The sequence below is a fragment of the Martes martes genome (genome assembly GCF_963455335.1).
Source record: "Martes martes genome assembly, chromosome: 16".
Lineage (NCBI taxonomy): Eukaryota > Metazoa > Chordata > Mammalia > Carnivora > Mustelidae > Martes > Martes martes.
In genome coordinates, this window is record NC_137904.1 from 42099585 (window position 1) to 42357774 (window position 258190).

General features: G+C 55.4%; 5 protein-coding genes and 1 pseudogene across 8 annotated transcripts; 3 read left to right on the forward strand and 3 right to left on the reverse strand.

The window, feature by feature from the left end:
- Positions 1 to 2558: 2558 nt before the first annotated feature.
- On the forward strand, positions 2559 to 70965 carry ARHGAP23 (Rho GTPase activating protein 23; the record flags this gene model as incomplete). Its single annotated transcript, XM_080827487.1, has 24 exons — positions 2559 to 2621; positions 27802 to 27963; positions 30491 to 30530; positions 31757 to 31855; positions 31989 to 32067; positions 32236 to 32290; positions 35344 to 36508; positions 38174 to 38329; positions 38559 to 38670; positions 38846 to 38903; positions 40118 to 40261; positions 45404 to 45721; positions 47063 to 47124; positions 47378 to 47508; positions 48132 to 48253; positions 48671 to 48826; positions 52470 to 52548; positions 54931 to 55004; positions 55279 to 55368; positions 56161 to 56286; positions 63348 to 63389; positions 63981 to 64077; positions 66180 to 66211; positions 69898 to 70965. 24 exons carry the CDS (start codon positions 2559 to 2561, stop codon positions 70963 to 70965), a joined length of 4530 nt encoding a protein of 1509 aa, XP_080683613.1.
- A 13852-nt stretch (positions 70966 to 84817) lies between these two features.
- Positions 84818 to 147747, reverse strand: SRCIN1 (SRC kinase signaling inhibitor 1; the record flags this gene model as incomplete). Of its 2 annotated transcripts, XM_080826760.1 has the most annotated exons (21): positions 84818 to 84952; positions 90867 to 91013; positions 95499 to 95651; positions 95900 to 96054; positions 97928 to 98162; positions 98615 to 98861; positions 99192 to 99339; positions 99500 to 99630; positions 104450 to 104625; positions 105773 to 105960; positions 106278 to 106321; positions 106576 to 106668; positions 107761 to 108671; positions 109183 to 109276; positions 109688 to 109886; positions 110467 to 110662; positions 114278 to 114301; positions 121311 to 121409; positions 124481 to 124782; positions 139114 to 139176; positions 147624 to 147747. In XM_080826760.1, the coding sequence occupies 21 exons, from the start codon at positions 147745 to 147747 to the stop codon at positions 84818 to 84820; spliced, it is 3864 nt and encodes a 1287-aa protein (XP_080682886.1). The 2 variants fall into 2 exon arrangements, with proteins under 2 accessions (XP_080682886.1, XP_080682887.1); XM_080826761.1 differs by lacking the exon at positions 139114 to 139176.
- A 12198-nt stretch (positions 147748 to 159945) lies between these two features.
- Positions 159946 to 160381, forward strand: LOC308357327 (small ribosomal subunit protein eS19-like; annotated as a pseudogene). The gene has a single exon. The product of its transcript is annotated as a small ribosomal subunit protein eS19-like (transcript).
- Positions 160382 to 192871: 32490 nt separating this feature from the next.
- Positions 192872 to 194026, reverse strand: EPOP (elongin BC and polycomb repressive complex 2 associated protein; the record flags this gene model as incomplete). Its single annotated transcript, XM_080827245.1, has 1 exon — positions 192872 to 194026. Exon 1 carries the CDS (start codon positions 194009 to 194011, stop codon positions 192872 to 192874), a length of 1140 nt encoding a protein of 379 aa, XP_080683371.1. The 5' UTR covers positions 194012 to 194026.
- Positions 194027 to 216415: 22389 nt separating this feature from the next.
- LOC308357349 (protein AF-17) lies at positions 216416 to 242291 on the forward strand. Of its 2 annotated transcripts, XM_080826857.1 has the most exons (22): positions 216462 to 216604; positions 217804 to 217883; positions 218353 to 218407; positions 218639 to 218748; positions 219714 to 219817; positions 220038 to 220131; positions 222354 to 222515; positions 223483 to 223581; positions 225940 to 226159; positions 226684 to 227298; positions 227738 to 227925; positions 228159 to 228267; positions 229465 to 229531; positions 229730 to 229875; positions 230388 to 230585; positions 230692 to 230780; positions 231891 to 232240; positions 232680 to 232770; positions 233933 to 234280; positions 239718 to 239774; positions 240318 to 240437; positions 241911 to 242291. In XM_080826857.1, exons 1-22 carry the CDS (start codon positions 216496 to 216498, stop codon positions 242088 to 242090), a joined length of 3591 nt encoding a protein of 1196 aa, XP_080682983.1. In that variant the 5' UTR covers positions 216462 to 216495; the 3' UTR covers positions 242091 to 242291. The 2 variants fall into 2 exon arrangements, with proteins under 2 accessions (XP_080682982.1, XP_080682983.1); XM_080826856.1 differs by lacking the exons at positions 239718 to 239774; positions 240318 to 240437; positions 241911 to 242291 and adding an exon at positions 234835 to 236563 and having other exon boundaries at positions 216416 to 216604.
- Positions 242292 to 242492: 201 nt separating this feature from the next.
- On the reverse strand, positions 242493 to 254309 carry PCGF2 (polycomb group ring finger 2). The gene is made up of 10 exons (XM_080826496.1): positions 254053 to 254309; positions 247550 to 247700; positions 246942 to 247038; positions 246599 to 246654; positions 246459 to 246509; positions 246132 to 246240; positions 245950 to 246004; positions 245762 to 245857; positions 244678 to 244758; positions 242493 to 244159 (listed from the first exon to the last, which is right to left on the reverse strand). Exons 2-10 carry the CDS (start codon positions 247659 to 247661, stop codon positions 243782 to 243784), a joined length of 1035 nt encoding a protein of 344 aa, XP_080682622.1. The 5' UTR covers positions 247662 to 247700; positions 254053 to 254309; the 3' UTR covers positions 242493 to 243781.
- Between the last annotated feature and the right edge of the window lie 3881 nt (positions 254310 to 258190).

Consider the following 258190-nt stretch of genomic DNA (forward strand, 5'->3'; position numbering starts at 1 on the left):
CCTAGGATAGTCCTTTTCCGTGGAGTGCTTTTAACACCCATTCCTCACCCTCCCCCACCTCACCATGAAGCCCCAAAAAGCGCAAGGCCCCCTCATCCTGGAAGCTTTCCTTTGCTCCTTTTCGGAGATCTCACTACAGAGTCAGGATTGGTAAGACTAGGACCCCCACAAGGGAAGGAGCTAGGTCTTATCTCCGTATCCCCATGGGCAACCTCCAGTCCTCCACCCCCTCATATATTAGGTTTCCCAATAAGCATTTGTGAACCAAGAGGAAGGTGACTGGGCTGGGGGAGGAGCTTAGAAAGAGGAGCAGTATAAGGAGGGTCCTCAGTGAGGGACACCCCCCCCTCCACCCATGCTGGGCTCTACTTCCAGGAACCCCAGAGAAAGCCTGTGCCGGGCATGGAGTGGATTTGGGGGTGGGTGGTGGGACCTGAGAGTGAGACCCAGTGAGCCTGAGGGAAAGGATAGGAGGAAGAGGGGCTGGAGAAGATTGATGGGAGAGGGCCAGGACAGAATGGGGGTGCAGGTCAAGGTGCAGGAAGAGGTGGGAAGGGCAACTGGGTGGGGGAAGAGCGCCCTTTCTGGGAAGTGGGAGAGGGTGGGGGAGGTGAGCGCGGTGCATTGTGGAGGGAGGAATTCATCTGCTGGCGGGTGTGAGCTCATTTCCTCTCACTGCCTCCCGCTGTGTCTGAGGGCATCAGGCTCTGGAAAAAGTGAGCCAGGGGCACCCCAGCGGTCACCACCCTCCTCCGCTCCCCCCACAGCCACAGTTCAGTCTGGACCCCAGGTGCCACTGCTTCCCCCTTACAGAGGCAGTCCGTTTGTTCTAAGAGGAGAGGACCCCTGAGCCAGCGTGGCAGCATCGGACCCCTGGAGCTACAGGACAGAGGGAGGGAGAAACAGGAACCTTCTTGAAAACCAAGCAAGACAATACAGGCAGTATGATGCGTTAGAGTTAGATAGCAGGAAGGACTTCTCAGAAGGGCGGGGGGCAGGGTGTGGGGTGGGGTGGACAATTCCAATTGCACATGACCTTGATGAGGAGAGTTGGGGAAGGAAGAGGAGTCATGAAGGACCCTTCCATCATTATGAGAGCATCCCCTTTCCAAGGACTGCCAGGGAACTGAAAAGAAATTAAATAAAACATAAGATTTAAAAACAAGTCAGTATGTTCTTCCTCCGGCTCACGGGATTAGGGACGGCCTAGTGGGTGTCTGGACCCCTCTTAGCCGCTCCAAGACCTGAGTCCTGACCCTGGGGAGACTTGGAGCTGGTAGTCAGGCTTTGTGAGGTCTCCTTGCCCAGAGGATGTGGGTGATTCCCGTGGGCAGAGTCAGCCTTCCACTTTCGTTGCCTGCTTTATCCCAGTCCCATTTGTATCTACCTGTGGCCTCTGCCTTCTTTTCTTCATAATCTGAGTGAAGGAATATGGGAGACCTTTAAACCTGCAAGAAGGCATGGGAAAGAGGTAAGCCGAGGCTGTAGGAAATACAGGAAGTAAGAAGGATGTCAGTTAGACAGCAGAAGGGACTTTTCAGCAGAAATGAGGGACCGAGGGACCAACTCTTCCAGGATCATCGGGAAATGGCCTGGAGGGGTCCTGCTTAGGGGCAAGGAAATAAAGAACTGGCTCAGAACCCCAGGGACTCTTGGGGCCACCTTGGAATGAAGCCCCAAAGGAAGGTTGTGGGGAGCTTGTGACTGGGAGGCCTGGGGCCTCACTGTTGTCCACGGCAGAGCAGATCTATGAGCTGGTCCAGAGGCCTGAACCCCAGGCTGGCTGGCTGGGTGTCTGAAGGGCTGGGGGACCCACCAGCCTCTTTCTTCCAGTCTCCATTTCTCTGCTCCTTGGGGTCCTGGACTGAGACTCTTGCCTGGGAAGAAGGCCCTAGATAGAGGGGTTAGAGCCCCTGAAGCTCCCACCTGCCCCCACCCTTGTCTGTCCTTGTCTCCACGAGTCTCTGGACAGAAGGCTCCCTAAACCTTTTTTCCGTCTATCCCTCTCTTCAATCCTGGGTCTCTATCTTTGTCTCTGACTTTCTTCTCCTGCACTCTGCACTGTCCCTATCTTGTCTCTGCCTCTGTGATGCTTTCTGTGTCTCTCAGCCTTTGTTTCTGACCACTTCTGTATGATTGTGTTTCTCTCTGCTTCCCTCTCCCTTCCTTCCTCCATCCCTCTCTCTCTCTGTACTAACTCTGGGTTGGGTGCCCTTGTCCCCTTTCCTCCCCCAGCCAGGATCACCATCCATTTGGGCCGGTTCCCGGGAGGCCAGCCCAAATTGTCTCCCTGAGACCACCTCTCTTCCCCAGGCTGCACTGTCTTCTAGCTCCGCTGCCGGCGCAAAGCCCTGCCTGAGCCCCCTTTATCTGTCAGCTGCTCTGGGGAGAGGCGGCGGGTGCGCCCCGTCGGGAGCGCAGGGGGCGGAGCGAAGGGGCTGACCCCCGGGGGTGGGGGACACTCCGCGCTCGGCCCCGCCCCCTCCGGCCCCGCCCCTCCCGGGTCCCGGTCTGCGCCCCCAGCAGTGCCCCGGCCGCAGAGCCGCCGCTGCCGCCCGATGAATGGAGTCGCCTTCTGCCTGGTCGGGATCCCGCCCCGCCCGGAGCCCCGGCCCCCTCAGGTGAGGTCTCTGGGCCAGGGGAGCGGGGCGGATCCAGGCGCTGCCGGGGAGCTGGCGCCGCAGGGCCGGGGTCGCGGCGCCCCCGCTCGGCGGGCACGGCCTGGGGCGCACGACGCGGGCACCACGGGCACGGCTGCAGGGAACCTGGGCTGGTGGCGGGCCGTGGGAGGGAGCCGGAGCGAGAAGTGCCCTGGGCAGGGGGGCGGGAAGGGGGGAGGCAGGCAGAGGACCGGGACGCGTACGGGGCTGCCAGGGGGCACCGACCAGGGCGGCGGTGCCAGGCCCCCCGGGGCCGGGCAGCGGGGGCGGGAGGCCCGCGCCTTTTGTCCGGGTTTTTCAGGCGGGGCGTCTGCCGCCGTTTCCTCTGCCCGAGTTTTCGTTTTCCGTTGGCGAGGCCCCGGCACAGCTGGAGGGAGAGGGGGTGGGGGAGGGGGTTCCCGGAGCGGGATGTCCTTGGCCACTGCAGCCGGACACCCCCCTCCCGGCGCCACACTCACCCCCTGCCGGGCCTGACCGCACGACGAGCTTCAGGGAGCGGGTCTGCCGCTCCACTGGCTCCTGGGAGAAGACAAACGGGCCCCGGGACCCCATGGTCCCGAAGGCTCAGCTGCGCTCCCCTCCGCCCCCTCGGGCTGGCTGTGGGTGGGTCTGGGCGCGGGGTGCCAGGGGCATTACTCAGCGCTGGGCTGCTTTGCTTGGGTTCTTTCATCTGCCAGCTGTTGAAGCTGGGGAGGGGCCAGTAAGGACCTCGGGGCCCCTTTGGAGCCAGCCCCCTATCTCCAAGCCTGGTTGACTGGTGCTGGAGTACCCCAACACTGCACCACCCTCCTTCCAAGTTCAAGGGTTGGTTGCTGTCTGGCCAGTCCTTTCCCAGGTTGGAAAAGAAGTTGCCTCAGGGTCCAGGTTGCGGTCAAGGTCTGGGCTGAGGCCTCTTCCTCTTCTGACAAGGCTGGAGGACTTAGTGATGCTCTTCCTCAGCTGCCTCCCCCTCTTCCCCCATCCCATGCTGGAGCTGGGGTCTGGTGCTCTGCAAACTCTTTGAAACTGGTGTGTTTCTCAGAAGCTGGACGTATGCTCAGTTCTCCCTCAGCCTGGAGCATTCTCTCTTCCCAGACTCTCCCTGCGCCTTTCAGCCAAAGTGTTTCCTAATTACAAACTTGAAATTCAGGATGGACAGGGGGTGGGGGTGGAGGTCATTAAGCCTGAGTCCTATGGATTCACAACCCCCCCTCAACCACACATACTTCATCTCCACCCCCCCACCTTGTCCACCCCCACCCCAGGCCCAGCTGGGGGTGGATGGGGTTTGATTCCATGGGGTTCAACCCCCTCTGCCAGGTCAACAGCCTTATTCCCAAAAGTGGCTGCTCTCATTAAGATGTGCTCATTGGCCTGCGATTTGAATCTCCATTACATAACCAGTCATTTCGCCTCCAAACACAACCCAAAGGCCCCCAGCCCCAGCCTCATCCACTTGCTCCCAAGGTGGTTGGGTTCACTCCTACGTGGCTGGGAACTCCTGTTCCAGGATCTGAGGCCTCGCCTTCCCCTTGGGAATGATAAGAGCAATAAATCTCTTTTACCTTCAGTGCTGGATTTCAGGACCTCAAAAGCCCTGTGGGTGGGCAGGGTGGGTATTTGGGTCTGAGACCACACAGCAATAGTGCCAGGGATGGAACCTGGGTACCCTGATGAGATCTGGGCATAAGGCGAAGCTTTGGAGAAGGGGGTGCTGTTAGGAAGGTGGCTTTGGGACACCATGGACAGTGGGGCAGGCTTTCAAGGATCCCAGCCCAAGCAGAGAAGGACTGGACCCAGGGAGCAGGCCTTGTGCTGGGCTGCCTGCATGGGGACCTCTCTGCCCCCTCATCAGACTTGCCCTGAGCCCGTGGGGAAGGGATGCAGGAGGCCCCTCTGGTCGCCCAGCAGTGCAGCGGTTTGCTGGGGATGGGAGTGGGATGAGGGATGGTGCTGGTTGCAGAACAGGGCAGGAGTGGGCAGGCGCATGCGTCCTTCATCCTTCATTGCAGGGATACTTAGAGGGGCTGCCGGTATATAAGGTTAAAAGAGACTATAAAGCAGGAGAATGGACGAAGTGATAGTAGGAGGTACTGTAATCATTAGGGAGAGGCTTTCGAGCTGCAGCATCCCAGCCTGGCCGGGAACATTCCACAAGGAAGTTTCCTCTAGGATAGTAGGGTAGGTAGATCCCTGTGACACTGGCTTCCAAGGAGAGGAATCTGGAGAGTTTCATAAGGGATGCAAATATATTCAAATAGACATATACATTAGTGCCTGGAAAAAAATGTGTTTTTAAGGAGGTGGGAATTGCATTACTAATACACCTGATAGTTAAGATGTAGGTAGCAATGACTCTGGGCCAGGATTTATAAAAAATTACTTCCTTTAATCCTCACACCACCACTGTGATGTGGTACTGTTACTGTCCCCATGTAACAGTTGAGACCACCAAGGTATGGAGAGCTAATAGCTTGGTTGGGGTCATGTCAGTAACAAGTGGCAGAATCTAGGAAGGAATGTGGCAGTCTGGTTGGAGACTCCATCCTCTTATCCTGTTATCTTGTTTTTTGAGTTTTTCTGGCCTCACTGTCACTCCTGCCTTGATCAGAGTCCATCCAGAAGCTACAGCTCAAGAGCAAGGTGAATATCTTGCTGGTTTGGAGTCTGGTTGCTTGTCTGGAGCCTGGCTGCTTGTAGCCAGGCTGAGGCAGGGCAGAGGACTAGAGACCTCAGGCAGCCATCCAGTGTTGGTGGAACCAGCTCATTGACTCCCCCAGCATGCCCACCCTACCCCACCCCACCCCAGGCCAACCCATAGCCCTTGGACTGTGGCTCAGTTCATTGGTGTTTCCCTCCCAAAGGGGCATCAGCCCTGCTCTGTTGGCTGCAGGGGTTCAAAGGTGAGATATTGGCTTGGTCAGGGATTTGGACAAAGCCTGGTTTTAATGATCCTGCTCTCCCTCCCTCCCTCCCCAGAGACAGCCATGAATAGGGCCTGTGGGAGCTGGCTCTGCCTTTCCCCAGCACCCCCACCCCCTTCAAACAACCCGCCTTTAGATCCAGGCCCCCCTATTTCATGCGATGTGCCAGCTCTTCAGCTGGGCTGTGCCAGTCAGTACCAGGAGAGCATCTCTTCCCCCCTGCCTCGGTGGGACAGCAGGCTGATATGCCCTAAGGACCTCACTTGGGGTGAGTTGGAAGCTTGGTGAGAGTGGGATTATTACCTGTTGGAATGGGTCAGGACTGGAGGGGTCATCATGTTGAACTCCTTCATGCTATAATGGGGAAACTGAGGCCAGGCAGTACTTAAGGTCAGGTGGCCCATGAATGGAGGACATGAACCCAGGTGTCCTGATTTCCAGGCTCCCAGGTCTTGCTTTTCTCCACACAGTTCTGTCCATGGTGCACGCCACCACCCTGCCCCCTGCCTGGTGCTGGGTCCTGGGACTGGGCCTTGGGACAGAGGGGAGGAGCAGGGGTGAGAGGACAATGTGCCCCGTTCTTCTCTGTGTCCCCAGTGGCCAGCACAGCGCCTGGCACAGGGCGGTTCTCCATAAATGTTTGTGGAGGCCAGGGAACAGCCCTGCCCCTGGTCTCCCAGGGTGCCCTGTGCCCGGCTCTCCCCCTGGCATTGTGACAGTTGGTCTGCACATTAGTCCCCTCCATCATCTTGGAGTTATTTGAGGATAAGGAAAGTAATAAAAGGAGCTACTTCTGTAGTGCTTCCCACTAGGTAGGAAGCTACTGTATCATGGTCCCATTTCAGTGATGAAGAAACTGACACAAAGAGATTCTGTGGCTTCCTAAGGTCACACAGCTAGTTGTAAGTGGCAGAGCTGAGGGGTGGACTGGGCCCTTCACCTCATTCCCAGCAGCCCCAAAGGTGTGGTGTTTGTCTTGGTGTCCACAAGGCCAGCCATGCAGCCGGTACTCAGAGAACATTTGTTGACTGACTGGTTGACAGAATATGGAGAAACCACAGATTCCTGTAATCTAACCCTTTGGAAGTAGCTGGAGTTGGAGTCTTGGGAAGGCAGCCTAGAGGCACGGCATTTTGTTATCTGTTGTGGGAGTGCCTGATCTAAACCCAGACAGGAAAGGAAAGCTCACACCCTCCTTGTTCCCCTAGAATTTTAAGGACATGGTGCTGAGCAGTGGGCACATGGGAAAAGACTACAGGCAGGATTAATGAGTCTTGTTACTTTTTCATCTCTCCGGCCCTGAGATCTTCAGCCCAATGCATCACCTTGGTGGAAGAATCTGCCACCTTCAGTTGGAGGGTAGACAGTGTCTGGTTCAAGGCAGAGCTTGTCATGGCCACCCAGGCACCTTTCCTCCATGGGATGTTGTTGAATTTCCGGCCACCTCCAGTCCTAAACCTTAGGCCCACGGTCATCTCCTCTACCCTTCTCCAACCCATGTGCCCCTGGGCAGGGGACCTCTTTCCCTCTGACTACCCCTCTGCTCCCCACTTGCTGGTCTGAAATCACATCAGTTACCCACCATGGCTAGGCCACATGTCATCTGCAGACAAAGGCTGGTGGGGAGCTCTCTAAGGAGAAAGAAGACTCAGTGTGGAGGGTCCTTCTAATACACAGGCAGCCGTGACGGGTGAGAGGCATGGGCCTGGCGTGGCCCGTTGGCACGTTGGGGGGCAGGTTGGTTGGGCCCTTGCCTTTAGCCAGCTGCAGTCCACATTTCAGCTCCACGCCTTTCTCACTGTGTGATGTGGCCCTCCCGACCAAGTTCTTTGTTTTTAGCCTCCGTTTTCTTACCCCTGAAATAATCTCGTTGGGAGGATGAAACAAGGTGATAGAGGAAAAGTGGCTGACATCTGGTAATCTCCACTGTTAGTAGCAACAATTGTTAAACAGATGAGAGTCAATGGGTGGAAATGAGAATGACCTTCTTAGGGCACAATAAGGAGAAGTCAGAGCAAATGAGCTGCTCCTGAAGATAATGAGGCTCCCATCAGTGGAGGTGAGCAGGCACAAGCTGGGCTAGAAAGAATTCAGGCATTGGGTGAAGGGTTGAAACAGAAACTTTAAGCGCCCTGCTTTGGGATCAGTACCCTGTGGTAGGAAGTTAGGGGAGCAGGTGAGAGCTGGTTCTTGTTGCAGGATACTGGGGAGTGGGGGGGGCAGAGCCCCAGCCTCCTGGGAACATGAGAGGTAGACTGCTGGGAGTGGGGGGTGCTGGGAGGCTCCTCTAAGGAGAGGGAGTCCAGGGAGGCTTCCTGGAGGAGGTATGGAAGGGTAGCTGTGGTTCTGAATGATGGGAGAAGAAGAAGGCCATTGCACGCCCAGGCAGGCTTGGTGTTTGAGGGGCAGGGAGGCCCCTGGGCTGCCAGTCCTGAAGTCAGCTCCAAAGCTCCTGGCTACCTAACGGGGTATGGTGGTGGTGGAGGGGGACCTGCTGGCTCCCTGTCCTCCCACGCCTCAGCCTCTTCTTGAGGGGCCAGGCGTGCTCCCAGTGGCAAAGAGCTGTGGCTTGTAAAGAGCGGAACTGGGGAAAGAAAGACTTCTTATGTCCAGTGCCTTTGGGGGCGTCTGGGGGTCGAGGGAACAGTGGGGCCTTTGTGCCCAGCCTCCGGGAATCTGGCCGAGGAGGAGCCGTCCCTGGGTCTGGCTGGGCCCTCGGCAGGCAGGTCCTCTTTGAAGTGACCCTTTCAAAGCTCAGCCTGAATCCCTGGGAGGGAAGACCGCACAGGGCGGAGCTTAGGGATGACCAAGACCGGCAAGCCAAGCGTGGAAAGAACCCAGTGCCAGCCTCTTTGCGAAGGCAGGCTGGCAGGAGGGGTGTGGGCTGGAAGAATGTGGCCAGGCTGCAGCAGGGCGGGGGGCATGTGGGAGCCATTTAGGAGGACAGCACTCCAGGGGTCTTGGCCCCCAAGTGTGGGTTAATATAGGGAAGGACAGAGTTCACCTTGGCCTTGTGCCTGGTTTCTATCAGTCCCCAGATTGATTACTGTCTGATTCTGGGCTCCTAAGTCCACAGCTGTGTCTTCCTTTTTAACTTCCTCAGGGAGCATGAGAACACCCCTTGGAAAGAATCTGGTGCCAGCATGGGAACTTAGAGCCCCTGGGAGGAGGGACAGGGGCAGTCTGGCCTATTGGAGATTTTCCTCCTCCTGAGAACCCCGCAAAAGGCTGGAGTGGAGACCCCCACCTTCTATCACAGTTTCCTTCATTCTCAATGTGGAGGAAACTCTGTATTGTTCTCTAAGAGAAAGGGAGGGAGGGAGGGAGAGCGAAGCCAACCAGAGAGGGGACATCTTGGAAAATTTCAACTGGAGGGATCTTAAAGCTCCCCCACCCCCCAATCTGGCCACCTGGCCCCTGCCTCCACATTTGACTCATGGCAGAGCTGAGGCCTAGAGAAAGGCCAAGGCCAAAGTGCGGAGGGAGAGGGGGAGGGACAGTCTGAAGTGGGAGGAAGGTGGAGGATGGAAGCCAGGTGGGAACAGGGTTCAGGCGGCTGAGTTGTATGTAATCCCAGGGTAGTGGAGAAGTTCCCAGAGTCTCTTCAGCTCGGCTCTGCTGTGATTCCATGAAAGGAGGCTGTGGGTGAAATTTTTTGGGCCAAGCAGTGGACAGTGGCACCTTGACAGCCCAAGGTGAGAGCCCTACCCCACCCTGAGGCTCTTTTCTAGTTCATGGCCCCACGCCCTGATCTCTGGGCATCATGGCACTCTCTGTACTCGAGAAGATTCTTCTAAATCTCCCTTTCCTCTTCTGAGGGTGTGGCCCCTGGTTCCTCCCCAAGAGAGGGGGAGGAGGGAGCTGAGCACCCCAGGCCCTGATGGGGGGCTGTGGGCGGTTCTAGTACTCTCCTGTATCTTGCACTGGCATCTGCAGAGCTGAGCCTTCATTAACTCTAATGAATCCTTGGCACCATGCCCTCCCTCTGGCCTGAAGCTTCTGGTAGGGGTGAGGGGACAGCTGGATTGAACCTAGAGCCCAGGAGGTGGAGGGGTGTCTGCAAGAGGGGAGTGGGAGGCAGGAAATGGGGGCCAAGCAGCAAGGCTGAGACTGCTGTGGGGAAGAAAAAAGAGCCCCCCTTCCTTCCCCACTGGGACCTTTTCCTCCCAGATGCTTAGGTCCCCACCATGCTGGCTGAAGGGTTAGCTGCGAGACTGGGTGTGGCCTGGGACAGTGAGGATAGTCCCAGGCCTGGCCTATACATAGAGTGTCTCTCTGCTCCCTAATGTCATGGGGGTGGGGGCAGGAGAAGGACCTGACTCCAGGAATTAGAAAATCAGGCAGCGGCCAGATCTTAATGCAAACCGACCTTCGTTCATCTGGTGACCATTTCCTGTGTAGGGTCTGCATTCGCAGCTCTCTCTGTGGGTCTTGGGATCCGGATGAGTATATGACACAGCCCTGCCCTCAAGGGGTTCATTGTCTGCTTTTCCTGCCACCCAAAAGTTTCACAAAGATTTCATAACCACGGGTTCTGAGATTTGTCTCTATACTCTCTGCTAGTCCAGAACATTCTTTGCTGCCCCTCACCCCAATTATTAACATAAACATGGCCTGGCTTAACTGGGGAGTCAGAGAGAAGCAGGCACAGGGGAATGTGTTCACTGCGACATCATCTGAGTGTGAATGTGGTCACAAAGGTAGGAAGAAGGGTTTCATGATGAAAAGAGTGTTGGAGGGTAGAATTCCCACAGGGGTTTGTAAAAAACCAGTTGGTGATAAGATTAATCGCCTTTTTCTCATCTCCTGTTTCCAAACCTATCATTAAGTTGAAGATTCTTTTAGGAAATTCCTTTTGATCGTTTGCAAGGGCCATCGTGTGGAGGTTGTATATTTACAGATCCTAGAGCTGAGACTCCGAGAGGGGTAGACAACTTCGCCGAAGGTCAGCTAGCATCTGCATTTAAATCTGCACCTTTCTGAATCCTAAGCCCGGCTTGCGGCTTGAGATCACTGCTATATTCCTCCACAAGAGAAAGACTGGAGGACACCCATCCCACTCTGGGAAGGTGGACATTTCCCCTTGCCTCGTCCTGAGCCTTGAAATCCAAGGAGGGGTTGATAGATATGGGCAAATTCCGCTGCCTCTTCTAAAGATGCTCCAGCTCTGAGGGAAGAAGGCTCCACTGAGGCTTGCCAAGGCTCGAAAGATGTCTGGGCGGTGCGGGTTGTGGAGGAGAAAGAGTGGCATTCCAGACAGAAGGATCCAGCATGAGTAAAGGCAAGAAGGTGTGAAAAGGCCTGGCCTCTTTTGGCATTAATGAGTGCAAGACCGAGAGAGAGATGAGATTATCAAGGCCAAGGAAGGGCAAATCCTACCCCTCCCTGCCACCATCATGGAAGACCCCTCATGCCATACGAAGGAGCTTGACTTGCTCCCATAAATACTCTGGGGTCATGGAAGGGTGTCAGGCAGTGGAGGCAGCAGACCAAGTGAGAGATGATGAGGACTGAAATTGAAGGTAGGGGGAGAGGACAGGGTAGGAGTGGGACTTATCACCCTCTTCCCCTTTCTAGAAACTTGACATACCATCTCTTCCCCTTGTCTGATAAACCCTTCCCAGCCTTCTCTGTTTTTTAAACTCCTATTCATCCTTCAGTGCCCAGTTCAGATATTCTTCTCTGTAAGCCCCCAACCCTAGCCCCATTTCCTCAAATATATGGGAACTTCCTCCTCTGGGCAGTGGATCTTAAGCCTCACGAGGGTGGGGACTTAGTGTTGTTCACTGCTTTATCTGCAGCTTCTAGACCAGGACTTGCTGATTGGATGTGCTGACTGATGAACAAACATTCCCATAGCACTTGGTATGCATTGTGAGAACAACATAATAATAATAATAGGAATATTGGTGACAACTAACATTTATTTTTTTAAAGATTTTGTTTATTTGAAAGAGAAAGAGCACGAGCAGGGGGGAGGGAGAGGGAGAAGCAGACTCCCCACTGAGCAGGGAACCCAACTCAGGGCTCCATCCCACGATGCCAGGATCATGACCTGAGCTGTAGACAAACACTTAACCTACTGAGCCACCTAGGGGTCCCACAACTAACATTTATTGAGCATTTTGGTGCCAGACACTGCTGTGCCAAGCATTTTGCATACACTCTCTCTTTAATTTGGCACAACCCCATAGGAATAGATTATTTCTGTTTTATAATTGTAGAAACCTCAGGTTAGTAACTAGTCCAAGGACACATAGCTAAGAGGTGGACAAGTTGGGGGTTCAAACCCAGATTCCTGGGGCTCCTGGGTGGCTCAGTGGGTTGAGCCACTGCCTTCGGCTCAGGTCATGATCTCAGGGTCCTGGGATCAAGCCCCGCATTGGGTTCTCTGCTCAGCGGAGAGCCTGCTTCCCCCTCTCTCTCTCTGCCTGCCTCTCTGCCTACTTGTGATCTCTGTCAAATAAATAAATTTTTAAAAATATTAAAAAAAATAAAAATCCAACCCAGATTCCTCTGAATCCTATTTGGGAATGTTTATTTATTTATTTTTAAAGATTTTATTTATTTATTTGAGAGAGAGCACAGAGGGGGAGTGAGAGGGAGAAGCCGATTCCCTGCTGAGCAGAGAGCCCATGGAGGGCTGGATCCCAGGACCCTGAGACCACAACCCCAGCAGAAGGCAGACACCCAACCGCCCCTGAGCCACCCAGGCACCCCTGTTTAGGAAGGCTTAGACACTGTGCTTTACAGCCTCTTTGTTGCATGCCTGTCAGGGACTGTTTCATTAATTTAAAACAATCCTTTGTGGACTACTGAGCCCAGATTTGTTCAGCAATTCAGATGTGTCAAGCACCCAACAAGTCCTCTCAGGGGCCCCATTGACAACTGCGAAGGCAGAGGCTTGGAGAGGGAAGCCACTTGACTGGGGTCATAGAGCTGGGAGTTGATCTGAGTTCTCTTTGACTCCTCACCCTCGGTGACACCTACTCAGTAGTCCCAGAATGGGACTGGGGGCTGGGCTCTGAGGTTGACTGACTCGTTCGGGGACACACAAGGGGCAGGACTAGGCCAGGGACCTAGTCTCCTGCCCCGAGGCCAGTGTGCTCCCTCACTGAAGAGCAGAGGGAGTCCCGAGGCAGGCCTGAGGGCCCTTGTAATTTCCCAAGTGCCAGCCATCTGTCAGACAGGTGAGCTCCAACGGGGCGGAGCTGGCCTGGCGCTGGGGTGGGAGGGTCGGTGTCTTAAGGCGGCAGAGCCTTATAGGGCCTTGACGGAAGAGGGTGAGAGGCCTCCACTGGGGGCACGGCATCAGTGGGATGTCAGCCATGGGGTGACCCTAAAGACCTCCAGCCGCCGGGTGGGAGCGGGTGTGAGCCGGGCCCGGGCTTCGGCCCTGGTTCCCAGAGTTGCCGAGACCAGCCAATCGGATAAGAGCGCTGCTCTATGTTTGCATTGCTATTTGCATGGCCACGCCCCTTCGCCCCCGCCGCTCGCCTTCCGCTCCGGTGCGAGCCTCCCAGGCCCCCGCGGTGTTTCTGGCCCCTGATGCAGGGCTGGCGTGGGCGGGCTGGGATTGGGGCTGGGGGTTGCGGGGCGGGCTGGGCCGACCTGGGCTGCCAGCCTGGCCGCACTATTCATAGCTCCGGCTGGCGTAGTTCGCATACTTGGCGTTTCTCAACGTCTGGCTGGCCTGAGGCTGCCGCCTCTCCGCGCTCCTCTCTCCCTGCTCTCCTCTCCTTACCTCCTCACTCCCTCCTTTCCCGGCCTCTTCCCCCGCCCCTGCCCCTTCGACCTCTCTGCCAGTCTTCAAAAATCTAGAGGTGGCCCAGCCCACAGGAGGAAACTGAGGCCCAGAGAGTGGGCGTGTCTTTCCACCTGGCCTCCAGGGAGAAACTGGTAGTAACGAGGCGTGTAATGAGGTGGAAAAGAGCCTGGGCTCTGCCCGCAGACGGACCTGGGCTTGAGTCAGAGCTGCCACTAGCTGCAGGACCCTGGCAAGTTCTTGAGCTTGTAGTCGGGGAAAGTTTTTCAGAAACAGTCAAGCTGAGATCTGGAGAAGGGATCTTGGGTTAAGAGAGGATAGGGGTGGGGGTGAGGGATCTGTGGATGTGGAGGGCCAGCCCTGCCTGGGTGGACAAGGGCCTGGCCAGCTGGGCTTGGGGGACAGAGGACACTGAAAGAGGATTGGAGCAGCTTCCCTCTTCTCCCCTCTTAGTCCCTTATCCCAGTACCCCCACTTTCGGGATCCCGTTCCCACTGAGGAAGGTGTGGGGTACAAAAAGATGCCCAAAGATCTGAAGCAGCCCCTGCCCCAGATAGTCTCCTCCTGGAGACAGGGTTCTGGCCAATGTGGACTGTCTCTGAAGAGAGTCCCATTCAGAAACATTGCCACGCACAGTCATAAATATATACACACTAACTCAAGAGTGATAAAGGAATCTGACCCAGTCTGGGGTCCATGGGAGGTGTCTCTGGGGAAGTGACTTTTTTGCTGAGAACTACAGGGTGGATAGGAATTAATTAGGGTGTGGTTTGGTGAGGCAGGGAGGGAGCTGGGCAAGAGAGAACAGCATTCCAGAAAGAGCATGTGCAAAGGGCCTGAGGCTGGAACCTAAAGGCACTGGAAGTAGACCAGGGTAGCAGAATATAGAGGGAGGGGTGTAGTGTGCATGGAACCTGGAGGCCTGTCCCACAGGGCCTGGTGGTCACAACTTCAAAACAATGAGTCTGGACCAGAGGAATGGTGGCAGCTTGGAAGAGAGTGGTGAACATGGTTAACTGGTGAAGGAGACATTTGGGAAGCAGGGTCCTCTGATGGGTGGGATGTGGGGCTTTCTAGGCCATAAAACCTCCCATTTGTTGATTCCCAGAATGCTTTCCCAGTAACTTTGTCAGGCCGGTATCCCTCCCTTCATTTTGTAGCTGAAGAAGTAAGAAAGCCTGAGGGACCTAGAGGCAGAAAAGGGCTAGGACCAGTACCAATGGCAAGTGTGATGTTCTCTCCATAGCAGTCTTCATGCTAGGACAGTGATCTCTCTCTCACTAGCCCCATGTCTCCCATTGCTCAGTGTGCCCTGGCTCCAATCATTCCCTACCTAGTACCAGATAGGACAGGGGCTCTGAGGGGCTGGGGTGGCAAGTGGGTGTGTGTCACACTTGTCCCAAGAGGCTGCTCTGCTGTTCAATGAGGGAAGGCATGCGTAGAGTGCCTGGCATATAGTAAGGGTTCGATCTTAATTACTGCTGTGACATTTACCATGTCCCAGATTCAGGGCCAGGCAAGCAGGGGAGGGGTAGTATCTGGGGTTGGGGGACCAAAGCGATGCCATCTGTCTTCTGACCGCAGAGTCCAGCACCAAAACCATCACGGCTGCCTCACGGACAGGAGCCAAACGAGGTGGTTTGTCCCTGCAGAGCCACCATCCCCTGCACCCTTCCAGCTGCCTCTGAGGCATCCTGGGCTGGATTAGGGAGAGGTTCAGCTCAAGGCTGGGTGAAGGGATGACCTGGACGGGTTAGGCAGGGCCTGGGGTGAGGGGGTGGGTGGTTTCAGGGGTGGGGCTGAGAGCCTCTCCCTGCCAGGGAGCCCAAGTACCCTGGGGGAGACTTTCGGAATCTGCCGAGACCTGCCCTGGGAGGGGATGTGGTCTCAGCTTGACTAGGACGAGCTCTCCCCTGAAAGAAACCAGTGGGTGCACCTGTTGTCTCTGCCCAGGTGCTCGGACAACGGGAAGAACTTCCGGAGAGGATTGTGTGGGGCCACAGGGAGAGTCAGTCCCAGAGCTCTCCTCCAGTGTGGTCCAGTGTGGAGGAGCAGAATGGATAGCATTTTGGAGCAGAGTCTTTGCAAGTATTCTTCTGCCTTCAGGAATGATTGCCCTGAATATGACCTAGTCTGCAAAGGGGCTCTGGCGTCTCTCCAGTACCCCTTGACCAAAGGAAAGCCTCCCTAAGGTCTCACGGTCACTCTGTCCTTCTGCAAGGAACCCTGCTCTTCTGTAGGAGGTGGGGAGGGGTGATCCCGGGGCATGGTAGGGGACTGAGGGGCTTGGAGAAGGCAGTGGGGAGAGGTGGGTGGAGGGATAAGGGCACCCCGCCCACTCCGGGCTGTGAAGGAAGATAAGCGTGCCGGACCTAGGCCAGCAGGGGGCTCTGCTGCACACAGACCCGCCTGCATCTCTGACAAGAACGTGCACCCTTCAGTGGGTAGGGATGTTTTTCTTGGAGTGTTTGCATGAGAAAGCATTTGAGAATAGGGACTTGCCTCAGCCTTACGCCCTTGCGCGCACGTATTTGTGTGTGTGTGTGTGTGTGTGTGTGTGTGTGTGTGTGTTACAGGTGGTGTGTAAGCATGTGTAAGCTGGGAACAGACGTGTGTGCTGAGGCAGGGAGGCCTCAGGGGGCGGGAACCCCACAGTCCGCACAGCTTTTGCTAGGGAAACTCTTCCAAGGTTGTGACGCCTTAGGATGATATGACATCCCGAGAGTTAGGGTATCCATGGGTCCATCCATGCCAAGGACTTACTGGGTGCAGGGGTCAGACTCCCCTGGCACCCCGAGAGCTCCTATTCGGGAACTACTAGGGCCCCAAAGGTGACAATAGGGACTCTGAGAAGGCATAACAGAGAGGGCTGGGAGGGCAAGGTCATTCAGACAGGAGGTTGCCCAGCTATCCTGGGCAAACTCTGCTGGCAGTGCCTGCTCTTAGGCCCCCCGGGGAGACCTGCTCATTTGTCCCACCTTCTTTCAATAACGTCCTTCAGATGTGAGTTTTGATAGGACTTCATCCTTTCTTTCTATTGTGGTAAAACACACGTACTATGCAATTGACCATTTCCAGTGGACAGTTCAGGGGCATTAAGCACATTCCCATTGTTGCGCAACCCTCACCCTCACCGCCGTCCATCTCTCGAACTTTGCCATCTTCTGAAACCGAAACTCTGTGCCCATTAAACAGTCCCTGACTTCCCCCTTTCCCTTGGCAGCCACCATTCTGTCTTCTGCCTCCTGGAATCCAGGTAGCTCGTCTAAGCAGAATCATGTAACGTCTGTCCTTCTGTTCCCACCTTATTTCGCTAAGCGTAACGTCTTCCAGGTTCATCCATGTTGTGATTTCCTTCCTTTTTAGGACCAAATAAATTGTCTCGTATGGATTTACCGCGTCCTGTTTACCCGTTCACGCACCAGTGGGTGTTTGGATTGTTTCCACCTTTTGGCTGTTGCAAATATTGCCGTCATGGATGTGGGTGTACGCATACGGCTTTGAGCCCCTGTTCCCACTTCTTTTGGAGACATAGCCAGAATTGCTACATCTATGGTAATTCTGTGTAATTTTAGGAGGACCAAGCCATACTGTTTTTCCACAGCAATGGCACCATTTTGCATTCCACCAGCAAAGCATATGCACGTTCCAATTTCTCCACATCCTCCCCAGGAACAACTCATTTTTGAGAGCCTGCGGTGTACGAAGCATTCTAGTAGTACGAATCCACTTTGAAAAGTTGTCCTTAGGAAGCTCTCGGGCTAATGAGGGAGACCCGGGACATACCCTTGAGCAGCCTCCAACCTGAGGGGAAAGACACAGGCTGTGACCTCTGGGAGCCCCTGGACAGATATGGGATGAAAACACAAAACACAACAATGAAACCCTGACTGTTCTCAGGGAGCTCTCAGTCTGATGGAGGAGGCGTAGCTTCTTCCCTCTGGGGAGTCCCACGTGGGCCCAGACACCAGAATGGATACATGGAGAGTGAGCACTGAGACAGTCAAGGGCTGCTGAGTGGAGTAAATCAGGGGGTGGAGAGGGCTTGCGGTGGGCCCTGTCCCACGCCAGCCTGTGGTTGCCTGGGCAATGGCCCTCCTGTTTACTTTGTGGCTGGTTCCAGACTCACCCTTTTCTGCAAGTGCTCATTTCCCACCAGAAAGAAAGATGCTTTTTAGTCTCCCCTCTCTCTGCTGTCCCTGAGGAGGGGACTGGCTCTCCTGCTGGGTGGAGGCCCTGCCAGCCTGGCACCTTGGCCATGTCCCTTGCGTGCTGGGGTCTCACGTTGCCTCCTTCCCCACTCCCAAAGGGCTGAAGTTCTGCTATGGCAGTGGGGCCTTCTGCTGACGCCTCCTTGCCCGGGGGGACGCTGGGACATGTGGGAGCCTGTAAGGGGCTGGCAGTGGGAGGGGGAGATGAAGCCCAGGTGAAGGGGTTCACCTGGGTCTGTGCAGACCTCCCTGAGTGTCTGCACATGTCACTGGGCCCTTGTGTACAGGTGGCTGGGTTGTCTGCCTGTCTGACTGTGAGTGTGGCTGGGTGCGAGAGAGAGTGAGTATCCAAAAGACAATCAAAACAGTTTGCGTTGCCTTGGAGGGCATTATGCTAAGTGAAGCAAGTTAAACAGAGAGAGACACATACTGTCTGGTCTCACTTATATGTGGAGTCTAAAAACAAAGACAACAACAAAAACCAAGCTCAAAGATACAGAGAACAGATTGTTGGTTACTAGAGGCAGGGACTTGGGGAGGGCAAAATGGGTGAAGGGTGTCCAAAGGTACAAACTTGGGGCGCCAGGGTGGCTCAGTCAGTTAAGCGTCTGCCTTCGGCTCAGGTCATGATCCCAGGGTCCTAGGATCGGGTTCCACGATGGGAATCCCTGCTCAGCGGGGAGTCTGCTTCTCCCTCTGCCCCTCTGCCTCCCGCCTTGCTCGTGCTGTCTCTCTCTCGAAGAAAACCAAATAAGTAAAAATCTTTTTAAAAAAGTACAAACTTCCAGTTATAAAATAAATAAGTTGTGGGGATATAATATAGGGCATGATGATTCTAGTTAATAATGCGGAATTGCATATTTGAAAGTTGCTAAGAGAGTAAGATCTTAAAAGTTCTTTTTTTTTTTTAAAGATTTTATTTATTTATTTGACAGAGAGAGAGAGATCACAGGTAGGCAGAGAGGCAGGCAGAGAGAGTGAGAGAGGGAAGCAGGCTCCCTGCCAAGCAGAGAGCCCGATGTGGGACTCGATCCCAGGACCCTGAGATCATGACCCGAGCCGAAGGCAGCGGCTTAAACCACTGAGCCACCCAGGCGCCCCGATCTTAAAAGTTCTTAACCAATTGATCCACCCAGGCGCCCCAAGATCTTAAAAGTTCTTATCACAAGAAAGAAACTTCTGTTACTACGTGTGGTGATGGGTGTTAAGTAGACTTATTGTGGTGATCATTTCACAATATATACAAATAGTGAATCATTAGTTCGCACACCTGAAACTAATATGTGTCTCAATTATACCTCAATAAAGAAAATGTTTAAAAGGAAAAAAAGAACAGCCCAAACCAGCTTGCATTTCTTGAACCCCTACTATGTGCTCAGGACCCGTGCTAAGGACTTTCTTTAAATTACTTTGTTTTCCCAACAACCTGTGAGGTTGGCAAGGAGTGTCATTCCCATTTTATTGGTGAGGATCAGAGGCTCAAAGAAGTGAAATAACTTGCCCAAGGTCTCACAGCCAGGGAGTGGTAGAGATCGGACTCAGACCCAGAGGTCGAGGACTCCAGAAGACTCCAGAGCCCGTATGCTGGCCCCTGAGCCTCTGGAATAACTGGGGATTCTGGCTGCTGGGGTTGTGTCCATCCCTCCTTGAGATGGCAGTGGGACTCCTGGGAGGGCAAGTGCTTCCTCCTCCCTTTCCTCCTCCAGCCTTCCTTGGCTCTGGCCCAGTTTGAGGGTAGAAGAGGAGCGTGTAGCAAACACCCCAACTCAGGGCAAGCCTGGCTCTGGATGGGGAGAGCATGGGGTCTGGAGAGACCCTTTGGACCACCCTCTCCTCCATAGGCTGGACCGAGTGAGGTCCCCAGGCTCCCAGTGACGCAGGGTTATGGCACACCGAGCTTGCTGAAGACGCAGGCTTGCTGGGCCGGCTCATCAGCTTGGCCTGTTAGGGCATGCCAGGACTGCTCACAAGCAGTGCTGGGAACCAGGCCTCTGAATGGGGCAAAGGGTGAAGGAGGACCGGGGGAGGCCGCCCTTGAGCAGGGAGACTCGGGCAGGGGTCAGAGGCCCAGGCGTGGGCTGGGCTGGCATGCCTTGGGTATCACATTGCCGGCATGCCTGGGATGGACGGGGACTGGTGGTGGATTTGCTCTGTGTGTGAGATTGTGGGGTGGTTATAGAGGTGAATATATGGGACCTGTCAGAGAGTCATAAATGGGAGAGATTCTCTCCAGGTAGGGGCACTGTTTGTCATGCGTTTTGGGGATCTAGAAAAAGAGCAAGAAAAGCAGGCACAGTGACCCTGAGCCCCTCTCTCTCACTTCCTGAACCACAGGCCTTTAGTGCTATGCTTCTCTCTCTTTTCTTTTTTTTTTTTAAACACCCCATGTGAAGCCTAACAAACCTACAACCTAGGACCCTGAGATCAAGACCCAAGCTGAGAGCAAGAGTCAGACATCTAACAAATTGAGCCACGCAGGCGCCCCTGTTTCTCCTTTTCTTACATGCCTTGACCCTTGGGCCCCAGAATGCTCTCCTCTTTCCTAGTTCCTGCTTGTCAGGCTAGCCCTACAGTCTTCTTCTGTAGCCCAGGCCACCCTCTTCTTGGTGGTCTAACCCGGAAGGCCCCTGACCCTGCCCTCAAGCAAACCACCCCCTCATAGAGAGAAGCAGCTCTGACACAGGGACTCCCTTGGTATGTGGGGGTCTCCCTTGGTGGGGATGATGACAGCTGGCTTAGGCCCGGATCTGGAACTGGGGGGCTCCTAAAGGTTTCGGGGGCTGGGATGCTAGTAGAACTATGAGCACCCTGCGGTCAAGGCGTGTACTTAATTCTCCAAGGTGTCCCAGCCCTTGGCCTGGCTCCTGGCCCACAGCAGGCACTCAAGACACGGTTGTCGAACGGATAAACAAGAGGGGGAATAGAAAGAGATCTGAGTTAGTCTGGGATCGGGGTTCAGCTTAGTAAAAGTGACATCTTGAGCCACGCACTTGCCCTCTTTGAGCCTCAGTTTCTGCATCTGAAGACTGGTGGAACACAATCCCTGAATAGCCAATTTAGGGTAAACGCTGCATGAAATCCAGTGAAAGTGCCTTCAAACAGTAAAGAATGATGATCTCATTTGGAGAGAAGACTGGACACCCTCCCCTTGGAGGCGAAGCCCCCGAGCCCTATCCCAGGGACCCTCAGCAAGATAAAGTTGAATGGATTTTGCAAGCTGGTCAAACCAGAGGATGATGGGAGGGACTGCTCAGCGGGGTAATTCCTGATTTGGGGGGAGGAAGCTGGGGAGGGTGCAGGGGAGGAGGACTCACACCAGGCAGGAAGGCTTGGAATAGAATCTCAGCACCGCCTGGTATTTCCCAGCCCTGGGCCCCATCCCCCCCCTCTCTGGGACCCACCCCACATTCCTTTCCCAGAGGAAATGGGGGAGGGGGCTGAGAGGCTCCCCAGACCTGTAGAATCATCTATTCAAACTCTGTACAACCTTCCAGGCTCTACTGTGTGCACCCCCTTCCTGACACCCCTGCGGAGGCAGCTGGGCTGAGGGGGCAGGGTGGGGAAAGGGCACGTTTGGGTTGGAAGAGACGGGGACCCCCTTGCTGTCCAGCCAGATTAGAGGGCAGGAAGTGGACATCATATATGGTTTATCATTTCCTAGGTCTCTGAACACAGGAACCCCGTGCTGCTTCTCTGCCTTGCCCCTCCCTGTAGCCCTCAGAAACCTCAGCAGTTTCGAGGGAAGTGGATTCCTGATAGACCCACAGCAGCACCTGTTGGCCATGAGAGGCTCCGTGGGGCACGAGGAGGGAGAGTAACCCCATTTCCTCAGAATCAGGGACTGGGCTTGCAGCAAGAAGAGAGGAAGTCAGGCAGCTGGAAGGTACTGGGAGAGCAGGTCGGACTCTGAAGGAGGACATCCCTGAGGCTCTTGCCCTCCATTGGGGCCACAGAGTGTGACAGGGCTAAGGACAGCGTGTGGTGGGGCTCCAAACTGGTCTCTGAAGGCCTGACCTCAGTGGGGGAGCAGACAGGGAGGCACAGGACTGGCAAGGGCAGGAGTGGTCCTGACCCAGAATCCTTGGTTTTCCAGCGATGGGGGGCAGGGAGGCTGCTAATGGAGATGCCAGGTCAATGCTCCCCCTGACTGCGGTTCTTTCCCACTCTGCCCCTAAGCCCTCCTGACTCAGCGCCCGTGGCAGCCTTGCTCTTCCCGTCCGGCTTCCGCCAGGGTGGGGGTGGGGGGTCCAGCTCCTGCACAGGGGGCCCAGCAAGCGGCAAACAGGAAACAGGAGAACAAAACCCGCTCCCTGGCCCCCACTCGCCTGCCTCACCCTCACCCTTCCTCCTCCCTTCCTCCTCCCTCCCTCCCTCGCTCCTGCCCAGCCCAGTAGTCCTCTAGTTTGCCTCCCTGGGTCTGGCGCCCCGTTCCTCTCCTCCCCCTCCATCTCCCTCCCCTACCGCCTCCCACCCCATCCACCGTGATCCACCACCGTGACTGTCCTGCAGAGGACACAGGTGTTGGGATGGGGACAGGCAGCGGGAGGTACCCCTTCTGCAGGGCCCTCCCTTTGGTGGTTGCCGCTCAAGGGCCCAGCCCTATGGCTCTTCCTCCCAGAACTCCTAGATAAGGGAGCAGGGTTGGGCTGGAGGTGCTCCCCTACCGCCACTGCCCTTCCCTGGCTGCCGGCTAGAATTTGGGTGTAAGATCCAAAGTTGGAGTGAGGGGCCCTGGGCTTGGAGTTCCTGGCTTGCCATAACAAGCTAAGCGCTCTTGGGCCTCCATCGCTTTCCTGGAATACGGGGTCATAGCCCGGGGCCTGGGGCACAGTGAGTGGCTATGGCGAAAAGCGCCCTGGGAACCGTCCAATGAGACAGACATGGTGGCGAATATGCACCTACTAGCCAAGGCCCCTGTTGGCCCCACCCGGGAAGGGGCCTGGGGAGAGAGAGCCAGGAAGGGGAGGCAAGCAGGGTCTGCCATCAACATGAGCTTCCTGTCTGACTCACAAGCTGGGGTGGGGGGTTGGCAAGCTAGGCACCCATTGTCAGCCTGGCCGTGGCCCCTCTGGGTGGAACTAATGCGCAGGGGGTCCTGGGGAAGAGGATTGCTCACAATCCCCTATCAGCAGTGGTGGGGACCCCACCCGCAGCTTTAGGGTCTATCCTAAGTCTGGTGCGGGGTGTTAGGAGAGTCCATCTGCTCTCAGTGCTGGGCAGTGTGTGTGTGTGTGAGAACAGAGGGGTGTGTGAGAACAGAGGGGTGCAGCATCTATGCATGGAATGTGTGTCTCTGGGCCATGTATGCATGTCATCTAGCTGCCTTCGTGGGGGTCTCGTGGGGTGTGTGGCGAGTGTATGGGTGGGTACGGGGGGGCGGGGAGGCGTCTGGTGTGCTTTTAGGAACACAGTGGGTATGCTTGCAAATGTGTCTGTGTGGGATGTGTGGGGCATATTTGCCTGGGAGGGTGTCCAAAGCATGTATGGAAATGTGTCCCCCCACAACACATATATGAGGGGAACAGTGCGTTTATGTGGGGTCTGTGGACGGGCGGAGAGTGAGTGTGAGTGTGTGTGTGGATGGGAGAGTAGTGGCTGTATAGGGGTGTGTGTGTGTGTGTTGTGTGGGTCTGTATGGGGTGGGTAGATGTGCATGTACATGTGTGCCTGAGTGAAGGTGTTTCTCGGGCACGTGAAGTTGGATGCGCCCTGTCCTGTCAAGTACAACTCTGCGGGCGTGTGGGCCGGGGCACCGTTTCAGCTTCCGTCGTGAGCGGGAGGGTGAGGGTGTGTGTGTACACGTGTGTGCCCATGGCCGGGGTGTGCGGCTGCGCGGGGGCGCTGTGTAGTGCCTCCCGCGTGTGTGTGGGTGTGTGTGAGTGTGTGGCATCGGGGCGGCCGCGCACAGGGGCCGCCCCGGAGGGGGAGGTGTCTGCCCGGCGCGACTCGCCGGCGTGTCCGGGCTCAGGCGCCTTCTCCGGCTGGGGAGGCGCGGGAGGCGCGGAGCTGCTGCAGCCGTCCTGCCGCCGTCCGCGCGGGCCGTCCATCCCCTCGGGGCCCCTGGGTCCCGGACCCGCGGCTCCGGGGGGCGGGCGGGGACCCCCGGGGCCCGCCTGCCACCCGTGGGGCCGAGGACGCAGCCGGCCGGGCGCCGTGGAGCCCCCAGGGTCCCCCGCGCGGTGTGCCCCGCTCCGGAAGCCCGGCCCGCGGCGCCGTGGGGCCGGGGCGGCGGCCGGGCCCTGGGGCCCCCGCCGGCTGCCGCGCTCGTGGGCAGCGCCGTGTGGCGCGTGGAGCGGGCGGGGGCCCGGGGCTGGCGCTGGGAGCGAGCCGTCGGCGTGGACTGCAGCGCCCCAGAGCCGCGCTGTCTCTGGCTGCCCTGCCTCGCCCACAGCGATCTCCGCGCGCAGGGGCCGCGCAATGCCAGGGTGAGCGCCACAGGGCTGCGGGACGAGGCGGGCGGAGAGCGGGACTGGGGCCTCGTCGGGGTGGGTGGGGGGTGCAATTGGGCCACCAGCTCCTTGGGCTCTTTGAGCTGCGTGCGACCTGCATTCTGGGACGGAGGCCCCGGAGTGGGGAGGGAGCGGGGAGCTGGAGAGATGTGGGCGAGGGTGGCAGGTTGTGGCTGGGAGCTTCTCTGGGGGTGCTGGATGTGGACCTCCCAGTCTGGGTGGCGGCCTCCAGTGGCTCAAGCCTCTGGGTTTAGACGCAGTGGAAGGATGGAAGGGGCCGGGGTTGTTGGAAGAGATGCTGGGGCACAGAGACCCCCCGAGGAGTTTGCTGGGCAGGAACCCTGAGTCAGAGGCAGACAAGGGTGTTAGTAAGTGGAGTGGAGGGCATCGTTCGGCCATCTCCCTGTTAGGGGCGGTGGGCACAGGGGCACAGGAGGGCTTCCTAGTGGGCAGAGGAGTAATGAGTGATCTCAGGGAGAGGACTGACAGGCATGGAGATAGGGGGTGGGGACAGTGGGTCTGATGTCCGGGATCGACCAGGCTGGTAGGGTGTGAGTCACAGTGGGCACCGTGCCCAGCATGAAGGCTGTGCTCCCGCAATGACCTCTTTATGCTACTAGCGGGGAGGAGCAGGACTCCTGGGTTCTGGTTCCTGCTGTTGCTAACCTACCATGTGTCCTCTGTCTCACTTGTGGCCCTGGGGCCATCTGCCCTTTTCCCACCATCAGCTGGCATTTCTGGATGTCTCTATCTGGACCAGGAGAGTGGTAACCAGTGATGTCCCCGTGTCCCCCCAAGTCTCTCTCTCTCTATCCCCTTGTCTCTGTGCCTCCCCCAGAAAGGCAGAAGTAGGGATGTGTGTGAGCTGAACCCCTTCCCCATCTAGTCGCCTTTCTATTCCCAATGCTGACTCCTTCTCTGTTTCTGTGTCTACCCCCTCGCTCCCAGTCAAGACGAGAGCCAGACCCGGTGTTGTCCCAGGTCAGAGGGGAGGAGAGGAAATGTGTGCATCATAGCGTGAGAGATTGAGGTTAAATCCAAGGAAGAACTTCCCACAGGGGCACCGCCAGATCTAGCTGTTGATGGGGGTTGTGTGCTCTTTAGGCAGGGGTGTAGTGGCTGTGATGGGGGGATTCCCACAGGGACATTCTCAGGAGCTGGGTGGAAGGGATGGGGGAAGGGAGACTGGGAGGAAGGAAAAGAGGAAAGGGAGAGGCAGAGACAAGGGAGGGGGTGCCAGTGGGGCTTGGGCCAAGAAGGGGCCTGAGAGGAGAAGGCCTGCCCCCCTGCCCTGGGTTACAGCCAGGCCCCCAGAGAGGGGCACCCACAGGCCGCTGGCAGCTCAGGGCAGGATGTGTGCTGGAGGAGGGGTGGGGGGCGTGCGGGGACCTGTCCCAGCCACTTCTCCACTGGGGCAGCTGGTGGCTTAAACCTTAATCCGGGACACCGGCAAAACAATGGGCCCTGCAAACAGCCTCAGCTCTGAGCCTGGGGGGAGAGGTGTGCAGGGGAAGCAGCTAACACTGGGGAGGAGCAGGGGCTTCTGGTAGGAGCAGGCAGGGAGGGTCCCCCAGGCCCTCTTCTCTCCCCCATCAGTTCCTTGCCAGGTCAGCAGAGATAGGAAATCCTGGGGATTTCAGACCTCAGCAGAATTCCCAGAGAATTTTCTCTTTGGGACTCTTCAGAACCCCCTCCCCATGGGGGGGTGTGGGGCTCGGTGGAGCTGGTGGGGAGGGGCTGTAGCTACAAGTGGAAGGAGCCAAGGGTCCATCTCCAGGCCTCCTGCCCCATGCCGGAATCCATGGAATGCCACGGCTGCCCGGACTGGGGAGTTCTTTTGCTTGGACCTCTCAGGGGAATGAGTGCTCACAACCTCATCTGACAAGCTTTCTAAATGGATCTGATTGGAATGATTGCCCTGGCCTGGAGCCTCGCTCAGGCACCCGTACCTTCCACCTGGCCGTGTTCGCTGGGACTACGTGAAGCAAGCCTCCCGCCTCTGTCATGTTTTTCTTTCATCTTCTGAGACCTGACGACCCACCTGCTCTCCCAAGCCTGTGTAACTGCGGTCCCACTTTCCACCCAGCACAGAAGTCCCTAGTGAGGGCGCCTGAGTGGCTCAGTCGGTTAAGCGTCTGCTTTCTGCCCTGGTTGTGATCCCAGAGACTTGGGATCGAGTCCCACATTGGGGGAGCCTGGTTCTCTGTCTCCCATTCCCCATTCTCATACTCTCTCTCTCTCAAACAAACAAAATCTGAAAGAAAAAAAGAAAGAAAGAAGGAAAGGAAGGAAGGAAAAAAGAAATCCCTAGCAAAAGGTCTGGGCCCAGGTCTGCCTTCCACCATAAGTGTGAACAGGCTGGGGCAGGGATACATGGAGTGTCTTAGTATCCGGTCATTGGAGTGGCATATTTGAATTTTCTTTAGCTGTTAGACTGGGGTGGGGAGTGGAGAAAGGGACTTACTGGGGGGTGGGGGAGGGAAGTTCTCACCCCCGGAGCCCATGGGCTTTTTCCCTCTCCACCCAGTTGCCTTTGTTCCCCCTGAGGACTCTTGCCTGGTGCTGGTGCTGGGAGGAGTAGGGGGTTGAGGACTGCTGAGGGTGGGGGTAAAAGGGTTTCTTGCCCTCTGAGGTTTGGTTGAGGGCCCTCAGATAGGTTAGGATGCCTGCAGTTGGGGGTTAAAAGCCCCAAGGGAGGCATCCTGGCTTTTCACCGTCTTCTCCAACTTGCCGTCCACCAACCCTGGTCACACGTCTGTCTGACAACCTTGTGACACCCACCTTCCCTCTCTGCGTCTGAGCAAGGAACCTGAAGAGAGAGCCCTCTCTCAGGGGGTGTCTGTGCTCTTGTCCCTCCTGCCCCAGAAGCAGACCTGTGTGTCCCCAAACCCTGGTCTTCAGACACCCTCTGCCAGGTCATCTTGGGGAATCCCAAGGATTGCATCTGGTCAACTAGAGGGCAGTGGAGGTCCTCCCCAACCCCCCACCCGGTTCCCCTCTTCCATCCCACGAATAGCCAGGCCTCTGGCTGGGCTCCAGAGCCTCAGGAAGTCCCTTTGGTTGTCTGGGGTCTGGGCTGCTCCCTCGTGGCTCTAGTCCCCCACCTGCTGTCGCTGCTGCTCCTGAAGGATGTGTGTTTTGCGCTCCCGTCTATCCACGCAAGTGCGTGTCTGTGTGTCTGCAGCATATGCCGGGGGCCTGTGTCTGTGTGTATGTGCTGTGCAAGACCCTGATTGTGTGCGACTGGGTGTGCACATGTTTGTCTAATGTAAGTGTGTGTGTGTCTGCTCCTCTGTGTGTCCGTCCTTGTGCACCTTTGCACAAAAGTGTGCTTCTCTGGGTATGTGCTGTTCTCACTGCAGGAGTATGTGCTGACGTGTGTGTGTGTGTGTGTGTGTGTGTGTGTGTGTGTGTGATGGTGCAGCAGGCAGCAGTGAGCATGGACGGCAGCAGGCACTTCCCCAACAAGCAGTCTGTGTGTGCAGTTACTGGAGCATAGTAGGTGCTCAGTGAACATTTGCCAATGTTTGTGGTTGGCTGGGGAGACTTGTTTCCCTGGAGGCAAAGGCGACCTGTGGGGATGGAGGGGAGAGAAAGAAAGAAGCAGCTTTGGGCTGGGGAGGGTGGGAGAGGAAAGAAGAGGGTAAGGAGGAGGGGGTGGTGGGGAGCAGGGGAGGGGGCCTGGAACCCCCCCAGGGCCCACACCCCCCCCCAGCTGTCCCCCATCCCTCCTCCTGGCTGCGGGAGGCAGTGTGCAGACTCAGGGGTGTGGGCCACATGGCCACTCAACCCTGTCTCCCTGTGCTCCCACAGCTGCCACTGGGCCCGAGAGATGGGTGCTCCCCGGGGCGCCCTCTCCCCTGGCAGGGGCCGCGGACACTGCTGCTGCACAAAAGTCTCCAGGATGGCTTTGGCTTCACCCTCCGCCACTTCATCGTGTACCCACCCGAGTCAGCGGTGCACTGCAGCCTGAAGGTACCCCTACCTCCTCCCGCCGCCCTGGCCCCACCTGAGGAAGCCTTAATGGGGGGAGGGGAGATCCCTCTGCCCCACCCCCTCCATAGCCCTTCTGTGGCCTGGAGGGAAGGAGGGTCCCAGAGAGGCAGGGACAGCCCTGGCTGGGTCATTTGCATTGTGTGAGTGTGGATTAGCTCCCTAACTGCTCTGGGTTTGGTCTTCCCAGGAGAAGGGGCGGGTGAATGGTTCTGGGCGAGCCAGGATGCTCATGCCCACCGCCAGACTCTTGGCCCTTGGAAGGTGAACAACCTTCTATCTTCTCTGAAAGATGGAGTTCCAGGGACTCTGTGTTCTCTTTGGCTGCTTCTGAGCTGGGTTCATTGTCCCCCTCCCTGGCCCAAGCTCTTGGGGAGTCTGTCTCCACACACCTCTGGCACTCCTGGAGTGTCCCCGTCCGCTCTGGCCTGGGCTCTGTGCTCTGGAGAGCAGCGGGCTGCGCGGAGGGTGCCCTGGGTTCTAATCCCGCTGCAGCTCCTACCTCACTGTGGACCTTGAGAGGGTCTCCCTGTCTTCTGGGCTCCATTTCTCCTCCTACTTGACCCCCAAGAGCCCTTCTGGCCCTCATCTAAACGTCAGGTTCTCTGAGTCCAGGCACTGGGGTTGCAGCGTGGGCTGAGCGGGGGAGGGCCTCCCTGCCTGGGAAGCAGGCACTCAGGGAGAGGCAGGCCAGGGGGCCCCAGGCAGGAACCAGGAACCAGGAGGGCCCTGCTCCCTCCCCCACCTGTCTCCCAGCAGGGAAGGAAACAGATTTATTTTGGAGTCAGTGAACCCTATTCTCCCCTTCCCTCTGGGCTGGGACCAGCTGTTGGGGGCTGTCCCTTGGGGAGCTCAGTCCCACCTGACAGAGAGCCAAGGCCTTGCCTATGTCTGTGAACTGGCATGACTTGGTGTGTGCAGCCGGGTGCGCATCTATTGGTCGTGCGCATGTGTGTTTGTCCGTCTGTATCCACGGATATCTGTAAATATGCATCTCGTGTACACGGCCCGGTGCGCCCTCATCCGTGTGTGAATCTGGGAACCCCTGCATAAAGGATTCCCACTGGCTGCAGCTGTGCTTAAGAGTGTAAGCTGAGGGTGATGGTATGTAAGAGGGAGGGGCACAGGCCCTCCTTGATGCCCAAGGGCCCCAGCCTTCTAGGTCCCTGGGACCTCCAGTCTTTCCTTTCCTTCTTCCCTAGAATGTCCCCCTGCCACCTTCTCTTGGGGGACCCTGCTGAGGGGTGAGTGGGACAGATGCAGCCTGAGTGATCCAGGCTGGGTGGTAGGCCTGTCTCAGAGAGACCTCACGCATGTGGGGTGCTGGAAGACCACAGGCGGGGCCAGCCAGGGACAGGCTCCATCCAGTTTCCAGATCTGCCCAAGGCTGGGAGCCCTCAGGGAGCTCAGCGGTCTAAATGCATCTATCTGCCCCTGCCACCACCTCACTGTGCTGTCAGCTCACATCAGCAGGCAGGCAGGGCCCAGTCACCTTCGTGTCCCAGTTGGGGTGCCGGAGAGTCCTGGATTTCAGCCCTGCTTCTGCTACTGCCTCTGAGTGACCCTGGACAACTCATGCCCTGTCATCTGCGTGGATGGATGGATGGTCTGTGGAGAGTGGTAGATCCGATGACGCCCAGCATCTCATCCGGCTCTAGTGTGCCGTCTGGTGGCCCTGTCCTGTCTCCCTGACCTTCTCTCCTCCCTCATTGCTGTTTCCTCCCCAGATCCATTTTCTCCCTCTCACTACTAGGCTGATCCCAGGGGCCTCCCTCGTGGGTCACCTGGACTCCATTTCTGAGCTCTGCTAGATGCTAGAATCCTCTTCCCTAACTGGCATCTCACATCCACTCTCTCCCACTCAGGAACCTTCACTGGCTCCCTCTTTCTCTCCTTTCAACCCCAAACACTTTCGTCTGACTTCTGGCACTTGCTGGTGTCGCTTTCTTCCTCCCTCGGCTCAGCTGATCCAGTCCCACAAATGCTTTCTTCTTTCTGCGGCCCAGCGCCTGCCTGCCTGGGCCCCTCTGCTCCCCACAGTGCTCTCTCCCCTCCCTCCTCAGACTTGCCTTAAAATCCCTTCCCCCAGAGGGGTGCTAATCAGGCCTTCCCTTCCATTCTCTAAGAGCTGATAGCCACCGTTTGCACTTGTCCTCCCTGCTTATCTGTGTGGGCCTGGATCCTCTCTGTGGGTTAGCCTGTTTGGAACTGCCTCCATTGGGCTTTGAGCTCCCCAGGGGTAGGGGTCATGGGTCCCCCATTGGATTGAGGGCTTTCAGATGGCTGAGATACAAGGCTGTGGGATCATCAGTCACGAGAGAGGGTTCTTGTTACTGGGGAACATTCCCTGGGACTTGATGTCCCCACTGACACCCCCCTCCCAGGGGTGCTGGGCTAGTTGTGGGAAGATAAGAGTGAGGCTGTGGGTGGGGGAGCTTGAGGGTCCCGCCCAGGCAGAGCTGCTGAGGGCTGGATGGAGGGCCCACACCCACCTCTCTGTCCCCTGCAGGAGGAAGAGAATGGAGGACGAGGAGGAGGAGGAGGAGGAGGTAAGGAGTGGTGGGGGCAGGTCCTAGGGCTGGGGCTGGGGCTGGGGCCTGTCCTCCAGCTTCTGTTTCTCCCCTCTCTACCCAAAGTCAGCCAGAATTTTGCTGTCCACTGCCCCCCCCACTGTTGTTCCAGTCTTTGCTCTTCCCTATGTCCACTCTGGATATCTTCTCTCTCTCTCTCTCTCTCTCTCTCTCTCTCGATCCTTCTTTTCTTTTCTCAATTTCTCTCCCTCTGGGCCTGCATTCCACGCTGGGAGTTGGGGGTGCTCTGGGGAGCCAGTGGCTTTCTAAGACCTGGCCCCTGGCCCCTGGCCCCTGGCCCCTGGGAGTTACTCCCAGGCTAGAATGAGGCACAGACAAGGGCTGCAGAGCCCGGTGGCTGGCGGTAGGATGCAGCTGACCAGTGGCTGTCCTCAGGGGTAAAGATACTGGGCTTCTGTTGAGTGTAAGGGGACCCCTAAGGTCTTTATCTTTTCCGATGTGGGCCTGACTCCCCTGGCTGTCACCCTTGCTAGCCCCAAGGGCCCCGTTCCACCACCCAAGGTATTCAAGACGGGCATCCTTCTTTATCTGCCACTGGGGCTTCTGCGGGGCAGCCGTGGTGAAAAAGTCTCCCCGAGTCCCCATCCCAGAGGCCTGTAGGGATGAGGGCAAGAGCCAGAAGAGACCCATTCCTCTGATGGAGACAGCAGCAGAGGATAATTGCTGGGGTGTAATGTGATGTCCAGAGGGGGTGAGCGTCCATCTCGGGAGCTGGAGGGCTCTGCTTAGAGCGCCACCCTGGGGAAGGGGTACAAGGGAGGTGTGGGCATTGCACGTCTGAGCTGCAGGGCTGTTCTGCGGCTGTCCACGGGTCTGTGGGTGTGGACGTTCTGCCCCGCTGGCCAGGGAGCTCCAGGAGGGCAAGGCCCACGTCCATCTGTCCATCTGTCCGTCCTTATTAGTCTGCTTTCTGGCACAGTGCTGGGGCGCAAGAGGCATTTAAGGAGTGACCCTGTGTGTCCGTGTAGGTTTTCCTCCATGTGGGTTTTTGTTCTCCCAGGGGTGTGTCCTCTGGTCTCCCCCCACCACCCACCCGTGCATCCCCGTCTCTGTGAACGTACAGGTCCACATCTGTGTCTGTGCGGGTGTGATCCTTCTGAGTGTATGTCCCCTGTGTGTGTAGTTGTGCATGGGTGTGACCTTCAGCAGCTCCCCCCCCAGCTAACCTGGCTGATGCCCACCAGGGCCCTCCCCCCGGCACCACCGCCTGGAGCCCATGGATACCATCTTTGTCAAGAATGTGAAGGATGACGGCCCTGCCCACAGAGCGGGCCTGCGCACAGGTGAGCTGTCTGGATTTCCCAGTTTCTTATACTTCCCTGGGTCTCTTCTCCCTACCCTCCAGTCAGGATGGGATTCTCAGATCCAGGCCACCCCTTGGCCTGCTCACACTTCGACCCTGCCCCTTTTCTCCAGGAGACCGGCTGGTGAAGGTGAACGGGGAGAGCGTCATTGGGAAGACCTACTCCCAGGTCATAGCTCTGATCCAGAATAGGTGAGCGCCCCCTGCCTCCCTTCTACTGTAATAGCTCCCAGCCCACTCCCTGTATCCCACCGCCTTGACCCCTGAGGGGGTGAGGGGGGGTGTCCTGGCGACCAGGATCCCTGTTCTCCCAGACCCTGTTGCCTCCGCCTGGCCTGACCCCCTGCCCTATCTCTGTAGCGATGATACTCTGGAGCTCTCCATCATGCCCAAGGACGAGGACATCCTCCAGCTGGTGAGTCCAGTCCTGCTGTCAGAGGTGGAGGGCCCCTGGGGCCTGGGGGCACAATACGTCCCTTCTCCTTGGGCCTCCCTTGTGCATTGGACCTTTTGGGAGGCAGATTAGAGTTTCGGGGGCAGCCCCAGCCTGGCATTGCCCAATCGGGGCTGCCAGGCCCATCCCGGGGCTGGGGCTGGTTGTTGCTTCATTCAGGGCTGCTGTCTGTGCTGGGGGAGGGGGAGGCGCTGGCCTTGGCAGGCCAGATTCCTGCCAGGGTATCTGAAAGGAGGGTGGCCCAGCAGGCCCTGCCAGACTGGCACGTTCTCATCGGCTCCCAGGAGCCTGTTCTCCACACCCCTTCCCTGCCTGGCCCCGTGGGAACTTGGTTCCTATAGCTGTGTCCCCCCACACACGCACACACACATACACACCACCCGACCTTCGATTGCTGCTGTTCGCACAACACGCCATGCACCACTCACTGCACACACACAACACGCTAGATACGCAGCCACACAACACAAACGCCACGGTGCCCACCCCTCATCCCGCTCCCCGTGTGCAGTCACACACCGCCCCAGGCCCGTGCGGCACCACACACAGGGCCACAACCCCACACCTCCTCAAGTCTCCCGGGACACAAACGTCACACCAGCACAACATACTTCGGGGTGTCACAGCATGTGTACCCCAACTTACCACCACATGCACACTCCCTGACATCACAGAGGCTCACCATGGTCACAGCATGTGTGCCCACAGACACCACAGCGTGCTCCGGCCGGGTTTGCCAGCCCCGTCACCCAAACTGACACTCTTGGGGTACACAGGCCAAGTGCCCCTCCCCCTGAGGCACTTCAGCAACACCCAGAACCCAGCCTTGGTCTGCCACACACAGAGCAGGCGCCCAGACTGCACGCAGGGTACCCTGCACTAACGTGTGTCCCTGTCTACATACACACACACACACACACACACACACACACACACACACACACAGGCCGTCTCTCTGGGCACCCTGACCCCAGTCCTGGCCCAGAGCCCAGGCCAGTCCTCTCTGCCCAGTGTCCAGTTTCCTGATCTCATGGGCCTAAGCCAGATGCCAGCTTGCTTGCCCCCAAGGTCACTGCCCCCTGGGGGAAGGCCGAGGGCCAAACCCAGAAGGCCCTGGGAGCTGCTGGGCTGGCCTCGGCCCTGGATGTGCTCGCATAATCCCTGTAATCACAGTGCCATGCTTGGCACCGTGCCCCTCTGGGAACCTCCACCCTCTGACCTGGATTGTCCCCTGTCCTTCCTGGGGAGGGGGAGGTAAGTCTGGAGACCCAGAGAGGTGGATGGCTCCCCACAAGTCTCAAAGGCCCTGCGGGTACACTTGCCCCAGGCTGAGTCCTGCGGGAGTGACAGGGAAGGATCTAGGGCTCCCCAGGATCTCTCCCTGCCAGGGCAGAGGAGGGCTGGGGTGGGGAGAGGGGCTGCCTTGAGCTGTGTTATCGAGAGAGGTTCGAGTTCAGGCGGGCAGGCAGCCCCAGATGTCAGCATCTGGGGCCCTCTGCCGGCCCCCCACCCCATCCTAGGCCAGCCAGAGGGTGGGGCCCAGGCATTCCTGTGGTTGGGAGCCAAGGCTGGAGGCCAATGGGGCCGCGGCAGCTGCTGACGCCACCGCCGACGCAGCGAGGCCCCCTCCACACCCATCTTCCCCTCCCTCCTCCTCCCGCCGGCCGGAGAGGGAGAGAGAGAGAGAGAGAGCCGGTGGGGGCTGAGGGTGGCCACAGGGAGGGCAGACTGGGGGTGGGGGGTAACAGAGGCTGGGCTGACGCTGAGCTTGGTGGGGGTTAGCCCCGAGCAGGGGGGAGGGCGGAGGCTGGCCGAGATGCTGCCGCCACCGCCCTGATGCCGGGAGCCCGGGGAGCCGGCAGGATGGCAGGAGGGAGAGGTACGTGAGTGTCCCTGGCTGGGTGTGTGGGTCCAAAGGGGGCTGAGTGTGTGTGGGGGGGTGTGGTCTAACTTGTCCTCATCACATGATGTGTGTGCCTGGGACGGAAGATAGAGTTATTTGTTGTGTCTGTGTCTCATTGTGTTTCGCTCTGTGTGTGTGTCTTTGGGTGTGTATTTTCCAGTATCTCCTTGTGGTGTGGCACACGCACGCGGGCGCCCGTGTGTGTGTCTGTGTGTTTCACCCTCCCAGCCTTTGATACTTCGCCCCGCGATAGCCCCCTCTGCACCCCCCCCGCCCCCGCCCCCGGCACCCATCAAGGGCCAGGCTAGGCCAGGGCCACAAGGCCACTGTCCCTGGGGGCTGCCTCCTTTTTTGGCTGGGCCTGGGCGTAGGCCCTGTCCCTCCTCAGCAATGCAGCGTCAGCCTCAGCTCCCAGTGCCAGATTCCAGGCCTGGGGTGGCAGAAGGTGGCCCAAGGCCCCTTTGGCAGTCTGGCCCCTCCCCCAAGCCTGGCCCAGAGTGAGCAAGAGGTGGGCAAGTTTCTCCTCACTGGGCTGGCCAAGGAGCCAGGCCCCAGCTCCCTGTCCAGGGGATGGAGGGACAGCCGGGCTTTCCCAGCCCCTGCCCATCCCCAGCCCACCCCACTGTGGACACACCCCTTAGTCTTTTCCCTCTTGTCTCTGGCCACCTTGGCTGGTCTCTGATGGGGTTTTCCAGCTCTGCCACAGAGGGACCGTGGGCACTGTTGGATGTAAGGAAGGAGGGAGGCGGCTGAGGCCAGCATGGGGGGGAGGACCCCAGAAAACAGATGTTGGAATGTTTGTGGCTAAAGGCAGTCCTTGTCATAAGTCTTAGAGAAATCCTGGCTATTTCTCCAGTGAGAGAGAGAGAGAGAGAGAGAGACTGTGTATGTGTGTATGTGTGTGTGAGACTCTCAAAGGCCTCTAATTTCTTTGTTCTCTCCCTCCCTTCCCCCGACTCTCTTTGGAGCATGCCCTCCCTCTCCCACCCACTCAGGGCTTGGTCCTTTCCCTCAGTCCCCTTCTCTGGGGTCCTGACCTCCCAGGGCTACTATAGTTCTGCCCTGTGGGACTCGTCTCACCCTGTTCACCTGCCTCTGTGTCCCCTGCCAGGCCTACTCCCAGGATGCCTACCTGAAGGGAAACGAGCCGTATTCCGGAGAGGCCCGGAGCATCCCAGAGCCACCCCCAATCTGCTACCATCGCAAGACTTACGCCCCGCCAGCCCGGGTCTCCGCCTGGGCCACTATGGTGCCTGAGCCCCTCTCAGCGCCACCCAGTGACCCCCGGAGTCCTGCTGCCTGGAGTGACCCGGGGCCCCGTGTCCCTTCTGCCACCCGCACCCATCCAGACAACCCTTCCTTGGGGATGAGCCAGCCCCGCCCCAGCCCTGGTGCCTTCCCCCGCCTCCCCTCGGAGCCCCGGACGCCCCGTGCCTTCCCCGAGCCTGGCGGCCGGGTGCCCCCCAGCAGACTGGAATGCCAGCAGGCCTTGTCACACTGGCTGTCAAACCAGGTACCCCGCAGGGCGGGGGAGAGACGGTGCCCTGCCATGCCCCCCCGGGCCCGCAGTGCCTCCCAGGACCGGTTGGAGGACGTGACTGCCCACCGCCCATGGCCCTGCTCCACCTCCCAGGGTGCCTTGAGCCAGCTGGGTCAGGAAGGCTGGCACCGGGCTCGCTCTGATGACTACCTGAGCCGGGCCACCCGCTCCGCCGAGGCACTGGGGCCGGGAGCACTGGTGTCACCCCGTTTTGAGCGCTGTGGCTGGGCGTCCCAGCGTCCATCGGCCCGCACCTCTGCCTGCTCCTCCAGGGACCTTCCCGCGCCCCAGGCCCAGCCCCCGCCTGGCCTCCAAGGCCTGGATGACATCGGGTACATTGGATACCGGAGCTACAGTCCATCATTCCAGCGCCGGACTGGCCTCCTGCACGCACTGTCTTTCCGGGACTCACCCTTTGGGGGGCTGCCCACCTTCAGCTTGGCTCAGTCCCCGGCATCGTTCCCACCGGAGACCTCGGAACCGCCCAGGGTTGTCCGCCCAGAACCCAGCACCCGGGCCCTGGAGCCTCCCACCGAAGATCGTCGCGACGAGGTGATCCTGAGGCAGAAGCCTCCCACAGGCCGCAAGGTCCAGCTGCCCCCTGCAAGACAGATGAACCTTGGGTTTGGTGAAGAGTCCCCAGAGCCAGAGACCAGTGGGCGAGTAGAACGCCTGGGCAGGAAGGTGGCCCCTTTGGCCACCACTGAAGATTCTTTGGCTTCCATTCCCTTCATTGGTGAGTGATGGTGCAGGTGGCTGTCTTGGGAGACTTGGTCGTCTGTGCCCGGCTCTACCCCACCCACCTGTCACCATGGGTGGAACTCTGGGTTGAGTGCTGATGGGACCAGTCTGTTTCTCTGTCTGTCCATCCATCCATCCATCCATCCTTCCGTGCTCTCTTGCATCCTTCTGTCATCCTTTCTTCTGTTCATTTGTCCTCCAGCCATCTTTCCTCCCTCCCTCCCATTCTTCCTTCTCCCCCCTTCTCTTTAGCTGTTTTTACTTCCTTCTGTCTTTCCTTCCTTCTCTCTCTCCCTCCCTTTTGTCTGCCCATCCACCCACCCACCCACCACCTCGCCCACCCATTCATCAGTTTGCTTCTTTCCTGCTCCCTTTCTCCTCCCTCTCTTTGTTCATTCACTTCTCCCTTCCGTCCCTCCATCCTTTCTTTATTCTACCCTTCCTTTGTTCCCGTCACTCTTCGTTCCTTCCATCCACCCTCCCTCCAACAAATACTTCTGTCAGGCACCGTGCGAGGCTCCGTGCTCTCCTGGAGTGTGTGGTCCCACAGCTGGGACAGGTGATCAGATGATGGGACAAGAACAACCCCATGGGGTGTGTGTGTGTGTGTGTGTGTGTGTGTGTGTGATGGGAGTATAGCGAGCTCTAGGAGACAGAGAAGAGCGACATGGCCTGGATTGGGGCGTGGTCGCCAAGGAGAGAATCTTGGAGAAAGGAGATTAGGGCTGAGACTTGAAGGATGAAAAGGAGTTAGTCAGGGGGGAACGTTCTGGGCGAGAATAGACTGTGCCAAGACCTTGAAGTGAGAGAGGCTGGGTGCCCTTCCAGGTCATCAGAACAGGGCCAGAAGGGCCATGTCAGTCCCTGGGGAATGTAGACTTTATCCTTAGAGCACAGGGGACGCTGAAGGTTTGCTGCCTGGGGAACAGATGTTGGATAAGAGAGAGGCAAGAGTGGAGAGGCCAGCTGATTCCCAGGTTTCTGGCCTCGCTAGAGGGCTGTGCCTCACCTCCATATCAGGAATGAAAGTGGGGCTGGAACCACTCTATTGTCCATGAGGGTGCAGGATGGGCTGGATCTAGGGGCTTGAGAGAAAGACCAGATGCAAGATCATGAGACTGGGAGCCAGGAGCCGAGAGATGGTCCCTGGAGCTGAGCGTGCCGAGCTCACCCTGTGTGAGCTCACGGGAGTGAGGGAGAAGAGGCAGAGGAGACCCAGCCCCGGCTGGCCTTTGGTCTGAGCAGGTAGACACAGCCTTAGTAAAGTTCCTGGTCTGGGGCAAGAGGTAAATCCTTTATTTTCAAACTACTCCCAGTCTGAGGGAGAAACATAGCACCTGTCTTCAAGGAGCCTCCAACTGATGAGGGGAGACCATCTTTATCCTTAAGAGACTCCTAGTCTAGGAGCCCAGTCTAGGGAGGGTGGCTCAGTCTCCGGCCTGGGTCACACCTCAGTGTAAAGAACCACCCCACCTGGGAGGCAGGGGCTGAGCTCACAATCTGGGGGTGTGGGGGAGCCCTTGGCCACGGGCATATCGCTAGCAGGGCCTTGGAGGACTTGAGCATTGGGGATGTGGGCTGGGCCTGGAGGTGAGGCTGGGGATGGGGTGGGCATGTTCAGCTTTGAGCCACCTTTACCCACCATTCCCTCTGCTTGCAGATGAACCCACCAGCCCCAGCATTGACCTCCAAGCCAAGCATGTCCCCGCCTCCGCCGTGGTCTCCAGCGCCATGAATTCAGCCCCTGTCCTGGGCACCAGCCCCTCCTCCCCAACCTTCACCTTTGCCCTTGGCCGCCATTACTCCCAGGACTGCAGTGAGTGCTCCCTGAACCCCAGCCCCATCCTCTCCCTTGCTGTCTGGTCCTCGGGGGGTCTCTGGTGGGCTACCGCTGCCTCATGTCTGGCGTCTTCTTGCTGGCTTCTGCTACCCCCGGGGTCCCCTGGGCAAAGTCGCCTCCTGGCCCGGCCCAGACGGGAGGGCTACGGGAGCCCCCCACCCCACCACCCTGCTGACCCTGTGGTCCACTGTGGGTGGCTTTGCAGGCAGCATCAAGGCTGGCCGCCGCTCCTCCTACCTGCTCGCCATCACCACAGAGCGCTCCAAGTCCTGCGACGACGGGCTCAACACCTTCCGGGAGGAGGGCAGGGCTCTGAGGTGAGGACGGGCCGTGGCCATCCTACCTGGGAGTCAGCACCGCCACCCCCTCTGGGGGTCCTCTACACACCAGGGTGATGAGCTCCCTCCCTGGAAGGCTCCAGAGCCTTTGGATTTAGGGGGGAAAGTCCTAGCTGTGCCCCCCACATCCCTCACACTCCGTTCTCGCACCCAGGCGCCTGCCAAACCGAGTCCCCAGCCTGCGGATGCTGCGAAGCTTCTTCACTGACGGGGTGAGTGGTGAGGGCACGTGCAGGCGACAGTGCCGGGGGGCTGGGGAGTGACTGCTGCCTCAGCCGCGGAGCCCAGTGACCGGACATGGTCTCCTCCAGCTCCCGTCTGCCCTTCCCCATCTGGGCCCGATGCCCCTGGTGTGGCGTCCGTCTCACTTAGAGACACCCACGCCCTCCCACGTGAGGCCGTGGCCCTTGCCGTTACCCCGTCTGGAACACCCTTTCCACACACTCCCCTCCATAGCCCCGTGACTCACTTGGTTACTTTCTTCAGGTTTTTCCCAGCTTTTCTGAGGGTTTAGCCTTCATCCCCGTCATGTCACGCCTTCCTCCAGCTCCTAGGTTTTTCTCCTCAGCGGTCCTCCCTTGACACGATCTATGCATCCATCCCCTTTCTTGCCTGGGTCCCAGCTAGAATGTAAGCTCCGCGAGGACAGCGATCTCACTTGGCCTCCTTGCTCCCTGTGGGGACTTAAAGCTGCCTGCACCGGGTGGCGTTGGGCATTATGTGTGCGGCATCTTCAGGGGACAGGGGACATGGGCAAGGAGGGGGATCCAGGATTGAGAGCAAAGGACAGGCTGGAGTTCCCAGGCTCTGCACCTGGGGACAAGCGGGGGCTCAGTTCTAAGATGGCCCTCCCTCTTTGTGATTAGGGACAGACCGGAAGAGCCATTTGATTTCAAACCCTCGAGATCTGGGATCTTCGGTTCATTTGACACCTTGAGGCCATTGTCACCTGGTTTACTCCTTATCACTTCCTCTGCTTACTTAACTCTCCCTTGACCTGTCACTTCTGTTGCTGGAGTCATGTTGACACTATCACTTCCTCTGTTTAACTCCTTGTGGACATGACTACCTGCTCCGCAAACTCAGCCTCTGTTGATGTTTCTACTTCCTGTTTATTTAACTCCATGTCGACACAATCACTTCCTCTGTTTCCTTAGTTTCTTCGAGTCTATAAAATGACGGGAGGCTCCAGATTGGCTTTTCTAGCGTGGGGAGGCATGGGGTCGACAGGTCATGGCCTTTCCTCCTTTCTGCCTTCCTCAGTGCATGCGTCCCGTGACCTCAGTGCAGTGGACCAGAGAGGGCAAGCAGGGCCCCTGAGGCCACACAGCACGGCAGCCTGCGGGGCTGCACCAGGCCCATGGGGCTCCTGGCATGCTGGCACCGTGGGAGCCCCCCTAAGTTGCCCTCCGTTGTCTTGCTGCAGTCCTTGGATAGCTGGGGCACTTCCGAAGATGCAGATGCTCCTTCCAAGCGCCACTCGACCTCTGACCTCTCAGACGCCACCTTCAGCGACATCAGGAGAGAAGGCTGGTTGTATTATAAGCAGGTCCTCACCAAGAAGGGGAAGGTAAGGTGCTTGCCGGGATGAGATGGAGGTGGACGGAAGCTGTCTCTGGCAGAACTCTCCAGCTTCTGCACCCACCCCACAGCCTCTGGAGCCAGAGAAGGCCAGCCAAGGCTGTAGCGTGAGGGGTGGAGATTAGAGGTCAGGAAGAACTTCCTGGGGGACCTAAAGAACTCATGAAAAGGAGGTTAATCAGAGAGATGGGCTCTGTGGTGAAAGGGGTCTGGTCAGCGTGCCTGAAATTCGGACAGTGAGCCTTGGTTAGCGGATCACCCCAAAGATGGATACGGGGGCTCAGGGAAAGGAAGGGAGCAAGGCCAGGGCGATTCTCTTAGGGGAGCTGAGGCCCCAAAAGAAGGCAGAAGTCAGCCTTTTCAGGGATCTTGCAGGACAAGGAGCGATTTTAGTCTCTATCCTGAGGGCCCCTGAAAGCTCCGGGGCCCCTTTGATTCAGCTTCCTGGGGAATGAATTAGAGAGGGGCCGAGCCGAGGCGAGAAGACCAAGTAAGAGCCACTGCAGCAATCCAGGTGAGCGATGAAAATGGCTGGGCCCGAGGGTGGCAGGGGGAGACAAACAGGATCCTGATGTGAGAGGGTGGGGCCCCTGGGAAGGCCATCCCAGGCCGGGTTGTGGTGGAGGAGGAAGGAGGAGACGCAGCCCAGGCAGAAGTGAGCAGAGTGGTTAGCATAAAGCTGGGCTTGGCCCTTGACGGCATCATGCCTTGCTGGGGGCAGCTTGGATGACTCAGCTGTCTATGACTCAGTTTCCTTGTCTGTAAATAGAGCTAACAACAACCCCTAGCACATACACCCCCATTGCTGAGGATTAAATGAGTTAACCTGAGCAAAAGTGTACCCGGGGCCTGGCCTAGGGAGCTTGTCTTCTGCTGTGGTTGGAATTTTCCATCCTGCCTTCTAGGGGTTTTGTACCTGGGGAAGTCATACAGACTTGGAGTTCCTGTCCGGCCACTCATGGCCAGCATCAGGCTTTGGGCAGCCCCTGTAACCTCTGTGCCTCACTTTTCCAATCTGTAAGATAGGGACATTCTGGGTTATTCTGCACCCTGAGCTGGCGTGAGGGGAAGTGAGCCGGGTAGGCCAGGCGGGGCAGGCATTCAGCACTGCCCTTGTCCAGTCTGTGGTAATGATGGAGTTCGTGGTAAGCTCCTGATTTGCGGTCAAGGTTCTGGGTATTTCATGGAGAGGGGGCCAGGCCAGTCCTGCCCTGCTGGGGCTGAGGATGAGCCGAGAAAGCACATGGTTGCCAGTGTGTGACTGTTAGAGGGGAGGAGTGGAGCGGAGTGGTGTGTAGTAGGTGACCCCAGTCTCGGAGGACTGCAGAAAGGTGTCCAGGAGGCTGTGATGTGAAGGGTATGTGAGAATCCACAAAGCAGGGAGGGAGGGGAGTGCTCGGACAGTGGAGACACTCTCCTGGATGGTCGGTGGTGGGGGGGCGGAACGGAGGGTGTGCTAGGTGGCTTCGAGCCAGGCTGAGAGGGGGAAGTCGAGGTGGGGAGTCTGGCGCCTGCTCGCAGGACCTCACCCCCGCCATGGCAAGCCTTTGCAGGGGTTCCAATGGGGGTGGGAGGTATGTGAGCTTAGGAGGCAAGGGTCATGCCCATGACAGGAGAAGACAATGGCTTTGCTGTTGTCCAGGTGTGCGAGAGTGGGGGCCCTGACCAAGGTCCTGGCATGGGGCCAGTGGGGAGGGACAATTTGGAGAGCCTGCAGAAGGGATGGCCTGAGCTTGCTGATGGCCAAGTGGTGAGAGAGGATAGAGGAGGCAGCTGGTGGCTATGGGGGTGATGGGGCCTTCCCCTGAGCCCCAGGGCCCTAGAGGGGCAGGTTTGGTGAGGGGTCGCCCAGGAGGGAAGCAGGGACCAGCTGTGTGGGCTGATGAAGGGGAGCCAGGGTGGACAAACCCTGCCAGCCCAAAGTTGGAGCCCCTCAGAGGGCCTGGGGAGAACGACTGACTCCTGGCCGCCAGGTAGCCTGGCCCCCAGCTCTGGATGGCCCCCGGCAGGCCCGGCACAGTGTCTCTCGGGCAGGGAGGGGAGCTGGCCCCTTCCTGCTCACTGATCAGTTCTAGAGGACAGGGCCTTCCACTCCTGGCTTGGCCAGGACCTGTTTCCCTTGTCCCCTTGCTGCTGTGACCTGGGAGTTAGGGGAGGGGTCTTCAAGTCAGCTGCAGGCCATTAGTCTGTCTGGGGAACCGATGGCCAGCCGGCTGTTGTCTGCTCTAGCAAATCCAGCGTCTCTTGGGTGACCTCCATCCAGCCCCCAGCCTCTTTCAGAGGCCATTCTGTGGGGCAAGGGGGAACGGGTGTCACAGGTCCCTGCAGTCACAGACCTAGCGCATGAGCTGGGCATAACCTTGGAGACCCGCTAGTACATTTTTCATTTTACCAATAGGGAACACTGATGCCAAGGGAGGGGACTTGACTTGTCTAAGGTCACCCAGCTAGTCTGGTCTCAAAGGGGCCCCTTGCCACCACCTCACTCTGATATTAAAAAAAAAAAAAAAAAATCCCCTGGAGGGCCATGCCGTCTCCTGCTCCAATGATCCTGTCTGGGACCAGCAGCTTTGTGGTGGTGGGCAGGGCTCGTGGCCAGATGGGGCTGTGTTACTGCCATGGAAACTCCTCACCTGGTTTGCTTGGAGGGCAGAGGCCCGTGGTGGGTGAAGAGGAGTGGGTAGATCAGCAGCCCAAGGAAGGGAGGAGCCCTCGGTCTGATGGGGGAGATAGAGTCCCTGCCTTTAGCATGCTCTGAGGACGATTAATTTGTTTATTCAGTGAATTTTGAGAAGCTCTTACCCTGCGCCTGTGGGCGCTCTAGGCTCTTAGATGTGGACGGGAGAGGAGAGACAAGCTCCCCGCCCCCAGGAGCTTACCGCTTATTGGAGAGATCCACATCCAGCATAATGGGAAGTTGCAGTTAGCACCCCGGGAAAATGAACTGGGTGACGTGATGGCCTTTATGTTTGCAGGTAATGGGGAGCAGCCTTTAGAAAAACAGGGTCTGTGAAGGCCTCGCTGAGGAGGTGATACGCGTAACGTTTGAGTTCAGACCTAATGGGCAGGAGGGAGGCCACACAGAGAATCGAGAGAAGGGGCTCGGGCAGAAGGAACAGCATGGTCAAGGGCCCCAGGAAAGGAAACGTTTGGTCTGTTCGCTAGAGAAGGCCCCTGTGCCCTGACACAGTGAGAAAGAAGCCGGTAGAGAAGTCGAGTTTGGAGAGGGAGGGACACATCACGGAGAGGGAGGGACACGGGAGGGACACATCTAAGGGACACTTAGATTTGATTGCAGTGGGCGGCAGGAGCCCAGGATGGGGTGCTGAGCAGGGGAGAGGTGGAATCTCATTCGCATTACCGAATGGTGGCTGCAGGGATGCCTGGGGGCCTCCTTTGGTTAAGCATCTGCCTTTGGCTCAGGTCATGATCTTGGGGTCCTGGGATGGAGCCCCGTGTCGGGCTCCCTGCTCAGTGGGGAGTCTGCTTCTCCCTCCAACCCTCCCCCTTCTCATGTTCTCTCTCTCTCTCTCTCTCAAATAAGTAAATAAAATCTTAAAAAAAAAAAAAAATGAGAGCTGCAGGGGCGCCTGTCTGGCTCAGGCGGTCAAGTGTGTAACTCTTGGTCCGAGGGTCGTGGGTTCAAGCCCCACGTTGGTTGGAGAGAGGATTATAGGAGGCGAGGGTGGGGACTAGGATGGTTTGTGTAGTTGTGCAGGTAAGAGGGGTTGGTGGTGTAGACAAGGTGGTGTAGGTAGCAGGAAAGATGGAGACAGGTGGTATTTCGGAAGCAGAACAGCTGTGCCCTTCTGATGGATTGGATGTCAAGGGTGAGGAAAAGGGAGGGGTCAAGGGTAACTCTCAGGTTTCTGAGCTGGAGAGTTGGGGGAGGGGTGCTGTGGAGAGTAAGTTTGATGACAAAAAGCAAGTGGCCCATGGGGAGCAGGTAGTATGCAGAGCACCTAGGGGACAGCAAGTGGGGACACTGAGCAGGGAGGTGCAAGGCTGTGGCCGGGGGAGGAGGGATGCCAGACCAGGGATACATTTGGGAATTTGGGAATCACCGTCAGCAGACAGACAGGATTTAAAGCCACAGGCATGGGTGATATCATGGGAAAGGCGTGCAGAGACAGGGGAACCCAGGAGAAAGTTCCGGAGCCCCCCTTTTTTAGGGCAGCCTCAACTCTGGTGACATGGGGGTCGGATGATTCTTAGTTGTGGGGGGCTGTCTTGGACATCGGGGGGGTGATCAGCAGCATCCTTGGCCTCTCCCCACTGGATGCCATATGGACTTCCCTGGGTGTGAAAACTGAAAATGTCTCCAGACAGATGTCCCCTGGGCACCATTTGCCCCTGTCAAGAACCGTTGGCAAGAGGATGTTGGGGGGAAGGAAACCAGTGGAGGAGACGGAGAAGGAGCCATTGGAATTGGGAGGAAACACTGGGACCCTGGGTGAAGCAGAGGCAGGGGTCGGGGATGAGACCTGAGCTGGCTGGCAGTGGGCACTGATGGGGTCCCAGATGACAAGAGAGGGTTTAGAGAAGGAAGGAGCGGCAGGCCAGGCCACATGTCTCAGAGGGGTTAAGGGAAGGGCCGGGGAGGACAGAGAAGCTGCCACTGGCTTTAGCAACAGGGGGGGCCCAGGCGGCCAGGATACTGAGTAGAGCCTTGAGCCAGAGGCGGAAGAGCAGGGAGAGCAGGTGTCCGTGGATGATTCTTGACCTGTTTGGCTGTGCAGGGGCAGTGCGTGGACTAGGAAAGGTTTACAAGGATTTTCCATAAGGTGGGCCCCGCAGGGCTGCCGGCTTCTGTGGGGCACTATGGGGGGTCTGATGCCCCTGATGCTACTATTGAAAGATGCTAGTATTGAAAGGAAGGTTGAGGACCCTCTGGAGGTGGGGGTTGCACCGAAAATGATGGGTGGGTCTGTCCAGGCAGGGAAGGGGCTGGGCAGGAGGGGGGTGTGCCGGGGGCTGGGACACCACCTCTGTGGCTGCCGGCAGCTCTCCTCTGGGCCCCTCTTCTGGCCCCTCTTCCTCTGGCTGTGGGGGCGGGGCGGGCTGGCCGGGCCTCTCACACCCTCCCCCCTCCCGTCTCTCCCCCTTCCCCTCTCCCTGTCTCTCCCTGCAGAAAGCGGGCGGCGGCCTGCGCCAGTGGAAGCGGGTGTACGCCGCGCTGCGGGCGCGCTCCCTCTCGCTGAGCAAGGAGCGGCGGGAGCCCGGGCCGGCGGCGGCAGGGGCGGCGGCGGCCGTCGCAGGTGAGGACGAGGCGGCGCCCGTCTGCATCGGCTCCTGCCTGGTGGACATCTCCTACAGCGAGACCAAGAGGAGGCACGTGTTCCGGCTGACCACCGCTGACTTCTGTGAATATCTCTTTCAGGCTGAGGACCGGGATGACATGCTGGGCTGGATCAGAGCGATCCGAGAGAACAGCAGGGCCGAGGGCGAGGTGAGGGCCCGGCTGCCCATCCTAGGCCAGGGTTGGCAAGAAGGGGGGGGGGCGCCCAGGGCCGCCCCTCACCTGCCAGTGTACCTCATTAAGCTCTCTGAGCCTCAGTTCCCTCATCCATGAAGTGGGCTAACAGGAGCACACCTTGCAGCTCCACCCCCCAGGCTTCGGTGTGAACAGAACATGCAGACAGCGGCTCCCAGAGCACCTGGCATCCTCCGGGTTCCCTGGCTGGCAGGAACCATAATAACTGGAGGAATGACACTAATTATTATTATTATTATTATTATCATTATTAATTATTATTACTGCCTTGGGCGGGCTCTGGCACAGAGAGGTCAGCTCCAGGCCAACCTCTGGTGGGGGTTCAGGAGGCAGGGGTTTCTTCTGGAGGATATTACAGAAGGAGGTGCCCCTGGGCCAGCGGCTGGCACGGCTGACAGGGCTAGCCTGTCAGCAGGGCATGAACACATTGACCTTGGGAGGAGGCCAAGGGGATTGGCCTTTGGCAGCAGGCTGCACTGGTTGAGCCAAAGGGCTTTGGCCTGCATTTCAGGGTAATTTTAAAATGGCACCCCCTCCTGGGCAGCTGTGGCCACACACTAGGAGCCTGGGCTGGGGTGTCGGCGCCCCCTTGCCCCCTTGGCTAGGTGCCCACACCCTGGTGCCCCAGAACACTGGCACAAAGTGACATGGGGGGCCTGAGCTCGGGCTGCTCATTGCCTGAGGATGGAGGGCCTGGGCCCTGGGCCATGTGTGCTCCTGCTCGGGCCATGGGGAGAGAGGCCCTAGTACAGAGCCCCTGGGCCACAGACCTGCTCTCCCTGAGGGGAGACCCATCTTCTTGCTGAACCAGGCTCTGCTCTCCTCAGAACATTACCTTTCCTCACTGTAGGGAGGCAAGTCCTTGGAACTTATGGCCCCTGCTCTGGGGGAGCCTGGCCGGCCTGTCCCGCAGCAGGGCCTAGTCAAGGGGTCCCAAATGACCTTCCTTATTGCAGTAGCTGCTGTCATGGGGCACCTTCTCTGTGCCTTGCCAGGAATGCTATCAGCGCCACCTGCATAATTCTGTACCCCAGCCCTGAGGTTGCCCTATTATCTCCTCTGCTGCTATGGAAGAGACTGAGGCTCAGAGAGGCTAGTGGGTTACTTTAGGTCACGCAGCTGGTGAGGGGGTGCTCGGGAGTCCAGCCCCACTCTTTCTCGCTCTAGGGTGTGAGCCCTCCAGCTGGCAGGTGGAGGAGAGAGGGGAGGCGAAGTGGAGGCCGGGGCCAGGGATGAGACCAGAGAAGGCCGGCTGTGGACACTGATGGGGTCTACTTTTTCTTTGCTCTCCTCCAGGACCCCGGCTGTGCCAACCAAGCTCTGATCAGCAAGAAGCTTAATGATTATCGCAAAGTAAGGTGAGGCCCGGCTTTCCTAGACAGTCCTGGCTGGGGGCAGGGGCACTCGGGACAGAGGCCATCCTCCTGGCCTACCGCTAGGCCCGAGGGCAGCCCTCGAGTCACCCTTTGCTGGGGGCACACAAGATGCTGGGGGCCTGGAGGCCATTGCTTCAGGGCTGGGGAGGGGGTCTGGAGCAGCAGGAGGCCAGGGCATGTGGCATGTCAGGGCACCCCAGATGAAGACTTCTCCTCTCCCCCTTTTCCTACACAGCCATAGCTCTGGGCCCAAAGCTGATTCCTCCCCCAAAATCTCTCGTGGCCTGGGGGGCCTCAAGTCTGAGTTCCTCAAACAGAGTACTGCACGTGGCCTCAGGACTCAGGACCAGCCTGCAGGGAGCAAGGGTAGGAAGGTGGCTGCTGAGGGTGTGATGTGTGTGCGTGCGTGCATGTGGGACGGTGGGGGTCAGCCCTGTGTGTGCGTGGGAGCTGTGGGCTTGTGTGTGTGTGTATGTGTGTGTGTTGGGCTATGTGCGTGCCTGTGGGTATGTGCCTGGGAGGGTCTGGGGGGGCTTTCAGAGTCTCAGGGCTGGAGGGGCCTGGAACCTGATTTCCTTCCATGACATCCCAGCTGGGTAGCCTCCAGGTGTCTGCTTGTGTCCCTTCAGGATCAGGAGGCCTATTTTCTCTGGAGGCAGCCTTTTCCATCTTTATACACTCTAGGCTGTGAGGAAGTTCTTTCTTTGGCTGTACCAGAATCTATAGCTCCTACCCTGTTGTTTAAACCCTCGAGACCACATAGAAATCCTTACAGTACTCTGAGGCCTGTGTCCTCAGGAAAACACACCCTCATCTCTTAGGCTTTCTCTCAGGATATAATTTCCCATCAGTCCTCAGCATTCCAGTTGCTTCTCTGATGGAGCCCCCCTATGTCCAAACATGGGTGAGTGTGTGTGACCATGTGTGGTTTCTGCCCCTCCCCAGGCCCCCCAGCTCACCCTGGCTTTGTCTGCCTTCCCCCACCCCAGATGACAGTGCCGCCCCTCCCAAAACCCCCTGGGGCATCAACATCATCAAGAAGAACAAGAAGGCAGCCCCTAGGGCATTTGGGGTCCGGCTAGAGGAGTGCCAGCCGGCCATAGAGAACCAGGTGAGTCCCCACCGCACTCTAGAGTGAGCAGTGAATGGGGGAGCCCAGGGTACCTAGGGCCAGGGCTGAGCGAGGTACGAACTAGCTCTCCTTCTTGCAGACACAGTGGTTGGAGGGCTGGGGAGGCGCCCAGGGAAGAGACAGCAGAGCTAAGGCAGAGCCCAGAATCCCCAGTCCTGCAGCTGGGGTTCCTTGGCACACCTCGGCGAGGCTCTGGTGTTCTTTTTAGCCCCCAGACTGGAGAGGACTGGAGGCTGTGAGGGCCTATGTCCCCCCACTCCTCCACCCTGCACAGGGCTCCCAGCAGCAGCTCTGGCCTTGCTCTGCTCCCGCCTTGGCCTTCCCACCTCTTCCAGCCCACTGGTGGGGAGTCCTGCCTTGGCCTTCTTAACATGCTTGCCCTGCCTGTGTCTCCAGCGGGTCCCCCTGATTGTGGCCGCATGCTGTCGCATTGTGGAGGCACGGGGACTGGAGTCCACGGGCATTTACCGGGTGCCCGGCAACAACGCGGTGGTGTCCAGTTTGCAGGAGCAGCTCAACCGTGGGCCTGGCGACATCAACCTGCAGGATGAGGTGGGCACAGCGGAGGAGGGGGGCAAGGCGGTGTGTGTGTGTGTCTCTCTGGTGTTTGTTAGACCCTGCGATGTGCCTGGCAGTAGGCCAGGGCCCCGAGACAGGCAAGGCGGGACCTGCCCTGGCAAGCTAGTCCTGGGGATGGGCATCACCCTGGCCAAAGCTGGATAGATAGACCAGGTCATGGACAGGAAGCCCTTGAGGGCAATCCTTTCTGGGACTTTGAGGATGAATAGCGTGCACTGAATGCCAGTGAAAGCCGGGTAGGGCCATCCCAGGCTAGGGGAATGGCTGGGGCAAAGGCGTGGGCTCTGAGGGGTCGCCAACAGCCAACTCCCGTTCTCTGCAAAGGGCCAGGTGGCAAACCTAGGTGTTGGTTACCACTTGGTCTCTTCCTCCTCCTCCTCCTCCTCCTCTTTGTTCACAGCCCTTTAAACATGGAAAAGCCCTTCTTAGCTTCAGGGCCATACAAACCAGGCCGTGAGCTGGACTGGAGCCCTGAGCTGCAGTTTGCAGACCCCTGGTGGAGAGGGGGAGCCTGTGGTATTTTGTGGAGCAGCCAGCACTTTGGGGAGGTGGAGGGCTGGTCAGGGGAGACAGAGGCAGCAGGGGAATGAATCTTTCAGCCTGACTTAAGGGCTCCCTGTAAGTTACATGTCAGTTACAGTTCAGTGAAGCTGGAAAAAAGCCAGAAATGTATTTCAGTGTGAACAAGAAAAGTAACAAAAGTGTTTGCAGCAGGGCCAGTGTTTCTCAAACTGTGTTCCCCAGAGGAGCTGTGGGGGGCAGGGAGCAGGTCAGGAGCTCCCATCCTGGCTTGAACTAGAGTAATCTGCTTATTCTGTTTTTTTAATGTCCGTTATTTTCATATTGGGTTTTCATGTTTGACAAAAGGGGCTCTGCTGAGATAGATGTTTGGGAAGACCACAGTGAAGTCCCATGAGTCCTATATCATGAAGCTTTTTGTGACACCTGACAGTCTTCCTGCCCTTGGGGAGGAAATGGGGAGCCATGCCATGTGGGATAGGAGGCAAGAGAAAAGGCTGATCTCACCAGGGACCAGATTGTGTGATGAGGAAGGAAAAGACGCTGAGGGCTGGAGCAGGCAGGAAACTTGAGTGTTGGAATCTTTAAAGGATGAATGTGAAGGGGACAGGTGGACCAGAAGGCCATCCTGGCTGGGAATGATGACATTTTCCAAAACCCCAGAGAAGGGCCTGGGTGTCGGGAGAGAATGGACCTGCCTCCTTCCTCCTTCCTGGACTTGGCAGTGGGGAGGGTGAGGCGCAGGGCAGGAGGCAGAGGGCTTTTGATGGCTCCAGTGAATCCTTTGACCTTGATTCGGTGGACAATAGGGAGCCAAAAGTGGGGTCTGCTCTAGCTTATGCCTGATGGATATGAATGAGGGAGGCCCAGAGCAGGGCATCTACAGGAGAAATTGTTGATATGTGTGAAGTGCCAGGGGCCAGGAGGACACAGTGGTCCCAGGGGAATAGGAAGATGGGAGCAGCTCTAGGAGTTGGCCATGTGGGAGGGAGGAAAGGGGCGCAGGGAAGAGCCAACATTCGAGCTGGGGGCTGATGGTATGTCTCTGGCAGAAACTGGGAAGTAGGGCCAGAGAAGGAGGATGAGTCAGGGTGGGGCCCCCCAGATTTGGGGTGATGGCCAAGAGTTGGCTGGAGAATGGGTGTAGTTGGAGTACAGAGCCGGACGATGGAGGGAGCTGCTGGGTGGGCAGAGGTGGGCAGTAGTAGGCGAGGCTCTGCATGGTTCAAAGGAGAGGGTGCCAGTGAGGGCGGGGCTGAGGGGCGGATACATGCACATGGGAGGGGTCCAGAAGCCATGGGTTTGGCGGCTGGGGGATGAGAAGAGCCCTACCTTAGGGCCAGAAGGTGACAGGGCAGGTGGGCAGAAGCCGCACTGGGTAGGGGCGGGTATGCACTGAAGCACGTTTGCTGGGCCTTAGCCGGGGAGAGGCATGGCCAGAGTTGGGGGGCAGCCGGCCCAAGTCAGGGGCCAGAGTGTGTTGGGTGGGTGGTTTTGTCTCAGACATTGGTCTTGTCCTTTGTTGTCAGACCGCTGAAAGTTAAGTGTTTGATTTTGTTTTTTGTTTTTTAATTTTTTAAAAAGACCTTATTTATTAGAGAGAGAGAGAGAGAAAGAGAAGGTATGAACAGAGGAGAGGGGTTGAGAGAGAAACAGACTCCCCCCTGAGCAAGGAGCCCGATGTGGGGCTCAATCCTAGGACCCTGGAATCATGACCTGAGCTGAAGGCAGATGCTTAACAACTGAGCCACCCAGGTGCCCTGGAGGTTAAGTGTTGTGGTCAGGATACCTGTAACTCCTCCTGAGCCTGAGGGGAAGTACTGTTTGTGGGATGGTGTGGCATTAAGCTGTGGACCCATTGTACAGAGCGTGCATATTGTGGAGCTGGGTGTCTTTGTGGAGAGCCTTATCTTGTTTTCTGGGCCCAAGTTATCTGAGCAGTTACTGGCAAGGCTGGTACCCTTGACTTACGCGGGGCGGTGGTGCCCCCTGGTGGTCAAAGCCCCAAAGACCCAGCCATGCTTCTTTCATTCTTGCATTTGACAACCTATTTCTTTAGAACAGGGCTTCTCAATCTTGACACTTCCGGCAGAATAGTTCTTGGTCACGGGACGTTGTCCTGGGCATCACAGAAAGTTTAAGAGCACCCCGGACTCTATCAACTGGATACCAGTGGCAACCCCCTTCCCCCACTCGCGGAAACCAAAGTGATTCTAGAGTATCACCAAATGTCCCTGGGGGCGTGATTTCTGCTGCTGGGGAGAACTACCATCGTAGACCATTAAAGTGCTGGGCTGATTGAGCTCACCACGTGGCAGGAACACAGTGGGGGATGGGACAGACAGGATCCCTGCTCCTTACGACGCTGCAGTCCCACCAGGCAGATAGGCAGGGACAAAGAGACGAATGCATACAGCAGTGACAAAGTGTAGCAAGTGCCATGGAGAAAACAAAGGGCTGCTGCACAGGTGACAGGGTGGTGGCAGTGGTGGCTGTGTTAGCTGGCACTGTCAGGGAAGGCCTTCCAGAGGCGGTGACATTTGGACAGGGTGAGGAGCCAGGCCTGTGAGGGCAGGGGAGGAAAGTTCTAGTGGAAGGAATCGTCAAGTACAAAAGGCCCGAGACAGGAAGGTGCCAGGCGAAAGCAACTGCTATGTCATGGATAAGGTGGTGGGGTGTTCAAGGATGACTTTCTGCTAAATGGGAAGCCCTGGGAGGCAGGAGGGTATGCTAGTAGGCCCAAAGAGGTCTAATCACCAAGGAGGTTTTGCTCATTTCTGTCCCGCAGTAGTGGCACCAAAGAAGGTAGCTGATACCTTCTACGGGTAGGCAAATGTTCGAGCCTCCTGGGCTTGCTGGAGCAGGGAGGGGCTGGGCTGGTCTGTCAGGGGGCCAAGACCCAGCTGGGGGCGGTTCTGCCACCACCCCCGATGAGTCTTCTTAGTCCGAGATCTCTGGTCTGGGCGGAGCTGCAAGTGTACCCCAGGGATGGCCTGGGCTGGGCTGGGCTGGGCTGGACTCTGGGGCTGGACTTGCATGGAGGCATGGGCGCCCCACTGGGCCTGCCCGGGGCATGACGTCTTTGCCCTCTCCCCAGCGCTGGCAAGACCTCAATGTGATCAGCAGCCTGCTCAAGTCCTTCTTCCGGAAGCTGCCCGAGCCTCTTTTCACCGACGGTGAGTAGCAGGTGGTGGTGGAGGATGGAAGGAGGAGGGATGCCTATCCGTGCTGCACTCCAGTAACTTTTTCAGTTGGATTTGTTGGTTTCACTCTTTGGGTTTTTGTTTTCATGCAAGAGAAACACATGCTTGTCGCAGTCTTGGTATAGATACAAGTAACGAAAGTGCCAAGGTCCCTGTCCCCAGAGGTTATCCTAGCACTTTCTGAGGACTGGCTGCGTGCCAAGCCCAGCTCCCTCCAACAACAACACCAGGTACCATTATCTCCACTGGACAGATGAGGAAACAAAGAGGAAGAGATTTGCCCAAGATCACACAGGTTGTACATGTCAGAGCCAGCATCCGGCCCCAGGCACACTCCAGAGCCCAGGCTCTCGACCGTTTGCTGGTCTGTCAGGTCTGCGAGTTTCCTCCCAGACTGTCTTACACACACGACGGAGACATACATGCAGGGATAGGGTTGGGAGCTGGGTGAGTTCGCTGGTGCGTTGACAAATGTGGAACACCTGGCTCTCCAGGGGAAAAAGCCTTGATTCTTAGTGTTTTTTCAGTCACCATAGTACAAATCTTCCCACCGTGGCTTATTTTAAGTTCCTGATAGGCTGCTGTCCTTAACAAAAGGAGGCTTCAGGGGCCCCTGGGTGGCTCAGTGGGTTAAGCCTCTGCCTTTGGTTCAGGTCATGATCTCAGGGTCCTGGGATCGAGCCCCACATTGGGCTCTCTGCTCGGCAGGCAGCCTGCTTCCCTCTCTCTCTCTGCCTGCCTCTCTGCTTACTTGTGATCTTTCTCTGTCAAATAAATAAATAAAACCTTTAAAAAAATACCAAAACAAAAGGAGGCTTCTAATTTTGCGATTCATTCGTGTCTGTACAAGGACCTCTACCTCATTCTTCTTTTAAATCAACCACATAGTTGTTCATAGTCTGAATAGATTATAATTTGCCTAATCACTCCCCTAGGGATGGATATTTAGATTGCGTTCAGATTTTTGCTCTTACAAAAATGGTTGCAAAGACTTTCCTGAAATGTGTCCCTGCACGCCTGGATCACTGTCCTTGAGGTAGATTCCTAGACGTAGGATTTCTAGGTCAAAGTCCTGATTGACATTTTTGGAAGCTAATGTCAAGTTGCCCTCTGAGAAGAAAGCCCTACTTCACACTTTTGCCAACAGCTTAGGAAAGAATTTGGCCTCCATGCACCCCCATCAACCCTGGATGTTATCAATATTTTACATTTTTGTTAATTGGAAGAGAAATGTCATCTCATTACTGTTTTCATTTTTGTTTCTTTCATTACTAGGAAAATCCACTATCTTTTCATTAGTTTATTGGACTTTTCTGTTTCTTGTCATTTCCTGTTCAGACCGTGTGCCCATTTTCCTGTTGGGTTGTCTTTTTCTGGTACTGATTTGTAGGACACAAGCTCTGTATTAACCCTTTGTTAGGCTTTGCAGATGTTTGCTCCTAGTCTGCCATTTGCCTATAAACTTTGCATTGTAAGGAACTGGAAACAATTATTTTAAGTGTAGTCAAAATTGTTGGTCTTTAACAGATTCTACATCTCATGTTTAGGAAGGCTTCACAATTGTGGAGACATTTTCTTGTTTTTTCTCGATATTTTCATGACTTTTACATTTGGCTCTGAGTGCAGTTAAATTTGTTTGCATACTATGTTAGCTGGAAGTCGATTTTTGTTCCTCCAACAAGATAACTCATTGTCCTAGGGACGTTTGTTGCTACCTGATTTGAAATACTGCTTTTGTCACGTAGTAAACATCCATGAGGACTCTTCTCCTCCTCTCTGTGTCCTCATCCTTGGTCAGCTCTCCCTGTGAGTCCCACATGGCTCTGGCAGTGCTGGGTTTTAAATACGTTTCAGTATCTCAGAGGGCACGTCCCCCCTCATCATTTTTCCTTTACAAGATATCCTCAGCTATCCTTATGCATTTACTTATTAGATGGATTTTAGAATAAACTTACCATGTTCCATTTTTTTAAAGCTCCCCTTGGGCTTCTTCTGGGGACATCTTGACCCAGGCGGGGTGGGCATCTGGAGGCTGAAAGGGCCCTCCTTCTTTCTAGGTAACCTTCTCTTCTGACCTTGTGGTGTCCTTGTCCCGGACGCTGGGGCAAGGACCCCTCTTCCAGTATCAACATGCAGCTCGGGTCTTATTTCTTCCCAAACACACACACCTGGGCTATCCCAGGTCAGGTGCACGCCTGAGTGTCGCTGTTGTGGATTCGGTCACATGGACATGAGGCCACGGAGCTCCCCCCGAACTGAAACAGTCTGGGCCTCCTCAGCTTGGCAGCAGCACCCCCTGAGAGTGGGAAAAGGGACTGCCTCCCGCCTCTCTAAAGAGTCTTCACTGTGTTCTAGACAAATACAATGACTTCATCGAGGCCAATCGCATCGAAGACTCAAGGGAGCGGCTGAAGAGGCTCCGGAAGCTGGTAAGGGGGCAGGGACACCCTTAGGCAAAGGGCAGACTAGGCTGGGGGAGCACCACTGCCCTGGGAGGCCTGGAGTCCAGTGCCGCCAGTTCCTTCTGTGACCTTGGAGAGGCCCTTCTCCTCTCCGGGCCTCAGTTTCTCCATCTCTCCAACAGGGGTGGTTAGAGGGTGGTTTCCAGACCCCCAGGATACGGCAGTGGGAACCCCTGTGGGGTGTATGATGGGAAGGTGGGGAGGCCCTCACAGCCCCATGCCCCTTCTTGCTCTCACCCAGATCCGGGATCTCCCAGGACACTACTATGAAACACTCAAATTCCTCGTGGGGCATCTGAAGACCATTGCTGACCACTCGGAGAAAAACAAGGTGGGGGGACGCTGGCGTGAAATGTGGGGGAAGGAAGCATAGAGGGTCCTCTCAGCATACTCGAAGCTCCTCCGGGTCAAATAATCCCGAGGCCCTCTAGGCATGCCTTCCTCCTTAAAGGTCATTTTGTCCCCACCCCACCCCTCTGGGGTTCTCCCTGGGAGAGCCATCTCCTGAGTTTCTGAGGGTCTCCCAGAGGCAGAGAGCCACAGTCCCGCTGTGTCTGATGGAAATCAATCCTTGGATCTAGCTCGAATCCCTTGCATTGCATTTTCCTTTTCTTTTTTTTTTTTTAAAGACTTTATTTTAAGTAATCTCTACACCCAACGTGGGGCTCGAGCTCACAACCCCAGGATCATGAGTCACACGCTCTACAGACTGAGCCAGCCAGGCGCCCCGCATTGCATCTTTATAATCAAGCCTCTATATCTTCTGGTTCTGTAGCAGGGAGAATCAATGGAGCTATAGGAACTCTCCCAGTTTTAAAATACCCTTAGAACCTCCAGCAGGCCCCTATTCCAGGATCTCTCACTGTTAGCACAGTGTGGGTGAACAGGTTGGGCACTGCCCTTCGCTGCCAGGCCTAGGGATGAGTAAGGCTGAAATCTGGCCTGTGCTCTACTTACCAGGCATCTCCATGCCCAACAAGGAGGAGTCTGTCCCCTAAGCCAGGCATAGCCCAGGATGTGTTTGGGCCTTGGGAGTGAGGGGCCCCCCGGGAGGGATGCCTGGGGGACTGGAGGTCAGAGCTCAGGGGGTGTGAACGTGGACCTGCTCTCCTCCCCTGCCCAGATGGAGCCCAGGAACCTGGCCCTGGTCTTCGGGCCAACGCTGGTGAGGACGTCTGAGGACAACATGGCGGACATGGTGACCCACATGCCGGACCGCTATAAGATCGTGGAGACGCTGATCCAGCACGTAAGCAGCCATCTCCCTCCCTCGCGCCTTGGGGGAAGAACAGGCAGCATAAGCAAGTGCTCCTGGGATGGCAGATGCCCTTCAGAAGCGATGGGCTGTGTTTCCAGGCCAAACAGGAACGGAGCCTAGAATCCTTCTTTCGAGGATGTTTCGTCCCTGAGCTTCCAAGATACATGTGAGGGTCAGAGGGCAGAGGAAGGTCAGGGAAGACGCTGCTGGGTTGGAGAGCCACAGGGTGAGTGCAGGGGCACCTTGGGAAGGTGGCCTCCAGGAGAATTGTCCTGGCAGAAACAGGCAGACAGGTGGACAGGCATAGGGGGTGGGGGCAGAGCTCCGCTTTGCCGGCCCCGCTGGGGCTTTGGGGAGCAAAGGGTGATGCCCAGCGGAAGGGAAGGGAATGGGGCAGGGCAGACCAAGGGCTGAGGCCGGATCCTGCACTTGTGCTCCCCTATGTTTTGGGCTGGTCTCCTTTCTCATGGCTGCCTGGAGAGACCACCAGTCCCCTGTCTCTAAGGATTCTGGTTACTGTCTATGATGGGATGAGAACCTAGAGCAGCCAGCAGGGGGCGCAAGAAGCCTTGGCCCTCCAGAGCCAAACCCAGAACAGCACCGCCCCCTTCTGGGGCATTCAGGGATTGTTGTTGTTTTTTTTTTAATCAATTACGGATTTTGCATTTTTAAATTTCCCTACTGCCGGTAGATGGAATAGACCCCCTCCTGCCAGGAGAAATAAGATTGGCAGCTGGCCAGGGCAACGGGGTCTTTGGCCTCTGCGATGTCACAGATGCTTTAGGGAAGGGAAACCAGGTCATGCTACTTCCATGTTACAGATGAGGAAGCTGGTGCTCAGAGAGGCAAAGTGACTTGCTCAAAGCCACACAGCTAATAAATGACAGCGCCAGGACTGTAGGCCAGCTTTGTCTGACCAAGGTTTGTGCTTCCCTCTGCCCCTACTGCGGGGTCAGACTCCTGGGTTCATCCTAGAGCTGACTTGGCTGGCCAAGTGAGGTGGGGTGGTAGACTTTGGTCCTGCTGACTGGCCCTGCCTGCTTATTTCCTTTCTTTACTGGATGCTCAGGGCTCTGTGCCTCAGGAGGGAACATGGAAGCCTGTTCTCAGGCTAACACTGGGACACCAGCCCGGGAGCCTGCTCCAGAGCTGTGAGGGAAGCCAGGGCCGAGGGGTGGGGGCAGGGATCCTCATGTGGCCTCCGTCTGGGGCAGCTTATCTCCCTTGGAAAAGTTCAGGTCCCCAGCCCAACAGGTAGCCCCTGGAGCCCCTGTGAGTGTGTGCTTTGGGCCGGGGCCAGTGTGGAAGAGAGGGAGACTGGCCCCACTGTTCCTAGGGAAGCCCCCGGAAGCCCAAGGCCTGTGGTCAGCTGGGGTGCCAGGAATAGCACTCTCTGGGAGAAGGGAGACCCAAAGTGTGTCCATTTACCTCCCCTACACCCCCAAGAGGGGGTCCCCCAGCCAACGGCAGCCCCTCCTTTGGGCAGGGTGGCGGGAGGAGGAACACATTTGTCTCCTTCGCAGGAGTCTTCCCAGCGTCCGGCCCCATGTCTGGCAACGTAGTAAACACTCAGAGTTTGTTGAGCGAATGAATGAATGGGTTGCTTTTGAGGTCCTACCCTTCTGGGCTTTCGCACTCGGGGATTCGTTCCCGGGCCCTTCTGGAACTGGGGCCTCTCCGTTCTCTGCCTCCTTGGCACTTGGACATAATCAGCCTGGACAGTTGTCAAGGGAATGAGCTCCCCTCCCCCACCCTGAGTCCCCTGGAGTCCACCCAGCCACGTTTGCCAGTGTCTCTCTGGTCCAGAGCCAGCGTAGTCATGAGTGCAGGCCAGATGGGACTTCGGCAGGGAGCACTCCAGCTCTGGCCCTGAGCCTGTGGCCAGTCAGTGGGTGGTTGAACGCCGAGGGAGACCTGACCTCCTGCTGGGTTTCCGGCCGCAGCCGTCACCTGGCCTCCCTACCGGGGGCTCCTGTCCCCCGTGAAACTCTTGGACAGCAGCACTGGAAGGGGCCGGAAGGCTCCGAGCCCCATCCTTGTGTGGCACAGCGGGCGGAAACGGGTGTGGAGAGAGACAGTAATGTGCCCAGGGTCACATAACATGATCATGGCAGAGTGGAGGTGCGCAGACCCAGGGGGTCACCCTCCCAGTGGCAAGTCGCCAGCCAGCCCATGGCCATGTTCACTAAGCCACCTGAAACCCAAACAAAGACAGCGTCGAGGCATTTGTTCCTTGACTCACTGGACAAATGTGATGATTCTTCCTGCACGTTAGCTCCCCACCTCAGCACTAGTGACCTTGGGAGCTAGATCATTCTTTGTGGGGGGCTGTCCTGTGCATTGGAGGATGGTTAGCAACATCTCTGGCTAAATGCCAGGAGCACCCATCCGGTTGTGACAAATGCAAATGTCTATGTTTGCCAGATGTCCCCCGGGGTTCGGGGGCCCAACTCACCCTGGCTGAGAGGCCCTGCAGCAGGGCTGGAGGGCTCTGGTTCTGGGGCCAGCTGGCCGAGTTCGCCTCTGCCTCTGCTCCTTGCCTGCTGTGCGACCTCGAATGAGTGACTGACTCTCGTCTGCAGAGCAGAGAGAGTGGTCATGCTTTCCTCACGAAGTAGTCGGGAGGCTTCCGTGAGTTAATAGCTGTAAAGTCCCCCAGACATCGCTTAGCAGCTAGGACGTGGTATGCGGGTTCGAGATTGCCATGCTTGACCTCACAGGCATTACTCCACACCAGAGCCCGGTGCACCTGCTGGGACCAAGGGGATGGAAGCCAGGCCCTGCTCCGAAGGAGCGTTGCCCAGCCCATTCGTTTCATGGGCTATGGCCAGGGAAGCCCCATGGGAGGACCCGACCCTGCCCCAGATGTGGGGCTGGGACTGTGGCTGGGGGCTCCCTGCAGTGTCTTCAATGGCCTCAAGGAATTTAGCCAGGCAGGGACAGGAGAACGCATGGTAGGCAAAGGGAACTGGGTGTACATCAGCTGGTGGGCATTCTTCCAGAGAACTCTGGGCTGCCTGGAAGGTTCCTTCATACCTCTGGGTTCCCATGGCACTTTTGGGCACCTGCAAATCAAGTTAAAGGCTGGCTTCTCAGGGCTCCCTCTACTCAGCCTGTCCCTGCACCTTTTTGTAATTCCAGCTAATGTCTATTATACACTAATAATGTGTTATACTGAGCACTTTATATACAGTGTTTTGTTATTTTTTAAAAATTTGAATGGGGGGGGTCTCATGGGTGGCTCAGTCAGTTAAGCATCTGCCTTCAGCTCAGGTCATGATCAGCGAGGAGTCTGTTTCTCCCTCTCCCTCTTGTGCCTCTCCCCCTGCTTGTGCGCTCTCTCTCTCTCTCTCTCTCTCTGTCAAATAAATAAATACAATCTTAAAAAAATAATTTAAATGGATGGGGTTGCTTGGATGAATGTCTGACTCTTGATTTGGCTCAGGCTCATGATCTCAGGGTCGTGATGGAGCGTGACGTTGGGCTGCACACTGGGTGCAGAATCTGCTTGACATTCTCTCCCTCCCTGTCCCTCTGCCCAGCCCCTCTCCTGCTCACAACCCGTGTGCGCGCATGCTCTCTCTCTGTCTCAAGACATTTATTTTTAGTGGAGTTATAATTGACATGTGATATTATATTAGCTTCATGCGTACAACATAATGATTCGACATTTGTATATATTTGTATATTTGTATATATTGTGAAATGATCAGCACTGTTAAGTCTAGTTACCACCCATTGCCATGAGTAGTTACAGTTGTTTTTCTTGTGATGAGAAAATTTTTTTAAGATTTATTTATTTATTTTAGAGGGAGAAAGCAAGAGAGAGAGGAGGGTGGGAAGGGGCAGAGGGAGAGGGAGAGAGAATCTCAAGCAGACTCCCCGCTGAGCACAGGGCCTGACATGGGGCTCCAAGACACCAGGCTCATGACCTGAGCAGAAATCAAGAGTCAGATGCTTCACAGACTGAGCCACCCAGGCATCCCTTGTGATGAGAATGTCTAAGATTTATTCTCTTAGTAACTTCCAAATAGACAAGATGGTGATATCAACTATAGTCATCACGCTCTGTTACATCCCCATGACTTATCTATTTTGTAATTGGAAGTTTGTACCTTTTGACCCCTTCACCTCCTTGGTCCTCCCCCCGCCAACTCCTGGCAACCACCGACCTGTTCTCTCTGAGCTTGGATTTTGTGTGTCTGTTTGTTTTAGATTCCACGTATAAGTGAGAGCATACAGTGTTTGACTTTCTCAGTCTGACTTATTTCATTTAGCGTAGTGCCCTTGAGCTCTGCCCCTGTGGTCACAAAGGGCAAGATTTCCTTCTTTTTATGGCTGAGGAGTATTTCATTTTATAGGCATACCACATCTTCTTTATTCTTCCGCCAATAGACAGGTCAATTCCATATCTTGGCTATTGTAATAATGAGCTGCAGCGAACATCAGGGTGCAGATATCTTTTCTTGTTGGTGTTTTGTTTTTTTTCCCCTTCAGATAAATACCCAGAAGTGGAATTCCTGGATCATAGGGCAGTTCTACTTTTAACTTTTTTGAGGAACCTCCATACTGGTTTCCAGAGTGGCTGCACCATTTTACATTCCCACCAAGAGGGTGTGAGGGTTCCCTCTCCCCCCACATCCTTGCCAACAGTTGGTATTTTAGTCTTTTTTCATATGGGATTTCATGTTAATTCTCACCACTCTAGAAGTAGATAGTCCTATTATGCCCATTTTGCAGATAAGTAAATAGACTCAGGTCATTTACCTGAGGTGAACTTGAGCCTGAGACAACTGATTTTAGATTTTGTGTTACTCTTTTTAAAGATTTTATTTATTTATTTGAGAGACAGAGAACCCGCACATGTGTGCACGTGTGAGGTGGAGGGGCAGAGGGAGAGAGAGAAGCAGACTCCCCATTGAGCAGGGAGCCCAATGCAGGGCTTGATCCCAGAACCTGAGCTGAAGGCAGGTTAATGCTTAACAGACTGAGCTACCCATGCTCCCCTAGATCTTGCCTTATTTCTTATTTTCTCTTCTCTTTCTTATTTCTCTTCTGTGCCACTTATTTGGGTTAATAATACACCTGATTTCAATGAATAACTGAGGTTCATGGCACACGGTCATTATCAGCCTGCAAGTCTCCTTGTTCTCCCCTCCATTCCTACCCACTCTGCTGCCCCATAGTGACCCACTCTAATAGGTTAATATGTGTCCTTCCAAACCACTTCTTTATGCTTATTTTATTTATTTTTAAACAAACAGTATTTTTAAAAAGACTTTATTTATTTATTTGACAGCAAAAGAGACAGTGAAAGAAGGAATACAAGTGGGGGTAGTGGGAGAGGGAGAAGCAGGCTTCTTGCTGAGCAGGGAGCCCAATGCAGGGCTCGATCCCAGGACCCTGAGATCATGACCTGAGCCCAAGGCAGAGGCTTAACCTACTGAGTCACTCAGACTCCCTAAACAGTATTTTTTTTTTAAGTAATCTCTCTGCCCAACATGGGGCTTGAACTCATAAGCCCAAGATCAAGAGTTGCAAGCTCTACCAACTGAGCCAGCCAGGAACCCCAAATATTCTGCGTGTTTTAATTTCCAACCAGTGAGTTTAGTTCCTTTGCTTGATTCTAATTTCTGTTACTGTTAGGGCTTAGCTCAGCTACCTTAAGTGTCATTTTCTGTTTACCCCATTTTCATTTTATTTCTCTTCAGTCTGTCCTACCTTGCTTTGGATGAATTGATTTTCATTTTCCTGATCGGAAAATTACACAACTTATAAAGCCCATCCTGTGTTTGATCACACAATTATAACAGCCCATACTTATGTTTCCTTTTCACTGACAATTTCTAAAGCTCATCAATATCCATTGTCTTCCTTCCACCACATCTAAAAGCCAAGTACCTTTGTGTACCCTCCCCTGTCACTGGTTTCTCCCTCTGTGCCCAAAATCCATCGCATCCTGGAGATACTTTGTTTGTATATGTGCATGAGTGTCCTTTCTTGAATTGACAGTGGGCTTTTCTACGCTACTATCCATCCTTCTCAGAGCTTGTTACTCCAACCCGGCATCATTCTTTACGTGCTCATGTACACAATTAAGAGAGTCTTTGTGCGGTAAGCATTTTGATGTCTTAGAATAGCTGTAGTTCATGCTCAAAGTGAGAGTTTAGCAGGGTATAAAAATCTAGGTTCCAAATTCCTACATTCATAGTCCAGCGATACAGCGAAACTATTGTCTTGGGTCTGCTACTGCTGAAAGTTCTAGTTTACAGCTGACACTTGCTCATTTGCAGTCTGTTTTTGTTTTTCAGAAAACTTTTAAGGTTTCATTTTCAAGATTCCCAAATTTCACAAAATATATATTTAAGAGTGGGATCTTTAGTTTATTGTCTATGCTGTTTGGCATTTATGCGAAAAGACTTGCCTGCCTGCCCCTCAGGGAACCTCCTAACATGTCCCTCCAGACACTTCTCTTTCCTGGCCGGAGGAGGGTGTGCTGCCCGCGGCAGTGTGGTGGGCAGGGCTGGGGAGAGGTACACAGCCCTGGCAGCCATGACTGGCCTTCTCCCTGCAGTGGCCCCAGCCGGCACTAGATGGCGCTGCTGCCCCTGACACACACACACACACACACACACACCCCCACACACCCACCCCCCCCACCCCCCCCCGTACTTGGGAGCCAGCCTCAGTGATGTGCCCTGGACAGTGTCTAGTGACAGCTGACCCCAAATCTCACCCTGAGCTGGCCCTCTATCAATCTCAGCCCCCTCCCAGCCCAGGCTGTGTTTCCCTCCCACACTGGGGTCCAGCCTTTTCTCTCCCCCGGGGTTTCTCATAGTCTGTGGAGTTGGGTCCTGGGGTTCATCACCTTCCCTTGAGGACTTCTAGTAACTAGGCAAGAATGAGGTTGTTGAAAAGAGGAGGGACCCTCGCCTTGGTGCCCTCTCTTGTCCCGCTCCATCTGACATCGAGTGGGGTCCTCTGGACTGTGCAGCTTGTCTTCCCTCAGCCCCTTTCCACACTGAGTTCACTTCCTTTTGTCTCCTCTGCAGTCAGACTGGTTCTTCAGCGATGATGAGGACAAGGGAGAGAGAGTAAGTGATGCGGGGGGGAGGGGTGGGTCTGGTCTGAGGTGGGCCCTCATCCCAGGCTGGGGGCCAGGAGAGGGCAGACAGCAAGACTCAAGCAGGGCAAGGTCCCTGTCCTTGGGGCTTCCCAGTCTGGTGGAGGAAACATCGACCCTCTCTTCAGGAGCCTCTAATCTAATGGGAGACACAGTCCTTGCCTTCATGAGCCCTGGGTTTGAGGGGGGAGATATAAGCCTTACCCTAAGGAAACTGAGTCCAATAGCAAAGGTAAACCCTACCTTCCCACCTTACGTGGAAGATACAGGTCTTAGGAAGGTCCAGTCTGATGGGGGAGACACAGCTCCTGCCTTTAGCTGAGAGAGCGGCTCCAGCCTTTGGGGATTCAATCAAGGTGTTGGAGAAGGCACAAAATAGCCTAGTGGGGGACATGTAGGACCTGCCCTCAAGAGTGCCTGATGGATGAGAGAGACAGCCACTGCCCTGGTGAGCCCTGGTCTGATGGCGGAGTCACTGGCCCTGCCTTCAAGTTACCCCAGGTTGCGGGACCACAGTCCAGCCATCTGAGGGCATGCTGGCTGACCCCCCTCCTGTTTGCAGACTCCCGTGGATGACAAGGAGCCTCAGTCAGTGCCCAACATTGAGTACCTCCTGCCTAACATTGGCAGGACAGTGCCCCCTGGGGACCCAGGTTCAGGTGAGTGCAGGGGCTCAGGGAGGAGGGGGCGGGGGTGGACTCTGCATTCTCCAGGGTCCCAGATGCTTGGCCAGATGCCCACCTTCCCTGCTCTGCCCCAGCGGGGCCCTTCCCTGCCCCCCCCCCACCCCGAGACTGGGCTGTGGCAGGGCCATCTCCGCTCCAGGGAGGTCTGGCTTGCCCGTGCGCCCGCCTCTGTGTCTGCTCAGCTGCCCCCGGGGCTGGGTAGGGGCTTTGTTCGCCCTCCTTCACTGGTTTCCTTCCTGAGCTTTTTATTTCTCTGGGGCTGTGTCCTTCCGGGCATGTTCCTCTTTTTAATTTTTCTTCCTTTTCTCCTTGCACCCCTCCACCCTCCTCTCTCTTCTCCCTGTGCTCTCCTCCCGCCCCTGGACCCTGCCCCCCTCTTCTCTCCTTCCCCTCCTCCAGCGGACCTGTTGGAGATTTAAAGGGTACAGTGTGGCATTGCGGCCTCGGTCACTAACAGTGGCGGGTGATTATAAGAAGGCTGGGCAGGCCCGGGGGGCAGGCAGAAAGGTCCCAGACTGTGAGCACCTCGACGTGACATACCAGCTCCCCACGCTTGTTAACAGCTTACCCCCGCCTTAACCCTCCCAGCTGAAGGCCCCTTCTCAGGAGGAAGGAGGCATTTGTTGGAGGCAGATCCTATCCCCTTGCCGGGAAGTCTGAGCACTGCAGGTTGCCCCCCACAGTCCCCAGACTCTGGCCTTCTCTCTGTGCCGAGCCCGGCTACTTCAGGTTGTCCAGAGGGGGAGGCTTAGCTGGAAAGGGGACCCAGCCTGTCTAGACACAGGGGATGTCACCCCCCCAGAAGCCCCTCTATAGCCACAGCTCCTGCCTCAGTTGCCTCCGAGGGCTGGCTCTTCCTGTGTCTAAAACCAGAACCCCTGGTCACTCAGCCCCTATGTCCTGTTTCTGGGCGCTGAGCCTCATAGCAGAGCAGCCCCAAGCAGTCCCTCCTTGGCTCAAGGCACTAGCTTGTCTCACCCCATGGGTGAGTCCCCCTTCGTATTTTGACGGCTCCTGTCTCTGATAGAGGCATTCCACAGCACCCCTAGTTCCCAGGGCAGGCTGAGGAGGGAGCCAGAGGACAAGGTGGGTGGGGGTGGCAGAGAGGAGCCCCCCGTTTCTTCTAATCACCTGCTGCCGCACCCCTGCCCCGTGTGTCTCACTGTGTGGTCGGCCGTCTGCTCTTCTCACTGTGTGCAGGGGAGGGCTGGGGAGGAGGGCTCACTTGCTTGCCAGAGAGTGTGGATTAACCGTGCCTGCCCACTGCCCCATCAGACCCCAGGAGGTCCTTAGATCAGCCTGGAGAAGACCCTGCCAGGACTGGTTTCTGGTTCCTTCTCAACCCCAGTGATGTTAAGGGAGGGGGACCCAAGTCCCGCAGATGTAACAGTTGCACTCTTCTTCGTAGCTCTGATAATTAACAGGGGCCTTACCCCATCAGAGCAGACTGAGCTGGAGTCTGGAGCTGGAACCTAGCAAGGCCCTAAGCACCAGCCCGCTCTAGCTCCTGTGTCCCGCCCCCCTGCTGCCTGCTCCTGTACCCCATCCCACACGGGGTCCGCTGTCTTCCTCCTGTCCTGGAGTCGGGGGTGGGGGTGGAGGTAGATGTAGGTCCCACCTGTCTGTGCACTGTGTGGTCTCCATTTCTCCAGAGCATCTGTGACTTGCCGTGTTTCATTGTGGTTTCTGTGGATTGCGTCTGGTATTTGGTATTTTCTCTCCAATGCTTCAGAGTAACAGGGACAGGAGGGGCGGGGAGAGGAACTAGGCCCAAAGAAAAGTCCCCCCTCCCACCCCTTGCCCCCGACCCTGGCCAATGAGAGTCTAGGGACTGGCAGCCTGATGTCACTTCCTGCCTCAAAGGGGAAGTGGTGATTGACATCATTAGCCGCTCCATCCCTGTCCCCACAGGAAATGACATCAGAAGCCCATCACACTCCCAGGACCCGGGGAGATCTCAGGTGTCTGAACTCCCCGGTTTCTGAACTCCTCCAAAGAGAGGGAGTTGCGTTTACGAGACAGCCTCCTCCTGCCCCAATTTAACTTTCATTTTTCTTTCTCGCTCTCCCCAACAGATTCCACCACCTGCAGTTCAGCCAAGTCCAAGGTGAGTGCCAAAGCCATTCCGAAGGTTCTATCCCTGTCCAGGCCAGCCTGCTCTTTGCTTTTGGTCCAGGGAAAGGGGAGAAGTGCTTTTGGCCCCTGAGGAAGGTTGCTGGTCCCTGGGAAGGCAGGCGGGAAGGACTGTGTATACGAGATCAGTGGAGAAGCTGCTGACTTTGGCAGTGCTGCAGGAGGCGTCTGGGGGAAGAGAAGGCTCTGGCTTGGGAGTTAGGCAGCCGGGGGTGGGGCAGGGGCGGGCAGTGTGCCCAGTGGTCAGAAGCACAGCAGTCCTGGGTCTGAGTCCTGGCTCCAGCGCTCCATAGCTTCAGGACATCAGGCAAGGTGCTTAACTTCTTTGTGACCTCAGCTTCTTCACCTATAAATGAGGCCTGGTATTTATCCCCATTTATGGGGATATGGGAACCAGCAGATATGTCTGCTACAGTAACTAGGCTTTTTGGAGAGCCCAAAGCAAGCAGAAGGAAGGAAATAATAAAGACAAGAGCATCAATCAATGAAATTGGAAACAGTTGAGAAAAATCGATGAAACTGAAAGCTGATTCTCCGAACCAGCCCTCACAGTCAGCTAGTCCTGCCTGCTGCAGAGCCCGGCCTCTGACACAGAGCCCGTGAGGCCAGCACGGCTGTCCAGCTGTTAGAGTAGAGCTGAATGGCCAAGGGGGTTGTCTTAGTCAGCGTGGGCTGCCGTGACAAAATGCCACATATGGGGTGGGTTAAACAACAGACATCTCTTTCTTCACGGTTCTTAAGGCTAGATGTCTAAGCTGAAGGTGTCAGCGTGGTCAGTTTCTGCTGCGAGCTCTCTTCCTGTCTTGTGGATGGCCGTCTTCTCGCTGTGTCCTCACAGAGCAGAGAGAAAGCAATCACACATGCTCCCTGGCGTCTCTTTGTGTCACAGCACTAATGCCGCCATCAGGGCGTGACTGCCTTCCCTCCCAAAGACCCCGTCTCCAAATACACTAGGGGTCGGGGCTTGCTTCGGCAGTTAGATTCAGGGAGGGGGACACAATTCTGTCCGCAGTAGCGGGTGAAATCACTAAACTTTGGTGATTGAACCAGACTCATTTTGGTCTGGGTCTCTAAGCACTGGCCAGGTCCCAGTGAGCCCAGTGTACCTGCCGGACACCAAGCAGGTGCTCATTACATATTAGATGAATGTACTGGGTGGGGGGCGCCTGGGGGTCCTAGTCAGTTAAGCGTCCAACTCTTGATTTCTGCTCAGTTCATGATCTCGGGGTCATGAGACAGAGCCACGTGGCGGGCTATGCACTGGGCATGGAGCCTGCTTGGGGGTCTCTCTCTCCCTCTGCCCCTCCCCTCCCTACTTGCATGCTCTCTCGCTCTCTCAAACAAACAAACAAACAAACAAAAGAAAGAAAGAGAAAAAGAAGAATGTCCTGGGCAGAAGGAAAGAAGGCTGCTTTAGTCTGGGACAGAGGTCCCTGCAGCCTCTCCACAGAACTTCTGACTGCACACCTGTGGGGCGCTCACCCCATCAGAAGACTGCTGTAACGGGGAGCAAGTTCATTACAGTGACCCGAACCCAGCTCCATGTTACTTCTACCCATTTGCTCCTGCTAGCCTCCTGGCTTCCCAGGGCTGACCTCTTGACCTTTCTGTGCATGTCCTGACCTCTGCCTTCCTGGAAGGGACCATCGCGACTTCACTGCTTCTGCAGCTAGCAGGGAGGAGAGGATATTTGATCGGGTGGTCCTAGTGGCCTCTCAGGTCTCTCCGAGAGCATCGGCCAGTCGAAGTGGCACTGACCACCCTGTGCCTCGGGGCGATCACATCGTGCTGCCCCATGGCCCAGCTCCAGGGATTGCCTTCGGGAGCCCAGTTGACGGCCACGGCCAGGGAGCCCCGTGCCTCTGAATCCTGACTGCCTGGCACGTGTTGGCTTTCTCAGAACCAGCTGATGTGAGAGAGAGCACGTAGGTTGCGGGGGGCCACGCGAGGCATCTCTGGGTCTACACTCAGTATTACGCTGTGGCTGAAGCGGGCGGTGGCTTTGGAGGAGGGGGTCACGGGGCAGGCCGTTCCAGCCCAGCAGGGGGAGCAGTTCCAGCCTCTGCATCCGCAGGGCCTTCATCCCTTTGTCCGTTCACTTGACATTTACTGAACGCCTGCTATGTGCCAGGCACGGCGCTAGGGGTCATGGATGCAAACAGAAATAAGCCACAGACCTTGCTCTCAAGGAACTGTTTGATGCAGTTGATGTGGAAACAGACCCATCCTGATGGGAGAAGAGCAGGTGCAGCTGTGTTTTCAAAGGACAAGGCGAGGGCTGCGAGGTAGCCTCATGGAGGACTTAGAGCTCACCCAGCAAGTAGGGCGGGCTCGGGGGGCAGCGGCTAAGGGCTGCCAGTGTTAAAATGCAGGGGGGTCTGGCAGGGGGGCATTGCCCAATTGAAGGCTGTGTTGGGGTTGGGGTTGGGTTAGGGAAGGCCCTAGGCTGGGAAAGTTGGGACCAGATTGTGAAGGGCCCTGTGTCTGGGCTTCATTCAGGTGGGGATGAAGGGGCCCTGCAGAGTGTGGAGGTGATCAGACTCCCACCTAGTCTTAGAAGGGCTGATTGCTCTAGAGGAGGAGGGGCTGGGGTAAGGGAAGGGTGGAGGCAGGGAGTCCTATCAGGAAGAGGGCAGAAAGGTCCAGAGAAGGCAGAGTGAGGGCCTGGAAAGAGGATGGTAAGGATGGGCTGGCTTTGGGAGTCACTTCGGGAGAATCGAGAAGAAGCAGGGGAGAGGCAGGAGGCAGAGAGTCCCCTCAAGGTGGGGAACATGAATGCAGGTGGCTTGGGGCCGGGGGTAGGGAGCATAGTTCAGTTGAAGATAGGCGAGTTTCGGGTGCCTGCAGACACTTTGCTGGAGACGGGTTTGCCGTTGGAAGAAGAGTTCTGGGGTTCAAGGGATAGTTTGGTGTTGGCCGTTGATGGGCAGCATGGGCTCTGCTGGGGCATCGCAGAAGGCTAGGACCAGAAAACACCCACAGGACTTAGCAGCGAGAACAGGCAGAAAGTTGCCCAGTGTGGGGTTGGGAATTACTGTTTTGGAGCAAATTCATGTGGCCACTCCTGGCGGCAGAGCTGGTGGTTGGATTGATGTGGGGCTGCGGGTTGTGGGTGGGACGCTGATGGACTGGCTGAAATGCCAGCCCGTGGGCTGCCGTGGGAAAGGGAAGTGAACTTGGGCGGATTGCCCTGGAGAGGCCCATACATACGGAGTAGGTGCAAAGGCAGGTTTCCCAAGTGGGAGTGAGTGGAGATGGAGGGGTAGAAGCCGCAGTTGGAGGGAGGTGCCCGCCAGGGTCTGGGGATTATCACCCAGGACAGTCTCTGTGAAATGGGTTCAAACTGTCAAGTGTATTCCCTCTCGAGAGGCTATTATCACCAGAGCCGCGTCCACAAGGATTTCTCTAGTGCTGGGCATGGAGAACCGAGTGGAAGGTGGGCGGAGGTGAGGGACCGGCTCCCAGCTCACGGGAAAGAGCGGAGAGTCTGGACTGAAGCCAGAGCGGGTGCCGAGGGCTGGCCGGCTCCCGAGTGGGTAGTGATGCTGCTGCCGGCACAGCCCTCTGGGGAGAACGGTCCCGAAGCCGCCGGGGGAGGGGGCGTGGGGCCGGACCCCGGTGCGGGGGCGCCTCCTGCATTCTGGCCTCTCTCCCGCGCAGGGCTCGTGGGCCCCCAAGAAGGAGCCGTACGCCCGGGAGATGCTGGCGATCTCCTTCATCTCGGCGGTCAATCGCAAGCGGAAGAAACGGCGGGAGGCGCGGGGGCTGGGCAGCAGCACCGACGACGACTCGGAGCAGGAGGTGCACAAGCCCGAGGCGCCGGCGCCGGGGGCGCGGGACCAGCCAGAGGGGCCGCTGCCGGGCGCCGTCGCCGCCGCCGCCGCCGCCCCCGAGGCTCCCGGCCGCCTCAGCCCCCCGGCGGCGCCGGACGAGCGGCCGGCCGCGGACACGCGCTCCATCGTCTCGGGCTACTCCACCCTGTCCACCATGGACCGCAGCGTGTGTTCGGGCGCCGGGGGCCGGCGGCCGGGCGCGGGGGACGAGGCGGACGATGAGCGCAGCGAGCTGAGCCACGTGGAGACGGACACGGAGGCCGGCGCGGGGCCCGGGGGGCGCCCGGCGCGCCGGCCGTCCTTCAGCTCGCACCGCCTCATGCCCTGCGACACGCTGGCGCGCCGCCGCCTGGCCCGAGGCCGCCCGGATGGCGAGGGCGCGGGCGGGGACACGGGCGCGAGCGCGGGGCGCGGCGGGGTGCGCGCCGCGGAGCCCCCGGGCTCGGCCTCGTCCAGCAGCCAGGAGTCGCTGCGCCCCCCGGCGGCCGCGGCGGTGGCGGCGCTAGGCTCGCGGCCGTCGCGCATCGAGGCGCTGCGGCTGCGCCTCCGCGGCACTGCGGACGACATGCTGGCCGTGCGGTTGCGGCGACCGCTCTCGCCCGAGACGCGGCGGCGCCGGAGCAGCTGGCGGCGTCACACGGTGGTGGTGCAGAGCCCGCTGACCGACCTCAACTTCAACGAGTGGAAGGAACTGGGCGGCGGCGGCGGCGGCCCCCCGGAGCCCGCGGGCCCTCGGGCGCACAGCGACAACAAGGACTCAGGCCTCAGCAGCCTGGAGTCCACCAAGGCGCGGGCCCCGTCGTCCGCGGCTTCGCTGCCGCCCGGGGACCAGGGGGCCCTGCAGAGCCAGCCCTCGCGCCGCTCGGCCGCCTCGCGCCTCCATCAATGTCTGTGACCAGCCCCCCTCCCCCCGCCCGGTTCCCCCACCCAGTCTTCTCTGGCTTGCACCTCTTCTTCTTTCGTGCCCCCCCCCCCCCGCTGCGTCTGGCGCTGCAGGCCGCGTCTGTCTAGTTTGTGTGCGGGGATCGGTAGGAGGTGGGCGGGCTAGAAGGCCTGGCTGAGCGAGGTGGGGGCGGGAGGGGACCCCGGAGGTAAGGGGAGGGGGACACTGGAGGGGACAGGCTGCTGGGGGCTATGTTACAGAGTGGGCCCTTCTGTGTCTGCACTTAGAGACCCTTGTTGGCCATGGGGTGCGGATAGGGAACCGCCAAGTCTCAGACTAAAGGAAAGTCGCAGGCTGATGCTGGCTCTCGGCTCCTTTCCTCTGCCCCTGTCCTTAGCTCCTAGCTCCTCGCTGAGGGAAGGGAGTGTCTGTCTGTCCGGGGAGAGGAGATGGAGGGTGTCCGCGGGGGAGGAAGAGCCTGTGTACCAGTGTGCTAGTCACCGTCAGAAGGTGTTTCCTTAACAACTTCTGCCACTCCTGCCCCCTTCGTTCCCCCACCGGCCACAGCGCACACACCACAGCGGGGCTCCCTGCCTTAGCTGCCTCCGGGGATCCTGTCCCCTGCTGTTTGTCAGAGCTGGGGAAGGAAGTCAGGGCCACTCCACAGAGGCAGGACTGAGACTCTTACCAGGCTTACTCCCCTCACCAACTTTTTGCCAACCTGGAAACCACCCTCACTAAGTGTGTTGACCGTGGGGAGCTAGCTGCCGGTGCCCCCCCTACCCCCCACCTCCCTTGCCTGCCATGTCCTTCCAGCTGTGCCTGCTTCTTCCACAACTCAGGCACACAGACCCCACCTTCTTCCCTGGAGGGGGTGTAGGAAACATCCCTGATGTCTCACTCGCTCTCTTTCTCTCTCTCATTCTTCCTCCCTCTTTCTCACACACCACACACACACACACACACACACACTGATTTATGGGATCTGAGCTGGGCTGTTCCTTCAGGATGGGCGGGACCCAGCCCCCTCTTCTCCCCACACTCTGTAAATAGACCTCAGACCACCAGGCCTCCCCACACACGCGCCCTCACTTATTCCAGGGAAGCCCGGGCAGGGTTGTGAACCCCATTGCCACGTCTGTCGGTCCTCTTGTTTTATGCAAAGATTTGCTGTAAAGTAGATTTCTCTCTCCTCCCTCCCTGATCCTTTTATTGTAAATATTGTCTCTAAATGTGTAACATATTATAAAGAATTTATAAGGATTTTTAAAGATGTTTTGCTCATTTAAAAAAGTGTTGTAACAGTGTTGGATAAGCCTCTGGCCCCACGTACGCATGTCTCCTTTCACTGTGTCCTTGACACACCTCTCTAGGCGACAACTAAGATTTCCTGCTTCTGAAAAGTCCTGTCTTAAAAGTATAGTCTCTATCTTGGAAATAAATGGCCTTCCTTGAGGCACGAATCAGCTGTGTGGCTTGTTTCAGAAGGAGGGAAGGGCAGGAGTGGGGTTGGGGTGGGGAAGGGGGATGGGGCTGGGCTGGGGGCACCTTTACCTCCTGCTGGCTCTATGGGTATCCTTGGGGATTTGCATGAGCAATGACATGGGAGCAAAATACGAGCCCGGAGGGTGGCTGATGGTCATTGCTGCAAGAAGTTTCCATGTGCTTTCTGGACTCCTCCAGAGGCAGGGTAGATGCACAGCATCCTCCTTCTCAAGCCTGTCTGGACCTTAAGAATGGTCCAGAGCTGCTGCCCAGAAGACAGGAAGCTTGGGCAAGACCCAGGCCACTGATAGGCCCATCCTGACCCCGGGCATCACTCCAGGCCCAGGCAGTATCCAAAGAGAACAAGAGTGGGTTTTGCCCATTGCCTTACCCCACACGTGTAAGTTTACAGCATGGGTTGGGCTTCCTTCAATGTCGTGGTGCTAGAGGTGCCTCTGCCAGCTTCCAGGCTGCCTCTGATGAGCCTAGTATCCTGTAGGAAGAGCAGGTGACTTTCATCCAGGAGAACCTAGGGGAGAACCCTGCAGCTGGATGGAGCTCAGGCACTGAATCCTCCTTCCTTTCTCTACCCTCCCCCACCCCCATTGTTTTTGTTTGGCAAATGAGCTCCACACACTGTTACCTCCATTTTATGTAGCAGGAAACTAAGGCACAGAGAAGTGACTGGGCCTGTCCGAGGTCATACAGCTAATAAGCTGGTGGAGCCGGGATAAGTCTAAGTCCCCAATTGGGCCACCTTCTCTGGGCTGTAGTAGGCTTTGGTAGTAGGTTTCGCTCTCCAAAAACAAAGAGAAATGAAGACATCTCCAGGAAGGAAAAGCAATTTGTTGTTAGCAGGCTTGCTCTAGGAGAAATACTCTCGGGGTCTTGAGGTCAAGCTAAGACCAAAGTTGGGCATGAAGCCTACTTTAAAATAAAATGAAATTTCAAACCCATAATTTAAAAAAAAAAAAGGCAACTGCATAAAGCAATGATTATAAAACTGTGTCGACAGGCTTAAAACCTGTACAGATGAGATCTGTATGACAGTAATTGTATGAAGGAGAGGGAATGGAGCTAGACTGAAGCAAAGTCTTTATACACTATTAAAATTAACTCAGTATTTATCCAACTGTATTGTTTATTTATTTATCTTAGTAATCACTTTACTCAACGTGTGGCTCGAACCCATGACCCTGAGCTCAAGAGTCGCGCACTCTTCATGTTCTGAATGAACCACCCAGGCAAACTACAAAAATCCAAACTACATTGCGTTAAGTGAAGATGCTGCTAATTGTAATGCCCAGGGGAACCCCAAGAAGATAATTCAAAAAAACACTGTAAATGAAACAGGGAACCAGAAAGATGCACTAGGGGCACCTGGGTGACTCAGTTTAACAGCTGCCTTCAGCTTAGGTCACGATTTCAGGGTCCTGGGATTGAGTCCCGCATGAGGCTTCCTGCTCAGCAGGAAGCCTGCTTTTCCCTCTCCCTCCGTGCTCTCTCGTGCTCTCTCTCAAGTAAATAAATAAAATATTTAAAAAAAAAAAAAAAAAAGAGGGGCGCCTGGGTGGCTCAGTGCGTTAAGACTCTGCCTTCAGCTCAGGTCATGATCTCAGGGTCCTGGGATTGAGTCCTGCATCCGGCTCTCTGCTCAGCAGGGAGCCTGCTTCCTCCTCTCTCTGCCTGCCTGCCTCTCTGCCTACTTGTGATCTCTGTCAAATAAATAAATAAAATCTTAAATTAAAAACTTTAAAAATTAAAAAATTTAAAAAAAAAGATACACTAGAGAATAGCTATCTTAACCAAAGAGGGCAGGAATCAAGAAATAGAAAACAAAAAAAGAAACCCGTAAGACATGAAAAAGATAGCAAAATGGCAGACATCGATCTTACCTTCTCAGGAATTACATTGAACATAAATGGGGCAAACAGCCCAGTCAAAGGCAGTCAGTGGCAGAATGAATTTAAACACATGATTGAACTACATGCTGTTTATAAGAAATTTACTTTAAGTTCAGAGTCTCAAAAAAGTTTAAAGTAAAAGGATGGAAATAGATGCCACACGGTTGCCAACAGAGCTGGAGCACCTATGCAAGTTTGAGACAAAACTGGTATTAAGGAGACAAAAACTATTACTTGAGACAAGAAGGACATTTATAATGATAAGAGGGTCTATCAGGAAGATATAATTATTGTGAATATATATGCTTCTAACGAAAAAATTTGGAGCAAAACCTAACAATTGAAAAAAAAGTAGACAATTCAAAATAATGGAGACTTTGATACCCACCTTCCATAATGGATAGAACAACTGGGCAGAAGATCAGTAACACTGTAAACTAACTAGACCTAACAGATATTTAAAGAAGATTCCATCCAACAACAGCAGAACAGACATCTTTTTCAAGAGCACATGGAACATTCTCCAGGACAGACCATCCGTTAGGCCATAAAAGAAGCCTCAATAAATTTAAGAGGATTGAGATCATATGAAGTTTGTTCTCCAACCACAGTGGAATTAAATTAGAAATTAGGGGCACCTGGGTGGCTCAGTGGATTAAGCCGCTGCCTTCGGCTCTGGTCATGGTCTTGGGGTCCTGGGATCGAGCCCCGCATCTGCCTCAGCATCCCTGCTGAGCAGAGAGCCTGCTTCCCCCTCTCTCTCTGCCTGACTCTCTGCCTACTTGTGATCTCTCTGTCAAGTAAATAAATAAAATCTTTAAAAAAAAGAAAAGAAAAGAAATTAATAACAGAAGGGGCACCTGGGTGGCTCAGTTAGTTAAGCATCTGACTCTTGATTTCAGCTGGTCATGATCTCAGGGTTGTGAAATCAAGTCCTGTGTCAGGCTCCATACTCAGTGGCTCCATACTCCATACTCAGTTTGCTTGGGATTCTCTCTATCCCTCTCCCTTCCCTCCTCACCCCCCAATAACACATAAACAAATCTTAAAAAAAAAAAAAATTAGTACAGGGGCGCCTGGGTGGCTCAGTGGGTTAAGCCTCTGCTTTCGGCTCAGGTCATGATCTCAGGGTCCTGGGATGGAGTCCCGCATTGGGCTCTCTGCTCAGCAGGGAGCCTGCTTCCCGTCCTCTCTCTGTGCCTGCCTCTGCCTACTTGTGATCTCTGTCAAATAAAATAAATAAAATCTTAAAAATAAATAAATAAATAAATTAACTCTTTTTAAAAAATTAGTACAGAAGAAATGTTTGGAAGTTCACAAATATGTAGAAATAGAAAACTTCCCTCCTAAATAATCAGTGGGTCAAAGAAGAAATCACAGGGGAAAATAGAAATGCCTTAAAATGAACAAAAGCCAAAACACAACATATGTAAGTATATGAGATGCAGCCAAAACTGTGTTTCAAGGGAAATTTATAGCTCTCAATGTCTGTATTAGAAAAGAAGAAAGATTTCAATTCAGTAACCTAAACTTTCACCCTAAGATACTAGAAAGAGAAGAGCAAACTAAACGCAAAGCAAGCCGAAAGAAAGACATCATAAAGATAAGCGTGGAAATAAATGAAATAGAAAATAGAAAAAAATGGAGAAAATCAATAAGACTACAAGCTGATGCTTGGAAAAGGTCATCAAAATTGACAAATATCTAGCTAGACTGGCCAAGAAGAAAAGAGACAGCTAAATCTCTGCCGATTTTATCTTTTCCAAGAAGCAACTTCTGGTTTTATTAATTTTACAATTTTTAAATTAATTTCCTTTATTTTTCTATTTTTGTGTCTCATTAAGGAAATGCAAATTATAGGCACAGTGAGATACCACTTCACACCCACTAGGAAAGCTTAAGTCGAAAGAACAGAACACAGCACGTGTTGGTAAGGACATGGAGAAATAGGGACGCTGGTGAGAATGTAAACTAGCACAGTTGCTGTAGAAGATAGTTCATCAGTTCTTCGGAAAATTAAACCTAGAATTACCATAGGACCTGGCAATCCCATGCCTAGGTATATCCCCAAGAGAAACGAAACATACATCCACAGGGAAACTGGAACATGAATGTCTATAGCAGTATTATTCATAATAACCAAAAGGTGGAAACAAGACAATTGTCCATCAATGGATAAAGAGATAAATAAATCATGTTCATAAATGGATAAAGATATAAAATCAAGAGATAAAATAAACATGATAAAGAGATAAATAAAGAGATAAATCAATGGATAAAGAGAGAAATAAATCAAATATATACTATGAAATACTGTACTGTTCGTTCCATAAAAGGAACAAAGTACTAGTACCTGTTACAACTTGGATAAACCTTGAAAAAATTATAGTAAGAGAAGACACACAAAAGGTCACAATTCCACAATTTCTTTCGTATTATATATATCTAGAGTGAACAAACCCATAGGGACAGATTAGAGGTAACTCGGGAATGGGGAGTGGTGGGGAATGGGAGAGACTGCTTAATGGCTATGGAGTGTTTTATGGGATGATTTAAAAAGTTTGGAAACTAGAGAGAGCTGGTGGTTGGACAACATTGTGGATATGCTAAAGACCACCGAATCGTACATTTAAAAAAGGTAATTGTATGTGATGTGAATTTAGTCTCTTTTAAATTTAAGTTAAGGATACTCATAAATATGATTGTATTAGAAATCAAGGTAAATACTAAATTTGGAATAATTTTTGAAGATTTTTAAAAAAGACTTATTTATCTATTGAGAGAAAGAGTGCGAGCGGTGGGGCAGGCGCAAAGGGAGAGAGAGACAAGCAGACATCCCAGAGTGGGGAGCCCGATCCTAGGACCCTGAAATCATGACCTGAGCCGAAATCAAGAGTTGGACAATTAAGCGTGTGACTGAGCCACCCAGGTGCCCCAGATTTTTTTTTTTTCCCTTAAGAAAAGAAAATCTTGGTGGGAATGTAAGTTGGTGCAGTCACAATGGAAAACAGTAGGGATGTTTCTCAAAAAATTTGAAATAGAAATACCATATGACCCAGTAATTCCACTTCTGGGTATTTATCCCAAGGAAATGAAAACACTGACTCGGAAAATTACATGCACCCAATGCCCACCGCAACAACTCCAATCTCAAAGAAGATGTGGTGTTATGTATACAATGGAATATTATTCGACAATGGAAAGGAATGAAATCTTGCCATTTGCAACAACATGGATGGATCTTGAGGGCATTAAGTGAAATAAGTGAGACAGAGAAAGACAAATATCATATGATTGCACTTATACATGGAATCTCAACCACAAAAAAACCCCGGCCAAATAGACAAACAAAAAATAAGCTCATAGATCTAGAGCACAGATTGGTGGTTGCCAAAGGTGGGGGATCGAGGGTGGGTAAAATGGGTAGAGGGGTCAAAAGGTACAAAATATCAATTACAAAATAAATCATCGGGATCACGCAGGGCATGATAACTACAGTTAATAATATTGTGTTGCATCTTTGAAAGTTGCTAAGAGTAGATCCTGTAAAGCTATCATCCTATGAAAACCATTCTGTGACTACGTATTGTGAAAGATGTTAACTAGTGACAGATGTTAATTACTGTGGCGACCATTTCACCACGGACACAAGTGTGGACTCTTGTTGCCCACCTGAGACTAAAACAATGGATGTCAATCACACCTCAATCAAAAAAAAAAAAAAAAAAGAAAGAAAGAAAAGAATCCTATTTATAATAGCATCAAAAAGAATGAAACACCTAGGAATAAACAACAAAAGAAGTGTCAAGCTTGTAGACAGAGAACTATGAAACATTGCTGAAAGAGATTAAAGATCTAAATAAATGGAAAGATAACCATGTTTCAGAGGACCTAACATTTTTAAGATGACGAAATTCCTTAAGTTGAACTACAGATTCAGCACAATTCCTTTTAAAATCTGATTTTTTGTCTTTTTGGCAAAAACTGACAGCTTATCAAAAAATTCCTAAGGAAACACAAGGAACCTGGAGCAGCCAAACAGTTTTGAAGAAGGAAACAGAATTGCAAGCTCGCATTTTTCAAACCTACTACCAATCAAAACAGAGCGGTGCTGGCATAAGGATAGACACTTAGTTCATACGAAACGTTTCTCTCTCTTTTTTAAAAAGATTTTATTTCTAAGTAATAATGTGGGGCTCGAGCTTTACAACCCTGAGATCAAGAGTCCCATGCTCCACCGACAGCCAGATGAGTGCCCCACGTGAGAAACATTTCTTTGGGAAAACTCCTGATCTATTTGAGTCGAACTAAGAGGAATGGGGATTTTTCCTTGCCGTTCTGGCATGGGCAGGTAGAATGACCATGAGAGTGGCCTGAGCTAAGGCAGAGAATCTGGGGATTTTCAGTTTAATTTCTGGGACGGTGACCAGGGGCAGGGGATGGAGCTTTCCACCAGGCGTCATTATGGGTAATGTCCATCATTCAGTCCACGTCAGTGGGTGTCAAGGGAGCCTGTCATCCGCTAATGGGCACAATGGCCCTGAGCCCAAGGTCCCACACCAAGGATTGGAAACTCTGGAATTATTTATTTATTTATTTATTTATTTTGAAACTCTGGAATTCTTAAGCCGCTCCGAGACCCAAGAGGAAGAAAATGCCCAGGACTCAACAGATGTGCAGACAGCGAGGGAGAAGATGAGGGCTTCCCAGGTTTCTGTCGGTAAAGCAGTCTCTTTTCTCTTCCCAATGAGGATCGGACTCGGAGGCCAGCTGGTCAGGTCCCTGTTTGTCCAGTCAGCCTTCCCCGTCAGTCAAAGGGAGCTATGATCCCCACAGGCCACGCTGTCAGGGGTAAAGAGACACTTAGTGGAAGTGAGCGGTATCATGAAGCATTAAGGAAGCACGGCTACTGGAAGGGATAAGTCTTGGGTTTGAATTCTGACTCCATGACATCATACCTACAAAGGCGCTGAGACTCAGTTTCCCCTCCCTCGGCCAGAGGATTGTTAGCTAGAGTGAGCCAGCGAGGCATCGCTGCACCTGTCCCTGACTGATGGAAAAAATTCCATCTTGTCTACCACATCCTGCAAGATGGGGCTCCTAGGACGGGGTTTCTGCCCGCCACTCTGGCCTCATGGCCCGCACCCCTTCCCTTCCTTGCTCTACGTGGGTTTCCTCCATCTTCCAGGACGTATCTCAGGGCATTCTGCCTGCGCCGCTCAGCCACCAGCTGCCATGCAGCCACTCGAATGTGACCTCGGGGCTGGTCACCCTCTCTGAGTGGTCCGCATGACTATCACAGCCTGCTTCCCTGGGTGCTGTTCGCTGTTGGTCACGATTCTGCTGAGGTATCCGGGTCATGTGTTGGCTGGCTGCCCCCCAAAAATGCTAAGACTCAGGCCCAGGGAGATCAAGCAGACATTTTGTCGGCAAGCTGACAGTCGGTCGGCATTCGAAGGGTGTACCAAGGGCCTGGCGTGATTCCTGGCATGCACTTGATCGTCCCATTTGTTACTTGATCTTGAACTGTCAGTGAATGGGGTGATTCTAGGAGATGAAGAGGGTTTTGGCCACTTTCCCAGCTTTCTGGGAATAGGATGCAAGAGAGAAGGCAAGACCTGCCCACCTTTTAAAAAGGACATAAGGGATGAAGTCTGGCTGTTGGGGGGTCTGAAGGGCTCCTCAGCAGGGAGGGGGCTTGGGCCGCCCATGGAGTTCCCATTCCTCCCACATGGTGAGCCGTCCTCAACTTCTGTCTCCAAAGAGGCTACTGGCCTTTAGGGGAAGACAGTGACAGGGGCCTCTGTGTGTTCTGGAATAGTGTTGCTCTAGGACAGTGTCATTACCTCATGGGACAGAAGGTCTGGTGTTTGCTGGAGGAGGGAGAGGAAACCCAAGAATACCCCAGGCCTCAGTCAAGCCGGAGAATGCTTCGAAGGGCAGCCTCAAGAACCCTTAGAATATGCTCGAACAGTGGCCTAGCCTTCAGAATTCCAGGAAAACCTGGAAAACACCATCAGGACATCTGGTCTACTCAACGGTGGGACAAATGGGACTCTGATGTGGTGACCTGGAAGGGTTCGGGCAGCTTGCTGGCGAGAGGGTCAGGGTCCAGGACTGCCACCCAACCGGGATCAAGGGTAAAGCTCCTGTCAGGGGTCTTCAGTTTCAGAGGACACCATGGGGTGAGATGCACCGGCAGGCCTTTGAGAAGGAGAAAGCAGAAATGCAGCATGATTGGGACTGAAACTACAGCTGCGGACAAGCATTTTTCAGACTGTGGGTTTTGACACATTAGAAGGTCAAGAAGTCAATTGAGTGGGTTGTGACCAAAGTGTTTAGAATTCAGCAGGAAATAGCAGAGAGCATTGTATATAGTAAGTGCCCTTTCACTAAATGTGTATTTCTTACATTTCTGTGTGTGTGTGAATTTTTTTAAAGACTTTATTTATTTTTTGACAGAGATCACAAGTAGATAGAGGTGGGGGAAGCAGTCTCCCTGCTGAGCAGAGAGCCCGATGCGGGTCTCAATCCCAAGACCCTAAGATCATGACCTGAGGCAAAGGCAGAGGCTTAACCCACTGAGACACCCAGGCGCCCATGTGTGAATTTTTTTTTTTTTTTTATTTATTTGAAAGCTGCTGCTCTTGAAAGAATGGGTGACATCATGAAGGGTCATCCTACTGGAAGGGCAGGAGGCCAAGACCCAACCCAGGGAGGTAATCAGACTCTCCTTGGTTCTGGGGGTTAAAGCACTGGGTTTGGGTTCAGGCAGAGCTGGATTCAAGTCCTGACTCTGCATCTTAGTAATTGTAGGACACTGGACCTGTGAGCAATGCTGGCAGCTACCTCACGGATGCCAGCGGTCACTGGGGGTGTGGGGGTACGGCGGGGAGCTGGCATCCCACAGTTAGTGGTGTTCCTCTCCAAGGTCCTGGATGATGTGGCTTCTCTTAGGTCCTTGGGGCAGCAGCAGCCAGAGGGGCTCCTGTTCCCCCCCTCCTCTCTCAGGCCCTACCCCGGAAGCTCCCGACCGGACCCGTTACAAGCCTGAGATTCGCATCTCCGCCCCATCCATCCCCACCCCTTCCAGGGTGCCGGTGAGAAATAATGAGACAGCAGCCTGTAGAAAGGAGATCCAGGAGAGGAAAAAGAAACAAGTTTTATTCAAGCCCCAAACACTCGGCTAGAAAAACTGGGAAGGAAAGAGAGCGGAGAAGTGAGAAGAAAAAGGACATTAAAAAAGAGAGACAGAAAACACAGCAACCCTTTTCCATTTAGAAATTGTCAAGTTACACTGACAGAGGTCACAGAATATCCACAGAAGCCATCACTGCTACACCAACACAGGCCCTACGGGGTGGACGGGGCGGGGTGCGGAGGCGGGGCTCGGCCCCCGGGGGGCCCCACTTGGGCCCCCTCTCAGAGCCTTGGGCCCGGAAGCTCCTGGGGAAACAGCATATTGTGGAAGGGGCGGGAGAGGGAACCCCCCATGCGAGTAACACAGCACAGTGGGCAGGGGCGGGGGGACCAGGTACAGGGATCCCCCCGACGTCTTAGTTTTCTCTTGATCAAGCACACACTGATGGACGGAGCAGCTAGGCGCATGCAGCTGGGGGGCGGGGGCAGTGACGTGCTGCGGGCTTTGGGAGGACTGGGGGCTCGGGAGGGCCGCCAAAGCGAGGGCTGCAGGGTCGATGGAACACACACGCAGGCACTCCCACACGCCTGGGTCTACACAACTGTGCACACGCACACGCCCACACACACAGATCGCATGCACCTCCACGTACAGTCCTCTGTCCGCGCATATGTGGCCCGCACACATACAAGCCACGCGCAGCCACGCACGTCTGCGCCCGCGCGCGCGCACACACACACACACACACACACTACACACCTTCTCATGCACCAACATGCTGGTGGGCGCGTGCTGAAGCCCCAGCAGGGAACATGCACCGAGTGCGCACGCCTCCCCGCACACACGTGTCTTAGGTCACACCTGTGCACACATAGCTTCCCTGTGTGCACTGGCAAGTGAACCTGGACCGGCGCGCGCGCGCGCGCGCACACACACACACACACACACACACAGGCTGCGCGCGACTGCACACAAACGCCTCTCAGCCCAGAAATGGGCAGGAACCAAAGGGAAAGAAAGATGCAAATCCCACTGGGCGCTCCGTGAGCCGGTGGAGTGGGGCCCACGGCTCCCTCCGTCTGCCCCTCGTGGACGGACACCTCCTCCTCCCCCCACAAAGGGACATTCAACTCAGGACAAAGACGGTGGGGCACACATTCAGGTCACAGGGGCTCCGGGTGGGGGCAAGCGAAAAGTAGCAAGCGAAGAGTAATGGAGTGGAGGGAGGAGGGGGCACCACTCCCCCCGCCCCTCCCAGTCAGGGGGTCTCTGTACAGCCAAATCAAACCAAACCATTTCACTGGACCACGGAAGCCAGACCGATGTGCCCATCCTCCAGCCCCCCTCCCCCGCCAAAACAGCGGCCAGGGAGGGAGTGCCGTGGTTTTCTTTTTTTTTTTTCTTTTTTAAATATTTATATATATTTATATTACGTATATTATATATATATATAATATGTAAATATATTTTTAAAACAATATAAAATGTTAAGACACTTCACTTAAATGTAAAGAGTTGCCTGCAATTAAAAGTAATTGCATCATTGATGAGGTCCTTTTTTTTTTTTTTTTTTCCTATTTTCCAAGGGGTTTTTTTTTTTTTCCAGGAGGGATTTTTTTTTTCCTCTTCTTTTGTTATTTTTCAAAAAGGCCTGCTTGCCTTTGTACAAAAATGATCCAAAGCTAGAAAACAAGGATGAACCAACAAAAACGAAACAAAACAAAAAGAAAATGAAGTAACACAACCCCAGTCTCCCTTCCCTCCCCAGCCCTCAATGGCTCCCCAGGCTCTCCCCAAACACTGACCTTCCAGCCAGGCCCCAGGGACTAGAAGGTTCTGCCCCTTCAATGGCTCCTTCTTTCTGTGCTTATGCAGGGAGATTACTCCCCAGCCCTCCCCTGTGCTTACCCAGCTTTGTGCTCCAAATAGGAATCCTGCTCCCCAGGGGCCCTGCTCTATCTGCCTCCTCATCCCCCACCCACATAACCCCCCTCCCCACCTGCCAGCCCCTCACTGTGCCCTCTGGGAGGCCTGGGGTTGAGAATCAAAATCTGTTCTTCATCCCCTTCTCAGGACCTTCTCAAAAGCCTGGTTGGCTCAGCCTCTGCAAGACAGTCTTCCACGGGCCAGGTCTAAGGTAGCTGGCTGCCTGGTCAGGCCTCAGGGATCCTCAGGGATCTCACCCGGGGGTCACCAGTTCCCCATTTAAAATTCATCTCACCCCCTTACCTGAAAACCCTCAAATCTCAAAGAGGATGGTTAAAGGTCAAGTTGCTTGACCTTTGGGTCAGAGCTGCCCTCACTGCCCCCCCATCAGCCCCTCTCTTCCCCCCCCCACTTCCCTCACCACCAGACCCTTCCCACCCTCCAGGCCCCCAAATCTAGTTTTCTAGGCCCTTCATTCTTGCCCACCCTACCCCCATTAAATAAGTTAATGTCATTTAAAGTGCTAAATTAGGAAACCAAAAGTACCAAATAGCCCTCCTCGGGGCTGCCCTCTTCTAGGGCAGTGACCCCAGGGTCAGGCTGGCCGCTCAACCCTCTGCCACCCACAACCCACCGTCCAGAAGGGCCCGCTCCTCGCTCAGCACAGGCCAGGCAGCTCCTCACCACAAGAAGGGAGTCCCAGGAAGCCAACTCCTTTCCAGGACACACAGATTCAAAGGCCTCACGCCTGCCCCCAGCCCGCCCCCCACCCCCCAAACCCTGTCCTCCTTCCGCAGCCCATCCATCTTGACTCCAGGCCCACAGAGGCATGAGCAGCAGGGAGCGGAGCAACAGAGTTCAGTCACGGCGAGGTTGGGCCGCTCCAGGCCCAGAGGCTCCCTGCCAGGCCGATAGCAAGGTTGCTCCAACGTCCAGAGTTTCCTCCAGGAAGGTTTCGGAGGAAGGGGAGGGGGGGTCTCGCCGCTCCAAGTCTTCGTGGCTCAGAGTTTGTTCGGAGTGCTCTCTGGAAAGGACCTTAGGGTTCAGGGGCCTTAGGGTGGATGTGGGAGGAAGCGTGGGTGAAGAGAAAAGGGAAGGAGGATGACAGGAGATGGACCATTCTGGAACAGGAAATCAAGGGAAGGTGGTGTGTTTTGGTTTTTAGTTTTACTGTTTCGCTTTAAAAAAAAAAAAAAGATAATTAAAAGTGAATCATTTAAAAAAACCAAAAACACCAACAAGAGATGGGTGTAGAGAGCTGAGGAGGGCCACACCTGGGGCAAACCCTTCAGAGGACCCAGAGAATAGGGCAGGGGTAGGGTAGAGATGAAGGGAAGAAGAACAGGGAGAGAAATGGCAGGGGTGGGGGGTGGGGGGGGCAGGCTGAGGTGGGGGTGGGAGGGGGCTTCTAGAAGGAGATGGAAGAATTCCTCGCCCCAAAGGAAGTCAATACAGGGATAGAGGTTCTGGAAGCTGAGGGCTTTTCTGAGACTGGGCTTGAGGTCTCATTTGACCCGCTCATCTCTTTAGATGGTTTAGTGGCCTGGAACAAAAACAGGGGTCAGGGGTCAGAGAGAGGCTGGGAGATCCTTCATGCTGGCCCCTGGCTAAAGTTTTAAAAAATGAAAAACCTCCACAAACCCAAGAGAAAATTAACTGCAAAAGGAAGAAGTCACAGGGGCATCTGGAGAGAGGGATCCCCTGAGATGGGGAGGAGGAGGCCACAGTGGGGGGGGGGCGGTGCAGAATGGTGTAGGGGGAGGATATAGGGTTGGACCCAAAGGCTTAGGGACAGGGCTTACTGACAGGAAAGAGAGCAGGTAGAGGAGAGAGAGCAGAGAAGCACGGAGAAGGCCACACCCAGGAAAGGTGGACAGGGAGGTGGGAGTGGGGAGGACGAGGGAGGAAGAAGTGAGAGGTTAGCTGCCTCAGGGGTGTGGGGCGGGGAGTGGCCCCAGCTGGGAACAGGTGGGCTCTTAGTCTCAACAGGCCAGAAGCCCAGCCAGGGCCTCTTTTGACCTCTACAGGAGGCTGATCCTAAGCAGGAGGTCTTATGGGGACAATGTGGGGCCAGTTGATGCTCCCAGGGGAGCACTTCTCTAAAGAACCCCCCAACCCCATTCCACCCCCAAGCTGGAGGAAAAGGCACTCACTGCATCCAGCCTCTGGCCCAAGGCAGGAAGCCCGGCTGCATCCCCTACAAGGGTTCTCCCAGCTTCCAGCTGCTCCTTGTGGGTTGTGGGTAATGGTGGGTAATGAGGGAGGTGACTCCTTCATGATGCACCCCGCCCTCTCCTGGCAGCTCTGCTAGTTAGAAATTAAGCCTCGCCTCCTCCCACCCCTGGCTGACTCTTTGTGGTTGAACGGGTTCTGGATGTCTCCATGGGTCCAGAGCCACCTGTATCACCTTGAGAGGAAGGGATATCACAAATGCAGATTCCAGGGCCCTGCTTCCGAATCTCTCTCTGGCTCAGGCTCCGGAATCTGCATTTCGGACAGACACCCTAGGTGACCCTGCTGCACACTTCACTTTGAGTGCCGCTGGGATGGGGCTACACAGATGGGGTGTCTCTCTGTCCTATTCACTGTCCCCCATCCTCCCCTCCCCACCTTGCATAGCTACTAGTGGGATAACCAATAGATGGGTCTTGATAAAAAAAGAAAGGAAGGAAGGGGGAGGGCTGGAAACTGCGCTGCTGCCCATCCCCCATCCCGCCACCTCCTGCAGCAGCTTCGGTCTGGGCAGGGTGGCCCCACATCCCACCACCCAGTTAGCCCCCCCGCTGCTGGGTGGGCTCTATCACAGTGGGGAAGGCACACGGTGCCTCCTCCAGCAGTCAGCGAGGGCAACAAGGAGACCTCAGGCAGCCTGACCGGCTGACCATGAACTCGCCCTGGCTGTTGATGGCCCCCATGCTGTCTTCCACGCGGACAGTAATTCATCTGGATTGCGCTCCTCACGCCTGCAGCGCAGTCTACCTTTTCCCTTTAAGGAAATTAAGACAAGAATTTCCCCATTTGGGTCTTCTAACCCTTCCCTTTCCTGTAGCTGTTCATTTAGACTCACAGAGGCTCCAGGACCACACCCACAAGATCCTAGGATTCACCGGGTCCTTTGCCCAAGGGGCCTGTGCCAGGCCTGGCTCCTGGTCTCGGGGTGGGGGTGGGGGGGTCCAGTACTGGGACCCAGAGACAGCCTCACGCCTTCTTACTCCCACTCCCTGTCACTAGCCCTGGGCTCCGGTCCTGCCCCTCCTCTCCCAGCCTTTCCCATTCTGAGTTCTTGATCCCAAAGGCGGGCGGGGAGCCCTCTGCTTGTCTCCTCACATCTCACAGCGTCCCAAGCCAAGCTGGCTGCTGATTCCCTCCTGGCTGTCCTCTTTGTACTCGACCCATCTCTCTAGTTAAAAGCTTTTTCTCTTCCTCCCTTTTAGCTTTTGTCAAGAGGCCTGGTCTATTCTGAGCTTTGGTCTTTGGAACGCCTGCCTTCCAGCCTGTGCGGCCACCTGATTCCTGCATTTGCTTGGGTGACACGTCCTCACCCAGGCGATGGCCCCTTTCTCCCCCAGCCAGCCCAAGGCCTTTCCACGGGAGCCGCGGCAGTGGTCAGTGGCCTGCGTGGACACCCACCCCTGCTCCTTCACAGAGACCCGTACGGCTTTGGGCTGCTCTGCAAGCACTTGTTTGCCCTCCCAGCTGCCTTCCCTCCTGGGAGACTGGCCGTGGTGACACGTAAGGCACCCCTCCGGAAGCCGAGGGAGCACATGCCCGTCGCACCCTGTGCCCTGTCCTGGGCTGTGGAGGTTCTCTGGTAACACAGCTGCTGTCACTTCACCTCACCCACCAGCCCTGTCCCGTCACTCCTAACTACATCTGGAGAAGCAGGACGCTGTCACCTGCAACTTCCAGCCAGGGGAGACTGGGAAGGTTAGCGGGACCTAGCTGGCTGAGCCCCACACCCCTACCCTTCCTGCAGGTCAGCGTCTGGTAGGGGCTCGGCGCCCCTCCACACTGTGACACAGATCTCCACACAGGGACAGGTCACCTTGTAGAGGCAGACCCTGCTGGCGCCCATTCCAGGCCATTCCCAGTGCCGCTTCCTCCGCTGCCCGCAAGCCCTCCTTCCAGACGAAATCCTGCCTGAATTAAGCCCTGGTCTATCAGGAGAGGTCGGCCTTTCCCCGGCCCAAGGAAGGTAGGTCCCGAGCAATTCACCCAATTGGAGCAATTCTGTTCTCCTTGCCAGTGACCGATTCAGGAACGGGCAATGGGAAGACAGGGAAGGTATTAGGGATTTCTGGGAAAGGTTCTCCTGCTCGTGACCTGATCTGTGGGCCTGGGACCCCCCAGGGGAATGAAGGCAGCTATGCGGGGGGGGGGGGGCAGGATGACTGGACAGCAGGACCCTCTGAGGAAATGCCCCAGGGGTGCAACAGATTTGCTAGCCACAGTAGAAGAGGAGGGGTCCATGGTTTCCCATCTGCAGGCCCAGATGCTGGCCCCCCTGGGAATCTGGCCACCATCCCTCCCCTGGATCTCAAGCATGACCTCCATGGGCTTTCTCAATGGTTTCCCCTGATGTCTCTGTAGTATACAGCACTGTTGCAGCCGCATCTCGGAACCCGCCCCCTCCCCACCGCCCCCATTTTGGGGTCTCTGGTCCTGGCACTTTTATTCTCCTTCCCCTCGTCCTGGTCAAAGGCAGCTCTAAGCCCCAAGTGTTAGAACCCCGTGGTGAGAGAACGGCCTCTGCCCAACCCTCAGCTCTGACAAGTGTACAAATGGACAATGACAGGGACTGTCCTTCATAAGGCCCTTGGGGGCTTTCCCAGTTCCTTCGCACACCTGGTATGATATGACCTCAGAAACCTGCTGCTGCATTTTTGTCTCCATTTTATAGATGAGGGAAGAGCCAGCAGAAGGCAGAGGACTTTGACCAAGTTCACAGCCTGAGCTACTAGGGAGTGCGGTCCAGGCCCGGAGGACAGAGGGCCAGGTGACCCAGAGTGGCTGGAGCAAACTGAGAGTGTGGGGCACCAGGAGAACCAGGATGAAGGAACCCAGCATGGTCATGGAAGTGCCCTGGGCAGTAGGTGAAGGACTTCTGATTTTCTCAGCTGGCAGGGAGCAGTGGGCCTGGGTTCAAAGTTGGGGGAATGACATCATCAAAATCTGCAATTTACACACACCTGTCCCCAGCCCACAGGTCTGGGAAAATACATTATAGGTGACAGAAGTGACAGGGAGACCCTAGAAGGACATGCATTTAGGTAATGAGGCATAGGATGGCTTTTATCCCTTCTTTAAGAAATGTCCATGGGGAACATCTATTACTTTGTTAGGGAGAAGGTGCTTGGTAATGAAAGTCTAACAGAAAGGGAAAGGGAGAGGCAAGGACAGGCCTGTGGCCCTGGGGGGGAGACAGCTGAGTACCTACAGTAGGTGGTGAGGGAGACTCCCCAGTGTGGGAGGATGCCCTGGCGGGGGTGACATTTTCTCAGGGGCAGGCTTGTGCTCAGAACAGAGCCCCAGGCAGGGACGGATGGCACCTGGTGCCCCAGGAGAGGAGTGTGTGGTATGAAAAGCAAAGAGGCCCAAGAGGAAGCAGGGCCCAGTGAGGCAAGGAGGCGTGCAGAGGACAGACACCCAGCGAGGAGTCAGGGGGGTCAGGATGAAGGCTGGCCACAGAGGAGAGGAATGGAGGGCCTACACAGCACCCCTGTGAGCATGTGTGTGTGTGCAAGTGTGTGTGGGAGGGCAGCTGCAGGGGGCGGGGAGGGCTAGCCTGATACCGGGAGGGAGGAGGGAAGGCCAAGTGGGCTGGGGACTGAATGGAGGGTAAGGCATGGAGGCCACAGAGGTGACAGAGGTGACAGAAGAGCCGGAGAGAGGCTCTGGGTACCCCAGGCTGGGGAGTCAGGGGGAGAGATGGCAGAGCAGTTACAGCTGGGGAGGCTGAAGACAAGGTGTGTGTGTGTTGCGGGGGGGATCAGGTAGTCTGGACGCCAATCCTGCTGCATGACCATAGGTAAAGCCTCAGTTTCCCCCTCTACTGTGTGGGGATCAGAAGGACCTTCCTCAGAGCAGTGTGGTGAATGGGGAACGAAAGGACGTATGTGTCTGGCTCAGGGAGCACCCCATGCGCAGCAGCTGCTGTTCTGGACACGAAGGATGGACACAGGACAAGGGGAACTCAGGCACTGTGGAGGCAGGATGAGGAGCTGGGGGTGCGATTTGCACGGTGTGTCTGGGGACCCACGAGGAAGATGGTGGGCCAGCAGGGAGCTGGGGTGGAGAGCTGGTCAGGGGTGGGTGGGGCCAGGATGGCTCGTCTCCACTGGTCCCTCCAGGGAACCAGCAGCCCCGGGCTGTCACAGGCCCATGGGGTGGGAAGGGCTTTGTGATTCCCCAGTCCTGTCCTGGTTCTGATGCCGCCTTGCTGTGTGCCCTCAGGAAGCCCCTTTCCTTCTCTGAGCTGTCCCCTCATCTGTAAAGAAGGGAGCCTGACTTGCCATCTCTAATCTGCCTTGGAGCCTAGAACCTTCTTCAGGTCACAGCATCTGGACATTTCATGGCGCCCACTCCCACCTCAGCACCCACAACAGGCCTGGCACGTAGGAGCTGCTAAGAAACACTGAACCAAACGAGTGCACGAAGTTCTCTCTTCGTATCTAGGCCCAGGGACCACCCCGGACTTTCTGACCAGGCCACACAGTGGATCACAGGACAGAAACACTCAAGGGTGGGGTTGTCCATTCTACACTGGCCCCCAAGCTGGCTGACTACATCTGACAGAGGGCACAGCACCCCTGCCTCCCCCCCCGGGGGGGGGGGCATGGTACTTCTCCCTCTCCCCGTTAAGAACAGTGGAAGCCACCAAAGCCCAAACACTGAAAAGCAGATGCAAAATTGGTTTCTCCCTCAGGTGGGAGATAGCCTGAGAGCCAAGACGGAGGACAGATGATAGTGGGGTGCCCTCGCCCCCACCCAGTCCCCCTTCCACCCCCTGGCAGGGACCTGAGAGCAGGGAGAGGAAGCAGAGCAGAGGCAGGAAGACAAAGGGACATCGAAGGCCCCTCCCACACCCCAGGCCAGGGGGGGACCAGTCTGCTGGCTATCCCTCCTCCAGGAGCGGCTGGGGAGGCGGCTGGGGAGAGGGCTGGGGAGAGGGCCTTCTCCGCCAGGTGAGGGTCTTCCCAAAAGGGGAGTGGCCTGATTGAAAATACATATTCTAAACGAAATGCAGGGTGCTGAGGGTTAGCAGGAGGAGGGAAAAGATGGCTCAGGAGACCAGTGGGGCCGTCCCGGCAAGGAGAAGGTCTCTGGGAGGCTGGCAGGGGGGAGGCCACAGGACTGCGGACAGGAGCCGCCGGCACACAGCCGGAGCACACAGTCCCGCAGGGGAAGGGGAGGGGCCAGGAGGAGCCGAGCCCCGCCCCCCACGGGGCCACGCCTACCTGCTGCTGAGCCTGGATCCTCATGTACTCCGCCCTCTGCTTGCCGTGCTTGCCCTTGTCGGGGCTGCCCGCCTGGCCCTGCACTGCCTTCAGCCGAGAGGCCCCCGGAGTCACCACCTTCATGGGCGGCACGCTGCCACCACCGCTCTGCAGGAAGAGGAACAGGGTGGGGGTCGGACGTGGGATCACACAGGAATCCTAGGCCCTGGGTCGGGGTATCTGGGGCTTGGACCGCCTGGGTGGGCCCTTTGAGACCTGGAGACCCTCAGACCTCCCTGCCTCCATATCCCTGGCCAGGACACAGGTCCACTCTCCGAGGCCAGGGTTCAGGCCTCCCTGCAGAAGAGGGGACAGGGGCCCCCCAGTCATGTTCCCAGCAGCTCCCCAGCCAGAACTCTTTGGTGGTTTCCTTGAGCAGCCCAGGGCAGCAGGCACCCCCCTGAGGGAGCCACTTCTGAAGTGAGAGTCACTGCCATCACCCCTCCTCCTGGCAAGGGACCCTTTTCTGGGTGTCCCAGAGCAAGCCTGAGATTTGAGGGGGGATCTCTGTGATGGCAGACGGAATGGGACCCACATCTTCCTCTGAATGGGAGGATGGTGGGGAGTCTCCCTAGAGATGGACAAGTCCAGCTCCTCTGAACCATCCCAGGTACCACCCTACCCAGGACGACGCTGGGGGTTCAGAGGCGCAGACAGAGAAACAAAAGAGGCACAGAGAGTCAGACAGGAGAGGGGGAGGGGAGCCTGCAGATGGAAAAGGAGGAGAGACCTTTATTTGTTGGTTTATAGATACAGCAGAGGGGAGAGGATCTGGTCCCTGCCAGGGCTGCTTGGGCCGATCCCTGGGTAGGCCGGCTTCCCAGCCTCCCGGGGCTCTGCCTGCAAATCCCACCTGGCGCAGGGCTCCCAGGAGGCTGGCAGGAACTGAGAAAAGGCCAGTGGGAGGAGGGGGCTGGCATGATGCTCCTGCAGCCCCCCACTCCCTCCAGCTCTGAGGACCAAGAGATCAGAGCATGAAGGCAGGAGAGGCTAGGGGAGGAGGCAGCCACCTGGGGACCGGGTGGCAGGGGTGGAGGGCTGCCGGGGGGCCCCATGGCGAGGGCAGTGCCCATCTGGCTCAGGGCGGCTTCTAGCTCCCGGAGAGTCTCCTCCAGGCTGTCCATCCGCTGGGTGGGGGCGCCTCTCACTGTGCAGCCTAGGCCTGCAGTAGGCTGGCCCCTGGGCTCCCCACTGCTGGCTTGGGCATCCTGTCTGGTGTCCTTGGGGGTCTTCTCAGGCTGGGTGTCAGCAGTAGAGAGTTCCTGAGTCCCGTCAAGGGCTGGTCCCCAAGGGCAGGGGGCCCCAGCTCCTCCTTCCACTGGGCTGCAGCTCTCTATCCCCCACCTCTCCAGAGCTGTCCCTTCCTTCTCAGGTGCCAATGGGCTCCTGGGCTGGGAAGCCTTGGCCACAACTTCTGGCAGAGCCTGGGCACCATCGCAGCCTCTCCCACTGCCAGCCAGGGTCCGGGGGCGCGGGGTGGGAGTTGTCCTGGGACCGGCTTCCTCAGGCCTGGCCTCTGGTGGGGAGGGAGGGTTGGGGGTACACTCTGTCAAGATGATCCGGGGGACACAAAAGGCCCTGGGGCTTGGGGCAGCCTGCGGGAAGAAGAGAGATGAGGGAGGGTCTGATTCCTGCAGACCAAACGCCCTGAGCTGGGATGGGAAGTTAGACGTGGGTGAGCCCAGCCCCTTCCTGCACCGATGGAGAAACCGAGGCAGGGGAGGGCGGTGACTGAGTTTACTCAGCAAATCAGAGACAAAGCTGGGACTAGAACTCAGGGCTCTTCCTACCCCATACACCGGGCCCCCACTTTCTGGCAGAGACGCCGGTTTCCCCAGAAGCACAGACAGCGGTCTGCCTCTCACTGCCCGTGTTAAACTCTGGGAGCAGGCCCACGGGCATTGCCAGGAGTCTGGCCACCTGTGCAAGGAGGTAACAAAAGCATGGAGTTGGTGGAGAATTCAGTGCACTCACGTGCGCGTGGGCTTAGAACAGCACCCGGCCCATTTTAAGCACTGGGTCGATATTAGCTCTTTGTCAAATGGACCTGAGCAGCCTCTGGCCTCAGAGGCCAGGGCGGTTGTGCTCTTCTCAGGCCAGAGAGATCCAGGCCCCTCGCCCCCTACTTCTGGAGCTTTCCCAAGGACTTCACAGCCACAAGGGGCAGGGCTCATGTCCCTCGGCTGCACACACACTGTGCAAAGCTAGAGGACTGCTTCTGTGTGAGCAACCCCTGCTCCGGCTTTGGGGAGGTGGGGGGCCACTCACTACCCCCCCAACTCGAGTGAATTCTGGTCTCATTCAGACCAGCAGAGCCCTGTGCCAGGCACCATCATATCTGTCCTCATCTTGAGTCCTTACTATAACCCACGACACGGCAAGTGCTCCTATAGTCCCCACTTGACAGATGGGGAAATCAAGGGTGGGCGTCACGTGATTCTCCCAAGGTCACTTACCCACAACTAGCTAGTGGCAGAGCCAGGATTTGAACCCAGGCAGTCTGACTCCAAGCCCAGTGCTCTTTCCACTAAAAGGAGCCATGAAGGGATATTCTGGAGGGGCAGCAAGACCTCCAGCCCCCACCCCAAGGCAGCCCACCCAGCCCTGCCACCTGCTTACCTGGATGGAGGTGGAGGGTGCAGACTGGGAAAGCAGAGAGGCGACCCACGCCTGCCCGGCTCCACGACCCGATGGCATCTCAGGATGTAGAGGGTAAGCTGACCCGAAAGGCCGGCAGAGGGGCTCTGCCCACTGGACCCCTTCAGGACTGGCTCCCAGAGGCCAGAGAGAGGCAGGGGCTGGGTGCAGCGGGCCAAACTGCCAAGGGCACGGCTGGTCCAGGGGGCACCCCTTGCACACTGCTCATCCCCAGACGGCTCCTCGGACTGCTCTATGCCCATCCTTCGCCCAGCAGACGGTGTTTTCCACCTATCTGCTCCCCCAGCCAAGGAGTCAAAGCACCACAAGCCTCAAGTCAGACCAGAAATGAGGTGGCAGCCAGCACAGAGCCCACGGTGGGCTAAAGAGAACCAGCCAAGGTGGTGAGCACGCATGTGGGGGAGGCTGCCCTCCTCAGAGCAGAGGCTCTCCTGTCCCAACCTGCCTGGAAAGAGGGAGAGATTCCCAGACCACCGCCCCCAGGTCCCCCTCCCTGAGTGCAGTCCCCTCGGGGTGCAGACGGCAGGTCCACCCCAACATTCCCAAGAAAAGATAAGGAGAAAATAAGTGCAGCAGGACAGCAGCAAGGACTGAAGTTAGAGAGAAGGAAGAACTTCCCAACACTGAAAGACAGAACCAGCAGCCAAGGAAGGGCATGACTTTCTCCTACTCCAAGTTCCCTGACCACTGGGGCCATGGGAGAGAGGAGGGCTGTAAGTGAGACTTTGGGGTGTCCTGGCCCCAGCACAAGGCATACGTTCTAGTAGGAGAGCCCCACCAGGCCCTGGGGGTGGAGGAGGGCGTTGGGGAGAGCAGGGACTAGACAAGGGCTCAGGACGAAGTCAGATTTTGAGTTGGACCTAAAGTCATGAAGCGAGCAGGATCCAAGCTCCAATTTTGGACCAAGACAAAACCCAGGCTCTGGGTCAGACCTAAACTCTGGCTGCAGCTTGGAACAAAATACCCAACTCAGAATCGAGCCTGTAAGAAAAATGCAGCCGGGGTGGGGGGGCAGGGGCTGCCAGGTATCAGACTGCTAGAGCTGTGGAGAGGGCAGGAAAGTTCTGCATCTGTCCTTGGAGCTGGGGAGGGGTGAGTCCAGGCAGGGGAGGCTGTGGTGGTGGCAGGACTCCGGGAGGTGACTGGCATGTTAGCAGGTTAGCGTGAGAGGTGGGGAGAGGAAGGTGTGGAGGCACAGGCAGAAGAGAGCCGTGAGAGGTGGGGGGCAGCCCGTTACCTTCCATGTGGGGCCCTGGGCTGAGCCCCCAGGGGGCCCCAGGTCCTGGGGTGCCAGCAAGGTGGGGATCGGCTGGCGGCGGGGCGTGGGGGGGAGGGAAGACACTGAGCTTCTCTCAAACACCTGGGGAGCAGAAGGTTGGGGCAGGTTTGGAGAAGGGGGCACAGGGAGGACATAGCTGCTGGCCTATGGCCCGCAGGGAGGGACCGCAGCCTTACTCCTTGGCCCCTCACCGTGCTCACTGGCCACTCTCCCCTCCGTCTTGTCTCCTCCTCCGGAGGCCTAGGTGGTCTCCAGCCCCTTGGGGAGGAGGGCTGAGAACACTCGAGTATGGGTGACTTACAGCACGGGGCGGGGGGCTCAAGGTACTTGGGGATCAGGGTGTTAAAGCACTCTGTTCTCAGAACATTCAGGGATGGGTGTGCCAGAGCCTAGGAGGTCTCAGGGCTGTTGTGGGGGTCTCGGAGACTGCAATAAAAAACACTCAACCCTGCAAAGAGGGACTTTAGACCTCCCCCTCCCATTTTACAGTGGCAGAGAAATTGAGGCAAGGACAGGTTCCCATACAGGCCAGCCCTCGGCAATAGCCCAGGAGCCCAGTCACCCCACACACACACACACCCTCCCCGGGGTAAGCTTGGTGGAGAAAGAGACGGGCCTGGCTGAGGACTGGGGGACCAGGCAAGCCCCTGACCCACCTCTAGCTCCGCAATGATGCGGTCCTCATCGTCCTCATCTTTGATGGCAGAGGCCATGATGGGCGGCGTGGAGGCGGGGCGGGCCACCTCGGACACGGTTCGGCGCAGCTTCACCTGGGGCTTCTGCACCTCCAGCTCCTCGGACTCCGCCTTCTGCAAGGCCCAGGCCGCCCCGTCAAGACAAGGCTCCGGCCCCCTCCAGCACCAGCTCACCTCCCAGGTCCCATCAGGGCCAGACCACTTCCTGCCCCAGCTCCTCATCCGCCCTGCCAGGCGGCCCCCTTTCCGCGGCGAACCCAAGCCCCAAGCCAGAGGCAGAGTCGCCCTTGGCCGCCAGCCCCCTTCTTTCCTTCTGCCCCAGGTCACCTCGGGTATCCCGCCGCTCCAGGTGAGGTCGGTACCTTGATGAAGGCTGAGTCCTTCTTGCTGGTGACCACCACCTCTCCCGTGCGGGTGGTGGTGAGGCCGTGGGAGGAGGGGAAGCTCCGGCGGGGCGGGGGCGGCGGGGGTGACTTGGAGGGCTTCTCTGTGCGGTACCGAGGCACTGTCAGCTCATCTGTGGGCAGCCAAGGGGCTGGGCGTCAGGGAACCCTTAATCTTGGAGTCCAGGCACCCAGGGGGGAAACCCTGCTTCCTCCTCCAGGCAGGAGGAGAGGGGAAGGCTTGGGAAGAAGACACAGGCCCCTCCTTCTCTCTCACCTCCCCACAGGCCGGGCACCCCTCTTAGTGTACTCAAAGTGCCGTCCACCGGGCCACGGACGAACTGACCAGCAGCCCCAGCAGCACCTGGGAGCTTGTTAGAAATGCAGAAGCTCAGGCCTCCCCACGGCTGCAGAACCAGAATCCACATTCTGAGGATCTTCGGTGATTTCACGCACATATCCACGTTTGAGAAGCGCTGCCCGAATCCATCCCTATCCCCCCTGCCCTTCAGCTGCGGCTCCGCACCTGTCTTCCTCTCTTCTCCAGCAAGAGATGGGGGGTTACACTTGCAAGGGTCTGATGCCACCCAACCAGGCCTTCCCTGCCCCTGTTTCCTTGGCGGCGGCGGGGGTGGGGTGGAGGGTGGGCTAGGTGCGGTTTCCAAGGCAACCTACAGAAAAGTCACTCAAACCCCATACTCCTCTGCCTTAGAGCCCCCATGGCTCCCCATGACCCCAAACCACGTCCATGCTCCTTGGCCCAGCACCTTCCACGACTGCCAACCTTTCAGTCTCAGCTCTGCGTGCTCCTTCCTGTCCGGAACCCCGCTTAGCAACAGCGGACTCACCCCTCCAGGCATTTGCATGCACCCTTCCCTCTCCCTGAAATGCCTTCTCTCACTGGCCAGGGAAAGGCCTACTTGTTTTCAAGATGTCCAGGGGAAGTGCCGTGCAGTGGGAAGCCCTCCCCACCCTCCTGGGGCATCCTGTAGGACTGTGCCCCACTCCTGCAGTTAGCACCCACATCCCATGTCTGGTTCACACACTGAGCGGGGCCTGGGACAGATTCCTTGACTACGCTGAGCCTTAAGTGTCCTCGTCTGTGAAATGGGAATAATTACTGTAGCCGCCCCTGGGGCTGCTGCAGAAGTATCAGGATTACTATATAGAAAGCATCTGGGGGCTCTTGGGTGGCTCAGTGGGTTAAAGCCTCTGTCTTCAGCTCAGGTCATGATCTCAGGGTCCTGGGATCGAGCCCCACATCGGGCTCTCTGCTCGGCGGGGAGCCTGCTCCCCCCACCTCTCTCTGCCTGCCTCTCCACCTGCTTGTGATGTCTGTCTGTCAAATAAATAAATAAATGATTTAAAAAAAGAAAGAAAGAAAGAAAGCATCTGGGATGGTTCCTGTCACATAATACACGCTTGATAAGCAAAAATGCTAGTAGTACACCCCTTCTAAATTTTAAGCTCCTTGAAATCAGGCAGTGTCTTTTCTCCTTATCGCCAGCACCCAGCACCCAGTAGGTGCTTGACAAATACAGAGAGCAGGAATGAATAAATGAAGGAATAACGACTGTTATTTCTGGTCGGATTTCTGCCTCCCCTGTGAGCTTGCAGCTTGGGGTTGGGGGGGCGGGGCACAAAATCCATGTCCACGAGGACCAGCACCACTCCGGTCTCCGTGCCGCCTGGGTCAGAGAACATGCTTGGTCATTAACGTGCAGGCGGTGACTCTAGGCCCGGACTTGCTCCTCCTCCCTGTGTGGGCCTCTCAGCCACAGTCAGGGTGGTGGGAAGATCCCCACATGGAGTCCGGCTCCGCCCTGTCCTCTGAGTCTCCCTACAGCAGGCTAAGGGTCAGATGGCTGAGGTCCCAGCACCTCCCTCTCCAGTCATCTGACTCCAGAGATTCTCACACCTGGGTGCCTCCCCCAACAACCTGAGAGTTCCTGAAGATGGGGCTCCCCTCCCCCGGGCTCTTCACCAGTCCCCTACCCGCCCCCATACCTGAGCCCCTCCTTCCACTGGGCTCCGTCCGAGGGGCTGCCTTTTGGCCGTGGGGGACCTTGGGGGGCTTGTGGTCAGGGGTGGGGGCCAGGCCTGGGTGGGCCTTGCTCGCACAGTCCAGGTCAGGGATGGCCTTCAGCAGCTCTGCCTGGGTCTCCTCCAGCAGCCGGTTGATGTCCTTGGCGCTGTACTGGGTCAGGGCGGCCCGCTTCTCCTCCCAGTCCCGCTCGGCAGCCTGGAGAGGAGGAGCGGGAGTCAGCCCTGAAGCAGGGGCTCTAGCCCCTTCCCCCAGCCACGCAGGCCAGGAAGGGAGAAGGAAGTTTGGTTCAGCCCCCAGGGGACCCTCGGACTTCTTGAGCAGCCTATGCTTTCCCTGTCTGTCCGGAATGCCATCACCATTATATACTGCTCTCTTGATAATACTTAGCCCTGTTTTGGAACATTCTATTCTATTTCATTGACCACATAGTCTATTCTTAGGCCTACACCACACTGTTTGATTGTTATCATTTTATAAAATGTTTTTCTGTCTGCCAGAACTCATGCCATCATCAATGTGTCTCTCAGACTTCCTCCTCCCCCAGGATAGAGTACCCACATGTTGGCACCTCCCTGTCTCAGGCAGCGGGAAGAATATGTGAGCCGAGCTCATGCCCCACCCCCCCGCCCCGGTCCCGGCCCTCACACCTCAACAGACACGGCCTTGTCCACACTTCTCTTGCCAGCAGCATCCAGGCCTTTGGTGGGGTTGCCCCCCTTGGGCGTAGGAGGGGCTCCCTCAGCCGGCCCGCTCAGCTCATGGAGGTTCAGTGGAGGGCTGGGGGGTGGCATTTCGAAGTCCAAGCTCTTGTTGAAGTCCGTCTCAGCGGTCACCTTCTTGGGGGACTGATTCAGGAGACTGTTGGGGGGTGGCCACACACCCTCATCCACTTGCCTGGGAGAGTTAGGAATGGCTGTGAGGCCCGAGGCTGGTGGCCCCATGCAAGGGAAGCCTGGCCTGGGGGAGGCAGGGTGTGAGGAGGGCCCTGGGATCTCACAGGACCGCTGGAGGGGCCTGGGGAGGAGTGAGCGCATCCAACATAAGGGAGAGCCGAGCCTACACCATGCCCGGGGTCGCAGGTCAGAGTGGAGGTACAGATCCATTGGTACGTCAATGACCTCTAGAGGAGTCAGGGTAAGGGGTTGGGCTGATCTAGCGAACTGCGCATGGGCCTGTGACCTCCTGGGAAATGGAAAGTCGGAGATAGGTCAGAGAGGGAAAGACCTGCGGATCTGGGCCAGCATGTCCGTGACCCCACGACAGCGCTTGAGGAGCCCGTCTAGGCGCTGTGGCTCCTCCTTCAGGAACTTCACGGCCTCCACCTCCACACGCAGCACCACCCGCATCTTGCTCTGCAGGCCTGGGAAGTGAGCTGGGGGGACCAGAAGGAGTGAGCTGGGGAGAGAGCAGCTCCATGGACAGGGAGGAAGGGCCGCAGGGAGGGCAGGGCCTGGGGGTGGGGGTGGGGTGGCAGCAGGGATTCCTGCCCGGGACCACAGGCCACACTCTCATGTCCTCGCCTCTGGGCTCACCCTTGAGCTCGGTCAGCGTCTCCCCGAGCTGCTTCAGCACCAGCGCCTTCTCCTCCAACTCTGGGCCTGGCACCAGCCGGTGGTTGTGGGACACATCCCGCTGGATCTTTTCCACTGATTTCTCCAGGTCACTGTAACCAGAGAGAGACCCTCTGAGCCCCTCTGGCCCCAGCCCAGCACCCTGAAATTGACCAAATGGCAAGAAAGCAGGCCACCAGTCAGATCAAAATCCAAAACCATCCACCAGGCTACATGCCCAAACGAAATCAGAAATGCCAAACCCCAGAGATGAGACTTCAGATGAGTTTCCGAATAGGTGTCCTGGGTACACCCCCCGCCCCTGCTTCCCTTACCCCCTCCCTCCCCCAGCACCGTCCAAGTTCTTGTCTTTAGCAACATCAACCCAAATCTCTCTCCCTATAACTTGCATCCTCTGGTTCTTATTCTGCCAAGGAAGCAGCAGCGACCCTGGTGGCCTTTCTGAGAACTGCAGGCACCTGCACGTGCTATGAGCTCTCTTGAAGCGGGGCATGGCCGTGTCAGGCTACCTTTTCTCAAATATCCAGACACTCAGCTTCTTTCCTTGAGGACAAAACTGCTTTCAACTGTCAGAGGGTTTATGCTGAGCTTGTGCCATTTTAAACTCCACGTCTTTCTAAAATGTAAGTCACACCAAGTCATTCCCCACTGTTGAACCCTACATGGATCCCCTCATCCTGAGGCTAAACTCCAAGCAAAGAAAGGCATGAGGGTAGTAGGTGAAAATTAGGCTCTCCAGTTAGACAGATCCAAATTCCAATATCAGCTCTGCCCCTCCCAGAAGAGAGATCTTGGACAATTTACATACTGTGTCTGGACTGCAACCTCCTTATGCAAAAAATGGAGGTGTAAGAGTTATCACCTCTAGGGGCCATTATGAAGATTAAATGAGCTAATGCTGGGGCACCTGGGTGGCTCAGGTGGTTAAGCAGTTAAGCATCTGTCTTTGGCTCAGGTCATGGTCCCAGGCATCAGGCTCCCTACTCAGCGGGGAGCCTGCTTCTCCCTCTCCTTCTGCCCCTGCTCTCTCTCTCACACGCACACAAATAAATAAATAAAATCTTTAAAAATTAAATAAGTGAGCCAATGAAGATGGGGAAAAGGTGGTAAAGGGCCAATCCCGGGGGCTGCTCTTAATTTCCCTCCAGCCACATCCCCTGTCCTCATCCAGCTTGCTTCTGTTTAGAACTGTCCACAACTTCCCCAAGGTCCTTGTATGTGCTGCCCTCTCTGGGCCTTTATAACGCCATTTCCTCTGCCTAGAACACTCCATTCACACACACACACTCACACACAGGCACACATACATGCACGTGTGTGACTAAGACCCACTCCTCCCTCCGGTCTCAATGGGAACTGCTCCCCCACATCCTACACTTGAGGTTGGGGGTCTGCTTCCTGCCTCACAAACCCTCAGAGCTCTTGCAAGCTGGGCTGTGTAGCTCCTGGCAGGCAGGGACCATGTCTTCTGGATTCGTCTCCAAGTGCCAGCCCCTGGCCCGGTGCCTGGAGCAGAGTAGACGTCTGGTAAATAATTGTGGAATGAATGGGTAAGTGAAAGAAGGAACTGCTGCCCAGGTAGGTCATCTCAGTTCTGTGACGTGAGTCACTGACATTTCTGACCCACATGCAAGACTTTACACACATCCTTGTCACATCCCATCTGCTGGATTTCAGCTCAACAACCCAGGTGGGAACAATTTTTGAATCGTAGTTCTACCACCAGACAGATTTGCTCCCCCTCAAAGCGCTGTGTCACTAGCAAATCTTATCAGCATGCCTATACATCTTCATCCAACTAGTGGATGAAAAGACAGACCACACTGGAGCAAGAACAAGATCCTGTGACTCAGCACTGCCAACTGAAGCACTCCCTTGTGCTGAGCACTTACTGTATGCCAGGTGCCACGGGCAGCCCTCCACCTTCATTACCTTATTTAATTCTCACCAAAAATCCTGGGTATGGAAGCCATTATTACCTCCAGTTTACACACAGACAGGAGCTCAAACGCCAGACTACATTTCCCAGCCTCCCTTGTGCTTAGAAATGGCCACGGCTCAGGTCCAGCCAATGAGATGGGAGTTGAAGGGGGACATGCTGCCTCCAGGCTGTCCCATAAAAGCCTCCCACATAAGCTCCTCCATGCTCCTTTCCCCTTCCTGTGGGTTGAAAGCAATGACCCTGTGAATGGTCTCGGAAGGCCCATATTGAAGATGGCCAAACCTCTGGGTCCCTGAAGGACTCCATGGAGGAGGGTCATTCCACTAACCCACCCAGTACTGTTCCATGAGAAAAAAAAGATGTGTCCATTACTTTTGAACCATTATAGAATTTGTTATAGCGGTTACCCTAACACAATTATCTTTTGTATTAAAAAAAAAAAAAAAGAGTCTCAGGGAGATGAAGTGGGTTGTTGAAGGTTATACAACTACTTTGTGGCAAAGCAAAATCTTACTCATGTTGACTTATGCCATTGGATCATGCCATACCCATCCCTGTCCCGCCCAGCCCTTGCTCCGCCAGGCGGGAAAGAACCACTGATCTTCCCTGCTGTGTGTGTGGGATGGGCTGGCTCAGGGTGTGCCGGTTTTGTAAAATGGTCACTCCCTAACATCACTCTGTGGGGGAAGAGACCCTCATTTAAAGGAGGACTCAGGTAGGCCATCAGGAGGACACAACACTGCAACTCTCGGGCAGAAGTTGCGAGGTCCTCCTCAGGCTCAATTAGCACCTCGATTTTCTGATCATGAAACCTGCCAAAGTTTTGGGAGGGCTGATTTGGACAAGCTCTGCAAATGAGCCTCAGACTGGTCTAAGTTTAGACACCATTAGCAGAAAGTGGCTGGGCTTTCCCTGACCCAGGTTCAGTCCTGGAGGGGTGGAGAGCACCGGGTCAGGACAGAGCCAGCTCAATAATTCCTGGGGCTCAATAAAAAATGAATTTTGCCCCTAGTTAAAAAGTTATTAAGAATTTCAAGATAACAACAGCAGAGGATGGGGCCATGAGGAGTGTGGGGCTCTGTGTAGCTGTGTAGTTGGCGGGCCTACAAAGCCCATGCTGGCTTAGTCCAAGTTAGGCTCCAGAGGCCAGAAGGTCTCAAGTCAGCAGAGGGTACCCCTCAGGGTAATGTCTAGACAGAGCTCAAGTGCTTGGCTACAAAAACAGGTTAGAGAGCCACACTGAATGAAGCGTGGAATTGGCCCTACCTTCCAGCAAGATGCCGGGGCAAGAGGAAGGAACGGTGCAAAGCAGAGTAAGCGCAATCCTGTAGGTGCTACAACTAGAGTAGGGTAAGGATGGGCCTGCTGGTCAACCTAGTGTCCAGGGATGCTATGGGAGCTGGCAGGGAGGGCTCTCATAGCCAAGCCAGAGCCACCGCAGGGCTGATGTCCCCCCAAAAAGGCAAGAACCCCCTTCAAAGTTCACGGAGAATCCTACCCGAAGCAATGGATCGGCCTCCAAGCTCTCTCAAGTGAGCAGCTTGAGCAAGGGGTTTGATAACAGGACAGAGGGTAGGGAGTCTGTGTGCTCCTAGAGAACTGAGGCCCCCAGGAGGCAGAGGACCAGACGCTCCAATGAAAGAAGCTTAAATCTGTCCTTTCATCTCTTCTGCCTCTGTGCTTTTATATTTTCTTTTATTTTCCTTTAATGTCTCAGTAAAGTTCCCTTTAAAAATCCCAACCCAGCTCCTCTGTGCCAAGTGAAAAGGAGAGGCAAGGAGAGGACAGAAAAGTTGGGTAAATGGAATTCTCTGGGTGGGGTGGAGGGTGAGAGCTGCCAGTCTACTTGGAGATCTGACTGAGGTTGTCACAAGCTTTCACACCTGAAATGATGGGATGGCTGCTGCCAGCTTATTTCCAAATGAGATGGCCCCTTACTTCATCTCAGCCACAAGGGGTCGTGGGAATCTCGAAGTACACAGGCTGTGTGGACTCAAGACTGAGAAGTAGGGACCCTTCTCTAGGAGCCCCTTGCAAGCTGGGCTCCTCTGAAAAGCCTCTCCTGGCTCCCCAAGTCACTGGCCAGTAGAACCCAAGCAAGTTCTTTCCCTAGAAAGAACCGCAAAAATCTCCATACTGGGGACAGATAAGGGAGCTGAAACGCAGAGGAGGGCAGAAACTGCCCCGATCACATGGTCTCTCGATGCTGGAGCTAGACCTCGGGTCCCTTTGTGCCCTGGGCCACCAAGAGGGAGGCCAGAGAAAGGAGCAGACCCCAGTGACTGGCAAGAGAAGGCTGCTGTGGGGTGGGGGGTGCTCACTCAGTGGATGGACAGCAAAAGGCAGCTTCTCCCTTCCACAGTGCCAGACAATGGGATCTTGGCCAGACAGCCATTTGCTAAATTTGGATCAGAGGACTGTCTCCTGTTAACCCTTCCATGTCTAAGCATTTGGGAGCTGGGTGTTCTCCATTCCTCACTCTCTCTGAAAAAGCAAGAGCCTTGTTTCAGCAGCACCAGGACGGAAGGAAGGTTTTCCTTGGTGATGCCTGGTCTCAGAGATCAGGGAACTGGAGTGGTGGCAGTCGCCGCTACCCAAGGGTCACTCTGTACAGGTCATAGGGCAGAAGGAAAGCAGACAGAGGACAGAGTGGAATCCTGCAGCTGCCACATGAAAGTAAGGTCTCAGGTCAGGGAGAAGCCAGACTGTGGACCGTGAGGAAGCAAAAACAGGGCATCAAGCCAGAAAAAAAAAAGAAAGAAAGAAAGAAAGCAAAGAAATCAGGAATTGTGCCAGATGGTCAAAGGTTTGTGGGTCACAGAGAAATCAAGCCACAGAGGAGAAGGAAATCAGGCTTCAGACCAGACCAACGTCACCTGTGATTCAGAAGGAAGGGAGCTGCGCCTCCCAGGGAAACCAGGTTGCCGCCCAGGCCGCACCCCCAGCCCTCCCTCCTCCCCAAGCCTCACTTGAGCTGCTGGGTAATGAGCTCCTCGTCGTTGAGATAGCGCAGCCGCTCCTCCTCCACCAGGGTGCGCTGCCGCTGCAGCGGGTCCTCCTGCCGCCGCGCCGCCTCCGACACGCGCATGCTCAGCTCCGCCTCCGTGCCCTTCAGCAGCGCGCGCAGCGACTCCAGGTTTTGTAGCTGCGGGACGCAGAGGGACCGGTGGACAGGGGTGGGAGGGGATGGAGGTGCTCAGCAGGGGAAGAGCTGGGGGGAGGCGGGCAGAGGACAGCTCGATGCCGGGCGGGCTCCACAGAAGAAGCGGCCGCTGCGCTGCGGCCGTGAGCAGCCGTGAAAGGGTGGGACGGGGGAAGCAGAGGCCCAGGGCTAAATTCTGGGGAAGAATAGAGGCAGGAGAGCGGCACGGGGACAGTGGGGAGAAGTGCTAGCTACATTGGGGCATGCAGAACGTGCGGCTGCGTGGCTGTGGCCGTGAGCAGCAGCGAAGGGCTGTGATGGAAGAGGGCGGAGGACAAGGTTGCGGGCTAGGGAAATACAGAGGCAGGAGAACCGGGTGGGCATGTTTGGGGGGCAGGAGGTAGCCCTATGTAGGGCCGTGCTGACCGTGCGGCTGCATGGCTGTGGCTTCATCAAAGGCTCGAGCTTTGGGGTTTGATAGAGCTTCCGTGGCTGGCGCAAGATTAACTTAACGCTCGAACCCAGTTCTAAGGTCGAGTTGGGGCAATGACGGGGGTGGGTGAGATCTTACCCGCTGCCCAGATGGCAACTCTCTGCCCCCTCTCCAGCCTGTCTCTGCTCATTAGTCTCACCTGACGGGCCCCAAGGCCCTCTCGAGGAGCGGGCACAGCGATGCCAGGCTCCTGACTGGTGGGACCATCTGCCAGGCGGGGCAGAACGGGGAAGACTGTGCGGACTGGGTAAGGGGTAGTGGAGGGGACCTACGCGGAAGGCTTCTGCGCGAGAGGGGAGGGGAGAAAGAATGCTGGGCAGGAAGGAATTGGGACTGCCCTGAGGGATACTGACAGGTGGAGGGGGCTCAGTGGGGTGGACTGGGGCTCCAGGAGAACGTAATTATACGGGGAAGGGGAGGGAGAGAGCAGTGAGGGGAACAAGGGCGAGCGGTGATTCAGCGAGCGAGCGGGAGCTCAAGGCAGGGTAATGGGAGAAAGGGTTCGCAGAGGGCCTTGGCGAACCGCAAGGGATTCCAACGAGGGCTGGGGGATGGGACGAGACTTGTGGGGAGGAGGTTAGGCGCGAGTGGGTGGGGTCTATCGGGGAGGGGCTTGAAGGGATTGGGCACGGGGCGAGGCCCCGGAGCCGCCAGTACCTGGAGCTTTCGCAATTGCTGAAGTTGGCTGCGCAGGTCACTGGTGCTGTTCTGCAGGCCACGCAGGTGCAGCTGCATCTGCAAACGGCTGATGGCCGTGGGCTGCCCCGCAGGAGTGCTGCCGGCTGAGGGCGGGGGAGCGCCGGACACTGGGGTGGCCCCGCTGCTCCGGCTGCCGGACCCGCAGGCTGCAGACAGGGACCACAAGGATGGGAGAAAGGCAACAAACCTTGAGCCTGCAAGGGGCCAGGACAAGGTCCCTCCCACCCGTGATCCTCACAGTAGCCAGAGAAGCACGTGGCTCTGACTCCCTGCCCCAGCTCCTGGGTCAGCCCTTCTGTGGTGATCAAAGCACCAGGCAAAGCCATCTTGGGCTAAGGTCACTGCTCATTGATCCACTGAAGCCCAGGGATGTAGCTGATGGTTTAATTCCCACTTTGTGGATTAGGAATCTGAGGCTCAGAGAGGACAAGTACCTATGGGGGAGGGGCAAGGGGCCACTCACGTGCTGAGGGGGTGCCTGCTCCATTGGAGCCTTCGATCTTCTCACTGTGGCACAGGGAAAAGATGGCCATCAGAGGGTCCAGGCTGACCCCAGACCGTCAAAGCTGAGTGAGACTTTAATGTAATCTCCTCCAGTCCCCTGATGTCAGGATGGAGTCCCAGAGAAGGAAAAGGGCTCACCCAGAGTCACACACTGAGACACTGGCAGAGCTGGGCCCAGTGCTGCCGCCGCTGCCCACTTTCTCTTCCTCTTGCCCCAACCATAAGCCCTGGCAATGGTGCTGAAAGAAGAACCTTACCTAGGGGTCTCAGGCTCCGAGCCTCGTAGTAGGGCGCTCTGTACCAGGCCCGTGAGGCTGGCAATCTGCTTCTCCATGGCCTCCATGCGCTCCCTGGGGAGGATGGTGGCTTTGAGCAACCCCTTCTCTGGGCTTGGGGTCCCTCTTGCCCAGCCCCTCATTCTTAAGATTGATAATTAGAGGAAATACCATTCCCTCCCCAGCCAGCAGCACACAGACAATTCAAAGGGCCCCAATGCCAAAGGTTCAAGCCCACAGTCCCCCACCCAACATTGGTAAGGCCCCCTTCCATCTGACAGTCACCCCCTCTCTTGCCAGCCCCATCTCTCACTACTGGCTCCCTAATGGGCCCCACCCAGGCCTCTCTGTGCCTCTGCACATATTTTCCCCCTTCCTGGCCATGCCCTCCTCCCTACCTCTTCCCTGAAACCATTCCAGAGCCCCAGCAGCTTTAAGGAGTCCCTCCTCTCACACCACCTATACACCCTCCCAAGGGAAGTGCAAGTATTTTTTAGTGTGTCACCCCACTAGACAAGGCAGGAACCAGGTTTGCCCAATTCAGCATCCACAGTGCCCAGTGCCATGGCTGGCACACAGCCACAAAACAGCTGTGTGAATGTGAATTGCTTCTGCTCATCTCTCAGCAGCACTGCCTGAGGACAGAAGGGATAGGTCAATGCTCTGGGTACCCCCTCCAGCCCTGCACCCTTAGGGTGGAGCTGAATAATGCGCAAGGGTTCCCCAGCTTGGAGACTACCTAACGGAATGTGCCTCTCTCCCCGTCCCTATTTCTTAGCAGCACCCCCTCCCCAGTGGACTTCAGCCGACAGTGTGCTGGACAGCTCTCATGGCTGCAAACTGAGCAGGAAAAGCACTAGAATGCTGGTTTAGCCTCAATTTTAGTTGGGGAAACTGAGGTTCAGGGAACAGATGCAAACCCAGGTTTCCAGAGACCTTGTCTGGGGCCCTTTTATCTAACTCCCAGGTCTTGCAGAAGGAAGGAAAATGGCCTATTCATCTCTCCAGTGCCTTCCTGGCCACATCCAAATTATTCCAAGACTCCTCTGGGTCTACAAAGGACTCTGGGACCTCACAGTCCAGGACACAATCCTGCCACAGACTCTGCTGTGTCCCCTCTCTCCACCCCACCCCCAAGAGCTCTGAGGCCTCCTGAGTGTCCCTCACCTGGTCTCCGTGTCCTTGGCTGGCACCGGCGGCCCAAACCCAACCAGCGGGCGCTCCCCAGGCCCAGGGAAGAGCTCCGCAGGGGGAGCTCCGGCTGTCGAGGAGCCCCCGGTGCTGCGTGTTTTGCCTCCGGGGCTCTCTGCGAAGACCGACGAGGAGCCCGAGTCTTTGCGGAAAGACTGGCGCACTGGCGAGCCGCGGCTGGGCGGCCCGGAGTAGGGGCTGTGTGGAGGCTGGGGGCCTCCGGGGGGTGCCGCCACATCGGCCAGCTTCTGTGGCGACGAGGGCGGCAGGCGGAAGCCATAGCCGTCTCCGTAGAGCGGGCCACCGCCCGCCGCCTTGTACAGAGAGTCCTCCAGGTCGGACTGCAGCGCGGCGGCCGAATAGGTGCTGAGCGAGCGCACTGAGCCGCGCTTGTAGAGTCCGCTGGCCCCCGGGTAGGCGAACGGGTCACCGGCGGCCGCGGCCAGGCTCAGACGGCCCTCGTGGAGCAACCCGTAGGGGTCGGCGTAGAGACCCTCGCCCTTCACCAGCACCATGCCGCCCGCCTTGCCTGCCAGGTCCTCGTCCGGCTTCACATCGCGCCGCTCCAGGATGGCGCTGGGGCTAGGGCTGACGCCCTGGGCGGCTGGGGCACCCCCCAGCCGCTCGGCCGCGTGATGCACTGGACTGCCAGCATAGGAGGGCGGGCGCCCCCCGGCGTAGGAGAGGCGCGAGCGCGACGGCGAGCCCGACTGCAACCCCGAGGGGAGCCCGGACGGGAGCCCGGACGGGAGTCCCGACGGCAGCCCGGAGGGCAGCCCCGATGGCAGCCCCGGGGGCGGAGAGCTGGACGCCAGGTGCGGCGCCGGCGACAGGTTGTTGAGACGCCGTGTGGGCGATGACTCCCTCGAAGCATACACCATCTCTCTCTGTGCAGAAGACAGTCCCAGAACCCCACAGGGCTGGTCACAAAGGGGATCCCTTGCACCTTGCCTTAGGAGACAGCATCTTTCCCCCTGACACTTAAGAAGTTCCTTCTGTTCTCTGCCCTCCCTCGTTCCTGCTGTATTTGGGCCCCCTTCCCATCAGGGCTCCCAGCATGGAGGAAGAAGTGGCAGATGGAGAGGAACTAGAGGAGCAATCTGCGGCCCACCCTCTGGTGAGGGTTGGGGAAGCAAGAAGGGAAACACTGGTTCCTGACAGAGGCCCCCTACAATACCTAGAGGCCTCTTGGAAAAATCCTGAATGGAGAGGAGGGGGCATGGCTGATGAGGGGAAGGACCCTCATGTCCACAATTAGTGGAAGCCACCCTCTGCCTCAGCCTCTATGTTCCCTTCTCCAAAAACCGGCCCTGGTCCCTGTTGACAAGTAACTAGACTCTGTACTCCTGGACCCCTTCTGCCCAGCTTCCCCAGTGCCCTGGGGTTCCCCAGCCATACCCGGAGGTCCCCGTTGGTAAGATGTGAGCCAGGGAAAGCGGCGTAAAGAGGCTCCTTCCTATAGATCTTGATAATACTTCGGTCCTGGATGTCCCTGGGAGGGGGGAGGGGGGAGATGCAATGGGTCACCATCCCTCAGCCCCGCGATAAAGAGGGGTATCTACTACAGAAAGAGGGGTGGCAAGAGGGGCCAAGAGCCCCAACCTCTGCCTAACTTCTTGCTCAGTGCCTCAGACTGCCTGCCACCAACACACACTCCACAGCCTCCCCGCCCCCCGCCCCCCCCCCCCCGTCCACGTCCTCTGCCTCGTGCGCCCTTGGCAGGTTAGCTCAAGCCAAAAATGAGCCAGCAGGAGTAGATGATTTCGAGGGAAGGGGCTGGGGTGACGGAGGAGGAAGGAGAGGAGAAGGGCTGAGGCTGGGGAGGGAGAGACCCACGGAGTTGAGCGCCCCCCCCAGAGGAGGAGCCTGGGGAAGCCCACCCCTCCCCCGGGGCCACGCCCACCGGACGTCCTCCAGCTCGTAGAAGACGTTGCGAGCCTCGTCTTTGATGAGGATGGCGGTGTTGGGCGACTTGAGCATGCCCATGGTGAGCTTCTGCGGGAACATGTGCGCGATGAGCGCGTGCAGCGTGTCCAGGCTGCTGACCTCGTGCGTGATGTGCACGCGCCGAGTCTCCTCCCCGAACTGCAGGAACAGCACCCCTGCGAAGGACATGCCACCTTCGCTGTCAGAGCCGCCGCCGCCACCGCCCCTGCCGCCACCACGCCGGCCGGGAGAGCGAGGGGGGCCTTCGGGAGCCGCGCTGCTCGTGCAGAGGCAGGGTCTCAGGCCCGACGCGGGGCCGGAGTGCAGGTGCACCCATGCACTCCTCATGCTGCCGTCCCCGCAAGGCGCCTCCTCAACCCCAGGCAGGTGGCAGCCTGGCCGAGGGAATGGAACTGGGGGCAGGAGCAGGTACGGCAGAAACAGAGGGAGCCGTTGCTTAGAAGGATGAAGGAAAGGGGGTGCTGCCGAAAGGGGTGAGGGAGAGAGGAGGCTGGGAGAGAAAAGGACAGGGCAGGGGCTGCTGCGGGAGGGAAGAGGTGGGAGAGTAGCTGAGGAGGGAGAGGCACCTAGGGGAGGAGACTGCCGAGGGGCAGGGAGGTGGGAATGCGGCGCAGGGAGCCAGGGGGTTTGGTTAAGGAGAGCTGGAGTAGTGAAGGGGGTGAAGAGGGTTCTAGGGTGAGCAGAGCGCAGGGAGGAGCCAGAGGCTGGGAGGAGGGTGGGCGGGGCTAGCGGTACCTGGCGAGCGCAGCTTGGTCTGGCTGGCGGAGCGGGAGAGGGGCAGGCTCTGTCGGAAGCGGTTCATCCTACTGAAGCCCAGGGGCAGCTCCGCCTCCGACATGGTCTCCAGCGACTCAGCCGAGGCGTATGACAGCTTGGCTGCCTGGTCTGCCAGCCCGGGCTGGGCTCCCTGAGTGTGGCGCGAGCTGCGGGTCTGCAGGGGCAGGGGTCAAACATGAGCCCCTTTGCTCTGCCAGTTCCCCCATCCAGGCCCAGGAAGCCCCTGCCAGCCAGTGACACACACAAGGGTCTCCTGCATTCCAGACTCGCTGTGTGGCTACAGGAGAGTTCCCCAACCCCTTAGGGTCTTGGCCTCCCTGGGACACCCAGCAGGTAACAAGTGGGCAAAGGGCTCAGGCACCCTGGGAAGCCAGACAAGAAACCATCTGAGCGGGAGCCAGGGCACGCCTGCTATTTTAAGCTTCCAGAGAACAACAACAACACAAATTTGTCACTGAGGTGAGCAGCAGAATCGTTGAGCAAATTGGGGCATTAGTTCCAGACATTAATTAAGCGGCGGGTGTGTGAGCGGCGAATTTATCCTTCGTGGAGTTCAGAGGGTTGGGTGGGGGCAGGAAGCAGGGCCCAGGGAGGAAGCAAAGAGAACTAGGGGCCCCAGGATCCCAGCTCTGGGAGGTATGGGCCCTCAGAGAGGAGCACTGTATCCTTGACTTAGGGTGCCTGGGAGAATCATCCCGAAGCTAGTTTCAAACAGACTCTGCCTACTACATGCAATGCACATGCTAAGCCTGATATGATCCACATGAACACAGAGCATATGTGCCTGACCTCAGCCCCTCCCTGCAAGGCACATGCTGCCACCCAGCCAACCATCCTGGTTTGTCTTCTAGAAAGGCCTCCCCCCCGTACCCAGCATGGCAGCCCCTTCATGTGGCCCTGAAGCTACAGCTGAGGGTGGTATCCGGCTGGGGCTAGGGAAGGGTATCACCCAGTGACTGCTCCCTGCCCCAGGGACACCCTGATCACTCTCTCCTTGAGGGAGGGGTTGCCATGATTTTGGTTACACTTTATGAACTACTTTTGGCTGAAGACCGGGGCTGTCACCCAGGGCCATGGTTCCTGCCATTCTGCCCCAGTCCCTTCCCTCAATCCCAGGTACTGTCAGCAACTCTTTTATTCAAGGGAGAAGATAATAAGTCAGATCTGTGTTATGGACATTCCATGTTATGTACAACAGATACATGTATGGATTATATATACATATGTTATCAAGAAAAAAAAATTGTGTTGCTCAGCCATACTTTTCTATAAAACAAGTTGCCTGTTTTTAACAACAAATCACTCAAAACTATTAACCTTGGTTAAGTCGGGGTTGAGACAGCGTTTTCTCTTTTATACATTTCTCTGCTGGGTGAATTTTGCACAATCAGAATATATCACTTCTATAGTTAAAAAAATAAAAAGTATCTCTATAAAGGAGTCATTTATTCTCCTCCGCTCCCTCGTTCCCCAAATCCTGATTAGCCCCTAATTAATCTCCATCTTCATACTAACTCAATTTAATGTTCCAATTGGGTTAGCACTCTGGAAAAGAGAGAGTGTCTTCCACTGATGGGCAATGTGCCCAGCTGTCCCCAGTGTGGTCTCAAAGGCTTGGGGATGCAGAAAGTCAGGTTTGGAGACATTGGGGGGCGTCCAGTCTCAAGTACAATGCCTTGACCAGTGAGGGGGTTTGGGTCTGGGGAGGAAGGAGACAGCGTAGGAACGAGGTGCACATGGGGGGTGCCTGTGCCCAGACTTTGGACCCTGTAGCTCAGCTCTAGGCTGATCACCAGTGCCAGCCTCTGTCACCTTCAGCCCTGGAGCAGTGAGGGGAACCAGGTCTGGTGTGGTGGTCAATGAGGTTGCCAGGCAACCAGAAAGCCAGCCGTTGCCAGGCTGATGAAGAGCTACAGAATTCTGGCAGAACGAGGCAGCTAGCCAGGAACGAAGATGGTGGCCACAGTGCCGGGGGACACAAGTGAAATGCCAGGAAGAAGATGGAACAGGGACCAGAAGGGTGTGGGAGCAAGGAGCCTTGGGGCTGCTGACTGCAGAGAAGGTAAGACCCTGTCCAGGCCACCCCGGGGAGAAGAGATGCCCACATTCCCTGTCCCCTGCTTGTTCTGCTCTCCATCCTGGTCCTCTGCGCACCTTGCTATTCTCACAGCCTTTGTAGAAAATCCTCTTGAGAAGAGAGAAAGCCCATTAGCACTTCTCTCCAGTCCTGGGCTGAGTCAACAGGGCAGAGAAAAGTGAGACACCTAGGACTTCTTGTCTACGAGCGAGATGGCAAGAGAATAAAACAGTAATTCAAGCAGAGCTCTCCAAAGCTAGGAGGTAGCTGCTGGGGAGGCAGGGCAGAATTCCAGCAAGGAGCCTATGGCTCCCGCCAGAGATCAGGCAGAGAGAGCCTTGAGTGGGGACAGTCAGGTGAGGATCTGAGGTCCCCGAAGGCTGTCCGTAGAATGCGACAGAATCACTTGGGAGCTTTTGAAAAACATTCTTTCCAGGGCCCCACATTCACTGAATCCAAATCTCTGGGGATTGGGGCCTGGGGTTCAAGATTTCTGACAATTTCCCAAGGTGATTCTGATTTGGGAATCAAGTCAGTGTCTGTGATTCTAACACAGTCTGAAGGAGGCTGCGGGGTAAGGCTCGCCATGAGCCAGGCACTGTGTTTAGGACGTGCAGTATCTCATCTCTTCTATGTTTACAACAACTCTGTGAGGCAGACATTGTTGTTCCATTTTACAGAGGAGAAACTGAGGCCCAGGGGATCATACCATTTACCCCAGATCCCCCAGCGAGTTAGCAGCAGATTTGGAATTCACCACCAGGCTCTCGGGCCCATGCACTGAGCTGTTACATCCTAATGCTTCCTCCAAAAATGTTGTGTGCCTGACATCCTGAGTCTATGATTCCGTAATTTCTCTGATGCACGGACTTCTCTCTGGGGCCATGTTCACGGATAAGATGCTTGGAGCAGGGTGACACCTCGGGAGCTGGCGATGGATGCCTCCCACCCCCAACACAAAGGCTGGGAGTCGGAGGGCCGGAGACTCTGGGACACAAGCGGGAGCCTAATTTGGTTCCTTTCTGGGCCTGGGTGCCAGAGACGGCAGAGGAGGCACTTGAGGGTGCTCCCCCAGGAATCAGCTGGATGCCCTCGGACGGGGAAGAGAGCTCCCCAGCTGTGGATTGTTCAAACTGTCCCTAGAAGGCAGGCAGGGGCTCATCCCTGAGCTTAGCCCTCCACTTGGGCAGCAGGTTTGGAGTTCAGGGCTGTGAGTCTCTTGCCTGGCACTGACCAGCTCCCCGCAGTGCCAAGTAGGAAAGGGATGAGGGGCCGAGCAGAGTCATAAGACCTCCCTGGCAGATGAAGGCTGAGTCCAGAGAAGAGGCCCTCAACCAGATCATGGGGTTCAGGTCCCTGTCTCAGAGCCAGCAGCCTCTCGGTGTGGGGGGGTGTAAATGTCAGGCAGCCTCCCTCATTCCCAAATGCACCCCACCCCGCAGTGTGGGAAAGCCACGCTAAGTACTCCCAGCCCAGATCCCCAGCAGGGGTGGCCCAAACTCCCACTCTGGATCCCTGGCAAGTGAGCTCAGACTCTCTCAAAGCAGCAGCCACAGCCTGCAGCCCCAAAGCCCGCCGCCCCCACCGGAAGGTCCCGTGCAGGCGCACACCCCTGGGCAAAGCGTGTGCAGGGAGGGCCCAGGGCAGGAGAGCACATGCACTTGTCACGGAAGCAGAGGCACACACACTGACCTTGAAACTCCAGTAGTTTGGCTGCTGATGGAAATAAGAGAAGACATGGTTATGCGGGGGGCTGGGTGGGGAGAGCAGGGGCGAAGGTGGGTTAGAGACCCTCTGAGCTCAGCCCTGGGACCAGGGCCCTCTGCCCTCCCAGGAATAGGAAAGAAGCAGTGCCTGGTACACCCCGTTCTCTACCGAGTCCCAGGCCAGCCCTGGGCAGGCTCCAGACTCGCTGGCAGGGACAAGGGAGAGCCCTTCCAGATGTTCACAAGTCACACATCCTAGTCACGTAACTTGGAGAATCACAGGTAGGAAAGGTGCCCAAGACCATGACATAGGGAACTCAGCAGACACTGGCAGAGATGAACTGGAGCTGTGGGGTCAGAGAAGGGGCATCTGGTGGTGACGGGCCAGGGGAAATTTCCTGGAAGAGGTGACATTTGAGCTGGGTCCTGAAAAATGAGCTGCTGGGGATTGGGAGGAAAGGCATGTTGAGCAGAGGGATGGTATGGGCAAATGCCCTGGGGCAGGTGAGTAGAGAGTGCGTTGAGGGAATAGTCACTGGTCCAATCTGGCTGGGGTACAGGGTCTGGGAAAGTAGCAGAGTGGGCCACAAAGAGGGGCTGGGGGCAGCTGGGTGGGCTGCGGTAGACAGGCAGAAAGCATCTGAGTGAAGCACAGTGGGGTCAGTTCTGGAGTCCAGGGTGGGGCTGGTAGGGCAGGGAGTGGAAGAGGGAGGCTGGTAGCCAAGGCCAGGGCAGGAGGTCTGTGTACCGCAATGGCCCAGCATTACAGAGTGAAGGGGACAGGTACCAGTCACTTCACAGTGCTGGGCAATGAATGGGGAGCCAGCACAAGCAAGAGGAGTTGTAGGGACTAGGAGTGTGGGCAATGTCCTAGAGCCAGCTAGAGAGAGAGGAAGACTTCCTGTCGCCCTAGAGTAGGGGACGTCAGGTGCCTCCTCATTCACCATAACCTAGGGTTACCCTGTCTTCCCTAGAGACCAGAAGGCCCTTGCAGATGGCTAAGGACAAGGAAGGGAGCCCAGAGGCTGGGCTGGTTCTTGGCAAAGCTGTGGGCACCCTGCTGACCGGTGCCAGTCTCAGCAGGAAGACAGAGGCCGCAGATGGCCTGGCACTGGGGTGCCTGGCACAAGCAGACAGAATGCCCAGGCCTCAGAGCCACTGGCAGAGAAGAGGGACCCTGAGGGTCCCTGACAGGGAAAGGACATCACAGAGGGGTGTCCTTGGCCACCTGAACACTTTTGTGGCAGAGAGGAGTTGGACAGGGGTGGAGTTGAGGGGCCCTGCTGGGATGGAGGGTTTACCTGAGTTAGACCTGTAGGGTGGGGTGATGCCAGGCTTGGGCTGGGGTGGAGATGTTCACTTACCAGCGCCATCCCCATCCGAGTCTCAATTCCGACCTCTCCCCCACCCCCCTGCGCTAGCATTGGCTTCAAGGGACACAAAAGATAGTCACATGCCAGGCAAGGGAAGGGGGCAGCAACATCTGTGCCCCGGCCAGTGCCTAGAACAATCTCTGGACACATGCCACCCCCATGGGTATCAGGGGATGCCCACGGGGGCTGAAGGGAGGGCAGGCAAGAGGCTGGAGTCGCAGGCCCTCACCATAGCTGCCTGTGGCCTTGGGAAGGGGAGGGGTAGCAGGGGGAGTGGACACACCTGGGGCAGACAGAGCCAGGCAGAGGGCACAGAAGGTTTATGCTGACAGTCCTGTCTGCAGGCCCGGCAGTGATGGACGGCTCTGCAGAGAAGGCCGCCGTCCCTCACCTACTACCACCATTATACCGTGTACACACCGGCACCCCCCGCCACCAGTGCCCCGGAACACACAGGCCCCACGCCAAGCCGAGCACAGACTCTCAGACATCCTCAGAGAAGGACATGGCCAGAGGTACTGCCCAGAGCAACCAAGACACACAAAGGGACACAAGCACTTGGAAAGAAGCCCTCCATGGTCAGAAACCACCCCGGAAGCTCAGAGACGAGATTTTCATACAGAGAGCAGCCCTGCTCGTGCACAAACATGCACCGCCCCCCACCCCAGCCCCTGACTTGCTCACATACACTCCGACTCCACTCACAGAAACACAGGTACCATTTACACCCCTGTCAGTCTCCCCCAGAGTCACAGAAATGCACAGAGACATGGATACCATTCACACATATGTACACACACACACACACACACACACATCCAGCTGCAGAAACACACAAAACAGTACCCACATAGTATACACACAGAGAGAAAGTCTCATCCCTCGTCCCCTCCACTAGCCGGGTCACAGTGCCTCTGGCCATCTCAGCGACTGTCCCATGCCGATGATACCCCAGACATCAGGCGTTAGGTAGGTTCACTCCTGATTCAAGAGGCAGAAGATCCCCCACCCCCACCCAGCCCCCAGGGTCAACACATAGGACTCAGGATATGTGGATGGCTGAAGCCACCTTGGGCCTCTCGGGGCCTGGTCACAGTCACGCTGGCCGTGCCCTGAGCCTGGGCCTGCCTCAGACTCCTGAGGCTGGGCAGTCAGCCCGGGACAGGAGGGATCACTAGCCGGAGACAGGGGAGAGGACTGGGTAGCCTCAGGGCCACAGGAAAGCCAGGCACCCTCCCCTAGAGGGTAACAGTGGGAGAGTCGCAGCATTTGTGCTTGGCAAAGTGGGGTGAGCCTGAGATTGGACTTTGGAGACTTTGGGCTCCGGCCCATAGAGCACACTGAGTAGATGCTAGCACCCTCTGCCTCTCTGGAAAGTGGGAGGAAAGATTCCCACCAGGAATGAGACACATAGTCTCCTGGCAACTCAGTGTCCTTGTGAGAGAGGGACGGGGCGGGGGGGGGGCGGACGGGACGACAGTGGGAGAAGTCATTAGGAATATCGTCCAGCCTCTGTCCCTGTCTCTTTCCAGGGGACAGCCTGAGCTCACTGAGAGCAGAGGGCTCCTCCCAGTTTGCTAAGATGAGATTGTCCCCATCCAACCTCCTCACCCTTGACCCGGTGGTCTGTTCCTCCTGGGTACCTAACGCAATGCCCGGGTATGTAGTAGGCCCTCAACAAATATTTGATCGTGAACCAATGCGAAGGACATAGGACCAGCCCACAGGAGGAGGGGGTTTGTCTCTAAATACTTTTGTCTGGCTCCGGTCCTGTCATCTCCTGGCACCCAGCACCGCTCAGCCTTCTGGGCCTTTTCCCTGGGAGTTTCCCAGCACCAGGAACCCCCTGGAAGGAGGGGAAAGGGCAAGAAGGGCCCAAGAGAGGTCTGGCCCCTGACTCCCCCCACAAACACCTCCAGTACCCCCCCATACTCAAAGAGGGGTCTCCCCTTCCCAGAGGACAGTGGGAAGGTAGAAAAAAGGTTTGAATGGGAGAGCCCTTGCCAAGAGTAATCACTTGTAGGAAAGAATCTTCCAGGGGCTGGGGGCAAAATGAGAGGTGTTCTAAAGGACTTGATGTGGAAGCCAACCATTCACTCTCTAGGAGCCAGGCTTTCAGAAATGAGGGAGGGGGAGCTTCTCGGAGACCCAAGAAAGCAAGGCCAAGGAGTCCTCAAACTCCCTAGTGAGAAAAGGAAATAGCTTCTTGCCTTTGCAGGCTGAGGAGTTAACCCCCGCCCTTCCCCACCCTAAGTGCCCTTAGTGGGGTTCTCCCCGCCCCGGCAGCTGATCCTTTTCTCCCAGGGGCGAGCCCTGGGAGGGGCGGGGCCGTGCCCCCGGGGAATCGCAGCGCAGTCCGCCGAGGTCTCTCCCCTCCTCGGGCAGGCGTCCCCAGTAGGCTAGGTGAATGGCGTGACCCCTCCTTGACCCCGAGCCCCGAAGACGCATCCTCCAGGGAGGGAGGACAACCGAATGGGTCCCCCCTCCGGCTCCTGAATCCCCTAGCTCCGCACGCACCGGCGCACACACCCACCTCTCAACTCCTGTGAACACACGTCTCCGTAAACAGCCTCCCCCTAGGCTGGGGCTACCTAACGTGCCCCCGCGTGGCCCGCCTCCCACCTCGACGCACACGCACGACCCTCCCCCCAGGGGTGTCCAGCGACACCCTCCCCTCCTACCCTTCCCCAGTGCAGAGAGTGTGGCGGGAAGGAGGGCTCTGCGGGATCCGCGCGGCCCCGGGGGCAAGGGCGCACCCCAGGAAGGTCATGACTTTCCGAGGTTGGGGGAGGGGGCGCCCTCCGCATTGAGGGGGGGCGGCCCACGCGGAAGGCAGCGAACGCGGTGGGGGAGGGGAGGGGGCGTTTCTCAGGGACTAGGAACCGCAACGGCCTGCGTGCCTCCCACCCCCGGGCCGCCCCCCCGGAGCCGCGGAGCTGGCCCCATCTCTGTGCCCCGCCGGCCGCGGAACCCTAGGCTGCAGCCCCGGCCCCCGCAGCCGCTCCTCCTTACCTGCGGCCACAGGTGTAAGCGCGGGGCCCCCAGCCCCGGGTCCCGAGTCGGGCGGGGGAGGGAGGGCGGCCCCCTACTCCCACCCGCCCGGGCTCTCCCCTCCCCCGGCCGCCTCCGCAGCCGCCGCCACAGCCGCCGGTGCCCTTTGCTGCAATGCGAGAGCCGCCGCCGCCGCCGAGCCGGCCCGGGCCCCGGTCGCCCCGGTAACCGCGACTCCACCTGGCGCTGCGCGGCGCGCCGCCGAGCACATCCTCTCTCCGGCCCCCTCCCCCGGCGCGGCCCCGTCGGCGCAGCCCCGCCGCGGATCGGCGGAGGCTGGTGGCTGCGTCGCCGCGGTCACCCGATACGCCGGCCCGCCGCCCGGGACTCGGGTTGCAGAAGGAGGGAGGGAGGTTAGGCAGCCTGGTGGAAGCGGGGGAGGGGCTGCGGCTTGGAGTCTAGCCTCTCTGATCCTCTCCCAGGGTCCTCTTCAGCCTCCCACTCCCAAAGGTCTGGCCTAGGGTTGGGGGGAGGAAAATGGCCTGTCTCCCGACCTGTCACCCTCCGAGATCATGGCCTCTCCCCATCAGGGTCTCAGGGGGCACCGCTGCCCTACTCAGCTCTCCTGTGACTGAATTCCCGGCCAAGTCTGGGAGGCCTAGGACGCCTGAGCTTCCCTGGTAGCCTCTGATCCTGCTCTGCTGTACGACTCTGGCATTTGCTGACCCTCTCTGATCCTGAGCTTTACATAAAGGAGCCTCAGACTCAGCCATCGAGAAGTGTGATATGCACCAAGCAGCAAGTGATGACAAGAGCTTATGAATGGCCACTTTCCTCTGAATCACAAAGCCCTGGGGTCAGGGTCTCCTCAAACTTGTATGGAATTTCCTCCATCAGAGCAAATCCTGGATGCAGACAGGCCTAGAGCCCCATGACCTGGGACAACTGAGCTCACCAAGCTCATCCTCCCTTTTATCTGTCACCCCAACCATGTCTAGTGGCAAGACAGGTCATCTGGAGAGAGCCTCCATCTGCCCCAGGCACACCACACACGCTGCCCCGTCACCATCCCTGTCCCAGACCCCTTTTGGTTTCCTCATGCACTTGGCCACTCAAGACAAGTCTGTCCCATTTGCCGTCCAGCCCTGGAGGGCAGACACTTCTTTGCTCCCTGAGGTGCCGTCAAGATGGGGCTGAAAGCCAGGAAGGGAAGTGGGCAGAATGCCCTGTGGGTGATGCCAAGCGTGCCAGTCTGCTGCCAGACTCGAGTTACACCCCACTAAAACATCCGTGCTCTGGAGCCTTGTCCTCTCCTAGGGTGTCACATCTTTCCTTCTAAATCTTGAAAAAGTCTGTCCTTGCTGCCTGTCCCCAGGGGCAAGCAGGGTGTATGAGGCAGTGAAGCTGGTACCCATACCACCCCTTGGGGTCCCCATTTCTCCATCTCCTCTGCCTCCTACAGCTGAGCACCCTCAAGCCAAGGCCACCCTCAGGGTGTTCCCCCCACTGGCTGCAATCATACTCTCTGGTCCTTCCTCCCTGTTGGGGCCCCTGATGCCTTTTTTTCTCCCGTGACAATGTCCAGGCCTGAGCTGTGAGTCCAAGCCTTGCCTAAGTGTGCCCCTCTCTCAGCTGAGATCTGTCTTCCCATTAGGGGAAACTGAGGCTTGGTGAGGAATCAAGGAACAAATTCAGAACAAATGGCTAGATGCCAAAGTCCTCTTAAAAAGTGGAAACTAGGGGCGCCTGGGTGGCTCAGTGGATTAAGCCGCTGCCTTCGGCTCAGGTCATGATCTCAGGGTCCTGGGATCGAGCCCCGCATCGGGCTCTCTGCTCAGCGGGGAGCCTGCTTCCCCTTCTCTCTCTGCCTGCCTCTCTGCCTACTTGTGATCTCTCTATCTGTCAAATAAATAAATAAAATCTTTAAAAAAAAAAAAAAAAGTGGAAACTAATTGGGGCGCCTGGGTGGTTCAGTGGGTTAAACCCTCTGCCTTCAGCTCAGGTCATGATCTCAGGGTCCTGGGATTGAGCCCCGCATCAGGCTCTCTGCTCAGCGGGGAGCCTGCTTCCTTCTCTCTGCCTACTTGTGATCTCTGTCTCTGTCAAATAAATAAAATTTAAAAAAAAAATTGGAAACTGAGCCTTGAACCTATCAGGAAGGGTGATAGACATTGTGAAGAACTTCCTGATGGTAAGACCTGAGGGGAAGGCTGGGTCTCTCAGAGATGGAAAGGTAGTGGGGGGGGGGTCGATATGGGAGTGAAGTAGTCTGTGGCTGGGGGGGGGCGGCGGTGGGGGGAACAGAGTACAGAGCATAAGAGTCTCCTGAAAACAGATGGGATGAGGGGTGGGACAGGTACTCCAGTTTAAAGGAGAAAAGAAAAAAAAAAGAATCCAAAAAATTTTTTTTCAAAACCTGAGTATTCCCCTTCAAAAAATTCCTTCCCCAAAGCCAAACCTTTGGGGAGGTAGTGGTGGGAATTAGACAATCAGGGGAGAGTACAAGTCATAGGAGTCTCCTGAAATGGGGGGCTCCTGTATAAGAGAAAGGGATGCAAAATTAAAATCCTAGATATCCCCCCTCCAAAAAAAAGTCTTCCTCAAAGCCAAACTCTGCCAGGGGTTTGGGGGGCATGGGGGCAGTGGGTGACTCACCTGGGCCGGCTGGCCAGCCCCGGAGGGGGCGGAGTCGCCATGGAGGTGGGAGCAGAGGGAGCTGAGGAGGCACACGGGGTCCACGGTCCAGCCGCCAACCTGTGTGTGCGAAGGGGGGGACACCCCATTAGGGGGAGCGGGCAGGAGCCGCTGGGAGACTGTGATGGGGCGAGGAGGGACATTCCTGGGCAACCCCAGAGGGACCTTGCAACACTGGCTAGTCCCTTCCCGAGCCTGGATCTCTTAACTAGAGCCCCTGGTCTGTTTCTGGATGTTCCTCTTCTGTCCGACTAGGGCTCCCTGAGCCCCGGAAAAGGCCCCCTTCTGTCAGATACTCCTGAATTCCTTTTCTTCATTTCTTGACTGCCTCCCTATACACTCAGCCAAGGAGCCAATCTTCGCCTGTCCACTCCTCTGGCTCCTCATTCCCTCCGCACTGAAGAGGTCACCACCTACTTCACAGAGACGGGGAACCATTCCGCAGGGGTCCTCATCCCCACGTGCCTCTGTTCTGACAGCACCTCGTTCTTTCCTGCCATCTCCCACCCCAGGGCCACACCACACCTAAGGCTTGAAACCCATCACCCTCTGATTTTCCCCACAGCCCTCTCCCCCTCAACATCCCCAAATTCATTCATCTTCATTCATTCCACTGCCATTCACCCCGCCAGCCCTACCCCTAGGTGCCCAGTCCTCCCTGGTCAGGCTGTAGGTCCTACCCACTCACACTCTACTGGAGGGAATGAATGAGTCAATGAACAAAGGAATGAATTTGTGAGCGAGTCGCTGTTCTCATACTCATCTAAGTATTTGCTGAGTGCCCATCTGTGCCAGCGACCATGCCGGACTCATCTGAGGCCCTCCAACGTACCCAAACCTTCCCTCTCAGGCCCACTGCCCCTTGAGGCCATCACACCCGCTGTCTTCACCTTTTTATGGCCAAACCTCCCAGACTGATCTGAGCCCCAGGTCATGCTCATTCGCCACCTCCAGCCTCCTCAACCCCTGAAACCAGCCATTACCTTGCCATACCATGAGAGATGAGGGGTGCCCTCTGGACCCACAGATCCCAGACAGTCCCGATGGCTGTTTCTCTCTCTCCCCCTGACTCCCCTCCCCGCCAGCTTCGGAAGTGCAAGTGATCCTCCTCCTGGGCCTTTCTCCTCTTCCTCATGATGGAGAGAATGTTCCTGGCTCCTCCTTGCCATTGCTGTGGCCCTCTCCCCTCTCAGACTCCATTCTGCCCTGGTGGCCACACTTATGCCCTGGGTCCCACTGCCATTCTGCCTCAATCCGCATGCTCAGTCTCCTCCTGACCCTGTTGTCCCTTCGGAGTCCTGGGCTATACACATGGCACGCCTAATGGACATCCCGGTGAACATTCTCCCTGCTCTGCAAACTCCCCTCCCATATTCCTGTGTCCCATCCTCCAAATGTTTCCTCCCCACCCCCTATTTCTCCCCAAGGCACCGATATCTCCCTGCTACCCAGGTTTTCTGTCTTTGGCTCCTCAGTCCAGGCAGCAAACAAGCCTTGCTCAGTCTTCCCTCCAATCCCCCATCCCTTTCCCTTCGTCCTCCCTAACCTGCTCTCTTGTTCCTCTCCTCCCCTGCCTCCAGCCCCCCATTGCTCCCTCCTATTCACTATCCAGAAACAACCACAGCCCTCTTAGCCGCCACCATCTGACCCCACTTTTCCAGTCTGTCCCTACATCTCCCAATGCCTCCCACCCCGAGCCTTCAGCACCAGCCAGGTGGGCCTCTGTACCCAGCCCCAAAACGACTCAGGACCGTGCTCACCTCCCATCTTCCCAGCTTCTAAAACAGCATTCTCTTCCTCGATGCCTGTTCAGACCCTTTACATCCTTCTAAGCCTGGTTTAGGTACCTCTTCCTCCAGGAAGCCTTCCCTGACCAGGCTTGCCTACCTGTTCTCCCCCTCTCTAAATCCTCTCCCAACTGACTGTGCCCCTCCTACTTAAGCGTAACCATTCTTTCACCCGCTCCAGATCACAAATGCCCCTGCTCCCTCCTCCCAAGCCAGAGCACACAGAGGGTACCCATGGAGAGGGGCTCCCTGAGGGTGAGGGCCATATGTCCATCTGCAACTCTCCCTTATTCCAATCAGAACTCTGCTCCCAGGAGGACTCAGAAGCTGGGAAAAGGCAAAAGCAAGACAGAACTGGAGGTGACACGGGGCGGGGAGGTGCACCAATATGTCCTTGTTCCCTGTTGTGACAATGGGAGTGGGGACACTCTTCCCCTTTCCCCGCCATAACCAGCAGCACCTGGAAAGGGGGGAGCAAGACAGGTGTGGGACACCCCCAGGTCCAACTGAAATAGTGTGGATGGGATGTACCACCCTCCCCTCCTCCGCTTCTCCTGAGAGGACAAGGCCTGGGTCTCCCCGGCCATCAAGGCATCTTGCCAATGTGGGACTGTAGGCAGAAGGCTTGTCCCAAGAAAGAACTTTCCTACAGACAAAGCCATACATGGATGGAGAGGTGCATCCAGGAACCCAAGGATCTGGGAGAGGTTTACAAGGGAAGCTTCCCGCCCCAGATAGGAGGAGGCAGGCCCAGGTCCAGAAGCAGGCACCCAGACTCCTCTATAACCTTTCTGATGGCAGGAGAGAAACCAAGGCAGCCTCTAGCTCAAAGTCACACAGTGAGTCTTGAGAGGGAGGGAGGAGGAGACAGGGAGGGAGGAGGCAAGGCAAAAGGCCCCAGGAGTTCTGGGCTCTGTTCTTACAGCAGCTGGGGGCACAGCAGATCCTGCCTACTGAGGCTCCCAAGGAGGCCAGTCACAGAGGTGTCCCCCCCAGGTGGTCTCAACTCCAGGCGGGAAGGATTTTCAGGCTCCCAACAGCCAGTCCCCAGGACTGTCTCCTCCTCCTCCCCACCACTTCTTTGGCCGCGGAGACAAACTTCCCACGCCTCAGCCCAGTCCAACGCCCCTCTGCCTCTCTGCTCCAGCCAGTGCTCCCAAATGCGGGACTGCACACAAAGGTCTGCAGGCTGAGTCCCCATCCGCTTCCTCCCCAGGCTCCAGAAAAGGCCCTCCACCCTCTTTCCCGCTCTCTCCTCTGATGCCGCACCGAATCAGAGCCCCGGGGGCAGGGGAGCACGGGGCCAGACCCCTCCCCGGCCCACAGCGGGGGCCCCCCACTCACCTGCTCGCGCATCCTGTCGGGCTGACCCCGCAGGGCCAGGGCGTGCTGGGGGTACTTGTTCTTCAGGTGGTCCATGAAGGCATCGCGCTTGCGGTCGGCATCCGCCTTCTGGAGGCCGCTGAGCGCCTCCAGGCTCTGGGCTGCGATCACCGTGTGCCGCCGCTCGGACGTGTGCACCAGCCCCACGTTGGAGAAGCGCCGGCCCCCGCCGCCCGCGCCGCTCCCGCCCCCCAGGGTCCGATACTCCCGCGGGTACTCGGCATCGTCCGCAGACAGCATGGGGGGGCTGCTCCGCTCCGGATCTGCGAGAGGGGAGAGGGGGCATGGCGGGGTCATGGGGCGCCCGGGGCCTGGGGCTGCCCAGCCCTCACCGGGTGGGGGCCGTGTCACTGCGGGGAGGGGCAGGCCTAAGGCAGGGCAAGAGGCTCCAGGGGCTGAGACCAGAACGGGGCTGCCCCCACCCCCTGACTAGGGGACCGAAGAGGCAGCAGGGGGAGGGCTCCAAGGAAGTTGGGGGGCAAGGGCGGGGCCCGGCTTCGTGGTCTTCTTTGGGTGGGTTTGGAAGGGTAACGACTGCAGGTGAGCGGCTGTTTTTTGAGGCCAAGTAGAGGCTGGAAGCAGGGGTCTTGAAGACCTGGAGCCGTTCATTCCTTTCCCCCTCCCCACAGCTGGTGTGAACAGGTGAGGGAAGGGGCGTTTCCTTTAAATGGTTCCTGAAAGATGTGGGAAGGAGCCTGCCCAGTCTTCCTTTCATGAGCATCCTCTAAGAAGAGGGGTGGGTGTGTGTTGTGGGGGTGGGGGGAGACCCTAGCTTCTTCCTTCAGACTAGCATGCCCAGGACACACTTGTCCTAAAGGCTGGGGATTGGCTTGGAAAAGGGTCAGGACTAGGATACCGGGGGCAGGAGTAATGATGGCAAGGAGATGGAGGCCCAGGGTCTGGGGCATGGGACCCTCTCTTTCCCTCCCTCCCTGGAGACAGACAGATGGACAGACAGCGGAGACTGGGCACAGAGAGGACAGTGAGAGAGAGATGGATTTGGGACAAACTCAAAGGAGAAAGAAAGCAGACAGAACAGCTCAAGCCCTTCCCCTGGAACCCTCCCCTCCCCCAGCCCTCCCTCTCCTCAGTCTCCCTTCCCAACACACACACACACACATACACACAAGTTCAAGACCTTTAAGGGACGCACAGGGGACAAAGGACAATACAGAAGCAGAAAAAAAGAGAAGGCCGGGGGTTGAGGTCCCCACACGGAATTCTGAATCCTTTTCCCATATGGCCACCATCCCTGAGCTCCTGGTCCAACCCTGCCCCACTCCTGGCCCAGCCTTGCTGTCTCCCACCTTCCAGCCTCGAAGATGACTTTTTCACAGCCCAGAAGGGCACAGCGCTTCCAGAGTAACACCCGCACCAGGCGCCAAGGGTCTCCCGACTGGGAGGCAAACGCAGTCTCCCAGGCATACCCCAGCCCCACCATCCACCAGTCTCCAGGCCACGCCCCCCACATATAGCCTAGATCCAGGGCTGTCAGGCACTGCTGCAGACAAGTGTACCGCCACACAGGGGCTGACTCGCGGGGCCAGTTGGGGCAAAGAAGAGGAGGCTGGGGATTCCGGGACCCAGCCATGTTCCATCCAGATGCCACGTCCCATTGACCCCCTTCCTCCACACAGCCACTGCGCACCGCAGGAGGAAAGACGAGATTCAGCCACATTTCAGGAAAAGCCATCCCTCACCCAACACGAACACACATACCCACACTCCTCCCGAGGCTGTGGCTGAGGCATGTAGATCTGGGGGACAATGCCTTTGAGGACCTAACACCTGCCACCAAAACTAAGGGAAGAAGAGCTTCCACAGACAGAAGTTTCCATGGCTTTCAAAGGCCTGATTGACGGCCATCAACATGGCCATCAATACCCTTTGGGGGGGGGTATCCCTGTGGCCCCATTTCAGAGATGGAGCTGCTGAGGTTGGAGAAGTCCGGGGACGTGCCCAAAGCCACAGTGAGTGGTAGAGGCTAGATCTGGCCCCAGTATCTATTAGCTTGGCCTCGTCCCCTCCCACCACACTTTCTCAACAACATCTATTGACAGAACAATGGCAACTCCACGGGGCACTAAGTGCTCATCTCTGTTCATCTGCTCCCTCCCCAGCCTGACACTGAGTCTGGGGTCCCTACTGTCCCCCCTCCCTGGGCATCTGTCCCTCTCACTGCAGTCACCCCCTCTGGCATGCTCCTCAAAGTGAGGTCCAGATACACAAGACCTTGGGAGGAACACGGTTTCACGGTTTAATACTTACATGCCTTTATTTTCATAAAGATTAGGAAAACCCCACAGACCCAACCCAACCATTGATTTCACGGATCTCATTCCTCGGGATGGTAAAGAGAGAAGGTTTCCTTTTAAGTAAACTCATAAAGGTTCAAAGAGAGTTAAGGAAAAACATTTTGAGCTAATATGGTGCAGTGGGTCCCTGATCTGGAGGAAATCCTCAGAGATGGCCCTTGCTTGAGTGGAGCTGGGAACCCAGGGACCATCTTCATGAAGGTCTAGTCCCTGTCCTTGAGAAGTTTGGCAGCAGTCTGGGGTTCCAGGGAATGTGGCCGGAAAGGAGTTCCCTGAATAATCCTCCAGGAGAAGAAGCCGGGATGGGGGTGTCTAGGCACTGGAGAAATAGCCCCAACCAGAGTCAGGGGGCTGCCTCCCATGACCCTTAACCTCTCTCTTCCACTTACCCTCAGCTCCCGTGGATATTTGCATTGGGTACAACTGAGCAGGAGGAGAACTTCCGTGGCTATAGCCCTCTCTTTGCCCAGGCAGGGGCGGATTCTGCCCACAGGACTTGCTGCTGGAACCCAAGGCCTAGAGTCTGGCCCAGCCCAGCCTGAGCCAGAGGGACCTCCCTCCTTGTGCCCAACAGCCAGGCTCACAGTGCCCTCTAAGGGCTCTGGACACACACAGGTGCAGGGGACAGGTCTCCGGTTCTTATGTCCCCTCACCCCTGCCCTTCTGCCCTCTGGGACCCAGAAGAGCTGCTCACCCCCATCCTTACCCTCCATGCCTACACCTCACCTCCTTCCCTGGCTCCTAGTTGGAACATCTCAGCAAGTTTGGGCTGGGGAAACAGAGACCAGCAGGGACTGAGGGAGGTTCGGGAGTCACACTGGTTAAAAAAGGCGCAAGGCAGGACTGGCGAGGAGGGATCCAGGCTGCTAGAGCGGGCCGTGGAGGGGGAGCAGCTGCGGGCTGCAGACATGCTCTCTCAGCCCTATTTATGACTGCAGCTCTATGAATCTCACTGTGGGCAGTGGGGGGGGAGGGGCGCTACCAGCATCTTGAATGGAGAGTAGAACCGGGACTGTCCCTGCCTTCTTGAGGTCAGGGCTCAGCCCTCAGGTGCCCAGGCACTGACGGAGGGAGGAGTCAGGGGTGAGGCAGGAGCCGGATTCTGGGGGTGGCAGAGAGAGGGACAGGCAGGGGCAGGAGAGACAATCTGCTAACTTTGAGGGATGGTGGGAAGGAGGGGCTTGGATCCGCAAAGCTCTAGCATCTCTTTAAGAACCTTCAAGTTCCTCAGCTTTATTTAACAAAGACAAACTAGCTGGGGGGAGGGGCGGCAGGGGAAGAGGGGAGGCTCCTGCTCTGTGCTTGTCTCACTCCTTTCTGCAGGGCCCCAGGGGACTGGGATAACAGACCTGGGCTTCTGGGCTGTGGAGCCTTCCTGTTACCCTTAGGAGAAGGAGGCCCGTGGCACTCAGAGGATTCGGGCTGGAGCTTCTCCCATGAGTCACAGGTACTCAAGGTAAAGAAGGAAAAGAACCCCAGGCCAGAGACACCCCGGGTTTCAAGTCAGCTCCTTTCCTGCAGGACCCTGGATTAGGCGTTCATTTCATTACTCTTCCTTCTCGGAGCCCGAGGGCACTAATCTGTAAAATGGGGATGTCCCCCTCTAAACCCTGCCTCTGTCTTACCCCAAGATGATGGAGGAGAGAATGTGTTGTTTTGAATTAAAGGCATTGCAGGCACATGGGCTCCTGGATCCCAGCCGAACAGCCTTCCCAGTACCCCCGTGCCTGCTCCTGCCACCACCTAGTCCCCGGAGCGGCCCTGACCCTCCCCAGACTGAGCAGCCCAGTGCAAAGGGCCAGAGATCAATTCCAACCCAGCTAGCAGCAGGCTCTGGGCCCCCCGGGCGCTGAGCAGACCCATGCTTGCTGTTCAGTGGCAGGGGGCAGCGAGGGCTCCAGATGGGCAGGGGTCTTGAGGGGGTGGCTGAGGGGACAGATGGGACAGAGAGGCCTTGAGGGGGTAAGTGGGGTTGGGGGAATTGAAGGACGGTGAGCTGCAAAGGAAGGGCAGGGGTTCTCTGAGGGAAGGGGAAGGGTGGAGAGGCCTTGGAGAAGGAACCGAGCTGGGGTACACTGGGGAAGGGAGGTTGGGACTGAAGGCCCCTGGGGGATGGAGGCTGGGGGAGTCAGAGAGAGAAGTTGGGGTCAGAGGGATTGGCACCAGATGTGCGAGGCTGATCATAGTTGTTGAGTAGGAGATCCAAGCCCCAGAGAAGATGCTCGAGACTGGTGCAGTCCAGCTCAGAATAAAGGGAAGGGAAAGTGGGGAAGGCGGGCCGGGGGGGGGGGGGCGGTTTCTGTCACCCTCAGCTCAGCCTTCCCAGCTTGGGCCAGGGGGAAGGGACATATACATGCCTGAGGCTGGGGTGACAGGTGGGGGTGGGCGCCCCCCAGTGGCCGGCCAAGGATAAAGGCGCAGGCGCTTGGGAAACGGCGACATTGTTTGTTCCGCCAGTTCCAAATTCCACCTTTATTTATGAGCCTGATTTATTTTTATCCTCCTCTGCATTCTTTTACATGAGATCACTGTAACTCATGATAAAAATGAAGATCCCCAAGTTTCAGTGACACCATCTCATTAGCCACCAAGCCCACCCCCACCTCGTGTCTTTACCCCAGATGTCACCACTCTGTCCTCCGGCTGCCACTGGGCAACATTCACACATGACATCATCTTCAGAGGAAGGGAATGTGGAGAAGGGAGAAGAAGAAGGGGGGAGGGAGAAGGAAGAAGAGCAAGGATGGGGAGGAAGTAGACGGAAGAAGGAAGATACAAGATCCAGAAAAGGTCTCTCTCTGGGGCCCCTGCTGTGAGGACCCCAAGCTCAAGACTCAGAGTTTAGGTCCCTGTCTCCATGTCTCCAGAGATCAGGAGGCTGGATGAGCCCTGAGGGGGCTCCCAGGTGTGCCCCATCCATCTCCTGGGCAGAGATGGGGGCTGGGCACCAGCTCAGGGAGCTCCCAGGTTCCCGGGTCTAGATGCCAGATGCCGTGGGGCCTGCAGGCAGAGCAAGAGAAGGGGTGCATGGAGATTGCTGGAAGAGTGGAAGGCATGGCTCAAACCCTAAGGTGCTTTGCACACATACACACACACACACACACACACACACACACACACACACACAGAGGAGCACATGCAGCTCAAGTCTCCCCCAGGTCCCCCCCACCCCCTGTATCTGCAGCCAAATAAGAGGAGCCCAAGTCACCCAGGAGGCGCCCCGAGGCAGCTGCCACCGTCAATTGTGCCTGACAGCTCCATCCTCCTGCGAGCCCTTCACAGTCAGGAAGCACACGGTGCTGGGGGGTCAGAGGCTAGAGGACAAAGGTCAAGCTTGGCAGAGGGTCCAGGAACCTGGCGCAGGTGAGGTGCTCAAGGCTTGCCCCATCCCCCACCCCTCCCCTTGAAGGAAGCGGCCTCTCTGTCTTTGGGCGCCCCTGGCTCTGTGCTCCTCGCGTGCCCGTGGCCCTCAGCCCCTGCTGTCTGTCTGTGGGTCCCTGGAGCAGAAGCCCATCTGTGTCTGTTTTCTAAAACCATCTTTTCCGCCCCATACCACAGCAACCAAAGTCATTTTCCGGGCAATTGCCTTTCTGTAAACATTCCTGTGTAATATCCCCCCAAATTGCTAATGCCCAGCGCCCTGTTGAGTCTCCTTGTCACTCCAACCAGAACCTCGAGGTGGGGGCAGGCACGGGAGGAAGGGCGATTGGAGGGGAGGAGGGAGATGGACTAAGGATGAGGGACAAGGCTTCATGTCCAGTTCCTGGCCCACAGCAGGGGCCAGGAACCCCACACCTCAGGACAGGGAGGGTGGGGGAGGGGAACCCGGGAGAGGGAGGCCAGGGAGGGAAGGGAGGGAGCCATCTTGAAAGCATAGGGCAGATGGTTAGACAGTAAAGCTGACTTCCTGGTGCCTAGGAGAAGGGGCACTAGGGACGCAGGGGCAAGGCCAGGCAAGCTGTCATCCCTCGGTCCCGGGATGAAGGTCAGCTCTCCTCCCCACCCCTACACCCAGGTGTCAGAGGGAGGACAGAGAAGTGGGAGGAGGCTGGGTGGAGCCCATCCCCCTTAGATGGACCTGGGCTTGGACACTGCAGTAGTAGGGGGATGGTGGGCAGAGCAAGAAGGCGGCAGAGTCAGGGTGGTCCTTGGCTGATGCCTCCTCCCTAGCCCCCAGCACTGATCTCCAGAGTTACATGGAGAAGGGCCTGGGGCAGGCTGATTCTCCTCGCAGTACTGTCAGGGAAAATGAGGATCAGGGAGGTTGAGTGATTTCACAGGAGTCACCATGTGGACTCCCTTCCCCTGGGCCGGGGCAGGGTAGGGGGGCAGGGAAGAGGGAGACGAGGACTGTGGCCCACGCCCGTGCCCACAGAGCCCTTCCATCCCCATGCCCAGGGAGCTCTGCTACCCCAGCCCCCAGGGAAGCTGGGCACGGAGACTCAGGAGGGGTGTGAACAACAGAGCCCCAGAGGGAGCTGGGGAGGCAGGGGAGGGTGCGGGGCACTGCCCATCACAGCGTCATGCAGGCAGAAAAACACAAACCAATTTGCGTAGATTTAAAACCCACCGAAGGCTACTTAGTTGGTAAACGAGTCGGAATCTCAGAATAGAATTAAAGGACTTCCTCGGGGCTGGGGGAAAAAGAGCTCACCTGCCTAGGAGGAGCTGTTGTGGGGAGGCTGGGTCCTGGCTGCTCCCAGCAGAGCTTCTAGGACATTCCCCAGGGAGAGAGAATTTGAGAGGGAATGGGCGTTGGGCTCCTTGAAGGTAGGGTGGGCGTTGCCCCAGCCAGATGCTTGTTCTCTAGGATCTCCCTTCTCAGCCCTCTCTCTCTTGAACCTTTCCTGCTGATTCTGCCCACTTCTCAGGCTCAGAGCAGGGCCTGCCCCTCCTCCCCCAGGGGCACAAAGTGTAGAGCCCTGTTTACCTCATTAGGCTAGAAGCTGCCTTGGTGCAAGGCCTTTGCCTCCTCCCTCAGACTGGAGGCTTCTTGATGGCAGAGCTACCACTCCACCCAGATGGGGTTGGGGAAGACCGTCAGGCCATCTCAGGAGTGGGGTGGGGCCCCGGGGAGCTCACTCAGGTCTCATTCAGGGCCTGTGACTGACTCGGGGCCTTGGCTCTGTGTGGCCGTGAAATCCTCTCCCCACAGCGGGCAGGAGTGACCTCTCTAGACTGTTCTGTGTACCCCTGCCTGCATCTTGAAAACCACTCTCTACTCTTCCTCCAGCCAAATGCCCTTCACAGGAAGGAAACCAAGGCCCACAGAGCGGACCTGACCCAGTCATACCGGAGCTGGAGACAGAGTCAGAAGTGGAACCCAGGCATCCTGGCCCCTAGGGACAAGGATTTTTCCATTCCACCATGCCACTTCCCAGGAAGCAATTGCCAGGGGAGCCCCCCCTGACCCAGGCTTCAGGCCCCAGGAGGACACAGACTAACAATCTCCATAGGAGGAATCGGCAGCAAGGTGGAAAACATGGGCCCAGCACCCTGAGCCCCAGAGAGAGGAGCAAGCGGTCATGGTGGACCACACCCCCAGGCACCCATGCCAGCCCCAGGGAATGCTCACCACAGAGAAATCAGGGGCCCCACATGGCACCCTGACCACGCTCCTCAAACAAGACTCTCTCTCCCTGCTGAAGGGCCGCAGCCAGCTGCTTGCCCCAAGGTCAGATATTCAACCCTCCCTCTTTTCCCTGTACCACCCCATAGTGGGCAAAGCTATAACATTACCAAAAATCACTGAATTGGAGGATGAGAAAGCTCTGTTCAAACCTAGCTCTGCCACTGACTAGTGTGACCTTGAGCAAGTTAGCAGCCTCCCTAAGCCTCAGTCCTCTCATTTGTCTGGGGAAAAAAAAAAAAAAGGACAGGAATGCAGGTTGTGCACTGAACAAAGGTGCCAGCCTAGGGGGCAAGTGGGGGACAGCTCCTTCCTGATCTGCTCGATCGCCTGATTTCCTTTCATTCCATCATCAAGAGTTTTATCAGACCCAGCACTGTACAGTTTTGATTTTTAGCTACTAATGAAGATCTGGCTAATTGACTTCCCTGGGAAGGGAGGGGGCATAGCTGCAGAGGGGAGCGCATCACCCTCGGTCTGAAGCTGTTGCCAGAAAAGCTGGGGCCGGCCTGGCATTGGGCCCACAAGACGCCCTGTTGTTAAGCTAAGTCCTGCGTGGCTTCTCCACCATCACACGCCCGGGAAGGTGTCCTGTCATCTCTCCATCTCCTCGGAGAGGCAGCCGAGAGGAAAACAGGCTGAGAGGAAGGGAAGGAGCAAACACGAGGGAGGGAGGGGAGAGAGGCAGGCCCCTGTCCCCCCAGCTCTGCCGACACTCTAAAGAGGCTACCAGAGCTCCTGCTCTCCCAAGGGGGACTCAAGCCTTGGGGTGCTGTGGCCAGGACAGCGACCACGCCCCTCCAGTTGCCGCCAGCTGAAAGCATGACAGAGGGGGACCTCCTGTTCCCAGAGAGAGGGACCCCACTCTGCTGGAGGTGAGGGGCCGAAGCCCGGTCCCTCACTCCCATCTTCCCACAGGGAAGTTGTCAGTACCCAGTGTTCAGTGAGGGCCTCATGGATGTTGGCAGGAGCCCCAGACTGGCCAGATCCCTCCATCGCCTCCTCAGAGACTCCGTCCTTCTTGGGGTCAGGCATTTCCTAGGAGGTCCTTCCTCTGCCAGCGCCCAGACCTCTCCCTCAGCCACCAGAGCAGCCAGGGCCCTGGTACCACGCTCAGCTGCTCAGGGACACACTTGTGCTGGCTCACGTATCCAGCCTCACACCTGTGCGCCCTGGTGCACGCCCATGGGCCCAGTGCCTGCTCCCCAACATGGGCCTAGTCACAACCTGCCTCACCTGCGCCCCCCATGGGCATCCATGTGCCAAGGGGCGCACCCAGGCACCGCCGGGACTGGGGTCCCTACACAGATGCCACCCCGACTCTGCCAGTTTCCAGTCGGGGATCCTCAGTCCAGACCCCCTTCTTTTCTGTACACCCGCTGCCCTGAGGGAGAGGCTGGCCCTGCCCTCAAGGCATCCCTGAGTCTGTGGGCCAGAGCCTCTTTTGTGCCCCCCAAGTCCCTGAGAGGGCAATCCTGGAGCAGCCCTCCCCTTGCGTGAGGCATAGAGCCCCTCGACACTCCCCCCAGGGAGGCCTCACAGAGGAAGGTCTAAGGGGGGGTGGGCTCTTCCCCAGGGCAGGACAGAGAGCCGAGCTGCCCCGGAGCCACGGACACCCAGCTGGGCAGGGGTCCCACAGTCCTTAAAGAACCTCCAACCTTCTCACACTTCAGCTGGGTACAGAGTCCTCCCAACACTTGCCAAGGGCAACTGGAAACCTTCCCGGCCTCAGAAATGCCATCCAGCCCGGGCTTGGATACCTCCAGGAATGGAGAACTCATTACCTCCTAGTCATCAATCATCGTGTGGGGTTCCTCCTTCCCTAAAATGACCCAGCGTGTATGCCCATGGCCCTCCAAGGGACCCAGGGGCAGGTCACGACCTCTCCGTACAGAGCAGGATGGCGGTTTGGAATCTGAATCTCCTCTTCTGAGCTCAACACTTTGGGTCCTTCCTTCCATGGCCTGGTTTCAGCCCCAACCCACCAGGTGTCTGCTCGGCCTTCTGCTGGGTGAGCCCCATGTTGTCACCACTCTTCTTAGTCGGTGGCCTTCAAAACTCCTATAATGGTGTGACGAGGTCTGAGCAGCCTAGACGACCCCTCTCTGCTTCTGCCTTCCCCAGCCCTCCCCCTGCCCCCAGCACATGTGCCAGGAGAACAGGTGTCCAGGACATACCCAGCCCTTGCCTCCTGCTGCCAATCTGAAGCCCCTCCTGACCTTGAACTTTGGGGGCCAACTCGACTCCTCCTGCCTGGGGTGGGTGACTCTTCTAGCAAGGTCAGCTGAACCCGCCCACTCCTTCCAGGCACTTTCATCTGTCCTCTGGTTCCTGGCCTCGCAAATGTGGGAGTCTGCCCTGGGGCTCACCCCTTCCCACCAACTATATCCCCCATGGCCTCAGCGAGGCAGAGGCAAGGTCTAGGTACCAAAGGGTGTACCTGAGAGTCTGCCTGGACAGGCGGTTCCACCTGTAAGTCTCTGGTCAGCGGCCTGAGGCTCTTGATGCCCTGTCCGGCAGCCAGCCAGCTCAGGGGTACACCTAGCCACTTTGAGGACTGGAAAAACCACAGCCCACACAATAATATCTGAGGCATATTAACCACACAGTGCTTCCTCCTTTCTATTCTACTTCCTCCTCCTCAGTGCTGACCCGGCCCTACTGCCAGAGGGTCCCAGGCTTGGAAGGAGAGGCTCCCTCACCCCCAGCTGCTTCCCAGCACCGTGCCCCCAAATCCGCATCCCCTGCTCGTGCGCTGGCTAATTCTGGCGTCTCATCAGACAGTAATTACGGGGGAATCAGCAGTGCTGTCATCTCTGCAGCTCGGCACCTGTCACCACGCCACCATCCCCAGGCGGCTGGGATGGGACCGGAAGCTGAGGGAGGAGGACTGTGCTGGGGTGAGGGGCATCTGCTCCTTCTCTGCCTCTGTAGCCCTTGACCCCTTCAACCCTACCTCCTCACGGGGCATGCAGCACGTGTCGACCCTGTGGCTACCGGCCACCCAGGGCAGGGACCAAATGCATGTGGACCCGTGTCCCCAACCAAACAGAGCTCCATGACAGCAAGCCGAAGCTCAAATCTTCCCTAGCCCTTTCACATAGCTGTGACCTTGACCGAGTCATTTTACCTCCCTGGCTGTCAGTTTCCGCAATAACCAAATGGGGAAACAGTGCCTATCTTGGGAAGACAGGAAGAATCAAGCATGTAAAGTATCTAGCCCCGTGATCACGTATCCACTCAACAAACTACACACCTACTCTGTGGGTCACCATGATAAGTGAGTCACAGTTTGGCAAAGATCACCCTGGGGCCATACTGGGGCACAGCTATTTTGTCTGGCTGATGGGTGTCCTGTTTTGTTTCTTTGAATTTTCCTGTTTTTAAGGAGCATAAGCACTGTCCCTCGTAGGGGACAGTTCCCACTATTCCAATTGCCCTTGGCTTTGCACATTTCCTGCCCCTGAAGGCGCTGCCTTTGCTGTCCCCCAAAGCAAAAGTGGACTACGAGGTCCCATTGGATCCAGAAGCAATGGCCGTAAGAGATTTGACAATGCCATGGGAATTCAGAGGGGACAAGCCTGGAGGTGGTCGGGAAGGGGCACCTCAGGGAGGAGCAGAAATGGAGGTGACCAAGGAGGGGGACGTCCTGGAAGAGGAGTCACAGAAGCAACGGTTCACTGAGGAGACAGGCCAGGCGCATTGGGAGCTGCTGGAGACATAAGATATCTGAGGAGGTCCTTCCTGATGTTGGATCTCGAGGCTCCATACATGTCCCCCTCCAGAACGGTTTATTAGGTGGGCCTCACCGACAAAGCCACAATATAAGACCAGCTCACAACCAAGTAGCATCTGCTGTCACAACCAAGTGACCGAGTCACTTTCCTGCCCCCGTGGTCTTTTCCCCACATGGAGAGGAACTCTGCCCCACCAAAACGAGGTCTGGAAATGGGAACGCCCTAACCTCCAGTCCCCCTTGTATACCTTCCCCAACTCCAGGGTCCGGAGTCCCTGGGGTGCCCCAGGGGTGGAACCAGGAATGGGGTTGGGGAAGGAAGGCGCTGATGAACCTCAGAGTCAGTTCTCAGTAGCATGGACTCTGGAGGAACCGTGCGCGCAGGACTGCAGAGAGAGGCAGAGGGGAACTGCTCCACGTACAGCATGAGAGACTGAGGCTAGACCTAAGAGGCTAGAGAGCCTTAGGCAGAATGGGGAGTAGGGCTGAGGATACCATAATGGATTATCTATGTGACCTTGGGCATGTTACTTCTTAACCTCTCTGGTCTGTCTCCTCCCCCATAAAACAGAGACCTTAGCATTGAGGACACAGGCTGGTGGGTCGTAAGGATAAAATGAACAGAGCTTAACCCAGCATATGGTTTGTGTATTAATAAGTAAGCATTCAGTAAATATTGGTCATTAGTATTTTCATTATTACGGGGATGATTTTACCCCAAATTCAGCAAGGACTGAATGAGCCCCCCCACCCCGCCGGGCCCTCACTCCCTCGCTGAATCAGAGCCTATAAAGAGAACCCGGAAGTCTCTTGTAACTGGAACCAGAGTCAATGGTGAGGCGCTTGACCCCATTGTGTCCACCTTGGTGGACAGCCCCCACCCCTAATAATCCATCACAACACGTTTCCAAAACCCAACCACATCTTAATCCGCTCTGGGAGGGTAGGCAGGACAGGGTTGTTTCCCCTCTCTACAGATGTCCGAAGTCTTGGAAGGTACTGAGCTCCCTGCCTCTGGGAGTATTCCAGAAAAGGGTGGGCGAGAGAGGAGAGCATTCAGGCCCTCCTCCTGGTTCCCTGCCCCACCCTCCCCGAGCCCACCGGGGTGGCTGAGCCTCGGCCCCTCTGCTATGGGTGCGGGGGAGGGGGATTGGTGGCCCCTGTGACCAGGACTGGGGTGGGGGGCAGCTTTGGGAAGGGCTGCAGTTTCAAGTGATGCTGCCTCCTGTCAGCAGCCACAGTGGGGGAGGGAGGGGAGCAGCCTTGTTGCTCTTTTAGGAAAACGGTAATTTTAATTAAGAGGCAGACAAACGAGCGCTCTGCAGATTGTCTCAGAGCAAAGTTATTAAAAAGCCATCAAGGCGTCGGCAGCAGCCACAGTGGCAAGGAGGGCTGCCTCCCCCAGCTGCCCGCCCAGATTGGGGCTGAAGCATCCTTCAGAGAGATGGAGGACTGGAGGACGTTGAGTCTGCAGACAGCCAAGACCCAGATCCTGCAGCACTGCTCCCCTGGTGGGGCAGGGGAGAGGGAGGAACAGAGCAGCAGCCGGATAATACTGGGGCTCAGGCTGCCCCAGGGGGAGAGAGGGCTCACACAGGAAGGGAACAAGCAATGGGGCAATCCTTGCTGTAGGCCAGGCTCTGGACCAGCTGCTGGTTTTCCTGTGCTCTTCTTATCGATCCTGCCATTTGTTTTTAACTTACTCTCTCTCTCTTTTTTTTTTTTTAAGTAAGCTTCACACCCAATGTGGGGCCTGAACTCATGACCCTGAGAATAAGAATCACATGCTTTACTCACTGAGCCACCCAGGCGCCTGACAACCCTGCCATTTTCCAGGCAAGAACACTGAGGCTGGGAGAGGACAAGTGGCTTGTCCAGGCCCACAGAGCTAGGTAATGGCTTGAGTGAGGATTTGAACCCAGGTCAGGCTGCCTCTCAAGTCCAGGGCCCCAGGCTGCTGATCCTGGGCAGCGAAGTAGGGGGTCGGCTCCCCAAGGCCTCTGAAGAGTCCTCGGCACAGGTCCCACAACCCTACCCAAGTCCCCAGGGATTTGAGGCCTCGATCGCTGCTTACTCGGTGGGGGCACACTATGTGAGAGGTACCATCGGGTCAAGGGACACTTTACAGGGATATGAAGTAGAGAGCAGTTGCCGGCCGGGGAGCAGGGGCAGACAGGGGCATCAGGGGACATGGAGTCACAGTCCTGGAGTAGGAGCAGGCACTTTACAGTCAGCTGCCCAAGCCATGGCCCCGGCTCCACAGCTGGTGAATTCAGCCAACTCCTTACCCTCTCTCTGCTCAGCACTTAAGCAATGGAAAAACTCTTATCTGTCTTGGTCACTGTTGGACTCAGACCTTAGCCCAGGGCCTGGCACAGAGAAGGTATTCAATAAGTCTTTATTGAATGAATGAACAAACAGACAAATGAATGAATGAACGATTGAATCATTGAATAAATGAAATAAAATCACAGGTTTGCAAGTGCCTATAAACTAAACAGAGCTGTATTGAGGTGGGATGTGGTCCCATGTCCCATCCCCCACCCTCTAGCCTCCACTGGAACATGGGTTTCCCTCCGTAAGAAGGGCCCCCTGCTCCTGAGGCCCTCTCCCCAGGCCCCCAGGCCCCTGCCTTCTCCCCCGGCTTCCCAGCCCAAGGAGGCTTTGCGGCCAGCACGCTTTTGTACATGCACACACACACTAACTCACATGCACACATAGACACGTTCTCCGCCAGGCAAGTTGCCCTCCCCGGAGTCAAGTCTCTGCTGTCCCCTCCCCTGGCAAAGGCCTGGACCCACCAGGGAGAGCCCCCCTCCCCCATTTCAGGCCATCTAGGTTGGCAAGAGGCAGTTGGCTAAGGAGCAGTGTGAGGCAGGGCGGTGGGGGGAGGCCTCCCTCCTGGCTTACTAACCTGGAGACTTTAAACAGAGGGAACAGAGTCCTGGAGCCTTCCCTCCCGCTGCACGCTGGAGCCCTGGGTGAGGGACAGGAAAGGAGGAAAGTCGTGAATGAATGCCCAGAGCCAGAGGAGAGGAGGTGGAGAGAGCAAGGGGCCCAGGGCGGGGCTCCCAAAGTGGGATGGCTCCCAGGCAGGGGCCTTAGGCCATGGGGCTGGAGGGGGCAGGGACAAGGCAAGGTGGAGCCTTAACAGCCATCCCTTTAGAGGTCGCTGGGAGGCTGGGGGTGGGGGCAGGAGGGATAGAGACTGGGTGTTGGAAGAGCAGGGGCTGAAGGGGCAGAGACACTGGTGGGAGACAGACAGGAGGACAGACAGCAGGACGACACAGAAAACATGGGGTCCCTAGAATGAGGTCCCCAGGACAGACAGTCAACAAGCCAGGCCCTATTCTCCTCCCAGAAACAGAGGCAGGCCCTTTCCTGGAGCGCCCACATAAGATCCCGAATGATAGCACCTTGGAGGGCCCACCTGTGCTGCCCACCCAAGGTCACACCACCTTGGAAGGCTGCTGGGGTCAGAGTCAGAGGGGCCTGCCATCACCGCTCTGCTGACAGCCTTCTCCCAGCCCGAGACCCCCATCTGCTCCGTTCACCCCCTAACGCTGAGGAAGGCCCCTGTTCCCACCTGTAACGAGGAAACGTATTTCACACGCAACCAGCACTCACACACTCATGCTGTGCAGGACAATGGCACCTGTGCCCCTAATTGCTTGAAGGTCTATACCTCACTCCTGCCTCCACACCCCCCCCAACCCTCAGAGTGTAGCGCACAGCCCCCCCTTTCAGCCTTCATCAGGGCTGTGGCCCTCCCACCCCGCAGGGAAGTCCTTCTAACTGTAGCCTTTCCCCCTCCTGCTGCCTTATGGTCTATTGCCTTCCATCCTGGGGCTGGTGGCATGAGCCCCCTTCCTGCCCGGAGGGAGACACCGTGGCTAGGACCCTCTCAGGCACAGCCTTCCTGAGGCTGGCTCAGACCCATCCATACCCACATCACGTCTGGCTGCAAGAGTTCTCAGAGCCCCCTGCCAATCTCATGGTTCCAATTTTCCCACCGATTACCCAAGACGCAGGCGTCCCAGGGAGAAGCAGCTGTTGTACCCAGATGTGGGGACATTGACTGAAGGAAGAAACCAAGAATTCTCACTAACGGATCTAGCCCCAGAGGGTTTCCTGGACCAGGCAGTGCAGGTTGGAGTGGGGCGTGGAAGGGGCAGATGGACAGGGGCTCGGAGTCCAGAGAAGTGATGGCTCAGGAGGCCTACCTTCCTTCCCACCACCCGCCTTGAGTGGCAGCTCCGGGGACCCAGCCCCAGAATAACTGAGGTGAGGATCTGGATTTCAAAAAACACTAAAGAGGTTTTCTCATGTATGCCCCTTCCTCCGGGAAGACAAAAACGACTTCACCCGTTCAGTCATTTCTTGCACAGTGAGGTGGACAAAGACAAAGCAAAGACTATTTCTTAAAAGTTTCCAGTGAGCTAGGAACTCTACCTAAATTACCGCATTTTGTCCTGGTACCCACCCTGCGAGGAAAACACTGTCATGGGCCCCAATTTACAGAGGAGGAAAATGAGCATCAGAGGCGAAATGACTTGCCCCAAACCACAAACCTCTGTCTGACTCCAGAACCCGAACTCTTGACCCCTGAGCTAAGCTGCCTCCCTTCTAGCCTCCTAAGGCCTTGGCTGTCTCCCCTCTTTCCAGCGCGGGCTCCAGGATATATCATTTCTGAAGGACAGTAAGTGAAAGAGAAGGCTTGGCTTCTGTCTCCTTCTGCCTCATCCTCGGGGTGGGAGGCAGAAGAGGCTAGGTCTGAGCTGCAGAGGGGACCAGGGACCAGGGGAGAGGATGTGCTGTTGGGTTCAGGAGAAGCCGGGACTTGGATCTCCTGAGCTTCATCTTTAAGTGAGATCTGGCCCCTGGGGCAGGGGTGGGGGGTGGGAGGACTGCTTTCCTGCTCTCCCACCTCCTCCAGGAAGCCATTCACAGTCCCCTTCTCCTTTCAACTTCCAGAAATCCCTGAGTACCCACGCTGGGGAGAGTGTTAAAAGTCAGGGGACCAGCAAAGTGAAAATCCAAGTCAGTCCTAAAAGCCCTCACTCTTCCTCAGAGCCTTCTCTCTTAGAGAGCGGCTGGAACACAAATGGGGATGCATCAGGCCAGCTTAGCCCCCACCCCCACCTCACCCTCCCTCGGTGGGGGTGGACTGGGCAGGGGGCCGCCCAAGAGAGCAGGCAGAAGGGCTGAGTGTTTCTCTGAAAGGGCTTCAGTGAGCCGTGGAATGCCTTCCCAATGAGATGGAATCGTTAATTCTTCCCCAATGAGGCAGATGCCGGTGCCTAGGGTGACGCCACAGATGCCCGCTGTGTCTGCAATTATCACTCGCCCTGGGGGTGTGGGGAGGCGGCAGGACACCCTCCCACAACCACCTCCTAGGCTCTGCAGAAACATCTCGAGCTAGGCCTCTCCAGAGCAGCCTCTGGAGTTGGGCTGCTCTGTGGGGTCTCTGGGTCTGAGGGTTCCCTGCAGGGCCCTGGGTCTGGGGTCTCCAGCAAGCTCTATGGCTGGGGTGGAAAAGAAGCCAGTGTGCTGGGATGGGGAGGTCTGCGGAGGCGAGGAAGGCAGGCTTGGGAAAAACCCAGCTCCTTCCCAGTCTTGACGGAACTCCATGCCGGGACATGCAGTCAACTGGGCCAGGTGGTGGAGGCTACCGGGAACCAGAAAAAGGTTGTTGGAGAGAGGAGCCACCCTCGGGCAGTGCCTCCAAGGAGGAAAATAAGGACTGGATTGTAGTCCCTGAATGGAATGGAATGTAGAAAAGCCAGTTTTGCCAGGATGGAAAACGTTGAGTTTATGATTCAGACAGTTGAATCCTCTGGCCACTCCCTTATCCAGCCCCTGGGCTGAGAAGGTAGACTTTGGGCAAAATGTGTCTTTGCAGCACAAGGGACTGTGTGTTGTGTGTGTGTGTGTGTGTGTGTGTGTCTGTGTCTGTGTCTGTGTCTGTGTGTGTGTGCGTGCCTGCCCTCGCACGCATGTGCCAATATTCTCTTGGGCCAGTTCTCCATTTTTCCAGGTTTAGTTGGAGCTTGGAAATATTCTTCCCACCCTCTTTGTGGCAAGGCATGTTTTATCTCAGGGGAGAGGAAGGAGGTAGAGCTTGTGACAGCTGGAAGAGACCTTAGAGATTCTCCAGTTCCACCCTCTTTTTTCATACCAAGCACACTGAAGACCAGAGCGGGCAACTAACTTGCCCAGGGTCACACAGCAGTAGGGAAGGCGAGCCACCTGATCCTGGTCCCATGCTTGCTCTTCCCACTGCACTTCACCTCTTTGTCCTGGGGGATCGAAGAGTGACTACCGGGTTCCCTTTTCCTCCCCAGCAGGACTGGACCCCTCTCTCTCATGCACCCCTGTACCCTGTACTCAGCCAGCCATAACAGCTACAAGAGTTAAAGTGCAACCACCAAGAGCCTCAGGATGGCCCAAAGGTCATTGCAAAGGTCATACCAACAGGTCCCCTGCCCTTAGGTACAACACTGGCTTACTCATGTTCACATATACCTGTCAGTGAGGTCAAAGACCACCAGAGCTCCCCACCTTGGAGTGCCCCCCCCCACACACACACCCTGGGAGGCTTTCTTTCCTATCTAACCTCTATTCCTCCTACTACAGCGTGGGCCTGTTTCCTTTCAAGCTGTCCTGGGCAAAGATAGGGGGGAGGGGAGAAGAATATTTTCTCCCCCCACCCCAAGCCCTTCTGTCTGCCCACCCGCAACAGAGCGGATGAGGGCAGGGTGTCCTCGGGTGGCTGGGCCCTGAGCCCAGTGCGTGCGTGAGGCATGAGGAGCACACTGGGGGAGCAGCAGCCTGAGTGTGGGAGAAGCAGCTCTTCTGGGAATTGTCCCGGCAGTTTCTCATCCCCTGCAAAATCCTAAGTCTCAAGGTTAGGGGAGGGTCTTTTCTGGTTTCAGAGACTTCTGTTCTCTCTGCCACACCAGTTACTGGGTGTTTACTTTGTATCAAGCCTTGTGCTGGACATTTTCTTCTATGATTACATTTAATCCTCACAGCAATCCTATGGTCACAAACAAATCTGCCCCTTGGGACAGTCCCTTTCTAAGACTAAATCTAACCTTGATCCCTCTTGCTCCATTTCTGCTGGCCCGGTCCTCCTCGGTAGCAAAGGCCATCTCTGCTCGCCATGACTCAGTGGCCCCACATTATCTTCTCCAGGCTGCCAACCTTTACCCTGGCCTTGCCCCACGTGATGGGCATTATAGGGGCCAAAGCAACAGAGGCAGGACTTGGGACTGGGATCCATGACACTGGCCCGTGCCAGACAGAGCTCAGGCCAGGAGGTAGGAGAGGAGACTCTGGGGGCAGTATTCCCCAGAGGTGGGGACAGAACCAGAGGCAGCAGATTCTCTCTCCCTCATGATGTCTGTGACCCTTGTAGGGAGCATGGGGTTTCACCTTCAGTGTGGCAACTAAGCAGGGCCCAGAGATGCAAAGAGCTAGTCCTCTCTGTGACCAGCTCTCAGGTCCAAATTGCAACCTACAAGCCCAGGGGCCTGAGCGGAAGTGGGCAGGGCTGCAAGACACCTTTATCTGCCCTAGGCTGTGGGGGGTGAGGAGCTGACACCTGAGGAGGGACTCTGACACCTGGCTAAGCTCCTTGGCATCTAGAGGGTACTCAGGCCCTGGGAATGGAGGAGGGAAACCCCCAAGCCAGCCTTGGCCGGGTTTCATACACCCCATGGTAGCCACTGGCAACTTCAGTAAATTCACACAGCACTTGGCTTCCCTATTTGAACCTTCCGTAGCAGGGGTGACGAGGGTAGGGATCCCCTCCATTGGGGCTACCCCCCATCCTGCCTCGGGCATGTCTGGAACCCAGGGGCCAGACCCACCTCCCCAGGAAATGCTCAGGCCTGAGCTTCCACCCCCCTAGGAGATTCCAGCAGTGAAAGCATGGGCCAATGGGCAAGGGAAGTCGGAATGGTGGGTGGGACTCTGGTCCTTGTGGGTGGCACCTTCCCCCTTCAAGCAGGCACCATTAATATATGCAAAGCATATGCAAATCACCCAGAAGAGAGACACAACATCCACGGAATGTCAGAAGAGACCTTGGAGATGATCCAGCCCACACCCCCTCATTTCACAGGTGAGGAAAGAGGCCCACATCAGGCAGGGACTTGTTCAAGGTCACTCAGACATTTGGGTGCTGAGGAAGAGTGGGAATGAGCTCCCTTTACTCAGAGTCTAGTGCTCTTTCCACGACAGTCCTGTCTTTTATATGGGAGGTCGACGAGATGGCAAGAGGGCACAGGGCTTGGATGGGGCTCCAGGAAGGCCTCCCAGAGCCCAGGGGTGAGGGGTGGGGCTAGGACCCCTCCCTTCCCACCTCTGAGCCTGGAAACTGCTGGGGTGTGAGGGGAAGAGTGTGGGCAGGGCAACAGCGATGCCTGGGACTGTGGGTGACCAGAGGGGCGGAGGGGCCAAGGCCAGAGGCGCTGGTTTCCGGCAGCCAAGCAGCAGAAGGCGGCAGGAGAACTAGAGTGTCTGAAACCCAATGTCAGGGCAAGGTGCCCGCTGTGGTGTGGGGAGGGGGATGGTTTCCTTGCTACACACACACACACCCCTCCAAGGGCTCAGCAGCCCCCTTCCGCTTGGACTCTGATAACTATGGCACCTGACAGACCATAATAGTCAACCCGGCCCCATCCCTTCAGTGGCTGCGGCTGCCCTCCACCCCCCAACTTGGCTTCTCCAACCTTCCAGACAGTCCTAGAAAGCAGGACCAATGCTGGGGGGAGGAAGACAGACAGATGGAGGAGGGCAGACAGAGTGAGAAAAGGGGAGACAAGGTGGGGGGGGAGAGAGAGAGAGAATGAAGCTCAGGGCAGGAGAAACCAAGGGGCAGAGAGAGGGGAGGCCGGAGGAAGAAGTGGGGGAGACACAGGGGCAGCGTGGGGGGAGATGAGAGGGGGAGGGGGAAAGGGGGAGCAGCAGAGCAGAGAGAGAGGACTGCAGGCCTCTGGGACTGAAGCAAAGCCGGAACCTGGGTATCGGGCATAGGAGCCCCACCGAGGCCTCGGGACTGTCTGGCAGGAGTTGGGGACCAAGCCCCTTCCCTCTGCCCACCTCCCCAGCAATTCCTGGGCTGCCAGGCAATCAGTCCATCCTCCTCTGCCTCCCTCCCTCCCTCTCTCCCTTGGGGCAGCAGCCAAATCCAAAGCCTTCATCTCTGCTTTTCAGAGCTGGGAATGAAAGAAGGGGAAGCGAGTGCAGCCCTCAAACCCGCTGACGGCCAGATTTTTATTATCTTTGCTCGAATGGGCCCTAGGAAGCCAACAAGGGATTCTTCAAAGAGCATCTGAGTGCCTCATTGAAGCCCGCACCTGCACCAGCCCACCCACGACAGGCAGTCAGGGTTTGGGGGGCACAAGCTGTCCCCCACTTCCCACCAAGCCCAGAGACCAGACTCGAGGCTGCCAGGAGCCTCACCCTCAGCTCTCTGTGCCTAGGCAGGGGCCACTGGCTCAGGCAACCAGGCTCCAAGACCACACCCAGGCCTGCTGGGCCTCTGAGGCAATCTCTGTCCCTCTCTGGGCCTTGAGGACACAAGCAAAAGAAGAAACTGGATCTCCTTGCCAGAGCTAGAGGAGATAAGTGCTCGGGATTCCTCGAAAGAGAAGCTTTTATGGCAAGCCCTAGGTCTTTCCCCTGAACTCTCTGCCTGTACCCCCTACACCGGCCCCCTCTGCTGCCTCCTGACTCCCCCTTGCAGGACCCCACCCAACCACAGCTTCCCCTCCATTCCAGAGCCCCAGGCCCACCATTCAGTATGATCCTGAACCCCAAACACCCCTCCCTCCATCCAGACCCGCAGCCCCAGCTCCCTTCTTTCCCTAAGACCTGACCTGGAGTGGGGGTGGGGCTCAAACAGACCCGGTACTTTAAAGAGCCCAGCCCCCTCCCTCTTAAGCTTGGGTTAGAGAAAGCCAAGGTTGGCACTGTGCAGACAGAAACCATGCCACCCCCACCCCCCAGGTCTGACCACACTGTTGAGATCGATGCCCGCAGCCAAAGAAGGAATCAATGGTTCTAATTAAACCCTTTTTCCAGGGTGGGTCCCTGGGAAGAGAGAGAAAGAGAGAACGTCTGAGGCTTGTATCCCAGCACACAACGCTGTAGCCTGTACATCTTTAAGAAACCTGGAGCTCAGCTGGAATCAGGCCACAAAGACCCCAGACATCCCCCCCACCCACCCACCTCCGGCCGGCCGGCCGACATTAGACAAGGAGCAAGCAGAAGGTCTGGGGTGGGGACAGGCGTCCTGACGACTCATTCCCAGGGATCCTTCCCCTAAGAGAGTTCCCCCAGTTCCCCCTCTCCACTCAGCCCCTGAGGACCACAGTTGCTTCTTCCAGATCCCCAGAGCACATGGGGGACCCACATCTCCATCCCAGCCCTGAGGGTCATCATAGAGAATCGGCCATCATGGTAAGGGCGGAAAGGAACGGGGAACGGGGTGGCCGGTGGGGGGGGGGGCACTGGACAAAGACCCTCTTGTCCCCAAGGCACGGTGGCAAGAAGCCAGGGCAAAGCCTTTGCACTGGCTGCCAATGGTGCCTGGGTGCCAGGCAATCTGGGTGGAGGGTGGGAGGGATCTTATTCTTGCGACCCCCTCCCCTTACACCCCAAGCCTTCACCCCCAAGCCTTGCTTCTACACCAGGCCACCGGCTAAGTCTCTGCCCCAACAACTCTTGGCTCGCCTGGAGCCCTCCTTCCGGTGTGAATGCCAGGCCCTGACACTTGCTCACAGTGGCCCCAACACCAGCCAGAACTAGCAAAAGCCCTCCTGCAGAAACCCAAACTGTCCCCCACATACACACACACACACACACACACACAGGCGCGCGCGCGTGCGCGCACAACCGCACGAGAGACACCACCGCGACAGCTGCCACCAAGAATGACAGAGCTTCACATTTTCATAGTGACAGTCTCCATCAAATGCAGCATCAATTCTTGAAAACCAGCAAGAGGGATAGGGAAGGGAATGAGAGAAACTGAGGCATGAAGTTAGACAGCAAAGCAGTTGGCTCAAGGTCACCCAGACCAAGATACCCAGAGTCGGGAAGAAGGTATCCAACCTCCAGCCCCACAAAGTGCTCAAACCCCACACCAAGGAACGTTTGGACCTCTAAGTCCAAAGTCTGGTCAGCTATGCACCCCCACCATGTCCTCATCTGTTTCCCCTTCCCCCAAAACAACAGTAGCTCCGACATATCCTGAGAAGTCTTCAGCCAGGAGCCCTCCGCCAGCGCCACCGAGGGGGAGGAAAACACTTCCCTTAAAGTTGGGGGCTTCAGGACCTCCTGCTTCCATAGTATTTGGAGAGGGGGAAAAACAGTCCGGGACCTCCTCCTTGCAAAATCCTTGCTCCTGCTCACCTGGCTCCCCTCGGCCCCCGGGGTCCCTCGATCCAGCCTCCTCCCTAGGAGATCGGGCGCTGCCCTCAGCGGTCCTCTCCCACCAGGCCAGGGCAAAGCGCCGGAGGCACTGCCAGGGCTGCATGGGGAGGGGTGGGGCGGGGGGGCTAGCACTAGCAGCCGCACACGCCCCGCCGGGCCCTGCCAGCCGAGCTGCGGAGGCACCCGGCCGGCCCCCTCTGCTTCCACCAGCATCCTGCTGCCCCCATCGACAGGACTCGGAGCTGGCCCCGGAGCTTCTGACGTAGCAGGGGGGTGCGTGGGAGGGGAGGGGGGGCTATGGCGCGTCCCCTCCCCAGCCCCGCCCTCTGCCCCTCAGCCTCTGGCGGTCCCTACCTCCTCACTCACCCAGGATGCTCTCCCCAGCTGGGGGCGCTCTCCCCTGCCCTCTGGCCTCCGCAGGGGGAGGGCTTAAGATCAAATAGCCCCTCCCCCAGCCCCTCCCCCTTATGGCCCCTCCCTACCCGCCAGCTGAGCGGGGAGCTGGTCCCCTGTTTCTGCAACTGCTGCCTAGGCTCGAGGTCTCCAGGGCTAGGGCCTCGAGGTGAGGGGGGCGGGGGGGTGGAATACAGGCTTGTATCCCGGCAACACAACTAACCCCAGAATGCACTCATCCCCTTCCTTCCCTGGGGGGCTGGCGCAAAGCGCCTACCACCACCGTCCAAGCGCTTTCACCCCATTCTGGGACCTGGGGGAAAGAGAGGCCTTTGAGGCTCCCCGCCACCCACTTCTCCAGCCCCTTCTCCTCCCCACCCCCCACCCCCCGCATCCTCCTCTTCCAACACCATGGATGGACCACTCCCCTCCCCCACTCCTCTCACTATCCATCCCCCTTCTTCTCCCCACCCCTCCTTCCTCCAAACGTACCCCCTTTAAATTTTCACCCCTCGGGCCCTCTCCCCCGGGCATCACGAGGCCCTCCCCGCTTGGTCTCCAGCCTCGCCAATTCCTGACCCCCTCTGGTCCCAGGACTCCTGTCGCTCGGGTCCTTCTTCCAAGCCAGCACGCCGCGGTCCCCTGCCCCCCCGCCCCGGCCACCTGCGCCCAGAGCATCCCTCGCCCCACCGGCCGCCGCCTCCCCGGTCCGGCCGCCGCCCCCGCCCCCGGCCGAGGGGAAAACACACAAAGAAAACAGAAATACCTTCCACTTAAGCATGGAGGCACATTAGGGAGGAGAGAGACAGGGACATGCCTTGGGACGGAGCGTTCCCCATCGGGCGGGGGCGCGGGGGGCGGGGGCCCCGGGCCGGCCTGCCTGGCGCTCGCCCTCTCGCCGCCTCGCGGACTCCTCGCTCGGCCCCAGCCCCGGGGCGCGGTGCCAGGCGGGCGGGCCGGGGGCGCGGGCCCCGCCGGGGTGGACCAGCTGGGAGGGCGCCGGCGGCCGGGCGTGTGGGTGCGCGCGCGCGCGGGCGTGTCACCGAGTGTGCGAGAGCGAGTGTGTGTGTCTGTGTGTGTGTGTGTGTGTGTGTGTGTGTGCGGGGGGGCGCGCGCGCGGGCCGGCGCGGGTGTGTCACTGCGGGCGGGAGCGCGCGCGGCGCGGGTACCCGCGTGTGGCCGGAACGTACAAAGGGCCGCCGGGGGTGGCGGGGAGCGGAGGAGAGGAGGGGGCGCTGCGCCTCGCGCCCTCCAGCTGCACGGCTGGATCCCGCGGCGCGCGGCCGGGCCAGGGGTGCGGGGCGCGCTCACGCTCCCCTCCACTCCACCTGCTTCTCCCACCCCAAGCCATCCTCGCACCACCACCACCGAGACAAATGCCTCAGGCCCGGGACCAGCCTCGGAGGAGAGGGGTGCACCTCGAGGGTGGGGGACTTCTCGGTCTCCAAGCCCTGGCTCGCCAGGGGATTAGGAGGCATTCGGGGAGTAACAGGGCAGGGAGGCAAGCGGAGCTGCGGGACCGGGTGACCACTTTTCAGCCAAGGTGACCTCCGAAGGGCACAGCCGCCCTATGCAGGGAGAGGCTGGACCCTCCTCGGCCTCTGCCGGGGTCGCCCCCCCTACCCCACTCCTTAGACTCCGCTCAGCCTCAGGGATCCAGTCCCCCGGCGCCCCCTGCTGGGCTATGTCCTTGCCCCCAGCTCCGGTTGCGGCCCCTCCTACAGGCGTCTGCTGGAACTGCAGAGGCCAGTGCTAAGATTGAGGGGACCCCTCCTCTGTCAAGCAGCACCCCGAAGGAGCACGCTCCAGCCCCTTCTCACACCTCGCTCGGCTCTGCCACGGCCACCTCCAAGGCAGCATGCGGAGCGCTAGCTCTGCCCCCGCCCCCGCTTTATTCCCACCCCTCCCTGTCCCACCTTGGCCTACCTGTTGGCTCAGCAGACCTCCGGCTTTGACCGGCACTGACCCTGACCTGCCCTCCGGAGCCGGTTGCTTGCTTCCTCTCTCCCTTCCGCTCTCTGTCCTGTCCCTCCTCTCGCAAACTGCTCTTGGAGAGGAGAAAGTGGACTGAGTCCCCTGCCCCTTTTCTTTACCTTCCCAAAGCCACTTTAGATGGAGCAAGAAAGGGGCACAGGAACTCTCTTCAATATAGGGCGCCAGGCAGGCAGCAAGGCAGGAGAGAAGACCCCACCCCAAGTGGCCCAAATGACAAACCGGTTTCCCCACTTCCTGGTCTACCCAGGTTGCAAGCTTAATCTAGGCTCTCCCATTTTCCTGCCCACTCCCGGGCCTGCCCCTGGACCAGCCACATGCCTGGCTAGGGGCAAGTCCCAGATGCCCCTCGAGATTAATCTCCAGGTGCAATAGCTTAGCCGGCAGGGCCAGGGCCGGACAGGGAGGGGGCCCTTCCCAGCTCCAGCAGGGCTAGCTCCGGAGGGCAGCCAAGAGCCGTGTCTCAGACACACCGTCTGGGCACACGACCCCAGCAGTCGGCACCCTGACTTCTCGCATTCCGGGCCAGCTGCTCTCCCTCCGCCAACTGGACAGTGCCCATCTTTTGGCCTCAGCGCACAGCGGGCACTCTTCCAGCTCCCTGCCTGGCTGTCTGCCCAGGATGGGCATGGGAGGCAGCAGGCCCTGTGTAGGGGAGGGGGCGGTGTAGGGAGGGGTGGCTTTCCCCCAACTGCTCGGACACCACCTCCCACGCCTCTCAGAGCCTCCAGGCTGGGGACTCAAGCTTCTGCGCCTCCATTCAGAAGTCTGACTCAACTGCACAGACTCCATCCCTTCCTTTCCCTTCAGGTTTCCCCTAAGACGGGGTCTCTTCCCTGCCTCACTTTGTGCACAGCTAAGGAGAAGGGAATCAGCAAGTGCTTTACTCATATTCTCTCATTTAACCCTCTCAACAATCCTGCAGAATGGGTATCTTTGGCCCCATTTCAGAGGTAAAGAGTTGAGGCTCAGACAGGTATAGCCACGTGTGCCCACTCTAAGAGTAGCACAGCTGAAATTCAAACCCAGATCTGCCTGACTTCAAAGCTTTCAGCATCTTTCCCATCACCAGCAGCACCTCCTGTGTGCACTGCCAGAAGCCAGGGCCAGCCTCGGTGGATGGAAGAGAGCTGGGCTGAGGAACATTCAGTTATGTCAAGGTTAAGGAACTGGGCATTAGCCCTGGATGATGACAGGAAAGATGCTTGCCCAGTCCCATGGAGATTTTTCTGCCCTTAGGATAAATGCCAAGAAGCCACTGGTTTGGAGACTGGATGGAGAGGCTCTGTGAATCAGCCCCCAGAAACTGGGAAGAGTTCCAAAGGTGTCAGCAGGACAGTGCATCCATCTTTCCCCACCCTGATGTGACCTCCTGCATCAGGAGGGCTCCAGGATCCTGACGTGAGCCCAAGGCGGACGCTTAGCCACTGAGCTAAGGAGCTCCAGGCACACAGGAGCTCACTTCTTAAAGAGGAACCCTTAACATTTTTTTAAGGATTTTATTTATTTATTTGACAGACAGAGATCGCAAGTAGGCAGAGAGCCAGGCAGAGCCAGGCAGAGGCAGGCAGAGAGGAGGAAGCAGGCTCCCTGCTGAGCTCGATGCGGGACTCGATCCCATGACCCTGAGATCACGACCTGAGCCAAAGGCAGGGGCTTAACCCACTGAGCCACCCAGGCTCCCTGACCCTTAACATTAGCCTTGATTTCATTTGACCCCCTATTCTCCTGAACTACTTCATCCACACCCACACAACCCAGGACAGCTGGGTCCCATAGAGGGGTGAGAGGAGATACAGCTTCAGAACCGAAACAAAGGCCCTGAGACCCCACAGAGACAGAGGATGGGTGGATGGCATTGACCCTCACCCCCCAGAGATCTTCTGGCCCAGCCCCCCAGGGAAGATCGGTTCCCGGCCCCCATCACATCTCCGAAGCAGAGTCTCCTGGGGTAGGGAAAAGGCTGGGAAGCCATTGCCACTGATCAGTGGCAGAGCAACTCAGGTAGTATTTCTCCAGCCCAGAGACGAGAGAATTGCTCCTGGAAGCTGGCTTGGTGCCCGGGCACAACCCGTGTGCCAGCTGCCTCCACCTGAGATGCCGCAGGTGCCACCCCACCCCCACTCGAAGTCCTCAACAGGTAACTTCCCTCTGGCCCTCCTCCCAGCCGGTGTCTCTGGGCATTGCTCTTGGTCGGGAGGGGGCAGCTGGCTCGTATGAGGGATCCACTATGGCCAAGTTTAACGGAGCTTCTCACACACTGTCCCTGCCCCCTCCCTGGCCTGTTCCTGGGAACCTGTGGGAGGGAGGTTATGGGGGAGCACGCTAGAGGTGAGAATTCTCCGCCACTCCTTCCCCAAGTTACAGTGAGAACAGGGAGCACACCTGGACAAACATCTGGGCAGGAAGAGGGACATGGGACCAGGGGTGGGCAGAGAGAGGCACCGGAACCTCTAGCGAAAGGCACAGGGAAAAGGATGATGTGGAAATGATGGCTGGGATATGCTGAACTGCTCACTCTGCCATGGTGGGAACCCCCTCCCCGCCCAGATCCTAGAGAAAGCCCCCTGCCAGCCCCCTGCATTTCATGAGCCCCTTGGACCATCCACCCTCCAACAAGAGTGGCCCGCAGGCAGTGAGGGGACTGCGCTATGGCCCTGTACCTAAGAGAGAGTGACCAAGGGTGGTGGCCTGGCATTTGGAGCAGAAACTGGCAGAGGTGGGGGAGGTGAAGAGGAGGAGGAGGGTTTTAGCTCTGCCCCAAGTCTTCAGACCATAGATTAGCGCCCCAGAGCCCCTTCCAGGTTTCCTCTTGCATTCCTGGCCCTCCCATTCCCCCTCCCACCCTACAGGAGAGGAGTGAATAGCAGTGAGTTTCAAAGGACCGTCCCTTATTCCCTGTGGTCCTCCCTCTCCAGCTTCTTATTGTAATGAATGCTAACGATGCTCCATAATTGATGCTCTCATTAGCACATCAAACCCACTTTCTGAAGAATGGAGAGAGAACGTGGGATGGGGGTTTCTCTGGGCTCCTGACTCTAGCCACCTCCAGTCAGAGAAATTCATCCTGGTGTTTCCAGCAGAGAGGGACCCCGGGCTAAAGGACTTTCAGCGAGAAGCCTAGATGTCCCTCTGATGGGCAGTTTTCTGAGCTCAAGTCTCTGTCTTCCTGTCAGATGGCAGGCAAGGGTCCTACCTCCACCATCAGACTGGGAGTGCCGAGTCTCCCTCATTATCTAGGGCTCCCCCTCAGGGTCGTGCAATGGTTCTTACACTAGAGTGAGGATCAGAATCACTGGAGGGCCTGTCAAAACAGGAGTTGCTGGGGCCCACTCCTGAACTTGCTGATTTAGTAAGTTTGAAGAAGGGCCTGGGAATTTGCATTTCTAACAAGCTTCCAAATACTGTTGCTGCTCTGGGCCCCGCTTTGAGAACCAATGTGGGGCAGAGGAGACTTCTTGTTTTCCCAGTCCGCTGATGCAGCTTGCCTGGCAGCTCGCCATAGGGCCTGGCCCAGGGGGAGTGTCCAGGAGAACTTTGTGGCATGGATGGTGGCTCTTCCCCTCCCAAAGCATCTCCCTGCAAACCAAGGCCAATTCCTGCCACGTGAGCTCCCCTGGAGACTCTTTTCTTCCCAGACTTTGACCTTTGGTACTGAGGGACAGAGACGACCAGAACTGGATCTCTTGATCCCCAGCTGCGGGCCACCATGCTCTGTGCCACTGATGTCAGTGTGTCTCCTGGGAGAAAGAAGGAATAACGATGAAAGAGAGGCTTCTCAGCACCCCATCTCACTTTGGGGAGACTTACTAGGGCCTCAATGGGGAGAAGGGCTCATGGATATAGTCCATGAACATGAACGTGCATGCCGCTCCCCACCCCCTTCCTTCCCACTCAGTCCCTGAAGCATAAGAATGGCAGGTTGGGGTGGAGGCGAGTGGACATTAGAGCAGGAATGTAACAATGGAAGAGGAAGGCAGATGGAAGCAGGGTGAAGAGGAAATGATAGACAAAAACAGAGGAGAGGAGGGGCGCAAGCAGAGGGGGAGGTAGAAGAGAGAGAGTGACGGAGGTGAGAAGCTCGGAGAAGCTCGGGAAAGGCAAAAGGGAAGAGAGAAGAAAGATGAGGAGGGACCAGAGTAGGGAGAAGGAGGAACAGAGTCTGTATCTATCCCTGAGAGGACATATTTTGAGCCACAGGGTCCAAGTGGACCACAAGCCCAACTCCTGAAAGACCACACCTACCTTGGCTTTGAGGCTTTAGATTTCACCACCTGACCTACATGCCCTGGTGAAAAAGGGAAAGGCAACCTCCCACGCCCACATGCCAGCCAGCAGCCTCCCAGTCCTGCCAAGTAACCTAGAAGCCTATGGTGGGCAGTAGGGCAAAAAAGCAGGCATCATCCTGACCTATTTTCCCCATGCTTGCTCCTGGTAACCATTGCCTTGCCTTCCCAGGGGACAACAATCACCTGTTGAATAAAGAAAGCAGGTGGAACCCTCTCACACTTTGCTGGTGGGAATGAAAAATGGCTCAGCAACTTTGGAAGACAGTTTGGCAATGCCTCAAAAAGCTAAACACGGAAATAGCACGTGACCCAACAGCCTAAATGTCCTTCAGCGGATGAACGTGATCTATGTGCAACTATGTGATTATAGTGCAACATGATCCGTCCCTAGAAAGGACCCAAGTACTAATACTTGCTCCAACTCGGATGAACCTTGAAACACGTGCTAAGTAAAAGAAGCCAGACACAGAAGGTCACACACTGTACGACTCCGTGTATGTGACATATTCAGAAGAGGCAAATGTGTCGAGATCTGCCTTGGAGGAGGAGGAAGAAAATGGAGAGCAACCCCTTAAGGAGTATGAGGTTTCCTTCCGGGGTGACGACATGCTTGGGCGCTTAGTGGAAGTGGGGGTTTGCACAACATGGGGAGTGCCAAAATGCTACCGAGTTGTTTATTTTAATTTTATGTTACATGAATCTCACCCTAAAAAAGAAAAAGTAGTCATGAAAGCAGGTGTTTTCTAGGGAGTTCCAGAAATCCATCCAACTGCAGAGCCTACCTGCATGAGCCCACAGGAGTCACAGCCTTTCTGGGGCCGTGGGGCCCCAGGCATCTGCTTGAAAGACTCAGAAAATGCTTGTGGGGCCCCCCAGAATGCTGTTTTCTGGTCCCATGCTGCATCCCTGAAGCCTCCCCCCTGCCTGGCTTGCACCCCAAGAGAAGCTCCCTTTCCCCTTCTCACTTCCCCAGCAGGCAGAAAGCACAGGATAGCTGGGTTGGGGCTGAGGCGCCCCTTTGAGGGTCCTGACAAAGGTTCTGCATCCTCTCCCTAGATAAATGAGCACCCATGCCCACCACACACACACACAAAAAAACCACAAACAAATAAACAAACACAAAAACAAAAACCTGTGGCCCTCCCTGACCTCTGCAGCCCTTCCAAGGACCCCTGGGGCAGGGCTACTCAAAGCATGGTCCCAACACAAGTGCGGCCACTGGTTCACAAGATGAGTACAGAAATAGGGAGCGTTAGGCAACCTTTCCGGGGATGTGACATTGCCATAGCGTCCAGGCACGTGATCGTTTTTCCTCTAGTTTTTAAAAAGTAGGTTCACAGTCAATTGGAAATTTAACAACAACAATAAAAATGTGTCTCACCCGGAGAGTTTGAGAAGCTACGCCCCTAAGCATCCATTCACTTCCCATTCATTCTCGTGCCTGAGAATTTCAATACATTTCTTAGCCTGGCATTCAAGGCCCTCCATGATCTGTCCACTAAATCTTTCCTGCCTTATCTCTGGCTACCTCCTGCAGTATCACACACTACACACACGCACACACACACGTACACGCACACACACCTGCTTGTGTGCATGCGTGCCCTGCATCTCCCCTTCACACTTCAGCCTTTGCCCATACTGTTTCCGCACCATAGGGATATTCTTTCCTTCTGCCCCTGTGGACACCTGACTCCCAATTCCAGGCGCGGCTCAAATCACGTTTCCTCAATATAAAGCCTTCCCAGGGTGGGCAGGGAGGAGCAAACATAAATAAATAAATAAATAAATAAATAAATAAATAAATAAAGCCTTCCCAAACTCTACCCCCCCGCCCCCCGCTCTGCACCTGCAAACAGTCTAGCTGCAATTCCCTCTCCCCTGGGCTTTCCTAACACTCACTTAGCTTTATTTGTGACTGTCCGTCTCCCCCTCACAGGGCAGAGCTCTGGTCCCCCTGGTCCTCTCTGTCTTCTCCACCTTCCAGAGTGTCCATGCTGTGTGGATTTTGGGAAGTCTGCTGTCCTGATTCTCCCGGGTCTCTCCTGTGGCTGCTCTCGGCTGTCTGCTTGTTCCATGAGCGGCCTTCTGAGCCTCGAGCTCCTTCCCGAGATAGGACCCGGGCCTCCATTCCACTCCCTGCCTCACTCCCTGCCCCACCCCTAGCTTCACCCTTCTCCCCGCCGGGGTCGGCCCACAGCAATAACCACTAGTATATGACGGGGGCCAAAAATCAGTGACCTCCAAGATTTCCAGGACTGGAAAAAAAGTTAATTTGACTTATTTTTTGAATAGGAAATCCTATTTGCAAGTGATACAAAATTCAAAAGGAGCAAAAGGGAAGTACAGTGGAAAGTCAGTTTCCCCACCACTGCCTCCACCCCGGGCCCCTGGAGTCCAGCACCAGAAGCAAACACCATCCCCAGTTTCTTTGGCCTTTTGGGACTTTTGCCCATGTGCTCACAAACATCTCCTCTGTGTTCTCTTACCCAAATGGCAGCCTAGGATACACAATCAACAATTATAAACTGGACATTGTTCTACACCAGCACATATAAAGCTACCCTGTTGGGGCGCCTGGCTGGCTCAGTCGGTAGAACGTGCACTCTTGACCTCGGGGCTGTAAGTTCAAGCCCCGTGTTGGGTGCAGAGATTATTTAAAAATAAAGTCTTCTAAAAAAATAAAATAAAATAAAGGTGTCCTATGGATGGCTATTTAGGCCATGTCTAGGGCAAAAGATATCCTGGTAATGACTTCAGTTCACACAATGCAAGCTTATCTGTAGAATAAATTCCTAGAAGTGGAATAGCTAGATAAAGGGAAGGGGTATAATAAGAATTTTAGATACGAAATATTATTTCTTCTTTGGCCCTGATGTATGGATCCATAGCAACCCATCTTTCCCAATTTGGCCACTTACTTCTCTAGTTGTGTGCCTGCTGGGGAAACTGAGGCAGCTACTCCCCCCAACCCCCACCCATACATACACCCATAGAACCCCAAGTTGGACAAGGACCTGAAAGCAGAAAGAAATCCAGCTTCATCAGAGTTAGGAAATATCCCAAGGGTCCCATGCACCTTGAGAAGCAGAGGGAAGAAGGAGGTGTCTAGCCTGAAAAGGGAGAAACTAGATAACGATCACTTTCTGGGTGAAGGAGGAGCTAAGCCGGAAGACTGAAGGGGCTCCATGTCAGCAAGAGACTGAGATCAGCTCCCAGGGTAAACTTCCGCCAGTGCAGGAGGGGTGCTGAGGGCCGGACACCAGCAAGAACTGCAGTGACTCCTTCCTCAAGAGAGTCTTATGCCAGGATGAAGGGGGTGGTGGCCCAGCCAGGTCTGCTGGGAGGGAGAGGGCTGGAGCAGGGGATCATTTAAGCTGTCATGCAAGGGCACGGCCTGGCCAAGGTGAAGAGTGTGGGAACTGGATTAGTACCACAGGGCCCAGAGCTTGACAGTCTTCACAGTAATCCCGTGGTGGGCAAGCAAGTGTGATGAGGGGCCCCCTTTGCTGATGAGACAACCAAAGCCCAGAGAGGTTAAGACACTTGCTCAAGGCTTCACAGCTGCACCAGAACTTAAACCCAAGCCCCCAAGTCCAGTGATATGGCCTCCACTGCCTTGGCCTCCACTGCCTTCTGGGGCTGGAAGCTTCCCAGGATAGGTCCCAGGTCTCTAACCTCGGTTCCTACACCAACTTCTCCAGGCCCTTTACACCCTCACTCCTCCCTGCCCCCCCACCAACCCCAACCATGCGGGGGCAGAACAGGATGGGGACTGCTGGGCCAGGCTGCAAATCCCTCTCCTGTCCAACAACAACAACAACAACGCAGGGAGAGAGGAAGACAGAGGTGGGAACAGGTCCCAAACTCCCCTCTCACGTGTCCTCGCCCGTCTCAGTCCCAGACTCTCTCGTGATAGGAAAGTAGGCCAGTTTGGAATATGTCACAGATATTTTCGACATCCCCATCTGTACTATCGCTTTGCATACAGCCAAGTGGGGCAGAGCCAGAATCTCCGTGCTGGATGAGGGGTACGCCTGCTACCTCTGGGGCCCGGAGCCCAAACAGGGGCTGCAAACATGCACAGGGAACCCTGAAGGGCACTGGGCACCTGTCCAGCTGCCTGAACGGGGTGGGACAAAAGACTAGCCGTATCTGCCTTCTTCCCAGAGGAACAGAAGCAGAACAGCTGTGCAATCTGTGGAAAGGATCCCGCTGCCCTGTGAGCCTGGGGATGGAGCACTGAGGAGGGAGCAATTAGTCCTGCAGGGAAAGCTTTAGGGGAGATGTGACTGATACTTGAGCTGGACCTTGAAAGGGGAGCAGAACTTTGCTGAGGGTGGCTCTCTGTGGGTTAAGTGTCTGTCTTTGGCTCAGGTCATGATCTCAGCATCCTGGGATCCAGCCCCACATCCAGGCCCGCATCATCACATCATCGAACCCCTCATCAAGCCTGCTAATCCCTCTCCTTTTGCCCCTCCCCCCATGCTTTCTCTTGCTCTGCTCTCTTGCTCTCAAATAAATAAATAAAATCTTAAAAAGAAAAAAAAAGAAGGCTACCTTAGCACAAATGTTTACCACTCCAGCCTCAAAAATCCCTTTAAAATGACAGAGAAAAAAATACACTGGAGTTTTAAAGCAGATTAGATTATACTAATGGCAAAACCAAACAGAGAAGAGGAATGCATGATCCCATAAAGGAACTCACTAAAAGTGTAAATCTTCCATAAAAGAACCATAGATTTCCTGCTAATGTCGGGAACGAGGCAAGTATATCACTCTCATCATCCTTGTTCAATATTGTGCTGAGGCTCTAACTAGTGTTCTAAGGCAAGGGCCCAAGGGCATCCAGAATTGAAAGGAAGAAGTAAAATTGTCCAAGATGGCATGGATTTCTAAGTGGAAAATCTGGTGGAATCTAAAACATAGCTATTAGAACTAATACGTGTGTTTAGCAAGATTGTAAGTATAAAGTCAACATATAAAATCAATTGTATTTCTATATAGTAGTAATGAACAACTGGAAATTGAAATTTAAAAAATAATACCATGTACAAGAACATCAAAAAATATTAAGTACTTAGGGAAAAGACTGGCAAAGAATATTCAAGACTGACACACTAGAAACTATAAAACTTTGCTCAGAGACCTCAGTAGATGAGGAGGTATACTATGCTCATGGATCAGAAGACTCATACTGTCAAGATGTCATTTCTCCCCAAACTGATGTATAAATTCAACACAATCCCAGTCAAATTCATAGCAGCATTTTTTTGTAGAAATTGAAAAGTTGATTCTAAAATTCTTATGGAGGGGCACCTGGGTGGCTCAGTGGGTTAAAGCCTCTGCCTTCGGCTTGGGTCATGATCCCAGGGTCCTGGGATGGAGCCCCGTGTTGGGCTTTCTGCTCTCCGGGGAGCCTGCTTCCTCTTCTCTCTCTCTCTCTGCCTGCCTCTCTGCCTGCTTGTGATCTCTGTCTGTCAAATAAATAAATAAATAAAATCTTTAAAAAAAAATTCTTATGGAAATGCAATGGACTTAGGATAGCCAAAACAATCTTGAAAAAGAAGGTGGGGGGTGGGGAGTTGAAGGACACTTTCCCCTGGCTGGCGGCATGGAGGCCTTCCATGGCTGGAGTTACTGTAAGAGACCTGAACCTGCAGGAGTTCATCAGAGCTCTGGCAGCCTTCCTCAAAAAGTTTGGGAAGCTGAATTTTCCTAAATGGGTGGACTCGGTCAAGCTGCCTGAGTGTATAAATCTTGTTCTCTATGATGAGAACTGGTTCCACAGATGAGCCACTTCCACAGAGCAGTGCCTGTATCTCTCGGGCTGCACCGGGTTGGCTCCATGACCAAGATCTATGGGGGACATCAGAGAAACAGCATCGCATCCAGCTCTTCAGTTGACACTCCAAGAATGTGGTCCACAGGGTCCTCCAACCCCTGGAGGGGCTGAAAATTACAGACAAGAACGAAGATGGGGGCCACAAACTGACACCTCAGGGACAGAGAGTTCTGGACAGAATCTCCGGACAGATGGTGACTGCCAACAAGAAGCATTAGAACAAATGCTGGGTGGGGTGCCTGGGTGGCTCAGTCGTTAAGCGTCTGCCTTTGGCTCCGGTCATGATCCCAGGGTCTTGGGACTGAGCCCCGCATCCAGCTCCCTGCTCAGCAGGAAGCCTGTTTCTCCCTCTCCCACTCCCCCTGCTGTGTTCCCTCTCTCGCTGCCTCTCTCTCTCCATCAAATAAATAAATAAAACCTTAAAAAAAAAAAAAAAAGAACAGGGGCGCCTGGGTGGCTCAGTGGTTAAGCCTCTGTCTTCAGCTCAGGTCATGATCTCAGGGTCCTGGGATTGAGCCCTGCATCAGGCTCTCTGCTCAGCAGGGAGCCTGCTTCCCCCTCTCTCTGCCTGCCTCTCTGCCTACTTGTGATCTCTCTCTCTGGCAAATAAATAAATAATGAATGAATGAATGAATGAATAGGGGCACTGGGCTGGCTCAGTTGGAAGTACGTGACTTTTGATCTAGGTGTCATGAGTTCCAGCCCCAGGTTGGGCGTAGAGATTATAAATAAATAGATAGATAGATAGATAGACGATAGATAGATAGATAGATGAGCTTTATTTTTTTAAGAGAATGAATAAACAAATTAGAACATGTTCATACAAAGGAACAGTACCCAGCAATAAAAAGCAATGAACAATTGAGTCACATAATAACAGAGAATTCCAAAATGATTATGCTAAGTCAAAGGAGGCAGAGAAAATAGAGTACATTTATAGCATTTGATTCCATAGAGATACCGAATCTAGAAAATACAAACTAATTAATCTGTAGTGACAGATAAACACATCAATGGTTGCCTAGAGATGAGGGGAGGGGGTGGGGAAGGGCAGGAGTAATAGATTAAAAAGGGACAAAGGGAAATTTTGGGGGGTGATGGGTATGTTCATTATCGAGATTTAGTGATGGTTTCACAGGTGTCCTCATATGTGAAAACTTAAACAATACATTCTAAATATGCATAGTTTACTGTATTATCAATTGTTCTTCAATAGAGCTACAGAAAGGTAAATAAGAAGAAACCATAATCAGATAAAACAAAAGAGTTAATCTGGGGGGGAAAAAGGTGAAATTAGATATAGATTTTGGGAAAAAGCAAAATCATCTCTCCATGCAGATTATATTATTATCTACTTAGAAAAGTCAAAGATTCCACTGAAGCCTTATAAATCTTATCATCAAGTTCAGTAAAATGGCCAGTTAAAAGAAAAACACAGAAAAATCAATAGTTTTCTTTTTAACCATGAAAAACCAATTTTAAAATGTTTAAAAATGATTTTATTCATAACAGCAATTACAACTATGAAATACATAGGAATAAATTTTACCAGGGACATACTAGAAGACTTGAGTAAATAGAGAGATGCATGTCATTTTCTCACAACGGAAGAATACTTTGGTAAGGCTGTCAATTTCCTCAAAATTATTCTATACATCCAATGCAACTTGAGTTTGAAATTCCAATAGAATTTTTTAGCTGAAACTAGAAAAGATAATTCTAAAATTCATCTGGAAGGGTAAATGAGTACCAAGAGAAAAAACAATGATAAATAAGGAAAATGGGCTGAGTTGGAATTGCTTGCATTCCCACTAATACAAACATACCACAAAATAGTAGGTATTATAGTAAGACTAGGACTTGTCTTCACACAAAGTAGGTGCTTCACAAACATTTTTAAAATGATCAAGTAAATCAGTAAGCTAACAGATAACAAATAGCCCAGAAACAGTATCAAAACCATTTTTCATATAGTGAATGTTGTTATAAAAATATTTATCATATATCTCTATTAAATATGTTCTTGATGTCCAGGAACTCCTCAAAGTCAACATGCCCTAGATTGACCCAACCCTAATTCCTCCCTCTCCAAGCTCCCCATCCCTATTCCTGCTCCTCCTCCTGCTTCACAGTTCTGCCAAACCACTCAAACAGAAAAAGTGGTCACCCTGGATCCCCTTCTCCCCCTCACGCTCTCATTCAGTTTTACTTTCTAAGATATCGGTCTCCACCTCCCACCACAGAGGAATTTAGCACACGATAAAAACAGCAAGGAAGGGACACAGTGCTGGAACAAGTGGCTATCTATGGAAAAGAAATACTTAAGTTAAATCCATATATAAAAGTGAATTCCAGATGGGTTAAATATCTTGGTACAAAGAGTTAAACTATAAAACACATGAAAGAAAGGGGTGCCTGGCTGGTTCAGTTGGTGGAGCCTGAGACTCTGGACCTCAGGGTTGTGAGTTCAAGCTCCACATTGTGTGTAGAGTTTACTTAAAACGAAAAAGAAAAGGAGCCACTGGCTCAGTCAGTTAAGTGTCTGCCTTCGGCTCGGGTCATGATCCTGGGGTCCTGGGATCGAGCCCCGCATCGGGCTCTCTGCTCAGTGAGAAGCCTGCTTCCCTCTCTCTCCCTCCTCCTGCCATTCTGCCTGCTTGTGATCTCTCTCTCTGTCAAGTAAATTTAAAAAAAAAAGAAAAAAGAAAAGAAACCATTTGAAAGAAATATACAAGGACACTCTTTATAATTTAGGGATGGGAAGGACTTTTTATAAGACATGAAAGTCATAAACCACAAAGAAAAATAGCAACAGATTTGGTTATAGTGAAAGCACCACAAAGTTAAAAACTGAATGCTAGATGGGGAGTATTTGCAAAATTGAAGACACAGCTGAGGTTAATTGCTATCCCCGTTATCCATTATCCTTTCTTCTAGCAACCGTTGTCCCCCAACCCATATCCCCTGGAGAACCACTCCTCGCCTGCTTCTAGGGCATGTGGTTTGATGGGTCTGGTCTGCCTCCCAGTTCCAGGATGAGGCACGTGACCTAGGCTTGACCAGTCAGGGTGTTCTATCCTCCCTCAAGCAAACGGATTTGTTTAAGGCAGGGTGTGTGATCTAAATGAGGGTCAAGTTAGAGACCACACTGTGACTCTTCCAGTCCCTAGGAAGAGAAGAGCTTGTGGAGAGTGTCTGAAATTGCTATGGCTATCTCGACTTCACATGGAGGAGCTGATCTGAGAATAAAGCCAAAACAAAGGAAACCGAAGTCATGTGCTGGTCAAAGATTTATGAAGACAAAGTCTGGGCACCGGGACCTAGCTAGGCCTAAGGTCAGCTGCCCCTAGGAATGTAGTTATGTGAGCCAATAAAGACGTCCTCCCTTTTTTCTTCACTAAAGCTGGTTTGAGTTTTATTTCTGTCCTTTGCAAACCAGAGCAATTGTAATATTTAATCTATCCTTAAAAATATTTACTCAACTGTTGTTGAAGTGAAACAATTTTCAGAACTATATATAAATGTTAGTCTGTTTTGTTTTGTTTTTAATTTTAAGTAGGCCCAATGTGGGTTTTGAACTCATGACCCTGAGATTAAGAGTCATATGTTCTACCAACTGAACCAGCCAGGTGCTCCTTTTCTGTTTTGAATTTTAAAATATATGTCTCCCTAGACATAGGGAGACATATATTTTATCTGTGGGGCATATATTTTATATGCCCGGGTGGCTCAGTGGGTTAAAGCCTCTGCCTTCGGCTCAGGTCATGATCCCAGGTCCTGGGATCAAGTCCCACATCGGGTTCTCTGCTCAGCAGGGAGCCTGCTTCCCTTCCTCTCTCTCTGCCCCTCTCTGCCTATTTGTGATCTCTGTCTGTCAAATAAATAAATAAAAATCTTAAAAAAATAAAATAAAATATATGTCTATGCACATAAAAAGGTTTGGAAGGACACATATGCACACACTATTAGCAATCTTAATCCCTAAGGGAGTAACAATGGAGGCCAAGGGGATGCAATTTTAAAGTGATCGTTTGTTTTTTTTTTTAAGATTTTATTTATTTATTTGACAGAGAGAGAGTGAGAACAGGAAGGGGGAGCGGCAGAGGGAGAGAGAAAAGCAGGCCTCCCTCTGAACAAGGAGCCGGATATGGGGCTCGATCCTAGGACTCTGAGATTGAACCGAAGGCAGATGCTTAACGACTGAGCCACCCAGGGGCCCTGGGAATGCGATTTTTACCCTACACATGAGCTTTATGATTTGAATTTTTCCAAAGAGTATTGAATCATTCAATAAACAAATATTTATTAAGTTCCTATTCTGACTAATCACAGTTCTAGGCTGGGGGCATCGCATTAAATAAAACAAAATAAAACCTTTGCTTTTGTGGTAAGGAGAGGTATCATTATATTTTTTAAGATTTCATTTATTTATTTGACAGAGAAAGAGCACAATCAGGGGGAGCAGCAGAGGGAGAAGGAGAAACAGGGTCTCTGCTGAGCAGGGATACTGGTGTTGGACTCAATCCCAAGACCCTTGGATCATGACCTGAGCAGATGCTTAACTGACTGAGTCACCCAGGCACCCAAGGCATCATTATTTTTTAAATAATATCTTAAAAATTAATTAATCCAGGAGTGCCTGGGTGGTTCAGTTGGTTAAGCATCTGCCTTTCAGTTCAAGTCCTGATCTCAGGGTCCTGGGATGGAGCCCCTCATAGAGCTCCTGCTCATCAGGGAGTCTATTTCTCTCTCTCCCTCTGCTCGTCCCCCTGTTCATCCTCTTTCTCTCTACCTCTCAAATAAATAAGTAAATAAATAAATAAATACAATATTTTAAAAAATTAATTAATCCAACTCTGCTTTCATTGTGCCTGCATCCAGACTTCTGAGTATCGCTAGACAGAAGCACACAACTGAGAAGATGAGGACCAAAGAAATAGAAAACAAATGTTCAATAAAATCTACAAGGCCAAAAATTGGTTCTTTGCAAAGACCACTAAAATTGATAAAAAATGTAGCAAGAAAAATGAGAGAGAGAAAACATATAACTACTATTAGGAATACAAATGGAAGCATTACTACAGATCCTATAGATGCTAAAAAGATAATAAGAGGGTATTACAAACAACTTCATGTCAACATTTGAAGATTTAGATAACACAAGGAATTCCTTTAAAAAACACAACTCACCAAAAATGTCACAGGAACATCCAAAAATGTCATAAAAATATTCTGATTTTTGAGATCACAATAGGCCTATATATCATAAAAGAAATTTCTTTTATATGATAAAAGAAATTGAATCTTTAAAATCTTCTACAAAGAAAACTCCAGGCCCAGATGGCTTCACTGGGGAATTCTTCCAAACATTTAAGGAAGAAATAATACCATCTTACACAAATTCAGCAAATAGAGAAAAAAGAAGAACATTTCCCAACTCATTTTATGAGACTTGACTAACCTTGATACCAAAACCTGGCAAGGATATCACAAGAAAGGAGAATTACAGCCAATATCTCTCATGAACATAGATGCAAAATCCAACACAAAAATGCCAAATCATATTTAGTAATTTTTTAAAAGGCAATTCATAGTAAAGACCAGATGCAGTTTTGTCCAGCAATGAAGGTTGACTTAATATTCCAAAATCAACCAATGTAACTATGCACATTAACAAAATTAAGTAGACAAACTATCTGGCCATTTTAATAGATACAGGAAAAGCTTTTGATAAAATTAAATACCCATTCATGATTTTTAAGACAGAAAACTAGAATAAAAAGGAATTTCCTCAATTTGATAAAGGACCTCTCAAAAAAACTTTACAGTTGGGATGCCTGGATGGCTCAGTCGGTTAAGCGTCGGACTCTTGATTTCAACTCAGGTCATGATTTCAGGGTCATGAGATCCAGTCCCACATTGGGCTCCATGCCCAGCATAAGATTCTCTCTCTCCCTCTCCCTCTGCCCCTTCCCCCCATCTCTCTCTCTTAAAAAATGAAAACTCGTAAGTTGACCTCATATTTAGCACTGCAATATCAAGTGTTTCCCCCCTATATTAGGCACAAATATCCTTGCAGCCTTGGGGTAGGCAAAAATATCTTAGGACAAAAAAAGTACTAGCCATAAAAGAAAAAAAATTATAAAGTGGGCCTAATTAAAATAAAAAATTTCTGCACATCAAATAATACCCTTACAAAATGAAAAAGTAAACTACCAAGTGAGGGAAAATAATCATAATACATGTACCTGATACAAAACTTATATAAAGAATGAGTAAATAACTTTTATAATCCAGTAATAGAACCACTAGCAATCCAATTTTTTTAAAAGGCAAAAGACTTGAAGAGACACAAAAGATATGGGAATGAAGGGGCCCCTGGGTGGCTCTGTGGGTTAAGCCTCTGCCCCGCATCCCATCCGGCTCTCTGCTCAGCGGGGAGCGGAGCGTGCTTCCCCTTTTTTCTCTGCCTGCCTCTCTTTCTACTTGTGTTCTCTCTCTCTGGGTCCAATAAATAAATAAAATCTTTAAAAGAAAAAAAAAGATATTGGAATGAAAATAAGCAGACGAGGGGCACCTGGCTGGCTCTGTCGATAGAGCATACAACTCTTGAACTCAGGGTTGTGAATTCAAGCCCTACGATGGGTGCAGAGATTACTTAAAAAAAAAATAAAAGAAAATATTTACAAAAAAAAAAAGAAAAAAAAGCAAATGAAAAGATGTTCAACATCATCAGTCACCAGTGAAATTCAAATTAAAACCACAACAGAATGCACATCAGAATGACTACAATCGAAGTCTGAAAATATTACATACTGACATGTGGGCAACCAGAACACTCCTACATGTAAATTAGTACAACCACTTTAGAAAACGGTTTGGTAATTAAACAGAAACAGACCTACATGTATATCATTACCTACTTTACAACAAAGCTAGAACTTTGGAGAAATGATGGTGTTTTCAATAAATGGTGCTAGAGTGATTGGACAGACACATAGAAAAAAGGGAGGGGCGCCTGGGTGGCTCAGCGGGTTCTCCGTCTGCCTTTGGCTCAAGTCATGATACCGGGGTCCTGGGATCGAGTCCCGCATCGGACTCCCTGCTCAGCGGGGAGCCTGCCTCTCCCTCTGCCTGCCACTCCCTGTGTTTGTGTGCACTTGCTCTTACTCTCTCACAAATAAATAAAATCTTAAAAAAAAAAGAGAGAGAGAAAATCTTGGCTCTTATCTCAAACATACCTCCAAAATTTATTTGAGATGGATCGTAGACTTAAGTGGGAAAAATAAAAGCAATAAAGCTTACAGAGAAAAAAAAATCATGGGTATTTTCATGGCCTTAGAGTAGACGAAGATGTCTTAATCAGGACACAGTAAGCGTTAAACATAAAGGATTAATGTATCTGATTTATCAAAATTATGAAACTCTGTTCATCCAAAGACACTATAAAGTTGATAAAGGGGCACCTGGGTGGCTCAGTGGGTTAAGCCTCTGCCTTCGGCTCAGGTCATGATCTCAGGGTCCTGGGATGGAGCCCTGCATCAGGGTCTCTGCTCAGCAGGGAGCCTGCTTCCCCCCTCCCCCCACCCTCTGCCTGCTGCTCTGCCTACTTGTGATCTCTCTCTCTCTCTGTCTAATAAATAAATAAAATCTTTTTTAAAAAATGGAGAAGCCTAAAGAAAGAGAAACAAAACTATTGAGAACAAACTGAGGGTTACCGGAGGGGAGGGGAATGGGGGATGATAAAATAGGAGATGAGGATTAAGGAATACATTTGTCACGATGAGTATGGGTGGTGTATGGAAGTGTTGAATCGCTCACTGTATTGCACACCTGAAGCTAATATAACACTGTGCATTAACTAACTGGAATTAAAATTTAAAAACTTAACTAAAAAAATAAAGTTGAAAAAGCAAACCACAGAATACATTAAAAAACTCCTGCTTATTAATAAAAAAAATCATGCAACCCAAGTTTTTTAAAATAAGCAAAACATTGGAAATGACTTCCCAAAAGAGGATTCCAAACATCCAGCAATTACAAATGGGTGAATACAAAGGAATACGCTTATGAGAAAGTGTTTGAATCACTAAGCATCAAGACGATGCAAATTATAACCACAAAGAGATACCACGGCACATCTACAAGTATGGCTCACATTTTAAAAACTGAGAATTTATGATGGGTGTAAATCGGCATAATCACTCTGGAGAACTATTCGGCAGTGTCTATGCAAGATAGACAGTCTATCTTATGATCTAGCAACTCAACTCCTAGGTACCTAGACAAGAAATATGAATGTTTATTTTCAGAAAAAAAAAAAATGTACAGCCAAAAACGGGAACAACCATCAATAGTGGAAGAGCTAAATTGTGTTAGTCATACAGTGGCATTCTACGCATAAAAATGAATGAATTACTGCTACTATGACGATGTGGTTGCATTTCACAGAGATAACGTTGAGTGAAACCAGGCACAAAAGAGTATGGACCAGGGGCGCCTGGCTGGCTCAGTGGGAAAGCGTGCAACTCTTGATCTCAGGGTTGTGGGTTCGATCCCCACGTTGGGTATAGAGATTACCAAAACACCACCACTACCACCACCGCCATTACCACCACCACCACCACCTACTGACCATATAATTCCATTAATATGAAGTTCAATAATAGGCCCCCCCAAAAGAGACAAATCTATAGTAATAAAAATCAGAAACATGGTTGGGGCCTCTGGGTGGCTCAGTGGGTTAAAGCCTCTGCCTTCGGCTCCGGTCATGATCCCAGGGTCCTCGGATCGAGCCCCGCATCGGGCTCTCTCCTCTGCGGGAAGCCTGCTTCCTCCTCTCTCTCTGCCTGCCTCTCTGCCTACTTGCGATCTCTGTCTGTCAAATAAATAAATAAATATTTTTTTAAAAAATCAGAAACATGGCTACACATGAAGAGGGCCCTCTGGGGATTTGAAATGTTCTCTATCTGGGTATGGGAGTGGTTACACCACATACCTATGGAAAAAAAACATCAATTACTGATTAAATTACTATCTCCACTTCACTTTGTGTGTGTTATATTTAAAAAGTTTTTAGGGACACCTGGGTGGCTCAGTCCATTAAGGTTAAGCGTCTGCCTTTGGCTCAGGTCATGATCCCGGGGTCCTGAGATTGAGCCCCACATGGGGCTCCTTGCTCCGGGGGGAGCCTGCTTCTCCCTCTGCCTGCTGCTCCCCCTGGTGTGCTATGTTTCTCTCTCTCACAAATAAATTTTTAAAAATCTTTTAAAAGAATTTTTAAATAAAAGTTTTTATTTATTTTTATTTTTTAAAAGATTTTATTTATTTATTTATTTGACAGAGAGATACAGCAAGAGAGGGAACACGAGCAGGGGGAGTAGGAGAGGGAGAAGCAGGCTTCCCGCTGAGCGGGGAGCACAATGAGGGCTTGATCCCAGGACCCCAGGATCATGACCTCAGCCGAAGGCAGAAGCCCAAGCAACTGAGCCACCCAAGCGCCCCTAAATAAAAGTTTCTGAAAGATAATAGTAAGGGCTGTCTCTCTCTTAAATCAATAAATAAAATCTTTTTAAAAAAGTAATAGTAAAATGTTATTTATTACTATATGCTACTAATTTTGAAAATTTAGAGGTGGGAAAATTCTTTAAAAAGCACAGCTTATGAAAACTGAAACAAGAATAAATAAAAAATCTGACTAGTCCCATAGCCATTAAGAAAATTTAATCAGTAATTGAAAGCCTAGTCACAAATTAAGCTCCAGGCCCAGATGGCTTCACCAGCGAATTCTTCTAAATGTTTAAGGAAGCGAAATAAAACTTACAACAACAAACTCTTCTGTGATTAGAAAGAAAAGAAGAACTTCCCAATTCACTTACAAGGGCACTGTAACCTTGACTTTGTTTTCTTTCTTTTTTTTTTTTAATATTTTATTTATTTGACAGCACAAGCAGAGGGAGAAGCAGGCAGAGGGAGAAGCAGACTCCCCATTGAGCAAGGGAGCCCAATGTGGGGTTCGATCCCAGGACCCCAGGACCATGACCTGAGCCGAAGGCAGACACCTAACGACTGAGCCACCCAAGTGCCCCTGTAACCTTGACTTTGACATGTCATAGGGAGAGGCACCTGGCGGCTCAGTCGTTAAGCGTCTGCCTTCAGCTCAGGTCACGATCCCAGGGTCCTGGGATCAAGCCCTGCATCAGGCTCCCTGCTCAGTGGGAAGCCTGCTTCTCCCTATTCCACTCCCCCTGCTTGTGTTCCCTCTCTTGCTGAGTCTCTCTCTGTCAAATAAATAAATAAAATACTTGAAAAAAAAAAAAGGAAATGTCATAGAGATATTACAAAGAAAAGAAAATTATAGGTCCATCTTTCTCACGAGCAGAAATGGGAAAAAATCTAAACAAAATATTAGCACATCTAATACAGTAATATATAAAAAGAATAATACGTAACTACCAATTGGGTTTATTCTAGGAATGCAAGATTGATTTATTATTAGAAACCAATGTTGTTCATCTCCTTACCAGAATAACATGCAAAACCCATATGATTATCTCAACAGAGGCAGAAGAAGAATTTGAAAAAATTCAACACTCAGTCATGATTTTTTTAAAAAAGAAAACTCTTAGAAAAGTAAGAGGAGAAGAAAATTTCCTTAATCTGATAAATGCCAAAATATCAGAAGCGTTCCTCTGAGATAGGAAACAAGACAAGGATGTCTCTATCCCCCTTTTGTAACACTGTACTAGAAAATTCTACAAGAATTAAAAAGGAAGGTATAATCATTGTTATTCACACAATATACCAATGTATGTGGGAAAATACATATAATACAAATATGAATTCTAAATCAGTTAATAGTATTGGTGAAATCTTCTATATTCTTACTGATTTTCTGTCTGCTTATTTTATCAGTTATGGGGGGGCATTAAAATCTCTGCCTATACTTGAGAAAATGTCTATTTCTCCTTGCAGTTTCATCAGTTTTACGTAGTTTGAAGCTTTGTTGCTAGATGAACAAACCTTTAGAATTGTGGCCTCTTACGGAAATGACCCTCTTATCATGAAATGGCCCTCTTCATCCTTTGGTTATAATCTTCGCTCTATCACCAATTTTGTCGGATATTATCATAGATTTTACTTACTGTTTTTCAAAGATTTTATTTATTCAAGAGAGACAGCACGAGTGGGAGGGAGGGGCAGAGAAAGAAGGAGAGGGAAGAGCAGGCTCCCTGCTGAGCACAGAGCCTCTTGCTGTGCTGGATCCCAGGACTCCGAGATCATGACCTGAGCTGAAGGCAGACACTTAACCCACTGAGCCACCCAGACACGTCCCAACATGGACTTTTCAATTAGAGTCTGTGGGGCATATCTTATGTTAATGTAGCCACTCCAGCTTCCTTTTGATTAGTGTTAGCACAGTGTATTTTTTACTTTTCACCTACTTGTGTCTTTGTTCTTGAAGTGGGTTCCCAGGTGGGCGGGGGATGGGCATCACGGAGGGCACGTGATATGGTGAGCACTGGATGTTATGGACAACTGATAAATTATTGAACACTACATCTGAAACTAAGTATGCACTATACGTTGGCTAATTGCGTTTAAATTAAATAAATAAATAAATAATAAAGTGGTCTTCCTGTAGACAGTATATAGTTGGGTCATCCTTTTTTATCTGCTTTTTTTTTTTTTAAGATTTTTTATTTATTTATTTGACAAAGAGAGATCACAAGTAGGCAGAGAGGCAGGCAGAGAGAGAGAGGGAAGCAGGCTCCTTGCTGAGCAGAGAGCCTGATGCGGGGCTCGATCCCAGGACCCTGAGATCATGACCTGAGCTGAAGTCAGAGGCTTCACCCACTGATCAGGCCACCCAGGCACCCCTTTATCTGCCTTTTAATTGAGTTGTCTAGACCATGTATATGGATTGTGATTATTGATTGCGTTGGGTTTAAGTCTACCATCTCGGTTGTACAACTGTATAAATTCCCTAAAACTCCAGTAGAACACCAGACTCTGCCTGAATTATAGCTCCTTGTACAATGGCCTGGAAACTCTTTCCAGGCAGTAGGCGGGGACAACTGTAGAATTTTCAGCTGTGCTTCTCTTCTCTCAGGGATCGCAGTCCTTGGCAGCCTGATTACCGAAGTCCAAACCTCACTGTTGCCTGCTTGGTTTGTGAGTTGTCTCAGGTGGGAGGGTAAATCCATTCCCCGTTACCCCATCTTGGGCCGAAGTTCAGATAATTTATTTCGGAGATGCGTGCTCCTCGACCCAGTAAAATTTCTTGTATTAATTTTTTGTTAATTTTCTGTCCTCTTCATTGCTGTCTTGTCTTTCTGGAGCTCCTTTTAGTCAAATGTTGTGCCTCCCAGACTGGTCCACCCACATATTTCTCTTCGTGGGAAACCCTTAAGAGCGAGGGCTTTGTCAATTTTGTCTGCAGCTTTTCATCAGAATTAGAACAACGTATAATCGGTGCTCAACAAATTTCATCTTTTTGTCTTTTTGTGCTACTCTCTGAATGACTATTTTTGTTTTACCTTTCCAACCCTCTACTACTTATTTAATTTCCAAGAAGACTTTCTTATTTTCTATGGCTTTTTTTTTTTTACTGCGTTCTATTCTTTTTTATTTTATTTATTTATTTGACACAGAGATAGAAACTGCGAGAGAAGGAACACAAGCAGGGGGAGTGGGAGAGGAAGAAGGCTTCCCTGCCGAGCCGGGAGCCCAATGTGGGGCTTAATCCCAGGACCCTGGGATCATGACTAGAGCCGAAGGCAGACGCTTAACGACTGAGCCACCCAGGCGTCTCCTATTCTTTTTTTTTTAATAACTACTAGAAGATATTAATTATTGGGGGTGTGTGTTTAAACTGGTTTGGGTTTTCTTTTAAGTATTTTTTTTAAACTTACTTAAGTAATCTCTCTACCCAATGTGGGGCTTGAACTCACGACCCTAAGATCAAGAGTCACATGCTCTTCTCACTGAGCCAGCCAGGCGCCCCTTGGTTGGTTGGTTGGCTTCATTTTTTTCTTTCTTCAGCTTTCCTTTTTCTTTTTTCACTTTGTCTTTCTCTTTCATGGTGGAGCAGAGCGCCATGGAAACGCACCCCCTGCTCTCACTCCAAGGGAGCATCTGCCACGAGGAGTGTTGTCAACTGACGAACTTTGGCTGGGACGACTTCTGGATGAACTGCAGCATTGAACTGAAGTGAGGACCCACTTTCCTCAGGCAACTCCAGCCAATTACTGAGCACTATGGAGGGACAAGCCCCGAGGGGGTTCTGCCCAGCAGGCTCCTCCAGTGGGCAGTCTCCTTTCTGAAGCTCTGGCTGGGACTCCCCCACACCACGTGCTGAAACCCCCTCTCCCCAGTCCTCCTTCCTTCCCTCTCTTCTTTCTGCATGCCAGTCCCACATGGCAGTCTGAGAACTTGCCCCGTTGACTTCTGCTCCCTCTTCTCTGTGTTCTCCACAGACACTGTGTCCGGAAAATCTCGGGAAATCTCGTGCACTTTCTAATCACTTGGTGTCTGCTTCCCTGAGGAGTTTTCTTCATTTGCCAGATGACCCTTGCTCAGCCATGTGTATTTAAGGCCAAGAGCACTAAAAAGCAAACTGGACATTGCATCGGCACGAGTGAGACCCTTTTTTTTTTTTAACCGGTGATTTTGCTTTTTAGCGATTGGGCAAAGAACCAGCTATTTCCCCGGGAACGCTCCAAATGTTAGTATAGGGAATTTTTCTTTGAAGCCTACCGTTTCTCCAGATAAGAAACTTCTGGTGTTCTGTCTGGACGTGGGAACCTTGTTTTTGCCTTTCTGTGCAGGGCAGAGGTGGAGGGGGCCAACGGGTCCTCCACCTCTGCCCTTCTGTGCAACCTGGGGCCTCCGGATTCCCTTTCCCCTCTCATCTTCTGTCTCATCTTCTGTCTCCTTCTGTCCTGGTCGCTACATCTGTGACTCGTCCTCAACCCTTTTCAAAGCAACCATGACTTTGCTGAAATTCTCTGTCGGCTAAGATATCATTTACCCTGTCCTTGTGGATTTATGCCTTCCCTCCTTCTTCACTACCGTCTGAGTGAGCCCTTAAAAGGGAAGGGGGATACAATTCGTCGCCATTAACAAGGGACCCCCACATCTGACTTACATTGTCCCACTGCCCACCTGGCTGCTTTGCGCAGAAGGGACTGTGGATGGGCCGGGAGCAAGAACGTCAGTCAGGAGGCCATTGCCACAGCAGAGGTGGGCGATGAGTGTGAGTAGGCCTGGGATGGGGGCCTGTGGAGATGAAGAGTAGATAATTCAAGACATATTTAGACGGTGGTTTTAAAAGACATCCATAAATTCTTAGGCTGGCCTTAGTGACTCATTCTAACAAAGAGACTACAGCAGAATTAACAGTGTGTGACTTTGGACACAAGATCAGAAAAGACATTGTGGCTTCCTCTTTGCTCTCTCAGATCACTCACTCCAGACGAAGCCAGCCGCCATGTTATAAGGACACTCAGGAGCTCTGTAACGTCCCCATGACAAGGAACGTGGGCTTCCCGCCAACTGTCAGCACTAACTCCACAGCCTTGTGAATGAGCCCCTCTGGAAGCAGATCTTCCAGCCCAGGCAAGCCTTCTAAATGTCTACACCCCCACTGGCATCTTGACGGCAGCCTCATGAGAGACTCGGAAGCCCTGCTAAGTCACTTCCGGATCCCTCGCCCCAAAAAAGCATATATTGTGAGATAATTAAATGCTTATTATTTTAAGCCTCTACCTTTTGAGAAGTCATCTGTTACACAGCAGTACATAACTAACTAACACAGGGGTTGAGGGAGGGATAAATCAAAGGCTTATTCTGGGTTTGGGGCTTGAGAAACTGGGTAGAGGACAATACTAATGACTGAAAGTAGGGAACCTGGGAGAGGAGAAGGTCGAGAAATCACGATGTGGATCTTAAAATGCCTTTTAGACATTGGGAGGTATCAGGTAGATGTTGACTACTAGTCCCCAGGCTAAAGAGATCACTGAGGGTCCCTGGCATGGGGCTTATGGGTAAAACCAGGGACACTCAGGGAGAAAAGATGAGGGGTCCTGGACCAGGCCCTGGGGCCCTCCGAACTTTAGAGGTAGGACGGAGGAGAAGGAATCAGACAAAGGAGAGGCCAGCAGGCTGGAAATCTGGAAGCCAGTGGCAACTCAAAGCCAAGAGAAGAGAGAGTTGCAAGAAGGCAAGAGAGATCAGAGAAGGGGCTGGCTGCAGAGCCAGAAGTTCAGAGGAGATACTCCTCCTTGATGACAGCGACTTCAAAGAAACCAGACGTTAACGGCAAGCACAGCAGTTGCCAGCTCTGAGTGTCTACCAAATGCCTGGCACTTTGATGGGTTTTCCTGTTGAATCGTTACCATGAATCTATGAGGTGAATATTATTGCCCCCATTTCACAGATGGAGGGACAAAGGGGCAGAGAGATTAAATAACTTGCTCAAGATCACACAGTTTGTGAAATGGCAGAGGCCAGGTTGAAACCCAAGCACGTGGGACACCAAAGGCCACAACCTTGACCATAAGGTTGGGGCAGAATGCAAGGGGCCTGACCTTTTTTTTTTTTTTTTTTTTTTTGGCATCTCACATTGCAAATTTCCTAAGTTTTTTGTGCTGGGCCCCAGAGGGAACCTAAGCAAATGTGAGCCCAACAGATAGGTGTTCCCCAGAGAGTGTGCAAAGAAAGTGAGGCAGGGCAGACAGAGGCCTCTGCAAAGCTGGAAAGGCAGGACAGGGCAGGAGATCTGTGCCTTTTTGACTTTAAAGGAGCAGCATGCAAATGATATTCAAAGTGATATGCAAATGATATGCAAATTTCATTTTCGAATGAGCATCTGTTCTTTTTGAGTCAACAGCTCAAGCACTTTTGGGTGAGCCCTCCCCAGCTTTCTCCCAGGGTTGCCCAGGGTCAGGATCCCTTGCAGGGTCTATGAACTAAACTGAAGAAGTAGCAGGCACCTTCCCCAGGACAAACTGGGCTCTGGACTCAAAGGATAGGGCTGCCCACCCTGTTCAGGTGAGCTGTTCGTTCATGCATTCATCTGACAAACACCTGTAAAGTACCTACTGGGTGCAGAGGCAGATGCTGTAGGCATGCAGAAGACTCATTATTTCTAACTTACAGGAACATATTCTAGTGGAGAAATGAATAGACACAGCAAAGACCTCGGCATCAACTAACAAGACTTCTAGACCAAGACTTCTCAACGCAGCATCTGGAATTTGGGGCTGGGCTTCCTTGTTGAAGGGGATTTTCCTGTGCCTCCCAAGATGTTCAGCAGCATTCCTGGTCACTCTCAATCTGTTAGAAGCCAGAACCAACCCCCCCTCCCAGTTGACAATCAAAAGTGTCTCCAGACATTGCCAAATGTCCCCTGGGGTGGGTGGGGGTGACCAAAATCACCCCAGCAGCTGAGAACCACTGCTCAAATCCCTGAGGTCTTGCACCCCTTGGGTGAGTTGATGCATTCAAGGGAGCTTAGAGTTCACCTTCCAGGCCCCAGCTTGTTCCATGTTTTTGTATTTGAACCATCATAGAGGGCAGTCTCTCCAATTTCGCATCTCATTCCTTTCCACCAAACATGACCCTCCCTTGACACCCCAAGCTCCCACGCTGAGCCAGTGCTGTTACTCAGTCCAGCTCCCCGAGATTCTTGAGGAGCTTTCAAGGTCACCCCCAAACTAAATGGCCCTGGCCTTGAGCCCTTCAGGTTTGCATGTCTGCTTTTTAGCATCATTCTGCCTCTTCTCCCCTTGTCATCGAGTTGTCACCTGTGGGACTGTCACACTCCTATCTCTGCCGGCCCCCATGCCTTTTGATTGGCAGCTTCCAAGAGTTAAGCAATGAGATTTTGCAGATGAGTGTTTTTCTAGCTGTGCTCTGCCAAGCACTGGGAGTCCTGCGGGGCCTCTCAGAAGCCCCTAGAGGGCCGCGGGAGGGGCAGGAGAAGCTTCCAAGAGGTAGGAGGTGCAGAGCAGAAAGGCCTCCCCAGCTCCCCATGGGTGTTTCCATCACAGCAGTCGGACTTTCCCTGGTTTTGTTTCTCTCTGCTTCTGCATGATACGCTTTGGACAAAAAGTCCCCAGGTATAAAGGGCCTTTGCAAACCACTGACCTGGATTGGGGGCGCTGTGAGGAGCAGAGCGCCCCCCAGCATGTACTATGTCTGCGCTTTGATGCATGGCTTGGTAGAGTCCGTTGTGGCTGTTTGGAGGCCCTGAAAGTTCCTCTCCAGCTCCTTCCTCTCAGGCGGATGGTGGGGTATCACTTGACAGAGAGGCCAAGCCCTCTATGTGTGTGTGGGCAGAGCAATGGACCAGAGAAGCAGACCAGGCTTCCAGGCTTCCGTATCAAACCATGATGCCTTTTCTTGGGTGGAGGATGCAGCAAACCCCAGGACACGAGGGGCCCTCATCTCCTAAGGTGGCAGAACAGAGAGTCTTTGCACTGAAGCGGCAGCAGAAGGAACTAAGGCAAGACACCCAGAAGAACTTCCCAATTTGGTGCCTGGGGGCAGAGCAAGGGCAGCAGTGTGGGGCAGGCAGCTCTGGGGCAGGAGGGTGACCCAGGGGTAGGCTGAGAGCTCATCACACACACACACCCTCCCCCTCCCACTCCTTCCCAGCCCCTACCAGGGCTAAGTCCTTCCTGCACTGATAAACCTCCAGGGCTGGGACAGAGGAGGGGGATGGTGAGCAGAGCCAGGGCCAGACTCCATCCTGCCCTCTCTAAGAAGGCCTTTCTGTAGGAGCCTTGCCAGACTACAGCAGAATGTGTGGGGATCTTGTTCCCAAGGGTTGGGGGATGGAGCAGGTTCTCCCTTCTCCCGACCTCCAGGCCCCACAGAACCTCTGGACACAGGCACAATCAGGCATTTCATGCCTCTCAAGGGTCAGAATGAAAGGCCTGTGTCTGTCTGCGCTCCCCTCCCCCTGCCTTCCATTTTCAGATTTTTCCATCTGCCCCTGGGGCACAGCCTCATCTTTCCCTGCCTCTCCCCCTCCCGCTCTCTAAGTTCTTTACAAATATCTGGGAACAGAAAAGATTGCCCTCAATACCCTGTACTGCTTTCCACTAACTCAGGTCTCTGACATGCCCGGGAGCGAGTAAAGATGCTGATGGGCCTCCCCTGTCACTCACAGGAGCCCAGAGAGCTCAATGACGCCAGAAGGTCGCACAGCATTGGCCGGACTCACTGGTCTCCTGCCTGTCTCCTCCCACCCACTCTGTCCGCCTCCACGGTTCGCCCTGGCTCTGGGCTGACTCGCCACTTCTCCATGGAACCAAACGGCTTCTTCCCACTGGAAAATCCCCAGACGCTGAAATGACCTGGATGAGCCGTGGAACCTAAAACAGCAAGTTCACATCGGAGTTTACCCTTCCAATGGCCAGCCGAGTGCCTCAAGGAAGGGAGGCTCCTGGTGCAGGTGGAAAGGGGACGCTGATCTCTGAGATGTTCTCCCCACCCCCACCCCCATGCCAAAGCCAGACAAGCAGCCAGGAACTGGCGTCACCATTCTCCAGTCCCCCAGACACTCGTCCCACCGCCACCACCCGTGAGCCATCGTTCCGGGGCCTGACATTCTGTCGGCTTCACACCACCTCCCAGGGCCCCAGCCAGGAGCGCTTCCTGGATAAAATATTAAACATGCAAATCTGAGACAGTGCCTTAACGAGCGACAGACTGCACGACCACAGCCTGGCAAACGAGACGCACGCCGTCCGGGGGTGGGGGAGTGAGAAGTATATATAGATAGAGACTTTAGATCTATCTGTGCAACGTGTGTATGAGGCAGAGAACAGCAGGCGTGGAAAACTACCACAGCAGCCTCCAGCTGGGGTGGCCTGAGGTCGGCAGGCGGCTGGTGGGGAGGGAGGGTCGGGAGGGGACCCAAAGCCAAGCTCAGAGTGGGGATGACAAAAGCCCTTTGTGCTTGGGCTCCCGTGGTGCTGAGGGGACCAGAGATGCACGCAGGGCAGGGGAGCAGGCATTTCATTTTCTAGAAGAGAAGTAGTTAGAGGCGAAGCCTCAGGAAGGAAGAAGAGAAAGATGGGAGACATGGGAGGCTGAAGTTTCTGGAGTCCCAGGAAGAGCACTTCAACCCTCGGGGGGCCCTGGGGGCTCTTTAATGTGGCGCCCATATTGATTTGGGCATCACAGAGCTCCCATGACATTGGGTCAGTGTGATTCCACCTTGATCCAAACCCGCCAGAGGCTGACGGTGCTGCCGGTCAGCACTGGCTCTGCAAACCCTAGTGGTCCAGTGATGCCCGCAGCTTCCCCGTCGGAAGGTCTGGGTGGGACCTGAGATGCTGCGTTTCCAGCAAGTCCCAGGTAATGCCAAGGCTGCTGGCCCTCAAACTTCCATTGAGCAACAAGGGTCTGCAAGGAATTAGAACAGCATGAAGGTCACTTGGCTGAGAAGGACACAGAACACGCAGGGGTCCCTAGGGGTCCGGGCTGCTGATGGAGCTGGTGTCTATCCACGGTGTCCAGCCGTATGCACGGAATTGCAACCATACAGGGCTGACCAGGACCTAAGCCGACATGGGTCTCCCAGCCCAGAGTGTCAAGTTGCCCACGGCAGGCCACACTCAGAAGGACTCCACCGGGCCGAGGGGCACACGGCATCTACAGGGGCTTGAACTAACGAATACAGAGCCCACATGGCTTTGGAGTATCACGGAGCCCCGTGAGGAGCTAGACTGAAGTGGAGCCCCCCATGGCTAGCGGGGTCTGAACCTACTTAGAGCCCACAAAGGATGAAGCTGACACCTGCATGGGTGCAGAGTGACCCGGAGCGCCTAAGGGTTTGGACTGATGGGGTGCCTGAAACAGAGCGCCTGACTTAAAGGGCCTCAGCGAGGGCCGCAGACACGGCAGGGGCTCTTGGTGGACTCCTGGGATGCGGAAGCAAGAAAGGGAGCAGGAGGGATGCTGTGGAGGGGAGGGGAGGGGAAAGGAGGGAAGGGGAGGGGAGAGGAGGAGGAGGAGCCGAGGAGCCAGTTCTGGTGCTGCTGTGAGCCTGCTGGCCTCGGGCTGAGTGGTACTTGGCTGGGCCCCAGGGGGAAGGTGTTGAGAGAGAAGGTGCTGCTGCCGCCCCAACAGCTCAGATGGAGGAGGAAGCAGGAAGAAGCAGGAAGGTGGAGGCAGGGCCCAGGCGGCAGCAGGGGGCCCTGGCAAGGGGAGAACATGTCCTACCCAGAGAGACCCGGGCATTGGGGAGGGCCCCCTGCTCTATCCGAGGCCCCTGGCATTCTGATTCCCCACTCCCAGTACACATGGCGACATGCAGGGCTGTGGAGTGAGGGCTTAGGGACGTGGGTTGAAGGATATCCAGCAGTGAGGGGGAGAGACAAACTCCCTGTCTCCCTGGTTGGGGGACTTAGGGCCCAGGGGCGCAAGGATTCTCACTTCCTGGAATAGAAGACACTCCCCCTGCAGCAGGGTTCCTGGGCAGAGGGCCCTGACCCTGTTGTACCCTCCCCCAGGGACAAGAAAAAATAATAATAATAGAGGTTTCCTCTCCCTAGATCCCTAGCAAAGACCCCCCATCAGTATCTGGACACAGACGCTCTCCATCTTTTTCTTAGTTAAATCTAGCCCTCACTCCCTCCATCTGACCAGACAGCCCCCCAACCTCTTCCCCACCCAGGCAAGACGCTATTCAGGGCCTACTCGCAGCTTCTCTTCGCCCCCAGGTGAAGGGAGAGAAGGGAGGGATGGAGGGAGGGCTGTCGCCATGGAGTCTCGCTATGGAAGGTCTGGTGGTATCAGGCAAGAGGGACACCAGCCTTTTTTCCAAGGGATAAAGAGACATTTTTCTTGACCAAAGCCCCAGACGTCTGGCTCTCCCACCCCACAAGCCCCAGGCCAAGACACCCGCAACATGTCGGCTTCTGCCTTTCTCCACCCATTCCCAGTCCCTGTGTGGTAAGGCTCTCCCTTACTTCCACTCCTTCCTTCGCACCCTGCCCCCCGCCCCCCCTCAGTGCAGCTGTCAGGAAAAGGCTGCGGGCTCCCAGGATCCCAAGGATAGCTTTCCCTGTGCCCTCTTCCTCCTCCCCCCTGCCATCTTTCCCCATTCAGCCTGTTACTGCTGGAGAATCGATCCCTAACTTCCCTCCCGCCCACACGCTGACCTAGTTTCTGCCTCCATGCGGAGGGGACACGTCCTCACACGCTCCTCGACACAGAGCCCTGCACAGCCAAGGGACAGATGCACACTCAGCGCGCTGGGGACCAACAGATGCAGGTGTGCCTCCCCAGACACACTCGGGCTCGTGCACACGTGTGTGCAGGGCGGGAAACACCTCTCCAATTCAGGAACATGTCAGGGACCACTTCACGGACACATTCACAAGGCTCCCTTGGTCACTGGATCAAGGGACACAAGTGGACAGACTTACAGGCCCTCACAAGCCACAGACACAACTCCCCACAGGGCCTCCCCCACTCCCTCTCCAGCTCCGGCTTGTAGATCCTCTTCCTCTAGGCCAGGAAAACACCAGAGGAGGCACCTGGCTCCCCACGCTGGCCCTGTTGCCGTGCTGCCAAAGCCAAGGGATCGGGAATCACCCCAAACCCAGGAGTGGATCCCCAGGATCCCCTCTTCCCTGCAGGTCCCTTACTTCCCCATGACAAGTCCCTGTACCTCCATGAAAGGGGTCAAGGGTCAGGGATACTTCCCTTCCTTTTCTATGGTAACAAAACCAATGTCGAGAGACGTGGTCTACAGACATCACAGGATGTGATGTGGGGCAAAGCAATCCCCCCACAATGAAGACAGATCCTTGAGCATCCGAATCCCTCAGTTGTTTCTCTGCTAAAACAAAAACTAGATTGCATAGATAGGGGAAGTGAAAGCCTTTGTAAATGGCTAAGCTTTGCCACAGAAACGTGAGAGATCATTATTTATTCTGCCTGTCAGTGTCTATGTGGGGGCAGAGGGGATCTCCCTCATCGGCCTCCCAACAGCCCTGTCCTGTGCTACAGGAAGTCACTTAGCCCAGGAGGAAATGGGGACTGAGGCCCGGGGAAGACAGGCTAGGTGCAGAGGGAAGGCTCCTGCCACCATCTGCCCCGCCCACACCCCCATATTTTAAAGACTCTGGCTCTTAACTCCCAGCATGCCTCTCCAGCCCAAGTCTTGCTGTCATCCAGCGTGGCCTTGGGGGGTCTCTGCAAAGCTGGAAAAGTAAGCAGCCTCTATTAGCCAACCCCCTTCCCCCAGTTCCAGGCCCCCCACCCTCCATGCAGTGGTCTGCGTGCACCCTCCCCAACACCTTCCATGCTTCTCCATTTTCTGCTGAACTCTTTACCCCTTCCCCTGGCTCCACTTCCTTTCCTGTCCAGCCCCTGGATCCACCCCTTCAGACTCTCATCCCCATGCCTATAATGGGAAGAATTCCCGCCCTAGGCCTATCCCCCTGCCTGCTGCACCCCTAGACACCAGAGGCTAAGGTCAGCTGGAAACAGCCCCCAGCCCCCCAAAATTCGGTGACTCTACCGGCTCTGGGTTTCCAACTGTCTCTGCCTTGTTAGCAGATTCCTTCTCTCAACTGAGCTCTGCCCAAGTCTCTCCCCTCCCCCACAGCACCCCTCAACCTAATCTCCTACTTCTCAGAGAAAATGGAAGCTCTCTAGAAAGTTCTTTTGCCTCCCTGCTCCCACAGCTGTCAACTTGCCAGTTTTCACGCTCATCTGCTCTTCTGTCTCTTGCATGCGTGTGTGTGTGTGTGTGTGTGTGTGTGTGCATATGTGCATGAGTCAGAACTCACATTTCCCTCCCATCCACCTGAGCTCATGGTCTCAGCCCCTGCCCCTCCAGAGAGGCCTCACTCCTGAGTGAGCTCATTCTTTTTCCAGCGTCTTCAACCCCCCAATCTCCCCCCGCTCCTCAGTAACCATGCTTGATACGAGTCCCCTTCTAGAACCTTCTCCATCTCTTGCCTTCACATCCAAGTTCCTCAAAGAGATGGCTGCACTTGCTGTATCTACTTCTTTACCTCCCATTTCACCCCAGCATGCCCCTGAAAGGGCTCACTAGTCATCAGTGATCTCCTCATTGCCAAGGCCAGTGGACCTTCCTCATTCCTTATTATCTGATCTTTGTGCAACATTCAACACTGTTCCCCTCTTTTTCTTCCTCCCTTGGTTCTTGTATTAGGATAAGTTATGGTGTATTAACAGCCTAACACAATATAAAATTAAAATGAAATAAAACATGGGATGCCTGGGTGGCTCAGTTGGTTAAGCGTCTGCCTTTGGCTCAGATCATGATCCCAGAGCCCTGGGATCATGTCTGGCATCAGGCTCCTGCTCAGTGGGGAGCCTGCTTCTCCCTCTGCCTGCTGTTGCTCCCCCTGCTTGTACTCTCATTGGCAAATAAAATCTTTAAAAAAATAAAATAAAATAAATTGCAATATAATAAAACAGTAGCCTAGCTAATTTTTTATTAGGTTAATTAATGGTATTAGTTGGGTTATGCTAAATTGTATTAGCTTGGTTAGGCTAAGTAATATTAGTTCAGCTAAACTCCTATAGCAAAGAGAACACATAAAGACAGTGGCTTAGGGCGCCTGGGTGGCTCAGTTAAGCCTCTGCCTTCTGCTCAGGTCATGATCCAAGGGTCCTGGGTTCTTGCCCCGCATCAGGTTCCCTGCCTGATGAGAAGCCTGCTTCTCCTTCTCCTGTTCCCTCTGCTTGTGTTGCCTCTCTTGCTGTGTTTCTGTCAAATAAATAAAATCTTAAAAAAAAAAAAAAGACAGTGGATTAAAAGTGTAAAGTTTCTTCCTTCTTATGTTCAGAGGGAACATCCCAGGGCAGTGGGGAACCGCTGGGCTGGCATTCTGAAACCCAGGCTCCTTCTGTGGTGTCGCTGCACTGCCCCCTAGGGCATCATCATCGGTGACTCAAGACTGGAGCGGGGTGGCCGCCATGCTGGGCTCTGGGGCAGGAAGGGGAAGGGAGCGTAGAAAAGCTATATCCAGGGTCTTCAAGCCCCGGTGGAGAAGCGCCCACACCACCTCCCCCTGGCACCCCGCTGGAGGGAATGAAATCACATGGCCAAGGTCCCCATGGCAGACCTTGAGGGAAGCTGGGAGGGGGAGTCAGCTGGGCAGCCATTGAGCACAGATTCTGGTGGCCAACCAACGGTGATCACCAGAGCCTCCTTGGCCTCTGTCCTACCTCCCCATTATCCTTCTCACCTTCGTTCATGTCCCTCAGGGTTCTCTTCTCGGAGCCCTCTTCTCTTGACACACAGTGCCTGGTCCTTCTTGATTCCCAATCATACGTGGACGACTCCAGATATTTTCATCTCCGGTCCATGTTTCTCTCTTGAGCAGCAGACCCCCCTGGGCACCAAGGCCAAAATCTGGGACCCAACCCAGACTCCCACACTCCTCCCTCCCCCTCACCGCACACTCAGTGCTGGCAATTCTACTCTATAAAGGCCTCTCCACGAGGACTCTGCTCTCCTCCTCCAGCGTTTCTCACAGCTTCCAAGCTGGTCTCCCTACCTCCACCCGCTCCCCCCATACTTCGCACCATCCTCCAGTGAAACGTGGGCATTTGTCAAGGCCCTAAGCCCTCTTTTCTTCTCCCTTTTCAGTCCTTCCCTGAGCCCCACATCCAGCCTACCAGCCTCCATTCCCACGGACACACACGAGTGTATCTCTAGCTCTTCCCTCTTCCCCGAGCATCAGACCCATACACCCGCTTGGATGTCTCAAAGGCATCTCGGACTCCGCATGTTCAAACAAGCTCAGGGTGTTCCCCCAGCCCTCACTCCAGCACAGTGTCCCCTGTCTCATTGTCAACCCAGTGTCTAAGGCCGGAGTCCTGAGACTTGCTTATTGTCACTGCCGTCTCCCCCATCCCCCACCTGACCCTCCTCACATCTGGTCAATGGTCTGTTCATCTGTTCCACTCCATGCCTGCATCCCCACCCCTGCCACCGCCACCCCCTCCCCCGCCCCACCCTTGCCTGGACTGAGACAGCAGTATCCTCATCAACCTGCTACATTTACCTCTGCTGCCATCGTCCGCTCTAAGGACATCATGATCCTCTCCAAACACAAAGTTGATTGTCAAAGCCCTGCTTACACCCATCTCTGGCTCCCAAGTGCCCCAAGAACAAGCCAAAATCCTTACCTTGGCCCATAAGGCCATGCAAGATCTGGCCCTACCCTTGCACAGAGAGGCCAAGGTGCAGCCTCTCCCCTTACTCTAGGCCCTGGCCACGCTCCATTCTTGGATGCACTTAGCTCACCTAGACCCTGATCCAGCTCTCCCAGAGCACTTCCCAGAGCACTTTTCTCCCTGGATCACTTCCCTCCCCTCTCCCTGCCATGAACTCCTAGTCATCTTTCCAAGTTCATCAGGAGCACTGCTTCCCCAGAGATGTCTCTGCTCTCCCCAACTAGGGCCTAGGGCGCAGCCCGCAGACCCACGCACATGTCTTTCCCAGCCATTGTCTCAGCTGTGTGATTGTTGACTATGGTTTGTCTGTCTGCCACTTGCTAAGCTCCAGAAAGCCGGGACCTGGCCTGTTTTGCTCACACTGTCTCTCAATGCCTGGCACAATGCCCCACACATAGTAGGAGCTCGATTACTATTTGTGGAACAAAAAAGTAAATAAAGGAGAGTTTATGGCCACCACAGTCTGATTGGGCCATACTTTAGGGGCTCTTTGTTGCCTTCAGAATAAACTCTTCGCCCTGAGACACAAGACCTTTTGTGATCTGACCTCTGTCTACTTCATCTCCTGTCACTTGCATCCCGTTCTCCAGGTAATATGATCTGTTTTTAGAGTCCCATTCACTCAGGCTGCCCAGTCTGTGCTCTGACCTCAGCACTTCCCTGGCCTTCCTCACTTCACAAATCCCTATCTACCTTTGAGACACAACTCAGATTTCTCCTCCTCCAGGAAGTCCTCCCTGATCCCCCAGGGCTCCTACAAGCTCCATTGTTCCTTCAACCTCACTAATCTCTATCTTGTCCTGCCACAGTGTGGCCCTTTGCTCCCTTGCCTCTCTCCCTTACTAAGCTGCAAGCTTTGGGGAAAGAAGTAGTGTTTTAGCTATTTCTTATCTCCAACCCTTAGCCCATTGTCCAGTTAAGGCTTGAGTTGGTGTTAGTGCCCTTCTCTTCTTTGCCGCCCTGCTGAATTCCTTTAGAATTGGTCCACACAACTTTATACACAAAGCTGGAAACTGGAAATGACCCAAAGACCCATGAACAGAATACAGAAATGGTAGACTATTCACGCAATAGAAATACTACACGGCAATGAAAAGAATAAATGACTGCCACATGAAGAGCACGATGAATCCCGAACGTTATATAAAAGAAGCCAGGACCAAAACCTTTCACTTTGATGAAGGTTAAAACCATGCCCAGTGAATCTGATAGAGGCCAGCAAGGGGGTCATGTCTGGGTCAGGGGAGTGACTGGGAGTGAGCCCAACAGAGCGTCCCAGAGGGCAAGACTAGAAACGGGTGGCGACCATATAAACGTTCATCAGGCCAGATTTTCATGCATTTTAAAGGAGATAAGGGTCCCTCTTCTTTTTTTAAAGTGCTATAATTTTGTAATCGATCATGATGGCTAACAAGCCTCCCATGTCTGAGTCACTTCTTACTGCAGAGTCCCCGGTTTTAGGTGGTGATATGACAAACCCCGCTCCTCCAGCCCAGAAAGGGTAAAACCTTAGAGTAGACAGCACGTGTGTGGAGAGCCCACACCCCAAGGAGGAGGCTGCATGTCCTCCTTTCTCCATGCGGCATTAGGCTCCTCAGGGTCAAATTCTGTGTCTTTGTGTCTCTGGCATGGAGCTCTGTGACTTCCAGATATTGGTGGGAGGCTAATTCTGGTCTGTAGCTGGTTGCAGCCGAGGCGGTGAAACCTGGTGGCAGTGTGGTCTTTAAGAGCACAAACTCGGGGGTGCCTGGGTGGCTCAGTCAGTTAAACGTCCAGCTCTTGTTTCGGCTCAGGTCATGGTCTTGGGGTAGTGAGATCAGGCCCTGCATCGGGCTCCCAGCTCAGGATGGAGTCTGCTTGAGATTCTCTCTCTCCCCCTTCTTATGCCCCTCCCCTCACTCGCGTGTGCACTCTCTCTTTCTAAATAAAAATAAATAAAATTAAAAAAAAAAAAAAAAGGGCACAGGCGTGCCTGGGTGGCTCAGTTGGTTAAACGTCTGCCTTCGGCTCAGGTTGTGATCCCAGAGTCATGGGATCAAAGCCCCCCATCGGATTCCCTGCTCCACCAGGAGCTTGCTTCTCCCTCTGCCTCTGCCTCTCTTTCTCTCTCTGTCTCTTATGAATAAATAAATAAAACCTTTTAAAAAATAAATAAACAAATAAAATTTAAAGAAAAAAGAGCACAAATTCTAATGGCACAATTCTGTGTCAGCTGAACTGCTCTATACCTCAGTTTCCCCAGCTGCAAAATGGGTATAATAATAGTACCTACCTGTTAGTGTCGTTCTGAGGATCAGAGGAGTGACTAGGCATAAGGCACTTAGAACAGTGCCTGGCTCCAAGTGAGTGCCATGTAAGTGTTTGCTATGACAATTGCCATTGGGGGAAAACCCAGTCAGACGAGAATTAAACGGTTCCTCCACCGGCTGTGTGATCACAGGAAAATTAATTAACCTCTCTGAGCCTCCATTTCCTCACCCACTAAACAGTGAAAATAATACCCATCTATTGTTATGAAAGCAAGATAATGTATGCAAAGCACCTGACTTAGTCCCATGTATGCAGAGACCATGTCCAACACATCCCTCTCCCCAGGCCCCAGCCCTGGGAGGCGTTCAGTTGCATGGAAACCTTACTTCCTTCCCCCACCCACCTTTCTCCAGCCTTGGCATCATCCTCTGGCGCAAGCAGACAGCAGCATCTAGTGGATGGCTCTAGAACTGCATCCTTGCCAAGTGCCACTCCCCAAGCTGCTGTACAGTCCTTTAAATAAGCCCTTTAAAATACACACTCTGCATTGGGCAAGAACTCATTAGATGCCTGGAATACAGGACACAGGGACAGGACCTAAAGAAAATGAAGCAAAAGATACAAGATGACTATAGCAAGATGAAGGGAAAAAAAATCACAACTACAACCTTATCATCAATAACCTTAAGTTTTTAATCCTTAATTAAAGAAAATATAAACACCCTTGGCACACTGGAGAGTGTCTTCTCAAGAAATTTCTACGATTACAGGAGTAATTTTGAAGTGTCTGTTTCGTGTTAATAACTCAGTTAAGGTCAAAGCAACAAAATGAAAGCTTAAATCAGAAAGGTGATTCCCCCCACCCCGGTGGCCTGACTTAGCTTCCCAGCCTCTCGGTGGAGAGGGGGAGCAGGAGTGTTTGGCTCCGAAGCCCCTATTCTTCCACCACACTCCACTACCCCTGCCCCAGACGTAAAAGAGTAAAGAGGGTCTAAAGGTGGCACGGATGACATCCAGCGGGAGGGATCAAAAAAGGCTTTGTGCAGGAGACACCATTTCAAATGGGCTTTGGAGAAGGAAGGTAGAGAAAGAGGTGGGTGGCTGGGGAAGGAAGGCAATCAAATATGATGGGCTACATGGTGTATAAAGTGAAGAAAGAGGGCCATGAGAGTTAGGGTCAAATCCTAGAAGGCCCCAAATGATAAGTCGAGGAGGCTGCATTTAATAAAATCAGGGGACCTGCTGAATAAGGAGGTAATTGGATGTAAGGGGATCAGAGGAAAACCGGGGATACAGAAACTAGTTAGGTGGCTACCGCAACAACCAGACTTGACATCATGCCCGCTGCACCCTGATGGAGAGGAGAGAAGACGTACTGCAGAAGCCAGTGAGAGGCGGAGGTTCAGAAATAGACAGCAGTGAGTCAAATGAGAGAACCCGGTGAGGATTCAAGGGGCTGAGGCTCGGGGAGAAAGGCAGAGCTGTATCCAGAATGTGGGCTTGACCAGGGGGGCGCTGATGTGGGCCGGGGGTGGAGGCACTGAGCTGGGTTTTCAATAAGGAAAGTATGAGTTGCCAGCAAGCACTCTGAGATCAGCTCAGGAAAGGGGCTGAGCTGGACGGAGAGGAGGCTGGGACAGTAATTTCGACTCACTTAGATGTGCAAGTGCCAGGTGAAGGCTTGAGAGGGAGAGATGAAGGGAATCACAAGGGGAGATGCGGGGGCGGAGGGTGGACACCACCCGGACATCACGGGGCTCCCTGTATCTCAAAGCTTCCTGAGGTCAGGGGAAGAAGAGAAGGCACGGAAGACAGAGCAGGGACTTGTTACGGGATGGAACTGGGAGACCCTGGCAAACATGCAGCCGAGGTCATGGAGGATCCAGAGGTCAGGATGGCCAGGAGGCAACCACTGGATTTGTGGTTGGGGGTCGCCATGAGTGACCCTGGAAAAAGCCATTTCAGGGAGCAGAAGTCAAGCTGCAAAGATTTAAGAGGCAAGAAGCAGAGGGTATGGGGGAGGCTCCCAGGAGGAAGGAGGTGATGGTGAGCAGGGCTGGCCTCGGGTGAGGCAGGTGTCTGGGGAACAAAATTTAAGGAGGCCCTCACTCCCAGGGTCCTGCAGGCGGTCCTGATGAGGAAGGGCAGACGACCAGCCCCAGAGCTGTCGGGAGGTAGGGGCCCACAGAGACCAAAGGAAAAGAGAAAACCCAGTAAAAGAGACCCAGGCAGAAGCTAAGAAAACCCTCCGTCTTGCCAGAGGGTGGCCACTGGGAGAGCCTCAGAGGACTCGAAGTCTGGGTGGGGAGAGGTACAAGGAAGGACACGAGGGACAATCTGGGAGCAGAGGCTAGAGACAGCTGAGGAGGCTGAAGGGCAGGCCCCAAGGGTGAGGAAACAGGACAGGGAGGAAGGGAGCGCCTTCCCTGTGGGGGGCTGAATGGCGGCACCCAAGAAGATCTGTCTGTGTCCTAACTCCCCTCCCTCTGGAACCTGTGAATGTGACCTTCTTTGGAACAAGGGTCTTTGCAGGTGTAACTACACTACACTAAGGTTGTCTAGAGGAAATCTTGCTGGATTATCTGAGTGGGCCCTAAATCCTGTTAAGTGTCCTTATAAGTGACAGCAGAGGGGAGGGCCACATGTAGACAGGCAGATGGGAGTGATACGGCCACACCCAAGAGGGGCAGAGGCAGGGAAGGGAGTCTCCCCTAGAGCCTTCTGAGAGAGCCTGGCCCTCCTGACACCTTAGTTTTGGACTTCTGGCCTCCAGGAGGGTGAGAGGAAAGATTTTCGTTGTTTTCCGGCGCCAAGTGTGTGGCAAATTGTTAGGGCAGCCGCAAGAAAACTAATACAGTCCCCTGTTGTGCAGAATGACTGGAAAGCTTCTAGAGAAGCTTCCAGCCTTGAGTTTCTCCAAATTTAAACCATTCAGCAAGCAAGGGCAGTTGCAGGTCTGGCCAAAAGGTGTGTTTTTTAACTCACCGCCCAGACTCCTTCCAGACCCAGGTTTAATGCTTCGCGCTCTCCTTTCAAGGAGGAGGGAAGGAGGACAAACGAAGGGCATCACATCCCACTGCTCCCAGAAGTAGAGTCCGCCAAGGGTGTTCTGCAACCCACTTCCTCCTCCTTCCAGAGCTCGTACCATCCCGCCCAGGCTGGTCCAAAGGGCCAAAGCTGACCTGCACCACATTACGAAAAGCAGGGAGCTTTTTTAAAAACAGGAGCCTGCCTTTGCGGATTTTTCCTTGCAAACAAGACCCCCTCTTCACAGTGAGTCTCTTCCCACCCCTCACGCGTCTGCCTTCTTCCTCTGCCTTCCCCATTCTTGGGGGGGGGGCGCAAAATAAGACAGATACCCCTGAAGCACGGGAGTGGGAGGCACTCTCCCCGCCCTTCCCCCTCCTCCCCGCAACACAGCTGGAGGGGGGAAGGGAGGTCAGCAGGGTTCATAAAGGCCAGATGTTGAGGAGAAAGAGAGCAAAGCCCAACCCACGCCGGCCCACCCCGCCCCCACCCTCGCCCCCCTCGCAGAAAAAAATTAAAAGAGACGGTTTTTTAAACAAACAAAACTTTTGTGGCGCAAAACAGTTTTTCTCAAGAATCTGTTCTATGCAAACAATAACAACTTTTTACAAAGCATTTTCACAGAAAAGGAGACAAGTCCTTCCCCAGTATCGTACGTGGGAATTGTTCCTCCCTCACCCCGTTTGGGGGGGGGATGGGGGTGCTATTCATTAGTGTGGGCAGAGGGGCTCCCTGGGTCCCTCACTTGTCGGGCAGACCTACCACCTCTCAGGTTCCCCTCACACCTCAGCTTGGAGTCTCTCTCAGAGCTAACCTCCCCTGACCTCACCTGGGTGGAGGGGAAAGCGATTCCACTCTTCTCTGACTCTAGGGGATCCTCCCAGCTGCCAGGTGTGGTCCAGGCCTACCTCCCCCCCCCCCCCCAGAAAACAGAACCTCTGACCTCAAAACTAATCCCCTGGCCCTGCCCCCATCGGATCCATCAGGTCCCTGACAACTCCCGAAATGCCTGAAGTTAGGGGAGGAAGCTGAAGATGCCACAGCCCAGCTTCCATTCAAACCCAAACTTTGCGCCCCTTCAAGCCCCACCGGGCCCTGGAGGTTGGGGCAAGAACCCTTTCATTTACCCCCTCTATAAGGAGCAGCTAGCCTGGTCTCCAGCCTTTGAGGGAGCTGTTTGGGTGTCCAAAGAATGGACCCAGGCCTGCCCTCTACCTCCACCCCCTCCCATCCATAAATCGGTGGAGAGGACCTCGAAAGGCAACTTGTTTGGTCTGATTTTATTGATTTCTTCCACCTTCCATTACTTTCCCTGGGACAGTCTCTGGCCCTTTCCCCAGGCAAAGGCTGCGCTTTGAGAGGGGAGGAGGTCCTTCAGCCCTGCCCCTCCTATAGGAGAAGCCAGCTGGGGAGGGGGCTGATGGATCCAGGGGGGAGGTCCTCTTTCACCCGTCAGACCTTATAAACTGAAAGCAAACAGGAAAAATTGAAGAGAGAAACTCCAAAACTGGACAAAAGGGAAAGGCTGGTGGCTGAGGCTGAAGATCTGGCCAATTAGGGGTCACCTGCCTTGGTCCGGGGAGAGGGCTTAGGAAAAGAACCGGGAGGGGGTGATCGCCCCCTGCCCCAAGCTGCCCTCTCCCCCACGAAGGCTCCCTTGGGGCTTGGAGTGCTGGGGAAGGCCTGAGGGGAATGAAGGGTTAAAGGCCTGGATGGTGGGGGTGGGGGATGCCCCCAGGGAGCTGCCAATCACCTCCCCACCCCCACCACAGCCCCCTCATCCCCTGGCTCGCCCACAGAAACAACCGGTTTGTCCATCACCAAGGTCTCTCTCCCTCTTTTTTTTTTTTTCCCTTGTCTTTAAGCGGTAGCCTCCTTTGCTCCCCCTGGGGTGAAGGCCCTGCCCCCAGAGATCCGAGATGGAAGAAGGGAGGGATTGGAATCTATGTCATTAAGCCTTTTTCCGTTAAGCCTTCTCCTGACTCCAGCCCTTGGTTCGTCTCCAAAGGATGAGGGGGAGGGGGTGTCACCCCAACCGGTTAGGTGCTTGAAGATCACTGTCATTTGAGGTCCCTCTGGCCGCAGCCCCTAAAAGGGAATAGGCAAATGTGAGAAACGAGGCCCTGTCCTCGAGCCCAAAGTTTGGCCGCGGCCCCAACCTTTCCCCTTTGGCAGAAGAGGTCTCAGGCTCAAAGTTCCTCCAAGTTGATCCCCCAGAATTTGAGGCCTGGGGGCTCAGGGACAGCAGGACCCCCTATCTGCCACCTCCACAGCGGGTGGGCGGGCGGGGGCTTAGAGTCTCCCTGCAGGCGAAGCGAGGATGCCGGCCCTAAGTCTCCGTCCTCCCCCACCACCAGGGCCGGGGGGCAGGGGAAGGAGTCGAGCAGGCTGAAGGTACTCGTGGTAGGGAGCGTCGGAGCCGGGCGGCGGGGCTGTGCGCTGCGATGGGGGGGCGGCGGCCGCCGGCGTTTCTTGGCGGTTCCCCGGGCGGGCGCTTTGGCAGGCGGCCGCTCTGGCCCCCGGCGCAAACTCGGAGTGTCGAGAGCGAAGCCCTTCGCATAACACCAAAGTTTCGACCGGCGGATCAGACGATCGAAATGTTCCTGGCGGAGATCGCCGGGCGCGGCCGGAGCTCCGCCGGCCGTCGAGGGGCTAGCGGCTGGTGCCTCGGGGGCGGCCTGCGGGGGGCTTCCATCGCCTGCGGCCGTCTGGCCCGGCGCGGGCGGCTCGGGCGCGGCCCCGGGACCCGCGGGCTCGGTGGAGAGGCCCGCAGGTGGCGGCGGAGGCCGGGAACCGGGCTCCTGATGGGGGCTGGCGGCGGGGCCAGGCTGGAAGTCGAGACCCGAGGCGGGCCGAGGCGGAGCCGAGGCGGAGCTGGTCGGAGATTCCCGAGGGCGCAGGGGCGCCGGGCAGCGGCCGGGAGGTAAGCCGGAGCGAGAGCCGAAGTGCGGGAAACTGCCTCCGCCCTCTTCCTCCTCGCCGCGGCCCCGGCACACTGCGGCGTCGGCATCCTGACCGGCGGGGGAGTTCGGATCGCTAGACCGCCCGCCTGGGCCCGCGAGGTGCTTCAGGCCATCCGCGGCCCAGCTGCCGGTGCACAGGGGGGCGCGAGGGCCCAGCAGCACCGGGGGCCGCGGCGCCAGCTCCCCAGGCCCCAGGCCCAGAGAGGACGCCCGAGGTTTGGCAAGGGCGCAGAAGGCAAGGGCACGCAGGCACAGCGGAGAGAACTCCTGGGTCCCCCGACGCGGCTTCCGGGGTGTCGGGGAGCAGGGCGACCCTCGCGGGGACGCCGGCACTGCGAGGCGGGGAGCGGGGCACAGAGTTTCCATGGAACCGTCCGGGGGGGTGCCCACCGCGGGGGCCCTGGTCCCAGCGGCGGTGTGCCCTGGCTGCCCGAAGAGCCCACGGGCGAGGGGAACATCGCCCCCCCTCGACGGGGAGGTCTCTGCTCACGGGCGCCCCCGGCCCTCAACCCTGGGCCGCGGAGCTCTGGCTCCCTCCTCGATCTCGTCACGCGGCCCTCCCGGCGGCCGGACTCCTGGGTCCCTGCGAGTCCTGGCGCGGTCGGCCGCCCTTCCTGCCGCCGCGTTCCCTGAGCAGCCCCGGCGGGAGCCCCTCTCGAGTAGCCCAGGGCGAAGAGGCTGGGGAAACAAAGCGGCCGGCGGCCGCGGGAGGCGGGAAGGACCCCGGGCCCGGCACCCGGTGCCCGGGCCCAGGCGGCGGGGAGGGCGCCTTCCGCCCGCTCGGCTTCTTTCTTCCCCGCTGGCTCCCGGAGACCGCGTTATAGAGAACTGCCCCCTCGCTGCCCCAATACCAGCGCCGGGGCCGCGAGCCCGCCGCTGATTGGGCGGCACTGCCTGTGACGTTAGCCCGGACCCCACCCCTCCGGCGGCACCGCCCCCGTCCCCATTCCGCACACAGACACACACACGTGGACCCGGCGCGGCGGCGGCTGGGAGGGAGGAAAAGAGGGAGCGTGTGCGGGTGGGATCGCGAGGGGCAAAATGCGCCGCTGCACGTGGTCTGGTGGCGTCCGGCTATGCAGTTGTCGCAAAACAATTCGTTTTTCCCTTAGCAGTCACGGTTTTCACATCTGTAAAATGGGAATGTTCCTATCTACCCTCTTGGGGTTGCGCGAATAAACAGATGAATCACAAAAACGGTGTGAAGGGAAAAGATGACTTGAGGCAATGGTTGTTGCAAGCTTGGCACGGCAGGGACTCCTGGGGGCGGAGAATGTTTCCTACCTCTCCGTTTTGGTGCCCTAGAACAGTGCCTGGCACACACGGGGCTCAAAAATATGTTGAAAAATAGTTAGGAATTCAGTGTATGCGAGATGAACAAAGGAAAAAATAATTTCGGAGCGTTGGGGGGGTGGTATTATTACACCCACGAAAGACGATGGTAAGTAAACTTGTTTCCATTTGTTTCCATTTCTCTAATGAGCTTCTAATTACCCCTTGACCAAATACCGAGGGGCTGGCTTTTCAGCCCCCACTAAATACCAAGACGCTGCCCTCTGAAGCTGAGTGATCAAAATGGGCTGAGGACTCCAGAGGAGGGGACCCCCAGACCCTCTTATCTCTCCCAAGGAGAGTAAAGCAAAGAAAAATTGAACCCCCCCCAAAAAATCCTGATAATGAAAGACCACCTCCCCACAGCACATGCTATCCCCCTTAACTTTCTTTAGTTTCTGCATAGCTTGCTGCTATATGAAAGTCTGTGAATGTAGTTATTCTTTATTGTCTGTTTCTGATTAGTCCGGAAATGAGCCCATGAGAACTTTGTCTTAATCACAGCTGCATCCCCACGGCCTAAAACAGTACCCAGACATAATAGGTGCTCCATAAATATTTGTGAGTGAATGAATGAATCCCTGGAATATTTTTCTCTTGATAAAAATCAGGTTATTGGAATATGGCTGCTTCCTATCCCCAGAGATATAAAGAGATTGGTATGATAGCTTGGAGTAAGAATTGGAAGTTGGGGAAAAGTGTCAGAGAGAGAATATCTCTTTATGGAGCTGGGGTAAGACAGGGTTTCTGGAAGGGGGCAAATGAAGTAGCTTGTATCCCTGTCCTCCTGGCAGTGATAACAGATGAATTGTTTTCCTCCTCATCATCAAATCACATTTGGGAGGAAAGGGATTTAGGAAGGTCTGCCTCCCCATCTCCCTCCTGCAGAGGCCCCAGACAAAGGCCCTGGGGTGGAGCCAGGATTTGGGGAACTAGAAGTCTTGGTGTTCTATTGCTCCAAATACTCACGCCTTAGCATCTTCTGTTGAAGTCTTCAGGGCAGTTCTCATGAGGGGAGATCCTGGGGTCCTGCCAGGTCTACACTGCAGGGTTCCTGAGTGCTCCAAAAGCCTCAGCTCCCCTCCCCACCTTCTGCAACCTCCTTCCCCTGCCACACACAGGAGGAAAGTTCTGGAAGGATGATAGCCCACCTTCTGCAACCACCTCCCCCCACAACGCCACAAAACACCTACAAAAGGAAAGTTCTGGAAGGATGATGATCTGTGCAGCTGTCTCTTCTGGGAGTCAATGCTGAGAACTCTCAGGCTGAGATAGCAATGACAGATTTCTTTGGCTTGAGGGGCAGAGGGCTTTTGCTTCAACCCCACTGTACTCCAGCCTCTTTGCCACTGAGATGCCTGGGGAGGGAGCTTGGGCCCCACCTATGGGAACCTGAAATGGGAAACTCCTCTTATCTCCCATGGCCTCATTCATATTTGCATTCCTGTGCCTAGCACAGTGTTGACATAAGGAGAGAACACTCAAGATCCTCTTCAGTATGACTACATGATGGAATCTTAACCCAGCTGTGCAGATCAATGGCCTCCTCCTTCTCCCACTCCAAAAGACTTCAGTCCTTCAGATCTGAGTTTAGGGGCTTTATTGGGGATCATTACTGTTGGGAGTCCTTCCCTGGAGAAGGAATTCCCTCCACCTCTGCTTTCCCTTCTCCCCATTCCTTGAATCAGGCACCCCAGAATACAGTCCAGATGGGAGCGCCTCCGTTGTGGGCATGGGAATTCTTTACCAACAGTAGGGGTTAGTGTGACTATCTCCAGCTGAAAGGACCTGTAGTCATCAAGCCTCCATTTTCAGAGGGCTGGGACTGGGGGTTCCTGCTGTGCAGCCCAGGGCAGGTCTCCGAGGTACTCTGAATCTCAGTGTCCCTCCCGGTGAAAAGGGGACAACAGTTGCTTCCTCACAACAGGAGGGTGGAAACACGATGTGAGCGGCTTGCCCAGCTGTTGCAATTCCCACTGCTTACGGTAGAGGACACTCGACCCCGTCCTCAGCTGGCAAGATGAGGAGGCGACACTGTTCTCTGGAACCCCTCTTCTCCATAAGGAGAAAAGCAGGGACCAGGCTGGATGCGGGTCCCATCTGACACCTCCGCAATAAGGGATAGGAAGGGCCTAGAGAGACCTGGAAGCCAGCCCTCCCCGCTCTGTGGTCCATCTGGGTCTCACCCAAAGGCCCCTTTTCAAGGATTTGGGAACAGCTCCTGCTCGGTTGTCCTTTTCCCTGGAAAGAGGCACTGCCGGGAAGCGGCCCCAGAGTTCCAGCCCAGTACCGTAACTTCTAGAGCACTGACTGCATTCCAGTCTCTGTCTAGGAACTTTATGTTACATAATCCCCATAACAATTCTAGGAGATAGGCACTATTTTTTTTTTAATTTTACATACCATACATAACCCATTTTAAGTATCCAAGTCAATGATTGTTATTAAATTTACAGGGTTACACAACCATCACCAGAAGCCAATTTTAGAACATTTCCTAAGAAATCCCTCATCTCCAGTTGCTGGTAACTCCCCATTTCCACCCCCGGCCCTGGGTGACTAATCTGCTTTCTGTCCATATAGATCTGCCTTTTCTGGACATTTCATAGAAACAGAATCATAGCATACGTGGTCTTTTCATCTGACTGCTTCACAAAAGCATAATGTTTTGGAGATTCATCCATGCTGTCCCTTGTACTAGTGAGTCTGTTTCCTTTTTCTCACTGAGTAGTATCCCGGTATGGACAAAACGTATTTTGTGTAGCCAATCACATTTGGGTTTCCACCTTTCCGTTTTCATGAATAGTACTGTTACAGACCCCGCACACAAGTCTTTGTGTGGACATAGGTTTTCATGTTCAGAGTAGAATTGCCAGGTCATATGGTAAACTTATACTTTTTTTTCCCCAAAGATTTTTATTTATTTATTTCACAGAGAGAGAGAGAGAGGTCACAAGTAGGCAGAGAGGCAGGCACGGGTGGGGGCAGCAGGCCCCCTGCTCAGCAGAGAGCCCGATGCGGGGCTCAATCCCAGGACCCTAAGACCATGACCTGAGCCAAAGGCAGAGGCTTAACCCACTGAGCCACCCAGGCACCCTATACTAACTTTTTAAGAAACTGCCAAACTGTTTTCCCCACTGGCCACACCATTTTACACTGCTGTTAATATCCATGTTATAAGTAAGGAAAGTAAGGGACAGAGATTTTAAGTGACTTTCCCAAGATCACACTGCTAGCAGGTGTCAGAGCCACGACTCAAAGCCAGGCAGCGAGGTCCCAAGACCACACTCATAACCACAAGTCTACTCCCAGGACAACGAACCTAAAAGGGGACACATTTCTTGGCCCACCGCAATGTGGCCACCACCATTTATGCCCATCTTACTTCCAGAATTCCCCAAGTCAGGCTCTGTTCCCACCCAGCGGTGCCGCATCCCCCTGTAGTCACAAGCACACTTTACTCTACCCACTCTGGAAATGTGTACCCATGATTAATAGCTGAAATTCTGGACTCAGATGGTCTGTTCGTATTCCTGACTCATCATCTTACCAGCTGTGTAGTTCAGGGGGCAAGTTTCTTAACCTCTTCTTTCGTTTCTTCATCTGTAAAATAGAAATAGCATCTTCCTTCATGCAATTCTTTAAAAAATGCTTTTATTATGGAAATTTTCAAACCCCTGCAAAATAAACAGAGGGGTACAATAAACCTCCATGTACCCAGCACCCAGCTTCAACACTTATCAACCCATAGCCCAACTTGTTTCATCGTTATCCCTACCTGCTTCCTCCCCTACTCCCATGTTTAAAAAACCAACTTTACTGAGGTATGATTTGTATAAATTAATGCACATTTTAAGTACATACTTCAAAGAGTTTTCATGAATGAATGTAACCACCACAATTAAGGTATAGAAAATACTCCATATTATCCTGAAGCGAATCCCGGACATCATACAATTTCTTTCCTAAATATTTCAATACATATTTCTACAACATAAGGACTTTTTCATTTTTTTTAAAGATTTTATTTATTTAGGAGAGAGAGAGAGAGTTCAAGCAGGGGGAATGAAAGAGGGAGAAGGAGGGGTGCCTGGGTGGCTCCGTGGGTTAAAGCCTCTGCCTTCTGCTCAGGTCATGATCCCAGGGTCCTGGGATCGAGCCCCACATCGGGCTCTCTGCTCATCAGGCAGCCTGCTTCCCTCTCTCTCTCTCTCTCTGCCTGCCTCTCTGCCTATTTGTGATCTCTGTCTGTCAAATAAATAAATAAAATCTTTAAAAAAAAAAAAAAGAAAGAGAGAGAGGGAGAAGCAGGCTCCCCACGGAACAAGGAATCCCACATGGGACTCGATCCCAGGACCCTGGTATCATGATGCCAGCCAAAGGCAGATGCTTAACCAACTGAACCACACAGGCACCCCCGGACTCTTTAGAAATAAACATAACCCCAGTGCTATTTGATAATAGTGACCTAAAAAGAATTAATGCTCACTCTTTAACATCCTCAAATAGCCAGCCAGCGTTCAAATTTCTGATTATCTTATACTATTTGTTCCTTTATAATTTGGCTTATTTGAATTAGGATCCAAAGATGGATTTCGAGGGGGTGATATGTCTCTTACATCTCTTTTAATCTAGAAATTCCTCCTTTAACTAATGCTTGTCCTCATCAGTATAGTTGTCAGTGTCCCTGCCTGTCTTTTAACTCTTTTTTCCTCCTTATAGTTTATTCATTGAGATACTAGCTTTTCATCCAGAATTCCCACGATCTGGAATTTACTGATTGCATCCCCATTCTATCATTCAATCCAGCAACGTTTATTCAGCAATATTTACTAAGCATCTGCTACGTACAGGATTGCCAAATATAGCACCAAAAATACAGAACATACTTAAGACTAGAAAAATTATTGCTTCTCAATAATTCTAATTTAACTGGACATCCTGTGTGCCTGTTATCTGTGTGCCTGTCTAGGGTTGGAGGCACAGCGGTGAGCAAGGGAGACAACCCCCTGCCCTCAGAGAGTTTACTTTCTAACAAACCAGGGGAAGCCAGGGAACATACGAGGAGACAGTACTTCTCCCGGAGATTCTGTGAGGGTTAAATGAGAAACCCTAAGTTTCCTGCCTGGTCCATTGGAAGCCCTTGATAAATGCGAGTGTTCTTGGCAACAGTCTAGCCTTTCCCCCGTCTGTCTCTTTCCTTTTCCCACCCCTGCTCCACATCCGCCTGGGAATTATTCCAGCCTTGCCCTCCTCCTGCTCTACTTCCTCCACGTATCTAATGTTAGTTCATTCCTCTCTTCACCCCACAGTAACTGGGCAACCCCCCACCCTTGAGGCAAGCCCCAGACCAGGCCCTGGGTACTCAGAGATGATGGGGACATAGCTGATGGGGGAGATGGACATTCTAGGCTAATTTGAGAAGGAGCAACAGAGGGATGACCATGGTCCTTGGAACATTAAAGTCAGGGTAACCATACGGAAAGGAAGTCTTTTCAGAGAAGGTGATCTCCCACTTAGTTTCTAAAGGATGAACAGGAATATCCATGGAAGCATGAGAGAAGAATTCCAACTGAGGAAACAGTATGGGCAAGGAACAGAAGCAAGCAAGTGCCTGTCCCATGTGCTGCCAACTAGCAGCCATCAACATCTCTTTCTCCCTGTTAAGTAGAGGGGGCACCCTGGCGTTGGTCCCAACACATCCGCCCTCTGAGTCATCCCTTATCTGTCTCAGGCAGCCCACTCCACCACTGTGTCCCTCCCGTTTAAAAGTCCCATCTTCCCTTGACCCCATAGGCTCTAGCCCCCATCCCTCTCTCCTCCCCTTCACAGCCAAACTTCCCCCAAGAGCTGTCTACACACTGTCTTCCGTTTCTCACTTCCCACTTGCTCCTCAACCCACTTCCATCTGCTTCCACCCCCACCCGCCACCGAAATAGCTGTTGCTGAAGTCCTGGGGCGTCCATCTCATCGAAACTGGCAGGCTCTTGTCAGTCCTCTCGTCTTGACCTCTCAACAGCATCCCACATGATTGGCCACTTCCTCTTTCTAGGAACCGTCTACAGTCCTTCACCTCCTGGGCACCGCTTTCCTGGTGCCCTCCCTCCTCCCTGACTTCTCCCTGGTGGTATGGGCGCAGGCTCGTTCTCCCTGCCTCAGCCCAGACATCATGGGGTCCTCAAGGGTCTGTCAAGAATTTCTCTCCTCTTTCTATAGACGTTCTTCTTCTGTGCCCACTCCACGATTAGCATCCATCCACCGGGGCAGGAGGGAGCTCAGAAGACACTGCTCCTCTCAGCTCTGACCTAGACACTCCACTGCCCTCCCAGCCTCTAGCTCGGGAGTTCCAGAAGTTCAGCAAAATCAACCCATCCCAGACCATCAGCAGCTCACCTTCTCTGCCACACGTCCCACTTCCAGGGAATCGTAGCCCAGTGGAGGGCTCCTCTCGCCACCCACTTCAACAGCCAGAAACCCAGGGCTCATCCTGGCACCTCCAAGGCAACGTTTCGGCAAGTCACGTGGACATGTCTATTTCTGCCCACCTCGGCAGTCCCCCCACACCCCACTGTGCCCTCTGCATTACCACCAGCTATCTTTCTAAGCCACAAACTAGATTGGGTTACTCTTTGCTCCAAACCTTTTAACGGCTTCCCACTGCTTTCCGGATGCAGAGTGAAATCATTCATTCGGCTCACAAGCAGGGTTACCTGGGTCTGACAACCCTACCCACAGGTCCTCCTAGGGAGAGGGGGTGGGTTCCCTCACCTTCCACCCCCATGTCCCCTGTGCCATTGTCTCTCCCTTCAGCTATCCAGGACTCCCTTAGTGCCTAAAGCAACAAGATCCCCCCTCTCCCTCCATTAGCATATACTGTTCCTTCCAACTGCACACGTTTCCCCCACCTCCCTTCACCTGTACCAGGCCAATGCCCACTCCTTTTCAGAGCCCCACTGAATCATTCCTTCCTCAGAGGACACCTCTCCCACTCCTCCAGATTCTAACCAGGTCATCTTCCATCTTTATTCCCCCCCACCAAAACCTACGTGTCTTCCTTCAAAGCATTTTCATCTGTTTGTCACTACTTAATCATTAGTGTAATGAACTGATTATTCACCTCTCCCCGCCACACTCTAGTTCATGTGGACAAGAAGTACGTTAGATTTTGCCTTGGCCCAGTGCTTAGCACATCATTGGCACACAAATACATTTTAAAAGTCTTTTCTATTAGGCACATCTGTAACCTAGAGAGAAGCAGAGAATTGTAAAATAAACCCCTACATACCCATTACCTAGATGGATAATTATGTTAATAATTATTTTTTTAAAGATTTTATTTATTTATTTGACAGAGAGAAAGAGAAAGATCACAAGCTGGCAGAGAGGCAGGCAGAGAGAGAAAAGGAAGCAGTTACCCTGCTGAGCAGAGAGCCTGATGCGGGGCTTGATCCCAGGACCCTGAGACCATGACCTGAGCCGAAGGCAGAGGCTTAACCCACTGAGCCACCCAGGTGCCCCTATGTTAATAATTATTAGTATTTTTGCATATTTATCATTTTTGCTTAAATATTTTCAAAGAACTTAGAGTTTGCATGACTGTTCACCCCTAAATAGGAAATTTTCTTAATATACGTTATGACTGGGGCATCTGGGTGGCTCAGTTGGTTAAGCATCTGACTCTTGGTGTCTGCTCAGGTCAGGGTCTAAGACGGAGTCCTTCATCAGGCTCCACACTCAGCTTAGGGTCTGCTTGAGATTCTCTCCCTCTCCCTCCCCCTCTGCTCCTGCCCTGCTCTCTCTCTCAAATAGATAAATTAAATCTCTTTAAAAATAAAATATTATGATCACACCTTACAAAATTAACAATTCCTTGAGGGGCGCCTGGGTGGCTCAGTCGGTTATGCATCTGCCTTCAGCTCAGGTCATGATCCGAGGGTCATGGGATCAAGTCCCACGTCAGGCTCCCTGCTCAGGGGGGAGTCTGCTTCTCCCTCTCCCTGCTACTCCCTTTCCCTGTTCCACTCTGTTTCTCTCTGTCAAATAAATAAATAAAATCTTTTAAAAAAATAGCAATTCCTTAATATTGTCCAATACCCAGCCCATATTCAAATTTCCCTGTCCCCCCAAAATGTTTTACATTTGGTTTGTTCCATCAAAGATCTAAATCAGGTCCACACATTGCAATTGGTTATGTCTCTTAAGTCCCATTTAAATCTAGAATAACTTTTTCCCCCATGCCATTGAGTTGTTGAATTGCTGAAGTATTTTAAGTAAATTACAGACATCATGTCCCACCTTCTAGATTTCTCTGATTGCTTCCTTGTGGTGTTGTTTATCCTGTATTTCCTGCAAACTGGAAATTAGATCTACAGGCTTGATTAGATTTTGGTTGACTAGACTAGCAAAAACACCTCATGAAGAATCCTTCCCTCATATCACACTACGTCTGGTATCCTCAGTGTCTGAGTTCCAGCCTCAGTGATGGACCACTGACTGGCAGGTCTGCATTGGTGAGAGCAGATTTCTTTATTGAGAAGTTGCATTTTCTTCCTTTAGGGCCAGCAAGTAATCTGTGGGATGATATTTTGGAATGACCGTGGTTTTGTTTATTTATTTTGATTTATTTTTTAAAAGTAAGCTCTGGGGGTGCCTGGGTGGCTCAGTGGGTTGAGCCTCTGCCTTCAACTCAGGTCATGGTCTCAGGGTCCTGGGATCGAGCCCTGAACCGGGCTCTCTGCTCAGCAGGGAGCCTGCTTCCCCCTCTCTCTGCCTGACTCTCTGCCTACTTGTGATCTCTCTCTGTGTCAAATAAATAAATAAAATGTTTTTTAAAAAAAGTAAGCTCTGTACCCAACATGGGGCTCAAATTCATGACCCCAAGATCAAGAGTTGGATGCTCTACCAACTGAGTCAGCCGGGCACATCATGAATGACTGTGTTTTAATAAGTGAATGAAGTAGGTCAGTGTGGCTGAACAGTGGTAAGGACTGCAGGCAGGAACTCAAAGGGCTGAATGCCTTGATAAGAAATTCGGATTTTAGGGGTGCCTGGGTGGCTCGATCGGTTGGGTGACTGACTCGTGACTTCAGCTCAGGTTGTGATCTTAGGGTCTTGAGATCAAGCCCCGAGTGGAGCTCTCTGTGCTAAGCATGGAGTCGGTTTGAGATTTTCACTCTGCCCGCCATTAACACTGTCTCTAAATAAATAAATTTTAAAATCTTTTTTAAAAAGATTTATTTATTTATTTGTTTGTTTGTTTGTTTATTTGTCAGAGAGAGAGAGAGAGAGCAGAAGCAGACAGAGTGGCAGGCAGAGGCAGAGGGAGAAGCAGGCTCCCTGCTGAGCAAGGAGCCCGATGTGGGACTCTATCCCAGGACGCTAGGATCATGACCTGAGCCGAAGGCAGCTGCTTAAACAACTCAGCCACCCAGGTGTCCCTAAATAAATAAAATCTTATAAAAATAAAACAGATTTGGATTTTATCCTATAGGATTGGGAATTAAGGACATTTTTTTTTTTTATTTGACACAGAGAGAGAGAGATCACAAGTAGGCAGAGAGACTGGGGGAAGAAGGCTCCCACTGAGCAGAGAGCCCGGACTCAGGGCTTGATCCCAGAACCCTGAGATCATGACCTGAGCTGAAGGGCAGAGACTTCACCCACTGAGCCACCCAGGCACCCCAAGGACCACTTTTAAGCAAAAGAAATCATGTGGTCCGACTTGGCAAGGGAAAGGGTGCGGAAGCATGAAGGGAATAGAGAACTAGCATTTCCTGAATGTTCAGCCTGAACCCAACTCCATGCCCTGTGTCTGGCATACTTGATTAAAGTGAAACCTTCACTGTGTTTAAAACAAAAATCCTATTTTGCAGATGAGGACAGCAGAGGCATCACTCTCTGTCACTCACCCACAGTTCCTGCAAGAGATGGTGAAGACCGGATGGGAGTCAGAGACCACAAGCATGGGTATTTGAGGGAGAATCAGCGGTACTTGTAAGCGACTGGCCATGGGGAGGAGGGAAGGCTGAGGCTTCCCGCACATCATGGGTGGGATGCAGGAGGAGACAGAGCAGGTTGGAGGGGAAGATAATGAGCTCAGGCTTCCAGCTGCCCAGATGTCTCCAAGCCGCTCTCTTGAGAAATGGTGTTTATAACATGACAATGCCTATAATTTGGCTTCCGGCATGACTCGATAATTAGCTTAAGTTATCCTTCACTGGCATTTCATTCAAAGCAAGGACACTCTTCCATTCATTCTGATGAGACCTGTTTTCTGTGAGTGGTGCAGTGGTGAGTGTGAACCCAGAGCCATCCAGTCTCTCTCTTGGCTCAGCTGGGTCAGAGACTGAAGTTGGTGCATGGGCTGTCTGTTCTCTTGGCTAGTGCCATCTGTCTCGGGAGCTTAGGGGTGTGGGCGCCCCCTGGGATAGCGAGCAGCCTGAGGGTGAGATTCTGGAACCTGAACATTCAGTGCCCAGCAGAAGCATAGCCCAGACACTGGTTCCAAGAGCCATGTGGAGGGTGCAGTGAGGAGGACGATGGTTAAGAGAAGTCAGCTGGGAGGCACCTGCTGAGGTTGGCCACAGGGATGCTTAGGACTGAAAGAGGGCCATGTTTCGGGAAAGTTCGATTTAAGAGGCGTTGACAAGGCAGGTTTTATGAGATTGGCTGGCTGATTCAGAAGAGGAGGGAGAGAGAGAGAAAGAATTAAGAAGGACCCTCACGTTTCTTTCTCAGGAGAGAGAGGCTATTAACTGAAGTAGGACAAGAGGAGGGGTGGGTCCAGGGACAAGCTGTCAGTTCAGTTTTGGTCTCGGTCCCCAGACACAAATACAAGTGGGCATGGCCCGAGGAGCCAGGGGGAAGGCCTGGGACTGGAAAGTATCAGGACTAAGTCATGGGCGCCCGGGTCAGGGTAGAAGCCACAGGCGTGGCTATGCTCTTCCTGGGAGAGGTTAAGCTGGACCGTGATTGAGGAGCTGCTGGCCTTAGTGATCCTGAGATGAACCAGCCAGGGGTCTGGAAAACTGACTCTGGTTTCTTAGGAAAAACAGAGGAATAGAAAGGATCACCTAGAGTTGGGGGCCAAGAAGGGAAAAGTATAGCTGTCTCTCAGCAGGAATAGGCCCCAGACACAGTCCCCCCGCCCCTGGGGCACTCTGGGCAAAGCCATCAAGAGGGACCCCCACCAGCCTCTGTTCTGGTCACTTGGCTCCTCAGAGCAGATCATGAAGGCATCAGATGGGCAAGGCTTGGTTCCTGGGCCTGCATCTAGTGTCCAGGGCACAAAGACAGATGCTCAGAATTCCTTCCTTCTGTTCTTTCAGTAAATATTCATCAAACACCAAGGGTGTGCCGGGCACAGTTCTAGTTCCTTGAGAATAGCAGCCAAATCCGAAAAAGGTCCTTGTCTTTGTGGCACTTCCATCGGAGGGGAAACACTGACCACCACCAACAGATAGAAACATATGAATAATGAGATGGTCAAGGACAGAGGAAAAGGGTAAGGAAGGTTGGGCTGGGGCAGAAAGGGCACAGGTGGTGGGTGTAAGTAAGGGGGCCCATGAGAGCCTAACTGAGAAGGCAGGGGCATGCCCACGGTGCACGGGGGAACAAGGAAGCCGGTGTGGCCACAGAACAGAAACGAGGGGAACAGTGCTGATGAAGCCAGAGGGATTGAGGCAGCGGGCTCTACAAGACTTACAGGCCCCTGTTGGGAGTTGGGCTTCCCTCAGAGTACAGTGGAAGCTCTCTGGAGCCCGGGGGCAACGTGATCATCTTACAGTTTCATTGGACCACTCTGGCCACTGTGTAGGGAAGCGATGTCAGCGGGGAGGGAGGAGGCGGAGAGAGCAGTTAGGAGACCACCACAGTCACCCACGGGAGAGGACGATGGTGCAGATGGTGGGAAGTCATCAGATTCTGTGTGTCATGAAGGTGGAGCTGGCAGGATCTGCTGACAGAGCAGAGGCGGGAGCAAAATCAGAAATTCAGGTTTGGGGCCCGAACAGCTAGAAAGATGGAGCTGCGAGCATTGGAGATGGAGAAGGCCGTGGGTGAAGCAGTTGGTGCTGTTGGGGGTGGGGAGGTTAAGGTAGATAGAGAGTTCTAGGGTAGATCACCCGGTGGGACGTTCCCCTGAAACAGGACAGGGGCGCGGGACAGATGACAACCTCCAGAAAACACGTGTGACATATGGTGACTGCTGACCACTGACAGAGCAATTCCATCTGGGCAAGCGGGGGGCCAGAGAGTCAACTCGGGCTATGTAAAGCAGAGCGGGGGTAGGACACAGAGAGACCAAGAGACAAGTGCAGAGAGGTGGCCTTCTGGATGGAGCCTATCTGGAGGGTGAGAGGAAAGAGGCAGATATGGGAGAGGTAGGTCAAGATAAAGAGAACCCCCCCAAGAGGGAGGACAGGTAGGTCCCAAGAGAGGCTTAGCCCAGACAAGCAGAGGCTTAAGCTCAAGGCACTGAGGGTCAAGGAACAAAGAGAAGGATTCCAGAGACATTTCAACAGAAGAAGTGGCCAGACCAGTGGTGGAGAGTGGGAAGTCAGGTGTGACTGCAGGATTTTCAGTCCCAACTCCACCATCCAGCTTGAAGGTCTTCAGTGTCTGCTTCTGATTCCAGGCCTCAGTCACGCCAGTGAGCCCCGGGGCCTCACCCTGCCCCTGCCATGAGGGAGGTAAATTGTACCCGAAATGCTTCGCACTCCAAGCACACACTCACACCTGAACCCACACCCACATGGCTGCTTTCTCTGCTTCTGCGGCAGGCCACACTTGGGGAACACTGCTCACTGGAGGTCCCTCGGCCCCAAGGGGCTCCCTCTCCTGTTCTCCATCTGAGCCCCCTAGCCAGCAATGGCTTCATGTCCTGTTTCAGAGAAAAAAACAAAACAAAACATAGTGCCGGGTAAGAGAAGCCAAACACAAAAGAGTACGTATGGTAAGATTCCACTCTGAGGAAGTTCTAGAACCAGCAAAATGAATCCACCATGACCCACCGTGACAGAGATCACATCAGCGTTTGCCTGCGGCTAGAGGATAGGAAGGAACGGGATAGGAAGGAACTTTCTGGGGAAATGGAAATGTTCTCTATCTTTATCAGCATGGTGGCTACTTTGCCAAAGGTCATCACTTACGCAGTTAAGATGTGTGCATTTTATTACATGGGAATTATTCCATAAAAAGTTGATTTCAGGAAACAGAGCATGGTGGATGTTAACTAAGCTTCTTACGGTGATCATTTTACAATACCTACAGATGTCAAATCATGTTGTACACCTGAAAGTAATACACAGTGAGCAATTATATCTTGATAAAACTGGGGACAAACCGAGAACTAAAAAATGTTCTAGAAAGAGTAGAGGTTAACAAGCAGAAGCGTCTTATACAGGCATTCATCAGTCTCCTCCTTCACTTCCTCCCCCCAAGAATGGGGAAGCAGGGTGCCCTCTGGTCCACCCAAGCCTTGTGTGGGAGACTGTCCCAGAAAACTGTGGGCCACACGTCCCTGACCTTGAATTCTCCTCCCCTGCTGTCATCTCCCGTCAGCTCACAGCCCAGCCCCTAGGAAGGTTGTCTAAACTCACACTATGCCCCCTTCTCATGCAATCCACTGCCACCCCCTCCACCCCGCTGGGCCAGTTGCCCCACTCTGAGACACCTACACTGCACAGGCCCCTCTCACCATCCCTCCTCCCCCCCTTTCCATGACACCATTTTCTCTGGGGTCCTCCTCCATCTCTGGTCACTTTGCATGCTCTTTGCCTGGCTTCTCTCGCTCTGCCCCTTCTTAAATGCCTCTGGCCTTGGCCTTCTGCTCTCTGCACCTGCACAGCCTCCCAGGGTGATCTCACGTACACCAGGGCTTTGGTTACCGTCTATTGCTGACAATGCTCAAAGATGTCTCTGACATTTTTTCAGAGTATCAAGGATATGGCAGAAGAGGTTGACAGAATATTACGTAGGCTTCCAAAGCACTTTATATTTTTTAAAGTGACATACATATCCAACCCTCCTCTGGGACAGACCACCAGACCCCCAGTTCAAGAAGCCTCCATCTGATTTCTTCAACTCTCCCAATTCTGCTCCTCCTCCTCCTCCCTTCCTCAGGAGCTCTGCTGTTTAAGACAGAAACCTGGGAGTTACCCTCCCAGTCCATGACTACCAACTGTCCCTCACCCCCTTCTCTCTACTTCACCCTCTACACATCCTGTCTCTCAGTCCCCACACTCCAGTACACAGCCTCTTCCTTACTCCCAGAGATGGTCAACCATTCATCCATTCACTCATTCATTCATTCATTCAGCAAGTATTAACTGAGCACCCATTATGTGTCAGACGCTGATCCACGGGCTGGGGATACATCAGCAAACACAACACATAAAAATCACTGTTCTGTGGAGCTGACACTCCAGCACTTGTGATCATTTCAGAAGTCACTCCGTCTTCTGCCTTCACCCTCAGACCTCCGACTCGCTACAGCCATTGGACTTCCCAACACCTACATCTCCTCGGCATCTTCCACGGGATCTCTTGCTCCGGGGAGGGGTCAGGTGAGGTGCCTTCTGCCTCACCGGTCCCAACCGCCCTCATGTCCCCTTTCCGCCCACCACCCCCACTTTCCACTCCTCCTTCACTGAACACATGCGTGCCCCACCCCCCCACCGAACACAGCGGTGCTCTCATGCTAGCATGGACACCTGCTAGTCCTCGCCTTCAGCGCTTCCCTCACCTGGTGACCCAGCAAACTCCTGGTCACCTTCAAGTCATAGCTCTGACCCTGTCTCTTCCAAAGAGCCTTGCCTGACTTCCCTGGGCAGACACTGGAGCTCCTTCTCCGGGACTCTCTGCAGAGCGGTCCAGCCCCCGCCCCCAATAACACATCACACTGTATGGTGCAGTTTGCCTGCCCACCAGCCAGCCCTTCCTCTCCACCTTGAACGCCTGCAGGGCTGCAACCTGTTTCAATCCTTTCTGCGTCAGGGAAGTCTGGCCCATTATCTCACACGTCGTTGCAGCCAACAACAAATGCTGGCGGGTTAAATAAATGACAGTGAATTAGTGTCACAGACAGGGAGAGATGTGGGGAGAAGGGGATATAAGTTCTGAACTAGTTTCAGAACAGTCCTCTTACTGATCATTTGGACCCACCCCACGGTTAAAAGCGGGGTTCAGGTCCTGCTTCCACACCTACTGACTGTGTGCTCTCTGAGCTCTAAGCTCATTCCCTTCCCTATAAAACAGGAACAAGAACAGAACCTACCTCAGTGGTGTTGCAAGGAGCACATTAGAAATTTGGCACGGTGCCTGGCACACCAGCTCCATCAAAAGCGAGCCATCGTTATCATCATACTCACCATAGGTGTCCATCCTTGTCTCCTGACCCTCCCGTCCCCCTAGCACATTCTCCACTAACCCCTCCCTTCTCGCCTCCCAATCCATGCTTGACCCACACCCACCAGTGCCTGGAATTTTCCAGGCTGAGGTCACCAGGGACCTCCTCCTTGCAGAACCCTTTCCTCTCTGGACCTCTCAATGGCATGTGACCCTGGCATCACTTCCTCCTTCTTAAAAGTCCCTCTCTGAATTCCATGAACGCTCCAGCTTCTCTGGACGGCCTTCTGACCCTCTCACTCCGGGTCCCTCCAGCCCAGACTCTGCTGATACAGACAGAAACCATCTACTGCCTACTGAGCATCTTGTGTGTGCCACAAACACTCAATGCCAGGGTGTCCAAAGTGGCTCCTTACCAGCTCCACCCCCCGCCCTCCCTTCTGGGGTCTATCAGCGAGTGGACAGAAAAGCCCCATCGACCAAATCCCAAGCTGCCCCCCTGGGAGTTATTTCCCGGGTCTTGCCCTACTCAGCAGTCCCAGTCCTGGTCTTAAGATCCCACCTTCTTGACATCCTCATCCCAGTGCTCTACTCATCCCCTCCGCTCTGCTGGAGTCAGACCATCTTCTCTCCGCAGGGCCCTTACAAGTCTGCTACCACTTGCTGTTCAAGTGTGCTCTTTGGATCAACAATACAGCATCACCTGGGAGCTTGTTAAAAATGATGGATCTCAGACCCCCACCTCAGACTTACTGAATCAGAATCTGCATTTTAACAAGACCCCCCAGGGATTCCCATGCATTTTAAAGGTTGAGGATTGCTATCCTAATCAATCTCCCAACCTCCAGCCTCCCCCCAACCCTAACCAACTCCAGACTTGACAAGCCATGTTTGCACCTCTTAAAAGCCCTTAGTGACTCCCCACTGCCCTTGGGATTAAGTTCAAAGTCCTTAGCAAATATGCAAGGTCCCCTTAATCTAGTGTTTGCCTTAAGGCTACCCCTCTAACCCTCCCTACTGTTTTCCTGCCACACCTACCACCCCGTGGCTGGCACAAGACACAACTTCAGTACACACTGCTGGTTCCTACCTCTGTGCCTTTGAACATGCTGTCCACCCGGCCTGGAATGTTCTTCTGTCTCTTATCTGCCTGTACCCACTTGGTCCCAGCTGAGACCTTCTCTGACTCCCTAAACACAATTACTTCTTTCCTGCCCGTGTTAGCACTGTTCTGAGCACCAGCACGGCTTTTATCCCTGAAGTTATTTCTTTATATGTCTGTCACTCCCACCATCCTTGGTGTTATCTGTGTCTCTCCTGTGGCCCATCCGTGAAGACTCAATGATGTGTTTGCTAAAAGACTGAAGAATACAACATTTTCAACTTCTGTTATGACAGCAACTATAACAGGAGGAATGGAGATTAGACTTCAGGAGGAACTGGAGGATAAGGGGAACATAGCAGGGTAAATATGCTATTCATCTGTCATCTCTCAGCCTGGAAACTTCCCAGGAGCAAAGTCATCAGCCACAAAATGTTAACTGCAAGGAGATTTTCAACATCCGGTCACCCAACCAAATGCCAGAGAGGACAAGTGCTTTACCCAAGGTCACACAGCTGGCGAGGGGCAGGGCTGGGACTAGATTCCAGGTAGCTCTGAGAAAAGTCGGGGCAGATGGCTACTTCACCCCATGAACCTCTTCCTTCCCTATCTATCTTAGCTCCCTATCGGAAGTTCCCTTACAACCTAATGTAATCAAAGGGACCACCTGGGCTCACTCACGGCTCTTAAAGCATCCTTTGGGATCTTGGCTGGCTGGAGCTGCCAAAGCCCCCACGATTGGAAGAGGGCATCCAACTATCCCCATGTTCCAGATTGGCAAACTGAGGTAGCCAGAGTCTGTGTCACACTGCCAGCTAATGGCAGAGGCGGGATTTGACACTAAGTACTGTGCTGTTCCCGTAGAAAGATTTGAAAAGCCAAAAATCCCACCATGCAGAGTCACTATTTACAATAATCATGACGGCTGGCCGCCTAATGCCTGGGGAATCCCCTAACTCCCACCAGTTCCCCTTTAAATCGAGCTTCTTTCCCTCTTGCACAGGATGTCTGACTTAGGAAAGAACCTGTACACCCGCCCTCGCACCCCAGGCAGGCCTGCTGGAGAGACCACCGCAGGGACATAACCTTTGACGGGGAAAACACCCTTCCCTATGCCCCACACTTGACAGTGTCACTGTTGACATCAGCCCTAAGGTTGGAAGTAGCGATCACATTCTGAGATGGGGGTATTGAGGGTCGCGGAGTAGTAATTACTAACCGATGGTCAAAGCCAGTAAGTGGCTAGGCTGAGTCTTGAACCCACGTCTCTCTGGCCCTAGCCTTTCTCCTTCTATTCGGCCTCGCCAGGCTCTCCTACCCGGCAGGAAACCACCTGAAGCCTCTTACAGACTGGGTTACCTCGAGAAAGTAACTTAACCTCTCTGAACACCCCAAGGTCAGAAGCTTTGCTTTCGGGAGGGAAAGCGAGACGCAAACCAAACGCAAACCCGCAGGCGCCGGCGCAGTTCCTTCCCGGAGCCCGGGGCTTTCTAATCCGGAGGGCGCGCCCCCAGCCCCCGGGACCCGCGAAACCATGCGCCCGGCCGGCTAGCAGAAGCGAAACCTCAACACTCTTCAGCCTCCCCCGCTCGGTTCTGGGAACCAGCGAGCCAGGCTTCGTGGAAACGCGCGCGGCAGCAGCCGCCTCGGGTCCCGGGACCGCCCCGACCACAGCCCGCAGTCCCGGGCCGGGAGGTGCGGGGGCCGGCGCGGTCGGGCCCGAGCAGCAGCGCGACGCGCGCTTCCGCCCCGCTCGGCTCCGGCGGCGGCCGCGGCGGCCCCACAATCCCCTTCTGGCTCCGGGGACGGGCGGGGCGGGGCGGGGCGGGGCGGGCCGAGCGGGCGGAAATAATTTTCTGTTTGGTCCTCTCTGCCCCAGTCCCTTAGCCGCGGGACGCGCGAGTCGGGCGAGGATGCCGGAGGCGGGAAGCGGGAGCGGGAACGCGCTGCCCTGGCACGCATAGAGGGGCGGGCGGAGAGGGAGAGAGCAGGGATTGAGAGCCTACTGTGTGCCTTAGCGCTTTCCAAAAGGCTTTTCGTTAGATTTTCACTATGGCACTTGCCAGAGGGAGTTAACGTCCCATATAAGAAGGACAAGCTGAGCCTGAGAGGTGAAGTCAGTCGCTGAAAACTGCACAGCCCAGATCAGCGTGACCCCCCCAAATCAGTGCGCAGTTACTCCAAGGAGAGCAAGACGGACTTGAACCACTTGTTGGCTGAGTCCCGCTCTTGCTTTTTTGGGGGGGGGGTGGGAATGGTTAAGCACATAGTAGGTTCTCAGGGAAATATTGGAAGACCGGGAATAAGCTTTATAGTTCAGCCCTCGGAGTGCCCGCCGCGAATCCAGCCCAACCCGCGCGGAACCGGGTTTCTCCAGACCTCGGAAGGGAGCGTTTGTGATGCGCGGACATCAACACAGGCATTTGACCAATGCGTGGTGGCGGAACCCGAGCCCTAGCGGAGGACAGAGTGGGTTCAAGTCCCTGCTCTGCCGTTTTCAGGCTGTGTGACTTAGGACGAGTCACTTCATCCGCCAGAACCTCAGCTAATTTGTTTATAAAACGGAATATTAACACCCATCCCAAAGGGTTATGGGAAGGATTAAACGAGACAGTTCCTAATACACTTACTAAACGCACAAGTATCATCGCGCGTTCACCTCACAATCTTCGGGCGGTCACCCGCATGGTATGAGAAGCGGAGACAAAGCCTCGGCCGCCCCAGTCCACACGTCACCCACCCCTGGATGCAGGGACCGATGGGCCTTCGAGTGACCCTCATCTTGCGAAACCCGAAACTTCGGCCACTTCGGCCGCGGTCGGTCCCGAAAGCAAATATTCAAATATTCCGAAACTGGTGCATGGTTAGGGCTGACATTTTTTGCTTTTGATTTTCTTTAAGTTTTATTCTTGTCAGGAAAAGTAATTCGTTAGAAACTCCTAAGTGACACTTCTCTTCTGTTTCTTAACTTTTCGTATGAGCGAAGTTCACAAAGCCGACTAAGATACCGGCACTTGGCAGTCCTCGCAGGGATCGCGGTCCTCTGGCCCGCTCCGACAATCCTCTAGCTCTTGGCCCCCTCCCCCCTGTCACGGAAGCCGCAGAGACAGGCCTCCTCCCCGCCGCGCCCGTTTAGACAGAGCTTCTACGTCCTGGCAGCCCTCCGGGATTCTCTGGTCCCTTGCAGGAGAGAGGGGAGGTGGTGGGCTGCAGTCCGGAGTTTAGCTTCCCCGACCTCCCCAAACGCCAGTGTCGCTGGGATTAGGGAGTAAATCCCTGACGCCAAAGACCAGGTCAAGGACAAGTTCTCCCCCGTCCTACTCCCCCTACTCCTGGGCGGGGATTCACTCCCCCCCCTTCCCGGATGAAAGGTACTAAATAGACGCGAAGGGAGGGGTGGCGGCGGGTCCCGGCCCCTTGATGTTCCGGTTGAACAGGTGCTGGTGAAAAGGAGGCGGTCCCGGCGGAAGAGTCGGCCAGGGGGGCAGCGCGCAGAAGGGGGGGCAGCCTCCTCCCACTCTCAAGTCCCCCTGCCGGTCTTCCCCTCTCCTCTCCCGGGCCCCTCCCCCGCAGGAAGCGTTCCCGGGCGCGAGGTCTTTGAAGTGTCGCTGAAGCCCTCAGGACTGTCTTCTCCCCTCCGCCACCCACCTCCCGCTGCGGGAGTGTGACCTTTGGTCCCTGAGGGCGTCCGCCCCCCTTCAGGAAGGGGGGGGTCAGATTGCGTCCCCCTGGCCCACTCCGGTCTTGGGATAAAGCCATCGGGCTGACGCCCCTCACTTCTTCCCAGACCCAATTTCAGGGGCTTTAGTCCTTTCGGGGAGCTGTGTGTGAGTGTGTGTTCTGTGTTTATGTACGTGCCTAGCGGTCAAGTGTAACTGGGTTGTTTGCGGGCACTTCCGTAAACGTGGGTCTCTAACTGGCGTGGGTCTCTAAGCGTGCCTGCGGGGGCCGGACCTGGGGTTTATGCCTCTCTGGGAGAGTCAGGTGGTGTGGCTGGATGAGGCTGGGGATAAGTTTGTGTCTGTAGGTGCCTCGGTGTGCCTTTAAGGGGTCCCAGTCCCTTTGCACGCCCTCCTGAATCTATAAGCTGGATCAGAAGCCCCCTGAAGGCAGGAATCAATACCTGTTTTGTTCACTGCTCTATCCCAGCGGCTGCGCATAGTAAGCATTCAATAAATATTTGCGTAATGAACAAATGTCTGCATGTGAGAGTGTCTACCGTCCAGAGGGGCCTCTGAAGATAGAGCCCACGAGCGACCACCCAAAGAGCACCCCCCAGACACGGAAGGGCGAGCGGCCCACGTAGTTCTCGGTCGTTCTAGCGCCCCTTCCTCAGATCTCCACCTCTTTGAGTTTCCTCGGAGTTGAAGAGTAGAGAAGACCCGGGCAGAGGGGATGGAGAATTGGAGAACCGGGGCCGAGACGGAAGGGCAAGCGGAAGGAGAGCTCAGGAGTAACAACCGAGGGCCACCGAAAGAAAAAGAAAGAGGGAAAATACGCGCGGAGCGAGAGAGCGAAAAGCTCCCTACCAAGCCAGGCTTTGTTCCCTGAACCTAAGACTTTACCCGGCGGCTGGCGGCGGGCGGGCCGGGAGCGAGCGGAGGCGCGCGGCCATGGCTGCCGCGGCCGGGCAGGGGGGCCGGGGGGGGCGGCGCGTGAGCGGGCGGCGCGGGGCGGGCGCGGGGCGGGCGGGCGCCCGCGATGTGCCACTCGGCGCCTCCCCCGCCGGGCCCGGGCTGTGAGGCGGCCAGGCGGCCCTGGTAGCTGGGCGCGCAGCGCGGAGGGGGCGAGCCCGGCGCACGGGTCTCATTGTTGGCGGGGGGGGGGGGCCCGTCGGGGCATGAGGGCGAGAGCACGGCGGGGGGGGCGGCCAGACAGAGCGAGCGAGGAGGAGGAGGAGGAGGACGCCGAGGAGGAGGAAGGAGGAGGCAAAGAAAAGAAGCGGCGGCGGCGGAGGAGGAGGAGGAGGGAGCGAGGAGGCGCGCGGCCCCCCGCTCCCTCCCTCCCCCCCTGACCCCCGACCCCCGCCGGCCGGCCCCCCGCCCCAGCCCCGGAGGGAGCTCATGGGAGTATGAAGGAGATGGTAGGAGGCTGCTGCGTATGTTCGGACGAGAGGGGCTGGGCCGAGAACCCGCTGGTCTACTGTGATGGGCACGCGTGCAGCGTGGCTGTCCACCAAGGTACGGGGGTGGCCCGCGGGGGGCGGCGGGACCCCGGGGGCGGCGCGCGCGGGGAGCCCCGGGCCGCGCCCTCCGGAGACCTCCCGGGGCTCGGGCGCCCCTCCCCCACCCCACCTGAAGGGAAGGGAGGCGTCGGGGGGCTCCCCCCCGCCCGGTCCTGGAGGACCGGGTCAGGCATTGTTTTCTTGCCTATTGTTCCAGTCCCGCGCCCCCCACCCCAAGTTGAGGGAGTTTGGGGACAGACTAGGGGGCAGTGAGTGCACTCTCCGCGCCCCACACGGCTGGTGTCGGGGCTGCTGGGGGAATGTTTACCTGCGAGGTGTCCCCTCCCGCTCGGTTATTTTGGTCCCAGCTCCCGGAGGGAGAGGTCAAGGGGGGGTCATCCCCCCCTCCCGCTTCCGGATACTGGGAGGAGCGGAATTGGGAAGGGAGGAGAAGGGTCCCAGGGGAGAGGGGACTCCTAAAATCCTCCAGGAAGAGCTGCGGATAGGAGAGAGGTTGTGCAGGGGGCCGGGAATCGAGAAGAGGGAGGTTTGGAGTTTCCCCCAACAGCACATGGTTCGGGAGTTAACTCCTTGAGGAGTCTTGCCGAGGGCGCAGGCTGGCATCTCCCGCCTGTCTGGCTCAGCCAGCTTCCCCCTAACCCCTTCCTGGGACAACCCTTAATGCTATGGCTGTCCGGGCTTCACACCACTCTCCTATTGGTTACCTGCAGTGCACCTGCCCTCCGGCCTTGACTTTTGACGTGTACCTATTATAGTCAGAGGCTTAAGATGAGGTCCCTGGACCCCCTACTTCCCCACCTCTTCCCTGACTGGCCCTTTAAGAAATGCCCCCCCCATAACAACAAAACGTGTTTGACTATAGTAAATGTTGTCCCTCTGGTTTCCTCTATCCCTGATGATGAGGACAGTTTCCAGGCAGGCTTTGGGGAACAGGTCCAAAAAGAGCATGGGGTGGGTGTGGGGGTCTTCTAGAAGTTTAAGGTCAAGTACTCAGACTTCTTATCCCGGTTTGGACTGCTTGGTTGTGTGGTTGAAGGCTGGCCATGTGCTGTTAGGCATTCCTTGTGATCCTGCTGTCTAGGGAGCAGCTCCAGACGGGAACAGCCCCCCTCTCCTTTAGAGTCACCCCCTCCCCGCCTTGCTCTGAGAGGATCCGCTGCTGACAGATTTCCTTGATGATTCTTCCACCCCCAGCTTGCTATGGCATCGTCCAGGTGCCAACGGGACCCTGGTTCTGCCGGAAATGTGAATCTCAGGAGCGAGCAGCCAGGGTGGTGAGTCTGACTCCCTCCCTGGTCCTGTACACCTGAGCATCTCCTCCCAGTTGAACTCGGGAACTCAGAGAGACGGAGGCTAGGGTGGGACTGTCACACAGGACTTCCTGTTTCCTGCACATCTCTCACCAGCCCATCTCTCCCTCAGCTTATCCTTTACTCCTCCCCAACCCCCAGCACTGGGCCTTTTATTTTGTTTGTTCGTTGTTTGAACTTTTTATTATGGAAAGTTTTCAAAATGTACAGAAGTAGAGGGAATACTATAATGAACTTCGTGTCCCCATCACTCATCTCTGACAATTATCACTCACGGCCAACCCAGTTCCTTCCACGCCCCCACACATCCCCCATAACTGCTCACTTCATCCTGGGGCCCTGTGAATGTGTTCAGGAGGGGCCCAGCTCAGCAGATCCTCCCATCCCCTCCTGAAAACCCCCCCAAAATCCCTGTGCCCCCTTGCATTGGCAGAGGTGTGAGCTGTGCCCACACAAAGACGGGGCATTGAAGAGGACTGATAATGGAGGTGAGGGGGGGCCCTGAGCCCAAGAGCTCATCGGTCGAGGTCAGCAGGGCCCCTGAGGGGGATCTGGGAAAGAGGAGTGGACTATTTTGGGGTGGCCGGGGTGGGGCTGGAGGTTGGGTTTTCCTTCCCTTGCTGGCACTAGAATCTGATGGGAAGGCTGTTGGGGGGGGACTGTGTGCTGTGTGGGGCGGTGAGGTGCCAGGGTCTCAGGCCGGCCCCCCACTGCCCCAGGCTGGGCCCACGTGGTGTGTGCCCTCTACATCCCGGAGGTGCAGTTCGCCAATGTGCTCACCATGGAGCCCATCGTGCTGCAGTACGTGCCTCATGACCGCTTCAACAAGGTCAGTGGGCCCAGCCTGGCCTGTACCAGCCCCCGCCCCAGCCCCCACCCCGCCCCTGCCCCCCAGCCAGCCATCCTGGGGTCCTTCCAGCTCTCTCTCCATCCAGTGTAATTGGAGTCTGTCCAGCCAAAGGGGGACTCAGGAGATCGGTCAGTGCCTTCCACTGCCAGACACGCACCTGTGCTCTGGAACTTGCATGGGACAAATGGGCCCCATGGCAGTAGTAATGCCAGGTCGTGGACCTGAGCAAGCCTGTCACCTACCCATTCACTGAACATGTTGTATGGAATGCCTACCGTGTGCCAGGCCTGGGCTGAGGTACCAGGCACATGGGGTCACTTATCAAAAAAGATGTGTTCCCTGCTCCATGGAATGCATACTTTTGTGTGGGAAGACTATAAATGCCAGTAAACAGGCAAATAAAATAAATGCAGTTTGTGGTCAGTGCTGTGAAGAAAAGAAACAAGGTACAAAAATACAGACTGCCTCATGGGGGCCTGACGTTAGATAAAGTGGTCAAGTAAAAAGACATGTAGGCTGAAGCCAGCCTTGGTTGGGGGGGCTTCTGGATCCAGGGAGAAGGAACAGCATGAGCAAAGGCCCAGCGATGGGAAGAAGCTGACTGCGAGCATGGCAGACAGAGTCCTCAGCATTATAGGGCTCACCTTCCAAAGACTGCTGTCCTGCCTTGTAGCTACCAGCTCCACGCAGCTGCGTGCATTAATTACAATGAAATACGATTTAAAGTTCAGTTCCTCGGTCACAAGAGCCACATTTCAGGTGTTCAGTAGCCCGTGTGGTTTATGGCTACTGTACTGGACAACGTGGTATGGAAAATTTCCATCACTGCAGAAGCTTTGATTGGATAGCACTGGCCTAGGATCCTGGGGAGAAGACAGAGCTGAGAAGGCCAAGGGATCCCTCGGGTAGGAGGGAGGAGGGGACGACTGTACCGTGTCCCGCAGACATGCTACATCTGTGAGGAGCAGGGCCGGGAGAGCAAGGCGGCCTCGGGAGCCTGCATGACCTGTAACCGCCATGGATGTCGGCAAGCTTTCCATGTCACCTGGTGAGACCCCTGCCCGTCCCCGCCCCCTCCAGGGTTCCCTGGGATCCCCCGCCAGTTGGCCCTCAGAGTTCTGCCATGGACAGCTGTCTCGTTGGTGGTGATGGCAGCGATTCCCTTGGACGGTCTTGGCCTCCCGCTAGCCGCAGTCCAGGAGGGTGGGAAGAAGGTGGCCCACTCTGGTCTGTGGCCACACGCTTCTCAGGCTGACTCTTTCGCTTAGCGCCCAAATGGCAGGCCTGCTGTGTGAGGAGGAAGTGCTGGAGGTGGACAACGTCAAGTACTGTGGCTATTGCAAATACCACTTCAGCAAAATGGTGAGTCTTGTCCACCGGGCCGTGAGGGGGTCAGTCAGTCCTGCTTTCGAGAGGGCACAGGCTCTGGGCCAGGCTGGAGCCGGGCGCTGGGAGGACAGAGATGGATGGAGCCCAGGCCCTGCTGTGAGGAGCTTTGCCACTGGATAAGGAATGGGTTGAAGTAGAGTCCATGGGAGGTGAATGAGGGCTGAGCCAAGTGGTCCATTCCAGAAGACAAGAGCTCAGACCCTGCCTGTCAGAGTCTGGGAGGCTTTAAGGTAGAGGCAGCATTTAAGTGGAGTAGAAGTGGAAGCCTTAAGAGCCAACATTTGTGGGGGTGACTGTGCTCTGGCCTCTGTATGAAGCTTATGAAGCTCTTTACATGTGTCGGTTTATGGTATCCTCCCCGCAACCCTAAGAACTGGGTGTACTGTATTTTCCATGTTACAGATTAGTAAACGAAGACCCCCCGAGGTCGTGTAACTTATCCCACAGCTGGTGGCGGGATTCAGAACACACAGTTTGATCTGAGAGCTCCTTGGGGACGTGCCAAGCAAAGACAGAAAGAAAGAGTCCTAGGTAGAGGGACTGGCATGGGACAAGTCCTGAGGTGAAAACTTGGGAACAGAACAGGGTGCTTGGGGAGAATGAGGCAGGAGATGACCAGAATACTCAGGCAGACCAGAATACCTAGGCTTCTGGGGCCCCAGGAGAGGCTGGAGGAGGGGTTCGACTCCATGGTTGTGGGGCGACCCACCTGCTCTGGAAACTCTGGGGCTGTCCTGGAGAGGGAGGCTGCAGCCTGACTGGGAATGCAGCTTGGACCTCACGCCCCGGGCCACAGGCTTGTAAGCAAGAGGGTAACATGATCAGATTTGTTTTTTAGGAAGATTACCCTGGCAGGCACTGTGAGGCTAGATCCGAAGGGCCAAGGCTGGCGGCTGGGAGACAGCTGCGAGAAGGGGGGGGGGGGTTGCTGGAGGGATAAGGCTGGACTCTCGAACCGTTTCTAGGTAGACAGGCCTGCATGTGGGGGTGGCTGAGAAGGAGGATTTAAGGGTGGGACAGAGCATCCGGGCTCTCAATGCTCAGGTACCTTGGCCTGCTATGAACAGGGCAAGTACAGTAGGCTTCTGTAGGGGTGGCCTATGTCCTGTTCTGCCCTGGATAGTTCCAGTTCGTACCTGTCACCCTGGTGTAATTATTAATAGTTCCCCCTTTTGTTTTCAAATGTGTCCTGCTTTGGATCATAAATTATATGGTCACCTTGGTTTCAGGATTCGATGACAATTTAGGACAAGGTAGGGAGCTCTGCAGGGCTAACAGGAAGGGCCACATGGGGATGTTCAGGTTTGGCAGCTGTCAGCCCCCCAGGCGGGCTGGTGGTGGCAGCCCTAAGGAGAGAAGGCTGGGCTGGAATCCTCAGGTGCCCACCAGGATTCGGTGGGGCAAGGTGTGAGGGGGACCATGAAGGGGAGAGTCTTGTGCTTGGCAAGGTAGGAGCAGTACCCACCACTGGGGAGCAACTGGCTTGGATGGGGCTTCAAATTAGTCCTTGGATGTGGCAACTGGGAGGCAGTGGGTGGCCTCAGAGGGGACACCTGCAAGTCTGGGACAGGTGAAGCTGTCAGGCAGGGAGCAGTCCTCAGCAGTGAAGGGAAGGAGGGGGCAGGCCCTGGCTAGGAGGAGAGACAGAACAAGGATCATTTGTGGTTTTGCTGCCATGCATGTTTACTTCCCTCCACTTAAGGGCATCAGGTCCTTTGGGACAGAAGGACCCGCTGTGGGTTTGATGGAGGGGGAGGGCCAGGATCAAGAGAGAATGGCTGGAACGAAGTATCTGGAGGGGAGCATGGGGTGGAGTACAGGGGAGCAGGGCCTGCTCAGAGGTCCCCCATGTAGCCTCTACCCCAGTGAAAGGCGGAACTGGGCTGTGGCTCAGGCTGCCTGAGATGGGCCAGGAGGCCCTTGTCCTACCTTCAGTGGTTCCTTGCTATGGCCAAGATGCCTCTAGCTTTTCTGGGCCTCAGTTGCTGAATCTGTGCATTGGATAAGTCAACTAGGGAAGCTCCAGGATTTAAGACTAGAGAATGCGTTCTGCCGGGCATCACTGAAGACACAAGGTCCTTTTAGTGACAAGCAGGGTGGGAGGGCCTGGCCCCTCAGGATCATTTGACTTTCAGGAATCCTTTCTGAACCTAGCGAAAGGATGGTTTGGCAGTTCTTCTCTCTTCTTTCCCCAGAAGACATCCCGGCATACCAGCGGGGGAGGCGGAGGAACAGGAGGAGGAGGGGGTACAGGGGCCGGTGGCGGTGGCTTTATTGCTGGCCGGAGAAGCCGGTCAGCCTCTCCATCTACTCAGCAGGAGAAGCACCCTTCCCACCATGAAAGGGGCCAGAAGAAGGTAAGTGCCTTCCCCCTTTCCTCCTCCTGCCCACACCCACAAACACAAAACTCTTTCTTTCTTCCTCCCTTTCTTTTCCTTCCTTCCTTCCTTCCTTCCTTCCTTCCATTTCTTTCTTTCTTTCTCTTTTTCTTCCTTCCTTCCTTCCTTAAGATTTTACTTATTTATTTGAGAGAGATAGAGGGCACAAGCAGCAGGGAGAGGGAGAAGCAGGCCCCCCACTGAGCAGGGAGCCCGATGCGGGGCTCCATCCCAGGATCCTGAGATCATGACCTGAGCCAAAGGCAGACGCTCAACTGACTGAGCCACCCAGACACCTCAACACATAACTCAAGAAACCACCACAAGGTGCCCCTGAGGCCTTGGAGCCTGCCCCTGTTCTTCCTCTGAGGCCACTAAGGGCCAGCAGGGGACTGAGAAAGTGACACATGAGGATTAGGGAGGGTAAGATGAGGGTCTGGCTTCCCTGGAGCTCTCGGAGATAGGTTCCTCTGAGTCCTCCTCGTGACATGACAACGTCTCCCAAGCCCTCGACACATGGCCCTGCACATTTGGAGACACCCCCACTGTCTAGCCACGCAGCAACCTAGTTGTCTCCGTCCCTCATGCCATACACCCCTGTGTGTCTGGTTCCCGGCCCAGCTCCACACACAGCTCCGCGTCCCAGGTGGACACCCTTACAGGTGTGGGCTCCTGTGTGTGGTACTCTGTGTCCCTGGAGTGCTAATGGGACAGGCTATTTTTAGTGAGCCATGTGGAGGAGGGGGAGGGGCTGTTGGCTCCCAGAGTGACCTGCCCAAACCATTCTTGTCCAGCCTAAGTCCCCCATTCTCTTCACGGGGGTTGGGGGGGGGATGCCCACAAAGCCCCTCCCTGAGAGGGGCCTACCCCCTGCATGCTTGCAGCATGTGTAGCCTCACCCAGACTGTCCCTCACCATCCAGACCTGGTCACTTCTCCCTCCCCAGAGTCGAAAGGACAAAGAACGCCTTAAACAGAAGCACAAGAAGCGGCCTGAGTCACCCCCCAGCATCCTCGCCCCGCCTGTGGTCCCCACTGCTGACAAGGTACTGCCACCCACACCTGGGGGGGGGGCGGGTAAGGCAGGGAGGGAGGCAAGTCCTGAGGGGTCGGAGTGAGCCAGGAACTCTGGGTACCCCCCAGCAGCTTCAGGTCACTGTGCCTGTGTTCCCTACCCCATCCTCCACTCCCTGCTTCTACCCTGTGCTCCTCAGCTCCACCAATCACTGACCAACCAGGAGGGTCAGGGTGGGGAGGTGCTGCTGCCCTGCCTGCTGGCTGCCAGATGTTTCCATCTGCCTCTGTCCAGACAGAGAGCCCCGGCACCAGGCTCTTGTCCGCGGGTATAGGACTCAGGGTGGTTCTCCAAGTTCTGGGGCCCATTGCCCCGGAGATAGGCACAGAGGACCCTTTCGCTCCCACCTCTGCCCCCCACATCAGGACACTGCCAAGAGCCTGTCTCCCAAGCAAATGCCATGGTGGCATGGGGCGGGCCCACATACAGCACCCCGAAACCCCCACTCATCCCACCCTTCCCAGGCCTGCTATGTCAGGCCTGTCTCCAGAAATGGGCAACATCTGGAGGAGCAATCGGCAGGCCCTCCCCGAGGCCAGGGAGCCACTAATCCAAGCCAGAGCGGCCCGTCTTCCCCTCCTGCCAGCCCGCCTCCCCACCCCCCTGCAGAAGGAGCATGGGGGCCTGGAAAAACTGCTTCTTCCTGTTGCCGTTACCACCCCACTCACCTCCACCGCCTTCAGAGGCAGGCAGAGCTCTGGGCATCATCTTTGCAGGAGGCTCCGGTATCGGGTTTCCGGGGTGATATTGTGGCAACCATCCCAGTAACCCTCTCCCGGCCTGTTTCCAGGGCTCACCTGGAGAAGCTTGTCATTCATGCCCTCTGACCTTTCCCTGGGGCCTGCAGGCAGGTGGAAATAGGGCCGGAGATATGGGAGTTCCTAGTGGCCAGGTGTCCCCTTGGACATGTAGGAGCCTTCTACCCATCCCCCTCCACCCACCCTTGCATTTCAGCTACCCCTCCCCCTTGGCCCTTTCCTCCCTTGCTCTCAGAACCACATCTGGCTCCCTTCAGAACTCCAGCTGTTGAAAAGAACAAAGAGGAAGACAGAGACCAGGACTTTGCCCAGGAAAGGGCAGCGCAGGGTGATTCTCGTCCCCTGATCAACCTTCCTCTAGCATTTGTCCGGTTACAGAGTACCTGGTCTCTGCTGGGAGGAAGAGCGCTGTCCCTGGTGGTACCACAAAGCCCTCACTCTCTCCCTCACCACATGCCAGGGTCCCTTCTCGAACAGGAGGATGGATGGGGTCTGTGGGGATTAGCTCATTTCATCCTTAAAATAATCCAGTGAATTAGGTATTATATTAACCCAGTCTAGTAAACGCAGAAGCCCAAGCACAGAGAGGTTAAGTAACCTACCTTAGAAGTACACAGCTCGTAGGTAGACGGGGGAGCGGAGATTTGAACACAGGGAGTCCGGCCTGAAGGCTCATACTTTCGCACAGGCCACGGTCTCGGCAGTATATTCACAGCGGCTGCCAGCACCCGACTTGGTTGACCCCCCACTCTGTATCTGGCCCTGTGCTCCTCGTGCTATTCCAAAGAGGCCTCGTTGGTCCTGTAAGGACCCTGAAGCTCAGCAAGGCTGAGAGGCTGCACAGCACAGCACAGCTGTGGATGGTAGAGCCCCCCAGGCCGCCCTCCTGCTCTGCCTGACCCCAGAGCCCATGCTGCCCTCTGGGGCTTGCTGGAGGCCTCAGATGTGGGGACTGATATTTCAGGGCAGTGTGGCAACTGTGGACATGGCCTCTGTGAGGACATAGTGCTCTGGATCTAAGAGGACAGAGCGACCAGGTCCACCCCAGGGATTTAGGTGGCCTCGTGGATTAAGGCCTCACGGACTTCCAAGCTGGATTTGGAAGGACGAGAAGCTTCCCAGGAAGAGTAAGGAGAGGCTTTCCTGACAGAGGCTTGGCACTGCTGAAGAGCCCAGAGTGGCCAGGGGCGGGGGTGTCAGGTGGAGGAGTGGTGACTGGGGGGCTTGAGAATGGGGCCCGGGCAATGGTGCCTCTCCCTTGCGCATGTCACGGTCAGCACAAGTCCGGGCTTCTGGGGCCCACTGAGCGTTTCTTCAGTGGATTACTGAACAGATGGGCACATGTGTACGGGCTCAGGGAGTTTTCACTCCCCTCTGCCTCAGGTGAAGCACAGACTCCCCTCTCCTCACACCCACCTCCCTGATCTGGGGTCCCTACCCACAGGTCCTTCCCTAAGCAAACTTGGACTCTCCCCGTAGCACCCGGGGCCCCGTTTGCATCTGCCACACGGCCAGGTCAGAGTGAGCCCAGGCAGCTGGCCTTGAGCCTTGCCCTCTCCTCCTTCCCTCAGGTCCCCTCCTCAGCTTCCTCATCCTCCCACCATGAGGCCAGCACTCAGGAGACCTCTGAGAGCAGCAGGGACTCGAAGGGGAAAAAGTCTTCCAGCCATAGCCTGAGTCACAAGGGGAAGAAACTGAGCAGTGGGAAAGGTGTGAGCAGTTTCACCTCGGCCTCCTCCTCCTCCTCCTCCTCCTCTTCCTCCTCCTCTGGGGGGCCCTTCCAGCCTGCAGGTGAGTGTGGGCATCCTGGAGGAAGCTGGGGGTGGGACAGCCTTTGGCCCAGAGCTTCTCCAGCCAGGGCCTCTGCACACTGCTTTGCATCTCATTTGCTTCTTAAATTGGTTAAAGATGGGGGCTCCCCACCAAGCAACGTCTCTCCAGCCCTTCCCTCTCAGGCCCCACCCCTCCAGTGCCCTGACGGTATTTGCCATCCCCTGCACTTGGGCCTTGAGGGGCCATTGTTAAAGTACTAACACTAATGATAGCTCCTGTAATCTCTACAGTCTGGTGAGGTCAGCTGGGCAGGAGTTCTCTTTCCCCTTTATCACACATGGGAAAGCTGTGTGTGTGGGTGGGGGAGACGCTCATCCCAAGACATAGAGACAGTAGCAGAGCTGGGACAGGAACCCAGTCTTCTTCCCCAGCCCCCGACCAGAGCTCTCTCCAGCTAGTGCAGTTGCGAGGGCGGGGAGGTGGGGGGGTGGGGGGGCGCAGATCTGGGGCCCAGCTGTAATTCCATTTTCCCCTCTGTGCAGTCTCGTCCCTGCAGAGCTCCCCCGACTTCTCGACGTTCCCCAAGCTGGAGCAGCCAGAGGAGGACAAGTACTCCAAGCCTGCAGCCCCTACCCCTTCAGCCCCTCCCTCTCCCTCAGCCCCTGAGCCCCCCAAGGCTGATCTCTTTGAGCAGAAGGTGGTCTTCTCTGGCTTCGGGCCCATCATGCGCTTCTCCACCACCACCTCCAGCTCGGGCCGGGCCCGGGCCCCGTCCCCCGGAGACTACAAGTCTCCCCACGTCTCTGGGTCCGGGGCCTCAGCAGGCACCCACAAGCGGATGCCCACACTGAGTGCCGCCCCCGTGCCTGCTGAGGAAACCCCTGAGACAGGCCTGAAGGAGAAGAAGCACAAGGCTAGCAAGAGGAGCCGACATGGACCAGGTCGTCCCAAGGGCAGCCGGAACAAGGAGGGGACTGGGGGCCCAGCTGCCCCCTCCCTGCCCAGTGCCCAGCTGGCTGGCTTTACGGCCACTGCTGCCTCACCCTTCTCTGGAGGTTCTCTGGTCAGCTCTGGCCTGGGGGGTCTGGCCTCCCGCACCTTTGGGCCTTCAGGAAGCCTTCCCAGCCTGAGCCTGGAGTCCCCCCTGCTAGGGGCAGGTTAGTGACCCTTGGGCATCTCAGGCCCCAGCCAGTCTAGTGAGGGAACAGAGGCATAAGCACGCAATCCAAGGGAAATGTGATAGAAACTGCTCCAAAGGACAGAGATAAAGGATGGAAGAACCAGTCCCCTCTAAGACACTCCTTGGTACCCATCTTCTGTGGGGTTGTAGTGGGAGAGATTGGAGTAGACTGCCAATAGGACTCACCTATTAGAAAAGCCTGGAATCCTCCTGGCCTGGGCAGGGCAGTCTAATAAGCAGGCATGTCAAACAGATGTCACACACAGGCAAGAGGTGACATCTTTGCAGCTAAGAGGGTTAGACTGATCCAGGGGAGCATTCTCTCTGGGGAGGGGCTGCCCCAGCCACCTGACTGAGGGAGGGGCCTGGGGGGAATGGTGACTAAGCATCCCTCTGTGTCCTTCTTGTGCCTGTAGGCATCTACACCAGTAATAAGGACCCCATCTCCCATGGTGGCAGTAGTGGAATGCTGCGTGCTGTCTGTAGCACCCCCCTCTCCTCCAGCCTGCTGGGGCCCCCAGGGACCTCGGCCCTGCCCCGCCTCAGCCGCTCCCCATTCACCAGCACCCTCCCCTCCTCCTCTGCTTCTATCTCCACCACTCAGGTGAGGCCTTACCCCTGGGCTCCTCCATCCCTGGGCAGGTGGGGGACAGACTGCCGAGGATGCCAGCTGTCCATGGGAGAGACAGAGATTGGGCTTGGTGGCCACCAGAATATCACCCTCTCTCTGGCCCTGTCCTCCCCAGCACACCTGATCCTCTCCCCCTCTATGTACACAGGGTTGTGCCCTAGATCCCAGAATAACCACCAGGCTGGACTATCCCTCCTTTCCCTCAGGTGTTTTCTCTGGCTGGCTCTACCTTTAGCCTCCCTTCTACCCACATCTTTGGAACCCCCATGGGTGCCGTTAACCCCCTCCTCACCCAGGCCGAGAGCAGCCACACAGGTACGTGTCTCTGACCCCATTCTCCTTTCTTCCCAAAGACCTGAGGGGCACCCATCACCTGCATGTTACCCCAGAAAGATGGGAGGGTTTTCTGGCTGCCCCCTCCCTCTGGCCATTTCCCGCCCTGGAAAGAAAAAAAAAAAAAAGATCCACGCATAACAAGCCAGGGTACACTTTCACGTTAGAAAAAAAAAAGTCGTGGAGAGGACAGGACAGGACCGGCAGAATTACTACTGCTCCATCTCACAGAAGAAAAAGGCTTAATGATCTGCTCAAAGCAGTTGAGAACCACGGCTCTAATTCTGGTCCTCACTCCAAGCCCCGTTCTCTGGTCACTTGCATAGTTCCCGGCTGGCCTCTTAGTCCTCAGAATGGGGCCTTTCGGTGCACCAGCTAGGACACCTGCGCTCCGAGTATTTCGGGTATTTCGGAGTTAAGGGGGAGGATCACAGGCGCCGCTCCCCCTCCCTGGAGAGCCAACCCAGCCCCAGAGAGCTCATTGGTGCAGAGACACCACCTGGCCGGTTAGGGGGCGGGGCTCACGCCCCGGCCGCCAGTTCAGGTAAACCTCCTTAAAGGGGCGGAATCCGACTCCAGAGTTAATGACCTGACAGCTCAGGGTGACTATCTTTTTTCCAAAACCCATATTGGAATTCTGTGGCCCAACAAGGTTTTGCAGTCTAACTCGTGAGTTTATGAGTATGAGAAGTCGCACAGGACTAATTACAAAAGCTGAAGTCAATAAGGGCATGTTGCAGGACAGCTAACACTCCACATTTATTACCTTGTTTGTAATCCTCCTAACAGTCATTTTAGTGAGATTTAGTTTCCAGCCCAAGGTCACATAGCAAGTATCAGATCCACGTTCAACCGAGGACTCTCTAGACCCTGAATCTCTATAACCCTGAATTGGCCAGGAAAGAGATTGGGAGGTGGTTCTGAAAGAAGCCAGGCAGCGGCCGCCCTTCTGCCTAAAGAAAGGGAAAGAGACCAGATCCCATGGCTGTGCCTCCCAAGGGGCCAGGTTTCCAAGCCCGGTGCCTTCCGAGCTAGAACTGCCAGTCTGGGGTTGGGGGAGTTCCTGAGGGAAAGGGGTCTGCGATGAGGTCCCAGATCCTGCACCCACTTCCCAGGCGGGGACCGTGAGGCCAACGGCACCCCTTCCCCGCTGATCCCTGCTCCCCTTCTCCTTCCAAGAGCCAGACCTGGAGGACTGCAGCTTCCGGTGTCGGGGGACCTCCCCCCAGGAGAGTCTGTCTTCCATGTGAGGGAGGGGGCGGCGGCTTGGGGGAGGGGCTGGGAGCGGGGCTGGAGGGACGCTAGGGGAGGAGGGGACGGAGAGTCGGGCGCCAGGAGAGGGTGGGGCCCAAGAGGGGACGACTGGAACCCCTAAGGGGGGAGGAGGGACACAGGAGTGGGGACGGGAGGTAAGCCTGAGCCCGATTTCTTCTCCCGACCCCAGGTCCCCCATCAGCAGCCTCCCCGCACTCTTTGACCAGACAGCCTCTGCACCCTGTGGGGGTGGCCAGTTAGACCCAGCGGCCCCGGGAACGACTAACATGGAGCAGCTGTTGGAGAAGCAGGGCGACGGCGAGGCCGGTGTCAACAGTGAGGAGGGGTGGGGCCGGGCTGGGAGACGTGCCCCAGGACCCTCAGACTCGGTCACCTTTCTCTCCGAGGTCCCCAAACTTCTTTAATGTTCCGTCCCTTGGCCTCGCCCCAGCCTCAACTCTTGGCTACCCCAGGCCTTACCTCTAACCTCTGCTAGGCCGGGCTCCTGGACCCGCCCCTTGTGCACCCCGCCTTCGGCCTCCGCTGCCTCCTGGCCCTTACATTATTGAGCTCCAACTTCCTCCAGCCTCTGCGCTTCCAGTCAGGGCCTCGACCCCCCAGCCTCAGGCCCCGCCCCTAGTCCTCACACCTCTGGCTCCCCGGGGTCCCGCCTCTCCCAGCTCACCTGAGTCTCTGGCTCGCAGGCGCCTTCTCTTAGGTCAGAGTCTGATTTCCTCCGCCAGGCCCCGCCCTCCAGGCCCCGCCCCCGACTCTCTCGCCCCGCCCACTGCCCTCGCCCCGCCTCTCCAGGCCTGCGGGGCTCAGGCGCTCTCACCCTATCTCCGCAGTCGTGGAGATGCTGAAGGCCCTGCACGCGCTGCAGAAGGAAAACCAGCGGCTTCAGGAACAGATCCTGAGCCTGACGGCCAAGAAGGAGCGGCTGCAGATTCTCAACGTGCAGCTTTCTGTGCCCTTCCCCGCCCTGCCTGCCGCCCTGCCTGCCGCCAACGGCCCAGTCCCTGGGCCCTATGGCCTGCCTCCCCAAGGTAAGGGGACAGCCGCCCAGTCAGGGAGTGGGAGCCTCTGCCGGGCGGTGCCACGACAGGGCCCCCGACTCCAGCCCTTGACCTCCTTCCCTGATCCCCTCCGCAGCCGGCAGCAGCGATTCCTTAAGCACCAGCAAGAGCCCCCCGGGGAAGAACAGTCTTGGCCTGGACAACTCTCTGTCCACGTCTTCCGAGGTGGGCGCCGCGGGGGCGGGGGGCAAGGGAGGGGCAGGAAGGGAAGCGCCAGGGCCTCCCGGTCTCATCTCCACCCTGCAGCGATTGGAGGCTGGGCAGTGAAGTGATTGGCTGAGCAATTGGTTGACCGGTTCATTCCTTCTTTCATTAAATGATAATTATAGGTGCCTACTTAATGCCGGGCACTGACCAAGCAATCAGTGAGCAAAACGGCCTGCTCCTGAAGCTAGACTAGCCATCCGAGAAAATAATCGTTACAAATCAGGGAAAGTGTGGAAATGGAAATAATTTGAGGGCAGGATAATTTGTGAGGCAGGATGGGGGTGGGATTCTTCTGGAGTTAGGAGGTGGTTAGGGAAGGCCACTTTGAGAAGTGTTTGGGAAGGGTTTATTACACCAAACGGCACCTAGTAACCCCGCTGTGATTGGCAGTGTTACTAGGGAGCGGTCTACTGTTAGGTCGTGGTTACTGTTGAAATCAAACAAACAAGGTGGCATATACTTGAGCAACAATAATCGTTGCACTGATGGGCATTAATTGCACACTTGCCCTCCGAGATTGTGTCCTGTGCTGACACTTTCAAAGCATCGGTTTGTTTAGTCCTCCAGTGAGCTTATGGAATAGGTACCACTATTCCCCCCATGTTATGAGTGAGTAAAGTAAGACCCAGAAGCCAGTGAACTGTGAACACAGAATCTGAACCTGAGCTTTCCCCTCCAGCTGCTTGCTGTTCTCCTGCCGGCAGAGTTACTTAGCCTGTTTAAGAATCAGTGGCTTTACCCAAATTTGGGACTAGATAGTTCGGGGCAAGCGGCACAGCCTGGGTCTAGTTCACTAGCTGGCCACCACCACCATTTCTGTTGGTGATTAACAAGGAGTGCGAGGGGTGCTGGGCCCCCAGGAAGTGATCTGTAAATGTGATTTATGAAGACCATTTGGATTCTTAGCTTTTATCCCTGGGCCTTGCTTCTCCCTCCTGGGTGGCTCTGCCTGGGTGAGGTGGGGGTGGCTGGGCTCTGTGAAGATGCTGGTGGGTGCTGGGCCGGGGGCCAGAAAGGTCACGCTGGCCCTCTGCCCCTCTGACCCCTCCCTTCCCCCTCCCTCCCCAGGACCCACACTCAGGCTGCCCCAGCCGCAGCAGCTCGTCGCTGTCCTTCCACAGCACGCCCCCACCGCTGCCCCTGCTCCAGCAGAGCCCTGCCACTCTGCCCCTGGCCCTGCCTGGGGCCCCTGCCCCGCTCCCGCCCCAGCCACAGAACGGGCTGGGCCGGGCACCGGGGGCGGCGGGGCTGGGGGCCATGCCTATGGCTGAGGGGCTGTTGGGGGGGCTGGCGGGCAGCGGGGCCCTGCCCCTCAATGGGCTCCTGGGGGGGTTGAATGGGGCTGCCGCCCCCAACCCTGCAGGCTTGAGCCAGGCTGGCGGGGCCCCCGCGCTGCAGCTGCCGGGTTGTCTGAACAGGTGAGGGAGAGCTCAGCCTGGGGAAGGGGATGGGGAGGCTGGCTCTGGGAGGGGCTCCCCCCCAACACCCACAGTCCCCCCAAAAGGAAGAATGTTCTCCAGTCTTACAGGGTGTAGAATCTAGTCACCTCTTGGCCCCAGGTACTCCCTACATGTGAGATGTGAGTGCCCTCTGGGTGTGCTCTCCTGGGACAAAATCCTGTTTCTTTCTTGCACCCCCAGTCTTGATTTCCCTTCTGGGAAAGTTCTTCCATCGAACTTGTCTCCTTCCGGGTGGTCTCTGAGCTTGCTCTGTTTCTCCATAGTCCTGCCCTAAAACCGCATAGCCCTCTTTCTCCTCCTGGGACCGAGGGAGTCTGGGAACTTGGGAGGGGCCGGGATGGGAGAGGAGTGTTTCCCTGCCCCTTCCCATGGTCTGTGTCTTGTCCCCCTGCCTCAGCCTCACAGAGCAGCAGAGGCATCTCCTGCAGCAGCAAGAGCAGCAGCTCCAGCAGCTCCAGCAGCTCCTGGCCTCCCCGCAGCTGACTCCGGTAATGCCCGCCCTTCCTGACAGCTCCAGCTCCTGGGGGGCCAGGGCCCAGCTCAGAAAGGAGGGAGGGCCACCCCAGGCTGGACCCCCCGCGGGACATGTTGGGGGGTGCGCGGAGGGGATCAGAGTTGCTCTCAGGCCCGGGCATTGCAGAAGGGATGCTCATCGCCTAGTGAGATGGTCTGGAGGGTGGTGAGTCCCCAGTTCTGGGTGTTTCCAATCCCAGACCAAGGATCTTCAAGGGGAGCTGCAGGGTCTGTGGCCGAGCAAGTGGACACCCCCTCACCCAGAGCAGCCCCTTTTGGGTCTGCGCTGTATGTTGGGTTCTGTGAAGATTTCCTCTTGGAGAAAAGGAGTTCTACCTTTTTAAAAGGAGGGAATTGAAAAACACAGAAAACATCATCGTCTCCCTAAAAAGAAACACAAGAAACCAATTCAGTTGGTTACCTACAGGGGCCAGAGGGGAACAGGGGTAGGAGCAAGATTTCCTAAGGTAAACCTTGAAATCATTTTGTTGGTGTTTGGAACACTGACAATGCCTTGCCTGTTCAAAGCAAAAATAAATGAATCTTAAAAGAAACAAAACAGAAAGAGGGGGAGTTGAATACTATTGACCCAGCCTAGTTGTCTCTCAACTTGGGGTCATACCACCCCTGGGGGCATTTGTGGTTGTCATAGCAACGAAGGAACTGATGCAGCCAGTGGGTGGGGCCAGGGCTGGCAGAGATCCTCCCTGCACTTGGGCCAGGAGTACCCTGTCAACCAGGGTTGACTGACACTGAGGGCCACAACTGCTTGCTTGCTTGCTTTTTTTTTTTTTTTTAGATTTTATTTATTTATTTGACACAGAAAGAGAGATCACAAGTAGGCAGAGAGAGAAGGGGAAGCAGGCTCCCTGCTGAGCAGAGAGCCTGATGGGGGCTTGATCCCAGGACCCTGAGATCATGACCTAAGCCAAAGGCAGAGGCTTAACCCCCTGAGCCACCCAGGTGCCCCCTTCTTATCCAGATGGGGAGACTGAGGCCCCGAGTGGGGAATTGGAGACAGGACCTTGACTGTCCCCCAGGTCTCTTCCATCAGGGCTCCAGTGAGATGGGCTAGGCCGAGCAGGGCATGCTGGCTGTGGGGACCACTGGCCCCTGAGCTGTCTGGCCCCCTTGCAGGAACACCAGACCGTTGTCTACCAGATGATCCAGCAGATCCAGCAGAAGCGGGAGCTGCAGAGGCTGCAGATGGCCGGGGGCTCCCAGCTGCCCATGGCCAGCCTGCTGGCAGGAAGCTCCACCCCGCTGCTGTCCGCGGGCACCCCTGGCCTGCTGCCCGCAGCATCCGCCCCCCCGCTGCTGCCCGCCGGGGCCCTGGTGGCTCCCTCACTGGGCAACACGAGTCTCATGGCCGCGGCGGCGGCGGCTGCAGCAGTAGCAGCAGCAGGCGGACCTCCAGTCCTCACGGCCCAGACCAACCCCTTCCTCAGCCTGGCGGGGGCGGACGGCAGTGGCCCCAAAGGAGGGGTGAGTAGGGCTCCCCCCCCCCCCGGCTGTCCTGTCCGCCTTCTCTTCCAGGTTGGGCGGGGAGGGCAGCATCCTAAGGAGGAAGGAAGCAGCCCCGAGGTCAGCCAGGCACTCTACCCCAGGCCCGGGGGCCTCTGCTTGCTCTGCCAGAGATAAACTCCCAGTGTGGGCTAACAGCAAAAGGACCAGTTCGAAAACAGTGCTCCTCTGGGAAGACCAGTTAGAGAAGTCTGTTTCCTCTCTGAGTGGACCAGTTAGAAGAAGCTGATGCTCTGGGTGGGCCTTTTGGAGAAAGACCCACCCCCCACTTCCTCTGAGGGCATACAGTCGGTGCCCAGGGAGCTGGCCTTGCTCAGCTTGCACAGAGCACCTTGCCCTCACCCCCACCCCCAACACACACACACCCCCCTTAGCCCAAGACCCCAGGGCAGGGGCTTCAGCGGGGCTCCCTCGCTGTACCCTGCAGCAGCGGCCTTGCCCCTGGCAGCTGATCTCAACCGGGTGTTAGAACCAGACACCTCCTAAAGCCCCAGCCTCCCTTCCTCTCTTTCCAGACCGCTGACAAAGGAACCTCAGCCAACCAGGAAAAAGGCTAAATCCACCCAGCCCCTCCTGACCCCCAAATGGAGGGGGCAGATCTTGGCCTGAGGGGTCCTACCTAGCCTGGAGCGGGCACCTGCACCCAGACACTGGAGAGTCCCAGCTCAGAGCTCGTGCTGAGGCCTGGGGAGTGTGGGGTGCTCCTGGTGCCAAGGACTGAGCCGGAGAGGGATGCCCCCACCACTGGCCCCCTAACCCTCCCCCCCACCCCTTTGTGAGGGGCTCAGAGGGAGGACAGGCTCCAAGCCCACCTAGGAGCCCCTACTCTCAGCAATGTTTTGAGGTCCTCCAAGAGCCACATGGGCCATGGCATAAGTGGGGGTTTGGTTGAACCCCCCCCCCACATAAAATGGATCAGCACTTGAGTGGGGAGAGGTGGGGGACAGGCCCTGGGCCTGCCCACGCGCGGAAATCCCTTACAAAAGAAAGGGCGGCCCTGCTTTACCTGCAGTTTCTCCCCAACTTGGGCAGAGGGCGGAAGAGATCTCTTGGACTGTCTCTCGCTGCTCCCCTGCCCCTGCCTCCCAGCAAGGGTTACAGGCTGAGCTTGTAAACGCCCGCAGATGAGGGAGCTGAGGAAGGGGCAGGACAGCACCAAACTCAGCCCATGCTTCCCCACCTCTTGGGAGTCCCCCCCTGCCCCCCCCTTTGACGGGATGGGGGAGGGCAGGGGGGCACAGCCCAACCCCCTTGGTGCCCTGCCCCTTGTTTGCACTATTGGATTTAGGAGTGCGGAGGGTGGGAAGATGGAGCTGCCTGACTCAGAGAGCGTGTGTGCCTGTGCGCGTGTGCATGTATGTCTGTGCGTGTGTCTGTCTGTCTGTCTGTCTGTCTCCCCCTGGACCTGGGGCAGCCGAGGGCAGGGATAGGAGCAGTGCTCAGATGAGGCAGCACCAGAAGGGGGGCTCCCAGCTTTTGTTTGCACCCTCCCCACCTCACCAACTTTGGTCCCTTTCTGGGCTGTGAATGGTTAGCAAAAACCAGAACAGTACTCCAGTATTGGAGAGTAACTGGGGGCTGGGGGCTTTGAATCAGGGTAATGTCCTGCCTTCCCTCCCCCAGACCTCCACATGGTTTCACTGCCCCCTCAGAGCTCCCCTTCTCCCACTGATAGTTGGCCCTGCTTCCCTGGCCCAGGGGGAATCCCAGGGATCTGGGGGGCATGGGGCAAAGGAGGGGGAAGTGCCACTTCCTTTGGTGAAAACCTCCCTCCCAGAATTAGCTAGCTTGCTTCCCCGCACCCCACCCCCCACCAACCAGGGGAGCCTTCAGCTGACCTGACAACTGTCCCTTCACCCACCAGCTATTTCCCCGGGGTGGAGGGGGTAATTCTCACCTTAAAGAGCCCCCACCTGCCCAGAGCCTTTGATGGCAAAGGCGGAAGGGCGGGCAGGGCAGCCAGGAGAGGGGCGAGGGTGAAGCCTGTTTCAGTTGCACTGGGGTTGGAGCCGGGAGAAGGCGTTGCCAGCTTTCCCTGATGCTCATGTCTCGTCAGTCTTGCATGTGTGGATTTTTTGTGTGTGTTTCTGTTTGGGTTTTTGTTATTGTTGGTTTTTTTTTTAAATAAAGAAAAGAAGATGTGTATATTTTTGGCAACGACAGAAACGTAGTGCAGATATATTTTTGCCTGTGCTGCTCAACTGGTTTTTTTCTGATACTGAAAATAATATTAATATTCCTGTTGATAAGACTTTGTAAGATGTTAGGGAGCTGATAAAGGAGGGGGTGGGCGGGAATCTTTCCAAGGCAATTTCTTAGGCACTTGCAAGGGCTTGGGGGTGGGGGGAAGGCAGTTGTGATGACCTCAGAAATACTCACTTTTTATTAATGCTAAATATCAATTAGAAACGGTAGGACTCAGCATCTTACTCATCTTCATTAAGCTAATTCCCTGCCCCCAAACCACTGAAAAAAATTACCTTCAGAGGTTCTTAGAAGAGTCGCTCATTCACACTCACACCCTTGCCCAAGGCTGGCCGATTAAGAGCCTAAATCAACTCGTTTTGGATGCTGAGGGAAGCCGGTCTGCTCCGAGGCTGCTGTAGCAGAGAGAGAGAGAGAGAAAGAGATGTCCCTAGGATTTAGTGCACTGGAACCAAGACCTCCCCCCTCCTTCCTCCCAGCACTCCAGAGCCTGGGGTTCTCATCTCCAAGAGCCTATGTTTTTCCAGCTTTCCCCAGGCTGGGGTGCAGGCAGGTGAGGTTCAAAGAAGGGACCCAGGCTGGGTATGGGTTGCTGCTGTCCCTCAATTGGGGCGGGGGGGGGGGCATGAGTGAGGCTGTACATTACCTTCTTCAGAGGGAGCTTTATAATAGGAAAGTTCTAGAGATCTTCAGGATCCCAGTGCAGGGGGAATGGCATTACCGACCTCACCCTCCTTTCCCAGCCTCTGACCTTTTTCCAGGATGAATTTGGATGAGGAGTGGGAAGAGACACAGATTCGTAGATCTCTCTCTGCCTAGCAGAGAGAAGGGATGTGGTTTGCAGGACGGAAATGGAGTCTGAAAATGCATGAGAGGAGCTTCGTGTGTCATCACGCTCAGTGTGGAGGTGTGAGGGCTGTGTGTGCAGAACCCCTGTCCAGCTTTGAGGTCACGACTGGTGCATGAGTGTCAGAGCTGGAAGAGACCTATCTTTAGGGATGGTTGGAGCCAGTTGCTTGCTTCACAGGTGATAGCTCCAAGCCTAGGAGGGGCAGGGGCTCGGGGCAGAGCCAGGACCAGCCCTCAGGACCCTGGCCTCCTGGTCCTGGGCTCTCTCGCCCCCCACTGCAGCACCTCCATGTGGCTGTCTGTCTGTCCCTGTGTGTGTGAGTGCTGGGCTGGGCCCCGGGGTGGGAGGGCATCTATGTAGCACTGATTGTCTTAGCTCAGAGCTGATGGATCCTCTCCATAGACAATGACACTTTAAAGATTGCTTTTTTTTTTTTTTTTAAGTTTTTCCTATTTGTTTGTGTGTCTTCCCCCTCAGGTTCCTGGGTCTACTGCTGCCCTAACCTTGAGGCTGAGAGGTCCCCGCCAATTCCTTTAGTGAATTTTAGGGAAGCGCTCCAGGGAAGGACCTTGATAAGTGAGGGGAGCCAGAGCCAGGGACCAGCTCTGAGAAAGGGAAACCTCCACATTTCCCTTTCCCTGAACTGGAAATGCAGACAAGCTTTTCAAAGGCACAGGCTCCCCTTGCCAACATCCAGCATCTTCCTTGGGGTGTGGTGGGCCAAAGTTAGGAGTAGGCAGCTTGCTCCCAATTCTCCCTTATCTTCATTTCTTTTTCTTGGGGAGAGATGCCCAGAGGGATTAAGGTCACTTCTGTGGGGAATGTGGAGGCAGTGGGATGCAATTCCCTGGCTCCTTCCGGTCACGTCAATCCGGATTCAAAATGTGTCTAGTTCCTGACCACTTTGACTTGATCTACTGAAAAGTTGGGGACTGAGGGGTGCCTTCATTGCCCTCTGTTCACTTCCTCCAGCCCAACTTGGGACTCAGGTGGCAGGACTGGAGACCCAAACCCGGACTCCCAGCCCCAGTCTCCCCCAATCCATCCCAGCCTGTCTCAATGTAGCAGACCCTTCCTTAGGGGAGCAGGGAGGGGAAGCCAGAGTTTGCAAACCCAGGGGCTCCTTTTACATTCTTTCTAGAACCTCCTTTATATCCTCAGCCCAAAAGGCAATGACCCCCTCCTTTCACTTCCAAGCCTGGAATTGTGCATAACCCTGATCTTGTATCTTTGTATAACGGATGTTATTTGTACGAAGGGCAGTTCGTAAACAGCACTTGTTCTTTTAATAAAAGAATGTTTTACAAAAAAAAAAAAAAAAATCCAAGTGCCCTGCTTTGTCTGGCTTTACTGAAGGGAAAGGGAGGGGAGTGCCAACTGTGGGAGCCTGGGAAGGGATGGAGGGGTCTGTTACATTTCTTTAAGCACTTAGAATAGTAGTTCACATACCAGTAAGCCCAAGGCACCCCAGGTTCCTGTTGAAAACTCAGATACCTGTGCCCACCCGCAAGCAGGTGATGCGGATGCACGGGCCGGGCGGCAAGCCGTTAAAAAAGCAACCTCCCTGGGCGATGAGCTGGAGCCGCATCGCTCCTGGGGAACCTTGGCCTGAGCCGCGGGCTCCCGGGAGGTCCCCGCCCACACGCGGAGGCGCGGGCCGGGAACACCGAGGCCACGGAACCGGAGCGGGCGCCGGACGGCCCCCTCCGTACCCCTTCCCGGGAGGGTCTCCAAGCCGGCTGCAGGGGAGGGGGGGGCCCGGCCGAGCTTCCGCCGCCGCCGCCGGCCGGGTGTGGCAGGGAGAGGACCCGGACCGCGCAGGTCCCCGCCCCCACCCGCGCCGAGCCCCTCCGCGTCTTCCGGGCGGCCGCGGGTTGGGCCGGCCGGTTGGGCGGGAGCGGGAGGCGACCCGGGCGCTGGGCGGAGCCGGCGCGGCGCAGCTGCGGGGACCGGCATGGGCGGCGGCGTGGGGGCGCCCTTGCGGCCTGCGGCCTGGGTGAGCACCCCGACCCCGCGGCGCCTGCCGCCAGTCCGCCTCCCCGCCCGCCCCCGTCCGCCCCCGTCCGCCCCCGTCCCCGTCCCCGCTGCCCCCCGCGGCTGAGCGTCCCCAGCTCCTGCTTCGCCTGCCGCCTGGCCGCCCTCCCTCGCTGAGCGCCGGCTGGGTGCAGCCAGCGCCTCCCAGCACCTACACTTCCTGTCTTGTGACCCCTTTTTCTTACCCTCCTGTTTCTCCTACACCCCCCCAATCTCTGGCGTCTCGTCCCTTCCAGAGGGATTCCCTCTGGAAATCCAAAGCTTTCAACTGACTTTTTTTGTCTCCTCTGCTTCCAAACCACCGTCTAGTCATGCCTGCATACCTTTCAGAAGCTCAACCAGAGGCGGGACATCTCCTCCTGGCTGGTGAGTACCCCGTTTCCACTTCCCTCTGCCAGGCCCAGAGATGCCAAAGGTAGAAACCAGAGAATGAACCAGAAGGGTCAGCCCCACTTCCCAGACTCCAACGTCAGAAGGCCCCTGCCTGTAGCCCCCTTCCCGGTCGCTCAGGGGAGGTGGGGTGAACAGAGGGCACAGGGCAGGGAGCCAGGCGTCTCTGCTGGGAATAGTAGTGCCTGATAAACACAGCCCCAGGTGCAGGTGATTTAGGGTGCCACTTAGGGTGGCAGGATCCCGGCCCTTCCCTTCCTAGCCCCAGGGGTGGGAGTCCAGGTGTGAAAGGAAGGCTGCTGGGCCCAGAAACCGGAGTGCCTGTGTGGGCTTGAAATCTTTTCCCTGTCTAGAGCTCAGGGTCCTGGGGACATGTCCTTGTGGGGTGGCATCAGACCAGCCTCTTGCAGAGGACACCTGCCATAGGCCAGGTCCACTGGGAACCTGGGAACAAGGCCATAGGCAGGAAAGTGCTTCCAGGGCACGAGCTTACCCCAAGCCCTTCATCTTCCTTGCCAGACCCGATGGTTCCCCAAGACCCCAGCCAAGTCCGTGGTGGCCCAGAAAACGCCCATCAAGGTGGAGTTGGTAGCTGGGAAAACCTACAGATGGTGTGTGTGCGGCCGCAGCAAGAAGCAGGTGAGAGACCCCTACCCATCTCTCATTGACATGGGACACCCCTGGCTGGGACAGTAGGTCTTTCCTGGGAACTGCTGGCCAAGACCCTCCTCTTTTCCCACACATACCTGAAGGACTACAAAGGGAGGCTGGGGATGAATGAACACTCAGGCCAGCGCCATCCACAGCCCTGCGCTCCCTGTTCTCAGCATCCACCCTCTGAGATGAGGCCAGGGAGACCAACTCAGTCTCACAGCCAGGCCGCTGGAGTCCCGGAGTTCTGAGCCCCCTTCAGGTGCGCCCTTCTAGGAGCCCTCTGCTCGAAGCCCAGAGAGGCCAAATTGTTTCTCTCCCCTCTTCTCTCCCTCTTTCCAGGAAGCACCTGAGCAGGAAGTTCCCAGGTCTTGGACCCCAACACTGGGGAGACCGCAGGTTCTCCTGCTCCAAGTGCCCCTTGCCACTGTCTCCTGCAGACCCTCCCTCTCTGGGCTGTGGGCTTCCGCCTCCCTCTCCCTTCTGCCCCAGGAGCCTTCCTTTCAGCTGGAACCTGACCCGTATTCCCAGCTTCCAGGGCCCCTTTCCTTCCTGAGCTGGGCTCTGAACTGTGTGCCTCTGAGCGGCACGGTGTGGTGTCAACAGCCCAGGTCCCAAGTCCTACTTTGCCACCGACTTGGCTGGGAACAGTCCTGGGGGTGGAGCGGCGCTCGGGGAGTGCCAGCCACCCTGCAGCCTTAGCGCGGGCTGGCACTCTGCCTTCCTGCCTCTTGCCCTCTGGGGCAGGCTGCTGGGTTTTATTTGTAGACTTCCTCATCTCTCCTCCTCCCCTCCCCTGACCTCAAAGGCAAGAGGCCTCTGCTCCAGCTCTGCCGCTAACTAGCAAGTCAAGGCAGGCCTCAGTTTCCATGACCCAGTCTCTGCTGGAACAGCTTCCAGCAAGGATGGGGGAATGTTCTCCGGCACTGGTTCACCCTTCCTCCCTGCAACATCCACTCCCTGTAACAAGCCCACTTGTTTCCCTGGAGCCAAACAAAATTGATACCCCAATTCGCAAAGCATTGTGAGGCATGTAGGTTCTCTCCCACGCAGACAAGTTTTTACCCTGAGAGTATGTGGAAGGAAATGAATTACATGAGCCAGTGGAGACTCAGAGACATTAAGGAAAAAAGCAAAAACAAAAACTATCAGTGTAAACACAGCTGATACCAAAAGTCCCACTTCACCTTGAAAATTCTATCCTGGTCTTCTGGGGCCCCCAGGGACAAATATTGTAAGGACTCCTACTTACTGAACACTATCTGTGGGCAAAGTGTGTAAGAACCACAATTTATTTCATAAATTCCTCTCACTCTCACACTCTCACAGATGAGAGTGGTCAACTAGGGACCCAGGCAGTCTCACTTGGGAGCCGGGTCCCTAGACCCAATGGCCTTCCTTCCAGACCTGCCCCACCCCAGCAGGTGGGGCTGGGTCTCTAACGTCTCTTTCCCTCACCAGCCCTTCTGTGACGGCTCTCACTTCTTCCAACGCACTGGTCTATCCCCACTCAAGTTCAAGGCCCAGGAGACCCGCACAGTGGCCCTCTGCACCTGTAAGGCCACCCAGAAGGCCCCGTACTGCGATGGCACCCACCGGAGTGAGCGGGTGCAGAAGGCAGAAGTGGGTTCCCCGCTCTGAGGGATGAGCCCCAGGCCTCTGGCGGGCACCCCCTTTGTGGGGAAGGAAACGGAGTGCTGAGGCCAAGAAGGGACCACCCAGGGACCCCAGTCCCATCTGCTGGTTGTGAAGGGCTTGCTCCCAAGACCTCTCAGGCAGCTGGGGACCCCACCCCTGGCTCATCGCCTGCTGGTGAAAGTGACATTAAACTCTGTACCTGCCCGGCGCAGTGCTCTTGTGGTCACTGATGGGCCCTAACCTGGGGTGGGACATCCGACTGGCCGCAGGGAGGGGGCAGTTCACAGTCATTCCGTAGGGGGCTTCCTGAGGCAGGTAGAGCTCAGAGACAAGAGACACGAGGTGGAAGCTGAAGGCCGCACCCACCCGCTCCGTCCCCCGCCCCCCCAAAAATTACAGCTTCCGGAGAGTATGCAGCATTTATTACAAAGCCGGGAGATACAAATGTCCCAGGGCGGGAGGAGGGTACAGTCACAGCACCTCAGACACAGGACAAGGTGCAAACATAGACAAACCTGATGGGGGGGTGGTCCCGACCCCGAACACCTAGGTTGCAAGGGAGTCTTGCCTCCTCCCCGATCGGATCTATGTACACTGGAGGAAAAACAGGTGGCCAGAGATCTGCTGGGGTCCGGCCTTTGCACGGGACAGTCCACGGACCTCTCGGGACGGAGCCAAGGTCAGAGCTTACAGGTCTCCATCTTCTTGTGCTTTTCGCTGCCTCCGTGGCTGCGTCCTGATTCGGCCTCAGCTGGGGGTGGGGAGGAGACTGGAGGGCTGCCGGCCTTCAGCACGATCTGGGGTCTGTGCTTGTGGGAGACGCCCCACTGTGCTCCGGGCCCCTAGGTGGGACTTGGCCAAAAACCAGCCTGGCCGGTCGGGGGCTCCAGGGTGCAGGCAGGGGCAGAACCGGGCCAAGCATTCACCCGGCTGAAGCCACAGTGGGATTTCAAGAGCCGAGGCCTCCCGTGGCCCAAAGCTTCTCTTCCACAAGATAAATGATGCAAAGGCCACACGCACGTCGGGGGGGGGGGGTGGAGGCAGAACTATCTATTCTTTGCACAAAGTTTCCACTGCAAGAGGAGGAGGTAAGGGAGATGACATCTCTACCATGACTCGCTCCTCAGAACCAGGGGATAAGCTGTATTTGTAAAAGGCACTGTCTTAGCAATTCTCTGGACATTCAACAGTGGGGGCGGGGGGCACTGGCAGGGGCAGGACAGCAGCCAAGATAGGGGGAGAGAGGCTAGACCCCATACACAGCCAGTTGGAGTTGTGCCTAAAGCTTTGGGGGCCGGTAGGGCTCCCGGAACACCCCACCTGCCTTGGGAAACGAAAGGAGGATAGAGCAGAGCTTGACTGCCCCTCGAGTCCACCTCCAGGCACCCCCAAAATGAGAGCAGGGCAAATTACACAAGACCCCCTAAAAAAATGAACACTCCACCCCCCACACATACACACACACATAAAGTTTGTTTCCTGTGGCATTTAAATTAATCTGGTTGGCCCATAGAAAATAAGTATGTATATTTGGCTTTTCCTATGTACATATATATATAGATTTATTTATAAAACCCGCCCCCCACCCCTAAGGCGGGAGGAGCTGGGGAAAGTAGAAGAGGTGGAAAAGGGGCCCAGAAAAAGTGGAAGGGTGGAGAGGCATGGCTGGAAAAGGAGAGAGAGGGTCCCTTTCCTCAAGTTAAGGGGGGCACAGGAGCTCCGTTGACAGTCATCTTGCGCCCCCTGCTGGTGGAAGATGGTGTCTGCAGGCAGTTCGAGGTCCCCCCGTTGGCAGCTGTGGTGGCCCCACTGGCTGACGCTGGGGGGGTGGGGGAGGTAGGGTGGGTGGCCGGGGGGCCGTGGGAGCTGGGAGAGCCATGGCAGGGGGTGGCTGGGCTGGGCAGGGAGGAGGAGGTGGCCGGCAGGGTGGCAGGGCTGGGAGCCTTGTCGCTGACTGACTCACACTCAGATGCCCCGCTGGTATTGGTGCCCTCCGAGGGGGTGGGCGCTGTAGGCAAGGTGAGCCGCTTGCAGGCCGGCTGGACCCGATACTTGAGGGGGAGAGGGCCATTCTGCAGGGAGAGGGGGCAGAGAGAGGCAGGGGAAGGTGTCAGGAGAAAGGGGCTAACCAACCCTCACCCTGCAGTGCCCAAACAGGAAGAAAGGGGTCCAGGCCTTGGAGAGAAGGGGACAGACTGACCGAGTGAGGCCAGAGGTACAGCAGCCCACAGAGATCCACAGAGACAGAAAGAATGCGCAAGGCCAGAGGCTGGACAGGAGAGAGGGAGGCCGAAAAAGCGAGGGGCGACATTTCCCCATCCGCAGCCACCCGACCCTCCTTCCTGACCCAAATCAGGGCATGTCATCTGCCAAAGGACCCTCTTTTTCAGAGAGTGGCAGGTCATCACGAAATACGGCCTGGAGGCTGGCCTGCTGTGGCAGGCCACCCTGGACACACCCAGCTCACAGGACGAGGCCCAAAGGGGGATCACTGGTCCCTGTGCGGCCCCTATGGCCACAGATGGATGCCAGACCCCACGTGGCTCCCCTCCCGCCCTGTCCCTACCAAGCCCCGAACCGCTCAGCTCACCCGCCGCCATGGATAGATGTAGGCGATATCCATGAGTGTGTAGTATTCCTTCAGTGGTTCATCCTCATAGAGAACCTCCACCTGGACGAGGAGACAGAGGACGCCATGACCCTGGTTAGGTTCAAGGGTCCACCCATTTGGCAATGAGGCTCAAAGCTAGGGGTGGAAGGTAGGACATTGGGAAGGAGGGACTAGCAGGTGTTCCCTTATCTCCCTGGGGTTTCATGGTGGGTTTGGCTTCCCTCCCGGACCTGTCCCAACAGAACTCCTGCCCACCAGATGGGAAAGGATCCAGAGAAAGCACCCAGGTCATTAACAGCCCCGGCCGACTGTCCAGCCACGCAGCTGTCTGAGGCCCCCTACATCTCTGGTAGGTCCTCCAGAGATCATGGGCGCAAAGAAAAAGCCCCGGTGAGAGAGATCTCGCCGAGCACTGGCTCTCACCCAGGCAGTTTTAAAAGAAATACCAACACTTGGATCTCACCAGAGATTCTGATTCAAACGGCAGGACATCAGTTGGGTTTTAAAGCTCCCTGTGTGATTCTGATCTGAGGCAAAGTTTGGGATCCACTGTCCTAGGGCCTTGACCCCCAAAGTGTGGTTCACAGACCAGTGGTATTGGCAGCAATAGGGAGCTTGCTAGACCCGCAGAACCTACCGATCAGAATCTACGCTTTAACGAGATCTTTAGAGAATCACCGACAAATTCCAATTTGAGAAGCAACGTCCGAGAGCACCGTTAGAATTTCAGACTGGCCTTCCTTCAGCCAGCTGGCCCCAGGTAGGAGCCCGTATTTTTGCACACATACCTCTGCCACAGTTCTGAACATGTAAGCACGCAGTGTGCACGTGTGCGCGCACACACTCTCCATCTTGGTCCCATACGCCTCTGCACACTGGCTTCGACGATGAAGACGGCCCCACCCTAATCTTGGTTTCAACTCCTCTTCTACTCGAGCTCAGTCACACAACCACGCAGGCCCTTGACGACACCCAGCCGGCTCAGGGCAATGGCTGGGACGCCCAGACTGTCAGACGTGGCCACACACGGACACTGAGTTTCTGAAAGGGCCCGGGGACTCACCTTGTACTTGCTGGGCACATCCATCTTGTTGCGAAGAAACTTGGCGAGATGCATGACAGTCATGGCCGCTGGGCATTGCAGGAATCGCACCCCCGTCTGCCGGAGGAGAGGCACCCAAGGGCTGGGGTCCACCCCAGGCACTCTCCCCCAGCCCGCAGCCCACTCCTAAGCAGGACCCCAGCACTCACCTTCTCCTTGTCCCCATCCCCATTCTCCAGAGGACCCTTCTTCTCCTCCCGGTCCCTGGGGGAGAACGAAGAATGATGCTAGGGAGACCCTGGAACAGGCAGGATCCCAAGGGGGCCAGAGTGGGAGAGACGGGGCGACCCAACCTAGGACCCCCAAAAGACCAGGTGTAGGTCTGACTTGCCTGACACCTTCGTAGAACTCGATGGAGAGGCTGACAATCTCATTGTCACTCAGAGCCCCTTTCTCCTGCTCCAGGACCTCGCCGCGGTCCTCATTGGAACCGTTGGGGACTGTGGAAGGAGAGGGCTCTGAGGGGTTGGCCTAGGACCAGGAAAGGAGGCCCAGCAAGGACCCCAGGATCTTGGAGCTCAGTGGGGTGAGCCCAGCCAACCCGTGGGCTGGGGCGGCAGAGAGCTGGGACATACAGGACAAATAGCCTAGTGCACGCAGCCTGTGTGCCTGTGGCAGCCCCATGTACTCCCGTGTACAGACAAGTGAACACACTCACCTTCAGTCAAGGGGTATGCTGCATAGAAATCCCGCCGCCGTTTCATCTCATCTGGAAGAGGGAAGAAATGTGAGGACAGAGCGCCAGGCAGGGGAGTGGGGGTGGGGGGGCACGGAGCAGGAAAAAGGCTGCATGGATACCTTTAAAAAGCCCAGGGACCAGTTTATAGACGATATCTTGAAGGGTTTTGTCAGATCTGGAAAAAAACACATAGAGTCCTATCCGCGACCACCTCACCCTAATCTTCCCAGACAGGAACCCCTATACCGCCTCCCTTCCTTGATCCAGGGCCCAGGTATCAGGGGCCCCATGGGCGTGGTCTTTACCCTTCTGGTATTTCTCAGCCTAGACAAGACAGAGGGAGGGGAAGGGCCTTGGGCTGACACCCTGTGCTTCTCCTCAACCTGCCCCCACGGCTACGGGATGCAAGGAGGGCTGAGGGACAGAGGACCAGTGTGGCGGGAGGGACAGTGCCCGGCCCACCTGATGCTCAGCAGCGGCCTGGTTTTATGGACCTGTACGTCGCACATGGGACAGTACTTGTTGGTCTCCAGGTAGCGCACGATGCAGGTTTTGCAGACTTGGGGGTGGGTGTACAGAGAGAGAAAGCAGAGTCAGAGCCCCCTTAGTAATCCAGAACCAGCTCCCCGCACCCCAACGGCCCCTCCTCTCCACCTTGTCCCCACTGCTCAGCCCCTTCAGAGGCTCACCGTGGTCCTGCTTTGCACAGACAGCAACTGCCCCGTATCCATCCCCGGGGAAATGTGTGCATGTCTGTGTCAGGCCAGTGTCCTGCACCCAGCAGAAAGTGAGCCCCAAGTCTGAGGGAGCACAGCACAGAGCCGGTGTGCAGGACACCTCCCAGGGCCCTCGACCCCTCGCCACCAAGTCCGGAGTGCACATCAGGGGCATTGCACCTTCTGGGGCGGGCAGGGGCTCCGGGGGACCCCTGAGCCTACAGGTGAAAACTGAAACAGACCTCTAGGCTGTGCCCTCCAATCTCCCCACCCCAGGGAGTCTTTCTGTGACCAGGGACCGCCGCCAGTGAACAGAGGGGCTCTTTGGGGCCGTGCCCCCCCGCCCCCACTCACAGGAATGCAGGCACTCCACGATGGTGGTGGCGTCGATGAAATACCCCCCGCAGAGGGCACACATGAGGTGAGGGTTCAGCTCGGTGATTTTGATCCGTGTGGCCCGATGCATGATGACGGGGCAGGGGGCGGGGGGCCTGGGGGGCGTCACCTTGAGAAAGGAGAATAGAATCAGAAACCCAGAGACCCAACAGCGCCTCCCACATTCCCCTCCACGCCACCCAACATCTGTCCCTGAGCCTGAGGCGCTTGCTCTGTCTGCCTGGCGACACACATGGGGGCTGACTTGTCCTGGCCCCCGAGTGTTCACTGGGAGCGGGGGGAGAGGGGGGCTCTGGAGAGTTAGGCGACCTTGAACAAGGTCAGGCTCCTCCATCTCAAGGGCAGGAGCAAAGACTGAAGTTAGACCAAGTCTCCAGAAGATATAGGGAAGCGGGAAAATGGGAGAGAATGGTTTTTAAAAACATCCCTGGTCCCTGTCCATATTCTCCCAAGCGAGTGCTCGGAGCTGAGGAAATCAGATTCCCCTCTACCCAGGTGCCAGCCCCCGCCTGCCGTCTCTACTCCAGCCCACCCGCCTGCCAGCTCATCACTCTCCCCGCAGGAAAGCAGCCCTGGAAACACCGCAGGCATGGGCTGCCCTTAAGTTTAGAGGGGGCACCCCAGTGCCTGTCCTCCTGGCTTGGCGTCCAGGCTGGCCCTGGAGCAGCTCCCCAGGGAATCCACCGCACGCTGGCCGCACGCTGGCCGTGCAGGTCCTAGGCCTGGTGCTCAGGCAGGAAGTACTCAGGATGGTCTTGCCATGCCCGCAGTGGGGAACACACAACCCCAGCCGGAGCCCAGAGCCCGGTCCCGGCAGGTCATGGCCAAGAGCCTGGGCAAAAAGGACTACCACCTTTCCCGGCCTGACAGCCCGCTGCACACGTCCCCCGGATCCCACACACATCCCAGGACCTCCGTCCCACGCACACGCAGGGACCCACGTGGGCACTGTCTCCACCGGTTGCAGCCTGTCCACAGGCTGTCCAGTGACAGACCCCAGGCTCTCAGACCTCAGGCTCTGAGATGCCTGCCAACACTGGGCAGAAAGCTCTCTCCACGGCAGCCCCGAGCACGCAGCCAGGCCTTGGCAGGGTCCGGGGAGGTCAGTTAAGGCCCAACTCGGAACTGGGTGACATGCTTAAATTCTTGGTATAGAAATCTAACCTGCACCTAGAAAGGAAGCCCCCCCAGCCCCTCTTTCCCAGAGGAAAAGCCCAAGAGGTGGGGCTCGGGAGGGTGGCCAAGCCCCAAGGACTCCTTCACAACACACACCCTTCTCTCCTTTCCAGAAAGATTTCTAAAGCCACCACACTGGGTTTTCTAGGACCAGAAATTCACAGCCAGGATCAACAGTTTCTATAGAGACCCCAGGATGAGTTTGGCCAGGACCCAAACAGCCAACAGAGGCTGGTCAGAGACCGAAAGAGATGGAGAGACACAAAGGCCACATGTGGGAGAGACACCAAGTCTGCAAGGCAGACAGAGGGAAATGAGCGAGCCCACAGAGCCAGGGGAGACACCACAGCCAGGAAGTGTAGACCTGGCCTAAGGAAGGAAAGGGGTGCCTGTCCCATGGAGGGTGGCCCCTGCCCCCCTCGCAAGGGTTCCCCCTTCACAATCCTGCAGGCTTGCTGGCTACTCCACTGTTTAGTCGTTTCCATAGTAACCCTGTCCTTGGCAAGATGCCCAAATATTATTACAAGCATCCAGAAGAGAGAGCAAACTCCAAGTGTCTAGCTGAGTGCGTGACATCTGGGCGCGTACAGGTCCTGTGTGCGACTGGCCTCCCGTGCGTGTGTGGGTCCCACGGAATCTATGTGCTCACACACAGCCAGGAATGACACATTTTGGCTGACGCTGGGTGTCCACACTGCCACCGGTGCATCTCACACCCCAATCTGTCCCTCTCACATGCGCGCACAAGTACCTACACACACACACACACACACACACACACACACACACACACACTTAGGTGCCTAAGTCACCTCATTCACACACTGCGTGCATTTTCAAAACAAGACACTTTCTCTGAAGAACTCCGATCCAGCTCCCACCAGGCAGACTGTGGCCTCCACACACAGTAGTTCCCAGGCAAGTGGCCGTGACCTTTTACCCTCTCACTTCCCTTAGCAAGCGGGAGAACTCAGACCAACATTATCCCTCGGGCTCCTTTCTAGATGCAGGGGTAAAGGAAGGAGCTTTACTTAGGTACTTAGGTACCTTTACTTTGCTACTTAGGGAGTGAAATCTTCCTCCTCCTCTGGTACAGGAACAGGCCCCCTGGCTGTGCTCCCTCTCCCCCCACCCTTGTGCTCCCTCTCCCCCCACCCTATCCCCAGGGGCCTCAGACTGCTACCTCTGGGGCTGGGGGTGGGGAGAAGCCCTGATTGGTTCTTTACCTGATTGCCATGGTTACCTGCATGGCCCTGCCAGCAGGTGCCAAGAACAAGGGTAAACAGGAGCTCAGTTCCCCCACTGTGCACCCCCCACCCCAGGCCTCAGGGCCCTACACCTGACACCCAGTTCCTCCCCAGGTGCAACTGGCCAGGTGTATTGTGGGAAGGACAGGGAAGAGGGGAGAGGGCTGGACCTCCAGCTGTCATCACCTTAGGGAAGAGGTTGGGAGATGGGAAACAGCCAGGGAGAAAGAGACAAAATCCTCGAAGAGGCCTTGGGCCATTCTGAAGTGACTTCCGTGGAGCTCTGGGGGGTTTACCGGGTCACTCCCAAGGATATCACCACAGGGACCTGAGTACTGTTGGCAGCTAAGTCCTTTAACACCTTTTGTCCCCAAACCACTATCTTGGCAAGAGCATGATTGCTGGGCAGCCCGTGTTTCTGGTCCCCGCGGAATCCAGGTCTCAGCGACAGTGGCAGCAAGGGACCTTGGGTCAGCACCCATCCCAGCTCCTCCTGGCCTGTCAAGCCTGGCATTTTTGTTTGCCCTGCCTCAAAGCCCCTACTAATTAGAAACCACCACCCATCTCTCTGTTCTAGCTAGTCTTTTTCTGGAAGTTCCCCACAATTTAGGCCTCTCCCACTGTCAGTTTTTTTTTCTTCTTTTTTTTCATTTTCCTCTGCAGAAATAGTCTGTCTCTGATAACCCAGAGGTCTTTGCTCCTTCAGATGCCCTAAGATAGGGTTCTCTGCTCTGCTTTCCTCCACATGAAATTAGCCCCACTCCCCCACTAGAAAATCAACAGGTCTTGGGAAAAGTCACTCAGGGTCACCTCTGGACACCTAGAACTGAAGAAGTAGAAGGGTTCTTAGAAAGCCCCTTATCTGGGGCGCCTGGGTGGCTCAGTGGGTTAGTCGTCCAAATCTTGATTTCAGCTCAGGACATAATCTTGAGGTAGTGAGATCGAGACCCACATTGGGCTCCATGCTCAGCTTGGAGTCTGCTTTAGATTCTCCCTTCCTTTCCCTCTGCTCCTCCCCCTACCCTCATCCCTGCTCTCTCTCTCTAAAATAATAAATACATAAATTAAAAAAAAAAAAGGAGGGTACTTGGGTAGCTCAGTTGACTTTGTGACTTAAGCATCTGCCTTTGGCTCAGGTCATGAGCTCAGGGTCCTGGGTTCAAACCTGCACAGAGCTCCCTGCTCAGCGGGAAGTCTGCTTGTCCCTCTCCCTCTGCCCCTTTCCCTACTTGTGCTCTGTCTCTCACTCATATAAATAAATAAAATCTGAAGAAAGCAAGAAAGAACGAAAAGCAAGCATGCATCTTGTCCAGTCTCTTCACTCTCCAGATGAAGAAATTCAGAAAGAAGTGACTTAGCTAAGGTCACCCAGTAACACAGTGGCAGAAACTGCCTTTCTCCCATTCCAGTACTCTACACACTGGCACCCAGGCCAGACTCCCCACTCACTTAAGAAATTAGTAAGCCTGGCCCAACTCCATCCAGGCAGGTAGAAGGCAGAAGGACTCCAGGTACCCTAGAAGACCACTCAGTGAGCCTTCTGGGAGCGGTCAGAGTCTGGCCCAAACATGACCTTCAACACACATTCTCACTTTGAAGTAGAGAGAGGGGCAGAAACTAATCACCTTACCCCATTTCCATGGAACAGGTAGGAAAAGTGAGGCTCTGTGGAATATACTGGGTCCATTCCTCTCCTAGCTGCGTGCATCCAACTGCATGAGCAATGCACATTTGTGTGTGGAAGGGGGAGTACAGGGGTCTGCCCGGGGACAACGTCAACCTCTCCGTGTTCCCTGATTCTTGAACCTGGGACCTGCCCCTCCCGCCAGCAGCATCAAAACATCCTCTAGTCTCCTGAAACTGGGCTTATTGTCCTCTCTCTGTCTTTCCCCCCTCAGCTTCCTAAGACCAAACAAAGACAAAACCCCAAAATATACACAGAGCTACACACTGCCGAATACACACAGATGCACACAAAGCCAGACACACCCCCTCCATCTCTCACACAACACACAAGGCCAGACAGACACTTGGCCAGACACACACACACATATATACACACCAGGCTCACACACACAGCCAGACCAGAGCCAGGCCCACACTCGCCAGATGCACAAGCCATCCCCACCCACCCCAGAACCACACAGTCTGACATGCCTGCCTGAAACCAGAGCTGCAAATCCACACTAACCTTTTGTGCATCCCTAGTCCACCCAGGGTAAACGATAACATAAGTCCTCCAGCAACAAAGGCAGTGCAGCTCCGACCTCCACTCTGGGGGCTAGAAGCTGAAGGCGCAGGGTGGGCATCTGACCTGAAGGAAGATGTAGCCTCTTCCTGCTCAGGCTCTCTCCATTCCCATGGCAACAGCTCCATCAACCAAGATCTCTCTGGCAAGGCCAGGGGCAGCAGAGAGCACCGCCCCCCTTCCTGCCCACCCGCAAAGACTTCAACTTGAACCCCACCCCTGACCCAGACACCAGAAAAGAGAATAGCTACACAGGGTCTTGTTCCTGGGTCCCAGGGGTCACCTGGGGTCTGTTTCTGGCCTCCTTCCAAAGACAGCTGAAAGACCTCAACCCCCAACTCCAAACCAGGGATCCCCTGGGAAAACCTCCCTACTCAAAAGCTGCAACAGAGCTGGCTTTATGCTCCTTCTCCAAGTACTAACACCTTGGAACAGAGTGGAGACGGGAGGAAGAGAAATTAGAGTTTCAGGAACAGATACAAACTGCAAGAGGCCCAGAGAAGGAGGCATCAGAACAGAGCGGGAGATAACCCGGAGACCAACCCCCTCCTTCCCCTCCCCAAGCGGCAGAGAGCCCAGGAGAGACTGAGGCATGTATATGTACGGGGAGAGGGGTTACTCTAAGAGACAAAGACCAGGGAGAAGCGCGGAGTAACACTTCCACAATATTTACAGGCAAATTCACCACCCCCAGGCCTCTTCCTTCCCCACCTCAAGCCATCCGGAGCAATTCTGGGCAGATGGGGGCAGTGGGGGAGGGGGAGACGCATGCCTGGGCCCACTGTGGTGACTGGAGGGGCAGGGGTGTCTGCCGGAGGAGAGGTCCCACCCCCTCAGAGCCAGAGACAGGAGGGCCAGGCACGGAGGGGGCGGCCCGGCTATCCAGCAGAAGAGGGGGCCAATCGGTCAGACCCCTCCGGCCTCTGCCGGCGATGGGAAATATCGCGATAACTCTCCCCCCAAGCCCCGAAGATCTCCATTCTACTCCCTCCTCCCGGGCTTCCCCCCGGAACCTGGGTCAAAGGATCAGGGACCCCAGTTACCCGGTGGCCGCTCCTACCTTCCCTAGAGTCAAACTTTCGGCGGGGCCCAAGGAGGGGTGTTCCAGAGAAAGAGGCTCTGCCGAGGTGGTTCGGGGAGGGGGCGGGGCGCCCGGTCCTGGGCCGGTGGGGGGGGACCCGTTGGGGGGAGGTGCCCGGGAGGCCGGGGACCCGGGCGAGGAGGAGCGCCCTCCCCCGGCCCCGCAGCAATCAGAAAGGCATGTCGCCTTGCTCCCGGCCTCAAGTCCCTGCGCGTCCACGACGCCCCGGAGCCCACGGAAGAAGCGTAAAGCGACCCCTCCCCAAACTGAACGGGGTAGTGGGGCAGGACCGGGGGCCGCTCTGGCCCGTGGGGCGGGCGAGGGGGCAGAGATCCGGCCCAGCGCGTAGCCCACAGCCCCCGTGGCTGCCTCGGACCCTCCCCCTCGCTACCTCGGGAGCAGGTCTGCGAGGGGGCTGCGGCACAAAGAGGTGGTGGTCGAGGGAGACGCCAAATCTCTAAAAGGGGGAATCCGTTTCGGCCATCTTGGAAGGGAGGAAAGGGAAAAGGGGAGAGAAAAGGGAGAAAGAAAGGCGGACGGGGCGAGCTAGGACAGAGGCTGGCGGGGTGGGGCGGGGACGCGAGCTGCAGGCCCGGCTCAGAGTCTCCCCCTCCCACAGGGGTGTGTAAAGAGGGATGGACCGGCACCCCCACCCCATTCTGGTGGCGGGGTAGGAGAGGGAAAGGACAGGGAGTCTGCCTCCACTTACCTGGGTTCGGGGTCCGGTGGGTCTCGGGGAGGGGGGGATGGGAGGGAGGGAGGGAAGGGAGGGGAGGGGGGCCGCAGCCGTGTCGCTCGCTCCGGCGGCGGGAGGGGAGAAACCTACGGTAAGAAAGGAGTTTGTGAAAGCGGCTTGGGGTGGGAGGGAGAGAGGGGAGGGGAGGGGACGACGGGGGGAGGGGATGGACTGGGGCTGGGGGGGTACAAAATGGCTTTTTTCCTCCAGACAAGAGTAGGTCCCGCCCACTACTCACCCACGTGACCTCATTCCTTCAGGGTGTTTGCGGAGCGGGGAAGAGGAGGAGGGGGAGAGGCTAACTCGGCTACCCCCACACCGGGTGCCAGGCCCCCTAAACTGGGACGCGACCTCACTCTTCCCAAACAGCCCCTGACCCTGGAAGATGTATCCTCTTCTCGGTTAACCTCCGCAATTAACCCTACCGCCCCACAAAAAAATGTGTGTGCGCCCCCCACCCCCTGACCCTGCGATCCCCGCCCCTAAGCTGGGGCGTCTGGAAAATGGTGAAATGAGGACTAGGCTGAAATGTGGTTCGTTCTGCAGTCCCACCCGCCACGGCCTGGACCGAAGGACTATGGGCTCGCGTGGGGGACACGACGCCTCCGGCCACGCGTCCAGGGTATTTTCATTCACTCTAAGTGACACTCCCTTAAAATTAATAACTGCAACCGTGGGAGAAAGCGTGTCCTCCCCACTCCCCCCGGCCCCGATCAGCGGCCCGATCACCGGCTCTAAAAGGCAGTCCCCTGGGACCCAGTCGGCAGAGGCAAGAGGTCCCACGCCTCCGGGAGGCGTGTGTGTGGGGGGGTCGGTTTGCTGGGGTGGAGGCTGGCGCCCCTCGCGTGCTCGCGCAAAGAATGCAACGCAACCCGGGCTGGGGGGACAAGCTGCAGACGGGGACTCAGGTTCCGGGTCCGGGACACAATAACCCGGTCGAATGCGAGAGGTCCGGCTGGACTAGAAAATCAGGCGCCGGGGCTCGGAAGTGGGCCCGCGCTTTTCCTCCTGCCTTGCGCTGGTTCCCGCATTTTTCTCGGCGGCGCGGATCGCGCTGGGAGCTCTGCGCGGTTGGTGCGCCTCCCTCGCCCCGGCGGCGGGAGGAGCCGGGCGAGCGCAGAGGCGGCTGGTGCCAGTCCGCCTCCGACAGTCGCTCGCGACTCCTCCCAGCGCTCGGGCTCCCGTCCCTAGTGGCTCCCGCCGGGAGGGAAAAACGGGGAGGGAGGCTTGGGAAGGCGGGGAGGAGCGGCCGAGGCTGGCGCCGGGGGAGCCAATCGATACTACGTTACGGCGACGACCGGGCCCTGCCTCATTAGGACGGTCGATTCGCTTATTCGTTATTCAAGATTTATTAGAGATGGTCACTGGCTCTGTCCCTCCAGAGAGCTCGATTATCCGGCCAGACGGGCCATTAAGCGCACTGACGGTGGGTGGCTCGAGTTAGGAAATTAGGAGACAAATCCGCAAGCTTCGGAGTGCCTGCCTCTTCCTCTTCCCTCCGCACTCGCAGCTCAGGCAGCCCCGAAGCTGGGCCCCCCAGACTGAATGCTTTCACCCTTTAGCCAGCGACCAGGAGACCTGCGGACACTGGCCGCCAAGTGACCCCAGCTTCAGCCTTCAGCCCACACCGGCCGAATGGGGGCAGGGAGGAAGAGGATGGGCGGGAGAGATTTCCTCCAAGGGTGGGGGTGTCTGAGAACGCGCGGGAGAAGGTCCGGGGTGGAACCTAGTCACCTACACCTCTGTCCTTGCACGCGAAGACTAGGATTTTGCCGCCCCTCCTGGAAAGAAAGCTCTTGGGGTGGACACACCAACTGTCCCTAGGGCAAGCCTGTTGCCAGCATCCCGAACTCTTCCAGGGAAGACTTGTGCATCCTCTACTGTCCCCCAATTGCCCTGCGGGGAGGCAGCGCAGCAGGGACTCCTGGTCTGTCACTCCTGTCCAACTAGATGATCCCGGGGCAAGGCAAACCTGTAGGGGCTTCCTGAAGATCTCTGACCCACGATCCATATGGGCACCCAGGGTGTCTGGGGGGGGGTGCGCAAATCAGCTACTTGGAAGAGGGTTGATAAGTCCCCACTTTGGTCCTTTATCCTGGAGTGTTGCAGCGAGGGGGCCCACCGTGCTGACCGGGCATCCATTCACTCGTTCCTCAGTTACTAGTGCTAGTCACTAGCAAACCACAAGACAGAGGGATGAAGACCCCATTACCCACTAAAACTTCATTTAATTATTTCCATCCTGGGCCGCAGGTCTCCACATCCCTGGCCTTTCTGCCTTGTCAGGAGAACCTTCTAAGACTCAACCTTTCTCACAACAGAAGTTCTCTGGTTTCCCTGCAAAAAAGCACCTGTCCTGTCCCAATGTGGAATACTGCACTAGCACCACGGACCTAAAGCTGATGAGCCGGATTTCTGCCTATAAGGAGCTCACAGGCCAGTGGGGGCTATCTAGCATGTCCCATTAGCTCCCATGGCACTGTGTATCCTCCTGGTTTGTCCCCACTAGCCCTGTGAGCGCCTGGTAAGCGGGTGGGGGTGGCGAGCCCTGGGGAAGGTTTTCACAACAGGTGTCTTCTGAACCCAATCTTGAGGAGAAGCCAGGTAGCCTGAGAGTCCTTTGCTTAGCTCCTGGTGCTGGGATGTGCCCTGGCTGCATTAGACACCAATGCTTCCCCTGCATTCTGTGCTAGTTGTAGTGTCTCACATAGTCCTCTAGCTGAAGAATCACCATGTCTGTCACAGACTGGAAGCTTCCAGAGGGTAGGAACTTGGTAAATCAAATCAGTGATTTCTGGCACATGCCAAGAGCTACCGTGAAGATAAGATGTCCTTAAGACATAAGACAAGGGTAGGAAAGGGCAGTCCCTCTAGTGATTTTTTGGCCATCTTTCCCCGTGTCAGTGGCTCCTCTCTCCCAAAGGTAATGTCCTTTGTCAGTTTCTGTTTGTATTTCTCCATCCTCTGCCCTACTTCTCTGCCTGTACATCTAGAAAAAATAGTTTTGTTGTTGTTTTCCTTTTTTGGAAGCTTCTCATATTAACTGCATCTCTTTTCCCTCCATTTTCTTCCTTCAGCTCACCCTGCCTATTTTTCTATCTTGTCCCTTTTCCGTCTCTGTATATCACAGCTACGTTCTCCCTTTTTCACCTTTTCGCTTCATCCCCCAGTTTCTCCCTGCCTTTGTCTCTCTCGCTACTTTCTTCCCTTCCAAACGCAGTATTTCGAGACTGTAACATCGATTGAGGCAGACAATGGAAACACTGTCCAACCTCCACTGTAAATTCATTCTTAATCCTACAAAAAATGCAACCTGAAACGTATACACGGTGAGACAAAAACCTCTGTCTTCGCCTTTCCTGAAATCCAGCCTGGGGGTGGGGTGGGAAGTAGGCGATGGAGGAAAGTGCTGGGGAAATTATCCCATCATTGACTAACAAAAACGAACTTTCAATCACAATGATCCGCTGATTCGCTATAGAAAAGGAATCTCTGCCATTTCAAAGCGAAATTTAGCACTTTACAGGTTGGGAGGATAACGCTTAGGTTTTTCTTTTTACAGAAAAGAATCGCGTCCCTGGGTGGGCTCGAACCACCAACCTTTCGGTTAACAGCCGAACGCGCTAACCGATTGCGCCACAGAGACTGCGACAACTGCCAGCGTGGCGGCGAGCCGAGTCAATGGGAGAGAGACTACGACGGCGCAGGAATGCAACCAAAAGCCTACAGTCAGGCGAAAGAAGTCAGACCCCGGGGAGAAAGGGAAGGGTCCCGATCGAGGGAGGGGGGACCTTCACGTCTCTCCTCCATTGGTTTTGGGAGGGGTACTCGCCGGCTTCCTCTGGATCTCTCTTAGAAGAAGATAAGATGGGGACGCCCGAAACGTCCTTTTTTAGGGCGACCTGAGTCTTGGGGATACACGAAGTCGACCTCCTGAGAGTCCCAAAAAGCATAACTACCTTTGGTCTCCAAACCTCCCCCTTTATAGCTGAAGCCCCGCAGCCCCGCAGTACACCCGCGACGCCCTTCTCCTGCTCCTCCTCCTCAAAACATTAAATAAGTGTTGAATGCGCACCTCCCAAATACCAGGCACCGTTCTAGGCCAGTGAAT

Bases quoted from the DNA above. Each gene is read 5' to 3' on its own strand.
- LOC308357349 (XM_080826857.1), top strand. From the start codon at position 216,496: ATGAAGGAGATGGTAGGAGGCTGCTGCGTATGTTCGGACGAGAGGGGC. The intron at 217,884-218,352 runs GTGAGTCTGACT...TTGCATTGGCAG, and splicing joins AGGAGCGAGCAGCCAGGGTG to AGGTGTGAGCTGTGCCCACA. The intron at 220,132-222,353 runs GTGAGTCTTGTC...TTCTTTCCCCAG, and splicing joins AATACCACTTCAGCAAAATG to AAGACATCCCGGCATACCAG.
- PCGF2 (XM_080826496.1), bottom strand. From the start codon at position 247,661: ATGCATCGGGCCACACGGATCAAAATCACCGAGCTGAACCCTCACCTC. The intron at 247,039-247,549 runs GTGAGTGGGGGC...CCCACCCCCAAG, and splicing joins CGTGGAGTGCCTGCATTCCT to TCTGCAAAACCTGCATCGTG. The intron at 246,510-246,598 runs GTATCCATGCAG...TCCCTCTTCCAG, and splicing joins GGTCCCTGGGCTTTTTAAAG to ATGAGATGAAACGGCGGCGG.